We start from the raw sequence: 252,321 nt of genomic DNA on the forward strand, positions 1-252,321 counted from the left end.
TTTTAATGTTTTCTTTGTTGCTTACGGCAAGGGGGCCGGTATGTTTAGGCCACAGGCCTAAATATATCTCCCCTCCCTCGTAACATAATTTTCTTCGTTTACTACCACATATGCATGCTTGTGATCACTAATACACACAGGCATGTGTGAGTGGTAGTACGCATGTATCTTAGAGTTTTACCGCTGTGAGCCCGCGGTATAGCAACTTTGTTGCCGGGAAACCCAACGAAGGAGCTGTATCTCGGGTTCATCGGCTCATGTCGCAAAGAGGCTCGTCCTCTTTTAATCCAGCCGCCAGCAAAGGAACACGTAATCGCCCGTTCACGTAAGTTCAACTTTTCAAAATTGTAATCACACATATATCATTTTCCACAACATTTGTTAAACCTTTTCTTAACACTTGTTGTATTTATATAAATAAAAGCACTTTGTGAATTCTTTTTATTAATACGAAATCCTTTTGGTGTTTTTATTTTCTTCCTTTTTTTCGCCTTAACTATTATTTAACAAATACGTGGGTGCGCGCCGTTGCCACCACGCATTGGTTAATTGATGAAAGTTGCTTGCGCCATCTTTCCTACAACTCGGCAACGTAGTCGGGCCCAGCAGGCTTCTTGACGCCACGCCTCACGCATGAGAAGCTTTGCGCCAATTACGAAATACGCGATAAATCCGAGTGGGTCAAAAACTGACATGACCACACTTAGTAGTTCCCTCTTGGTAGGTCGTCTCTTACCTTCAAGTACGAACTCACTGACATTGTGGAACTTCAAGTTAAATTTGAAACAGTCTAAATTTGGCTGCCAGTACAGACCCAGCACCTTTTCTAATGCTAGACCTTCCTTCTTTACGAGAATTTTTGTGACATCAACGCCATCCAAAGCAGCGAGAACTTCCGATGAGCTAGACGTGAAGTTACGGAGCTCGAAACCGCCATCCATGTGTATGGACTTCACTTGGCTTGAAACTGCGATAGCTGTATCTGTCGTGTCAAAACTGTCGACGAAATCATCAACATAATGGTACTCTAAAATGGATTCAACTGCACGGGCTGTGCATGGATTTTCATTGCGATGTTCCAAGGCGTTTCGAATTTTGACGTAATGCGCGACACATGGCGAGCACGCCGCTCCAAACGTCATCACGCACATTTCATACATGTCTGGTTGTCTATCGAGGTCACCATCTCTCTTCTTCTGGGATTGTCTGTCTTCTGGACGTACCAGCACCTGGTGAAACATTTCCTTAATGTCACTGCAAACGCCCACCGCTCCTTCACGGAAATGGAAAAGAATTGATGGCAATGGTCTGTATTCTTGAGGACCTTTCAGCAAACAATGATTTAACGAAACACCTTTAACTTCAGCGGCAGCGTCAAAAACAATTCTTAACTTGTTTGGTTTGTTAGGGTTCGTCACTGGAAAGTGTGGTAGATACCAGGTGCGCGGTGTTGTGAAATTTTCTTCAAGGTGTTCAATCTTACGTGCATAACCTTTTTCGACGTAAGATTCAATCATGAGCTTGTATGCTGCGGCCAAGCTAGGTTCGCGGTTCATTCGTTTCTCCACGCTTACTAGTCTCCTTAAGGCCATATCATAACTGTCTGGCAGATGCATGTTGTCGTCTTTCCACAGTAGTGCCGTTTCGAACCTTGCACCAACACGGCGGGTCGTCGACTGCAAAATGCTCCTTGCGCGTATATCTTCGTCACTTTCAATACGCTTTGCAGCTCTCACACCGAAACTTTCAGTGTCGAAGAAGTCGGCTACCATCTTGTGGAGATCTTCATCCGTCTTGCTATTCATCAAAAGGCATGTATATGGCTTAGGTGTAGTGTTGTTTGATGGCCCAAACACTACACAACCCAATTCTGTATTGGCGGCATACGGACCATTCTTACACATCGCAAAGGTTTGGGATGCAATACCCAAGTGACAATTGTCAATTCCTATAAGTAGTCTCGGCACTATACTGGATTGTGGCTGCAGTGGTAACTGACGCACTTGTTCTTCATCGCACATTAAGTCGGAACGACTAAGACTTTGTGATGGCAATTGAAGATTCTTGACAACGTACACATTCTTCAATTTGTGTTTCTTTGACATACCTGCACCACTGACACTAATGTTAACCAAAGAAGTTGGTTCCTGCACCGCATGACCACCAAACCACTGGACGTTGAGGTGGTGGGGTTGTCCACGCAAATTCAGTTCTTCAGCTAGGGTGTTGTCAAGCATGGTTATGGATGAACCTTCGTCCAGCAGAGCATACGTGTTTAAATTTTGTTGCTTTCCGTATACTGTCACTGGGAGAATACGGAACAACAGCTTACCTTCTCTCGAATCGGCGGCGCAGCTAAGCACTGAAGCTCTTGGATCATTACCTTGTGTTGGCGGCGATGGCTGAGATGATTTGGGTCGAACGAAGTCCTTTGAGGACGATGATGATTGAACTGGCGCATTTACTGACTGGGTTTCGTGAAGAAATTTGTTGTGCATGCGTTTACATCCATCGATGCCACAAACCTTCCGTTGTCTGCGTTCTCGAGAGGAGTGACCTACATTAAGGCATGCGAAACATAGGTGATGCGATTTTACTTCAGCCCACCTGTTAGTAACTGTCGCGTCGAGAAGGCGTTTGCACTCGTATGGTTTGTGCGGACCCTGGCAAACTAGACATTTGTATGGTTGTTGCTTTTTGTCCACTTGTAGAAGCACTCGACGTTTCGGGTCACGTACGGCAAACTGGCTTTCGTCCTGTATAGAACAGATGACATCGGCAAGTGATGTTAACCAATCACTGAAATGTGCTGTTGTAGCTCTTGGCTGTACGGTGGCTGCATACCGGTCCCACTCGATGCGCTTACTCATCGGTAGTTTCGAAATTAAATCATCGAGCAACATCGGGTTGGATAAGTGATGGTCGGCGTTTGCGGATTGTAAAAAGGCGCAAATATTTTTGACCTTGGTTGCGAAAGGCACGAGCTTTCCCAATGCTGTCTCCGAGATCGGCGCGATCTCCTTCACTTGTTGTAGTTGGCTTCGAATGAGCTGCTCCGGGCGTCCAAATCGACTCTTGAGTTGATTTATAATGCAGTCAACGTTGTTAGGGTGAATAAGTAGAGATTCAACCATCTCGCGTGCGTCACCCTTGAGGCACTTTTGTAGCCGTTGGTTGTTATCGAAATTGGAGTATCCATACCTTAACGTTGACTCGACAAAGGCTGTATAAAAAACTGGCCACTCTTCTGGACGGCAACTAAACTCTGGCAAATCTAATAACTTCCGCGGCATGTATGCGGATGATGATGCGGTTGGCGCTGTATAAAATTGTGTATTGGCATTAGGCGGCGGCATAGATACATTGGGCAAAAATGGTGTGTTCATATTGTTGGCTGACGATACTAAATGAAAGGCAGTAGGTTGCGAGTAAAGGTCATAACGAGGTTCGGTATATAGTTGGCCTTGAGTTGGCATTGAACTTATTCCATGAAAGGAATCAGCATATAGTCGGCTTTGAGTTATTGGCTGTGAGTTGACATCGTAACGAATTCCAGGATAGATTTGACTTGTAAAAGTATGTGCACTTGTCAACGGAGCTGGCATTGACTGCGGTATCGCTGGCTGCGACACGGCTACTGCGCTGCTGACGTGGGTGGCTGTAAAGCTGGCGCTACGTAATAGTTCTGTCCTGAGGGTTTCGTTTTGCATGTCACGCTCCCTTAATTGCACTTGAGTGGCTCTCAAATTGCTTTCCAACAAAGCTAAACGTTGCTCCATGGCGTTGAAATCAAAAACTGAATGGGCCGGCGGGTCCATTGTATTGTTTCTGGATGCTTCGGTGGCGCTAGCATCCGTGGCTAAATTTGTGGTTATTCCACTATCGGCATCAGACGTGGGTACAGTTATGGCGACTGATGTACTGATATCTGGCTGGATAATGCTTGTAGTACTGGAAGATTCCTCGGGAATTGGACCTAAAGTGACGTTATCCATACTATTTTGGCTAGTTGTGGTTGGCAAATTGTTGTTTAATCGAGGGCTCCTTCGTGGTGGAGTGGCGGCGGAAATGACTTACTACACAAATGTATGTTGACGAAAAAGTTGCAGCAAATTTTCACACGGGGAACAAGCAGAATAAAAATTGTAATCGCTGGACGGATTTAGCAGATTTAACGCGTTTAAAAGTCCGAATTAATTATTAAAGGCAAAACGGTTTGAAAACGGAATAGTTACGAACGGTTTATTCTGCTGTAGTCTGTCCGGCTGACGACCAACGATTCATTCCAAATTAAATTCGTACAAACTATCAGCAGTAGAAAAAATATGACAGTACATTGACACGAAATTCAAGTAAAAGAAATTATATGCTAAGTTCTTATGATCTATAAAATATTTCAAAGTATAAGTATATATGACAAAGTATCTCATCAACAACAAGGCCAAAAGGTGGACCGGGGTACCCCTGGAATGTGGTTATAGAATATGGATATCAAATTAAAGCTTTTGATGAGTGCTTTAGTAGAGGATAATTTCCATACCCCTGGGTGACTAGGGTCTCGAGATATAGGCCAAAACGTGGACCCGGGTACCCCTATAATGTGTTTATAGAATATGGATATCAATGAAAGCTGTTGATGAGTGCTTTAGTAGAGGGTAATTGTCATACCCCTGGGTGACTAGGGTCTCGAGATATAGGCCAAAACGTGTACCCGGTTACCCCTGGAATGTGTTTATAGAATATGGATAACAAATGAAAGCTGTTGATCAGTGCTTTAGTAGAGTCTAATTTTCATACCCCTGGGTGACTAGGGTCTCGAGATATAGGCCAAAACGTGTACCCGGTTACCCCTGGAATGTGTTTATAGAATATGGATAACAAATGAAAGCTGCTGATGAGTGCTTTAGTACAGGGTAGTTTTCATACCTATTGGTGGCTAGGGTCTCGAGATATAGGCCAAAACGTGGACCCGGGTACCCCTATAATGTGTTTATAGAATATGGATATTAATGAAAGCTGTTGATTAGTACTTTAGTAAAGGGTAATTTTCATACCCCTGGGTGACTAGGGTCTCGAGATACAGGCCAAAACGTGTACCCGGTTACCCTGGAATATGTTTACAGAATATGGATAACAAATGAAAGCTGTTGCTTAGTGCTTTAGTAGAGGGTAATTTTCATACCCCTTGGTGACTAGGGTCTCGAGATATATAGGCCAAAGCGTGGGCCCGTGAACACTTAGATAGTGTTTTTTCATTATGGATATCAAATTGAAGCTGTTGCTGAGAGCTTTAAAGTAATTTTCATTGTGATATTCGATTTAGTCGCATCAACCTCGCAAAACTGATAAATATGCATGCGAAGCCGAAATAAAGACATGAATTAATAATACCCACATACCTATTTACATATGTACGTCCTATTCGATTTGCCTGAAATTTGGTATATAAATTTTCCTATATTAGTATTTACGATGCTCTTTTCCGGGAAGTAGACCAGAGACGGACTGGGACTGGGATTAGGACTAGGACTGGGACTAAGACTGAGACTGAGACTCGGAGTGAGACTGGGACTGAGACTCGGAATGGGACTGGAACAAAATACATACCACCCTCTGGGCCTGGCAATAAGATATGAAGAAGAATGGGAAAAACTTGAGGGAAGAGAAAAGAGAGAAGGAGACTGAGATAGAGATAGAATGAGACGAAGATGGAGATAGATGAAGCAAAAAATACGGAGGGAGGAGTGAATACAAAGATTAGGAAAACGTGTAGAGGGGCGAAGGCAGAGTTAGACGGAAAAAGCTTATTAAAATGTATGCAGATAGGCCAAATTTAGCAGGACAACGTCTGCCGGATGTACCAGTTTCTTTATAAAAATGAACCAAAAGAAACCAAAAATGTTCCCATAGACATAATCTTGTTAAACTTTGATATTCAACTTTTAACATAAGCAGTGTAAAATCTATTTATGAGGAACAAATCTAAGAAGGTGGAGCGCACATTACTTAGGTAAACTATTGCTTAATAAATAAAAAAATAAATACAAGGCACGATAGCCTCCGAAGAGATTTTAGACCGAGCTTCTCTTCAAATTTTCGTCGTGCTCCTTTTTAATTTCTTCTACAAATTGGCGGGACGGGACCCCGCTTAGAAAACCTTTTCTTGAAAAAACCTGTTTCTAAATTTTTGATGTTGCATCGAACCCAGAATTTTCGGTGTGGTAGGCGGAGCACGCTACCGCCACACCACGGCCACCATCTAAACTATTACTTAAAGTTCAGGTAATTTGGAAATTCCGCAGGAAAGATTACATATATCGAAAGCCTATTTGTTGCGCTCCTTATATTTATGTTGAAATTTCCCGGGGAGACTTGTTGCTTCTAATTGGGATAGCTTACGTGACTTTTTTCGCAACGGCTAAAATTGCTTAGGCTTTTAAACGCCAATAAACGATGATGATGGTGAGCTTTTGAGTACTAGAATTGTGAAATCCCTATCTGTAGTCAAATGTAATCCTGCAATATTTTTGATACATGAAGACAAAAAAGTCTCAGTTTTAACTTTTTTGTTAATTCACAAATTTTTATTTTATTTTTTTGATGTTTATGTTGTGAAATTAAAAAAAAAGTTGGTGGTTAACAATTATTTTAATTCGTTGGGTAAAAATTCTTCTAAATGGGGCAGATATCTGTAAATTTAGAGATCTTTGAAAAGACCTTTCCTTTTTTTGTAATCTTACGATCGATTAGTAAGTCACTTCTTATCGAGCTAAAAACTTGAAACCTTACCTTGAAATCTCATACATAGTTCAGAACATCGACAATGCAACAAAATGAGAAAAAAATTCGATAGGAACCGCACAGGTCGATATAGTAACAAAGTTCATACGAGAAATGATTTATAAGTAGCTTCCTATTCCAGGGCCAAGAGGAAAAGAATAAATATCGATGTTTTGGAAAACTCGTTCGGAAGGGGAGGAACGTTGCGGCCACTTATAAAAATACTGGGCATACAATAATTACCTTGTATATACCAATGCAACAACCGTATGGCGGTAAACCCATTTGGCTCACAACAAATTTTTTGAAGCGTTTATACTTACATTACTATATCAGTATCAAATCAACTGTCCTCAAATATTAAATAAGAATTTTTTTTATTAAACATCTCAAATTATAAAACATCTGCAATAAATTTAAAATGGCCTTTATTTTACGAAACTTAATTACTTAAATTTTGAAACCACAATGTATATTTAGAACAGTTGAAATTTGGGAAACTGTGCCGAACAAATCATTTTCAATTCGCACTAAATTCGAAAAGTGTTTATATGATCGTTCAGACCGTTTGGAGATATGAACCAGCGATTTGAAAAACTCTTTATACATGTGTTTTGACTGTTAGCGCATTGTATCAAAGCGTCTTTTGCGTAGGTATAAACGTGTAAGAAAAAGAAGAACATAGTAAACTCTTCCTCTATATAAATGGATCGAAACGCAGCGGAAAATATGTTCTTGAACACCGGAATAATGTTGATACATTTTGATTGAGTATATTTAAAAAAACTACTGTAAACAGTTTATTCGGAACAAAGCAATAACACTGGTCAACAACATTTTTGTACATGGGTCGTGCGTATATTTTTTGTATTGCTTTTGCACCCAGAAATAAGAATATGAACATAAAAAAGTTTTTGGTTTGGTTTTGTTCGAAAAAAATGAGAAAAACGAAAAACATGAAAATTCATCAAAATATGACATAGATTTGATTTATTCTAGTATAGTAAAAATAAGATTTATTCTTATAAATTTAGTTTTAGAATACAGTTTGAATGTTTAAAAATGCTTTTTCCTGCTTTTCCTGCCATATTCGGTAACATTTTCTCTTATTAACGTCCAAATATAGTCACCCATCATGCTTTCCGTATACTGGCCTTGGTAGCGTCTCTCAAACTCCATTATATCTTGATGGAATCGCTCCCCGTGTTCTTCTGAATAAGCTCCCATATTATCTTTGAATTTATCCAGATGTGAATGTAACATGTGCATCTTTAGCGAAATTCTACATCCGATGGTGGAAAAATTCGTAATCATGCCAGTTATCGGCTCATCATAATTTTCATCCCTATGATTTCCAAGAAAGCCATGAACTACTGCCTTAAAACTGTTCCACGCTAGTTTCTCCTCATTGCTAAGTAGGTCCGGGAAAATATCGCAGTTCATAATTTTTTTTATTTGAGGGCCAGCAAAGACTCCAGCTTTAATTTTCGCCTCAGACAGCTTTAGAAAAAAAGTCTGCAAATATTTGAAAGCTTTAGACTCAATATTAAGAGCCTTCACAAATTGTTTAATATGCAATGGCGGCATCAATATATTTTTAGGATCGACAATTGCTTCATGTTTAATATTAAATCTTCCCACTCCATACTCAGTACGTTCAGGCCAATGTTTTTGGGGATAGTGGGCGGCATCATTTCTGCTATCCCATAGGCAAAGATAACAGGAGTGGTTGGTATATCCATCTTGCATTCCAGTAAAAAAACAAACCATCTTGAAGTCTCCAATAACTTCCCACTTGTATTCCGTATATTTGATTGCAGTTAATAGCATTTTAATACTGTCATAATTTTCTTTGAGATGTATGGAATGTGCCAGTGGAATAGATGGAAATTTGTTCCCATTGTGTAGTAGAACTGCTTTTAGACTTTTTGTTGATCTGTCGATAAAGAGGCGCCATTCGTTTGTATTACAAGGAAAACCAATTGCTTCAAATAAACTTTTCACGTCATAGCAAAAACAGGGTCCATCTTCCTTACTGTAGAAACAAGAAAATTCTTGATGACGCTTTATTTGCCGAGATATTCGAACATCAGAAGTAAGTAAATTTCGTTGTTTAAGCCGCAATGCTAATAACTCTGCTTTGTTTTTTGATAAATTTAAGTCTCTTATTAAGTCAGTGAGATCTTCAGAGTTGATGAGATGTGGTATTCCTGGTTCAAATTGAGGAACAAATTCGGAATGTACGGATGCAAATGAACTCGGTGTTTGAAAGCTGCCTTGAGGAAATAGTTGCTTTTCCAACACAGGTGGATCAGGTACAGGATTTTGTTCCGAATGTGGTACTGGGGCGGATGTCGATGGTAATTCCGGATATATTGTTTTCCTTAAACGTTTCCCTTTCAGTGGTTTCACTACACAAAAATAGCAATCAGTGTCCTGATTACTCGGTTCCCTCCAAATCCTCGGCACTGCGAACTTCATGGCTCTTTTCTCACCCTGGTACCAAACTGTAATAAAACGTAAAGCATTTCATAACAATTTCAGTTGTTATGCAATTATATATATGTAGATATATGTATATATATATAAAACAGTTAGTACAATAAAAAAGAGAAAATAAACTTACGCTCCAGAATGCTTCTGCAAGAGTTACATGAAACATGTGGAGCCCATTTTTTGTCCTGGTTTTTAACAGGTAGACCGAAGTAGGCTAAGTAGGTCTCGCAAATCCTTGTGTTTTTAGTTAAATCAAACTTTTTTGTCTTCTTTTAATACATTGGCCACATATATAGCAAAACGAATTAGCCGCTCGTTTACAACTTCTCAAAGACATCATTCCTCTGTGATATGCAAAAACATAGTGTCGCCCAAAACGAGTGACCCAAGAAACTACAGCTTCTTAAAAAAAATGTTACTTACAAAAACGCTATCAGGTAGCTGGCATGCTCTATTGCTAGGCCTGCCAATCCGTCAGTAAAAGTTTCGATGAGTTTCTTAATATGTACTTAACGAATTGCCAAATCTACCTAAAATCATGTGTATCTGGGATCTTTTATCTCCTTTTTACTGTTTCTCAGCCACATTTTTTTTTGTTTTTTTTTTAAGATGAGTATGTTGTGCTTTAAGTAGATCTTTTTTCGATGCATCGCTGCATCAGGTAGCTACCCGCCGCCCTCTATCGACCGAAATAGTGCGAAAGGACCTACATTAGCCTGGTGCAAAAATGCAAAATTTTCAAATCGCTATAACTTCTACAAAAGCAAATGTTTTTGATTCGTAATTGCATTTTTTTTTATATAATTGAACATAGAATCCGAATATATAGGGCAAAACCCATGTACAAAAAAAAATTTTTTTTCGTGGACCTGTGTAATGAAAGAAAGAAAGAAACTTAAAGATGTTGAATATCGTTTTTACTCAAACTTGGATTGACTTATGTAATTCTTCATCTAGGCTCGGTATTTCCGTTTTACCTTTATACTTTTGTTTCTAATAGGTTAGGTTAGGTTCAAGTGGCTGCCGTACGCGTCGGAGTGGCACACCCAGGCCTTTATAGGCCCATTGTGAAACCTAGAAGAGTTTGTGAAGCTAACTAAGCGTCGTGTATTGACCTCAGTTATATCAGTCAGATCTTCGAGAAACATCTTGCCCATAAAGCGTTGCCTCCTTATACCGAGCGCTGGACATTCGCAGAGTAGATGCCTAATAGTTTCAGGCTCTTCTTCGTTGTCGCAGCTGCTACAATAATCTTTAAATGGAGCGCCAATCCTTTCCGCATGCGGTCCAATAAAAACATGACAAGTTAGAAGCCCCACAACTAAGGAAAGATTCCTCTTGCGGAGGGTGAGAAACTCACGCGATCCCTTCTCATTACATTCCGGCCATGTGAGTTATGCCGTGTGGTATCTATCATGGTGCTTCCACGTGGCTCCCACTTCCATCAGTAGAGCCTCCTTTATCTTGAACTTTTAGGTGGAGAGCGACATGCCCAACCTCTTCCAGGATGGCGAAAGTGGAACGGAGGTACCCTTTTTTACAAGCTCATCCGCCATCTCATTACCTGATATGCCCCTATGACCCAGAACCCATACCAGATGCAGAGTAAACTGTTCAGCCATCACGTTAAGTGAACTGCGACAACCTGCTACAGTTTCAGAATTAGTTGTGACAGATAAATGTGCTTATGAGAGACTGTTTTCTGCCTAAGGCAGTCCACAGCGTCTTGTATGGCCACACTGGGTCATTCACCCACTGTTCCTTCTCGGAGATTAATATCTCGAATCCCTTCTTAAAGCTGGTATGTGGTTTGCAGAAATCTGCCCATTCTTGTATGCAGAATCTGTCTAGAATTTCAGTATGGTTGCAGTGAGATCACACGGCCAGTTTCCTCAGCCTAATAGCTGCGCATGCTGCATATTTTATGCCTACTATATCTATGGGAAGTAGATTCAGTATTAGATTCAATGCCTCCGTTGGCGTTGTGCGGATGGCTCCTCTTTTACATAATAGTGCAGATCTTTGCACCTTTTGAAGGGCAAGAGCCGTCGAGGATTTATTCAGGTCGGGTCGCCATACCGACACACCGCATAGCAATATTGGCCTAACTATGGCCGTGTATATCCAATGCACTATCATAGGGGGCATACCCCATTTTCGTCCAATTGCCCTTTTATATGTGTGGTGTTTTGTGTCCAGTTCAATTTCTTATCAAGTGTGTGCCCTAGATAGTTGGCGGACTCACTTATCTTAAGAACTGTATGTAAAGAGCACCAGCTTCGTTTTATTTGAGTTGACGCTCAGACCATTATCAGCAGCCCATGCTTCGACCCTTCTAAATTCCACCTGTATCATATAGCAGAGAGTTTGTGGAAACTTCCCGCTTATCACCAAGGCAAGGTCGTCAGCATAGGATATGACTTTGCAGCCCCTCTCTTCCTCCATGCCCCTTATCAGCTGATTCACCGCCAACATGCACAGCAGATGGGATAGGACACCACCTTGGGGTGTCCGTCTACTGACGAACGTGCTCACCGATACCCCTGCAAGGCTTGCCTGTACTACCCTGCATAGCAGCAATTGGTGCACATGCTCTACCAGCTGAGAGTCGATGCACAGATCAGTCAGTACCTTAATAATCTTGTCGAATGCTCCTTCTATGTCTAGGAAAGCTGCCAGGCAGTATTCCTTGAAGGAGAACAATCTGTCTATGCACGATGTAATTTCGTGTAATGTCGTTTCTAATAAGCTGCTTACAAAAGTTGTTAAAATTTCAAAATCAATATTCCTCAACATTATATTTGCGTAAAAGGGTACATTTGCCGCTGCATTTATCTAAATTTATATAAAGGAAGTGCTTAAAATTTGTATCAGTTTGTTAGTGACTTATTTTATATTTTCGATGAACAAAATCAAAGACCATCCGAAGTTGTTTATGTTCCTTCATGTTTTAACGGAATCAAGTGCGACTCGCCTATTTTTGCGAAATCCATAAAAAATTCAATAACAGTGGCGCTAAAGGAATTAAAAAAATTTGCTACATATGATGCCTTCACGCTATTGAACATCAAATCTACGTGGATCGCTGATGATCAACTGTGAAGAGTTTCGAAAGAGCCGGCCATACGGTCTATCAACAAAAAAAATGTTTTCTAACTCATTTTCTACACATCGCACAAATAGATCAAAACAGCGATCTACTCAAAAAAAATCACAATTCGCAGGACAGACCAAAAACTGATTGGGATAAATATTTAAAAGAGTAAACAGATCGGTAGGTACATATTAGGGTGGTATAATTAACATCATAATTTCATATTTTTGACTTAAATCCGAATTGATCTGGGTGAGCAATATAATAATATAAGTAATATAAAATAGCTGGCAGATTATACATAAATGACAGATCCGGGTTTCAAAACTAAAAATTTATATAATAATAGCCTTAGAAATAGCAATAAACACAATCTCGAAAGTTTTTTTCTCGGCAGAGCGGCTTTGGCTCGAAATATTTATATGCATATAAATGCTGAAGGGCCCTTTGCTACGAACCCAGCGCAAGCTGAGTCCGGCAATGTTATTTACACACAACGGCGACTGTCAACATAATACATTTAAGCACGCAAATGCGTAGGAAAAACAATATGCGAGTGTGTTGTGTTCGAATTCTCTTTTCAATTATAAAGCATGAAGAGAATTATCTCTTTAATTTAGAATTGACCTGGATGATACAATTAATTAATTAGTTGTGTTAATAAAGCTACATACATACAAATCTTATCTAGCTAGTAGATAAATTTTTGTATCTTCACATTAGCCGGCTGATTTTGTATAAAAATAAATAACGAATAACTCAGTGACGTCAATAAATTAGCTCTTCATACGATTGGAGGGTCTATCGAAAAAGTTGTGAGCGCGAAAGTATCTCAATGTGTGAAAATATCTCAAAAAAAAAACAGCGAGCAACATAACAATGTGACTGCAGAAAGAAAGGCATATAGTCGACGGTGAATTAAGCAGGTTGGCAGTCGTTCAGAGTTTTTATACCAGTTTGGTGTGCAGCGCAATATAACGGATGAGATCGGAGTTTAAAGTTAAATTGATCACTGAATCTGAAAACGGAAATTGATCGTAAAAGAAGAGACACTTCATACCAACAGCAAGGGAGCTCGTCCAGCTAGTATGCACATATGTACACATTCGTAGGGCCTTCCAAACAAAACATAAATCTGTGTGTATATGCCTTGTATACTAAATTTTGTTGATATATGTACATAGATAGATACATAGATACGTACATATGTACTACATGACAAAAATCCAAAAGAGACGCCTTAAAAGTGTCTATTTATAAATATTAATAAAAAAACGCAAAAATCACTAAGGTCACCGCAAAGGAAACTTTTACTTTTGAGGAAAATCTATATTTGAATTTTGCGAAGAGCGTCACCAGACAAATTATGAAAATTCGTAAAATAAAAGCTGGACGACATTGTCACAAAAATAGCTGAACAAATTTCGATTGCGTCAATGTGAAATTCTTAATTAGTTGTGTGAGCTCTGTGCGTATTCTCAATATAATACATGTAATACCTATTTTTGCAAACTAATTTCAGTATTTGGCTCAAATACAATATTTGAGTGTGTAAAGTACTTTTGTTTGTCACTTTGTATGGTGAGAGTTATGAAAGTGTTATCGCATCGACTAAAGCCCCCATCATATAACAACAATTCAACTCCCAAATATCAATCTAACACATTTAAAAATTATAACAAAAAATTAACGTTCGTCGCGCTGGCAAAAGATTCCAACTCAAAGTCTAAATTAAAAAAATTACAACTCTATTTTATGTTTAATAATTTATGTAAACGGAAATCATTGGATTTTCATCAGCAATTAACTATATTAGTAAAGCTAAAACCGTTTAAAGTATCACTAGCCGTTTGTGAAATAAATTGTGTGAGTGCTGATCAAACTCGCTGGACAGTTGAATAGATTTTCGATATATTTTTCTATCGTATTAGTGCAGTGATATCAGGTGTGCTTAAAAGAAATATCCCAATTTCACTATCAGTCGACGGCAAATAAACGCTTGTTGTATACTCAAACAGCTGCATTTTAAATAAAGGTGAGTTCAGATTTTAATATAAAAGATATTGATGGAAATTCACTAAGTGAACACTACAATTAGCTAGATACTGATCATCTGATTTGCAAACTTTTGATGGCTCTTTACAGGACTACGCATACTCAACATTATTTCAATATACCTCTACCCACGATTAATTTGTATACCGCTTACCGCACTAAATATCACTAAATATAAAACAAATGTTCCGTTTGAGCGGTTGGCCAAACAAACTTTTAAAATTCAAGTTTTATGAGATTATTGTATAGATTGTATATTGTATAGAAATCATCATCTAGTATATTGTTGTTGCTCTTATTGCAACACTCCCGAAAGTTTTGTGTGGGCTGTCGGGATCTATGTATGTGTCCCGGTTGTTCATCACATTTAGAAATCTGCCGTTTAGAAATTTGATCCTTTAATTCATCTGTTTAAGCACTTTTTGAAACATTTTTCTATTTAATTGGAAACCTCTCAATTTACTATTTTATTCGATTTCAATTTAAAACTTATTTCAAAAATAAGTTTAAAATATTCAAATTGTTTCAAAACAAAACCAAAAAAAGTCTCAAAAAATCCAAAAATAGAGACTTGTAGTAATTTGTAGGTTTGAAAAACCCAAAAATTTGCAAAAATCTAAAAATAACTCCCAAAAACGTCTGGTTTTAAAACGAACCCCAATAGTTTAAACTTGGTGCTGAAAATTAAAAAAAATTTCATTCTCCGCAAATAACGTTTCTAGTTCTTGTGGTAAATATTGATAATACCTCAGCTCATTTGGTTATATGTTAAGACAAAAAGTTAGTAAGCCCCTAGAAGTTTTCGTAAAAGCAACGATATTTAATAAAAGTAGTAGTGTTATCCTTAAGAAAGAAATTTACATAAATGGCTACAAACCGCAAATAATCTGAAATATGAATAGCGTAGGTGATATACATTGCAATGAATCATCCTTCTGGATGAAATATATAGAATCCGAGATTTTTACGGTAAGAAGCTGGTTTTATTATAGCCAGGGACCATCTAATTATTTTACATAAAGTGACGGCGGACCAACAGTATTATAGTTTTCATGTTTATACTATCCTTCCTTGAAACTTTTCTTTCCGAAAAGTGGACCAAGGACCGACCTATTCCAAAAACTTTAATTTATTGTGCTGTTTGCTTGCAAATTGGCAAGGGTACTTCTTTGACCAAGTCAAGATTTGAGAAACGTTTTTTCCGGAAAATGAACCAGTCGCCGGCCTATTTGAAATAAACTTATGTATGGAGCGATTTGCTTGAAATTTAGAATAGGGGTTCCTCTTTGACCAGCTTAATATTTGGACCCTTTCTGTTTGGAAAGTAGACCAGGATGGTGCGATTTGTTTGCAATTTATTATTTACGCAGTGTTTCAAATAGGTTAATCTGATATATAAAAGTCATTGCAAAATCTATTGGAACTTTATAACTCAAAAATGGAAGAACAAATTTTAAAAATCATAGCTGCGTTAGCTAAGTGTATCAAATTTGATGTGTAAATGAGGGTTTTAACAAAGAGTCATCCACCATGACTCATAGTTAACAAGAAATGCGAGAGGGATAGGGAGAGGTATAAAAAAAGCGAAAAAGGAAAATATGAGATAGGAGTGGGAATTGGAGATGGAGAGGAAGAAAGGAGGAAGCTACGGAAGAGAAAGAGATGAAGAAAAATCGAGTAAGTTTTAGGAAGCGGGCTTCAGTGGGAGTGGAAAGAATAAAATCGGTAAATTGAAAGGGGGAACTTACTGGGAGAGGCAAAGATCAAACAAAGAATAAGGGAGAGGCAAGAAGATACATTTTAGCAGAAGCTACGACGTAAAAAATGCCTCTGTATACTGAGAAAATAGATACATTGCAGAGAGATTTATTATCAGGTGGAAGATCGTCGCAATTATCTATCTATATAGTATAGTATAGTTTATTAATTCAGTCTATGATCAAGAATCTTACAGACTAGATACAATAACATATTAAAAATAAAATAAATATAAATATTAAACATATACAATAGGTACAACATTATGTAAAGAGCAAGTCAAAGGAAGCCTTGAATGTATCGCAGAAAAATCAATATTTAATCTAGTAGAGAGCTTATTTAATTCTGTAAGGGCGCGGAAAATTGGGCTAAAATAAAAGTAATTTGCTCTACAAGAACTGAAGTAAAAAGGCAGGAATGCGCGCAGATTTTTTTGCGGCACATTAAACAATATTTTCGCGAGAAGAGTCGCACAGTCCAAAGAGCCCACAATTAAGTCGTACACAAACATAACCAAGTGCACCGTTCTCCTCGCTTCAAGTGATTGCAGATTGATCAGTTGACAACGAGAAGAATAAGAAGGCAGCGGGTTATCAAAATGTATGGAGTTCAAAGCAAAACGGACAAACTTTCTTTGAACTCTTTCTATTATGGCCGAATGATTACTGTAGATGGGGTTCCAGATATTGGAAGCATATTCAATTTTGGAGCGCACTAACGATATATATAGGGCTTTCTTAGTATACGGATCTTTAAAGTCCCTTGCATATCTGCGAAGAAATGCAAGGTTCCTGTAGGCCATTGGGAGCACATAACATATGTATGTGATTGGTGAATGTGAATTTTGAGTCAAAGATCTTGATGATTCAATAACTGACGAACTAAATTATGAGTATGGAATATCTCCTTTACATGCTAGGATAAGATGTATGGAATTTGTTTTGAAGCTTATACACTACCACAACAAGGAGAAGTTTTCGACGACAATACAACATGTAAGGAGAAACAAAACAGGAGAAAAAAAAATAATTCAGGATGCATTCTATAAAGAGATTGGCCTTAGAGTTGACTGTCCAAAGTATGGATACGGAAATACAAATGATGGTAACTCCTCAAGAAGATTTTTTGAAAACGATGAAGTGACTGCTCGCATAACAGGAGTTGATAGAGATATTGGAAAAGATTGGGAGTAATTTTAAATATTTTAAACTACCATCAACCAGTTAATGGACCCAAATTTGGAGAATATGCATATAAAACTACAGAGTTGCTGTATGGTAAGATAAAATAAGTTTCTCACTTCTTATCACAACAATAAAAAAGAGATTTACTAATCAATTTTGTTACTTTACTGAAAAATAAGATATCTATGTACAAGTTAATTTTTTATTTCAAAAAAAAGAATTAATTTTGTAATTTATAAATATATACTTTTCGTTATTGCATTTCTCTAAAGTTTATGGAAACTATTTTAAAGCTTAGGCATTTCGCCTTCAAACGAGTATTAAATTTTTACAGAAATCAATACGTCTATCGAGTTTGGTACAAATTGGTAAAGCGGTTACTAAGATCAAACTTTTTAACATAAATGGGCAGTGCCACTCCCTTTTTCCAAAATTCGTTGGCTGTTTAATCTTTAGCTCTAATAAAATTTCATTGAACCACTTTCAATAACTTTTAGTTATTAATAAAATACATATTTGGCTTGTAAATTAAAAAAAAAAACATGTAAAATTTTACGATGAATTTTGAAGCACCTTGTTATTGTGGCACCAAAAACGGACATTTGAGTTTTATAAGAGTATTGCCATTTGAAAGAAACAATACATCTATCGATTTTGGTAGTTATTGATTACGTGACTACTTAGATACAACTTTTTATCATAACGAATTTTTTTGAAGCACCCTGTATCTTTGACATTCTGAGCTTTAACACATAAAAAATAATTAGCTTTCATTTGCATTTTAAATTTTTAAAATATCTTCATTGGTTCAAAAGTTATGATTTTTGCAAAGAAAAAAACTCAAAAGGCGCCACTGTGCGTCATTGACATTAATTCTCTTTGCAAAAGCGAACTAAGTTTAGCAACGTGGTTTCGAAATTTGAGTATATATGCAGCCCAGGTCTTGCAACCAAAGTGTGACTGAATTTGACAGGTGTATAAACTGAAAAACTCTAACTAAAAGTTGTTCTGAAAGTGGGAAGATAATAAATGCGGAAAAGCATAAATCTTGGGCAATTAAATACAAAAAAATGGCTTAAACGGCTTGATTAATGAGCTTAACATCGGTAAATAATCATTGTGATTTCAGCAGTTTGACCGTGGATCAATCCCTGGTGAAACCTGTTGGAATAAATTACAAAAAAAACTTACAAAATTGCCTGATTATTATGACATGGCGGTTCTCAAAATAGTACCTCCGCAATATGCCGGTAAATGTTTCCTTCTTTTCAGTTTTTCCCAATAATAATTGAATAACGATTATTATATACCGGTGTTAAGCTCATTAATTCTTTAATATCTTAAGTAAAATTGAACACACCATTAAACATACAAACATATACAGATACTGCTTTATAATAATTCAAATGTAACTGTTTGCTTGGTTTTATTGAAATAGCTAAGTACGGTCGGCTTTTGAAATTCTCATATTCTTTCCTCTGTAGGCATAAATAATGTTGTCACACAAGGTGAAATGCAAAAAAAAAAACAGAAGTGATAAAATGCTACATGCACCACATAGGGTTAATTCTTTTGTTTACATTTGTTTGCCATAATAGTCCCTTACAAGAGAATCATATTCAACTGTCAAGCACACTTTGTTAAATTTACTTTGCTCACAACCTTTATCGAGCCGACCATTAAAATGTGGAATGAAAACGTTCTGAACCTCTAACCATAATTTGAATACCTGTAGTGGTGTTCACTGGGAACCAACGCAGCGTTGAAACAATTTCTTTTTGTTTTCATAACTTAGTGTTTATAAAAACTATGGATTCTATATTCGAGTATACATTTTAGTAGTACATACATATTTGCGTCGTTTCTCATAAATTTTGCAGTGTCAGGATATACGTATGTACGTACATTTACTTTTTTTAGTCAGGTGTTGAAATTTAAAAAAGGAATTGTCGTTTTGAAACAGGTATCATTTATTTATAATAAACTGTATGGGCGATTCTCCGCAAACTCTCAGTTTTGTGTCGCTTGGCGATTTCTAATACTCATTAAGCATTATCAATGAACTATGCACGCTAAATGTTGAAAAGTGACTTTCTTCAACTAGTTTAGGATAAATTGTTGTATCATATTAAAATTTTATCAAGATTTCAATGGAAATACCATGCGAATGTCACAACCGTGGCATGTCGCCAACTTCAATTCTTGAATGATTTAATTTGGTTCGGACTCAAATCGCTAATAATGGGAATAATAGTTTTTATTTATATTAAATACGTTATTCACTGATAAATATTTCACATTTCTGAGTTGCTGGTATTAATTTCTCGATTCCTAACTCTACTTTGAAAAGTGTCGATTAGGTTTGAAAAAAATAATGTCGTCCAATTGTTTATGCGAGTATTACTACAGTGCGAGCTTGCCTGCACCATGTAGGGGTCAGTTTCAATCAGCAGGCGTCACTGAAAGTTTTTTTTGTATCAAATGAAAGGGGTTAATGAGCATTTTAAAAGGAGTGGGCCTTAGTTCTCTAGGTGAACGCCTTTTCGAGATATCGCCATAAAGGTGTACCAGGGGTGACTCTAGAATGCGTTTGTACAATATGGGTATCAAACGAAAGGTGTTAATGAGTATTTCAAAAGGGCGTGGGGCTTAGTTCTATAGGTGGATTCCTTTTAGAGATATCGCCATAAAGGTGGACCAGGGGTGACTCTAGAATGTGTTTGTACGATATTGGTAACAAATTAAAGGTTTTAATGAGGGTTTTAAAAGGGAGTGGTGGTAGTTGTATAGGTGGTCGCCTTTTCGAGATATCGGCATAATGGTGGACCAGTGGTGACTCTAGAATGCGTTTGTACAATATGGGTATCAAACGAAAGATATTAATGAGTATTTTAAAAGGGAGTGGCCCTTAGTTCTATAGGTGGACGCCTTCTCGAGATATAGCCATAAAGGTGGACCAGGGGTGACTCTAGAATATGTTTGTACGATATGGGTATCAAATTAAAGGTATTAATGAGGCTTTTAAAAGGGAGTGGTGGTAGTTGTATATGTGAAGGCGTTTTCCATATATCGACCAAAATGTGGACCAGGGTGACCCAGAACATCATCTGTTGGATACCGCTAATTTATTTATATATGAGCCGTTTATTTTGAAAGTGGCATAAGTCATTTCCAACTCATGGTCTTAAATGCATTGTTATTTTTGAACGAATGCATATATAGATGGTTCTACAATTATAAAATAATAATAAGAATTGCATCTTTTGGATATTGGACTCTAACAAACTGGAGGCGAGGAGAGATGCGAACAAATTATCACTGAACCTAAACGAAATGCAATGACTTATGCCACTTTCAAAATAAACGGCGCATATATAATACCACGAACAGTATTCCTGCCAAGATTTCAAGGGTTTTTTATTTCGCCCATATTCTCCTTTTTCATATTTGGTATAGAATTATGGCATTTTTTTCGTTTTTCGTAATTTTCGATATCGAAAAAGTGGGCGTGGTCATAGTCCGATTTCGGCCATTTGTTATACCAATACAAAGTGAGTTCAGATAACTACGTGAACTAAGTTTAGTAAAGATATATCGATTATTGCTCAAGTTATCGTGTTAAGGGCCGAGCGGAAGGACACGCGGTCGACTGTGTATAAAAGCTGGGCGTGGATTCAACCGATTTCGCCCATTTTCACAGAGAACAGTTACCGTCATAGAATCTATGCCCCTACCAAATTTACGAAGGATTGGTAAATTTTTGTTCGACTTATGGCATTAAAAGTATCCTAGACAAATTAAATGAAAAAGGGCGGAGCCACGCCCATTTTGAAATTTTCTTTTATTTTTGCATTTTGTTGTACCATATCATTACTGGAGTTGAATGTTGACATAATTTACTTATATACTGTACAGATATTAAATTTTTTGTTAAAATTTGACCTTAAAAAAAATATTTTTTTAAAAGTGGGCGTGGTCGTTCTCCGATTTTGCTAATTTTTATTAAGCATACATATAGTAATAGGAGTAACATTCCTGCCTAATTTCATCATGATACAGGGCATTTTTTAAGGATTTTTCACTAGGTGGCCAAAAGAAAAATATCTCCTCGACATGACTGACCATACCGGTCAGCTTTTGAATATTGCCATTTTTGGTCAAAAAAAAAAACATGCTGTGGCAACCGTGGTTGTGACTCACTCATACCAAACCATTTGCAATAAAACAAGTAATCCCAGGAATAGTTATTTTTCATATCCAACTTATTACATACTTGGCCAAAATTTTTTTATTATATGCTGACAAAAAACCCTCGAGCACGTGCAGAATTTGTAGAATTTATATATGTCACGGAAGTCGTGAGTACCTATGTTCTTTTCCATATAAATCCTCATTGATAGTATATTTGATGAACTATCATTAGAGTTGGGATTCTACCGGGTATTTACCATTTTTATGGGTAAATACCGGGAAAATACCCGGAATATTCCTTTTTTGTATCTTTTTTTGCGTATTTAAAAATCGTTTGAATCGAGGCTGCTTGGAATTACAATTCAGCAATTAAATTTATACGCCATTTGAAATTAAAAAAATTTCGTTTTTATTTTAAACAAACAACCCAGCAAACACTCGGAGTCAACAATTAGTCTGAAAGGAGTCCAAACTTTGGATCGTTTGCACTCGTTTTGAACTCATTTAGGAACCTGAAGCGAATGCTATATGCTTATATTTTGCCTCTAACATAAGTCTTATACAGACCTTCTTCCGATATCATATATGAGCCTTATTGGCGTCATATACTGCTAATTTTGAGCCTTTTAATGACACTACTTCAGGGCTTTTAGGAAGAATTTTTGACATATATCCGAAGCGGAAAACATAGGGGAGAATGTCATAAAACTCACATGAGGATAAGATAGAAATGAAATAAGTATTAGTTGAGTTAATTATTTATTTAGAATAAATTGTCGCAGAAAAATTTCAGAGTTTTTTTCCGGAGCTGCCTAGTTTACTAATTCTAATATTTTTCGTTTGTTTATAATTTCATCAAATCGGAGTCATAAAAGACTCTAAGGTGATAGCATTTTTGAAGCTTTTGAACCATATTAAACTCCAGAACTGTAAGAGAATATTTATAAGGGACACATATTTACCCAAACAAACAGGCTCACGGCGCTCATAATTTAAGAATCCGAAACGAATCCAAAATAAGTGGGCAATATAGGAATCAGAAAAGCGTCGAAACGCGTAGGAGGGTAAAAGAAAATTTAATTTTTGCCTTTTATTTAACGGCCTAAAAGCTCCTAATCTTGCATGCAAAAATTATCATTTATCAACTATTTATGTTCGTCACAGCGAGTCTGGAACAAATTTTGAAACTTTGTTACGATCACTGTTCATTTTAATACAAAATGAATTACATTTGTACATTATTTTTACCCTTCCTATTCTTTTATTGTATAATAGGCCGGGTCGATTTATGGGGAGGCAAAAAAATCGCCCATTGATCTGTGAAAATCATATTCTAGGGATCAAAATAAGAAACTTTGCCGAAGGAACCATACCTCTAAAACGAATTCTGATGCCCCCCCCTTTGGGTCGAACTTGCAAATTTTGAAAAATCCCACTTTGAAATGCCTATGTTTTTTTTTTCTTTTTGGAGTTTATTTTTCTCTTTAGAAATTTATTTAGTCAGAACATATGTAAATGAAAAAATGAATTTAACTTAGTAATAGAAAAGAAGTTAAAAAATTATTAGAAATTAGCGTTTTTACAACCCCCTTTTAAAAGCAAGGCATCACTGTGATGCATTTGCATGTCGTAAACATAGTTGTGTGGGTTTTTTATTCAACCATTTTAAAAAATGAAGGTATCACTGTGACACAATTGCAGATCGTAAAATTACTTGTGTTGTTGTTTTTAAGCCACCACAAGACACAGCAGGTAGAATTAAAATTGCCCCTACCCAAAAGTTCGACCCAAAGGGGGGGACATCAGAATTCGTTTTAGAGGTATGGTTCCTTCGTCAAAGTTCCTTATTTTAATCCCTAGAATACGATTTTCACAGAGCAATGAGCGATTTTTAAATCGACCCGCCCTATTGTATAAGCATCTTTTTTAGGCTCAAATGATTTACGTTAATAGGCTCATATAGGACGACCATTGCAAGAAGGAAATACATTGGTTTCGGCCTCCCAAATGAGCACATACCGGCTGTAAAGGCTTCAATTTAGATATTTTTCCGACTCTTTTTCGACTCAAAATGTTTACTGGGTAAACTTAAATATTTGCAACGGCATGCATTATTGGCTAAATATTTTTGAAAAACGCTGGATTACAGATTAAAAATAAATTCAACCGATAGCATAATGGATAACTACCCACCAATATAGGACAAATTGGATACATTTTGGAATGAATTTGTGTGTTGGTTTCCCATATTTTCCAAAAGATTATTTTTACCCTTAAAAATAAATAAATAAATGTAAGGCGCGATAACCTCCGAAGAGATCTAAGGCCGAGCTTCTCTTCCAATTTGCGTCGTGCTCCTCTTGATTTTCCCTACAAATTGGCCGGACGGGACCTACATGATTTTATGCCGACTCCGAACGGCATCTGCAAGGCAGATGAGTTTTCACTGAGAGCTTTTCATGGCAGAAATACACCCGGAGCGCTTGCCAAACACTGCCGAGGGGCGACCCCGCTTAGAGAAATTTTCTTCTAATTGAAAAACCTTATTTCTAAAATGTTTGATGTTGCTTTGCCCGGGGTTTGAACCCAGGCCATCCGGTGTGGTAGGCAGAGCACGCTACCATCACACCACGGTGGCCGTCGTGGGTATTTATTTTGGGTAAATATTTGGGACTTTACCCATTTTTACCATGTATAACCAATTTACCGTGTATTTACCATTTGGGTATTTACCCCTTTCCCATATCTAACTATCATTCATTCGTTGATAAATTTCTTCGATTAGTACCAAAAACTTCATTAGAATTAGCAAGTTATATATTTTTGGACATTTTGGGGAAATCATGTATGTTCAGAAAATTTCTGACATTATTTCAGTTAGGTGTTGTTCACGCATTTTCGAAATTCAGTTGTGGCCAGATTATGATTACTACGTGGCCACGGCGGATTACTACGTGGCCATTTGGCCACGTTCGTATTACTTAAAAAATGCCCTGTCATGATATCTTCAACGACTGCCAAATACAGGTTTGCAAAATTTTAAATTACCTTCTTTTAAAAGTGGGGGGTGCCACGCCCGTTTTCCAAAATTTTACTAATTTTCTATTCTGCGTCCTAAGTTCAACTCATCTACCAAGTTTTATCACTTTATTCGTGTTTCCCAATGAATTATCGCACTTTTTCGGTTTTTCGAAATTTTCGATATCGAAAAAGTGGGCGTGGTTATAGTCCGATATTGTTCATTTTAAATAGCGATCTGAGATGAGTGCTCAGGAACCTACATACCAAATTTCATCAAGATACCTCAAAATTTACTCAAGTTATCGTGTTAACGGGCGGACGGACGGAAGGACAGACGGACGGACATGGCTCAATCAAATTTTTTTTCGATCCTTATGATTTTGATATATGGAAGTCTATATCTATCTCGATTCCTTTATACCTGTACAACCAACCGTTATCCAATCAAAGTTAATATACTCTGTGAGCTCTGCTCAACTGAGTATAAAAACAAGTAAGGAAAGCTAAGTTCGGGTGTAACCGAACATTGCATACTCAGTTGAGAGCTGTGGAGACAAAGTAAGGGAAATCACCATGTTGTAAAAGGAACCTAGGGTAACCCTGGAATGTGTTTGTATGACATGTGTATCAAATGGAAGGTATTAAAGAGTATTTTAAGAGGAAGTGGGCCATAGATCTATAGATGGACGCCATTTAGGGATATCGCCATAAAGGTGGACCAGGCCTGACTCGAACATTTGTTTGTACGATATGGGTATCAAATGAAATGCGTTAATGATAATTTTAAAAGTGAGTGGGCCTAAGTTCTATATGTGGACGTCTTTTTGCGATATCGCCATAAAGGTGGACCAGGGGTGATTCTAGAATTTATTTTGTCGATATGGGTATCAAATAAAAGGTATTAATGAGTATTTTAAAAGAGCGTGGGCCTAAGTTCTATAGATGGACGCCGTTTCGAGATATCGCCATAAAGATGGACCAGGGTTGTCTCTAGAATTTGTTTGTACGATATGAGTATCAAATGAAAGGTGTTAATGAGTATTTTAAGAGGGCGTGGGCCTTAGTTCTATATGTGGACGCCTTTTCGAGATATCGCCTTAAACGTGGACCAGGGATGACTCTAGAATTTGTTTGTACTATATGGGTATCAAATGAAAGGTGTTAATGAGTATTTTAAAAGGAGTGGGCCTTAGTTCTATAGGTGGACGCCTTTTCGAAATATCGTTATAAAAGTGGACCTGGGTTGACTCTAGAATGCGTTTGTACAATATGGGTGTCAAACGAAAAGTGTAATAAGTGTTTTAAAAGGGAGTGGGCCTTTGTTCTATGGGTGGACGCCTTTTCGGGATATCGCCATAAACGTGGACCAGGGGTGACTCTAGAATGCGTTTGTACAATATGGGTATCAAATGAAAGGTGCTAATGAGTATTTTAAAAGGGTGTGGGCCTTAGTTCTATAGGTGGACGCCTTTTCGAGATATCGTCATAAAGGTGGACCAGGGGTGACTCTAGAATTTGTTTGTACGATATGGGTATCAAATGAAAGGTGTTAATGAGTATTTTAAAAGGGCGTGGGTCTTAGTTCTATAGGTGGACGCCTTTTCGAGATATCTCCATAAAGGTAGACCAGGGGTGACTCTAGAATTTGTTTGTACGATATGGGTATCAAATGAAAGGTGTTAATGAGTATTTTAAAAAGGAGTGGGCCTTAGTTCTATATGTGAACGCCTTTTCGAGATATCGCCATAAAGGTGGGCCAGGGGTGACTCTAGAACTTTTGTGTACGATATGGGTATCAAATGAAAGGTGTTAATGAGTATTTTAAAGGGGTGTGGGCCTTAGTTCTATAGGTGGACGCCTTTTCGAGATATCGCCATAAAGGTGGACGAGGGGTGACTCTAGAATTTGTTTGTACGATATGGGCATCAAATGAAAGGTGTTAAAGAGTATTTTAAAAAGGAGTGGGCCTTAGTTCTATAGGTGGATGCCTTTTCGAGATATCGCCATAAAGGTTTGCCAGGGGTGACTCTAGAACTTTTGTGTACGATATGGGTATCAAATGAAAGGTGTTAATGAGTATTTTAAAAGGGCGTGGGCCTTAGTTCTATAGGTGGACGCCTTTTCGAGATATCTCCATAAAGGTAGACCAGGGGTGACTCTAGAATTTGTTTGTACGATATGGCTATCAAATGAAAGGTGTTAATGAGTATTTTAAAAAGGAGTGGGCCTTAGTTCTATAGGTGGATGCCTTTTCGAGATATCGCCATAAAGGTGGGCCAGGGGTGACTCTAGAACTTTTGTGTACGATATGGGTATCAAATGAAAGGTGTTAATGAGTATTTTAAAAGGGTGTGGGCCTTAGTTCTATAGGTGGACGCCTTTTCGAGATATCGCGATAAAGGTGGACGAGGGGTGACTCTAGAATTTGTTTGTACGATATGGGCATCAAATGAAAGGTGTTAATGAGATTTTAAAAGGGCGTGGGCCTTAGTTCTATAGGTGGATGCCTTTTCGAGATATCGACATCAAGGTGGACCAGGGGTGACTCTAGAATTTGTTTATACGATATGGGTATCAAATGAAAGGTGTTAATGAGTATTTTAAAAGGGAGTGGGCCTTAGTTCTATAGGTGGATGCCTTTTCGAGATATCGCCATAAAGATGGGCCAGGGGTGACTCTAGAATTTTTTTGTACGATATGGGTATCAAATGAAAGGTGTTAATGAGTATTTTAAAAAGGCGTGGGCCTTAGTTCTATAGGTGGACGCCTTTTCGAGATATCGACATAAAGGTGGACCAGGGGTGACTCTAGAATTTGTTTATACGATATGGGTATCAAATGAAAGGTGTTCATGAGTATTTTAAAAAGGAGTGGGCCTTAGTTCTATATGTGAACGCCTTTTCGAGATATCGCCATAAACGTGGACCAGGGGTGTCTCTAGAATGTGTTTGTACGATATGGGTATCAAATGAAAGGTGTTAATGAGTATTTTAAAAGGGAGTGGGCCTTAGTCCTAGAGGTGGACGCCTTTTCGAGATATCGCCATAAAGGTGGACCAGGGGTGACTCTAGAATGTGTTTGTACGATATGGGTATCAAATTAAAGGTATTAATGAGGGTTTTAAAAGGGAGTGGCCCTTAGTTGTATATGTGAAGGCGTTTTCGAGATATCTACCAAAATGTGGACCAGGGTGATCCAGAACATCATCTGTCGGGTACCGCTAATTTATTTATATATGTAATACCACGTACAGTATTCCTTCCAAGATTCCAAGGGCTTTTGATTTCGCCCTGCAAAACTTTTTCATTTTCTTCTACTTAATATGGTAGGTGTCACACCCATTTTACCAAGTTTTTTTCTAAAGTTATATTTTGCGTCAATAGACCAATACAATTACCACGTTTCATCCATTTTTTCGTATTTGGTATATAATTATGGCATTTTTTTCATTTTTCGTAATTTTCGATATCGAAAAAGTGGGCGTGGTCATAGTCGGATTTCGGCCATTTTTTACACCAATACAAAGTTAGTTCAGATAAGTACGTGAACTGAGTTTAGTAAAGATATATCGATTTTTGCTCAAGTTATCGTGTTAACGGCCGAGCGGAAGGACAGCCGGTCGACTGTGTATAAAAACTGGGCGCGGCTTCAACCGATTTCGCCCTTTTTCACAGAAAACAGTTATCGTCCTAGAAGCTAAGCCTCTACCAAATTTCACAAGGATTGGTTAATTTTTGTTCCATTTATGGCATTACAAGCATCCTAGACAAATTAAATGAAAAAGGGCGGAGCACCGCCCATTTTGAAATTTTCTTTTATTTTTGTATTTTGTTGCACCATATCATTACTGGAGTTGAATGTTGGCATAATTTACTTATATGCTGTAAAGATATTAACTTTTCTTTTAAAATTTGAATTTAAAAAAAATTTTTTTTAAAAAGCTGGCGTGGTCGTTCACCGATTTTGCTAATTTTTATTAAGCAGACATAAAGTAGTAAGAGTAACGTTCCTGCCAAATTTCATCATGATATCTTCAACGACTGCCAAATTACAGCTTGCAAAACTTCTAAATTTCCTTCATTTAAAAGTGGGCGGTGCCACGCCCATTGTCCAAAATTCTTCGAATTTTCTATCTTGCGTCATAAGGTCAATGCACCTACCAAGGTTCGTCGCTTTATCCGTCTTTATTGATGAATTATCGCACTTTTTCGGTTTTCGAAATTTTCGATATCGAAAAAGTGGGCGTGGTTATTGTCCGATATCGTTCATTTTAAATAGCGATCTGAGATGAGTGGTCAGGAACCTACGTACCAAATTTCATCAAGATACCTCAAAATTTACTCAAGTTATCGTGTTAACGGACAGACGGACGGACGGACGGACATGGCTCAATCGAATTTTTTTTCTATACTGATGATTTTGATATATGGAAGTCTATATCTATCTCGATTCCTTTATACCTGTACAACCAACCGTTATGCAATCAAAGTTAATATACTCTGTGAGCTCTGCTCAACTGAGTATAAAAAAGACAGAAATATATTCCCGAAATATTAGAGCAGTCGAAATATTTGAATATTGTTACTCTAGTTCTAAATGATTGTTTAGTATCTTGGCACATCTCGTAAGATAATTTAAGCTAAGAAGTAAATAAACTAATTGTATAATAATATTGCTTTGCTTATAAAATTGAAATCGAACGCTTCAATAATTAACAATCGATAATTTTCTATCGCTAGTCAACACCATTTGTAATCTGTAACTATCTAATTCTTTACTTCTTAATTCTTACCTTTAAATATATATACGTTAATTAATATATATCACATATGTGCACGCGTATGTATGAATGTATATGCATGCATATGTACATATGATGCTCATAACTTTATGTACTCATTTGCTTATTGATCAAAATCATCAGGATCGAAAAAAAATTTGATTTAGCCATGTCCGTCCGTCCGTTAACACGATAACTTGGGTAAATTTTGAGGTATCTTGATGAAATTTGGTATATAGGTTCCTGAGCACTCATCTCAGATCGCTATTTAAAATGAAAAATATCGGACTATAACCACGCCCACTTTTTCGATATCGAAAATTTCGAAAAACACAAAAAGTGCGATAATTCATTACCAAAGACGGACAAAGCGATGAAACTTGGTAGGTGAGTTTAACTTATGACACAGAATAGAAAATTAGTAAAATTTTGAACAATGGGCGTGGCACCGCCTACTTTTAAAAAGAAGGTAATTTAAAAGTTTTGCAAACTGTAATTTGGCAGTCGTTAAAATACTCTTTAATACCTTTAATTTGATACACTTGTCATACAAACACATTCCATGGTTACCCTCGGTTCATTTTCCTACATGGTTATTTTCCCTTATGTTGTCACCATAGCTCTCAACTGAGTATGTAATGTTCGGTTACACCCGAACTTAACCTTTCTTACTTGTTTTTAATAAAGTTAGTCAAGGTTAAACTGGAAACACCAAATAACATAGAAAAATTACTTGATTTTGGTTAAATATTATTAAACTTTTATATAAATAAAGCGAAGAATGTTAACTATGTCCTGTAATGTATTTTTTTTATATCGATTGTTACTAATGTCACAACCGTGGCAATCTGGTCACAACCGTGGAAACGAATTTCAGAGATTCACCTGTCAAATCTATAAGTTTATACTTTAAGCTTGGCCACTTTGACAGTCCATCTCACAAGTATAAATGAACTTTAAAATATCAAAAAATATTCAAAACTCGCACGTTTATTTTTCTCAATTTTGCACTCACAAAACTGAGAGTTTGTGGAGAATCAGCCATATTTACATTGTACTTACGTACGTATACGTATGGATATACATACATATGTACACGTATTCAAAAATAACAGAAAAACAAGTAAGGAAGACTAAGTTCGGGTGTAACCGAACATTACATACTCAGCTGAGAGCTTTGGAGACAAAATAAGGGAAAATCACCATTTAGCAAAATGAACCTAGGGTAACCCTGGAATGTGTTTGTATGACATGTGTATCAAATGAAAGGTGTTAATGGTTATTTAAAACGTAGTGGGCCTTAGTTCTATAGGTGGACGCCTTTTCGAGATATCGCAATAAGGGTGGACCAGGGGTGACTCTAGAACGTGTTTGTACGATATGGGTATCAAATTAAAGGTATTAATGATGGTTTTAAAAGGGGGTGGCCCTTAATTGTATATGTGAAGGCCTTTTCGAGATATCGAACAAAATGTGGGCCAGGGTGACGAACTAAATAAAAAAGTTGCCTAAGATTCTGGCTTTTAAATGGATCTCAAATTAAAATTAAATATCTCAGCAACTGTTAAGACCAGAGTTATCAAACACGAAAGCCAATTTTTTTCGGAATGAGAAAAAACGGAAATTAGTGAAAATTCAAATTTTAGTTTTTTATAAAAGAAAAACAAATTACCACATTCAAAAGGTTTAAAAAGCTATTTAAAATAGCATTTCCATACAAATTTTTAATTATAAGGGCTTTATAAACATATATTGTTTTTTATGAATATGTTTATTTTTCTTAAAAATGAAACCTTTTATAGAAGCTGAACTCGAATATGTAAAAAAAATGCTAACGCTTCCAAGAAAAGACCTTCACACAGTTTCAAAATTTAGCATTAAAAGTGTACGCAATCATTTTAAGCGCAATTTGAATGAGCACTCTTAAAATTTCGAATTAATTTGTATCGAGTTAAGTGTTCGTTCATTCATATAAAATACACTAAATACTTTGTCGGCCTTTGAAGTGAACATTTCAGTTCAACAACTCAAAATCTATGATAGGGTTGATTTTTAAGGAAAAAACTTTATGTTCATTCTTAATAATTAAAAAACGGTAAAAAACGTAAAAACTTAAAATAATTTTGAATGCTTAGTTTTGAAATTTTTATAATTACCCGATTTTTTTCATACAGGCGACCTATCTGTCGCTGAGAAATTTGATTTTGAGATGGCTTTTTGCAATTTACCCCATAGCGTGGCATTGCGATACTTAGTTACGGTCGGATGTATTTTTACATCGTTCACACTCGTATTAGGTCGGTTGCGTGTTTATACGCGATTTTCAGTGAAAAATTGTGGAATTCTACAATCGGTTTTTAAGTAACCTCCCGTGGAGATAGAATCTTGGAACTTGAAACACACTTCAGAACGAGATTACAATGCAACATCAAGGAAAAAACCTTTGCTAAGGATCTTGATATTTGAAAATCGCGATAAACCCCTGAAACTAGAACATAGTTCGGATATTTAACCCTCTAAAATATTAAATTTATTAGAAACAATCACATGTGTGTAAATATATAGAAAGGAAAAACCATTAACAGTGACAGTTTGTATGCTGCTATGTCTAATTTTAAGTTCCCTACAAAGTTAAAAAGGCTCTTCCAAATGACGTTGAGCAACACAACAGCTCCGTAAGGAATGGGAAGGAACTCTCCGAGCCATTCGAAACTAAACGAGGCTTCAGACAAGGCGACTCCCTTTCGTGCGATTTCTTTAACATACTACTAAAGAAGATAATTCCAACAGCAGTACTAAACCGGATGGTACAATCTATTATAAGAGCGTACCATTACTGGCGTATGCTGATGATATTGATATTGCTGGCCTGAGCAAACGCGCTGTTGGTTCTGCCTTCTCTGCATTAGATAAGAAAAGAAAAGAAAAAAGTGTGTCTTGCGGTAAATGAGGACAAGACGAAGTACTTGCTGTCATCCAAAAAAGAATCGGCGCATTCGCGTCTTGGCGACCAACGTTACTGGTGACGGATATAAATTCGAGAATGTGAGGATTTCGGCAATTTGGTGACCAGAATTAGCAGCAAAGAATATGTCAGCTTAGAAATCAAACAGAGAATATATCAACAAGTGCTACTTTAGACTGAGTAGGCATTAGCAAAGTAAAGTTCTTTTTCGAAGAACAAAAATCACGCTCTGCAAGTTTCGGAATTATGGACGGTGTCGAGGCAAGATGCGACTTGAAATGGCTCTTGAAATGTTCTAGAGAAAAGTTCCCAATTGGCGTCAGTTATCGCGAAACAAGGAATTGGCACAATGATGATGATGTGGTTCTTTGAATTAGTGCTTACGTGATTTGGGGATTATTTATTTGTAGCACACTATGATATCTTGATTTGAATGCAACTATGCAAAACAAGGCTAGAGGACTTCGAAACATAAAGTTTATACAGATTACGCTTACTCGTAATATGTTGTAAGTTACATCATAAGAACTGTACTAGATAACAAAATTCCTTCATCAATGATAGGTAAATTGAAGAATTTCCTCTCCGGTCACTACTGAAACGACGAGTATTCAGAAAACTGTCCTTATTTTCGCACGCAGAAATAAAATATATGACATCAGTTAAGTCGGCCTGATATGAAAAAAAAGTATATTTTATTCAAGATATAAACGGCATTTCTTGTGTGATTTTCTTACAAAAATATAACCTTAAATGTGCGTATAGATTTTGAGTGAACGATCCTTTACAAAAGATGTTACCATTATGTCTGTGTTTAAGGAGAAACTCTCCGCTGCGTGCGGAAGTGTTAAACATTCGTATACCCTCTTTTTTTATGCCAAACACGGACCCACAACTTGATTTGTGTGGAAAGTGTAAAATTGGAATACTTCTTGTTAATTTTGCTTTTCTCCATGAATTGCAAACCAAGTAATTAAGTGCAAACAGATATACTAATGTATATATATGTGGCTATGCATTAGATTGTGTAATTGTAAATTATCATACTAAAGCCTACAACTGAGCAATATGAAAATATTATATCAAAGCAAATGATAGATTGTGTCATAAGAGGTGGAGATTGTGTTATAAAGTGAAACCGAAATCGTTGATGAAGGGCAAAATGTGTGCTTAAATCAACTAGGTAATATATCAGATTGCAATACAAACACGAAATATCAAAGACTACACAGGCAATTTTCAATTTTTATTTCTCACAATTGCCTGCGAAATTATTTATAGTTGTAAAATAAATTATGTGTCATCACATTCGAAGTCGTCTCAAAACTACGGTTTATTAGATTCATCATTTGAGGAGTTTCATGTAAAAAGGGCACAAAATTACATGCGCTTTTTGACAAGTGCTAGAGAAAGAACAGTCCCTATTCTATGCCCTGATTATATACAGGGTTGAGTCATTTTGAAATGAAACAAATCAAAATAAAAAATAAAAAATTATTCATCATTTTAAATTTTCTTACTGATGAATAAAAAGTTATTTTTTATTCAAGCATTTCTTGAATAAAGAATAACATTTTCTCGGTATTCAAAATATTCTAATTGATGATAACCGCCCATTCTTATTTTTGCAAATTTTGAATAAAGAGTTGAGTTGTTATTCATTATTTACAAAATATGGAATAACAATAAAATTTTAGTTTTTATTCAGTTATTCAAAAATAAAAAAATAAACCACCGAGATGCCCTGAAAATATACCCATATGCGTAACCAGTTCGCGTGTAGTTCTGAAGCTTCTTAGGGTAATATTGAGATGATTTTGGGGAGTATTCGCGGGGTTTTTTGGGGGCCGTTTGGGGGTAATTTCTGGGACACCCTGGGGATCCTCCCGGGGTCTATTGCAGGGGCTCCTTCGCGATCTTCCTAGGATTTTGGGGTCATTTCGGGATGGCTTTTGCGACTCCCTCGAGGTCTTTCGGAGGTCATTTTGGCATGGTTTAGGGGAGTACCTCGGGGTCCTCCCGGGGTCATTCCGTGACCTTTTTGGGACTCCCTCGGGGTCCTCCCGGGGTCATCCGTTACCTTTTTGGGGACTCCCTCGGGGTAATTTGGGGGTCATTTCGGGCTGGTTTTGGGGACTCCCTGGGGGTCGTTTGGGTCATTTCGGGATGGTTTTGGGAACTCCCTCGGGGTCATTTGGGGATCATTTCGGGATGGTTTTGGGGACTCCCTCGGGGTCATTTCGGGATGGTTTTGGGGACTCCCTCGGGGTCATTTCGGGATCTTTTTGGGGACTCCCTCGGGGTCATTTGGAGGTCATTTCGGGATGGTTTTGGGGACTCCCTCGGGGTCCTCCCGCGGTAATTTAGGGGTCATTCCGGGATCTTTTTGGGGACTCCCTCGGGGTCATTTGGGGGTCATTTCGGGATGGTTTTGGGGACTCATCGGGGTCATTTTGGGATCATATCGGGATGGTTTTGGGGACTCCCCAAAAAGATCCCGGAATAACCCACGAATGACCCCGGGAGGACCCTGAGGGAGTTCCCAATACCATCCCGAAATGGCCACGAAATTACCCCGAAACGACTCCGAGGGAGTCCCCAATACCATCCCGAAATGGCCCCGAAATTACCCCGAAATGACCCCGAGGGAGTCCACAAAACCATCCCGAAATGACCCCCAACTGACCCCGATGGAGTCCCCAAAAGCATCCCGAAGTGACCCCCAAATGACCCCGATGGAGTCCCCAAAACCATCCCGAAATGACCCCCAAATGACCCCGAGGGAGTCCCCAAAACCGTCCCGAAATGACCCCGAGGGAGTCCACAAAACCATCCCAAAATGACCTCCAAATGACCCCGTGGGAGTCCACAAAAAGATCCCGGAATGACCCCTAAATGACCCCGGGAGGACCCCGAGGGGTCACTTGGGGGTCATTTCGGGATGGTTTTGGGGACTCCATGGGGGTCATTTCGGGATGGTTTTGGGGACTCCCCAAAAAGATACCGGAATGACCCACGAATGACCCCGGGAGGACCCCGAGGGAGTCCCCAAAACCATCCCGAAATGACCCCTAGGAGTCCCCAAAATCATCCCGGAATGACCCCCAAATGACCTCGAGGGATTCCCAAAAAGGTCACGGAATGACCCCGGGAGGACCCCGAGGTACTCCCCTAAAACATGTCAAAATAACCTCCAAAGACCTCGAGGGAGTCGCAAAAGCCATCCCGAAATGACCCCTAAACCCTAGGAGGATCGCGAGGGAGCCCCTGGAATGGACCCCAATATACCCCGGGAGGATCCCCAGGGTGTCCCAGAAATTACCCCCAAACGGCCCCCAAAAACCCCGGGAATATTCCCCAAAATCATCTCAATATTACCCTAAGAAGCTTCAGAACTACACGCGAACTGGTTACGCATATGGGTATATTTCCAGGGCATCTCGATGGTTTATTTTTTTATTTTTGAATAACTGAATAAAAACTAAAATTTTATTGTTATTCCATATTTTGTAAATAATGAATAACAACTCAACTCTTTATTCAAAATTTGCAAAAATAAGAATGGGCGGTTATCATCAATTAGAATATTTTGAATACCGAGAAAATGTTATTCATTATTCAAGAAATGCTTGAATAAAAAATACCACGTTATTCATCACTCAAGTTTTCTTGAATAATGAATAAATTTTTTTTTTTTTTTTTTCCTCGATGGTTATTCAAATTTGTTGATAACGCCCATCTCTGATTATATCCCTTAAACTGACTTCGTGGTCGTTTTATTGAAAACCAATTACGCCTCGATTATCCGTGATGGTCGGGACCAGAAGCATTACGGATAATCGATTTTCACGGTTAATGGAATAACAATTTTGATTGTAGTTTTTTTAATATTTTTATTACTTAACAAGTGAACATTGGTGTACATTAGGCCGGGTCGATTTGTGGGGAGGCAAAAAAATCGCCCATTGCTCTGTGAAAATCATATTTTAGGGATCAAAATAAGAAACTTTGCGGAGGAACCATACCTCTAAAACGAATTCTGATGTCCTGCCCTTTGGGTCGTAGGGCCAAATTTTGAAAAATCCTACTTTGAAATGCCTATGTTTTTATACTCAGTTGAGCAGAGCTCACAGATTATATTAAGTTTGATTGGATAACGGTTGGTTGTACATATATAAAGGAATCGAGATAGATATAGACTTCCATATATCAAAATAATCAGGATCGAAAAAAAAATTGATTGAGCCATGTCCGTCCGTCCGTCCGTTAACACTATAACTTGAGTAAATTTTGAGGTATCTTTATGAAATTTGGTGTGTAGGTTCCTGAGCACTAATCTCAGATCGCTATTTAAAATGAACGACATCGGACTATAACTACGCCCACTTTTTCGATATCGAAAATTTCGAAAAACCGAAAAAGTGCGATAATTCATTACACAAGACAGATAAAGCGACGAAACTTGGTAGATGAGTTGAACTTATGACGCAGAATAGAAAATTAGTTAAACTTTGGACAATGGGCGTGGCACCGCCCACTTTTAAAAGAAGGTAATTTAAAACTTTTGCAAGCTGTAATTTGGCAGTCGTTGAAGATATCATGATGAAATTTGGCAGGAACGTTACTCCTATTACTATATGTATAAAAATTAGCAAAATCGGAGAAGGACCACGCACACTTTAAAAATAAAATTTTTAAAGTAAAATTTTTACAAAAAAATTAATATCTTTACAGTATATAAGTAAATTATGTCAACATTCAACTCCAGTAATGATACGGTGCAACAAAATGCAAAAATAAAAGAAAATTTCAAAATGGGCGTGGCTCCGCCCTTTTTCATTTAATTTGTCTAGGACACTTTTAACGCCATAAGTCGAACAAAAATTAACCAATTCTTTTGAAATTTGGTAGGGGCATAGATTTTGTGACGTAAACTGTTTTCTGTGAAAATGGTCGAAATCGGTTGATGCCCAGTTTTTATACACAGTCGTCCGTCTGTCCTTCCGTATGGCCGTTAACATGATAACTTGAGAAAAAATCGACATATCTTTAATGAACTTAGTTCACGTGCTTACTTGAACTCACTTTATCTTGGTATGAAAAATGAACGAAATCCGACTATGACCACGCCCACTTTTTCGATATCGAAAATTACGAAAAATGAAAAAAATGCCATAATTCTATACCAAATACGAAAAAATGGATGAAACATGGTAAGGTAATTGGATTGTTTTATTGACGGGAAATATAAATTTAGAAAAAACGTTATAAAATGGTTTTGACACCTACCATATTAAGTAGAAGAAAATGAAAAAGTTCTGCAGGGCGAAATAAAAAACCCTTAAAATCTTGGTAGGTATTACATATATAAATAAATTAGCGGTATCCAACAGATGATGTTCTGGGTCACCCTGGTCCACATTTTGGTCGATATCTGGAAAACGCCTTCACATATACAACTACCACTACTCCCTTTTAAAACTCTCATTAATACCTTTAATTTGATATCCATATCGTACAAACTCATTCTAGAGTCACCCCTGGTCCACCTTTAGGGCGATATCTCGAAAAGGCGTCCACCTATCGAACTAAGCCCCACGCCCTTTTAAAATACTCATTAACACCTTTCTTTTGATACCCATATCGTACAAACAAATTCTAGGGTCACCCCTGCTTCTCCTTTATGGCGATATCTCGAAACGGCGTCCACCTATGGAACTAAGGATTACTCCCTTTTAAAATACTCATTAACACCTTTCTTTTGATACCCATATTGTACAAACAAATTCTAGGGTCACCCCTGCTCCTCCTTTATGGCGATATCTCGAAATGGCGTCCACCTATGGAACTAAGGATTACTCCCTTTTAAAATACTCATTAACACCTTTCTTTTGATACCCATATTGTACAAACCAATTCTAGGGTCACCCCTGGTACACCTTTATGGCGATATCTCGAAAATGCGAACACCTGTACAACAACCACCACTTCCTTTTAAAACCCTCATTAATACCTTTAATTTGATACCCATATCGTACCAACTCATTCTAGATTCACCCCTGGTCCACCTTTATGGCGATATCTCGAAAATGCGACCACCTGTACAACAACCACCACTCCCTTTTAAAACCCTCATAAATACCTTTAATTTGATACCCATATCGTACCAACTCATTCTATATTCACCCCTGGTCCACCTTTATGGCGATATCTGGAAAAGGCGAACACCTATAGAACGAAGGCCCACTCCCTTTTAAAAATACTCATTAACACCTTTCATTTGATACCCATATCGTACAAACAAAGTATAGAGTCACCCCTGGTCCACTTTTATTGCGATACCTCGAAAAGGCGTCCACCTATAGAACTAAGTCCCACTCCCTGTTAAAATACTCATTAACTCCTTTGGTTTGATACCCATATCGTACAAACACATTCTAGAGTCACCCCTGGTCAACCTTTATGACGATATTTTGAAACGGCGTCCACCTATAGAACTAAGGCCCACTCCCTTTTAAAATACTCATTAACACCTTTCGTTTGATGCCCATATTGTATAAACAAATTCTAGGGTCACCCCTGGTCCACCTTTATGGCGATATCTCGAAACGGCATCCACCTATAGAACTAAGGCCCACTCCCTTTTAAAATACTCATTAACACCATTCGTTTGATGCCCATATTGTACAAACAAATTCTAGGGTCACCCCTGGTCCACCTTTGTGGCGATATCTCGAAACGGCGTCCTCCTATGGAACTAAGGATTACTCCCTTTTAAAATACTCATTAACACCATTCGTTTGATGCCCATATTGTACAGACAAATTCTAGGGTCAACCCTGGTCCACCTTTGTGGCGATATCTCGAAATGGCGTCCACCTTTAGAACTATGGCCCACTCCCTCATAAAATACTCTTTAATGCCTTTCATTTGATACACATGTCATACAAACACATTCCAGGGTTTCCCTCGGTTCATTTTCCTACATGGTTATTTTTCCTTATGTTGTCACCATAGCTCTCAACTGAGTATGTAATGTTCGGTTACACCCGAACTTAACCTTCCTTACTTGTTTCTTTTTTGGAGTTTACTTTTCTCTTTAGAAATTTATTTAGTCAGAACATATGTAAATGAAAAAATGAATTTAACTTAGTAATAGAAAAGAAATTAAAAAAAATTATTAGAAATTAGCGTTTTTACAACCCTCTTTTAAAACCAAGGCATCACTGTGATGCATTTGCATGTCGTAAACATAGTTGTGTGGGTTTTTTATTCCACCGTTTTAAAAAATGAAGGTATCACTGTGACACAATTGCAGATAAATTGCTTGTGTTGTTTTTTTAAGCCACCACAAGACACAGCAGGTAGAATTGAAATTGCCCCTACCCAAAAGTTCGACCCAAAGGGGGGACATCAGAATTCGTTTTAGAGGTACGGTTCCTTCGGCATAGTTTCTTATTTTGATCCCTAGAATACGATTTTCACAGAGCAATGCGCGGTTTTTAAATCGACCCGCCCTAGTGTACATACATATTTACATTAAGAAAAATTAATTCAAGAAAATTATGTACATTTTTATATTAAATACAATGTATGTATACATGAAATTTTCTACTGAAAACATGAGGCAAAAAAATGACTTCAAGCAAAAAAAGAATACAACTTCTTAAAAAAAAGTCGTGTAATGTTGTTTGTCTAATATTTTTCAATTTATAATTTTCTTTTATGCGATAAACTTGAATTTTATCCTGCTCTGTAATTCCGGGGCAACCAGGGCTATCCAGGAAATTCAGCAATGTGCTTGATGCCCCTATCGCTTCTTTTAAAGTGGTTTATGAAATAATTACATCGTCTTCATCAGTGTCTTCCAGTCCATTGTCTCGCTCAGGTTCATCTGAGTTACTGTTTGCCATGCTTATAATTTCTTCATCTGACAAAACAGCAAATTGGGAGGCATTTTCATCACATTTCAGCCATTTCTCTATATCCTCTGTGGTAAAGTCATCCGTAATATTGATCATTTGTGCCACATTCACGTGCGTATTCGATATGTCCATACCTATAACAAAAATCAATGAATTTTTGCATGAAAATATTTTTTAAAATTATAAAAAAATATGCCTACGCACCTTCATTATCTGGGCATAACAAATTATTCCAAGCGTTCTTCAAAACTTCAGAAGTATCAGCGTCCCAAGCATTATCAATGGACCACAGGGCTTTCTTTATATTAAATTCTTTCTTAAAATCTGCTCTATTATTTGAAGATACTAGTTTTTGCACTATAGTTCTACGATAATGGCATTTAAAACTCCATATTACACCCTGATCCATCGGTTGGATCAAGGACGTACAATTTTTCAGGGAATTCTAGAGTAGTTTTATTAAATAAGTAAATTACAATTTATGATGGAAATGGAAGTGAATTCCAAAATTCAGTTCCTGGACGTTTGCATACACAGGGAAAATCATAATCTTTTACTTGACTGGTATGCGAAGCCCACTTCATCCGGGCGGCTGATAAACTACCTTTCATCGCAACCAAAAAAGTACAAAATTAACACGGCTAAGAACCTTATAAGTAAAGTGTTGGCCATAAGCCACAATAAATTTCACGAAACAAACTTAGAAAAACTAAGCAACATTCTAAGCAAAAATAACTATCCAAAAAGTTTAATACGCGAATTAATAGACCAGGAGCTCATGAAAAGAAACTGCCACAACCAAATAATAACAAATTCGGAACCACAAAGACAAAAGAAATTCTTCAGCGCAACATACATACCACGACTCACCGAAAATGTTTACCACAGCATAGCAAAAACACCTAACACAGTACTAGCTTACAGGTCAAACCAAACCATGTCCACAATATATACAAGAACAAAGCATCCCTTAGAACACCAACAACAAAACAATGTTATATACGAGGTAATATGCAAAGGCGATGAAAACCACGAATGTAGAAGAATATATATTGGTACTACAAAACGACCTCTTTCGGTTAGACTAGGCGAGCATGAAGCGAATTAATAGACCAGGAGCTCATGAAAAGAAACTGCCACAACCAAATAATAACAAATTCGGAACCACAAAGACAAAAGAAATTCTTCAGCGCAACATACATACCACGACTCACCGAAAATGTTTACCACAGCATAGCAAAAACACCTAACACAGTACTAGCTTACAGGTCAAACCAAACCATGTCCACAATATATACAAGAACAAAGCATCCCTTAGAACACCAACAACAAAACAATGTTATATACGAGGTAATATGCAAAGGCGATGAAAACCACGAATGTAGAAGAATATATATTGGTACTACAAAACGACCTCTTTCGGTTAGACTAGGCGAGCATGAAGCGGACATCAGAAAACAAAAAACAAGTACAGCACTAGCGCAACATATATTAACAAGTGGACACTCAGCTGACTTTACCAACACGAATATTATTGATAAAGAAAAGAGAGAAGCAACAAGATATACACTTGAGAGCCTGAGAATTATGGAAAGACGAGAAAAGACGATCAATAAACGCGAAGATACGGAAAACATATCGGCCGCTTACATTGTTTGTTTACAAAACAATAATTTTTAGTGTTGACAAAGCTACCATGATAGTCAGATGGTAATGATTATATTGTGATGATTTATGTTTTTAATGTTTTTTACAACAGTTTTGATTTAATGACAAAATAACGTAAGTTTATCTTGTTAAATGTTAAACTATCCACCAAATTGTTTTTCATGTCTGTTTTGAAAACTAATTGATAATATTCATAATTTTTATATATTGTTTGTAACAGATAAATTAATAAATATTCCCCTGATGATGCTAAAAATAAAAATATTAGCGAAACGTTGGGAAAACAGTGTAATAATTTAGTTTTATTCGCACATAAAATATAGATTGAAAAGCCTACTTACACATATGTTTAATATTAAAGAAGAACCAATCGGAATATATATAAAATTTACAATAACGTTTTTAGCCTTAAAATCGTGAACGTCTGGATGTGCCGGGCAGTTGTCCAATAACAGAAGGATTTTGCTATCATTCGTAAGACCGATTTTCTTAAGATGCTCTTTTATCTCTGGCACAAATTTTTTGGTATACCATTCTAAAAATATTGTTTGCGTTACCCATGCTTTTGAATTGGCCTTATAAATTACGGGAAGGTCGTATACATTTTTTAGGGCTCTTGGACGAGCACTTTTACCAATAAGTAAAGCTTTGCACTTGTGTGTTCCAGCAGAATTAGCGCATACTGAAGTGGTTGGTCTTTCTTTTGACACCTTATGTCCATCTATGAATCTTTCATTATGACAAAACAAACTGCTCTCGGGCAAACACTTCCAAAAAACGCCTGTCTCGTCCGCATTATAAATTTGCTCACTGGTAAGATTTTCCGTTGATATCAATTCATTTAATTGTTCTACAAACATTGTGACACTTACATAGTCTGCTGAAGATTTTTCTCCTTCAGCGTGAAGTCTTTTTATTCCATGTCTATTCGAAAAATTTTGCAACCACCCGTTGGAGTATTCACACTCAGAATCAATGTTTAGTTTTGTGTGGTATATTTTAGCCTTTTCTCTTATCATCAGTCCTGTAATTGGAGTGCCTTTAAAACGCTCTTGTCTGAACCATTCGTAAAGTGCCAAATCTACTTTTGGTTCTTCAGCTGTCTTTAAAGTTTTTCGGTTACGAAATCCAACCACCGAATCACTCTCTGCACAAAACTTTAAAAGCTTGTCTTTGCTTTTTAAAATGTCATAAACAGTCTGCATCCCAATTTCGTATTTTTGAGCTATCATTTTAACACTCACTTATCTTTCAAATGCTCGTTAAATATTTTTACTTTTTCTTCAATATTTAAAACGTTTCTTTTTCTTTTTACCACTGGTAACGGTGCCATACTAAACATATTTAGATCTAACCACCCGCACTTCTCAAATTTCAAAATTAAACTACAATAATAACTTGTAAATGCTTCTGGCTCATCGTCAAACAAGGGAATTCCCCGTTTTCATGTTTATTATACATACATATGTACATATTCACCTACAGTGACGTGCTATTAACACAAACAAAATTTTCGCTGGCATCACGGATAATAGAGGTAATCACGGTTAATCGAAGCAAACAATTTGACAACACTGCAAAGAAAAAACAATAGACTGATCTTTGGCCATCACGGTTAATCGGGGTTACCGGTTAACCGGATCACGGATAATCGAGGCCCGACTGTAATTACACGCAAACATGTCCGTGCCACCGGAGAAGGCTAGAACCGGTGCGTATACGTAACATTTTTTTATTTGGTACCAAAAAATAGAAGATTTACATACATACAAACATACAAGTGAAGTTAATATCTCAAAACGCACTTTCGAAAGAAGTGCCGTTTTTCCATGCAACTCCTAGTTTTTTGTTCAGAAATTAGTTTTTAAGTTTTTAGTTTAATGTACACCAGCAACTTTGTAACAAAATAACTATGGTACTACTCCGAAAAATTCAACGATGTTTTGTGTTGTAAAACATATAGCCCAGTGGGCCGTTTCACGAATATATATACCTCATAATACAAGTAAATTTGTTCTGATTTTTGATTTTTTTTTTTTTTTCAGAATTTACTTGAAAAGCCAAGCTTGTACTTCCATGGAATGGACCCAATACTAGTGTGATCCTCCTTATTTGCTCCTAAGAGTCATTTTCTTTTCGTACACACTGTATCTTCTTCTAGAAAATTTTGCTCTTCAATATTTAGGCGCCATCCCATCTTCATCCATGATTCCGAACCGATCTTCAGGACGGGTATGATATGAGACTAATAGAGCGTGATGTTTATACGTCGTCTTTAAGACAAAGTTCCTTGCTGTTTCGAATATAAATATCCGTCAACAGTGACATGGCCATATTTTCATTGATGACAGCACCTACTTGATTTCGATCTCGTTAGCCGCAATGCCTTCTTTTTTCGCCTTTTTATTCAAGCAAAAGAAGGCAGAACTTACGCCGCTTTTGCTTAGGTTTAAAATAAGAAATTGTTTTCAAATAAATTTGCATTTTAGATTTGCTGCTAGAATTAGCATCTTCTTGAAGACTTAATTGGTTTCAAATGACTCAAAGATATTCTCCCCAACGATAGAAGATCCTCGAGGAGGCGTCCTGTAATCTTACTTAATTGGCGCTTAACCGTTTAAACGGTTATGGCCGTCCACAAAGCTCGCCAGTCGCTTCGCCGCTCGTACTGCAATCTGTATAATATTTTAGTAAAATGAGAAGATTCCTTGTTTTCTTGGTCGACCGAAATTGAGTTCGTTATGCTTCAGTTTATCAAAAATAGTTTCTTAGATTGTTATTGTTATGATATGATGCATTTTTATTTAAGTATTTATTAAACACTTAAATAAAAATAAAAATAACAGTAACAAAGGTATAAAAACTGCTGAGGATGTATGTTTATCTACCTAGTTTTATTTAATTGTTTTTATACCCAGCTGTACTTGTACACAGGGTATTATAACTTTGATTGGATAACGGTTGGTTGTACAGGTATAAATGAGTCGAGATAGATATAGACTTCCATATATCAAAATCACCAGTATCGAAAAAAAATGTGATTGAGCCATGTCCGTCCGTCCGTCCATCCGTCCATCTGTCCGTTAACACGATAACTTGAGTAAATATTGATACATCTTCACCAAATTTGGTACACGAGCTAATCTGGCCCAGAATAGATTAGTGTTGAAAATGAGTGAAATCGGATGATAACAACGCCCAATTATATATATATAACATTTTGGAAAACACAAAAAACCTGATTACTTAGTAAATAATACACCTAAAATTTTGAAATTTGACGTCTGGACTGATATTGAGACTCTTGATAAAAATTTAAAAAAAATGTTTAAGATGGGCGCGGCACCGCTCACTTGTGATAAAATCTATTTTACAAATATTATTAATCATAAATCAAACATCGTTAAACCTATCGTAACAAAATTCGGCAGAGAGTTTGCCTTTACTATAAGGAATGCTTTGAAGAAAAATTAACGAAATCGGTTAAGGACCATGTCCACTTTTATATAAAAGATTTTTAAAAGGGTCGTGGATGAATAAAATAAGCTATATCTTTGCTAAAAAGAGCTTTATGTCAATGGTATTTCATTTCCCAAGTGGATTTATAACAATAAATAGGAAAAACTTCAAAATTTAAAAAAATTGCCGCGGCACCGCCCTTTAATGACTAAGCAATTTTCTATATTTAGGGAGCCATAACTCGAAGAAAAATTTGGTGCACATGTAAACCTTTTAAAAGGAAATATTTTCAGTAAAAATTTCAGTAAAAATGGACTAAATCGGTGAAATCGCCTTCTTTTATATAAAAGATTTTGTAAAAGTGTAGATGCTATTTCTATTAAAATTTGGAAAATTTCGTTAATAACCCTGCCCTTTCTATACTTTTTTTTGTATATACTTACTTGTAAATAGTAGGGAAATCCCAATATCTGAAGGAAAACTGCATTATTACCCGCTCAAGGTCATTGACGTTAGCCTCTATATCCGTTTTGCTTCTCTTAAACGAAAATTAGTTCAGAAAGAACCATATATATATGTATTATTGCGCAGCCTTGTAACACTATTACGCACACAAAACAAACAACAACAGCATGTCAAGTGTACAGCTGGGTATGTAATGTTCAGTTTCACCCGAGCTTAGACTTCTTTACTTGTTTTTTTTTTTTTTTGTTAATAATTAATTTATATATGACTTATTATAATAGGTGCTTCTGGGCAAAGTCTGAACTTTCATTCCTGTGCGACACACCTTTATTGTCCCCAATCGGGACCAACATATACATATTTGTCACATCTTTTACCATATCCCGTAGAAGCCGTGAGACTGACACAAATCGTTCATTTCATTGCAATCGAACAGTTTCCAGAAAATGCAATAAAAATGTAATTTTTAGTGCAATTACATGTTTTTAATGTAAAAATTTTAATAAGTTAGGTCAATTTTATTTTAAAATTTCACTTGCACCTAGAAGGTATTGCAAAAGAGAACAGGACTATATCAAAACCCGAAAAAAAGTGTATATGTTCTTATTGCGTTTCGATATGGAACTCCTCATGTAAAATCCGGATCCCGAAAATAGTCCCTAGAAGTAATGTGAAGATAGATTGTCGATTTATGGATATACAGCCTTTCACTTCTCACAATCAGTCTTGGGCCCTTCCTTTACCTTTGGTGATACATACATATAAGTCACGACCCTTCTATCAACGTTGTCATATTAAATCGTTCCCGTGATGTTTCTTCTAATATCCGTAGGATAATCTGTAACCACATAACAACGATTTTGTCTCGGAAACGGATACATATTTTAAGAAATTTTCCCATTCAAAAATTTTCATATATGTAAATGGTAACAGAATTCCAATACTTAAGCAAGCGACCATTACTCCACCAACAACCTCTTACTCGAGGATCTTTTTTGCTACAAAAACAAAAATATACTCGTGGCCTTAACTGCTTTTATGTCGGTGGAAATTATTTAATTTTCTTACGTGTATTTTTCCTTAAATTTTCTTTCTATAATGTATGTAGTATGTACAGTATGTAGTATAGTACAGTATAAAAAGATAAAAGTTAATAAATTATGCCATATGGAACGTAGACTGCTTAAGTTGCTACTCTTTCTGCAATATTTACATAAAGTTGTTTACTTCTACATTAAGATTATATGTCGTTATGTGATTTCTGTAGTTGTCATTTTACGTTTTCACAAAAATGCAAACTGAACGCGAACTAATTAATTTTCTTATGGTGCAATCACAAGTTGATACCTGAAATTTTAAGTAGTGTAGAAGCCCAGCGCCTCTATCCACTCATTGATATGACTGCCTTTGATGGTGATTTCCTTTATTTCATTTTATACACTCGTTTGCTTCATATATTTGTATATCATAACCAGTGTTGCCAGAAATTTTTCAGATTCAACTTTACCAGAAACAAAAAATTTATCTGTACCAACCGAAACCGACAAGTTATTGTTTTATTGTCACCAGATTATCGACAGCGAATTATTATCGGTGAGTCATTGGCTCCTTATGGGTTTTTTACCGGCTTAGTATAGCCGGACTAAAGATTAGACATGGATTATATAGTTAAATTTTTATCGGTATCTCCTTCACAGCGATTCGGTGGTTTGTCGATAAGAAATTGGTAACACCTATGAAAAATCTATACCTTTTTTAAAGTTATTCGATAACTTTTCGATAAACAGCCGATATATTTTCAATAAATAATCCATAACTTTTTTGATAATAAATCGATAACTTTTTGATAACAAATCGATAACTTTCCTTTCCTTTCTTTTCCTTCCCTTTCCTTTCATTTACTTTCTTTTCCTTTCCTTTTCTTTCCTTTCCCCTCCTTTACTTTTTTTGCCATGCCTTGATTTGCTGTCTGATTTCTCTTTATCATCTCTACCACGTGTACCGTGAGCAAAGATGTTTACACATCCAAAAGCAAACACAATTTTTAGGGCTAAAAAGAAAGCTTAAAGTTAAACGCGTTCAAGCGTTTGGTAATTTGTTTTTTGTTTTTTTTTTTCATAAAAATATAAAAGTATGAACATTTCACACATTTAGTAAAAAAATTAGAATTTATCTGTATTCTAACCTCATAAAAATAAATTAAGTCATTTACAGATAGAATCAGTGTTTCTAAAATTTGTCAAAGTCAAACATTTGACCACTACAATACTACTACTGCATACAACTATTTCAGGGCCTGCGACAATATATCTACATATATAAAAGGTAGTATTAGCAGTGGTCTCCATCATACGATCAGTTAGAATAAATATTTGAATTGTTCATTATTGTTCAATGAGATTGCTTGTCATAATAAAGTCAAGGCAGCACTTCTTTTCCTTCTTTAGTGCGCAACTTACATTTAAAATAGAACTTAAGATTTTTAAATGAATTCTTTAACGCTTCGTTCTTAAATTATTCATAGTACTAAAAATTCGCTCCACCTTTGCATTACTAATTGACAAAACAAAAAATTCAGAAGAAAACTAGAAGGACTAGCAAACGTATTTGGGATGTTCCATAGTCACGGGTGGTATATTTGTGAGACAAATTGTATCTTTGCGTAAGTATTTCGATAAAATCAAGTAGGGATCTTAGGTTCTAATTGATAGGCTCACAGGCTTAATATTCAATAATTACTTGTATGTAAAGAAACTTACAACATCTTTATATATTCGGAAACAATCATAAGTTGTATTGTAATCACGGGTGGGACAAAAAAAGAAACGCTATCCAATAGTCAAGTCTTATATCACCTGAACTGGCGAATATATGATAGTAGCTTCATTTGCTTAAATTTTTTCAAATATAAGGACGATTGAGGAATCTAGTAATCTAAAAGTTAATTATTTTCTTTTTAACATGGATGGGACATATGATTTTAATGAAAATATTTATAATAAATAAAGTATGTATGTCAAAGCCTTATTCACTTCATGCAATTAGTCCATAGGCGAAATAATTTTGAGTTATATTAAATTCAAATAATGTTCGCTTTTTAAAGCTTTGACTCAGATGCAAAGGTCATAAAAAAAGAACTTACTTTTTTTGATGTTATGGTGATCGTCGTTTTGGAAATTCCTCATGGGCATAATTAGTTGAAATCTTTATTTAGGATTATAAGGCGTATTAGCAATGCTAACCCACTTTTAGCCATAGTTCATACCAAGGTATGAAACCAATTGAAATAACGTCCCAGTTTCGGTTATTTAGCCTGTTTCGGTTCTGGGTTTCGTTCTTTAACATTTATTTTGGTTTCGGAATAAAAAAACTAACTCAAGTTTGTAGACAATACAATAGGGGGACTCAAAGGAATGCAACTTTGCATACATTACAACAGTAATTTTCTTCAGATATCTGCAACATCAGCAAGTCATTTACAAGAATATCTTCTGAAAGCCGTTTTATTTTAGATTTTTCACTTAATCTCTGCATTTGTATAACAATCACAATTTTATTGGACAATAATATAGCTGATCGACAATACAGTTTATCAAGAACATTACAAGGTGGGTTCATAAAACAGTTTGTGTAAACGGATATAATTTTACCCCTTATAAACTTATATGCTTTAATGAGTCCCCCTAATATTTATAAAATAATCTATGCATACACATAAAGAAAACAAGTCTGATTCGTAGGTCGAACAAGGCCTGGCTCAACTAGTTTTGTCTGATAGGCTCAGGCTGAAGAAGTTAAGCAAATGTTCCTAACACTATTAGTGAAAATGTTTAAATAAAAAATCAGGAAATTTTCCATCTTTACTACGACGTCAAATTTAAAAGTAATGGTAGTAAGATTTTCACCTGCTTTACATGACTATTCCAGTTGAAGTTTTTTTCGCCTATCTTATACCAAATTCACACAGAAACTTAATAGAATCTCAGTTTCGTTTGATCAAATAATTAATTTTTCATTTATTTAATAATTTGGGAAAAGTTTAAACAACGTGACATCAGGACGGACAACTATCGTAGGAGTGCGGGTTCGACTCCCACTCCCGGGAGAAAAGGCTTTGAAGAGATTTGCAAGGTATAATCGAACAGCTGTCGCCTTGTCCGTCCTGATGTCACGTTTTTTAAATTTTTCCCAAATTATTAAATAAATTATAAAATTAAAAATTGCTTGAAATAAATTTTTTTCTACATTTTTTTTAATTTTTCTTTTCACTCAGGGCCGTTTGCTTCATTTACGAATATCTGTCAGCAGCCCCAAAAAATAGTATGCTTTTAACAAAAAAGAGTTAACGCAGCAGCATTTTCTTTTTAACTCTAAAGACAATCGAAATAAAATGCGTGCGTAACTATTCCTAGATGTTGCGTTAAACCAAATATGTAGTATATGTCTATTTTTAAAAAGCCATATCATGTTTTGCTAAAAATTCTGAAGAAATAAAAATATGCATATTTCTGGTGTTTTTCTATTTTTCATAAATTATTGAAATTAATTTAATTATGATTGTCATTAGCAACATTGACAGTATAATCCGAAACACCAAGCAACACGACTACATTTCTTACTGCATTAGGCATTCAATAAAGCAATAATGAGAAAGTTAAGAATTTTTATTTTGTATGGAAAATTGAGTTCAATAAAAGCCTTAACGTTGCAAACTTGACTTATTACTTAATTAAGCATTACGCTTTCAACTAATTTAAAAAAATTGTCACAGAAAATTAGAAAAAGCTCCAATTATTATTTAAAGTTTTTACCTAATATTGTGTGTAATAATATGATACTAAGTAATTAATTAAATTTAATACTAATTACAAATTCCAAGACCTGGCATTTCTGGAAAAACTGTTTCGAACCGGTTTCCCGAACGGTTTGGGTTTTGTTCTTTTGTTGTAAAACAACGGTTTTTGTTATGCGAAATGAAACAGTTTTAACGGCTACGGTTACGACTTCGTTACTTGGTTCTACATAACTGTCACGGAGGGGACGTGATTTTTTTCCATATAAACAGAAACCAAAATAGAATAGATGGATACATTTTGAAATAATTTCTAATTTTATGTTATAACCATGACATACCAACAAGTCTTATTTAATTTACTTTAAAATCGTTAAATCTTTTGTTGTGCATCTTATAATATGAGTAGAAGAAGGTTTATGCAATTTGCATATAAATCTACTTTATTAAATAAAGCCGAATGCGGTAGTTATTTTGCTTGTTAATCACATCTGTTATGAATTAAACATTTTTTTACAGCTATTTTAAGACACGTTAATTCCATCCCAGTTAAATAGTTGAACCGTTATCTATTTTAATAATTAATAAATAATAATTTGAAAATTCTTAAAACTATGCTGTTTTAGCTAACCGAACTTAATATTAAAAAATAATTTTTAATCACAAAGTTGTTAAGTAACATTAGTAGAAGGTGAAGTAATTTACTATAAATAATTTACTCAAAATAAAATTACCTATAATAAAATTTAAGTCATTAATATAATAATCAAATTCAGTTATTGCAAATAGAATAATTGTAATATTAAATATATATAGAATAAATGAACTTTGCTGCATTATTACTATGAACGGTAAAATAGCTTACTGCTTATGAGCGCATTTGTCGGAACTATTTTGAATTCAGGGATATTGTATAGTGAATTATTTTTGATTATTATATGTACCTATATTTAGAACGAGTGTTTTAACTGTAGTTTTGGAGCTATGCTTATCAATTGTCTATTCTATTCAAAATAATAGTCCTTGAACATTGATTTTTCGTTGAATTTTTGAACTATGAGGCTACGACTTTCACAATTTCAGCTTTGTAGTTATCAAGCGTAGCACGTCAATTCTTTTGTTCACAGAATGAGCTACTAGAAGCAGGTTTTAAAAGAAACTTTATAAAACTTCATACAGTGGATGAAAGCTTTGGTAAAGTTGACAACTGATCCAACCAACCTTGTGGAAATCAATGTAACTGGTCAATGGTGCCATACCAAAACGCCCTAGATCATGGTGGATTAGCACAAGTGAGTTGATTTACCTCTGACTGGCACTCAGTTAAGTTCCGGTTGAAAATGGACAATAAGGGTTGTAAGGATGTTGCAGGGATTGAAACAAGGTTTATGTAGTCACACAAGTGTTGCTGTGTGACATTAATTTTAATCTTCGATTTAATTTTTCAGTTCAAAATTAGTGATTTTCATTAAAAATATAGTTTATCACATGAGGTTACTTCTCTAGTCTAAAAAGCATAGAAAACGTATAGTTTTCTAAATTAAATGAAAAAAGTTCCTTGTGGCCCGGCCAAGACTTTCACAGCCCACCTTTATGGCGATATCTCGTAAAGACGTCCACCTATAGAACTAAGCCCCACGCCCTTTTAAAATATTCACCTTTCATTTGATACCCATATCGTACAAACAACACATTCCAGGGTTACCCTAGGTTCATTTTCCTACATTTTGATTTTCCCTTTTTTTTGTCTCCATACCTCTCAACTGAGTATGTAATGTTCGGTTACACCCGAACTTAGCCTTCCTTACTTGTTATAATAAAAGTTGGGAGTGATATATTTTTTAAATAGAAAGTCACTCAAAGGTAGAAGAACTATTTCGTATAATAATTTGGCCACCCCCGTAGGAAATATTTATTGTGCAGACCAACATTGAATGAAGGCAATTGATCTAATAGCGGTGATCTGAGAGCCATATTGGAAGGTTAAGGTTACCGTCCGAAATTCGCATTGTTAACTACTTTTTGGATTCGATTTTAGTAGGGCCATCATGAAATCAAGAGTCGAGACGAGGAAAAGCTCCTGGTGTTAGAATCGCCGCTATTAAGACAAGTGTTTTCATAATATGATAGTGTGTTACCGGGGGTAACCAAATTATCATACGAATTATTTCTCCTGTCTTTAAGTGCCCCTTCTACTAGAAAAATATATTATCACTTGCACATTTTATTATAAAAATAACTTTTAAAAGAAACTAAGCTTATAGGCGCTGTAGAATATGCGCTGTACAAGAATTGCTTAGTAAAACAATGACCTGCAATATTACTTAAAATTAATAAGTTATCATCTAGAAATCAACGGGCTTTTAGTCTCTTGTTCCTTGACCAAGACAAATGCCTTGTATCTTTTTGAGACCCTAATAGGGATTTTAAAACGGTATATTCCCAGATAAAGCTTACTTTGGCCTGAAACCGAACTCCCCGCTATAAATCATCAATGGTGAATGGCAGTTGAGATCACTTCTCGAAGCTCAATCACACCTTTAGGTTGGAACTATACGAAGAAAGAAAAGTTTGTTTCTAAGATATTGGTTTGTTGCTTTAGTTTTGCACAGCTTTATGTTAGGCAACATATACATTTTTGTTGTTGTGCTCACTTGTAACTGCGTTAAGTTAGTGAATGTTTAATAAACAGTTGACCTGTCAATGACTGTTACATAAAACCGTTGCTTTAAATTTATTAGCATGCCCATTAAATATTTGCATTGAACTTGTTGCTTTTGTTTTGCACAACACTGATACAAACAAACTTTCCCGAAAACATCCGTGACTTTGATTTGAAAAAATGTCGAAGGCGTTTAAGGCGAGTTACATATTATTTGATAATTCCCTTTACAAAATAAGCTATACCTGTTACAAACTTATCATGATATCCTTACCTATGTATAATTACCTGTAAGAAATTAAATAAGATGAGGTATCTAACAAAGTTTGATTTAAAAAGCAAGCTTTCCCTTTTTTTATAGCTCCCCATAATAATCTTTGATATTTTGTAAGATATGTATCTACTTTAATAAAAAGTCACTGATATAGCAATTATCATAAATAAATAAATGTAGCCTTTTCTAGATGCTGAGTTAGAGTTTATTCAAATGTTTCGCCTGTATAGAGCACTGAAAGGGCTACTACTATAACGTCTTATATAAACCGTATCTATACATATATAATTATTTTGCAAATAACTGCTTTTTCGCTTAAATGATTATGTGTGGGTAATAAATTGGAAATTTCCATTATTTGAATTTCATTGCCACATAATTTTTTGCTTCGTGGTATTTTGTTCTTTCTAATTAAAAACAGATTTACCAGGCATGTTCTACAAAATAATTTTAATATTAATACGCTAACAAAATTTCCATACAATCAATTGGCAGGCTGTTTCGCATACTTAGCATACGTAAAATAATATAAAAGTTATATGAATCGATTCGTATTGCTCAGCCGCAGTGCATAGGCCTATTTTTGTTAACAACTATTACTCTATTTGTTTATAATTAATAGAAAGTTTTTTGTAAATTCGAAAATCTGTGCAACTATCGAAATTGCCATCTGTAGGACGCATTATGTTCGCAAACCCCCATGAATACAAAGCTCTAAATGCTGCATTGTCGCGTTGCTCAAATGTTTCATCTCTACATATGTATATATTTGTACACGCCAAACGGTGAGAGAACTACGCTTCGCTCATTTTCAGTTCAAATGCATTGTCGCGTTGCTCAAATGTTTCATCTCTACATATGTATATATTCGTACCCGCCAAACGGTGAGAGAACTACGCTTCATTCATTTTCAGTTCAAATAAAATATTGTTTCCCATTGTTGCCAATTACCTATATTGGTCTGTACCAAAATCCTTAAAAAATTGTTCTAAAATAATTGTTAGCGCACAAAAAAACTTTAAAGAGAAGTAATAATTTAACCGGCCTATTTTTTGGACAAATTTTACTTACACGTAAAAGCATAGGTCTTTATTTAACAGATTCTTTGTTTTTCAGTTTAGATGCTTTAAAAAAAATGAAATCAGAAATAATGAGTCAACTTTTGTTCAAACTCACTAAATTTATTTATTTGTAACAATTAATTGCAAATTTTACCCAAATGTTTTTTGTATTTCCAGATTGTATGCTCATTTTGGATATAGCACGTCTTATAGTGAACAAAAAATAAATAAATTTGCTACAAAGATATTACATTAAAATTTGTATATTGTCTTTTATGCTAATTTATTTTGATATTTCTTATTTTATTTTATAATATTCACCCCTATTCTGCATTTCGATTACGTTCCCGTTCTATGCTCCGCTTTAATCGAAGTTGGGTATTCTGCATTACGACGGAAGCGTAACGAAAAGAGGAAGAGCAAATGATTTTTCGAAATCAGCTGTTTTTACGGAATGTGTGAACATTGGAACAAAATAAATTTAAGAAAATTAAAAAAAAATTCTGAAAAACGTTTATATTTTATTATCCACGCCATTTTGTACAAAAAAAAGCAATATAATATATTGCCGCAGTGTTGTACTTATACTCAGTTGAGCAGAGCTCGCAGAGTATATTAACTTTGATTGGATAACGGTGGGTTGTACAAGTATAAAGGAATCGAGATAGATATAGACTTCCATATGTCAAAATCTTCAGTATCGAAAAAAAATTCGATTGAGCCATGTCCGTCCGTCCGTCTGTCCGTTAACACGATAACTTGAGTAAATTTTGAGTTATCTTGATGAAATTTGGTATGTAGGTTCCTGGGCACTCATCTCAGATCGCTTTTTAAAATGAACGATATCGGACAATAACCACGCCCACTTTTTCGATATCGAAAATTTCGAAAAATCTAAAAATGCGATAATTCATTACCAAATACGGTTTAAGCGATGAAACTTGGTAGGTGAGTTGAACTTATGACGCAGAATAGAAAACTAGTAAAATTTTGGACAATGGGCGTGGCACCGCCCACTTTTAAAAGAAGGTAATTTAGAAGTTTTGCAAGCTGTAATTTCGCAGGCGTTGAAGATATCATGATGAAATTTGGCAGGAACGTTACTCTTATTACTATATGTCTGCTTAATAAAAATTTGCAAAACCGGAGAACGACCACGCCCAATGTTTAAAAAAAAATTTTTTTTAATTCAAATTTTAAAAGAAAAGTTAATATCTTTACAGTATATAAGTTAATTATGTCAACATTCAACTCCAGTAATGATATATTGCAACAAAATACAAAAATAAAAAATAAATTTCAAAATGGGCGTGGCTCCGCCCTTTTTCATTTAATTTGTCTAGGATACTTTTAATGCCATAAGTCGAACAAAAATTTACCAATCCTTGTGAGATTTCGTAGAGGCTTACATTCTAGGACGATAACTGTTTTCTGTGAAAAAGGGATAAATCGGTTGAAGCCACGCCCAGTTTTTATACACAGTCGACCGTCTGTCCTTCCGTTCGGCCGTTAACACGATAACTTGAGCAAAAATCGATATATCTTTACTAAACTCAGTTCACGTACTTATCTGAACTCACTTTGTATTGGTGTAAAAAATGGCCGAAATCCGACTATGACCACGCCCACTTTTCGATATCGAAAATTACGAAAAATGAAAAAAATGCCATAATTATATACCAAATACGAAAATAGGGATGAAACATGGTAATTGTATTGGTCTATTGACGAAAAATATTACTTTAGAAAAAAACTTGGTGAAATGGGTGTGACACCTACCATATTAAGTAGAAGAAAATGAAAAATTTTTGCAGGGCGAAATCAAAAGCCCTTGGAATCTTGGAAGGAATACTGTTCGTGGTATTACATATATAAATAAATTAGCGGTATCCGACAGATGATGTTCTGGATCACCCTGGTCCACATTTTGGCCGATATCTCGAAAACGCCTTCACATATACAACTAAGGGCCACTCCCTTTTAAAACCCTCATTAATACCTTTAATTTGATACCCATATCGTACAAACACATTCTAGAGCCACCCCTGGTCCACGTTTATGGCGATATCTCTAAAAGGCGGCCACATATAGAACTAAGGCCCACTTTTTTTTTCAAATACTCATTAACGCCTTTCATTTTATACCCATATCGTACAAAAAAAATCTAGAGTCACCCCTGGTCCATCTTTATAGCGATATCTCGAAAAGGCGTCCATCTATAGAACTAAGGCCCACGCCCTTTTAAAATACTCATTAACACCTTTCATTTGATACCCATATTGTACAAACGCATTCTAGAGTCAAACCTGGTCCACTTTTATAACGATATACCGAAAAGGCGTCCACCTATAGAACTAAGGCCCACTCCCTTTTAAAATATTCATTAACACCTTTCGTTTGATACCCATATTGTACAAACAAATTCTAGAGTCACCCTTGTTCATCTTTATAGCGATATCTCGAAAAGGCGTCCATCTATAGAACTTAGACCCACGCCCTTTTAAAAACTCATTAATACCTTTCGTTTGATACCCATATTGTACAAGCGCATTCTAGAGTCAAACCTGGTCCACTTTTATAACGATATACCGAAAAGGTGTCCACCTATAGAACTAAGGCTCACTCCCTTTTAAAATACTCATTAACACCTTTCGTTTGATATCCATATTGTACAAACAAATTCTAGAGTCACCCCTGGTCCATCTTTATAGCGATATCTCGAAAAGGCGTCCATCTATAGAACTTAGGCCCACGCCCTTATAAAATACTCATTAATACCTTTCATTTGATACCCATATCGTACAAACACATTCTAGAGTCACCCCTGGTCCACGTTTATGGCGACATCTCGAAAAGGCGTCCACCTATAGAACTTAGGCCCACTCCCTTTTAAAATTATCATTAACATTTCATTTGATATCCATATTGTACAAACAAATTCTAGAGTCAACCCTGGTCCAGCTTTATGGCGATATCCCTAAATGGCGCCCATCTATAGAACTCTGGCCCACTTCCTCTTAAAATACTCTTTAATACCTTCCATTTGATACACATGTCATACAAACACATTTCAGGGTTACCCTAGGTTCTTTTTACAACATGGTGATTTTCCCTTACTTTGTCTCCACAGCTCTCAACTGAGTATGTAATGTTTGGTTACACCCGAACTTAGCCTTCCTTACTTGTTTTATACTCAGTTGAGCAGAGCTCACAGAGTATATTAACTTTGATTGGATAACGGTTGGTTGTACAGGTATAAAAAATCGAGATAGATATAGACTTCCATATATCAAAATCATCAGGATCGAAAAAAAATTTGATTGAGCCATGTCCGTCCGTCCGTCCGTTAACACGATAACTTGAGTAAATTTCGAGGTATCTTGATGAAATTTGGTATGTAGGTTCCTGAGCACTCATCTCAGATCGCTATTTAAAATGAACAATATCGGACTATAACCGCGCCCATTTTTTCGATATTGAAAATTTCGAAAAACCGAAAAAGTGCGATAATTCATTACCAAAGACGAGGAAACTTGGTAGGTGAGTTTAAATTATGACGCAGAATAGAAAATTAGTAAAATTTTGGACAATGGTAATTTAAAATTTTGCAAGCTGTAATTTGGCAGTCGTTGAAGATATCATGATGAAATTTGGCAGAAACGTTACTCTTATAACTATATGTATGCCTAATAAAAATTAGCAAAATCGGAGGACAACCACACCCACTTTTAAAAAAAAATTTTTTTTAAGTCAAATTTTAACAAAAAATTTAATATCTTTACAGTATATGAGTAAGTTATGTCGACATTCACCTCCAGTAATGATAGGGTGCAACAAAATGCAAAAATAAAAGACAATTTCAAAATGAGCGTGGCTCCGCCCTTTTTCATTTAATTTGTCTAGGATACTTTTAATGCCATAAGTCGAACAAACATTTACCAATCCTAGTGAAATTTGGTAGGGGCTTAGATTCTGGGACGATTATTTATTTCTGTGAAAAAGGGGGAAATCGGTTGAAGCCACGCCCAGTTTTTATACACAGTCGGTCGTCTGTCCTTCCGCTCGGCCGTTTACACGATAACTTGAGCAAAAATCGATATATCTTTACTAAACTCAGTTCACGTACTTACCTGAACTCACTTTGTATTGGTATAAAAAATGGCCGAAATTGAAATATGACCACGCCCACTTTTTCGATATCGAAAATTACGAAAAACGAAAAAAATTCCATAATTCTATACCAAATACGAAAAAAGGGATGAAACATGGCATTTGGATTAGTTTATTGACGCAAAATATAACTTTAGAAAAAAACTTTGTAAAATGGGTGTGACACCTACCATATTAAGTAGAATAAAATGAAAAATTTCTGCAGGGCGAAATAAAAAACCCTTGAAATCTTGGCAGGAATACTGTTCGTGGTATTATATATATAAATAAATTAGCGGTATCCAACAGATGATGTTCTGGGGCACCCTGGTCCACATTTTGGTCGGTATCTGGAAAACGCCTTCCCATATACAACTACCCCCGCTCCCTTTTAAAAGCCTCATTAATACCGTTAATTTGATCCCCATATCGTACAAACACATTCTAGAGTCACCCCTGGTCCACCTTTATGGCGATATCTTGAAAAGGCGTCCAGCTATAGAACTAAGGCCCACTCCTTTTTAAAATACTCATTATCACCTTTCATTTGATACCCGTATCGTACAAACAAATTCTAGAGTCACCCCTGGTCCACCTTTATGACGATATCTCGAAACGGCGTCCACCTATGGAACTAAGGATCACTCCCTTTTAAAATACTAATTAACACCTTTCATTTGATACCCATATCGCACAAACAAATTCTAGAGTCACCCCTGGTCCACCTTTATGCCGGTATCTCGAAAAGGCGACCACCTATACAACTACCACCACTCCCTTTTAAAACCCTCATTAATACCTTTATTTTGATACACATATTGTACAAACACATTCTAGAGTCACCCCTGGTCCACCTTTATGGCGATATCTCGAAAAGGCGTCCACCTATATAACTAAACCCCACGTCCTTTTAAAATACCCATTAACACCTTTCGTTTGATAGCCATATTGTACAAACGCATTCTAGAGTCACCCCTGGTCCACCTTTATGCTGATATCTCGAAAAGGCGTCCGACCACCTATACAACTACCTCCACTCCCTTTTAAAACACTCATTAATACCTTTATTTTGATACCCATATTGTACAAACACATTCTAGAGTCACCCCTGGTCCACCTTTATGGCGATATCTCGAAAAGGCGTCCACCTATAGAACTAAACCCCACGCCCTTTTGAAATACTCATTAACACCTTTCGTTTGATACCCATATTGTACAAACGCATTCTAGAGTCACCCCTGGTCCACCTTAATGCCGATATCTCGAAAAGGCGACCGGCCAGCTATACAACTACCTCCACTCCCTTTTAAAACCCTCATTAATACCTTTAATTTGATACCCATATCGTACAAACACATTCTAGAGCCACCCCTGGTCCACCTTTATGCCGATATCTCGAAAAGGCGACCACCTATACAACTACCACCACTCCCTTTTAAAACCCTCATTAGTACCTTTATTTTGATACCCGTATCGTACAAAAACATTCTAGAGTCACCCCTGGTCCATTTTTATGGCGATATCTCGAAAAGGCTTCCACCTATAGAACTAAGCCCCACGCCCTTTTAAAATACTCATTAACACCTTTCGTTTGATAGCCATATTGTACAAACACATTCTAGAGTCACCCCTGGTCCACCTTTATGGCGATATCTCGAAAAGCCTCCCACCTATAGAACTAAGCCCCACGCCCTTTTAAAATATTCATTAACACCTTTCGTTTGATACCCATATTGTACAAACGCATTCTAGAGTCACCCCTGGTCCACCTTTATGCCGATATCTCGAAAAGGCGACCACCTATACAACTACCACCACTCCCTTTTAAAACCCTCATTAATACATTTATTTTGATACCCATATCGTACAAACACATTCTAGAGTCACCCCTGGTCCACCTTTATGGCGATATCTCGAAAAGGCGTCCACCTATAGAACTCAGGCCCACCTTTATGGCGATATCTCGAAAAGTCATCCACCTATAGAACTAAGCCCCACGCCCTTTTAAAATATTCATTAACACCTTTCGTTTGATACCCATATTGTACACACGCATTCTAGAGTCACCCCTGGTCCACCTTTATGCCGATATCTCGAAAAGGCGACCACCTATACAACTACCTCCACTCCCTTTTAAAACCCTCATTAATACCTTTATTTTGATACCCATATTGTACAAACACATTCTAGAGTCACCCCTGGTCCACCTTTATGGCGATATCTCGGAAAGGCGTCCACCTATAGAACTAAACCCCACGCCCTTTTGAAATACTCATTAACACCTTTGGTTTGATACCCATATTGTACAAACGCATTCTAGAGTCACCCCTGGTCCACCTTTATGGCGATATCTCGAAAGGGCGTCCACCTGTAGAACTAAGGCCCACTTTTATGGCGATATCTCGAAACGGCGTCCACACATGGAAATAAGGATCACTCCCTTTTAAAATACTCATTAACACCTTTCATTTGATACCCATATCGTACAAACAAATTCCAGAGTCAACCCTGATCCACCTTTACGGCGATATCCCTAAATGGCGTCCATCTATAGAACTATGGCCCACTCCCTCTTAAAATACTATTTAATACCTTTAATTTGATACACATGTCATACAAACACATTCCAGGGTTACCCTCGGTTCATTTTCCTACATGGTTATTTTCCCTTATGTCGCCACAATAGCTCTCAACTGAGTATGTAATGTTCGGTTACACCCGAACTTAACCTTCCTTACTTGTTTTGAATAAAGTGCTTTCATAATTGTAAGTGTGTTTTGTCGTTCTTTTGGCCAATTCCCTGCCGTGGCTACCAAGTTAAAACGGATTCCTGCACGAATATAGTTGCCATTTTCTGAATTTTATGGATGCTAATTTCATTGCACTGGCCTAAAATACTTTATAAAGGTTTATTTATTCTTTCCGCAAGGATTGCTTACGTTTTCGCTTCACCTTCCTCTACTCCAGCAGCTTGCTTTGGCATATAACTGGACCCAACGAACAGACACAAATTATAGCTGTCTATTATTATGGAATCAATAGCCGCGGCATTATTTGTGAAGACGGAAATCAACGCATACGAAAATGTCGAGAATGGAAAGGCAAATATTGCGAGATTTGTGTAATCCATTTGATATGAGTGACGAATTGTAGGAAATTGAACTTAAAAGTGCTAAAGTTTAATGACTTCTTTTCTTATTTAGGTTCAAAAAAAAACTTTCGACTTAATAAGGATGCTTTCAAGTATGTGTTAGATACTTTTGCGGGGCAAATACGTCCAAAGACTTCGACATCGACATGTTGTTTTTGATCTGGAAATATATAAAAAACAATCATCATCAACCCTTCTACGTTTCTTAACAAGGTTTACTTACATTTTTGTTAAAATTCTGTTATAAATTAATAAAAAAATAAAAAGAAAATATTTTTCCGCCAACTAATTTGCAACTTAGAAAAACGGAACTACGATCGAAATGCAGAATACACAAAATCGAACGATTTGAAGTTGGATCGAAAGAGATTGAAACACAGAATACCAAAATTGCCAAATCGAAAAAATTCCAATCCAAGTCGAAATGCAGAATAGACCTGATTATCTTTTATCACGTTGTATATTAAATTTGCTACAAAGATATTACATTAAAATTTGTATATTGCCTTTTATGCTAATTTATTTTGATATTTCTTATTTTATTTAATTATATTATCTTTTATTTCAACTTAGTTTATCTATATATTAATACGCTAACAAAATTTCCATACAATCAATTGGCAGGCTGTTTCGCATACTTAGCATACGTAAAATCATATAAAAGTTATATGAATCGATTCGTATTGATCAGCCGCAGTACATGGGCCTATTTTTGTTAACAAATACTACTCTATTTGTTTATAACAGAAAAAGAAAAAGTTTTTTGTAAATTCGAAAATCTGTGCAACTATCGAAATTGCCATCTGTAGGACGCATTATGTTCACAAACCCCCCTGAGTACAAAGCTCCAAATGCTGCATTGTCGCGTTGGTCAAATGTTTCATCTCTGCATATGTATATATCTGTACACGTCAAACGGTGAGAGAACTACGCTTCGCTCATTTTCAGTTCAAATACATTGTCGCGTTGCTCAAATGTTTCATCTCTACATATGTATATATTCGTACCCGCCAAACGGTGAGAGAACTAATGCTTCACTCATTTTCAGTTCAAATAAAATATTGTTTCCCATTGTTGCCAATTACCTATATTGGTCTGTACCAAAATCCTTTAAAAATTGTTCTGAAATAATTGTTAGCGCCCAAAAAAAAACTTTAAAGAGAAGTAATAACTTAACCGGCCTATTTTTTTGGACAAATTTTACTTACACGTAAAAGCATAGGTCTTTATTTAACAGATTCTTTGTTTTTCATTTTAGTTGCTTTAAAAAAATTAAATCAGAAATAATGAGTCAACTTTTGTTCAAACTCACTAAATTTATGTATTTATAACAATTAATTGCAAATTTGGCCCAAATGTTTTTTTGCATTTCCAGATTTTATGCTCATTTTAGCATGTCTTATAGCGAACAAAAAATAAATAAATTTGCTACAAAGATATTACATTAAAATTTGTATATTGCCTTTTATGCTAATTTATTTTGATATTTCTTATTTTATTTTATTATATTATCCTTTATTTCAACTTAGTTTATTATTATTTGAATGCAATTTGATTGAATCCGAAAATTTCACTTGGTATATTAAACGCAAACAACGCCCAAAAACGTTTTCGATTTTAGGTCGAAATATTGCATAGGCAGTATATTACCCACTATATTTATTATAAGGCTAACTTTGTTTGATTATATGCCCATTAATCGGATGCTTAGATCCCATAATCCTAATTTGTTTATGTCGCTTAAAGTTATGAAATCAATTTTATTTTAGTAAATATGTTTGCGTGAATAATTTAATTTTTTTTTTTGTTTTGTCAAGTAATTTCACCTTAATTCTATGTCAATTTCTTTTGATTTTACATATTTTTTATATTTTTGTTTAAGGAGCTCCATACCAAATAATATAATTACATTTGAAAATTTTGTAGAAAATACAATAAAAATTAGAACGTCTTAATGAAAAATTTAAGTAAGTTAGACCAGTTTGCTATATTTCCACTCACTGCTTAACTATTAACGCATTAGTGCACTACTCCCAACACTGGGTGCATAGACTGAGTTGAAAAAAATACAAGTTGGTCGAATTTCGACCACAGGCGATACTAGTTTCAATTAATTCACAACAAAGTTAAAACTTTTTTGCAACAAGACAGTCAGAATTTAAAATAATACTCTTTATGCGTAAAAAAAACGGTTCACTTGTTCTTAAGCACATTAAAAAAAAAAAAAAAAAAAAAAAAAAAACAGCACATTGACACAACTAAAAATAGTACTCATTAGTTGATACAGCGCAAGCGATGCAATCAACACCAAAACTGGCAATTTTCCAGTTAAAGAAGAAAATAATGACATCGAAATTTAAGGGGCAGTTAGAGATGTGTGCTGTGAATTGGTTTACGGAAAAAAACCGATTTTGAAAATTTTTAAATTATGACACTTTTGTAGTTAGTGCGCGATATGTACATAATTGTACGCTTCAATCGATAAACTTCTTTAATTATTTTTCCTGTAAAAGTATTTCTCCATAAATCATATTTCCCTGTTACACTACCTTTAATTTGTGTAAGAAAATTTCCTGACTAAAAACAGTTTTTGGATAAAAAGCAGAATATAACTCTAGTTTGGTTCAAATTCGCATCCGAAGACTTTTGGTACATTTTTGGATGATTTGGTACATTTTTTTTCCTCGTTTGGTACAAAATGAAAAAATCCATTTATCATCCCTGCTTTACATACAATCTTATAGCTTAATTTAGCTTAAGCGGCCTAAGTAGCAGGATTAAAAAACTCTAGTCAACTTTTTAAGTGAGCTCCTTTGTTCCCTTAAAATTGTTAGGACGGGACCTACATAATTTATGCTAACTTTGAACAGCATCTCCGAAGTAGCTGAATTTTCACTGAGAAGCTTTTCATGGCATAAATACACTCCAAATGTTTGCCAACCCTTTGCCGAAGGGTGATCCCGCTTAGAAAAACTTTTTTCAAGCTTAAACAGCTTTTTTCTAAATATTTGATGTGACTTTGTTAGGGACTTGAACCCAGGACCTTTTATGAGGTGGGCAGGGCACGCTACCAGCACACTACGGTGACCGCCGCATTCAGAAGCTACCTAATTTAATGATTCGAAAGCATGGCAAAAAGTATAGCCTCATAACATATTATCTGTCGTTGTTTGTCTCAAGAAGCTTGATCGTAATAATGGATCAATATATGGAGCTTAATAATTTCAGAGAGTCTGAAGCAATAATTGCATGTGGTAGAATCTTTATGTGTGTTGATATTGAATTTTTTTTTTTTTTTTGCACTGAAATGAAGGATTCTTAACAAATTATTGAATATGTGGTAGCCCATGAGCAAACTTTAAGAAAACTATCATGCATACAACAGGTAGTTTACTGAAACGCAAATCACCATTGAAATGCATAAGCGAAAAAAAAAACAAAAATTATAATAAAATACCGTAACCGGTTAGGCATCATTATCAATATGGGCAAGTCCTTGGTAACGAACGCGACATTCGCATGCATTTAAACCTGCATAACAGGGTACATGAGCAGCGGAGTGGATATTATAATGTTTGCATAGAACTACCAGTACTCTTCATTCCAAACAAAGTTTGGTTACCTCAAACATTTAAGTACTTATATATGACTTGAACTGAACTTAAAAAGCGTGCTGAATGAAAGTTTTTCATACATTATTGTTTTAAGCGTATTTTGAAAATTATTTTTAACTTTTTGATTCGAAGTGCTTTAAAAGTAGGTTTTGTAGTTTTTCTAAACTATATTGGTTTTTAATGAAAAATTTCGTTCTGCTTATTAAATGTGTTAGTTCAATATATTAGAATTTATTCCATCAAGCGAAGTAAATTACATCTGCCTATTGATCGCCGCCATAGCTGATGACCCGTTTTATAGCGATTCCATCACCCTCGACAGAACTTTTGTGACCGGTTCTTTCATTCCTGTCGAATTAACTTAAGGCCTAAAGAGTCAAATTGACTAAAATTTAGACATTTTCGGTAAAGCGAAGAAAACTAAATGAATAACTTGCGCATTGCATACAAAAACTGTAGACGTTTAAATAAGGGAGCTTCCACCAAATCAGACCCCTCTGACCTAATAAACAAGTTTCATCTTGCACTATCCAAAAACGTTTACATGCGTTTAAGTAGGGCTACTCCATTATAATTTAACATTTTTGTTGTTTTTTTTAAGGTTTTTAGAAAAATATTCTCCCAACAAAGTTCACTTTCTGGTGGAAGCTCCCATCAGTAAAAGCAAATAAAAATATATGTAATTCATAAATAAATAAAGAATATTACATTGCCTTAATTTACGATAATCTGAGATTAAGATTATCAATATTTGCGTGAAACTTGTCCAAAGAGATTAAAAGTTTCATTCTCATGAAAAGTACTAAGAATTCTTTTACCAGGCTGGAATCAAGCGAAGTCTTCATTACGCACATATGTACATTCATGAAAGTGGAAAAAAAAATTTATTTTCTTCAATTCCGCATATTATGTATGTATATAATTTTTATCACTATTGTAATACGAATAAAGTACATACATATGAATGAATGAATCAATCTTCGCGCACATTGGGTCGTGTGAATACAAAATAAGTAAAGATTATTTTATTTGTATTTGTATGAATAAAACTTTTAAATCCCCACAGAAAAGAACTAGCAATTGCTAACAATTGACTATTTAACTGGAATACCCAAATTAACTAATTTTGTACCGTTTTCTCATGTGAACTTTAGAATTGATATGCCCCTTAAGCACAAATTTCTTTTGCAAAATATATTTTTATATGATGGATAAATCTTAAAGTTTACACGAGAAAACGGTTATGCAAAGTTGCCAAACAGCCTACTACTTTTTGGTTGTCATGTCATGCAGGGCCAAACGGAGCTGACTGCTTTCGGCCGTCTTCATAGAAAAAAATTTCAGCTTTTTCCCCCATAGTAATCAAACAATAATGCGTATTGGCTATTCTGACTGGTTTGACCCCAACTTATAGTTAACTCGTAGTAAGCTTCTTTTCCTGCAAGGATTCAAGTAAAAGCTAACGAATTTTTTCTTTAGTATTTCATGGCTACAATTTTATACTTATGGAATTTGAACTTTACACTGCTCTTGAATATTAATACAGCCGCACAGACATTACGATTATGATGCAAGTTGAGTGACAATAGCCGTAAACCTTATTTAAATATTAGCACACACCCATACTGCCATGCCTGCTGTGTCTATTCCACTGTTGATGCGGACGCATTTGATGCAATTCGATGTATTTGCAATAAGCATCTTAGTTGTATCGTATAAAACAATGTCTGTCAAATTGTGGGTGGGCGCTCTTTCTTGAGGGTCGCAAGCTAAAAATTAACATGCACCAATTTTTTCGACAAAAATAATTTTTTTTTTTTTAATAAAAACACATATATGGAAGTATAAAAGTTACAAGAAAATAACATTAAACTTTTTAGGAAACCTTTAACCATTATTGTAAAAACAATTTTTTTTTGTTGAAAATAACCATTACAACAACCAAAATCCATTACGGGCGTTCTTAGCCATTGGAGTAACCAATAATTTTTTTGGTTAAAAATAAGAATTGTTATATCCAAAAGTTAATTGTTTGGTCATTATTAACAAAACAACGTAGATATTTTTAGCTTATAACTTCAATTTCATATATCTAAGACCTTATGTGTGAAGATTAGGAAACGGTTTTACAACCAGATTTGTTCCGCATTAACAGGGTTCTTTCATGCTCTTTGGAGTCCTACTGTGTCCTTATTGTTCATTTGCTCGCTTCCGGCAGCGGATCATCTTCTATGTTCGTAGTTAGGTTTAATACCTTACCGGAAAGCTTGTGAAGGGAAGTCTAGCGGCTAGGCGTTGCCACTATGTTTTTACAAGGTTGCCAGTTGGTTGAAATACAAAAAAGTGAATGTCGTAGCGGGCGTCTGTCTTGGAGCAAGCGGCTCGCTATATAAACGTGCCAAGTAATATTTTCACCCCCGCTGAGCGGGTTGTGCGCTGGGCTTGGGACCCGCCACGTAAAACCATACTCCAATGAAATATAACAACAAGCCTCGGATAAATACACTCTGTATTGATGACGACCATGGCAAACGTTTGAAGGACAATGAATTGATGGCATGCACCTGGAACGTCCGCTCCCTGAATGGGATTGGTGCAGATGCCCGACTGGTTGATGTCCTCGTCAAAGCAAAATCTGACATCACCGCCATCCAAGAAATGCGTTGGACGAAGCAAGGAAGAAAAAGAAGATCAAAAATTGTGACATATATTGGAGTGGCCATGCGAATAAGCGCAGTTTCGGCGTCGGATTCGTGGTGGGAGAGAGACTTTGTCGACAAGTGCTGGCGTTCACGCCTGTGGACGAGCGTCTCGCCGCTATTCGAATAAAAGCAAAATTTTTTAATATAGCATTCATCTGCGCCCATGCGCCGACAGAGGAGAAAGACGATGAGGTGAAAGACACTTTTTATGAACAATTAGAACGCACATACGAGCGCTGCCCCCGTCATGATATAAAAGTCGTGCTTGGCGACTTTAACGCCAGGGTGGGCAAAGAAGGTGTTTTTGGCCCTACAGTCGGAAAGTTCAGCCTACACAATGAAACTTCTCCTAACGGACTGAGGCTGATTGACTTTGCCGGTGCTCGAAACATGGTCATATCAAGCACGAGGTTCATGCATAAAAAGATACTTCAAGCTACATGGCTGTCTCCTGATCGAAATACTCGCAATCAGATCGATCACGTTGTGATAGACGGACGGCATGCCTCCAGTGTTTTAGATGTGCGCACGATCCGAGGACCTAACATCGATTCGGACCATTATCTCGTTGCAGCCAAAATACGCACCCGCCTCAACGCGGCTAAAAACAAGGAACAAAAAACACAAGGAAAGCTAGACGTCGAAAAGCTTCAATCACAACAGACTGCCAATGATTTCGCAACTCGACTCTCACACCTGCTCTCTGAGGGCACAACTCATCCTGAAGGAATACAGGAGCAGTGGGAGCATATCTCCAAAGCACTTCGTACTGCCGCCGAGGAAAAAATTGGTTACTGGCGGCCACGAAAAAACAACTGGTATGATGAAGAATGCCGCGTTGCAATCGAAAGAAAAGACGCTGCCTACAGGGCTACGTTAAAATCGAGCGCGACAAGAGGAGTGTGTGAACGCTATCGTGAGTTGAAAAGGGAAGCGAGACGCCTTTTCAGGAAGAAAAAAGCAGAAGCAGAAAGGCGTGAGCGCGAGGAGCTTGAGCTGCTAGCCACCAGGAATAACGCCCGAAAATTCTACCAAAAAATACGGCGACAGACGGAAAGTTTTAAGACCGGGGCAAAATCCTGTAGGAATGAAAACGGCGACCTTGTAACTGATGTCCAGAGAGTGCTTAGATTATGGAGGGAACACTTCTCTGCTCTCCTAAATGGAGGCAGCAATTCACCGCGCAGAGATGAAGAACCCGATCCCGCAATCGATGATGATGGAATATATGTCCCCCGCCCGATTATGACGAAGTTAGAATAGCAATAACCAGATTGAAAAACAACAAGGCCGTGGGCGCTGATGGATTGCCTGCGGAGCTATTCAAGTTCGGCGGCGAGGAGCTGGTAAGGCGGTTGGAATCTAAGTGTTCTTTGCCTAGTCCACAAGAAGGGGGATACTGCAAAATGCACCAACTATCGTGGAATCAGCCTTCTTAATATCGCATATAAGGTCCTTTCAAGTGTATTGTGCGAAAGATTGAAGCCCACCGTGAACCGGCTGATTGGACCTTATCAGTGCGGCTTCAGACCTGATAAATCTACCATCGACAAGATTTTCACAATGCGCCAAATCTTGGAAAAAAACCGTGAAAAGAGAATCGACACACATCATCTCTTCGTCGACTTTAAAGCCGCCTTCGACAGCACGAAAAGGAGCTGCCTATATGCCGCTATGTCTGAATTTGGTTTCCCCGCAAAACTTATACGGCTGTGCAAAATGACGTTGAGCAACACCATCAGCTCAGTCAGAATTGGGAAGGACGTCTCCGAGCCGTTCGAAACTAAACGAGGTTTCAGACAGGGTGACCCCCTATCGTGCGATTTCTTTAATTTGATGCTGGAGAAAATTATACTAGCTGCAGAACTTAACCGCACTGGAACAATATACTACAAAAGCGTGCAATTACTGGCATATGCTGATGACATTGATATCATTGGCCTAAATACCCGCGCTGTTAGTTCTGCTTACTCCAAGCGGTAAAGATGGGTTTGATGGTGAATGCGGACAAAACGAAGTACCTGCTGTCATCGAGCAAAGAGTCAGCGCATACGCGCCTTGGTAACCACGCTACTGTTGGCAGCCATAATTTCGAAATAGTAAAAGACTTCGTTTATTTGGGAACCAGCATCAACACTAGCAACAACATCAGCACTGAAATCCAGCGAAGAATCAATCTTGCCAATAAATGCTACTTTGGACTAGGTAGGCAATTGAAAAGTAAAGTCCTCTCTCGGCGAACGAAAATCATACTCTACAAGTCACTTATCGTACCCGTCCTGCTATATGGGGCAGAAGCATGGACCATGACAACAGCAGATGAAGCGGCTTTGGGAGTGTTCGAGAGAAAAGTTCTTCGAAAGATTTATGGACCTCTACGCGTTGGCGATGGCGTGTACCGAAGAAGATTTAATGGTGAGCTGTACGAGCTATACGCAGACATCAAAATAGTCCAGCGAATTAAAACGCAGCGGCTGCGCTGGCTAGGCCATGTTATGCGAATGAAAGATGATGCTCCGGCCAAGAAAGTGTTTCTATCGGAACCCGCCTATGGAAGCAGAGGTAGAGGGCGGCCCCCACTCCGTTGGAAGGACCAGGTGGAAAACGATTTAAACTCCCTTGGTGTGACCAATTGGCGCCGGTTGGCGGAGCGAAGGAGCGACTGGCGCGCCTTGTTGGACGGCCATAACCGTTTAGACGGTTAAGCGCCAATTAAGTAAGTAAGTAAGAATGTCGTAGGTCAAGATGGGTATCAAATTAAAGTAAATTTATTAGTGAAGTAACCACCTAGGGTTACCACCTAAAGATAATATATTTTTTCCCTTGTATATCCGGTGCTATATCAAACAAAGATTTGAATGAAATTTCGTACAAAGGTGTACGTACGCCATGGGATTGAATTTTCGTGATTTAATGAACATATTTTTGTCGTGTAGTTATAAAGCTCCTGGGGCAAATTAAAATACACCGAACTAAACTCTGCCTTCGAGGTACTGGTTAAATTAAATCCGTTATGTGGAATCAGCATTCGTAGGAATGACAATGGTCAATCCATACTCTGGCATTCTTGATCTGTAACTCTGAAAAAAATTATTAGCTTAGGTGAAAGATTACTTTAGAATACCTTGTGCAACTGTGGTTATTGCTATTTTGACTTCGTCATAGTCGGGTGAGGGGACATTGATTCTATCATCATCGATTGCGGGATCGGGTTCGTCATCCCTGTTCGTCACACCGCTGTCTCCATTTTGAAGAGCAGAGAAGTGTTCCCTTCATAATCCAAGTATTCTCAGTCGGTTACACGGTCACCGTTTTCGTTCTACAGTAGGTGGGCACGGACTTAAAACCTTCCCTTTGTCGCCGAATTTTTTTTTTGCAAAATTTGCGAGCGTTCTTTCTGGTGGCTAGCAGCTCAAGCTCTTCGCACTCAGGGCTTTTTGTCTCTGATTTTTTCTTCCTGGCGTTTCGCATCTCGGATGGGACACAGCTAAAACTGTTCGATACGTCTAATAATAAGAGTATAGGGTTTTTATAAATTGGTATTTAAATCAGATTCATTAAAGATGAGCTACGTTTGATATTTGTGTTATTAATCACTCGAGTGGTAAATCATAAGTTGTTTGACAGCTTTTTCAACCTAATTGAAATCTTCTAGTCAGCACTTCACTTTAAGAGTAAAAAGAGGCATTCAACATTAACATTTAACTTTCAGGTTTGCTTTTTCATGGAACGCCCCAACTTGAGACTTAGCAATTGAAACTAACTGTTATAAACATTCTCACTATACAATACTTGCTTCCATATTTTGTCTCCTATTATTTTATTAAAATTAAGATTTTAATTGTGAAAAAAGTACCAAAAGGGAGGAAAAAATGTGACTTGCAAAGTGTGAAGGCACCTAAAGCCAAAACAAATGTCGAATTCTTCTTTGTATGCTAGCAAAAGTTGAAGATTGCCAACTTTTGTATATCAGGTTGCGCTAGCGTCGCTCTGCCGTTCTCCATAAAAATACGTGCCATCTACTAATCTTGCATAATATTGCGTTGAACACATCTATTTGAAAAAGTAGATTGTGAATGGGTCATCATTCATGCCTAACTCTGAACTGGTGCTAGTAGGATGCAGAGCGGGGCAGTTGGTATCCGAGCTATATGAATTTAAATTAATTACCCACACGCAGTAATTATTTCAGAACCACCTACGATTGAACCAGTTAAGAACGCGTTCAAAATCTGCCAAGGGGGACAATTACAATTCCGTAGTGTTTAAAGTATCAGTTGAAAGCACTGCGAGGGACAGAACTAAAACTATTACCGTGTCTTAATAAGATAGTTCTGCGTTAGCTCGGTACTAGTACGGTTCGCTGCAGGGTTATTACCTGTTACCGAAAATTTATGTGGGAAATCTAGTTTCTTATATTCCGATTAGAAGTTAATTTTACTTGACACTAAATTATGTTCTTCTGCCGTTTTTAGAAAAAAAGTCAACTCGTGATGAACATAAATTAAGCATTTATGTATGTTGGGTTAATATTTTTGTGGCGGCAGCCGTGGTATGGTGATTTCCTATCATACTGAAGGTCCCAGGACCAAGTCTAAGGAAAATTAACATCAGAACAACTTGGAAAATGATTTTCTAAGCATGGTCGTCCCTCGGCGTGGGTTTGGCAAACACCTCGGCTAAATTGCTTGGCAGACACTTCTCAGCAAAAATTCATTTGTATTGCAAATGCATGTCGAAGTTGACATGAGTATGTAGATAATTTGTACGAAAAAATTGAGAAGCATAATGCCACAAATTAGAGGAGAAAATCAGCCCTAAATTCGAGAGAAAAATTTCATGATTATTATAGCACTAAGGGAAAAAGTGTGTATATACAAAAGGACTAATATTAAGTTAGAACAAAATAAAAAATGCAGCTCTTATGATAATTTTTAATGTTTTAATGAAAACTAAACTATAAGAACTGTAACTCTCAAAGAATATCACCATCGTCGAAATTTTGGGTCACCTATTTTTTGGAAATCGTTTTTGAGTCGACACTTTTAAATGTTTGAAAATCACGGATTTAAAAAGTCAATTGGCATATTATCCATCTCGTTTCGACAAAGTTTTTTTTATATAAAAGATATATAAGTACGCAGCGGCATCATTATTGGTTTAAAAAGTTTATATTGTTAGCGCTGTATTTGTATAAAAAAAAAGAAAACTTAGTACGTGATAACAATTTACACCTTGATAACATTTTTGGAATTTCATAAGATATAATTGAATTCTTCCCAACAATGTTATAAATAAACAAGTAAGGAAGGCTAAGTTCGGGTGTAACCGAACATTACATACTCAGTTGAGAGCTGTGGAGACAAAGTAAGGGAAAATCACCATGTTGTAAAAAGAACCTAGGGTAACCCTGGCATGTGTATCAAATGGAAGGTATTAAAGAGTATTTTAAAGGAAGTGGGCCATAGTTCTATAGATGGACGCCATTTAGGGATATCGCCATAAAGGTGGACCAGGCCTGACTCTAGAATTTGTTTGTACAATATGGGTATCAAATGAAATGTGTTAATGATAATTTTAAAAGCGAGTGGGCCTAAGTTCTATAGGTGGACGCCTTTTCGAGATATCGCCATAAAGGTGGACCAGGGGTGACTCTAGAATTTATTTTGTACGATATGGGTATCAAATGAAAGGTATTATTGAGTATTTAAAAAGGGTGTGGGCCTAAGTTCTATAGATGGACGCCTTTTCGAGATATCGCCATAAAGATGGACCAGGGGTGACTCTAGAATTTGTTTGTACGATATGAGTATCAAATGAAAGGTGCTAATGAGTATTTTAAAAGGGAGTGGGCCTTAGTTCTATAGGTGGACGCCTTTTCGAGATATCGCCATAAAGGTGGACCAGGGGTGACTCTAGAATTTGTTTGTACGATATGGGTATCAAATGAAAGCTGATAATGAATATTTTAAAAGGGAGTGGGCCTTAGTTCTATAGGTGGACGCCTTTTCGGAATATCGTTATAAAAGTGGACCAGGGTTGACTCTAGAATGCGTTTGTACAATATGGGTATCAAACGAAAGGTGTTAATAAGTGTTTTAAAAGGGAGTGGGCCTTAATTCTATTGGTGGCCGCCTTTTCGAGATATCGCCATAAAGGTGGACCAGGGGTGACTCTAGAATGCGTTTGTACAATATGGGTATCAAACGAAAGGTGTTAATAAGTGTTTTAAAAGGGAGTGGGCCTTAGTTGTATGGGTGGACGCCTTTTCGGGATATCGCCATAAACGTGGACGAGGGGTGACTCTAGAATGCGTTTGTACAATATGGGTATCAAATGAAAAGTGTTAATGAGTATTTTAAAAGGGCATTGGCCTTAGTTCCATAGGTGGACGCCTTTTCGAGATATCGCCATAAAGGTGGACCAGGGAACATCATCTGTCGTGTACCGCTAGTTTATTTATATATGTAATACCACGAACAGTATTCCTTCCAAGATTCCAAGGGCTTTTGATTTCGCCCTGCAAAACTTTTTCATTTTCTTCTACTTAATATGGTAGGTGTCACACCCATTTTACCAAGTTTTTTTCTAAAGTTATATTTTGCGTCAATAGACCAATACAATTACCATGTTTCATCCCTATTTTCGTATTTGGTATATAATTATGGCATTTTTTTCGTTTTTCGTAATTTTCGATATCGAAAAAGTGGGCGTGGTCATAGTTCAATTTCGGCCATTTTTTATACCAATACAAAGTGAGTTCAGATAAGTACGTGAACTGAGTTTAGTAAAGATATATCGATTTTTGCTCAAGTTATCGTGTTAACGGCCGAGCGGAAGGACAGACGGTCGACTGTGTATAAAAACTGGGCGTGGCTTCAACCGATTTCGCCCTTTTTCACAGAAAACAGTTATCGTCCTAGAATCTAAGCCTCTACCAAATTTCACAAGGATTGGTAAATTTTTGTTCGACTTATGGCATTAAAATTATCCTAGACAAATTAAATGAAAAAGGGCGGAGCCACGCCCATTTTGAAATTTTCTTTTATTTTTGTATTTTCTTGCAACATATCATTACTGGAGTTGAATGTTGACATAATTTACTTATATACTTTAAAGATATTAACTTTTCTTTTAAAATTTGAATTTAAAAAAAATTTGTTTAAAAAGTGGGCGTGGTCGTTCTCCGATTTTGCTAATTTTTATTAAGCAGACATATAGTAATAGGAGTAACGTTCCTGCCAAATTTCATCATGATATCTTCAACGACTGCCAAATTACAGCTTGCAAAACTTCTAAATTACCTTCTTTTAAAAGTGGGCGGTGCCACGCCCATTGTCCGAAATTTTACTAGTTTTCTATTCTGCGTCATAAGTTCAACTTACCTACCGAGTTTCATCCCTAAATCCGTATTTGGTTATCGCACTTTTTCGATTTTTCGAAATTTTCGATATCGAAAAAGTGGGCGTGGTTATTGTCCGATATCGTTTATTTTAAATAGCGATCTGAGATGAGTGCCCAGGAACCTACATACCAAATTTCATCAAGATACCTCAAAATTTACTCAAGTTATCGTGTTAACGGACAGACGGACGGACGGACATGGCTCAATCGAATTTTTTTTCGATACTGATGATTTTGATATATGGAAGTCTATATCTATCTCGATTCCTTTATACCTGTACAACCAACCGTTATCCAATCAAAGTTAATATACTCTGTGAGCTCTGCTCAACTGAGTATAATAAAGAAAATAAAGTATGGATTAGACACCCCACTAGGCTTACAAAGCAGAGGAACAACATTCGCATTATGCTTCGTCCGATAAAAATATTAACTTTTTTTTTAAGATTGACGTATTTATCCACAGTAAATGTATTTCTAAAATTCGACATATTTGGTATGATATCTTTAGCAGCGTTGCTCAAGAATTTTTATATTGACGTGCAAATCACAATACATATACAAAATTATATATACATGAAACTTTTTTAAATTGTAAAAAAAAAACAAAAAAATTTGTTTTAAAGATTTGAAGAATTTTAATGGTCCCCTTAATGAATAAATTTTGAATTAAAATTTTTTTTGTGCTACAATATTTTTGAAAAATTGTTAATTGTCAATTTGTTAGTGTAAATTTGAATATCATACCGAAGTGCCTTGGCTTCATAGCGTTTTCTTCGCATTTTCATATCAAGTTTATATGTGAGATCATATGGTCGTGTTATGAAAGTGCTATGATCTTTAGTCTGTCATATTATTAATGACCAATCTGAAAACCCCTTTCGAAAACCAGGACCTACATATGCCACTTGCTGGTCCTAGATCTGATAGCTGTATTACTCCTGATAACTTCAGTCTTAGCCTGGTAAGCGCAGGGCACAAGCACAATATGTGGTCGCTCGTTTCCTCTTCCAAACCGCACTTTCCTACATCTTCTATCACTGACCAAGCCTAATTTAAAGGCATGTGACGCCAGAAGGCAGAGTCCAGTCAGAATACCGGTCATAAGCCTACAGTCCTTTATTTTAATTAACAGGATCAACTTTTTTCGAACCATCTAAGTAGACGTGTATCGCCTCGAAGCGCAAATAGGGAATCAGGTAGTCTGTTCGTCCTGTAATTGATGACGCTATATTACTATGGCCGTATAGTCTGCGCTCGAGCTGCCCCGAGGCACTGAGCCTCGTTGTATTTGCTAATGTTCTTTCGTTCTACCAGGTCTACAGGTGGAATGTGCAGAATGGCATACAGTGCAGCCATCTGGGTGGTTTTCAGGGCTCCCGTAATGCGTAGCATTGATAGCCTGCATACCTAATTTTTTGAGGTAGGTTCTTTTTTGTGTGGCTGTCTACCAAAAAAGGACACCATAGTATAGGATAGGGTTTACAATCGCTGTAAAAACCCAATGAAAGAGATAGGTCGATAAACCACACGTTCACCCCAGGCATTCTTTTACATGCCTAAAGTGCCCTCAAGGCCTTCTTCACTCTCTCCTCCACATTGAGCTTCCACGACAGTAAGCCTACTTACAACAATTAAAGTTGTACGATTTTGCAAATTCCATAACTTGATTTTCAAAAGTGGTCATAATTTTCGAATAAAATACGTGATCTACGCTTTGTGTCCGTCAATTCTCAATGACTTGGCAGTACAAAATTGATATTTTGTTTGCACAAAAAAAAAATTATCAGCCAAAAATATGTCTCACATTCGTGAATCTCAAGTATAGATTAATTTATCGTACAAAAATAGTTTTTAATAATTCTTGATCGAAATCGCTGATTACGAACTTGAATGAAATTTAAAAAAGTCCAATGACAGATTAAATGTATACAGGTATCTGTTGTAAACAAGCGATAATATTTAAGTATACTTAAAAATATTGCAAATTGAAAAGATATTTTTGACTTAAAAATATTGCAAGAAGACTAAGTCCAACAGATATTTTTTATAACTCAGAGAATAGATATTGTGCGAGCCATAAGAGTTTTGTTGTTTTTGGGATTTTAATAATAACAAGTAAGGAAGGTTAAGTTCGGATGTAACCGAACATTACATACTCAGTTGAGAGCTATGGTGGCAACATAAGGGAAAATAACCATGTAGGAAAATGAACCTAGGGTAAACCTGGAATGTGTTTGTATGACATGTGTATCAAATTATCAAATAATCAAAGGTATTAAAGAGTATTTTAAGAGGAAGTGGGCCATAGTTCTATAGGTGGACGCCATTTAGGGATATCGCCATAAAGGTGGATCAGGGTTGACTCTAGAATTTGTTTGTACGATATGGGTATCAAATTAAAGGTATTAATAGGGCTTTAAAACGGAGTGGTGGTAGTTGTATCGGTGGTCGCCTTTTTGAGATATCGCCATAAAGGTGGACCAGGGGTGACTCTAGAATGCGTTTGTACAATATGGGAATCAAACGAAATGTGTTAATGAGTATTTTAAAAGGGAGTGGGGTTTAGTTCTACAGGTGGGCGCCTTTTCGAGATAGCGCCATAAAGGTGGACCAGGGGTGACTGTAGAATGTGTTTGTACGATATGGGTATCAAATTAAAGGTATTAATGAGGGTTTTAAAAGGGAGTGGTGGTAGTTGTATAGGTGGTCGCCTTTTCGAGATATCGCCAGAAAGGTGGACCAGGAGTGACTCTAGAATGCGTTTGTACAATATGGGTATCAAACGAAAGGTGTTAATGAGTATTTTAAAAGGGCGTGGGGCTTAGTTCTATAGGTGGACGCCTTTTCGAGATATCGGCATAAAGGTGGACCAGGGGTGACTCTAGAATGTGTTTGTACGATATGGGCATCAAATTAAAGGTATTAATGAGGGTTTTAAAAGGGAGTGGTGGTAGTTGTATAGGTGGTCGCCTTTTCGAGGTATCGCCATAAAGGTGGACCAGGGGTGAATCTAGAATGTGTTTGTACGATATGGGTATCAAATTAAAGGTATTAATGAAGGTTTTAAAAGGGAGTGGTGGTAGTTGTATAGGCGGTCGCCTTTTCGAGATATCGTCATAAAGGTGGACCAGGGGTGACTCTAGAATGCGTTTGTACAATATGGGTATCAAACGAAAGGTGTTAATGAGTATTTTAAAAGGGCATGGGGCTTAGTTCTATAGGTGGACGCCTTTTCGAGATATCGCCATAAAGGTCGACCAGGGGTGACTCTACAATGTTTTTGTACGATATGGGTATCAAATTAAAGGTATTAATGAGGGTTTTAAAAGGGCTTGGGGTTTAGTTCTACAGGTGGACGCCTTTTCGAGATAGCGCCATAAAGGTGGACCAGGGGTGACTCTAGAATGTGTTTGTACGATATGGGTATCAAATTAAAGGTATACATGAAGGTTTTAAAAGGGAGTGGTGGTAGTTGTATAGGTGGTCGCCTTTTCGAGATATCGTCATAAAGGTGGACCAGGGGTGACTCCAGAATGTGTTTGTGCGATATGGCGATATGGCAAATTAAAGGTATTAATGAGGCTTTTAAAAGGGAGTGGTGGTAGTTGTGTATGTGAAGGCGTTTTCCAGATATCGACCAAAATGTGGACAAGGGTGACCCAGAACATCATCTGTTGGATACCGCTAATTTATTTATATATATAATAACACGAACAGTATTCCTGCCAAGATTTCAAGGGTTTTTTATTTCGCCCTGCAGAACATTTTCATTTCATTCTACTTATGGTAGGTGTCACACCCATTTTACAAAGTTTTTTTCTAAAGTTATATTTTGCGTCAATAAACCAACCCAAATACCATTTTTCATTCCTTTTTTCGTATTTGGTATAGAATCATGGCATTTTTTCGTTTTTCGTAATTTTCGATATCGAAAAAGTGGGCGTGGTCATAGTCCGATTTCGGCAATTTTTGTGACAATACAAAGTGAGTTCAGATAAGTACGTGAAATGAGTTTAGTAAAGATATATCGATTTTTGCTCAAGTTATCGTGTTAACGGCCGAGCGGAAGGACAGACGGTCGACTGTGTATAAAAACTGGCCGTGGTTTCAACCGATTTCGCCCTTTTTTACAGAAATAAGTTATCGTCCCAGAATCTAAGCCCCTATCAAATTCCACAAGGATTGGTAAATTTTTGTTCGACTTATGGCATTAAAAGTATCCTAGACAAATTAAATGAAAAAGGGCGGAGCCACGCCCATTTTGAAATTTTCTTTCATTTTTGCACTTTGTTTCACCATATCATTACTGGAGTTGAATCTTGACATATTTTACTTATATACTGTAAAGATATAAAAATTTTTGTTAAACTTGAAAAAAATTGTTAGACTTAAAAAAAATTTTTTTTTAAAGTGGGCGTGGTCGTTCTCCGATTTTGCTAATTTTTATTAAGCATACATATAGTAATAGGAGTAACGTTCCTGCCAAATTTTATCATGATATCTTCTACGACTGCCAAATTACAGCTTGTAAAACTTTTAAATTACCTTCTTTTAAAAGTGGGCGGTGCCACGCCCATTGTCAAAAATGTTACTAAATTTCTATTCTTCGTCATAAGTTCAACTCACCTACCAAGTGGCATCGCTTAATTCGTCTTTGGTAATGAATTATCGCACTTTTTCGGTTTTTCGAAATTTTCGATATCGAAAAAGTGGGCGTGGTTATAGTCCGATATTGTTCATTTTAAATAGCGATCTGAGATGAGTGCTCAGGAACCTACGTACCAAATTTCATCAAGATACGTCAAAATTTACTCAAGTTATCGTGTTAACGGACAGACGGACGGACATGTCTCAATCAAATTTTTTTTCGATCCTGATGATTTTGATATATGGAAGTCTATATCTATCTCGATTCCTTTATACCTGTGCAACCAACCGTTGTCCAATCAAAGTTAATATACTCTGTGAGCTATGCTCAACTGAGTATAAAAACAGAGACGCATTAACCCAAACTGCTGTGAAAACATTAAATGACAATCAAGCGCCTATCTAAAGAATTTCTGGAAAGCCAAAATTATTAAAACGCTCAATTCACCTGGGATATATGTTATAACCTTGGTTTGTTACCGTAACTTTTTTGTCATATTTGAAAATATAAATGTTATGCCCCAGTATGTACATACGTTTACTGAATTTTTGTTTATTTCGCATTTTTCACGATATTTGCCAATCATTAACCAACGCGTTGAATACATATGAATATTATTTTTGTTTCCTACTTTGTACTTATTTACTGCTCTTTTCGTATTGTTGTTTGCATTATTCGTTTTTGATAAGAATAAACATGTTTACATTTATATTTGTGTATATTCAGTTGATTCGGTACTACGCGCGGTGTAGCAAAATCGCTCATAAAGTTAAGATAGGTTTGATAACTATAATTAATGTTTGCAAAAAGAAGTTCATTAGGGTCCCAGTAATAGACCCGTCACATAAGATTTTTGACGTCATCTGGCATGCAAAGGTTGGTTATTTTCAACTTGTACTAAATGTAAAGCATAAGAAAAACAATTTTACATTTGATTTTGGTATGAGTGCTTTCATTCTTTGCAATTGAAATTATTTTTCTAGCTCGTTGGTTCTTTTCTAAAATTTTTCACAATCAAAAAATTTATTTTAGCTAATGAATAGTAAACAAAATATGATACCGTGTATTTTTCTTGTATATGGGCAAATCCCAAAAGAGTGATGGCAAATAAAGGAAAATCAACTTGGAGTTTGAGATTTGAAAATGTATCCATTGGTAAGGCAGTAAACCAGGCTTTTCGGGCATGTAAAACGTAAAAATCTGTAGTTAAATTCATTTTAAACATGTACAGTGTTTTAAATATTAAAATCTACTAAAAACAGTGCTATTTTTAAACTGTTAATACTCCTATATTTCAGCTGTTATCGATTTGAGAGAATATCGCACCCAAGTGTAGACAAATGAATCAGTACAACCTTCAACGTAACTTATGTAATTTCAGTATGAAACATAAGTGACGAAAGGATAGCAACGTTAGTTTAGTTCCCGAGAGAATGGCGCAAATTGGTTCGTGTCCTATAAACTCTTTCAGATATCCCGGTTCAACTGATTTAAATAATAAAATATTAAAAACTTTGTTCTTTTACAAAAATATTGCAAATTCAAAACTGAAATATAAATAAGAGACACAAATAAAAAAACTTCCTTATTAGTTTCCTAAAAAAGTCTTGAAAATATATCACAATATCATTCATCTTAGATTTCATAAAAGACAACGATCAGAAATTAGTTTTTAGTATATTGAAAACCTATCTATCGAAGAATTACATAGAAAATATATTAGTTCAAAGAATCTGTTCTCCAAATCATAAAAAGCTTATCATTTAAGGATCTATCTAAAAAATAGTAGCAAAGAATGCGATTGCAAAGCTTTATCTTCAGTGCCATCTGCCGAGGAGAAATAAGTAAATAAATCTTAGAACCTAGTAGACTTTTTTTAGGTTTAAAATGTATAAAGGTATAAACAAGAAATGTTGTGTAAGGATTTAGTCAAGGATATCTGTTCTATAGCAACTAAATCAGAAAACAGCACTGAGAGCCTTTCATGACACAAATACACTCGAAGTGTTTGCCAAATCACTTCCGAGGGGTGATCCCGCTAAAAAAAATTTTTTTTCTAATTGATAAATTTTGTTTCTAAATTTTTGATGTCGCTTTGCCTGGTACTTGAACTCGGGATCTTCGGTTGTAGGCGGATCACACCACCAACACAACACGGCGGCCACCGACCACCAATAAATTCTGTCCTAGAGTAAATATATCATTAAAATCAATACTTATCAAACAATATGCCAGGGGCGGATCGACGATTGAGTTCCTCATGTGAGTCATACATCAATTCTACACTCGAATAAAATATTTTTCCATACGAGTTTCTTCTCAGAAATGTAAATTTTTCTGAAAACATAAGAGAAATCTATCTAATATGCATGGAAATTCTCATTATCATAAAAATTCATAAAATAAATTGAATAAAAAGTTTCTTTGCCTATTGCAAAAAATTGTTTACCTTCTTAGGAACTTTGTTTTGAGTCTTCATTTCGTTTTTGGCATATTGGTAGCTACGGCCGCTAGTGCTTAAATGTACTTATTTTGTTACGTGTGGCGAATAAAAAATTTGGCTTAGAAGTACAATAACAAAGTATATGTCGTTGTTGTTGTTGTTGTTGTTGTTGTAGCGATAAAGACACTCCGCGAAGGCTTTGAGGAGTGTTATCGATGTTGATGGTCCTTTGCCGGATATAGATCCGGCACATATTCGAATATTTCAAGAGGAGGTGTATTTTTATTAAGATATGTACCACACAGTACTAATGCACTTAATACTTTGTGTAAAAAATTTAGAATTTTCCTTTAGTTAAGGTCTAACAAATGACAAAAATATGTTTGTTTTGTCCCGAACCAACCGTGCAATGCTCCAGTAGCAATTATTGTGAAGAGCGGGTGAAACAGTATCACCTTCGCTGGGTGCTTTTAGGCTGCCTCCCTTTAAGATGACGTAGACGACTTCTCTCTAGAATCTAAGCTCTCTCTGAACATTGTTTACCAGGTCGCCCTCTTCTTTCTTAGAGAAATTTGACCCTAGCTTGAAGCCTTCCGTCTTTCAACGAATTTTTTACTAACATTTTAAATTTTTCCTATACTCTGTGCCGTATTTTTCGATCGGGTGACAGTGATGTAGCCTTATAGATCTTTTAATGTTTGAACTTTGCGTGAATGTATTTTTATGAACAATATATTTACTTTTTTTATCGCCAAGTATATGGGAAAAAGCGGTAGATACAACAGATCTCGAATTGGTTTTTCAGTTTTATGTAGTCAACCGCTTTTGGAAGGAAAAATGGTTATAAATGAAATCACAATACCTTCAACCGTGTTTGAAGTCGATGCAAAGATTTTCAAAAGATTCGATCGTCCTTAGTAGGCGTTGCGAAGAGTTGTTTTTTTTTTTTCAAGGCATAAATACAGCTTTTAAGTCAACCTTACGAAGTTTATCATATACAATTTTAATTTATAGCTTTATAAATAACGGAAGTATCCCGTTGAGTACTGAATTATCACAGAATTATATTTCATTTTGAAATAATATTCGTTTTTTACAGTAGTATTAGTCGCTGTCAAATGAAGTAGTTTGCTAAAATCCATTACATTACACTTCTCTAAATGAGGACCCCACGCAAAATTAGGCTGTCGGATAGACCGATGAATGGATGAGCAATGTCAACTTACATTTTTTTTTCAGTTGACTTAAGTAGGATATCAACAAAAGATAGCTAGGCCCTACTACCCATAAAGTCGATATTGGCTACCGAAAAAATCAGATTTTATCGTAAACTTCGCCCCCCAAAATGCCTCTCTGGATCCACCCATGCAGTGTGCATATGTACGATTGGTTGTGAATATTTCAAGTTTGTGGCAAATTACAGGATAATTAATACTCGATGAAACGTAATTAACACAGAGCAACATATCTTGCGAGATTGTGGCGATGTTCACTTCTGCATTCTCATGAACATGAGAAAATCCATTCGGGCACGGCCAGAAACGAATCCTTTGTTGCGTTGTTCAAGCTTCAGCGCCTGAAAAATTCTATGAAATATGAGTTGTCAAAAATTAAATAAGTTTTCATTATGATTTTGTAAAATGTAAATGCTGTGCAAATTTGAGTTTTTTAAAAATATAGATTTATTAAATGACTTACAAGTCAACCTAATAAAACCGCACTGCGTTTTTTTAGCGCACGCAAACAACCGGCGTTTTTTGCCCGAACCGAAATAAGCATGCGTTGCGACAATGTAAAGCATGTGTGTAAACGTCAAATTTAAATGTCACGCAGAAAAAAAATTGGAAATCGAGTTAGGTTTTCACGCAGCAAATTCAATTTGGGTTAATCTCATACAAGTTGTATGTGCATGAGACATTTTTGATAGAAAATGAATTGCGTGCGTTTATATTAGGTTGGCTTGTTAAGCTTTGATGATTTTGTTTCGTTGGCCTTTGAATGCGCTTGTAATTCACAACAGGTTTATTAGATATGTCAAAGAATAAAAATATGATGAAGTTTCCTTTCGAAAATCGGGGTTTTACAGCAAAATAAGGTGACCCACTTTTAAAGGTGAACGTGGATAAAAAAAAACTTAGGATTATAGAAGGTAAAAATTTAAAGGAAACGCGTCCAATCTTATTACAAGGCTATACTTATATATATATATATATACCTTCATACAAACGAGGTATCAATAATTTATTTTCCTTGGTTGCAGATATATGGTATTTCATGTTAAAACTAAAGTTAAAGTAACCTGCGATCTGGCCGCTTCAACTCAAATGTTTAGTAAATTTTTAGCCCAACGCCCTAAAAAAAGTTAGTGTAAACAATATATCAATTAACTTTTAATAGAAACATTATATAAATGAATCGTTTATTATTAAAAGGGCACAGTCCACCATTGGGGCAAACGACATTTTGGTTGCAAGGAATGCTTTTTATTCACACCAATTTAGTGATAGAACTTTTAGAAAAAGTATCGATACCGGTACTCGTATAAAATACTCGGATCAAAGTATCGATGCTAGTACTCATACTCAGTAAAAGGTATCGAGTAAACTCGTTCCAAGTGAGTACTTCAGAATTTTTACCAAAAGTGAAGAAATTTTTTTTTAAATGAGATCGTATGTTTTGAATTTAATAGAAAACAAATAGGGAAATTTAAGTTTGGACGAAACCGAACATTATATACCCATTTGTGTTCTCTTACATATATTTTAAAGATACATTTAAAGAGAAACGTCACGAACAATAAATTATTTAAAAGATTTTTGATCGACTTAAAACGTTTAAAAAAAATTAAATTTTCAGTTAGAAAAAAGTTTTTCTAAAAAGAGTCGCTCCTTGGCAGGGATTTGATAAGCACTCCGAGTGTATTTCTCCCATGAAAAGCTTCCCAGTGAAAATTCATCTGCCTTGCAGATGCCGTTCAGATTCGTTATGAAATATGTAACACGAAGCAAATTGGAAGAGAAGCTGGGTCTAAATCTCCTCGGAGATAAGTCGCGTCACAAATTTTTTATGGCATTAAACGTTTTGTGGAGAGATTAACTAAATAGAACTTTAAATAGAACTTATGTACTTTGCACTGCCATATTTCTACTTGTTGTTGTTGCAACAGTGCCTCGCCCCATCCAATAGGTGCGACCACTCACAAATTGCCATCAATATTATCTAACAGGAGTCCAAAGAAACCTGCAATTTCAATAGGGGTGGACCACAGAGAAAGGGGTGTTAGAGGCGTTGACTCCACCGGCCTTAGCGGACGACCAATTGTTTTTTAAGTGGTAATGAGCGTCTCTTTATCTTTACCGGAAGTGCTGCCAGCAAGAGGTTTAAGGATTTTGTTACGGCCCTGGATTCTAGGTACAATCGCTGATGCATGCTCGCCAAAATATAGATCCTGATCAAACGTCACACCCAGTATTTTTAGTAGTCGGTAGCGTAATGCCATCGACGTGGGTATCCAATATAGTCAACATTTGTTTTGTGTATGTTGTATATAAGGCCGCTTATGATTTGGCCGTTGACAATGTTAGATTTCGCGAGGCGAAAAACCTAGAGTAATCAGGGAGATAGTTCTTTATTTTATTACATAGGTCCTCGATGGGTGGGCCGGGACCTGTAGCTCTTATCGTGCAGTCATCGGCGTAGGAAACAATCCTTAGCTCTTTCTGGTGGTTTAGGGAGCCTCGATATGTAGACGTTAAACAAAAGCAGCGATAGAACACCACCGCGTTTATTTATTCTGCGTTTAACTAGATGTTACTTTCCTGAACTGTGCCGATGCCTGCCGACCAGACAGATAATATTCGGTCCACCTTTTAAGACTAGGAGAAAGAGAGCCCTTACAAGTTTTGCACTAACGTGCCGTGGTTGACTGTATCAAAAGCTTTTAACAAGTCTTTCTTTTCTGGTAGTATTGTTACGTACCATATATATATTGAAAATTTTGTTAAGATTAAAACTTTAAGCTCCTTTTCTTTAAAGTACGCGTGGTCCTTATAACATCAAGGACCATATTTCCGCCATATTGCAAAGTGATATCAACGCATTTTGATCAAAGGGCGGCGCCACGCCAATTTTGCAAAATTGTAATAAATTTATGTTGTACATCGCAATTTTTTTTTATCCACTCATCAAGTTTCACCACTTCATCAGTATTTATTAGAGCATTGTTCGTTTTTCCTATTTTTAAAAGTAGACGTGGATACAATCTGATGTCGACCATTTACAATATCAATATATTGTCCACGATTTCATAGTAGAACGAAAAAGCTCTATTACATGACAAGTTAAAATGTATTGAAATTTTATGGAGTTAGCAGCTTTTAATAATTTTGTTGGTGTTAGTGATTCTGGACAATAAACACATAATTTTCTTTTACCACCATATGCAAAAATCGATGCCCATTCCACCATTATTAAAAAGTCGGTTTAAGTTAAACGCGGAGCTTTTACCGCATCGTTGACTATCTCAATTTATGCTCAAGTTATGCTGTTAATGGACTGAGCTTCGAAGACCATCGGGTTATCGAGGTAAAGTATCGATACTTTACTCAGTACATGGAAGAATGCATAGAGTACGAAATGCTCGAGTATTTTTTGGAAAAGTATCGATCGTACTCGTATCGTTCTATCACTTCACCTATTTCATTGTTGAAACGCCACATATCCACACTTGCCCTTTACGATTTTATAGGCGTTGAAATTTTACCTTTATTTCGAAATTGGCCCTTACCGTAGCCGTTTTGGAAACGATTCAGTTGGCAGGTACATAAATAAAAAGTTGTTATTGAAATATGCAATCCGTTTAGATATAAAATGATTTTGCTTGTTCAGGTGTTTGTTATAGACTTCTGTAATAGTTAATTATAGTTTGTTAAAAACATTGTTTAATAACAGTTCTAAAAAATATTTGATTTCTAAGAAAAACGAGAAAATATTTGCTTACGTTTCAAAATAAAAACTAACAAAAGATTAAAGACAGCAATTGAACGCTCTATCGTTTCCTTAATTAGAGCTTTATTGCCAAGAAGTATTTATTAAGAAGTCCGTTCTGCTGCGTTATAACGATTTGAAAGAAATTGTTCTCAGGCAGTTTTTCGCCAACTGCAACTCCCTCTGTTAACGTAACCCATAAACCAAGTTAATTGGTTTAGGTCAATTATAAACAGAGTAATAACAGCAGGCGCCGTGATGTGGTGGTAGCGTGCTCCACCCACCAACCAAAGGCCCTGGGTCCAAGTCCCGGGCAAAGCAATATCAAACATTAGAATAATGTTTTTTCAATTAAAATAGGGCGTTTTATGAGCGGCCGCACCACTCGGAAGTGGTTAGGCCAACACTTCGAGTTTATTTCTGCCATGAAAAGCCTCTCAGAGAAAACTCCTTGCCTCGTAGAACCCTATTGCAAATTTGTAAGGAAAACTAAAAGGAAGACGACTGAAATTGGAAGAGAAGTTCGGTCTTCAGAAAATGGTAAAACTGCGAAAATTCCTTACCAAAGACGGATAAAGTAACTAAACTTGATATGTGAGTTCACATTATGCCTAAAAACAGAAATTTGGAAAAATTTTGGCAAAATGGGCGTGACGCTACCCATATTTCGAAGACAAAAATGTGAATGCTTATATATACTTTTCTGAACAGCCGAAAATCAAGGGTTCGCTCCTCGGAAATTGTGTGGCAAACAATCCGATTGTATTTCTGCTGTGAAAAGCTTTTTGGCGAAAATTCAGAGTACTGTAATTCTAAGGTATAAACAATTATAGTATATATATATCGATAGCATCTCTCAATGAGAAGTGCAGGGCATTAAAAAAATTTACCTAAGTATACCTATAACTATAACTTAAAGTGTCTGAGCACAGGCGAGAGCATGTTCTCATTTGTTGGAAATATAGAACCAGAGACAGCAAACATGATCAAATGCCTAATTTTCATTACTAATAAACAACAAAGCATGTGCTAAAGTATTCAGGTTTATGTATTAAGGGTATTGTTGATGGCAACATTATTGGAGAATCTAAAATAAATAAAATAAAAGAAAAATTCGAATAAATTAAATAAAAATAAAAAAATCAATCAAATAAAAAAGTAAAGTCAGAAAGAAAATTAAGAGAAAAGAAAGGAAAGGCAATGCCAGGCAAGACAAGCAAAGGAAACGCAAGCAAAGAAAGAAAAGGAGAGGAGAGGCAAGGAAACGAAAGAAAATGAAAGGAAACGTTAGGAAAGTAAAGGAAAGAAGGGGAAGGAAAGAAAAGTAAAGGAAAGAAAAGTAAAGGAAAGGAACGGGAAGGATATCCCCCAGCGGGTTAGGTGGTTAGAATATACCCGCGGTAGGTATGCCTGTCGTAAGAGGCGACTAAAATACCAAATAGATTCAAGGGGTTGTGTAGTGCAACCCTTTCAGGTTGCCAGCGCAATATATAGCTTCTCCAAACCCAATTGGCAACCCCACCTATCCGTGGCGAATTCTGTTTCATTAACAGCCGAGGCTCTGGCGACCTCGACCTCCTCATGGATCTAGGGGGTGGGAGAACGGGATGGCCTAGAAGGTCGCAAATCGTTCCCGAGATGGTCGGGCTTTGTACCGGAACGTACCGGATCGGCATCCGACAAATCTTGTTTCATTGACAGCCGAGGCTCTGGCGACCCCCAGCTCCTCATTGATCTAGGGGGTGGGAGAACGGGATGGCCTAGAAGGTCGCAAATCGTTCCCAAGATGGTCGGGCTTGGTACCGAAACGTACCGGATCTGCATCCGGCAAATTCAAACACATCGATAACACTCCCCTAAGCCGTCGGGGAGTGTCCTTATCGCTACAACAACAACAAGACCGGAAAGGAAAGGAAAGGAAAGGAAAAGAAAAGAGAGGAAAGGAAAGGTCTCCGTCACTGTATATTGTCTCACACATACTGCCTATTCTGTTAGCTGACTTTAAACAATTTAAAAAAACAGCATCTGTAAATTATTTAATTTAAGTTTTTATGAATTTGGAAAACAAATTAACTAAAATTGTTTCCTAGATATATGATATAGATATTTTCTTGTGATGGATTGGTATCCCTGCAGTCGAATCTTGTACGGAACTTTAAGCGGATTGGTCGCCAGCCTTAGAGTCATATGAGCACAGCTTAGGATTATGTCACTACTTATGAGACACTACAGACTTATTCAGTCTATGTGAGGCCCTCCTGGACCGGCCAGTTCAACCCAATGGGATAAATTCATGCTACTTGTGATATTATATTGGGATGCCCGGTTTTCTGGCTATTCAATAGAAAACGTCTGTTCAGCATTTCATTTCTCTTCCTAATGAGAGTACTCTTGCTCCACTAGATGGTACTCTGGGGACATAAGACGACAGCCCGTAGCAGTTCTGAGAGCGGTGTTTTTCCATTGAAACCCCTTTAGGCTCAGCGATATCGAGGGACGCGCAGCATGCAACCCACCGGCCAATTGCTTAGTAAGTGGTAATGGGCGTCTCTTTATCTTTACCCCAAGTGCTGCCGGCAAGAGATTTGAGGATTTTATTGCGGATCTGGATTTAAGGTACAATTGTGTAGGCAAAATGTATATACTAATCGAATGTCATGCCCAGTATTTTTGGGTGTAAGATAGTCAGTCGGCTGTCCAATAAAGTCGACATTTGTTTCGTGTATCTTGTAGATGATTTGGTCCGTGACAATGTCATGTTTCGCGAGGCAAAAAAACTGGAAAGATCAGGGAGATAGCTTTTAATACATTGCTCATCGATGGGTGGGGAAGGACCTGTAACAATTTAAAGTGTTGTCGTCGGCATAGGATACAATGGTAAGTCCTTCTGGTGGGGAATGGAGCTTGGATATGTAGAAGTTAAACAAAAGCGGGGATAGGACACCACCTCGTGACACCCCTTGTTTAATTCTCCTGGACTTAGACGTTACGTTCCTGAATTACACCGATGCCTGCTGACCAGACTAGACTAGGACTCTAGTAGGTACCCTTCCAAGTCTCGCAGTAACGTGCCGGGGTTGACTATATCAAAAGCTTTTGATAAGTCTAGTGCTACGAGTACTGTTCTGTGGTGGGGTTTTTACACATGGTTTAGCAGAGTGTGTAAGAGTTTTCGTGGATTCCTGTCATGAAATTACTCAACCCCACGGTGTGCTAAAACACACGGATCAATATCCCTTGATCACCGGCCAAACAAAGTTAGTGCAATATGGGCAGAAGTTGGGTTTTTGAAGTCAACCAGCTTTGGCGAGGTCGGGGCCCTATCTTTACCCCGCCGTTCAATTTCAAGGCAAATGGCACCCAGTTGCTCGGCAACTCCACCGCTGGTTCTGACTTTGTTAGGATCCCTTTTTCATTGATTATTGTTATCTCAATAATGCAGATATATTGCAGACAACAAACTGCTTTTCCTTCAATATTTTTTCCGCAAAACTACTTTGCCCAACGCTATACATCTTCTCACGTCAATATCTCGATGAGTTTAGATACAAAATACATCTTCATTATACTCCATTTTTAAAACGCTTTTATTAGTTTGGCCTGTATGTAACGGAATCTTTGAGCTTAATTTTCACCGGTTTCTAGAAGTTTGATTAATTTGAAACTTTGCATACGTATCAGGGACCGATGACAATGCATTAATGTGGTGGTGCGGTGACATAAGGTCAACGGCCATAAGGTCAATTGGCGTTATTACCACTTTGAATGGCCATAAGTTTGATTGAAACTTTGCACACGTATCAAGGCTCAATGACAATGCATTAGTGTGATGGTGTGGTGACATAAGGTCAACGGCCGTAAAGTCAATTGACGTTATTACCACTTTGAATGGCCATAAGTTTGATTGAAACTTTGCACACGTATCAAGGCTCGATGACAATGCATTAATGTGATGGTGCGGTGACATAAGGTCAACGGCCATAAGGTCAATTGGCGTAATGACCACTTTGAATGGCCATAAGTTTGCTTGAAACTTTGCACACGTATCAAGGCTCGATGACAATGCATTAGTATGATGGTGTGGTGACATAAGGTCAACGGCCGTAAAGTCAATTGGCGTTATTACCACTTTGAATGGCCATAAGTTTGATTGAAAGTTTGCACACGTATCAAGGTTCGATGGCAATGCATTAATGCGATGGTGCCGTGACATAAGGTCAACGGCCGTAAGGTCAATTGGCCTTATTACCACTTTGAATGGCCATAAATTTGATTGGACATTTGCACACGTATCAAGGCTCGATGACAATGCATTAATGTGATGGTGTGGAGACATAAGTTCAACGGCCATAAGGTCAATTGGCCTTATTACCACTTTGAATGGCCATAAGTTTGATTGAAACTTTGCACACGTATCAAGGCTCGATGGCAATGCAATAATGTGATGGTGGGGTGACATAAGGTTAACGGACATAAGGTCAATTGAATTTGTGACCACCCCAAATGACCATAGATTTTTGAAACCTTACACATAATCCGAAAAACGCATTCCTTTATTAATGATAGAAATGGATGCATGGCACATCTACGAAAGAGCATACTGGAGCCCTTTTTAACACGCTTTTATTAGCTTGGACTGTATCTATCTATGTATCTATGTATCCATATATGTATGTAACGGAATCTGGAGTGGAGCCGAGAGCCCCGGTAATGCAGAGCTCCGAACTCCGTTGCACCTTTTGAAGCATTTTAAGATAGGTACTTTTAGCTAGTGCAGGCCACCAGACCAAGGCACGATAAAAAATAATCGGGCGCACAATGGTTGTGTAAATCCAGTAGGTCACCTTAGGAGAGAATCCCCAGGAGGTGCCAATTGCCCTCTTGCAGGTGAACAGCTCTGCAGCTGCCTTCTTGGATCGCTCCAATAAATGGTCACTGCATAATAGCTTCCACTATCTTGAGGCGCGCGCCCGGATATACCACCCCTATCAGCCTGACGGCAGCCCTATAGAGATTTACCGACCTGGCGTCGTCACAGGCAATTAGCTTGAAATTGCCCTGGAACCACCCTGCATCGATGTAAGATGGCGGTGGACCAGGGTTGTCTTTCTTAACCTTAACGGCCACCGTAGCGAGCGCGGCCTCGATCCACTTCCACTGTTGTTTCGGGATCCTGCCATCTTCGCTGCTCCCGTCTATAATGCCAATGATCTGCCGACGCTTGGCACCGCGTCCAGCCTCCCTTCGGATTGGCCCTTTTCGGTGCCATGGGGTTGAATTCATCCATGGACCGCTGGCGTTTCGAGGTTTCATCACTCTCGACTAACACTTTTAAAATTACTTGAAATAAAAAATTAAAAATAAATAATAGTTTAAAAAAAACTAAAAAAACACACTCTTATAGCTCACCGAACTAAAAAATAGAAAATAATTTTCAATTAAAAAGAGTTTATATAACAGTAGTAGAAGGTCAAACAATCATTTATAGTTAATCACCTCAAAATAAAATTATAATAAAATTTAACTTATTAACAGAATAATTTAATTCACAGTAAAAAACGTGGGGTGCTTGATATTGAATGTTACAATCATCCTATTGGCAACTATCTGAGAGGAAATATATGAAATGTAGTCAAATGCACCCCACGCTTTGTAATCTGAATTAAATTATTCTGTTAATAACTGGGGGACGGCATCTTTGCCCTGGCGCTACTCACAGGGAGGCACCAAATGGTCCGCAAAGCAGAACTTCCTGGATAATTTGTATTTGTATTATAACTGATTTCTGGATAAACTGTTCTATACTAAAAAATGCATGCATATACCCGGAACACTTGCTAGGTGTTGTGGAATAATTGAAAGCATATATCTGTCGGGATAGAGATGTTGGTCTTTCTCGAGAATGTGAAATTTCTCGCGTTATGAAAAGTGTTCTCAATTGTCGAAAAATATTTCGCCCCGGGTGCAAGAAAACCTCACTTCGCCACTGATCTCCGTTGAATAGCTCAAATATATACAAGAAAGGACGTTATATTTTGTTAGTAAAACAGCCAAATTGGCAAAACCGATAACGTCTTTTTTGAAATCAAATTTCTCTGTCTAAGATAAGAGAAAACAATAAATAATTGTATTTCCACATCATACAACCTTTTAAGTACGATGAGGCAAAAACAGAGTCTGACCACTTTTAATTTTCGATTCATGGTGGGCCTACTTGGGACTCACCCATGCATTACATATTCAGATATTACGAATTTTTGAAATTTAATTATCAAAGGTAAGAGGTCTTCGGCACGACCGCAGACAGTTCCGCCTTTATTTGTTTTTTTTTTATACTCAGCTGAGCAGAGCTCAAAGAGTTCGTATAACGGTACCCCGTAGCGGCATAAACTAATCGAGATAGATTTAGACTTCTATATATCAAAATGATCTGGGCGAAAAAAGAAATTCTTTTAGCCATGACCATAAACACGATAACTTGAGTAAATTTTGAGGTATCTTAATAAAATTTGGTATGTAAGCTCCTCAGGCACTCATCTCAGACCGCTATTTAAAATGAACGAAATCGGACTATAACCACGCCCACTTTTTCGATATCGAAAATTTCGAAAAAACGAAAAAGTGCGATAATTCATTACCAAAGACGGATAAAGCGTTGAAGCTTCGGTGGTGGATTTACCTTATGACTCAGAATGGAAAATTAGTAAAATTTTGCACAATGGGCGTGGCACCGCCCACTTTTAAAAGAAGGTAATTTAAAAGTTTTGCAAGCTGTAATTTGGCAGTCGTTGAAGACATCATCATGAAATTTGGCAGAAATGTTATTACTATTCCTATATATGTGCTTAATAAAAATTAGCAAAATCAAGTTTTAACAAAAAAATTAATATCTTTACTGTATATAAGTAAATTATGTCAACATTCAACTCCAGTAATGATATGGTGCAACAAAATACAAAAATAAAAGGAATTTTCAAAATGGGCGAGGCTCCACCCTTTTTTATTTAATTTGTCTAGAATACTGTTAATGTCATAAGTCGAACAAAAATTTACCAATCCTTGTGGAATTTGGCAAGGGCATAGCTTCTATGACGATAACTTTTTCTGTAAAATGGGAAATCGGTTGAAGCCATGCCCAGTTTTTATACACAGTCGACCGTCTGTCCTTCCGCTCAGCCGTTAACACGATAACTTGAACAAAAATCGATATATCTTTAATAAACTTAGTTCACGTACTGAACTCACTTTATATTGGTATTAAAAATGGACGAAATCCGACTAAAACTACGCTTACTTTTTCGATGTCGAAAATTTCGAAAAATTAAAAAAAGGTCATATTTATATACCAAATACGAAAAAAGGGATGAAACATGGTGATTGGATTGGGGTTTTGACGCAAAATATAACTTTAGAAAAAACTTTGTAAAATGGGACACCTACCATATTGAGTAGAAGAAAATGAATAAGTGGTTTGCTGGGTTGAGCTTATTTGTCGTCTAAATAAGCAAAATTTGTTTTGGTTTAATTTGCTTCAACGCGTTTCAACGCTTCATGCGTCATCCTCAGGAAGCTATTTATTGAAATATTTTAATAGTTTAACAATTTTTTAACAACAAACATGAAATTATTACTTACATTGATTAATTTACATAAATAGTATCACATTTTTTTAACACTGTGTACAGAGTACATATATATAGGTATCTTAATGTTGACATTTACTTGTTTTATTTTCTTTTTGCACAACCGCAATATAGACATTACTTATGTTGTTTATATCTTCTTTGAAGTTCATTACCTTGTTTATCTTTTGCTGTACTCTTAAGTTCTCTAAAATTTGTCTTGTCTTTTCTCTTTTTTCTATATCTAATAATAGCCTTTTCCCGCGGCCCCATCCGCAAGGAGAAAATGAAATATATGGGCTATTCATGTTAGCCTGCTTATCAAGTTATCTGTTTAAAAAAATTTTTCTGTCTAATGCATTTTATTTTTGTAATTGAGTAAAAAAAATATCTAAATGTGCTGATAACCTGATAGGATCCCCAAATGATCCCGAAATTATCCAGAAAAAGCCACGAAATGGCCCCGACTATATCGCGGACGGATCCCGAAATTGTCCAGAAATGCCCGGAAGGGTCTCCAAAAGTTCCCGGAATAGTCCCAAAAACACGAAATTACGACGACACAATTCTAGACTTATCCAGAGAACCACACAGAAATGATCCCTGAAGGGTACCAAAATCATCCCGAAATAGTCCCGGAAAAGTTCCGAAATGACCCTCACAGGCTCCCGGACGGATCTCAAAAGCCATCCAGAAAATATCCAGGAAGGTCCAGAAAAAGTTCCGAAATGACCCCGAGGGGATCCACGACGGATCGCGAAAACCATACAGATATGATCCCGGAAGGGTCCCAAAACTATCCCGAAAAGTAACAAAAATATCTCGAAATGACTCCTACGGCATCACGGACGGATCCAGAAATGACCTCGGAAGGGTCCCCAAATGATCCCAAAATCGTCCCGAAATGACCCTGATGGACCCGGCAAACCATTAAGAAATGATGCTGGAAGGGTCCCCAAATGATCCCGAAATAATACAGAAAAAGTCATGAAATGACCCCTAAAGGGTTCCCAAATGATCCCGAAATAGTCCCGAAAAAGTTCCGAAATTACCCCGATGGGTTCCCGTACAGATCCCGAAAACTATCCAGAAATGATGCCGGAAAGGTCCTCAAATAATCCCCCTAACAATCCCGAAATGACCCTGACGGGATCCCGGACGGATCCCGAGAACCATCCAGAAATGATGCCGAAAGGGTCCCCAAATTATCCGAGATAGTTCCGAAATGACCCCGACGGGATCCCAAAAACTATCCAGAAATGATGACGGAAAGGTCCCCAAATGATGGTCTAATAGTCCCGAAATGACCCTGATGGGATCCCGGACGGATCCCGAAAACCATCCAGAAATGATGCCGAAAGGGTCCCCAATGATCCCGTATTAGACGAGAAAAAGTCCCGAAATAACCCCGACGGGATCCCAGCGAATCCCGGAAACCATCTAGAAATGTTGTCAGAAAATACCCCAAATGATCCCAAAATAGTCCCGACATGACTCCGTCGGGATCCCGGACGGCTCTTGAAAACTATCCAGATATGATGCCGGAAAGTTCCTCAAATGATCCCCTAATAGTCAAGAAATAACCCTGACGGGATCCCGGACGGATACCGAACACCATCCAGAAATGATGCGGAAAGGGTCCCCAAAATATCCCGTATTAGTTGAGAAAAAGTCCCGAAATGGCCCCGACGAAATCCCGAACGGATCCTGAAATCCATCAAGAAATGATGCCGGAAAGTACACCAAATAATCCCCTAATATTCCCAAAATGACCCTGACGGGATCCCGGACGGATCCCGAAAACCATCCAGAAATGATACCGAAAGGGTCCCCTAATGATCCCGTATTAGTCGAGAAAAAGTCCCGAAATGACCCCGGCGGGATCCCGGTCGAATCCCGAAAACCATCCAGAAATGATGCCGGCATTGACCCCAAATGATCCCGAAAAGGTCCTCAAAAGACCCCGAAGGGTTCCCGAAAACTATCCAGAAATGATTCCGGAGAGGTCCTCAAATGATCCCCTAACAATCCCGAAATGACCCTGACGGGATCCCCGACGGATCCCGGAAACTATCCAGAAATGATACCGGAAAGGTTCCCAAATGATCCCAAATAGTCCCGAAATGACCCTGACGGGATCCCGAAAACCATCTAGAAATGATGGCGAAAGGGTCCCCAAATGATCCCGCGAAAAAGTCCCGAAATGACCACGACGGGATCCCGGACGGATACCGAAAACCATCCAGAAATGATGCCGGTAGGTACCCCAAATGATCCCGAAATAGTCCTGAAATGACTCAGTCCGGATCCCGAAAACTATCCAGAAATGATGCCGGAAAGGTCCTCAAATGATCCCCTAATAATCCCAAAATGGATCTGACGGGACCCAGGACGGATCCCGAAACCATTCAGAAATGATGCCGGTAGGTACCCAAATGATTCCGAAATAGTCCCGAAATGACCCCGACGGGATCCCGAACGGATCGCGAAAACTATCCAGATGTGATGCCGGAAAGGTCCCCAAATGATCCCCTAATAGTCCCGAAATTACCCTGCTGGGATCCCGAACGGATCCCGTAAACCATCCAGAAATGATGCCGAAAGGATCTCCGAATGATCCCGAATTAGTCGAGAAAAAGTCCCGAAATGACCCCGACGGGGTCCCGAAAACCATCTAGAAATGATGGCGGAAGGTACTTCAAATGATCCCGAAAAAGTCCTAAAATGACCCCGACGGTCCCGGACGAATCCCGAAAACCATCCAGATAGGATGCCGGAAAGGTCCTTAAATGATCCCCTAATAGTCCCGAAGTTACGCTGACGGGATCCCGGACGGATCCCAAAAACCATTTAGAAATGATGCCGAAATGGTCCCTAAATGATCCCGTATTATTCGAAAAAAAGTCCCGAAATTACCCCGACGGGATAACGTACGGATCCCGAAAACCATGTATAAATGATGCCGGAAGGTGCGCCAAATGATCCCGAAATAGTCCCGAAATTACCCCGACGGGATCCCGGACGGATCTCTAAAATCATCCAGAAATGATGCCGGAAGGGACCCCAAATGATCTCGAAAAAGTCCTGAAATTACCCCAACGGTATCGCAAACACCATCCAGAAATGATGTCGGAAGGGACCCCAAAAAATTCCGAAAAAGTCCCGAAATGACCCGACGGGATACCGGAGGGATACCGCAACCATTCAGAAATGATGCCGGTTAGTACCACAAAATGATCCCGAAATAGTCCCAAAATGACCCCGTCGGAATCCCGAACGGATTCCCAAAACTATACAGAAATGATGCCGGAAAGGTCCCCAAATGATCCCCTAATAGTCCCGAAATTACCCTGACGGGATCCCGGACGGATCCCGAAAACCATCCAGAAATGATGCCGAAAGGGTCCCCAAATGATCCCGAAAAATTCCCAAAATGACCCCGACGGTATCCCGGACGAATCCCGAAAACCATCCAGAACTGATGCCGGAAGGGACCCAAATGATCCCGAAAAAGTCCCAAAATGAACCCGACGGGATCCCGGACGGATACCGAAAACCATCCAGAAATGATGCCGGAAGGGACCCCAAATAATCCTGAAAAAGTGCCGAAATGATGCCGACGGGATCCCGGACGGATACCGAAAACCATTCAGATGTGATCCCGGTAGGTACCCCAAATGATCCCGAAATAGTCCCGAAATGACCCCGTCGAGATCCCCGACGGATCTCGGAAACTATGCAGAAATGATGCCGGAAAGGTCTTCAAATGATCCCCTAATAGTCCCGAAATGATCCCGGACGGATCCCGAAAACCATTCAGAAATGATTCCAAAATGGTCCCCAAATAATCCCGTATTAGTCCAGAAAAAGTCCTGAAATGACCCTGACGGGATCCCGAACGGATCCCGAAGACCATTCAGAAATGATGCCGAAAGAGTGTCCCAAATGATCCTGTATTAGTCGAGAAAAGGTCCCGAAATGACCCCGACGGTATCCCGGACGAACCCCGGAACTATGCAGAAATGATGCCGGAAAGGTCTTCAAATGATCGCCAAATAGTCCCGAAATGATCCCCGACGGATCCCGGAAACTATGCAGAAATGATGCCGGAAAGGTCTTCAAAAGGTCCCCTAATAGTCCCGAAATGATGCCTTACGGATCCCGAAAACCATCCAGAAATGATGCCGGAAGGGACCTCAAATGATCCAGAAAAAGTCCTGAAATGACCCCGACGGGATCCCGGACGGACCCCGAAAACCATCCAGAATTGATGGCGGAAGGGACCCAAAATTACCCCGAAGAAGTCCCGTAATGATCCCGGAAACCATCAAGAATTTATCTCTCAAACGTACGCAAATGATCCCGAAAATACCCCGACGGGATGCCGAAGGGATCCCGAAACCCATCCAGAAATGATGCCGGAAAGTTCCATAAATGATCGCGAAATAGTCCCGAAATGATCCCGGAATAGTCCCGAAAATATCCCAAAATAACCCCGACGGGATCCCGGACGGATCACGAAAACTATAAAGAAATGATCCCGGAAGGGTCCCAAAATGGTCACGAAATAGTACCGAAAAAGTCCCGAAATGACCCCGACGGGATCCCGGACGGATCCCGAAAACCATCCAGAAATGGTGGCGGAATGGACCCAAAATGACCCCGAAGAAGTCCCGTAATGATCCCCGAAACCATCAAGAATTTATCTTTCAGAGGTACGCAAATGATCCCGAAAATACCCCGACGGGATGCCGAACGGATCCCGAAACCCATCCAGAAATGATCACGGAAAGTTCCCTAAATGATCGCGAAATAGTCCCGGATCCCGAACTACTAAGGGTCCCGAAAACTATACAGAAATGATCCCGGAAGGGTCCCAAAATGATCCCGAAACAGTACCGAAAAAGACCCGAAATGACCCCGGCGGGATCCCGAAAACCATTCAAAAATGATCCCGGAAGGGTCTCGATATGACCCCAACGGGATTACAAATAAGGCGAAGCTAATTGTAGAACCATTTTAATAAGGCAGCAGGCGCGTTGGAGCGAATGAAGAGTTACAAAGAAATATACAGGTAAAGCTAATAAAAGCGTGCTAATAAAACCAATTGAAGGAGGGCGGAGGGCGGGAGGAGATGGACCGCTGCTCGTTTTTCCAAAATTGTTTAGATCTCGATCTGTATGCGCCAGATACCAAAAACTATTGATTTAGGAGAAAATTTATATTGAGTTATAACAATTTATAGATTTTACACCAGAGGGGTAGAGAAAGGGGGGGGGGGGCGGAGGGTGTCACTGCTTACTTTGTAAGCCCTCGACTTATTTGACCCATTGAGTCTGTGATATTTGTGAAGGCCAGTATACGTAAAGTTATAATGTGTAAAAATTATTAAAAAGTAATTGCTCGAAGGGTCGTGGGACCCCCACCCCTCTTTCCATGCTCGAAAAAAATTTCGCTAGTAAACTACTGTCTGTGTCCCAAATTTCATCAACATCCGTCTAGCCGTTCTGGCGTGATTCAGTCACAAAGACGAAAAAATACAATAATTAAATTATAACTGTTCCTAGGGGGTGTGGACTTCCCCCCTTTTCAAAAAAATATAGCTAGTAGATCCTTCTAGACTATTGGCTATATGTGTGCCAAATTTCATCCAAATCCGTCCAGCCGTTCTTGCGTGATTAAGGCACAAAGACAAACGTCTGGACATACAAACATCCAAACATCCAAACTTTCCCATTTATAATATACTAGCCTTTACCCGCGGCCCCGTCCGCAAGGAGAAATTTAAATATATGGGCTATTCGCGTTAGCCTGCTTATTATCTGTTTACAATTTTGTTTTCTGTCTAATGCATTTTATTTTTGTAATTGAGTAAAAAAAAGAACTAAATGAGCTGATAACCTGATAGGATCCCAAATGATCCCGAAATTATCCAGAAAAAGCAACGAAATGACCCCCACGCTATCGCGGACGGATCGCGAAAACCATCAAGAAATGCCCCGAAAGGGTCTCCAAAAGTTCCCCGAATAGTCCCAAAAAAAACTCGAAATGACTGCGACACGATTCTAGACGTATACAGAGAACCACACAGAAATGATCCCTGAAGGTGTTCCAAAATGATCCCGAAAAGGTTCCGAAATGACCCTGACGGGCTCACGGGCGGATCTCAAAAACCATCCAGAAAATATCCAGGAAGGGTCCCTAAATTATCCCGACATACTCCAGAAAAAGTTCCGAAATGGCTCCGAGGAGATCTACGACGGATCGCGAAAACCATACAGAAATGATTCCAGAAGGATCCCCAAATGATCCCGTATTAGCCCCGAAAAGCTCCCGAAATAACCCCGACGGGATCCCGGACAAATCCCGAAATCCATCCAGAAATGATCTTGGGCAGGTCCCAAAATTATCCCGAAATAGTCTCGGAAAAGTTCAGAAATTACTCTGACGGGTTCCCGGACGAATCCTGAAAGCCATCTCTAAATGATCCCGAAAAAGTCCCGAAATGACCCTGACTGGACCCCGAAAGGATCCCGAAAACTATCCAGAAATGATGCCGGAAGGGTCCTCAAATGATCTCCCAATAGTTCCGAAAAGACCCTGACGGGATCCCGAACGGATCCCGACAACTATCTAGAAATAATGCCGAAAGAGCCCGCAAATGATCCCGTATTAGTCGAGAAAAAGTCCCGAAATGACCCCGACGGGATGCCGGACGAATCCCAAAAACCATCCAGAAATGATGCCGGAAGGGACACCAAATGATCCCGAAAAAGTCCAGCAATTATTCCGACGGGATCCTGAACGGATACCGAAAACCATCCAGAAGTGATGCCGGAAAGGTCCTCAAATGATCACCTAATAGTCCCAAAATTACCCTGACGGCATCCCGGACAGATCCCGAAATCCATCTAGAAATGATCTTGGCAGGGTCCCAAAGTTATCCCGAAATAGTCTCGGAAAAGTCCAGAAATAACCCTGATGGGATCCCAGACGAATCCTGAAAACCAGTCTTAAATGATGCCGAAAAAGTCCCGAAATGACCCTGATGGGACCCGGAAAGGATCCCGAAAACTAACCAGAAATGATGCCGGAAAGGACCTCAAATGATCTCCCAATAGTTCCGAAAAGACCCTGACGGGATCCGAACGGATCCCGACAACTATCCAGAAATGATACCGAAAGGGCCCGCAAATGATCCCGTATTAGTTGAGAAAAAGTCCCGAAATGACCCCGACGGGATGCCGGACGAATCCCAAAAACCATCCAGAAATGATGTCGGAAGGGACCACAATGATCCCGAAAAAGTCCCGCAATTATTCCGACGGGATCCTGAACGAATACCGAAAACCATTCAGAATTGATGTCGGAAAGGTCTTCAAATGCTCACCTAATAGTCCCAAAATGAACCTGACGGCATCCCGGACAAATCCCGAAATCCATCCTTAAATGATCCCGAAAAAGCCCCGAAATGACCCTCACGGGATCCCGAAAGGATTCCGAAAACTATCCAGAAATGATGCCGGAAAGGTCCTCAAATGATCCCCTAATAGTCCCGAAATGACCGTGACGGGATCCCGACAACTATCCAGAAATGATGCCGAAAGGGTCCGCAAATGATCTCGTATTAGTCGAGAAAAAGTCCCGAAATAACCCCGACGGGATCCCGGACGAATCTCAATAACCCTCCAGAAATGATGCCGGTAGGTATCCCAAATGATCCCAAAATAATCCCGAAATGACCTCGTGGGAATCCCGGACGGATTAATGAAAATTATCCAGAAATGATGCCGGAAAGGTCCACAAATGATCCCCTAATAGTCCCGAAATTACCCTGATGGGATCCCGGACGGATCCCGAAAACCATCCAGAAATGATGCCGAAAGGGTTCCCAAATGATCCCGTATTAGTCGCGAAAAAGTCCCGAAATGACCCCGACGGCATCCTGGACGGATCCCGAAAGCCATCCAGAAATGATGCCGGAAGAGCCCCAAATGTCTCGAAATAGTCCCGAAATGACCCCGTCCGGATCCCGTACGGATACCGAAAACTATCCAGAAATGATGTCGAAAGGGTCCCCAAATGATCCCGTATTAGTCGAGAAAAAGTCCCGAAATGACCCCGACGGGATCCCGGACGGATCCCGAAAACCATACAGAAATGATGCCGGAAGAGCCCCCAAATGATCCCGAAAAAGTCCCCAAATGACCCCGACATACTCCAGAAAAAGTTCCGAAATGGCTCCGAGGGAATCAGCGACGGATCGCGAAAACCATACAGAAATGATTCCGGAAGGATCCAAAAACTATTCCGGAAAAGTAACAAAACATCCCGAAATGGATCCTACGGCATCCCGGACGGATCCAGAAATGATCTCGGAAGGGTCCCCAAAAGATCCCAAAATGGTCCCGAAATGACCCTGATGGATCCGGCAAACCTTGTAAATCTCTTCAACAACAACAACAACAACATCCGGCAAACCATCAAGAAATTATGCCGGAAGGGTCCCAAATGATCCCGAAATAAAACAGAAAAAGTCACGAAACGACCCTTAGAGGATCCTCAAATGATCCCGTATTAGCCCCGAAATAGTCCCGAAATGATCTCGTCGGCATCCCGGACGGATCCCGAAAATTATCCAGAAATGATGCCGGAAAGGTTCCCAAATGATCCCCTAATAGTCCCGAAATTACCCTGATGGGATCCCGGACGGATCCCGAAAACCATCCAGAAATGATGCCGGAAGAGCCCCAAAATGATCCCGAAAAAGTCCCCAAATGACCCCGGCGAGATCCCGGACGAATCCCGAAAACCATCCAGAAATGATGCCGGAAGAGCCCCCAAATGATCCCGAAAAAGTCCCCAAATGACCCGACGAGATCCTGGACGGATCCCTAAAACCATCCAGAAATGATGCCGGAAGAGCCCCCAAATGATCCCGAAAAAGTCCCCAAATGACCCCGACGAGATCCCGGACGGATCCCGAAAACCATTCAGAAATGATGCCGAAAGGATTCCCAAATGATCCCGTATTAGTCGCGAAAAAGTCCCGAAATGACCCCGACGGGATCCCGGACGGATCCCGAAAACCATCCAGAAATGATGCCGGAAGAGCCCCCAAATGATCCCGAAAAAGTCCCCAAATGACCCCGACGAGATCCCGGACGGATCCCGAAAACCATCCAGAAATGATGCCGGAAGAGCCCCAAAATGATCCCGAAAAAGTCCTCAAATGACCCCGCGAGATCCCGGACGGATCCCGAAAACCATCCAGAAATGATGCCGGAAGAGCCCCCAAATGATCCCGAAAAAGTCCCCAAATGATCCGACGAGATCCTGGACGGATCCGGAAAACCATCCAGAAATGATGCCGGAAGAGCCCCCAAATGATCCCGAAAAAGTCCCCAAATGACCCCGACGAGATCCCGGACGGATCCCGAAAACCATCCAGAAATGGTGCCGGAAGAGCCCTCAATTGATCCCGAAAAAGTACCCAAATGACCCCGACGAGATCCCGGACGGATCCCGAAAACCATCCAGAAATGATGCCGAATGATCCCCGTATTAGTCGCGAAAAAGTCCCGAAGTTACCCCGACGGGATGCCGGACGAATCCCGAGGACCATCCAGAAATGATGCCTAAAGGGACCCAAAATAAACCCGAAAAAGTCCCGTAATGATCCCGGAAACCATCAAGAATTTATCTCTCGAAGTTACGCAAATGATCCCGAAAGTACACCGACGGGATCCCGGACGGATCCCGAAAACCATCCAGAAATGATGCCGGAAGGGTCCCCAAATGATCGCGAAATAGTCCCGAAATGATTCCGGAATAGTCCCGAAAATGTCCCAAAACAACCCCGACGGCATCACGGACGGATCCCGAAAACTATACAGAAATGATCCGGGAAGGGTCCCAAAATGATCCCCAAATAGTCCCGAAAAAGTCCCGAAATTACCCCGGCGTAATCCCGGACCGATCCCGAAAACCATACAGAAATCATCCCGGAAGGGTCTCGATATGATCCTTACGGGATTACAAATAAGGTGAAGCTAATTATAAAACCATGTTAATAAGGCAGCAGGCGCATTGGAGCGAATAAAAAGTTACATAGAAACATACAAGTAAAGCTAATAAAAGAGTGCTAATAAAAACAATTGATGGAGGGCGGATGGCGGGAGTAGAGGAGAGGACCACTGATCGTTCCTCCAAAATTGTCTAGATCTCGTTCTGTATGTACCAGATATCAAAAACTATTGATTTAGGAGAAAATTTATATTGAGTTATAACAATTTATAGATTTTACACCAGAGGGGGAGATAAAGGGGGCGGGCGGAGGGTGTCACTGCTTACTTTGTAAGCCCTCGACTTATTTGACCCCTTGAGTCTGTGATATTGGTGAAGGCCAGTATACGTAAAGTTATAATGTGTAAAAATTATTGAAAAATAATTTCTCGAAGGGGTCGTGGGACCCCCACCCCTCTTCCATGTTCGAAAAAAATTTCGCTAGTAGACTACTGTCTGTGTCCCAAATTTCATCAAAATCCGTGTAGCCATTCTGGCGTGATTCAGTCGCAAAGACGAAAAAATATAATAATTAAATTATAACTGTTCCTAGGGGGCGGAGGCCACGCCCCTTTTGAAAAATATATAGCTAGTAGATCCTTCTAGACTATTGGCTATATGTGTGCAAAATTTCATCCAAATCGGTCCAGCCGTTCTTGCGTGATTGAGTCACAAAGACAAACGTCTGGACAAACATCCAAACATCCAAACATCCAAACATCCAAACATCTAAACATCCAAACATCCAAACATCTTCACATCCAAACTTTGCCATTTATAATATATATTAGATATTAGATATATATTAGATTAGGTTAGATATATATAGATATATAGATATAGATTTGTGTATGGTCAAAATCCGCTATATGGTTACTCTTTGTCAGGTGTTGCGCGAGAGCTGTGGTAATTTTCTTGTTTTTTGCATCTGCTCTGTGTTCGTTTAGCCGTATACCCAGTTGTCGCTTTGTTGTGCACACATAGTACTGAACGCATTTTTCCTCATCTTTGCCGCTGCACTTTATTTGGTACACTACGTTATTTTGTTGCTCTTTTTCCACTTTGTCCTTTGTTTTGGTAAAAATATGTCGTATAGTGTTGTTAGGTTTGTGGGCGTAATTTATATTTTGAGATTTTATGGTTTTTTGGAGTATTTTGCTATCCGTCAAACCCGATATAAATGTTACTCCGATAAATTTTTGTTTTTTTTCCCTTTCACAATTAGATTTTTCCTTTTCCTCTTTGCGTATTTTTTCCTTTGTATTTTCTAGAAGCCTGTCAATGAGCTTCTGGGGATAGCTGCTTTTAAATAAAATACTTTTTATAATGTTTTGGGTTTCTGCCATGAACTCGATGTCGGGAAGCGTTATGGCTTTTCTAATAAGGCTTGTACGGATGGTTCGAATGGTAGTTAATAATTCTTCCTGATGCAATGGTTTTTGCATACCAATTCGTTAATAGTTTTTTATTATATCTAATTATTTGTAAGTCTAGGAAGGCTATTTTACTTTCTTGCTCTTTTTCTACTGTGAATTTTAAACTATTGTGCTGTGCGTTCAATACTCTTAAAATTTCTTCCACGTCCTTTCTCTTTATGATAGCGAATATATCGTCTACATACTTATTTATGTCTTTGATATATATTGCTGAGTTGTACATGAAGTAATTGTTTTCTCTCAGACAAAATTCGAGTATATTTTGAAATCGTTTCTTTGTAATTTTTGTATGTTTTTCCAACTCTGACCACTTTTTCATTATTGTCTGTATTGCAAAGTGTATCGGGATGTTTGTGAACAGTGAAACTACGTCAAAAGATATGAGGATTTCGTCATCTTCTATATGGATATTTTTAAGTTTGGGTTTTAATTGGAATGAATTTTTAATATTATATTCGCCAGAAACTATATTTTTGAGTATAGCCCCGATATGTTTGGATAAGTTGTAACATGGTACTTTTGTCGATGATGCGTTTGGTATAAGGGGCATGTTTTCTTTGTGTACTTTGGGAAGACCGTATAGTCCGGTGCGATGGATGCTACACTGGCCAAGTGAAATTTTTCTTTAACGTCAATTTCGTTTCTTTTCAGCATTTCGTTTACAATTGTGTTATTTTTTCTCATAAGTTGTTGTGTTGGGTTTTTCTTTATCGTTTTATACACTTTTATGTCACTTAATAATTCATTAATTTTCTTTACATAATCGTTTGTTTGGCGGCCACCGTGGTGTGATGGTAGCGTGCTCCGCCTATCACACCGTATGCCCCGGGTTCAACTCCCGGGCAAAGCAACATCAAAATTTTAGAAATAAGATTTTTACAATTAGAAGAAAATTTTTCTAAGCGGGGTCGCCCCTCGGCAGTGTCTGGCAAGCGCTCCGATTGTATTTCTGCCATGAAAAGCTCTCAGTGAAAACTCATCTGCCTTGCAGATGCCGTTCGGAGTCGGCATAAAACATGTAGGTCCCGTCCGGCTAATTTGTAGGGAAAAATCAAGAGGAGCACGACGCAAATTGGAAGAGAAGCTCGGCCTTAGATCTCTTCGGAGGTTATCGCGCCTTACATTTATTTTTTTTTTATTTAATCGTTTGTGTACATCAAGACTGTTTTGTTCCCTTTGTCAGCCTGAGTTATAACTATTTCCTCTTTATATTTTGATATGAATTTTTTCGTGTCTTCATTATAAATTTGTCTTTCGGGTTATTGCTGAGCCTTCTTTGGAAGTTGCTAATTTTCACTGCAATGTTGCTTCTTGCACTATCTTTGATTCTGTCATCTTCGATTTCCTGAACCGCCTGCTCTAGTTCTGCGATGATATGCAATAGTGAAAAACTATTTTTGGTGACTGGTAGAGCAAATTTTGTGCCTAACGAAAGAAACCAACGGTACTCTTCTGGTATTTCGATTTTAGTTTTGTTTATAAACCAGTCTTCGTTATATCGAATCCCAAGTTGTTGTGTGTTTTTAGAAATTTGTTTTTGTAGCTTTTTTTGATGCGTCCTTTCCATCCCGGTATCGATGTATTTGATGTAATGATCTTCTTTTTCTACAATGTTATTGTGGTCTGCTTCTCCGAGCATCGTTTTCAGCGAGTCTTTTGTGCGTTTTAGATCCTTTTCGATTACTTTGATAGTTATATTTGTTTCTTTGATTTCCAAATTTAAAATTTTTCGTAGAAAGCATTCCTCTATTTTTTCAAAACTGCGACGTGTTGTCTCATTTTTAAAACAATATAACGAAGACTTTGTCCTCGAAGGTGTGTTGGTATAATTCCATAGCTTTTGCATCCAAGTAGAAACTTTAGTCTTCCCTTCTGTCTCACGATTTTTTTAGAATTTTTATTGAACTGTTTAATTATGGACTGGGTTTTCTCATTGTGGTTGATTTTTATGTAACGAAAAAAATGTTTCATGTTTGTTGTTTGTTGCGAGTTTGGAAGGTGTTTGTTTTTTGGATTTGCTCACCGATATTGTATTTTAAAGAGTTTGTTTGGACCAATTTTAAATCTTATGGTTTGCTGGGTTGAGCTTATTGGTCGTCTAAATAATCAAAATTTGTTTTTGTTTAATTTGCTTCAACGCGGTTCAACGCTTCATGCGTCATCCTCAGGAAGCGATCAGTACTATGTGGGCACAACAAAGCGACAACTGGGTATACGGCTAAACGAACACAGAGCAGATGCAAAAAACAAGAAAATGACCACAGCTCTCGCGCAACACCTGACTAAGAGTAACCATATAGCGGACTTTGACCATGCACAAATATTAGATATAGAAAAAAGAGAAAAGACAAGACTAATTTTAGAGAGCTTAAGAATACAGCAAAAGATAAACAAGGTAATGAACTTCAAAGATATAAACAACATAAGTAATGTCTATACTGCGGTTGTGCAAAAAGAAAATAAAACAAGTTGTACAGCTCCGTTGCTGCACTTCTTGGAGATGCAGGGTCTGATGCGGTACTGGTGATGATGTTGAGGCGTTGTATATTTTTTCTGCTTTAACCTTGTGCGTTATTAAAACACAGTAGAAACACTCGCACAAAACTATCTATTTAATTATATACGAATATATAATTTCACAGCGTATGCTATGTGTACATAATTTTCCGAAAGGAACTTAATGCAATTAAAATAAAAAGTTTTCAAACACTTATAAAATTATTGGGTTTTGTTTGCAAAAAAAAGCGATAAAAAAGCACATCAGGTGATACGCAAAATATATAGATGTTGATAAACTTGTGTCGTAGAGCGCGAACAATCCAAATTCGAGTTTTCCAAAATTATGTGCAAAAAGATGTGAAGAAGAAAAATGTCAACATGATTGGTTGACAGCTGATGCTCGTTCAGGCGAGCGAGTAGCGCACGCGTTGCCAACCACGCATTTAAAGTGTTGGGTGCGTTACCGTGGTGTGGTGATTAGGGTTATTAATTCAAAGGGTACAAATTCAGTAAAAGGTGCGTGCGCTAATCTCTCGCTTGAACATCTTGCCCCGCCTAGACGCGTTAGCCGGCTAATGTCAATCTGAGCTGCTCCAGCGCTCTGATGGCCTCGTTCATGAGGATATTTGCCACCTTGCCTCGGTGTGAAGCCGTCTGAAGGCCTGCTGCTGAGCACCGAACGGTCCGTGCTTTTGGGATCGTGACTGTGGTAGGATTGTAACGACTGTTGACGGCTTGTTGTTGTGGGCGTTGGCGTCGGCGGCGAGAGTTAGAGTGCGGTGCCGGTGTCGGAGGCACTTGAGGCGTTCGTGCGGCGTGGTTCGATGGTGTTGGTGGTGGTGGAGCCCGGTGCAGCATGGTGTGGTGTGGAAGGGCACAAATGCGGCACATAATGGGCGACGTACACTCACTCGTCGCGTGTGATAGCGCCAGACAATTGGTACAATAGCCATGGGCTCGTGCCAGGAGGTACCGCTGCGACGGCTGCATGCCCCGAAAGAGTGGGCAAGTACGCAGCGCATGATGGCGAGCGCATACGCGACATTGGATGAAATTATTGTTGGAGTTGTTGTTTTGGCGCTAGGCGTGATTGCTAGCCACCACCACCTGAGAGCGTATCGACGTTCTTGGCCTTGGAGTTGGTGTTACATCCATGTTCGCCTGAAACAAGTCGTATTCACATGACTTTAGTGAGGGGTATATTGATAATTGTAACTATGAGATGAAGCGGGGTTTTAATTGTTGTTTTTGGGGATTAGGCGGATACGGTGATTTGACGGGATAAATCTTTAGGACTAAGCGGTCTTGTTAGTGGGGTGGTAACGAAAATCTACATGGTCGCTTGGGGGCTGGGCGGACGATCTGCCGGGGGCAGAAAACATGGTTTTACTATCGGCCGTGTGAGAATCCCGGATTGGGTGCGTACCTCGACGACTCGAATGTGACCATCCGGGCCGGGGCGTGCTCCTTCGATGCGTCCGAGGCGCCATTCGGAGGGAGGAAGTGTATCGTCCTTGATGAGGACACACTCACCGACTTTTAGCTCAATGCGGGTGTCTTTCCAATGATATCGTTTGTGGAGGTCCTTGAGGTAGTCCTCCCTCCATCGTCGACTAAACTGGTGATGGATAACCTTGACCTTTTCCCATCGGTTGAGCAGAGATAGGTTCTCATGGTCAGGTTCAGGAATCGCTAATAAAGGGGTTCCCCTAAGGAAATGTCCGGGGGTGACCGCGGTAAAGTCAGAGGGATCCTGAGATAGCGGGGAGATGGGGCGTGAATTTAACACGGCCTCTATTCGTATTAACAGGGTGGTAAATTCCTCGAAAGTGAATTTGTGAGATCCGACTGACTTCTTGAGGTGTGTTTTAAAACTTTTGACCGCAGCTTCCCATAAGCCGCCCATATGAGGAGCGCTGGGGGGTATAAACTTCCATTTTATGCCTTGAGCGGCGTATTTTTTGACGACTTCTTGGGATACTTCGTTGGAGAAGGTCACAAATTTCTTTTCCGTAGCTCGTTTGGCACCTACAAAGGTTGTGCCATTATCGCTCATCACAGTTGCGGGATAGCCTCGACGTCCAACAAAACGGGCAAACGCAGCCAGAAAGGCCTCAGAGGTGAGATTTGAGCACAGCTCAAGGTGTACCGCTTTTGTCGTGAAGCAAACAAAAACGGCCACGTAACCTTTCACGAGGGTATGCGATCTTAGCATGGATGCTTTTATCAAAAAAGGGTCAGCAAAATCAACACCCGTTGTGGCGAAGGGGGGAGCGAAAGTGCATCGTGCGGGTGGCAAGGCTGCCATTATTTGGGAGCGCATTTGCTGCTTGTGGACGGTGCATGTTTTACATTGAAAAATGCATTTTTTGATGAGTGGCTTGAGCCGAGGAATGTAAAGTTCTTGTCTAATCGTTTGCTGCATGAGACGGACTTCGGCGTGCAAGAAAAGTTCTTGCAGGAAGCGTAGCAAAAGTGCAGCATATCGGGATTTTTCCGGGATAATAATGGGGTGGCTTTCGTTGTAGGTTAGTGTTGAGTCAACTAGGCGACCGCGGACTCGGAGCAATCCATCTTCATCCAAATATGGATTAAGGGTGAGAAGGAGGCTCCGTTTGTCTATAGGCCTCGAGGCTAACAACGATGCCTTTTCCTTGGGGAAATATCGCGACTGAGTTAAGGCGATTAGCTTGAGTTTCGTGTTTCGGAAGTCGTCGTGTGTAAGGATTAACGGGGAAGTTGGTATGTGGCCCTCGCGGGTTTTAAGGGTGCGTATGAAGTGCAGCACGTGAGTTAAAACTCTCAGGGCACGCAGAAACGGGAAAATCGATCCAGAATATCGGGTTCTTCTTCGCTGGCATGTAATGCTTCGATTCGGCGGACTTCGGGTGGACTTACGGAGGGGCGGCGCAAGTCTTTGGGCCATGATTCCGGGGGACTGATGAGCCATTCTGGGCCTTTCCACCACAGGGAGGAAGCTGCCAAATCAAGAGGTTTGCATCCTCTTGTGCCCATGTCGGCGGGGTTTTCGGTGCTGCGTACATGTCTCCAAGTGGCGTTTCCAACCAGATCGATTATTTGCGCGGTTCGATTTGCTACGAAAGTTCTCCATGTATAAGGGGGCTTTTCTAGCCATGCGAGCACTATTTCGGAGTCCGACCACAGCGTCAAGGTATGCGGACTGAGATTGAGTTGGGATTGAACGACGGAGACTAGCTTCGCTAGGAGCAGAGCTCCAAACAATTCCAGCCGTGGCAAGCTAATGGATTTTAGGGGTGCCACTTTGCTTTTAGAGACTAGGAGATGAGAGGTTGTGTTTTGTCCTACCGTCGTTCGGACATAAATGCTGGCGCAATAAGCTTTCTCCGACGCGTCGCAAAAGCCATGCAGCTCCGTGGGTTGGTCAGGGGAGTAATTGCCCCACGGGGAATTTGAATCCCTGTTATGGCGTGGAGGTTATGTGCGAACTGCGTCCACTTTGCGAGGCGGAGGGGTTTCACCTGTTCGTCCCAGTCAATTCCATCAAGCCACAGCTCTTGCAAGAGAATTTTGGCTTGAATCATTATCGGCGTTAGCCATCCTGCGGGGTCGAAAAGTTTTGCGACGGAAGAGAGAATTTGTCGCTTTGTGCTCGCCGTGGTTACTGGGATGGATTCAACGGTGTACGAAAATGAGTCCTTTATGGCATTCCATTGAATCCCGAGCGTTTTCGTCGTACTTGCTTTTTCGAATTTGAGAAACTTGGAATCCAGCAAGTCTGCTGTGGGAATAATTTCAATTATTTCAGGATGGTTTGCCGTGATTTTTCTAAGGGGGAAGCCTGCTGACGTAAGGGCTTGCCTGACTTGCGAGATGGACTCTGCAGCTGAGAGGATGGAGTGCCCGCCAGAAAGTATGTACATATGTCTCGTCTTTTAATATCTGAGATGCTTTATGGATGGTCTTATTGACGTCTTTAGAGAGCTCGTGCAAGGTACGTATTGCCAGATAGGGAGCGCAATTAAGACCGAATGTGACGGTTTTAAGCTTAAAATCTTGAATTGGACCATTGGGGGCTGAACGAAAAATAATTTTTTGGTAATCTTGGTCCTCCTCATGTAAGAGAATTTGGCGGTACATTTTTTCTACATCGCCGTTGAAAACAAATTGGTACGTGCGCCACTTGAGTATTAATAGCATCAAATCGGGTTGTAGGGTGGAACCGGTATAGAGAACATCAAACAGAGAATTACCGGAAGTTGATTTCTTTGATCCATTAAAGACCACACGTACCTTGGAAGTTCTTTTTTCGGGCTTTATAACCGCGTGATAGGGTAGGTAGAACGACAAGTATTTGTTGTCTGAGCATTTTTCGTAGGAAGTAGTTTCTTCCATATGACCTAGGGTGAGATATTCTAATAAGACTTGGTCATATTGGGATTTGAGCTCGCCTTTTTTGAGAAGATTTCTCTCCATGCTAAGAAATTGCTGGAGAGCTGAGGTTCGGGATCTACCTAAGGCTACCTGTTCTGGGAAACTGCGTCTAAAGGGGAGTCGCACTACATAGCGACCGTCATCTCTGCGAGTGGTGGTGGACTGGTACAATTCTTCGCATATAGTGTCTTCAACATTAAGACACTTGGGGGTGGATACTTCTTCCAGTTCCCAGAATTTTCTGAGCTGCGAATCGAGGGAGCCCGATACTTCCTCCACCTGGGTTGAGAACGAAACTACTTTGCTAGGGACTTGACCACTAAGGATCCACCCAAATATGGTGTTTTGCGCTAGTAGGTTCGGGGAGATTTTTTCAACACCTTCTAGCATTATCTGCGGGATAAGGTCACTGCCAATTACTAAGTCAATCTGGGATGGAGAGTGGCAGTTTGCATCTGCGAGGGTCAGATGCGCCCATTTTTCACGCTGTGCTTGGGTGGGATTTAATTTGTGTAACATCTTGGTTAACTGGGGTAGGACAATAGCTTGCGCTTGGATCCTTGTGGTCAAATCGTTTGAGACTAGAATTAGAGAGCATAGTTTGTTCGATGTTTGAACTACTCTTCCACCCATGCCTGATATTTCGAAATTAGATGCTCGGCATGGTAGACGCAGTTTTATTTGAGCTTTGGAGGAGATAAAGCTCCGTTCTGACCCTTGGTCAATTAGGGCTCTGAGTTTGAAGAGTTCACCTCGGTGTTCTACTAAGCCGATTGCCGTCGGGAGTAGTACTTTACTTTCATTGTCCGAGTAGAAAGATTGTACGTGGGCATTTTTTGAACACTTGGGTTGATCGCGGTTGTCTTCCGGAGAGTGAGGAGTTGGGAGACTGACATCAGTGGGGGTGGTAGTTGCTACTTGGGCTGTGGCTTTATGCATTCTGGGTGTTGATGATGTGCTAGAGGTCGAATCATCATGGAGAGCTGAGTTGTGCCGTTGCCGTGCTTTTGCAATCTCTTGGAATGTGGGATTGGGATAGGCAGTTAAAGCACATGTGATTGTCTCTCACGAACTTGTTTCGATCATGGACTGGCATTCTAACGAATTTTGCACAGCTGTACAGGGGGTGCTCGGAGGTTTTGCAATATGCGCATTTGTACATTGTGCGGTGTTCTGTAGCATGGGATTGAATCCTCGGATTGGATTTTTCGTGATTGCTGCCTCTGAATGCATAATTATTTTGTTTAGAGTAGCTTGTGCTGGCGGGGGCCGATGTGCGTTTAGGGGGGCGCCATTGGTCTACTCTTTCTACCACCTCATAGCGAGTAGTCAGAAATTGGTTCATTTGGGACCAGTTGGGGAGATCTTTCCGGGAGGTTAGAGACTGTCCCCACAGGGTTACCGTGTTCTCCGGGAGTTTAGAGGTGACCAGATATATGAGGATTGGATCCCAACTTTCTGTTGAAACTTGCTGGGTGGCGAGAATTTGGAGGCAATTATTCACGGATGATTGCAATTTCTGTATATCCTCGCTATTTTCAATGGGAATTGGTTTTAAATTCATAAGGGTTTTTATTTGGTTGTCGACCAAAACCCTGCGATTTTCATATCGCGACCTTAGTGCTTCCCACGCCAGTTCAAAATTGGCATCACTGAGTGGGAACTGTTTGACTATTTCGCCGGCTTTGCCTTGTGTTTTATACCGGAGGTGGTATAATTTCTGGGCTTTTGTGAGTTTTGGGTGGTTAATATAGACCGCCGTGAACATGTCACGAAATGACGGCCATTGTTCATAACCCCCATAAAATACTTCTGTATCACAAGGCGGGATTTTTAAGCCGAAAACTGTTCCATCTCTGGGAAGTGATGCGGTGGGGGCGGCTATGGGAGTGTTTGCTTGTTGGAGCAACATAAGTTGGTCCCTATCTGGGCTTTTGTGTCCTCATAAATAATTAGACATGACTGGTATTTATTAAACGCGACCGGTTTGAAGTCATCTGGGAGATCTAGGTCATCTGTATCTAATATCGCGTCATGGGAGGTTTGGACCCGGTCCCAAAACCTATCAATATTGGTATCTTTAATTTTCAGGGACGATTCCGTATTTTCGTTAATCGGGGTGGACCTGAATCGAGCACAGTAGTCCGTGATATTATCCGTTTCCGAGATGAATTTGTTTGCCGTGATAATTTGCTTATTTTTTTTGTTGTTAGGCGCGTTTGGCGTTGATCTTTGGAGCTGCCTTGGGATTTCTCGTCGTCACTCATTGTGGGGCTTTTTGATTGGCTTCTTTGGGGGACACCTAACATAAAGTGAAAAAGCGAGGGAGAGAGCCTGAGAGTATGGGAGAGCGTCGGAGAGAGAGAGAGTGAGTTGACGACTTAAAAAAAGATTTATAACCGCAATGCAAGTTTCACGACAAGAGAAATAAACTTTTTGACCTTTTGAAATTATATATTTAATAACGCGAACCGTGAATTCGTACCACTGTACCCGCTTGAGAGAGCAACAAAAATAAAATTGTATCACCGTACCGCACTTTTATAAACGTGTGTATATATGAGTATATATGAGTGAAAAAAAAATTTTTTTTTTCCAAGTGGATATATAATTGCTATATATTTGAGGGATTTTTAATATTTGTGAGTATTTGAGCAGAGAAGTTGAAAACGCTAATTAAAGAAATTTGAAAAAGTGAGTTTTATAAATTTATTTTGGGTCCCTGTCTACCAGTTAATTATTACATATGCACATACATACATACGAATGAGCAACCAAAATATATTGGAAATGCACTGTTTTGGGGTGAACTGCCTTTCCTTTTTGCAATACGGGACTTATATATGTATTCACGAAATCTTAAAATTTATGATTGCAAAAAATTATTGGGGATATATATGTATGTATTTATCAATCCTATTGGGAAATCCACAAATATCAAACTTTAATTAAACAAGTAAGGAAGGCTAAGTTCGGGTGTAACCGAACATTACATACTCAGTTGAGAGCTATGGAGACAAAATAAGGAAAATCACCATGTAGGAAAATGAACCTAGGGTAACCCTGGAATGTGGTTGTATGACATGTGTATCAAATGCAGGGATGCACCTTAACGTTAAGCTAATCGTTTATCAAAAAATTTCCACCGTTTCCGTTGAAACACTTCGAAATATTATCGATAAAGAAATTATCAAGATAAATTTTATCTCGTTTTTAACCGAAACGAAAAGCTTTCGTTAAAGTTAAAAACGTTGACAAAAACGTGATACTTTGTGTTTGAATTGTGCTGGCAATGCTATAGCCATGGTGAAGCCGTAAGGTGGTAACAGCGAGCGGACATACACACACAAACTCCATGTAATTTGTTTGTGTAATTCGTTGGTGGTAATGTCAAAAATACTCTGAGAAATGTTCGTACTGTCAAAATTCATGAGAAAAGTTGCAATCAGCTTGGCTAATGCTTTCATCTTTAATGACTCCGCCATCAATCAGCTTTGTCAGCATATTTTGAAATTAATAATCAACATAAACGATTTGATTTCGTTTTGATATGGCAGAAAACGAAACAAAATCATTTCGTTAATTTGACGTTCTTAACGTTAATAAACGAAACGAAATAACTTTGTTTCGTTTATTAACGTTAATTATCGTAACGAAATGATATCGGTTCGTTGGTTAAGCATGCCTGATCAAATGGAAGGTATTAAAGAGTATTTTAAGAGAGAGTAGACCATAGTTCTATGGATGGACGCCATTTAGGGATATCGCCATAAAGGTGGACCAGGGCTGACTCTAGAATGTGTTTGTACGATATGGGTATCAAATGAAAGGTGATAATGAGTATTTTAAAAGGGAATGGGCTTTAGTTCTATAGGTGAACGCCTTTTCGAGAAATCCCCATAAAGGTGGACCAGGGGTGACTCTAGAATATGTTTGTACGATATGGGTATCAAATGAAAGCTGTTAATGAGTATTTTGAAAAGGAGTGATCCTTAGTTTCCTAGGTGGACGCCGTTTCGAGATATCGCCATAAAGGTGCACCAGGGGTGTCTCTAGTTGTACGATATGGGAATCAAATGAAAGGTGTTACTGAGCGTTTTAAGAGGGAGTGGGCATTAGGTCTATAGGTGGACGCCTTTTCGAAATGTCGCCATTAGGGTGGGCCAGGGGTGACTCTAGAATGTGTTTGTACGATATGGGTATCAAACGAAAGGTGTTACTGAGCATTTTAAGAGGGAGTGGGCATTAGGTCCATAGGTGGACGCCTTTTCGAGATATCGCCATTAGGGTGGGCCAGGGGTAACTCTGGAATGTGTTTGTACGATATGGGTATCAAATGAAAGGTGGTAATGAGTATTTTAAAAGGGAGTAAATCTTAGTTCTATAGGTGGACGCCTTTTCGAGATATCGCCATAAAGGTGGACCAAGGGTGACTCTAGAATGTTTGTACGATATGGGTATCAAACGAAAGGTGTGACTGAGCATTTTAAGAGGGAGTGGGAACTAGGTCTATAGGTGGGCGCCTTTTCGAGATATCGCCATTAGGGTGGGCCAGGGTGACTCTAGAATGTGTTTGTACGATATAGGTATCAAATGAAAGGTGGTAATGAGTATTTTAAAAGGGAGTAATCCTCAGTTCTATAGGTGGACGCCTTTTCGAGATATCGCCATAAAGGTTGATCAAGGGTGACTCTAGAATGTTTGTACGATATGGGTATCAAACGAAAGGTGTTACTGAGCATTTTAAGAGGGAATGGGCATTAGGTCTATAGGTGGACGCCTTTTCGATATATCGCCATTAGGGTGGGCCAGGGGTGACTCTAGAATGTTTGTACGATATGGGTATCAAACGAAAGGTGTTACTGAGCATTTTAAGAGGGAGTGGGCATTAGGTCTATAGGTGGACGCCTTTTCGAGATATCGCCATTAGGGTGGGCCAGGGGTGACTCTAGAATGTTTGTACGATATGGGTATCAAAGGAAAGGTGTTACTGAGCATTTTAAGAGGGAGTGGACATTAGGTCTATAGGTGGACGCCTTTTCGAGATATCGCCATTAGGGTGGGCCAGGGGTGACTCTAGAATGTTTTTACGATATGGGTATCAAACGAAAGGTGTTACTGAGCATTTTAAGAGGGAGTGGGCATTAGGTCTATAGGTGCACGTCTTTTCGAGATATCGCCATTAGGGTGGGCCAGGGTTGACTCTAGAATGTGTTTGTACGATATGGATATCAAATTAAAGGTATTAATGAGGGTTTTAAAAGCGAGTGGCCCTTAGATGTATATGTGAAGGCGTTCTCGCGATATCGACCAAATGTGGATCAGGTGATCTAGAAAATCATCTGTCGGGTACTGCTAATTTATTTATATATTCAATAACACTAACAGTATTCCTGCCAAGATTCCAAGGCCTGTTGATTTCGCCTTGTAGAACTTTTTCATTTTCTTCTACTTAATATGGTAGGTGTCACACCCATTTTACAAAGTTTTTTCCAAAGTTATATTTTGCGTCAATAAACCAATCCAGTTACCATGTTTCATCCCTTTGTTCGTATTTGGTATAGAATTATGGCATTTTTTTAATTTTTCGTAATTTTCGATATCGATAAAGTGGGCGTGGTTATGGTCGGATTTCGACCATTTTTTATACCAAGATAAAGTGAGTTCAGATAAGTACGTGGGCTAAGTTTAGTAAAGATATATCGGTTTTTGCTCAAGTTATTGTGTTAACGGCCGAGCGGAAGGACAGACGGTGGACTGTGTATAAAAACTGGGCGTGGCTTCCACCGATTTCGACCATTTTCACAGAGAACAGTTAACGTCATAGAATCTATGCTCCTACCAAATTTCAAAAGGATTGGTAAATTTTTGTTCGACTTATGGCATTAAAAAAATTCTAGACACACTAAATGAAAATGGGCGGAGCCACGCCCATTTTGAAATTTTCTTTTATTTTTGTATTTTGTTGCATCATATCATTACTGGAGTTGAATTTTGACTTAATTTACTTATATACAGTAAAGATATTAAATTTTTTGTTAAAATTTGAATTTAAAAAATTTTTTTTTTAAAAAGTGGGCGTGTTCTTCATCCAATTTTGCTAATTTTTATTTAGCACATATATAGTAATAGCAGTAACGTTCCTGCCAAATTTCATCATGATATCTTCAACGACTGCCAAATTACAGCTTGCAAAACTTTTAAATTACCTTCTTGTAAAAGTGGGCGGTGCCACGCCCATTGTTCAAAATCTTACTAATTTTCTATTCTGCGTCATAACGTCAACCCATCTACCAAGTTTCATCGCTTTAACCGCATTTGGCAATGAATTATCGCATTTTTTCGGTTTTTCGAAATTTTCGATATCGAAAAAGTGGGCGTGGTTATAGTCCGATATCGTTCATTTTAAATAGCGATCTGAGATGAGTGCTCAGGAACCTACATACCAAATTTCATCAAGATACCTCAAAATTTACTCAAGTTATCGTGTTAACGGACGGACGGACGGACGGACGGACGGACGGACATGGCTCAATCAAATTTTTTTTGGATCCTGATTATTTTGATATATGGAAGTCTATATCTATCTCGATTCCTTTATATATGTACAACCAACCGTTATCCAATCAAACTTAATATACTCTGTGAGCTCTGCTCAACTGAGTATAAAAATGGGGAATATTAATTATTTCAAGGAGGATTATTCTTCGATTTGTGGATTACTATTTGAATAATTTAACTTTGTATGTATGAAGGGTGAGGCAGAGAGGGGGCAAGTTAATTTTAATTTCTTTAATGCGTTTATCGCTCTGAGGGCAAATGAATAATTCTATACATACATATATCTATGTACAACATTCAAATGGAAAAACTCCACAAATATTATCTTTTTAATTATTTCGGGGCGTGAGCTGGGAATAAGAAATTTGATTTCTACTCACGATTTTTGGGATACTTTCTCTTTAGTTCTCCAGCGTTGGGTCCAAAAATGGCGACGAAGGACCAAATGTACAGCTCCGTTGCTTGGAGATGCAGGGTCTGATGCGGTACTGGTGATGATGTTGAGGCGTTGTATATTTTTTCTGCTTTAACCTTGTGCGTTATTAAAACACAGCAGAAACACTCGCACAAAACTATCTATTTAATTATATACGAATATGTAATTTCACAGCGTATGCCATGTGTACATAATTTTCCGAAAGGAACCTAATGCAATAAAAATACAAAGTTTTCAAACACTTATAAAATTATTGGGTTTTGTTTGCAAAAAAAAGCAATAAAAAAGCACACCAGGTGATACGCAAAATATATAGATGTTGATAAACTTGTGTCGTAGAGCGCGAACAATCCAAATTCGAGTTTTCCAAAATTATGTGCAAAAAGATGTGAAAAAGAAAAATGTCAACATGATTGGTTGACAGCTGATGCTCGTTCAGGCGAGCGAGTAGCGCACGCGCTGCCAACCACGCATTTAAAGTGTTGGGTGCGTTACCGTGGTGTGGTGATTAGGGTTATTAATTCAAATGGTACAAATTCAGTAAAAGGTGCGTGCGCTAATCGCTCGCTTGAACACAAGTAAATGTCAACATTAAGATACCTATATATATGTATTCTGTACACAGTGTTAAAAAAATGTGATACTATTTATGTAAATTAATCATTGTAACTAATAATTTCATGTTTGTTGTTAAAAAATTGTTAAACTATTAAAATAGTTCAATAAATAGCTTCCTGAGGATGACGCATGAAGCGTTGAAACGCGTTGAAGCAAATTAAACAAAAACAAATTTTGCTTATTCAGACGATAAGCTCAACCCAGCAAACCACAAGATTTAAAATTGGTCCAAACAAACTCTTTAAAAAAAAAAATGAATAAGTTCTGCAGGACGATATCAAAAGCCCTTGGAATGATGGCAGGAATACTGTTCGTGGCAGTACATATATAAATAAATTAGCGGTACCCGACAGATCATATTCTGGGTCACCCTGGTCCATATTTTGGTCGATATCTCGAAAACACCTTCACATATTAATACCTTTAATTTGATACCCATATCGTACAAATACATTATAGAGTCACCCCTGGTCCACCTTTTTGGCGATATCTCGAAAAGGCGTCCACCTATAGAACTAAGGCCACTCCCTTTTAAAATACTCACTAAAACCTGTTTTTTTCTTCCCTACCATATTTAAATGGATCTACTCTTTAGTCTTAAGTGTGTATTTAAGGTTTAACATTAAATTTAGTTTTAACATTAATCTGAATTATAAGAAAATCGTTTTATTGTTAATTCTAAACTCGAATTTAGTTTTATGGTAATTATAGTGTATTTATAAAACGGACGATGTGCTATAAAAGACTCCGTCTTACTGTCACAACCACTTTGTTCAACTAATAAATTTGAATAAATTTGAATTTGAAAAATTTGAATTTGATACCCATATCGTACAAACACATTCTTGAGTCACCCCTGTTCCACCTTTATGGCGATATCTCGAAAAGGCGTCCACCTATAGAACTATGGCCCACTCCCTTTTAAAATACTCTTTATTACCTTCCATTTGATACCAATGTCATACAAACACATTCCAGGGTTACCCTAGGTTAATTTTCCTATATGGTGATTTTCCCTTATTTTGTCTCCAAAGCTCTCAGCTGAGTAGGTTCGGTTACACCCGAACTTAGCCTTCCTTACTTGTTTTTATACTCAGCTGAGACGAGCTCACAGAGTATATTAACTTTTTTCGCATAACGGTAATCCGTAACGTCATAAACTAATCGAGATAGATATAGACTTCTATATATCAAAATGATCTGGGCGAAAAAAGAAATTGATTTAGCCATGTCCGTCCGTCCGTCCGTCCTTAAACACGATAACTTGAGTAAATTTTGAGGTATCTTGATGAAATTTGGTATGTAGGTTCCTGGGCGCATCTCAGATCGCTATTTAAAATGAACGAAATCGGACTACAACCACGCCCACTTTTTCGATATCGAAAATTTCGAAAAACCGAAAAAGTGCGATAATTCATTACCAAAGACGTATGAAGCGATGAAACTTGGTATATGCGTTGACCTTATGACGCAAAATTGAAAATTAGTAAAATTTTGGACAATGGACGTGGCACCGCGCACTTTTAAAAGAAGGTAATTTAAAAGTTTTGCAAGCTGTAATTTGGCAGTCGTTGAAGATATCATGATGAAATTTGGCAGGCACGTTACTCCTATTACTATATTTGCGCTAAATAAAAACTAGCAAAATCGGATGACGAACACGCCCACTTTAAAAAAAAATTTTTTTAAAGTCAAATTTTAACAAAAAATTTAATATCTTTACAGTATATAAGTATATTATGTCAACATTCAACTCCAGAAATGACACGGTCCAGCAAAATACAAAAATAAAAGAAAATTTCAAAATGGGCGTGGCTCCGCCCTTTTTCATTTAATTCGTCCAGAATACTTTTAATGCCATAAGTCGAACAAAAATCTACCAATCCTTTTAAAATTTGGTAGGGGCATAGCTTCTAGGACGATAACTGTTTTCTGGGAAAATGGGCGAAATCGGTTGAAGCCACGCCCAGTTTTTGTACACAGTCGCCCGTCTGTCCTTCCGCTCCGCCGTTAACACGATAACTTGAGCAAACATCGATATATATTTACTAAACTTAGCTCACGTACCTATCTGAACTCACTATCTTGGTATAAAAAATGGCCGAAATCCGACTATGACGACGCCCACTTTTTCGATATTGAAAATTACGAAAAATTAAAAAAATGCCATTATTCTATACCAAATATGAAAAAAGAGATGAAATATGGTAACTGGATTGGTTTATTGCCGCAAACAAAATATAACTTTAGACAAAATTTTGAAAAATGGGTGTGACAGCTACCATATTAAGTAGAAGAAAATGAAAAAGTTCTGTAGGGCGAAATCAAAAGCACTCGGAATCATGGCAGAAATACTGTTCGTGGTATTACATATATAAATAAATTAACAGATGATGTTCTGGGTCACCCTGGTCCACATTTTGCTCGATATCTCAAAAACGCCTTCACATATACAACTAAGGGCTACTCCCTTTTAAAACCCTCATTATTACCTTTAATTTGATACCCATATCGTACTAACACATTCTAGAGTCACCCCTGGGCCACCTTTATGGTGATATCTCGAAAAGGCGTCCACCTATAGAACTAAGGCCAACTCCCTTTTAAAATAATCATTAACACCTTTCATTTGAATCCCATGTCATACAAACACGTTCCACGGTTACCGTAGGTTCATTTTGCTAAATGGTTATTTTTCCTTATTTTGTCTCCAAAGCTCTCAGCTGAGTATGTAATGTTCGGTTACACCCGAACTTAGTCTTCCTTACTTGTTTTAATTTACTTTTGTCAACTGAAAACAAAATCTTTTTCCTCTTTAGATGCATAGATATGTACATGTTTATACGGTTTCGAACGCGACATTTTAAATATGCATGTATCAACATATATACCCGTATATGTATAATATACATTGTATATATATATATATATATATATATATATATATTTATATATGCGATACATACATACGTTCTAGTAAATAAGCCAAATCTAAATTAATATTTATTTAGTGATAATTTGTAAACAATGCGAAAAAGAGCAAGTAAGTAAGTAAATACTCCTCAGTGTGATATCATTTACAAATTTATTTCTTTTACTTATTCGCAGTGCAAAGACCCACTGCTCTCAATAAACATTAATAAGGATGCATGTATGTATTGTAACGAATTTACTTGCAAATCATCTCATTTGCCCCTCTGTTAAGTTCGAATCACTAAAATATTGAATAAATAACTCCAATATTGAATTATTGAAAAATGGCCTTTATTAAAGCAATAGCAGTTATACTTTGCAACTAGCTTGCTTAACAACCAAACATTTTTCCGCCGGTGAGGGTTGTTTAACAGTACCAAATCTCCCTCCAAGAAACCTTCCGAATTTTTGTTCTCATTGTACCTGCGTTTCATCTTACTACTCATTATTCTTAATCGTTCCCTCGCACTCTGTTGTTTGTCCAATGAACTTCTTCGCAGAGCTTGCACTTGACGGATTGACTTTGCATCATCATTGTCGTCTGGACGTTTCACAACAGTAGTGCGCGCTGGCTTGAAACCACCCTTGCATTCTTTCTGAAAAATTCTTTCAGTCATTTTAGTGCGTCCATTAGGGTTTGTCGATGCCGGTCTTTCTCTTGATTTTGATTTGTTTGGTCCATTCGTTCCATCAACCCTTGCCCGATCTGCTGCCTTTGACTTTTGCGGTTTTTGTCGAATCTCTTTCACCAGCACTCGATTACTGCTGAACCCTTCTTCCAAACTGAAGTTAAGTGGCACATCCTGGTTCTCATAGCGCATAATCTTTCTTGGCATATCGATCCTGATGTCATGGTCAACTAAGAAGTCCACTGCCAATATGACTTCATCAACGATCTCCGCCACAACGAATTTGTGTAGAACCATGACCTTCCCAATTAGGACTTCACATATCACTTCTCCCTGGACTTGGTTATACTCGCCTGTGACCGTACGCAACCGTGCTCCAGGTAACGGTTTTACTCTCCTGTTGACTAAATCAGATCGAATCAAGGAATGAGATGCGCCCGTATCTCCAGTCAGTACACGCTCCTTGCCATCCACATTGCCTTTGACGATAAGACTGCTTGATTTCCTTCCAATTTGCGACACAGATATCACAGGACATTCAATAGCTGGAGCTAGCTCTCGATTTTTCCATCTGGCACGCTCTTGCTCATCTCCTCCAGCTTTGCGTTTACGGCCACCCAAGTTGGAACTACCAGGACCAAGATCGCAATGACGTGCAACGTGACCGGGCTTCCCGCATTTGAAACATTTGATAACTTTTTCACTCCGCTTTTGCGATCCTTTCAGCGCCTCCAATATTGCGTCTACCCACTCTGGCCTTTCTACCTCCACACGGCGTGCTTTGAAAACTGGCTTACACAGAAGCAATGCTGTTTCTTGAGTCAGTGCATGGGATACCGTTTCTGCGAATGTGTGTTTTGGGTTTGGTATGTCGCTCGCTTCGTTTCGACGTCCCGTATGCCATTCATAAAACTCTGGATTTTTACCCTCTCGGTGTACTCCACGGGTGCGTCCGCATTTGCCAAATGTGCCAACCTTTCAACATCCGAGGCAAACTCCTGCAAAGTCTCATTCGCTCTTTGGTGACGGTTTGCAACTCAATTTGGAATATCTGTTTTCTATGCTCGCTTCAATAACGTCTCTCGACAGCGGCCATCAATGCTTCATAGTTGTTCCGCTCTCCTTCGGGAATCGTCTGTAGGGTTTCGGCTGCTGGCCCTTTCAATGCCACGAACAGAGCTGCAACTTTATCTTCAGCATTCCAGTTGTTCACTGCCGCGGTCTTCTCAAACTGTAGCTTAAAGACCTGGAAAGGAACAGAACCGTCAAAGGATGGTGTTTCTACCTTTGGATTGCTTGCTGAAACAGCTGGGCGATTTCGTTGTAACTGCTCCATAAGACCTTTTAAATCATCTACTTCTGCCTGAAATTGAGCCATTTTTGCATCCTGCGCTTGATGATACCTGTTCCAAAATTTCTGCCGACATTTCAGATATACGTGCCTCTTGCGCTTCCAATTGAGATGCCATATATGTCTTTTGGTCTTCCAGTTGAGATGACACTTGCGACGTCATTTCTGAAATACGTGCCTCCTGTGATTCCAGTTGGGATGCCATATATGTCTTCTGCTCTTCCAGTTGGGATGCCATATATGTCTTCTGTTCTTCCAATTGCGATGTTATCGGTTGATATTTATGACGACATTTCTGTTATACGTGCCTCTTGCGCTTCCAGTTGGGATGCCAATTGCGACGACATTTGTAACGTAGCAAATGCTATGCCACAATATCTATTTTCTATTTAGCGCCCACCCCTAACATCATATTTTCCATTTACTGCCCACCCCTAGTAGTGTATGTACCGACATCCATATATACATACATACCGGCCCAGCAACCATCGCGCAAGCACAAAGCAAGCCAGCGATGGTGAACGCACAATGCTTGGGAATTTTCATTCGTGGCGCGCTGGGCGCGACAATGCGAGCATAATTCCCAACGTGTTCATAGTTACCTATGAATAAAATGATTGGCCGGAATACACCAGGCACACTTCGCCGTAGGTACAACATCATCGCCATCCATATCCTTGGACATCCCATCTCGAAGTCTAGCCTCCACCGTCGTCATAGCTATTTGGTGAGAGCCACCGTCATCCAGTACTCTCTCTCTGGGCGTGATCCTAACTACCGCCGTCACTAGCCGTTAGCACCCCTTAGCGAGAGCCACCGTCGTCTCCACCATCTCGGCCACCGCTAGCTAGCACTCTATCTCTCTCTCTGCGGAGAGCCGTCGTCCTTGGATTATAATATCAGCGATACTACTTAGTGAACATCTCTCTCTCTCTCTCTCTCTTCTGGATTCAAGGTTGTGGATATTTTAGCCCGAGAGCCGCGTGTGTGTTCGAAATCAAAACACTAATTTACTGTGTACTTGTTTAGGTGGGGGAAGTGGGACCTCCATCCGACTCTGGATTGACTTGAGCATACCTCAGCCTTTGACCAAACCCACCTCATAAATGGCGCCCGAGCAGGGACCCGTCTCCTCAGGCGACTGTGCCAAAACCAACGAGAGCACCAACACTGTAGGAACGGGTTCACCGAACACACAACCAATAATTGATACAAAAATAAGCGAAACCACCACCACCACGCTCAACGTCGGCTCTCTAGGCTGGATTTACCTGCTGAAGAAGGAGAGGCTAATCGAAGAATGCAAACGCTACCGAATCTACACCGAAGGACATACCGTCGCCGAATTACGCAGCACACTCAGCGCATACGTCCGAGACCAACGAAAGCGTAAGTCAACAGAAAATCTTTTGAGAGAGGTAGAGATGGAGATCGCCGCCGAAGAGGCCCGGCCAGTCACATCTACGCAAAACACCACGCCGGCCGTCACAATTAAAGCAATATCCCCCCAGCGTGAGCAGAGCGGCATAAGTAACACGGAGGTTATGAATACAATCCGTCGCTGGGATGTACATTACGCTGGAGGCGACACATTATACGACTTCCTGGAAAGGATTGAGGAACTGGCAGAATGCTATCTGATTAAGCCAGATCAACTCCTCCCAACCCTTCCAGAGATACTGCGTGGCAAAGCCCTTCAATGGTTCCGCCTGCTAAAACAACAACTACAAACATGGGCTGACTTCCGCTCCGAAGCCGGAAAATTATTTTTGCCGAAGCGACACATTAGCCAGCTAGAGGACGATATCCGCCAAAGAAAACAGACGAGCAGAGAAAAGGCCAAGGACTATATCCTCGCCCTCCAGACGATGATTCGCCGCCACCCGACTTTGTGCAAAGAAGATCATCTAGAACGCATATACGACGGACTACGGGTGGAGTATCGACTTTTTGTGAAGCGGGGCGAGTTCCAAACGATAGAGCAGCTTATGGAGCTCACCGACGAGTACGAACTACTGCGGAGCGAAGAAGCCAAACAGAGCCGACTGTTAGCACATAGCTTAAGCACAGTAATAATCGAGGAGCTGGAGGAGCAGAATGATCAAATAACAAACTCCCTGTCCACACTCACTGACCGTTACGATGCAAGTAACACCTGCTGGCGATGCAAGAAACGCGGCCACCGCCGCTCCCATTGCAACAACAAAAGACGACTTTTTTGTTCTAGATGCGGCAGAGACGGAACGCTCTCCAGGGATTGTGCATGCTACGGAATGAACCGAAATAATCCGATAACACCCGCACTATTATCATCCGTAGCCAAAGGGAAGGGGAACGACGGACGTTTTCACATACAGGTGTCCATAGAAGGATTGATGTGCCGCGCCCTGATCGACACGGGGGCCACCGTGACATACATCAATGAAGCCGTAAGAAGGCATCTGGAACGACGAAAGATTCCACCGTTATCCAATCGTCGCAACGTGCAACTCGCCAACCAATCATGCATTGCGAGCACCCACTCCTACCCGGTCAAGGTCAAATACAATGATCAAACAGCCAGTACATTGGTGTCTGTTATCTCTAATTTGGCCGAGAGTGTTATCCTGGGTATGGACTTTTTGGCAAAGCGCAACGTTACCGTCTCACTGGATGGAAAGCCCCTTACCACAGCCGGTGCAACCAAAGCAAACGCACCCGTAACCCTGCATTACATAACAGAAGCGGAACACCTCAACGAAGAGCGAAAGATAGAACACCTAGAGCTCATAGAAACACATCAAAAAGCACCCACACACCTAAAAGGGCCAAACACTGCCGCAGAACACAGACACAACACAACACTAAAACAAAGTTATTACCCGGCCGTCCTCAGCAACAATTGTGAGCAACTCGTCACTAACGCTCCGGCAACAATCCTGAAGGATCATAACATCACCCACCGATTTACCAAACCGTGTGCCCCCCACAAACATTCTACCGAACGCGTTAATCGCGTTATCAAAACAAGGGTGGCACAACGTACGAAACAAGACCATCGGAACTGGCAACGGGAATTACCAGAAAAAGTGTTCGCCATAAATACGACCCAACACAAATCAACCGCCGAAATAAATTTTAACCGCAACTTCGTTTGGCCGAGAGAAGCACGAACAAAATATGCCATGCCCGAGGAACCGCCTCCATTCGACGCAGTACCGTGGCCCGCAAATAAGCCACGAATACTGGACGCTAAGATATTCTGGGACCCGCCATTAATAGCCGGCCATCTAAACGCCATCGTATGCGACAAACCAACCGCTGGTGACACTATACCGTATGCACCAAACCGAGAACCACACGATACTATGAATGGAAACCACGCCCAGACTTCTTTGCACGGGCTATGGCTAAATCGCAAAAGGGTGTAACACGGCGCGTGGGGTGGACGAAGATCACGCCATAATCAAGCTGAAAGAACACTCCAAGATGGTACGATTCGCTGGCTGAGGAGAAGCAAGATCCGACCTAGTTTGATAAGTTTTCTATACATGAAATGTAAATTTAAAATGTAATATAAAAATGTACATATGTATATACCTTAATCTTGAAATGTAAATTTAAAATGAATTTCTACTTGCAATGTAAATTTAAACACAAATGAAATGTACACATTATTGTTAAAAAAAAGAGAAGGAAAAAAAAATCAATCAATCATAATAATAAAAACATCAACGAACACATATACACACATGCCGGTCGAGCCATCGGATTCAACCGATGATAAAACATACCTGGGCTCTGCCCATGGTAGTTCAGGCCTCCGCGCAAAAACCCTGGAATACCACAACCTTTCGTCCGCCGAAGTAGGAGGGGGACTGTAACGTAGCAAATGCTACGCCACAATATCTATTTTCTATTTAGCGCCCACCACTAACATCATATTTTCCATTTACTGCCCACCCCTAGTAGTGTATGTACCGACTTACATATATACATACATACCGGCCCAGCAACCATCGCGCAAGCACAAAGCAAGCCAGCGATGGTGAACGCACAATGCTTTGGAATTTTCATTCGTGGCGCGCTGGGCGCGACAATGCGAGCATAATTCCCAACGTGTTCATAGTTACCTATGAATAAAATGATTGGCCGGAATACACCAGGCACACTTAGCCGTAGGTACAACATCATCGCCATCCATATCCTTGGACATCCCATCTCGAAGTCTAGCCTCCACCGTCGTCATAGCTATTTGGTGAGAGCCACCGTCATCCAGTACTCTCTCTCTGGGCGTGATCGTAACTACCGCCATCACTACTACCGCCGTTAACACCCCTTAGCGAGAGCCACCGTCGTCTCCACCATCTCGGCCACCGCTAGCTAGCACTCTATCTCTCTCTCTGCGGAGAGCCGTCGTCCTTGGATTATAATATCAGCGATACTACTTAGTGAACATCTCGCGCTCTCTCTCTCTCTTCTGGATTCAAGGTTGTGGATATTTTAGCCCGAGAGCCGCGTGTGTGTGTGTGTTCGAAATCAAAACACTAATTTACTGTGTACTTATTTAGGTGGGGGAAGTGGGACCTCCATCCGACTCTCGATTGATTTGAGCATACCTCAGCCTTTGACCAAACCCACCTCATACATTGATACTATCGATGTTTGTGCAGATATTGCAGTCAATATCATATTCCAATCTGTGCTGGTACCTGTCTGCGATGTTCCGTTTTTCTCTTCAATTTTTGTTGTCTCCTCGCCATCAAAATGAAAGACATACCATTCCACGTTAATTCCCACTAATTCCATTTCCTCTCGTAATCGTGCCTGAAGTTCGAGTTTATTGCCTGTTGTATTCAATCCACGGCTGTCCAACTCCTTCTTCAGTTGCTGGATCTTCAATTCACCGAACTTTGCCATGTCCTTGTTGTCCTCTGGAATTTATTCAACAATTCCTCTTCTGACACCAATTGTAACGAATTTACTTGCAAATCCTTTTATTTGCCCTTCTGCTAAGTTCGAATCACTAAACTATTGAATAAATAACTCCAATATTGAATTATGGAAAAATGGCCTTTATTAAAGCAATAACACTTATACTTTGCAACTAGCTTGCTTAACAACCAAACTGATTGATAGCTCAAATGAAACTCTGCTATAGCCCGACAGATTGCGTGCTTAATCAATAACTGCTTGATAGCTCAAATCAAGCTGAATTCCAGCACCTCTACATTTGCTGCCTTTTATACTCTCTGATTTCAACGTTCGCATCTTCTAGGCGCTTCCATTTCCAGAATCTACTAGTTGCTATCAGCTCTCAAATTGTCCAGCTGTAACTACAATTGCACGATTTTATAGCTTCTCTCATTGCATACTTTCAGGAGTATCTCAGATATATGCATGTGTTTGTGCATTGATTCTCCGCTGCTCGTATACGTACATGGTACATTGTAGACGCAATTAATAGGGGGACTCATGTAACCGTATAAATTCCTTATAAAGTGTGTAAACGTATAAATTTATCTAGTGCGTAAACGAGCTGTCAAATTTTGTATGGAAAATCATTTACACAATTTGTATAAATTTACGCGCACATTTCATTGTGTAAACGCGGTAAACTCAAAGGAATGCAACCTTGCAGACATTACAGCAGCATTTTCATCAGAAATCGCCAACATCAGCAATAAAGGCGTTTAGTTTTGTTTTTTCACTTAATTTTGGTATTTTTTAATTTGTATAATAATCAAAAAAATTGTCTTTGGCAATAATAAAGCTGATAAACAATCAAGTTTTTCAAGAGTATTACTAGGTGCGTTCATATAACAGCGTGTGTAAATGGATATAATTTTCCACCTTATAAGTTTATATGCTTTCATGAGTCCCCCTATTGTTTCGTTTATGTAGATACATAATGATTGATCTATGGATGTGCATGATATCACTGTTTAGCATCGGCTTAGAGATAGCAGCACCCCTTAGTTTTGCTAATCTTCGTAACAGTATGTATATTAGGCCGACTACAAAAAAATCTAATGGCCCCAGACCAAGGCTCGCAAAAATATGCATAAAACAAGTAAGGAAGTCTAAGTTCGGGTGAAACCGAACATTGCATACCCAGCTATACACTTGAAATGCTGATTTTGTTTGCTTTGTGTGTTTAAAGTATTACAAGGCTGCGCAATAATACGGTTCTATTCCTAACTAATTTTTCTTCTAGTTATGGCTCCCGAAACATAGAAAATTTCTTAGTCATAAAAAGGGCGGTACCACGCCCACTTTTTAAAATTTGAAGTTTTTCCTATTTATTGTTATAAATCCACTTGGGAAAAGAAATATTATTGACATAAAGCTCTTTTTTGCGAAGATATAGCTTATTTTATTCGTCCACGACCCTTTTAAAATCTTTTATATAAAAGTGGGCGTGGTCCTTAATCGCTTTCGTTAATTTTTCTTCAAAGCATTCCTTAAGTAAAGGCAACCTCTCTGCCGAATTTTGTTACGATAGGTTTAAGGATTTTTGATTTATGATTAATGATATTTGTAAAATTGATTTTATCACAAGTGGGCGGTGGCACGCCCATTTTAAAAAGTGTTTTAAATTTTTATCAAAAGTCCCAATATCAGTCCACACGTCAAATTTCAACATTCTAGGTGTATTATTTACTAAATAATCAGGTTTTTTGTGTTTTCCAAAATGTTATATACATATATAAAATTGGGCGTGGTTATCATTCGATTTCGCTCATTTTCATTACCAATCTATTCTGGGTCCGGATAAGCTCGTGTACCAAATTTGGAGAAGATATCTCAATATTTACTCAAGTTATCGTATTAACGGACAGACGGACGGACGGACGGACATGGCTCAATCAAAGTTTTGTTCGATACTGATGATTTTGACATATGGAAGTCTATATCTTATATCCTTTATACCTGTACAACCAACCGTTATCCAATTAAAGTTATAATACCCTGTGTACAGGTACGGTTGGGTATAAAAATCAATTCTGAACTCTTGAATAAGCGTGCTTTTTTTGTTAAATTTTATGTAATAATGCTATATCAATATAGACTTATATTTAAGTTTTTATCTTAAATCATTGCTTAAAATTTGTGTTTCACGAACTAAGCTGGCTGCTTGTATGTTTCTTAATTTTTTTCCCCCCAAATTACGTTTTTTATTATGGAAATAACTTAACATCCTTATTTTTCTGTACATTACTTATGATCTTCGCGGCCACCGTGGTGTGATGGTAGCGTGCTCCGCCTACCACACCGTATGCCCTGGGTTCACACCCCGGGCAAAGCAACATCAAAATTTTAGAAATAAGGTTTTTCAATTAGAAGAAAATTTTTCTAAGCGGGGTCGCCCCTCGGCAGTGTTTGGCAAGCGCTCCGGGTGTATTTCTGCCATGAAAAGCTCTCAGTGAAAACTCATCTGACTTGCAGGTGCCGTTCGGAGTCGGCATAAAACATGTAGGTGCCGTCCGGCCGATTTGTAGGGAAAATCAATAGGAACACGACGCAAATTGGAAGAGAAGCTCGGCCTTAGATCTCTTCGGAGGTTATCGCGCCTTACTTTTTTTTTATACTTATGATCTTCGTAAGTTGTGTCAACCAACACATTACTTTTTATCTAGCTCTAGATATAATGACTGGTTTCCACTAGCTCAAATTTGACCACAAACGTGGCCATAACAATGAAAACAGCCCGTCATACAATGTCCAATGCATTTGCCGTACGATTTGACCACAATGTGGCAATTTAACTGGCCCGTAAGTGAAAACGGCAATTGTCCAACGGTATGGAAAATTTGATATTAAGACTTCAATATTTGGAAATTTGTTTTCGGTCATGTAGGTATTTGTACGGCAAACACAATTTTTTTTTTTAGTTATTAAGGGATTTTTAACTTTAACGTTGTTTTGCAACACTAATTGTTATAGAGTCCATAGCTTTTTAGAACACCATAATATAATCATTATTAACAAATTCAATAATAGGCCATTCTTAAAGTCGGTTTAGAGCTATTCAACTTTAAATGCAAAAAATGCAGTAAATTTTGTACCGATTATAATTTTTGTCACTAGCTAAGCAAGTTATTTCACTGAAAAGATTGAAAATTTGCTGCTGGTTTGCAACTTTGAATAGCTTAATCTATAGCAACTACTGTGTAGAAATTTTTTGGTGTTACACAGTGTTATCGATTACGGATTTTACGAAGGGCCTTTTAATTAACCCTTTTCGCTTATTTCGCGACTGGTACCGAGTTTAGTTGAATGGTAACAGCAGGAACTTCTAAGTCAGTGCATCAAAAGTTTATTATTGACCACACGATTCTTTCATGGGCATTCCGCTTTTTATTCCTTGGTAGTTCAAAATATCTGCTAACAAATCTATACCTCTATAACAATCTATATTGGGTTCAAAATTACTTTAGTTGTTTGCATTTTTGAAATGCGCTTGGTTTAACGTTAAGCCTTTATATTAAAATCCAACACGAAAAAAATAGAAGGAAAATAAAAATGCGCCCATTTTCAATAGAAATCTCCATAAGTCCAGTTCAAGTTATTAACAGAGTAGTCAAGGGTGTCAATAGTAGGACATCACCCAAACAAAACAAGCTAATGACGAAATCGAAAGAGCTCACAACAGAAGTTAATACTGTGGTTGTTGTTTTAGGGACAAAGATACTACCCGAAGGTTTTGGAAAGTGTTATCGATGTTGATGATAGTTTGATGGATATAGATCCGGTACGTTCCGGTAACAAGCACCATTAACGTCCATTAAGCCCGACCAAACTGTCGTTGAACCTGCCATTCTTGTTTTTCCATTTACTCACTTTCGTCAATGCTTCAATAAGACTTGGTAAATCTTGTCATCATGTCTTCTGATCCACCTGGTTTCACACGACTGCTGAAAAAGTGTACCTCGTGGTGCAGCCTAATGAGCAATGTTGCATTTAAACATTGATATTGAATAAATAAATATACATTACATTCCGTTATTTGACATTCATCTTCTATCAATTATCTATCAAATTAATAACTGTGGTCAATATTATTATGCATGCTTACAAGTATGTAAATAGAAGCGAAGAACTACAATTATGCGAGCGAGTATGCGTGATTGAAAGTTTTAGAGTAGAAACTATCGCGGATCTACATAACCAATCCCGATCCCGCCTGTTGCTTCCTCAATTTTCCGTCCTTAAATTCAGGTCCCAAGCTTACCTAGCTCGAAATCAATCGTAAACATAATGTTTTTGACGAGCGCACGCGTTTGATTAAACTCCCGGTTTGGCAACAGTGACGTCTGGCAGCCCTACCTTTTGTGAATCAAAAATCTCACTTCCACCGAGGTAGAATGGTAGAAATACAATTGGAGTGTTTGAATATTTAAGATGCTACCAACAATGTGCTAAAATAACTTTTTTCTTTCCAATTGAAAAAGATATCTAACACCGTATTCCGGAAAGTACGTAAATATACATAATTTTATTCGACGACACAAAAATTTGTAACATCCGCATCTTATGTATTCAATTAATTATGGCAATTCCGTATATATATCGAGCATTCCATGGAAAATCGTAAATTGTCGCGTTGTGCTACTTATTAATATCAATGCCAATATTTCAGATAACCAAAATAATCATTATTTGATTTTCGAGATTGAAAAATATTACAAAAATCAATAAATACGAAAGAAAATCTTTCATAATAGTTTGGTCCAATAAATACGTTTTTAAGTAATCGAATATGCATATGTAAATAAATTCTTACTTTGTTTGAGTCTTCAAAAATAGTTATTTGGAACTTTTGCTTATAAAAGTCTACATATATTAATTATGGACAATGAATTTCGTTTTAAAATCCTAAATATTGTTTGTTTTCGATTTATTTTTCATTTAAAAGTCTTTGAAAATAATTACATTTCGAGTTGAAATATGACTTCTGTTATGGTGTTATATTGCTTCGGACTCCATAGACTAACAAGACTACGAGTTTGCTTCGTTGAATATTTTAAGAGATAGTTTGTGACTTGTAAAACCGAAGCCAAAGCAAGAGATTAATATGGACAAGTAATAGTCAAAGTCGTTGCATTATCTCGATCGTCCATTGAAATGTATGTCGCATTCGTCCTTGGCTATATATACATTTGAAATCGGCAGCCCCTAACATTTTTTTGGTAGCGTCTTCCGATTTTCGCGGTAATCTAAGCCAATTTTTTCACCGCCTATTTTTTCGATAATCCGATAGCTATCATCTTACAATTAGGCATGTAGATTGGCCACTTGAGGTTTCGCAAAAATCCCCTGTCATAACGAAGCACTGATGATCTTATCTATTATGATACCCATGTAGTACTAATACCTTTTAGCTTTTTATGGTCCAAACTTTGATCGGCAGCCGCTGAACCGCATGAGGTATCGCGAAAATCGCGAACCCACATCAAAGCCCTGCTGACCTTCTTCAGTAGATACCCATATTGTACTAAAACCTTTTAATTTCTTGTAATGCAAACTTTGGTCGATAGTCGCTGAAACGCTCAAGGTTTCACAAAATCGCGAAACCATAGCGAAGCACTGAAAATCTTCTCAACATTGTGCTAGTTCCTCTTAAATTTTTGTGGTCCAAATTTTGATCGATAGACGCTGAACCGCTTAAGGTATCACATAAACACTAATCCTGAACTAGAACATGATATTTTCATTGATATAACTCCAAAAGATTTTCTACAGACTAAAAACGCATTTTAATGCAGCCACAGACTTGTGCATTTTAGTTTCGCAATGAAAAATTTGAAAGACTTAAACGAAATGAATTTCACCTATAATAATTATATTGGGACTTTTATAATATAAATTGTTTGATACTTATTATGTTACTTTAAAAAGTCCGACTAAAATAATTATTTATGCTTCATATAATTATACGTCACTCACAATTATTATATATGTACATTTTTTTGGTCAAATTGAAAATAAACAATTTCATTTCGACTTTGAAAATGTTTATTTTAATTATTATGTTTCTTCAATATATTTTAAATGTATGTATGTAAGCAAAAAATAATACAGAAAAGTAAAAAAACAAAAAAAGTTGTAAAATAAAACTATGGTTGGTTTCCTTAGCACCCATTTTTTATATCTGCATAATAAATAGCTTAAAGAACTCAAAATGGATATTTCTGGAACAAGACTAAAAGCCCAGTCACATAAGGAGTTTTTAATATAGATGCGTTTAACTCAATCTTATGCATTATGAGTAGATTGCACGTATTCTTATGGAGAACGGTAGATTGAGCTACACTGGCGCCATCTGACATAAAGAGTGACCAACTTGCAAATTTTGTTGCAAGCAAAGCATAAGAAGAAGAATTTAACATTTGCTTTGGCAAGGGTGCTGGCACACTTTGCAAATGAAATTATTTTTCTCACTCGTTTGTAAATTTTGTAACATTTTTCAATTAAAAACTGCAATATTACAAATGAATAACACACAAAATATGTTAGCAAGTTTTTTTGTTGTATAAGGAGAATGTTTATAACAGTGGTTCGCGTAATTTTTGTTATGTGAATGGGCAAGGTGTAATAAACTTCAATTGCCACGTCTGAATTTCCTTCATATTTACAAACGCAACATCTTGGTTAATTGCGACGATGTTACTGGAATGCTTAAGCTTGTGTTAAACGCATCTATATAAAAATTTCATTGTGCCGCGGCCTTAAGCCTGTACCTGGAACATATAAATTTCACGTAGTATAAGCAAACGGTAGTGAATTCCCATGCATAAACAATGATTTAGATAGCCACTTTTACACTAGTATAACAATTTATATATATATATATATATATATGTATTTTTTTTCAAATAAACTTATTTCAAAGTTTTATTTTTAAGTTTTTGTGGTTTTTCAATTATTAGTTTCGCCGAAAATTTCACTTGACTCACTGTACCACAAAATCCGATGTTTTTTTGCTGTCCCGTGCAAACACGTGCTTTTTTAGGATTTTTCACACGCGTATGCAAATGTAGCAAAAGCAGGTTACTATTTTTATTTGGACATTTACCACACAATATTAATGTAGCAGATAGTTTGTCTGAAAAAGTTATAGTTTGTTGTTGTTGTTGTAGCGAAGGCTTTGGGGAGTGTTATCGATGTGATGGTCCTCTGCCGGATACAAATCCGGTACGCTCCGGTACCATAGCACCATTAAGGTGCTAGCCCGACCATCTCGGGAACGATTTATGTGGCCACATTAAACCTTCAGGCCATTCCCTCCCTCCCCACCCCCAAGTTCCATGAGGAGCTTGGGGTCGCCAGAGCGTCGTCTGTTAGTGAAACATGATTCGCCGCGGATAGGTGAGGTTGACAATTGGGTTTGGAGAAGCTATATATTGCGCTGGCAACCTAAAAGGTTGCGCTACACAGCCCTTTGAATCTGGTATTTTAGTCGCCTCTTACGACAGGCATACCTACCGCGGGTATATTCTGATCCCCTAACCCGCTGGGGTTATAGTTTGTCTTTAGTTAAGGTCGAAAGCTGGAAAAATACGCACTATTTGTCCTGTGCCAACCGTCGAATGCTCCATATATGTATGTATAAGTATAGAACGACAGAAATAGGTCTTAAACTTCAATGATTTCATCAACCGAGACATCAGTAAATACCATGTGAATTAGTATATACGAGTACTTACTCACTTATGAGTACATATTATTTTCTTGTATAAATATTGTAACGAAGGTTAGCAGCACTGAGCGATGCTATCATCTCTAAGCCGATGCTAAGCAGTGACGTGAATTCACATCCATAGATCAATCATTATGTATCTACATAAACGAAACAATAATTGCGTCTACACATATGTACCATGTACGTATACGAGCAGCGGAGAGTCAATGCACAAACACATGCATATATCTGAGATACTCCTTCCTATAAGTAAGCAATGAGAAAAACTATAAAATTGTGCAATTGTAGTTACAGCTGAGAAGTTTGAGAGCTGCTCGACTAGTAGATTCTGGAAGCGCCTAGAAGATGCGAAGGTTGAAATCAAAGAGTATAAAAGGCGACAATTGTAGAGGCGCTGGAATTCAGTTTGATTTGAGATTTCGATAAAGACGCTATCTAGCGAGCAAGAGCAGTATTATTTTTAATAGCAGAGTTTCATTGAGCTATCAATCAGTTTGGTTATTAAGCAAGCTATTCGTTGCACAGTTTGAGCGTTATTGTGAAGTACTTTAATAAAGGCCATTTTTCCATTATTAAATATTGGAGTTATTTATTCAACAGTTTAGTGATACGAACTTAGCAAAAGGGCAAATAAGAGGATTTGAAGTAAATTCGTTACAATTGGTGTCAGAAGAGGAATTGTTGAATAAATTCCAGAGGACAACAAGGACATGGCAAAGTTCGGTGAATTGAAGATCCAGCAACTAAAGAAGGAGTTGGAGAGCCGTGGATTGAATACAAGCGGCGTTAAACTTGAACTTCAGGCACGGCTACGATAGGCAATGGAAGCAGAAGGAATTGATGTGGAAGAGTATGTCTTTCATCTTGATGGCGAGGAGACAACAAAAATTGAAGAGAAAAACGAAACATCGCAGACGGTTACCAGCACAGACTTGAACATGATTTTAGCTGCAATATCTGCTCAAACATCGACAGTGTCATCTCAACTGGAAGAGCAGAAGACATATATGGATTTGAAGTAAATTCTTTACAATATTTATATAAAGGGGATAAGGTAAGATGAAATTTTATGTCCGACTCACTACTCGATCGGCATATATAAATATTTATTTCATTAAAACCACTACATATTTCTCACACTTGTCACTTGGTATGTTCAATCAAAAGATCTTAATCGAGCACGCGACACAGTAACATCCCGAGACGTGTGGCGAATAATGAAGAAATTCTTAACTAGTTAAAGTAGTAATTAATTTTTTTCAAAACTTAATTTTTAAACGTTAGTTTTATACAGTGCAGTTTTTTAAGTCCTTCTGAAGGGTCTTATATCCATCAATAGGGCAACATTCTCAAATCAAAGTCGACTCCTCTAAATAATACCATATCAAGTAAACTTAGCACGTTTTCAATTCCTTTACGTATTTATTTATGTGTAATGATTTTTACTCACGGTATGGGGGAATCCACAGTGTAAGTGGGGTTGCAATGTGTAGGAGTGGTAGGTTTGTTATCAAAGTTGCATAAGTTTGTTAAAAGTTAGTTCTCGAATCTTGCGAGTGTGTTTCTTTTCGACATGTTATCGATAAGTAATCCTTTTATTATTTGAATGATATACGTTTTTTATCGATAACACCCGTTATCGATGTGTCATCGACGGAATTATGTGGCTGAGTTGCCGAATTTATATGGATGAGTTATCGAGAAGTTATTGAAAGGTTATCGATTTCTTATCCAAAAAATATCGATTTGTTATCTAAGATTTAAATAAATATAAAAATAACAAGTAAGGAAGGCTAAGTTCGGGTGTAACCGAACATTACATACTCAGTTGAGAGCTGTGGAGACAAAGTAAGGGAAATCACCATGTTGTAAAAGGAACCTAAGGTAACCATGGAATGTGTTTGTATCACATGTGTATCAAATGGAAGGTATTAAAGAGTATTTTAAGAGGAAGTGGGCCATAGATCTATAGATGGACGCCATTTAGGGATATTGCCATAAAGGTGGACCAGGCCTGACTCGAGAATTTGTTTGTACGATATGGGTATCAAATGAAATGTGTTAATGATAATTTTAAAAGGGAGTGGGCCTAAGTTCTATAGGTGGACGTCTTTTCAAGATATCGCCATAAAGGTGGACCAGAGGTGACTCTAGAATTTATTTTGTACGATATGGGTATCAAATAAAAGGTATTAATGAGTATTTTAAAAGAGCGTGGGCATAAGTTCTATAGATGTACGCCTTTTCGAGATATCGCCATAAAGATGGACCAGGGGTGACTCTAGAATTTGTTTGTACGATATGAGTATCAAATGAAAGGTGTTAATGAGTATTTTAAGAGGGCGTGGGCCTTAGTTCTATATGTGGACGCCTTTTCGAGATATCGCCATAAACGTGGACCTGGGGTGACTATAGAATTTGTTTGTACTATATGGGTATCAAATGAAAGGTGTTAATGGGTATTTTAAAAGGGAGTGGGCCCAAGTTCTATATGTGGACGCATTTCGGAATATCGTTATAAAAGTGGACCTGGGTTGACTCTAGAATGCGTTTGTACAATATGGGTGTCAAACGAAAAGTGTAATAAGTGTTCTATAAGGGAGTGGGCCTTTGTTCTATGGGTGGACGCCTCTTCGGGATATTGCCATAAACGTGGACCAGGGGTGACTCTATAATGCGTTTGTACAATATGCGTATCAAATGAAAGGTGCTAATGAGTATTTTAAAAGGGTGTGGGCCTTAGTTCTATAGGTTGACGCCTTTTCGAGATATCGCCATAAAGGTGGACCGGGGGTTACCCTAGAATTTTTGTGTACGATATGGGTATCAAATGAAAGGTGTTAATGAGTATTTTAAAAGGGTGTGGGCCTTAGTTCTATAGGTGGACGCCTTTTCGAGATATCGCCATAAAGGTGGACCAGGGGTGACTCTAGAATTTGTTTGTACGATATGGGTATCAAATGAAAGGTGTTAATGAGTATTTTAAAAGGGAGTGGGCCTTAGTTCTATAGGTGGATGCCTTTTCGAGATATCGTCATAAAGGTGGGCCAGGGGTGACTCTAGAATGTTTTTGTACGATATGGGTATCAAATGAAAGGTGTTAATGAGTATTTTAAAAAGGCGTGGGCCTTAGTTCTATAGGTGGACGCCTTTTCGAGATATCGACATGAAGGTGGACCAGGGGTGACTCTAGAATTTGTTTGTACGATATGGGTATCAAATGAAAGGTGTTAATGGGTATTTTAAAAAGGAGTGGGCCTTAGTTCTATATGTGGATGCCTTTTCGAGATATCGCCATAAACGTGGACCAGGGGTGACTCTAGAATGTGTTTGTACGATATGGGTATCAAATTAAAGGTATTAATGAGGGTTTTAAAAGGGAGTGGCCCTTAGTTGTATATGTGAAGGCGTTTTCGAGATATCTACCAAAATGTGGACCAGGGTGATCCAGAACATCATCTGTCGGGTACCGCTAATTTATTTATATATGTAATACCACGTACAGTATTCCTTCCAAGATTCCAAGGGCTTTTGATTTCACCCTGCAAAACTTTTTCATTTTCTTCTACTTAATATGGTAGGTGTCACACCCATTTTACCAAATTTTTTTCTAAAGTTATATTTTGCGTCAATAGACCAATAAAATTACCATGTTTCATTCTTTTTTTTGTATTTGGTATATAATTATGGCATTTTTTTCATTTTTCGTAATTTTCGATATCGAAAAAGTGGGCGTGGTCATAGTCGGATTTCGGCCATTTTTTACACCAATACAAAGTGAGTTCAGATAAGTATGTGAACTGAGTTTAGTAAAGATATATCGATTTTTGCTCAAGTTATCGTGTTAACGGCCGAGCGGAAGGACAGACGATCGACTGTGTATAAAAACTGGGCGTGGCTTCAACCGATTTCGCCCTTTTTCACAGAAAACAGTTATCGTCCTAGGAGCTAAGCCTCTACCAAATTTCACAAGGATTGGTTAATTTTTGTTCGACTTATGGCATTAACAGCATCCTAGACAAATTAAATAAAAAAGGGCGGAGCCACGCCCATTTTGAAATTTTCTATTCTGCGTCATAAGCTCAACTCACCTACCAAGTTTCATCGGTTAATGCGTATTTGGTAATGAATTATCGCACTTTTTCGATTTTTCGAAATTTTCGATATCGAAAAAGTGGGCGTGGTTATTGTCCGATATCGTTCATTTTAAATAGCGATCTGAGATGAGTGCCCAGGAACCTACATACCAAATTTCATCAAGATACCTCAAAATTTACTCAAGTTATCGTGTTAACGGACAGACGGACGGACGGACGGACGGACATGGCTCAATCGAATTTTTTTTCGATACTGATGGTTTTGATATATGGAAGTCTATATCTATCTCGATTCCTTCATACCTGTACAACCAACCGCTATGCAATCAAATTTAATATACTCTGTGAGCTCTGCTCAACTGAGTATAAAAATAAATGTAAGACGCGGTAACCTCCGACGAGATGTTTGGCTGATCTTCTCTTCCAATTTGCGTCGTGCTCATTTTTTATTTTTTCCCACAAACTTCCGGGACTGGGCCTACATATTTTATGCCGACTTCGAACGGCATCTGCAAGGCAGATGAAGTTTCACTGAGATATACACTCGGAGTGCTTGCCAAGGGGCGACCCCGCTTAGAAGCAATTAGAGCGTTCCCAGCGGGTTTGGGGGTTAGAATATTTTGCCGGCCGTTCAAATTGTTTGAAATATATATGGAGACACTTTCAGTGGGAGGATTTAGCACAATTACGATTCTATGGCGCAAGGTCTCTACGAAATAAAGGATATGTAGCTGCTAACACTTCCCATATTTTTCGATAGCATGTTCACATCTGCGCAAAGCTTATCATAAAACTTCTTTGATACACGACTTGGAATCAATAGTACACTAGAGAGGTTTACGCTAGAATAAGAAAAAGAAAAACTATCGAAAGAAGAAGGTTTCGTTGTCGTCCGTGATTGCGACCTATACATCAGGGCAGGTACTATAAGTAGATTTTTGGTCGTCGAAAGAGAATATTTCCTTTGATTTGCCCACACATTAGCATTTGCTGGTATTATATTGACATTAGCCGTGTTTTTTTTTTTTACATGTATATACAACAGCATTATCATTACTCAGGTAATGTTTAGGAGACCCATCCAGCGGTAATTATTGAGGACTCGCTGCAGTGGTAAATAACCCGCAACAAAACGGGTTGTTCTGAATAGCGGACATACGCACCTCTGTTGGTCATAGTGTATAACCTATAGCTGAATGGGTCGCTTTTAGTGGAGGACTCACACACGTTTCGGTTATAGGAGTGGAAATATAATGGAGAGACCTGTTTCGGTTGCAATTGAGTAAAATGCATACTGAAATTTAGCAGGACTAATTTTCTGCGCACTTAGCAATGCATATAAAGTTTAAGTACATATGTATATAAATGTAAAACAGGTAAGAACGGGACTTCATACCTTTCACGAATGGGGCTGAACAATAATCTTATCCCATTCGTAGCCTCCAAATAATCGACTGTATAACATAAAAAAATATATAGTGAACAGGCGTACATACATAAGCGATTTTTAAGATAAATATTGTAACGAATTTAGTACAATTCCGCTTATTTGCAACCTTCTACTAACGTTCGAATCACTAAACGGTTGAATAAATAACTCCACTATTCAATAATGTAAAATGGCCTTTATTAAAGTACTTCACTCATACTTCGCAACTGAAAGCTTGCTTAAATTAACTGATTGCTGATTGCTCAGATTGCGCTCTTTTATACTCTTCTATTGCCTCGTTCCATACTTCTAGGCGTTTCCAGAATTACCTTAGTTACTGCTATAAAATTATAACTACAGATGCACGTGTATATCTTCTCATATGCGCGTGTATATGTGAGTGACACTTCCACAGATAATTGCTTTATTGCTGTTGTGGCATCATTTACTTAGCATCAGACTAGTGATGTGAGTATCACTTAGTGTCACTAATATTCGTTATGTGAGGATGCAAATTTTCACGTTTTTTGTAGTCTGCATGTAAAACCTATGAATACGAATCACGTATTTCAACAATATATGACGTAAACGTAAGTATTAGATGAAATTTGATGAAATTTTAAGGTTCTAGCCGTAAAAAAGGAGCAAAAATGTCAGTTTATATGGGGTGTATAATATATATACCACCGATCCCTATGATTTTTTCAGACAACAATATATGCTATATACGTAAGCATTTGGTGAAATTTGAAGCTTCTAGCTGTTAAATGGGGCAGAAGTTGCGAAAAGTTTCTTATCTGAACAATCGGTTGTATGAGATATATACTATGTATACCACCGATCTCAATGATTTTTTCAAACAACAATATCTGCTATATATATCTGCTATCGTTGAAATTTGAAGCCTCTAGCTGTTAAAATGGGGCTGGAATTGCGAAAATATATGTATACTATATATAAAAAATAAAAAAAATTTAAGACGCGATAACCTCCGAAGAGATCTAAGGCCGAGCTTCTCTTCCAATTTGCGTCGTGCTCCTCTTGATTTTCCCTACAAATAGACCGGACGGGACCTACATGTTTTATGTCGACTCCGAACGGCATCTGCAAGGCATATGAGTTTTCACTGAGTGCCTTTCATGGCAGAAATACACTGCCGAGCGCCAACCCCCCTTAGAAAATTTTCTTGTAGTTGAAAACCATTATTTATGAAATTTTGATGTTGCTTTGCCGGGGTGTGAACCCAGGACATACGGAGTGGTAGGCGGAGCACGCTACCATCACACCACGGTGGTCAATACCAAACACTATATATACTATAATATATTGTTACAAATATTAGGGACACTAAGTGATACTCACATCACTAGTCTGATGCTAAGTAAATGAAGCCACAACAACAATAAAGCACACAGTCACTTGTACCTATATAGACGATCCAATCATTATGTCTACACATATGTGCGTACACGTAGCAGAGAAGCAACGCACAACCGCATGCATATATCTGAGATACTCCCGAAAGTATGCAATAATTGTGCAAGTATCACTCACATATACACGCGCATGGGCTATGAGAGAAGCTATAAAATCGTGCATCTGTAGTTATAGCTGAGAAATTTATAGCTGATAACTAACTAGTAAATTCTAGAAATAGAAGCCCTAGAAATATGTAAACGAGGACACCAAAGAGTATAAAAGGCGGCAACAGTCGGGGCACGACAATCAGTTTGATTTAAGCAAGCAATCAGTTGCGAAGTGTAAGTGTTATTTTGAAGTACTTTAATAAAGGCAATTTTGCATTATTGAATAGTGGAGTTATTTATTCAACAGTTTAGTGATTCGAACGTTAGTAGAAGGTTGCACATAAGAGGAATTGCATTAAATTCGTTACAATATATTGTGCCGAATATCAGCAACACTAAGGCACACTATCATCTCTAAGCCGATACAAAGCAGTCACTTCTATCTAAAACAAATTAATCATTATGTCTACACATATGTACATTCAAGAAGCGGAGAGATATGCACAAACACATGCATATATCTGAGATACTCACAAAAGTATGCAATCATTGGTGGAAGTATTACTCACATATACACGCGCATATTGCTATGCGAGAAGCTATAAACTTGCATCTGTAGTTTATAGCTGGTAACTAAGTAGTAAATTCTAGAAGAAGAAACGCCTAGAAGTATGCAAACGATGAAACATAAGAGTATAAAAGCAGCACAAGCTGAGGCATGAGCAATCAGTTTGATTTAAGCACGTTATTGGTTGCGAAGTATAAGTGTTATTGTGAAGTAGTGTAATAAACACCATTTTGCATTATTGAATATGGGGGTTATTTATTCAACACTTTAGCGATACGAACGTTAGCAGAAGATTTGGAATATGCGGAATTGCTCTAAATTCGTTACAATATATACTATATATACCACCATATATATACTACATATACCACCAATCTCTATGATTTTTTCTGACAACAATATATGCTATATACGTAAGCACTCGTTGAAATTTGAAGCCTCTAGCTCTTAAATTGGGGCAGTAATTACGAAAAGTTTCTTATCTGATCAATCGGTTGTGGGGGATATATGCTGTATATACGACCGATCTCATCCATTTTTTGAGACAACAATATGTGCAATATACGAAAGCATATGGTGAAGTTTGAAGCTTCAATCTGACAAATTGACGAAGATATGACAAAAATCCTCTTTTTCTGAAAAATCGGTTGTATGGAGTATATATTCTATAGTGGTCCGATCCGGCCGGTTCCGAAAAATGTCTAATCGGACACCGAAATACACCCGCTCACCAAATTTTATCACGATATCTCGAAAATTGAGGGACTAGTTTGCATACAAACAGACAGGCGGACATGGCTAAATCAACTCAGCTCTTCATCCTGATTCGGTATACTTAATGGTGGGTCTACCTATTTTCCTTTAAGGACTTACAATTTTGGGAAACGTGACGAAATTAACATACCATTTCTTTTTCATGAAAGGTATAAAAAACACAGCTATTGGTTCCGCTACTAAGTTCTCATACAGACGAAGCATTTCTCAGTTTCAACTATATATCTATCAAGAGTGATTTGGCTGCTAAGCTGCGAATACCCCGATTCTTGCTGACAGCAAATACTTCGTCTAACTACATAGCGGAATAAATACGTGGTATCTATTTAGCTTTCGAATTTCCACCAACAAATTCCGAATTAAAAATTAATCGCATGTGTTCAATTAACACGCATATTTATATACTGTGTGTCTTAAAAATTTGTTTTCCGCAAAAAGACTGTACCGCCCCACACATTATTACTTTGTATGTAAGTAATAAATATCGCAACTCCTAGGCAGATTACACCAGTTTAAGGCGTGGCACATTCCAATTGAAAATACCCAAACCCGTTTTTTTATTTTCGAGAATAATGCCCGACAAACTCTTATAAAAAGTTGTAAATACGCTGTTTTATCTATAATGTATTTATAACAAGAAAATGAAAACGGAAAACAATTTTTGGAAACGGGCCTTCCCGATACCGGCCACCTCGGGAAGTATTAATGGCCTTACCACAGCAAGGGGCGCTGCTGTGGTGGACGGTTCTTTCCCCGTATATAATACTGGACCGCTGAGCCCGCCTTGTCGGGCAGGTGGTCGTACGACCAAGATGAACGACTCATTAACTGACTGTAATAAGGACGATGTAAAGAGGAGGACTGAGTCGCAATCCAAGGACGACAAATACGAATTAAGCGATGCGTCGGACTCGGGGAGCGAGAGTAGTGCTGATTCAATGAACTCCGTGTTGGAGAAGCACACAAATGAAAACGGAGTAGAAGAGTGGAGAAGGGTACGGAGCAGAGGAAGTAAATGAGCTCTCTCGCAGTACCGTGCAGCACAAAGAAATGTTCAACGCTTGGGAGCAGAAGTGGAGATCGAGCGCTTGGAATGGGCCCATGAAGCGGTAGAAGTAGGTCGAAGGCAGTTCAAAAGGTTTGCTGCGCGAAACCCTCGGTTCTGCAACCGGTACGAGGAGGAAAAAGCGTCTAATGGCAGAATGAAGAGGCAACGTTCAGCGGAAGGCGACAAGCCTGCTTTCAAGAGGCAGAAAGGACCCAGTCCTAGAGCCGCGAGGCAGGGCAGTCGCATAGACAAGACAAGTAGGACCAAAGCTGTAAGACAGATGGGCTCCAATAGCGAGGTAGCAACTACCTCGAAAGCTGCGAGTCAGAGGGAAGTTCCAATTAAGGAAGTAGGAGATAAGCCAAAGGGAGATAACGCTAAGACTCCGGCTTTCTCGGAGGTGCTAAAGGGAGTTAACGCTAAGACTCCGGCTTTCTCGGAGGTGCCAAAGGGAGATAACACTACGACTCCCGCTTTTCCCGAGAAGATGAGTGATGTGGCAAAGCAGTCACTGACTGTGGCGCTGGTTGATCGTAGCAGTCCTTTCGGACAAATGACTACTGAAAGGTGGAGATCTGTGGAAAGGGAGCTTATTAGATTAATGCTTAAGATGATGCGGGAACAACCAAGTATGCCCCTTCCAACCTTTGATTCGGGGAGATGTTATAACGGTGTGAAGATGATAGCGTGCGACAACATCGCGAGCTTGCAGTGGCTGGAGAAAGTGGTTCCAAACCTCCAAAGGCAAGGCACGAACGCGCGGTTTGAGGTGCTGGATAAAGCGCAAATCCCCGCGGTACCAAAAGTTAAGGTATGGATACCATGCGTGATGAAGTCGGAGGATACACTGCGACTTCTGCAGAATCAGAATCCGAACATACCGACACAGGATTGGAAGGTACTTACTGTATCTCGGCCTACCGAGGATGGTCAGTTCTACATCTTCCAAATAAACAAGCAGGCGGAGGATATTTTGTACACGCAGCTTGGTAAAATGTCCTTTGGCACTGGCAAAATTTACATGCGACTCAGGAAAAGAAGTCCCGAGGATAAAAACCCTAACACGCTAGAGGTGGGCGAAGTCGAAAAGGACCTCAAAAGCCTAAGGGAAAAAAGACAGGTGGAGGTCCCCGACGTCACCACGAACGTGCTAGAAGAGGACCAACCGCTAAATGGTGCTGTGACTCGCACAGAGGAACACCCTGCACAACAGTCACGAGAGTCTGAAGGGGGCCTCGAATACTCTAAACCAAAAGGGCAAGGGGAGGACGACGACGTCAAGACGAAGGTGCTGGAGGGGGACAAACAACCCAATGGTGCTGCGAGTCCTACAGATAAACCTCCAACATAGTAAAGTGGCGTCGAGCGAACTCCTCCTAACCCTTGAGGAGGGTTCGTTTGACGTGGCGCTGATCCAGGAGCCGTGGCTCTCATCGGGAGGAAAGGTTTCTGGACTTAGCGCGCGCGGGTTTGGCGTTTACTACGCGCAAACGGAAGGACGGGTGCGAGCTGTAGTAATAGTAAGGAAACAGCTGCATTCATATATGCTGCCTAATTACACCACTGACGATCTCGTAGCAGTGGCCGTTGAGCAAAAGAATAGGCAGGCATTTATCCTGGCGTCCTGCTACATGGTCCATGCTACGGAGGTCCCACCGATGGAGTGCAAAAGGCTAGTACAGGAGGAAGGGCGCAAAGGGCGGTTGGTCATAGGCGCAGATGCAAATGCGCACCACAATACGTGGGGAAGAGCAGATACGAACGAGAGAGGCGAATCTCTGTTTTGTTACATCCTGCAAACCAATTTGCAGATAGCCAACAGGGGAAATGTCCCTACATACATTGGTCCAACATCCAGCAATGTTCTGGATATTACATTGAGCTCCGAGCGTGATATATCAAGGTATGATTGGATGGTTCTTGATAGACCATCCTTCTCCGACCATGCGTATATCAGCTTCAACATCCCCCTAAAGAGGGTAAAGAAGGGAGGAACCTTTAGAAACCCTAGGTCAACGAACTGGACTAAATTCCAGAAACATGTAGAAACAAAACTGGGACAACCCAAAGAGGTTGCTAATGTAGAGGAACTGGAGGAGTCGAATGAATTCCTAACAAGGACGCTTATGACTGCGTATAACAAAGCTTGCCCTCTAAGAAGATTCAGAGGAAAAGCAAAGCCGCCATGGTGGAGCAATGAGCTGAGTCTTCTAAGAAGACATGTTAAAGAAATGTTTAAGCTCTCAAAGACCGCGGAAAGCGAAGCGTGTCGGGACTAGTACAGGGATCTACTGAGGATCTACAAGCGTGAAATTACCAGAGCGAAGAGAAACTCATGGAAAAGTTTCTGTACGGACATATAGTGCTCCAGCGAAACAGCAAGGTTAAAAAAACTCCTAGCAAAGGGAAACATAGTCCAGGGACTAATAAAGAAAGAGAAGGGGGAATGGTCACGTAATAGTGAGGAATCCCTTGAGGTGCTTCTCGATACACATTTCCCATCGGGATACGGTTTAGAGGAGCCAGCAGACATCACTCACACTCCGATCACGGAGCTAGTAGTGCCGGGCTTGGTGACCGATACCAAGATCGAGTGGGCAGTGAAGACGTTTTCTAAGTTTAAATCGCCGGGCCCAGATGGTATATTCCCGGCCATGCTACAAGTCTCAAGTATGCGGTCGTGGAATGGCTTAAAATAATATTCGATGGGTGCATACGACTGAATCATGTACCGCACTCTTGGAGAACTGCTCGTGTAGCTTTTCTACCAAAGGCGGGGAAGATCGGTCACATGTATTCCAAAGACTATAGACCCATTAGCTTAACATCATTTCTGCTCAAAACCTTTGAGAGGCTGATAGATGTGTACATTAAGTCCAACGTGGATGAAAAGCTGCTTTCCACAACACAGCATGCGTACACCAAAGGCAAGTCGGTAGACACCGCATTGCATAGGGTGGTAATAAGCATAGAGAAATCCCTGGAATATAAGGAGTCTTCTTGGACATTGCCGGGGCTTTCAATAATGTTGCAAAAGGCGCTTCGCGATATTCATACCTGGGCATCTAATGTCGGGTTGAAAGTCAATGCAGAGAAGACGGATATGGTCTTGTTTACAAAGAGGTACAAGGTCCCAAATTGGACCAGGCCTAAGTTAGGAGGGGTGACCTTACAGGAGAAACCTTGCACAAAATATTTAGGAATCATCCTAGACAGTAAGCTGTCATGGATGCTCAACGTGGAGGAGAGGGTCAAGAAGGCCTCAACGGCACTCTACGCATGTAAAAGAATGCTGGGGTGTACGTGGGGCCTATCGCCCTCTCTTTCTCATTGGGGTTTTACAGCGATTGTAAGCCCTAATCTATACTATGGAGTTCTTGTTTGGTTGAAAGCCACACAAAAAACAACATACCTCAAAAAATTAGAGGAGGTATGCAGACTATAGATGCTTAGCATTACGGGAGCCCTGAAAACAACCCCGACGGCTGCACTGTATGCCATTTTGCACATCCCACCTGTAGACCTGGTAGCAAAGAACAAAGCGTTAACGACCGCAACCAGGCTCGGTGCTTCGGGGCAGCTTGAGCGCCGACCATATGGCCATAGTAGTATAGGGTCATCAATCACAAGACGAACAGACTACATGATTCCCTATCTGCGCTTCGAGGGAGATCTTAAGGCCACAATAGAGGTGGACGGTTAGCGCAAGGGTGCGCAAATGGCGGACGAGGCGATACATGTGTACACCGATGGTTCCAAAGTAGTGGAAGGAGTAGGGTCTGCGGTATACTGCGCTGATCCGGAAATAAGCAGATCCTACAGCCTGCCGGATTATTGTAGCGTTTTCCAAGCGGAAATATTAGCCGTAACCAAAGCAGTAGAAACCCTGGAAGAGAATAGCTTAAGCTGCAACCGTGTTAACTTTTATATTGACAGTCAAGCAGCAATTAAGGCAATAATCTCGCATAGCACAGCATCTAAATGCGTGTTAGAGTGTAAGCAGTCTCTGGAGAGAATCGTGACAGGGAGAAGCATACATCTATATTGGGTCCAAGGGCATATGGGAATAGATGGGAATGAAAAAGCGGATGAACTAGCTAAAAAGGGCGCATCCCTTGAAGCTTGCTCCGTAGATGTCCCAATTAGATTGGGCGAGATTAAGCGAAGGCGAGAAGTGCACATGATCGACCAAGCGGGAAAGGCGTGGGTTCAAGCGCGGGGCTGTAAAGTGTCGAAGATTATGTGTAGGTCTTACAACCTTAGACTAACACAGTTGCTCCTATCATTAAAAAGAGAGGACTGTAGACTCATGACGGGTATTCTGGCTGGGCACTGCCTTCTGGCGTCACATGCCCTTAAACTAGGCTTGGTCAGTGATAGCAGATGTAGGAAGTGCGGGTTGGAGGAGGAAACGATCGAGCACGTTCTGTGCTCGTGCCCTGCACTTGCCAGCCTAAGACTCCAGCTATTAGGAGTGATACAGCTGTCAGATCTAGAAGCAGCAATTGGCTTAAGTCCTAGGAAGCTTCTAGTATTTGCCAAGAGGACGGAGTTATTTTATAACATAGGTCCTGGTTTTTGATAGGGTTTTTCAGTTTGGTCGTTAAAACAAACTTCTGGTAACACTACGGACTCAATCAGTCTATGTGAGGTCCTCATGGACCGGCCAGTTCAACCTACCTACCTTTGGAAACGGGCGTAGCACTTCCCATATTTCAATCAAGCATTTACCAACGTTTCGGGAGAGCAAATGACGTATCAAGTCAAAATTCGGTACACATATTTCTCCCACATTGGTTAAGGACCACGCCTATTTTATAAAATTTTTTTTTAAATAAAGGATCATAGACCAATGCAAAAGGAATTATCTTTGCGAAAAAATATCTTTATTTTACTTTCAAAATACCATTATAACAACAATTTAAAAAACTAAAATATCTGAAATGGATGATTCACCCCTCTTTTTTCAACCATTCATTATTCTGCGTTTCGATAGCCATTACTGGATGAACAATTGATCTATTGTGAGGAAAGTCTATATCCTTATTTTTTATAAATATGAATATTTCTAATAAAATCGGCCAAAATATATTTAATAACAGTCTTCAGTGGATGTCCATAGTGATCGGTCGTTACTGCAGTTACTCTCCGCGATTTAAAGTCAATACGTTACATGTATATCGGAAATTTTAAGAAAAAACGTGTTCACCAATGGAAGAAAATATTACGCTATCGGCCCCCCATAGGGGCAGTGAAATTAGCTATATGCAACTAATTTTTGATAGATCAATTGAATTAAAAAATACAACTCCTGGACCTAAATTTCTTCTAATGAAAAGAATTAAAAACATCAGTGAAAATTCATCAGAACCAGTTAAACAAGACAATAACAAAAGTGTATTGAACGGAAGTTATAACGACGCAATTAAAGAGATTGAAAATAAAGAGTGCAGCTTAGACAATATTTCCCCTTTTCTTATTAAAAAATGTATAGACAAAACTTGTGGAAGTGAAGTGAGTGAATGTATAAAACTCAACAATGGAATGCGTTTAATTAAAACAAAAAACTTAGAACAAGCTAAAAAACTAGTATCACTCACTGCTCTCAATGAACAAACATTAGTGGAAGTGTCAGAACATCCCACTCTAAATCATACTAAAGGTGTTATATACTCCAATAATCTACGTGGTATTGACGAGAAAGAGATAATAGAAGAACTTAAATCATCTTTTGTTGTTGACGTCCAAAAAATAAAAAGAAAAGTTAATGATCAGTTAACCGAAACTGGGCTCGTAATACTTTCTTTCTCCTTATCATCACTACCAACTCATATATATATTGGATATGAGAGAAAACCAATTCGACCATATATACCGCGTCCCATACGCTGCAATAAATGCTTCCAATACGGACATTTTTCCAAATTTTGCAAAAATAATGAAATCTGTATTAATTGCAGTCAAGCTTCACACATAAACAAAGAGTCCAATGATAAATGCACAAGAGAAACTGTTTGCATCAACTTTAAATCTACCAACCAGAAATTTGATCATTTCGTCTTAAGTTCCATATGTCCCATATTTTTAAAAGAGAAAGAGCTTCAAACTATACGTACTCTTCGAAAGGTTGGACATAAAGTAGCACTCAAAATATACAACGACCGGCATATTTTACCTTATACATACTCTGATATAACAAAAGGAAACAACAACAACTCACGTACATTACAAATCTATGATGATATCCCATCACAAGCGGAAATTCACACAGCTGAAAACAGCACTCTCAACCTAGCAACGTTAAACAAAAACACTAGCAAGACGACGGAAATACACTCAGAAATACACTCGGAAACGAACACTCTCACACTACCAAAGCCAAACGAAAACACAACCAGTTGCTGTAGTAAAGCAACTGAAAGCAGCACTCTTACCTCAGCAAAGGTAAGCAAAGACACAAGTGATACAGTTCGCGCAAGTATATGCTCGGGAAGCAGCACAGCAAAGAAAATCAATATACTGCCTAAAAATGCATCAAAGCGTTTGAAAAGGCAAATAAAAATTGCCCATAAAGCTCAATCTGCATTGAGAAAAAAGTCTGAGAAGACAATTGAGGCGATGGAGGAAGAGTTTAACTTCTCTGACTCAATTTAATGGCATAGTTCATACTCTTTTATTTTAGAACGTAATTCTCACTAAACCTTTTTTATTCCTTTCTTACATAGTTTTACTCTCTATTTTTTAAGTTGGCGGCCACCGTGGTGTGATGGTAGCGTGCTCCGCCTATCACACCGTATGCCCTGGGTCCAACTCCCGGGCAAAGCAACATCAAAATTTTAGAAATAAAATTTTTCAATTAGAAGAAAATTTTTCTAAGCGGGGTCGCCCCTCGACAGTGTTTGGCAAGCACTCCGGGTGTATTTCTGCCATGAAAAGCTCTCAGTGAAAACTCATCTGCTTTGCAGATGCCGGTCGGAGTCGGCATAAAACATGTAGGTCCCGTCCGTCCAATTTGTAGGGAAAATCAAGAGGAGCACGACGCAAATTGGAAGAGAAGCTCGGCCTTAGATCTCTTCGGAGGTTATCGCGCCTTACAATTATTTTTTATTTTTTAAGTTTGTCAGAATGAACTGCAGTATAATTCAGTGGAACATAAGAGGCTATTTGAATAATTACAATCAGTTATTAATATTGATAAAAGAGAAATCGCCAAAAATCATCAGTCTCCAAGAAACACATTTGCAATCTATAATAAATAAATATACCTATTCCAATAAATTATAATTTATTCATTTCTAAGAGTTCTAACACTTTTGGTGGAGCTGCACTTTTGATACATAATTCTGTGCAGCATAACTTAAATACAACTAACAATAGTATGACCGATATAATCTCTGCAACAGTTACCTCAAAAATTAAGTTTACAATTATTTCTGCTTACATTTCTCCAAACAAATCGTTTAATATCACAGATTTGCAAAACACAATAAATATAACTAGACATCCAACTTTGATAACAGGCGATTTTAATGGATGGCATACAAATTGGGGATCATACAAAAATAATAAAAGAGGGAAATGCATTGCTAAATTTATAAATGATAATAACTTTATTTTACTAAACAATAACTCACCGACACACTTTAGTACGCAACATTTTGTTCTCCGCAATTAGGAGTAGATTACACTTGGCATACAGCAAGTTCAACATATTCCAGCGACCACTTCCCCATTTTTATGGAGCTTTTTAAATCAGCAAACATTTTTTTCTATAAAAACGAACCAAAATTTAAATTAAAAAGTGCTCACTGGCCTAAATTTGAGGCAAGGGCTGAAAAAGTTAGTTTAGAACGCCCAGTTAGCAGTAATATTAACAAAGAATGTGCTAATATACATCGCATTATCTTGACCTCTGCCAATGAAGCAATTTCACAAACCAATTTGAAAAATAAAAAATATGTACCATGGTGGAATGACAATCTTAATAATCTAAAAAAGGAAAAAAAACAGACTCTTCAACGTACTTAAGCATAATATTTCGAATACCAATATTATCAACTACAAGAAGGCTAATTCTAAGCTCAAAAGAGAAATAAAAAAGGCTAAAGCCGAATCTATTAATGAATTTACAAGTCAAATCAGTCCGAGTTCTTCTTCAAGCCAAATTTGGTCAAACATTAGAACATTTTGCAGCCTTCATAAGCCAAAAGCCATCCATTGTATTACACCCCTATATAACCAATCAGTAAACATTATAGAAAAAAATTTAATTGCTGAAGAATTTGCGAAGACTTGGTCAGAAGAAGCCTTAGACATAAATTTTTCAAATTCATATCGTGCTGCTAAAAGTTCTATTCCGTCACCACACACAACAGCAGTTAGCAAAGAAGCTTCCATCATTGAAAAGGAAATAACTTATATTGAGTTGGAAATGACCTTAAACAAACTAACTGGTACAACTCCAGGCCAAGATCGAATTTCGTATCCTATGATCTCAAACTTACCCAAATGCGTCAAACTAAGGTTATTAGAACTATTTAACAACATTCTCAATAATTATGCCCCCCAAATTTTTAAAACCAGCATTGTCATTCCCATATTGAAGCCCAATGCAAATAAAACAGGAATAAGTTCATATAGACCAATTTGTTTAAATTCGTGTATTTCAAAAGTAATGGATAAAATTGTAGCAAATAGACTTTGGTGGTATTTAAACAATAAAAACTTCTTACATAGTCATCAAACTGGGTTTAAAAAGGGACAGTCTGTTTCGAACAACTTACTATATATAGATTATTTAGTAAACAATTCTTTGTCATCACATAGTCATATCTCTATTCTATCTTTGGATTTTAAAAAAGCATTTGATAGGATAGGAGTACATGCAGTTGTAGATCAACTACAAAAATGGAAAGTAGGTAGAAAAATAATGAATTATGTAAAGAATTTTATGTCCAATAGAAAAATTAGAGTTCGCGTTGAATCGCTCTGCTCGCAACCTTGCAATATCGAAAATGGCATACCACAAGGTTCACCATTATCCGTGGTTCTTTTCCTTGTGGCATATAATAAACTTTGCGATGTGATTTCAATTCATAAAGAAATAAGCTTTTGTGCCTATGCAGACGATTTTCTTCTCATTATAAAACCTAACAAAAACAAAAACCAATCAATTGAACTTAATAATTTGTACAATGATATATCCACTTGGTGCGATTACACAGGAGCGAAATTATCCCCAGAAAAATGTAAACAAATACATATATGCCGTAAGAAAAATTGCACAGTGAACATAAAAGTAAATAACATTCCCATACCTAGCGTTGAGGAACTAAAAATACTTGGCGTTGTTTTTAATAAAAGATATAACTGGAGAAGTCATATTATTAAACTTAAAAAATCCCTTAACGATAGCTCAAATATAGTAAAATGCCTCTCCAGCAATAGTTATAACTGTAATCCACTAAACCTCATTGGTATAGTCAATGCATTACTGATGTCAAAGATTGACTATTCTTTATTTTTATATGGTTATGAAGCATCTTCTTCTCTTAGACAGGTCAAATCAATATATCACTCAGCTATAAGAATGGCACTCGGAACCTACCGCACAACAAATATAAGCAATTTAATGTTTGAATCAAAAATATCACCAATAGAAAATCGTATATTATTTTCAACAATTAAACTCTTTAAAATATTACTGCAAAACAATAAACTTCTTTCAAATATTGTCAAGAGAATAGATTCCTCAAAAAAAGCACCAAAATATAAATCCGCTATACAAAAATGTATTGAGTTATGTAAAAAGATAGACATACTATATATAGCTTCAAAATCAGTTACTGAAAGATACCCTCAGTGGTTTTTAAATGACGAATGCATTGACGACAGCCTAAGTTATTTTATGAAATCAGACACAGCCCCAGAGATCTACCGCAGTAAATTCAATTTTATTCGGAATAGATACAAAAACTATAAATTTATATACACTGATGGATCAAAGTCAAATGAGAGCATCACATTCAGCATTACAACAAGCAAAACCATTTTAAAAGTAGGCATACTCCCTGAGTATAGTTCTGTCTACTCGGCTGAAATAGTAGCTATTCTCGAAGCATTATTGTTAATAAAAAATAACAATAGTAACTATATTATTTGCACTGATTCACTTGGAGCTATCAGTTCCGTTAAAAATGTAAATGACACAAATTTTTATTCGAATCAAATAAGAACTATTTTAATCAATAATTTCCCAAAATTTATTCTACTTTGGGTACCCGGGCATGTAAATATTATTGGTAATGAATTCGCCGACAAGATCGCTAAAGAAACTCACAAATCACCTACCTTCTTAAATAAAAACATTAACAACGCAGACATTATAAGATTATTGAAAACAAAACGACAAAAAGTCAACATTTCTAGTTTCAATAAAACTTCAAATTGGTACAAAAGATCTAACCCTCATAAAAACAGCGTAATAAATAAAATTTCCCGTATAGGACAACATAATTTAAAACGACTGGATTTGATCAAATATATCCGATTAAGATTAGGGCATACTCGAGTGACACACCAATACCTTATGGATAGAAGTTATTCAAACCTATGTAAATTTTGTAATTGTTCAACAATGGCCTCTATTGACCACCTTCTTTTACATTGTACTAAATTCAGATACGTTAGACAAAAAATATTTACGAATCATAATATATTAGATTGTTTATCTGATCCCACTGACATAAATATAAAATCTGTAATTGAATTCTTAAAAGAAACTCATCTTTACTTCAATATTTAATACTTCTTTTAGCTTAGCTTAAAATAGACCTTAAAATTAACCATTACTATTAGTTTAAATGCTTGTAAAATATAGATTAAGTATTAGCTATAAGCATAAGGTATTAATTAGCATAAGGCACTTGCTGCTATGGCTTTGTAGCTATATTATAATTTCATATTATAATTTTAGCTTTTGAATAAATAAATAAATAAAAATATTTAATAAACACCCCGTTTTGACAACACTTTTTGTGTAAAAAACTGAAACTTTCATTCGCATAACATGGCCTAGCTAGCATCGCCGCTACGTTTTAATTCGCTGTACTATGTTGATGGCGGCGTAGAGCTCGTACAGCTCATAATTAAATCTTCTTCGGTATTCGCCATCGTCCGTAAATTTTTCGAAGAACTTTTCTCTCGAACACTCAGGGCCGCTTCATCTGATGTTGTCATGGTTCATGCTTCTGCACCATATAGCAGTACGGGTACGATAAGTGACTTGTAGAGCATGATTTTCGTTTGCGGAGAGGGGTCTTTACTTTTCAATCGCCTACGTAGTCCAAAGTAGCATTTATTGGCAAGAGTGATTGTTCGCTGCATTTCAGATCTCATGCTGTTGCTTGTGTTAATGCTGGTTCCCAAATAAGCGAAGTCTTTTATTATTTTGAAATTATGGCTGCCAATAGTAGACTGGTTTCTAAGGCGCGAATACGCTGACTCCTTCCTCGATGACAGCAGATACTTCGCTTTGTCCTCATTCACCATCTTACCCATCACTTTGTTAATTTCTTGTCTTGTTATACTCAGTTGAGCAGAGCTCACAGAGTATATTAACTTTGATTGCATAACGGTTGATTGTACAGGTATAAAGGAATCGAGATAGATATAGACTTCCATATATCAAAATCATCAGTATCGAAAAAAAATTCGATTGAGCCATGTCCGTCCGTCCGTCCGTCTGTCCGTTAACACGATAACTTGAGTAAATTTTGAGGTATCTTGATGAAATTTGGTATGTAGGTTCCTGGGCACTGATCTCAAATCGCTATTTAAAATGAACGATATCGAACAATAACCACGCCCACTTTTTCGATATCGAAAATTTCGAAAAATCGAAAAAGTGCAATAATTCATTACCAAATACGCATTAAGCGATGAAACTTGGTAGGTGAGTTGAGCTTATGACGCAGAATAGAAAACTAGTAAAATTTTGGACAATGGGCGTGGCCCCGCCCACTTTTAAATGAAGGTAATTTAGAAGTTTTGCAAGCTGTAATTTGGCATTCGTTGAAGATATCATGATGAAATTTGGCAGGAACGTTACTCTTATTACTTTATGTCCGCTTAATAAAAATTAGCAAAATCGGAGAACGACCACGCCCACTTTAAAAAAAAAAAAATTGTTTAAATTCAAATTTTAAAAGAAAAGTTAATATCTTTACAGCATGTAAGTAAATTATGCCAACATTCAACTCCAGTAATGATATGGTGCAACAAAATACAAAAATAAAAGAAAATTTCAAAATGGGCGTGGCTCCGCCCTTTTTCATTTAATTTGTCTAGGATGCTTTTAGTGCCATAAGTCGAACAAAAATTAACCAATCCTTGTGAAATTTAGTAGAGGCTTAGCTTCTAGGATGATAACTGTTTCCTGTGAAAAAGGGCGAAGTCGGTTGAAGCCACGCCCAGTTTTTATACACAGTCGACCGTCTGTCCTTCCGCTCGGCCGTTAACACGATAACTTGAGCAAAAATCGATATATCTTTACTAAACTCAGTTCACGTACTTATCTGAACTCACTTTGTATTGGTGTAAAAAATGGCCGAAATCCGACTATGACCACGCCCACTTTTTCGATATCGAAAATTACAAAAATGAAAAAATGCCATAATTATATACCAAATATAGAAGAAAACGAAAAAGTTTTGCAGGGCGAAATCAAAAGCCCTTGGAATCTTGGAAAGAATACTGTACGTGGTATTACATATATAAATAAATTAGCGGTACCCGACAGATGATGTTCTGGATCACCCTGGTCCACATTTTGGTAGATATCTCGAAAACGCCTTCACATATACAACTAAGGGCCACTCTCTTTTAAAACCCTCATTAATACCTTTAATTTGATACCCATATCGTACAAACATATTCTAGAGTCACCCCTGGTCCACTTTTATGGCGATATCTCGAAAAGGCGTCCACATATACAACTAAGGGCCACTCCCTTTTAAAACCCTCATTAATACCTTTAATTTGATACCCATATCGTACAAACACATTCTAGAGTCACCCCTGGTCCACGTTTATGGCGATATCTCGAAAAGGCGTCCACATATAGAACTAAGGCCCACTCCCTTTTAAAATACTCATTAACACCTTTCATTTGATACCCATATCGTATGAACAAATTCTAGAGTCACCCCTGGTCAACCTTTATGTCGATATCTCGAAAAGGCGTCCCCCTATAGAACTAAGGCCCACGCCCTTTTAAAATACTCATTAACACCTTTCATTTGATACCCATATCGTACAAACAAATTCTAGAGTCACCCCTGGTCCACCTTTATGGCGATATCTCGAAAAGGCGTCCACCTATAGAACTAAGGCCCACACCCTTTTAAAATACTCATTAACACCTTTCATTTCATACCCATATCGTACACAAAAATTCTAGAGTCACCCCTGGCCCACCTTTATGGCGATATCTCGAAAGGGCATCCACCTATAGAACTAAGGCCCACCCCCTTTTAAATTACTCATTAACACCTTTCATTTGATACCCATATCGTACAAACAAATTCTAGAGCCACCCCTGGTCTACCTTTATGGAGATATCTAGAAAAGGCGTCCACCTATAGAACTAAGACCCACGCCCTTTTAAAATACTCATTAACACCTTTCATTTGATACCCATATCGTACAAACAAATTCTATAGTCACCCCTGGTCTACCTTTATGGCGATATCTCGAAAAGGCGTCCACCTATAGAACTAAGGCCCACACCCTTTTAAAATACTCATTAACACCTTTCATTTCATACCCATATCGTACACAAAAATTCTAGAGTCACCCCTGGCCCACCTTTATGGCGATATCTCGAAAGGGCATCCACCTATAGAACTAAGGCCCACCCTCTTTTAAAATACTCATTAACACCTTTCATTTGATACCCATATCGTACAAACAAATTCTAGAGCCACCCCTGGTCTACCTTTATGGAGATATCTCGAAAAGGCGTCCACCTATAGAACTAAGACCCACGCCCTTTTAAAATACTCATTAACACCTTTCATTTGATACCCATATCGTACAAACAAATTCTATAGTCACCCCTGGTCTACCTTTATGGCGATATCTCGAAAAGGCGTCCACCTATAGAACTAAGGCCCACACCCTTTTAAAATACTCATTAACACCTTTCATTTCATACCCATATCGTACACAAAAATTCTAGAGTCACCCCTGGCCCACCTTTATGGCGATATCTCGAAAAGGCATCCACCTATAGAACTAAGGCCCACTCCCTTTTAAAATACTCATTAACACCTTTCATTTGATACCCATATCGTATGAACAAATTCTAGAGTCACCCCTGGTCAACCTTTATGGCGATATCTCGAAAGGGCATCCACCTATAGAACTAAGGCCCACACCCTTTTAAAATACTCATTAACACCTTTCATTTCATACCCATATCGTACAAACAAATTCTAGAGCCACCCCTGGTCTACCTTTATGGCGATATCTCGAAAAGGCGTCCACCTATAGAACTAAGGCCCACACCCTTTTAAAATACTCATTACCACCTTTCATTTGATACCCATATTGTACAAACGCATTCTAGAGTCACCCCTGGTCCACGTTTATGGCGATATCCCGAAAAGGCGTCCACCTATAGAACTAAGGCCCACACCCTTTTAAAATACTCATTAGCACCTTTCATTTGATACCCATATTGTACAAACGCATTCTAGAGTCAACCCAGGTCCACTTTTATAACGATATTCCGAAATGCGTCCACCTATATAACTTAGGCCCACTCCCTTTTAAAATACTCATTAACACCTTTCATTTGATACCCATATAGTACAAACAAATTCTATAGTCACCCCTGGTCCACGTTTATGGCGATATCTTGAAAAGGCGTCCACATATAGAACTAAGGCCCACGCCCTCTTAAAATACTCATTAACACCTTTCATTTGATACTCATATCGTACAAACAAATTCTAGAGTCACCCCTGGTCCATCTTTGTGGCGATATCTCGAAAAGGCGTACATATTAGCGGTACCCGACAGATGAAGTTCTGGAGTACCCTGGTCCACATTTTGGTCGATATCTCGAAAACGCCTTCACATATACAACTACCTCTCCCTTTTAAAACCCTCATTAATACCTTTAATTTGATACCCATATCGCACAAACACATTCTAGAGCCACCCCTGGTCCACGTTTATGGCGATATCTCGAAAAGGCGTCCACATATAGAACTAAGGCCCACTCCTTTTTAAAATACTCATTAACACCTTTCATTTGATACCCATATTGTACAAAAGAATTCTAGAGTCACCCCTGGCCCACCTTTATGGCGATATCTCGAAAAGGCATCCACCTATGGAACTAAGGCCCACTTCCTTTTAAAATACTCATTAACACCTTTCATTTGATACCCATATCGTACAAACAAATTCTAGAGTCACCCCTGGTCTACCTTTATGGCGATATCTCGAAAAGGCGTCCACCTATAGAACTAAGGCCCACGCTCTTTTAAAATACTCATTAACACCTTTCATTTGAAACCCATATCGTACAAACGAATTCTAGAGTCACCCCTGGTCCACCTTTATGGCGATATCTCGGAAAGGCGTCCACCTATCCACCTATAGAACTAAGGCTCACGCCCTTTTAAAATACTCATTAACCCCTTTCATTTGATACCCATATTGTACAAACGCATTCTAGAGTCACCCCTGGTCCACGTTTATGGCGATATCCCGAAAAGGCGTTCACCCATAGAACTAAGGCCCACTCCCTTTTAAAGCACTTATTAACACCTTTCATTTGATACCCATATAGTACAAACAAATTCTAGAGTCACCCCTGGTCCACCTTTATGTCGATATCTCGAAAAGGCGTCCACATATAGAACTAAGGCTCCCGCCCTCTTAAAGTACTCATTAATACCTTTCGTTTGACACCCATAGTATACAAACGCATTCTAGAGTCACCCCTGGTCCCCTTTATGGCGATATCACGAAACGGCGTCCACCTATGGAAATAATGATCACTCCCTTTTAAAATACTCATTAACACCTTTCATTTGATACCCATATTGTACAAACGCATTCTAGAGTCAACCCTGATCCACCTTTATGGCGATATCCCTAAATGGCGTCCACCTATAGAACTATGGCCCACTCCCTTTTAAAATACTCTTTAATACCTTTCATTTGATACACATGTCATACAAACACATTCCAGGGTTACCCTCGGTTCATTTTCCTACATGGTTATTTTCCCTTATGTTGCCACCATAGCTCTCAACTGAGTATGTAATGTTCGGTTACACCCGAACTTAACCTTCCTTACTTGTTATTATTAGCTTCACTTGTATGCATGCTTGAGTGTTACTCTCTAGGCTAGGCGCGCAAAGGAGAGTTAGACCAATATAGCGGTAATTATTGAAGACTCGCAGCAGTGGTTAAATAACTCGCTACAAAACGAGTTGTGCTTAATAGCGGAGACACGAACCTCTGGTCTACGGCGCATTTTTTAGTTTTTTTAAACTATATTTATACTATGTTCAAACAGAAAAATATATTGAGGCAATTTCGATTTAAATTGAGTGGTGTTCATACAACTCAATTAAGCTTACACAATAGTAATTTGACAGCTGGTGGTGTTTTGAATTTAAAATTTATTTGTGAAGAAAAATTATAATTTAAAAAATGGGGAAAATTCTAAACGTGTGCTGTTATTTAAAGTCACAGAATTAAGTTTGGATTCACGGTTGGCTTTTAAAATTTACTCACCATTTATGTTGTTCGCCGTCATAATCTACTCAATAAAAATACTTTACATGGTTGCATTTGCAGTTTGAAACAATTTAATATGCAATTTTTTTAAGTTGGCAATTTATTATATGAATTGCCAATTTGGTGTGTTTTTGTACATAGTATTATGTTATTAAATTAATGGAGAACCATAATATAGTTTTAACGAACATGGAAGAAAAACAAGAAAGGTTGTCTAAGTTCGGATGTAACTGAACATCATATAGTCAGCTAGAGATCTATCGTACAGTTCTTTTAGTTCAGTTTTTTGGCCCTAAATATTATCGAAAGGGGTTTTATTTAATGATCTTGAGCCTTTTATAAAAAGTATTTTTCGTTGTACAGGAAATAAATTTATAGTTTCTTCAAAGTAGGTAAATTCTTCTTCATTGGTGAAAAGAGGTTGCCACACCCATTTAAAAATGTTTAAGTTACATCAATCGGTCTTCGAGTTATGGCTCCAGAAACGGTAGCCAATGCATGATCAAATAAGAGGCGGTGCCGCGCCCGTTTCCAAAAATTGTTGCCATTCATTTAATTGTTATAAAGACACTTTAGAGTAGAAATAGCATATTAACAACTTTTTACAAGGTTTTGTCGGGCATGGCTCTCGAAAATAACAAAAAACTAGATTCTGTGCATTTTCAATGGAAATGTGCGACGCCTTAACCTTAAGGCCCAATAGTTTGGAAGTTAATTACCTACATGCAAAAGAATAATTTGAGGGGGCGGTACTGCTTTTTCAGAAACTTTTATTTTTTTCATACCAAGTATGTCCAGTCTTATGTTCATATTGCCGGCATACTTTTATGTTCATAGTTGAGCTGATAATAAACAATGCTTTTCTTGGTTCTATGCTCTTCGCAATAAAGATATTTGTGCTAATCAGGTCAATTTTAAATTAATTAACTTAATGAAAAAATTGGCGTCTTGAGGTTTTGTGTCTTATTTAAAGCAGAATTTACTTAATATGCTTCCCGCACTGCATCTCTCATTTGTAATTCACTCCCCCATTTATAGTGCAGCCCCAAACTACTTGACGAATTAAGTAAAAACCATACATCATTTTTGTAGGTACCCATCTGCGCTAAAATAGTTTGTTGCTATCATCTCTATCGGAACCAAACAAGTAAATAGACAGCAATAAAAAACTAGTTATTTTATTGGCCACAAATTCAATTTCATTTAGAAGTTTTTAAATGCTCAGAAAATAATGCCGCCCTGAAACAAGGACTTCCATTATTTAATTCTGATAAAATTAATGATCGAATACGCCGCTGTGTAGTCTCTTTGAAATAATAATGATTATGAGGATTTGTAGCCCATAAAATTTTAATGTAATAAACTGCAAGTTTAAAGGAACATATTTTTAATAATCTTATAACATATCTCAATATAACTAAATCTTAATATATTTTTGGATGGGAAAAATTAGAAGTGAAAAATGTTTTCTTTCCTTCTCGGTACCTTAATATTCAAACAGTTATCCATAAGAAAAGTTCCTTCAAAGAGTTTGTATTCTTTATAATATTGTAACGGATTTAGGGAAACTCCGCTTATTTTACACCTTCTACTGACGCTCGTATCGCTAAACTGTTGAATAAATAACTCTAATATTCAATAATGCAAAATGGCCTTTATTAAAGTACTTCACAATAACACTGATACTTCACAACCAATATCTTGCTTAAATCAAACTGATTCGCTCATGCCTCAGCTTGTGCTGCTTTTATACTCGTCGGTTTCCTCGTTCGCATACTTCTAGGCGTTTCTTCTTCTAGAATTTACTACTTAGTTACCAGCTATAAAATTACCAGCTATAAATTACAGATGCACGTTTATAGCTTCTCATATGCGCGTGTATATGTGAGTGATACTCCCACCGATGATTGCATACTTTTGTGAGTATCTCAGATATATGCATGTGTTTGTGCATATCTCTCCGCTTCTTGTATGTACATATGTGTAGACATAATCATTGATTTGTTAATGTTGATTCAAGTGATTGCTTAGTATCGGCTTAGAGATGATAGTATGCCTTAGTGTTGCTAATATTCGTTACACTGCCCTCCACCTATGTCTGATCATCCCTATCAGATAAATTTCCTGATCTAAACGATGCTAGTATCTCCAAATGAACCACCCTTCTAATTCGTGGTTTCACAATGGTTTGTATGCGGTAGATGGTATCACTGATCTTCTTCACAACTTTGTACGGGACTTCCCAACTGCACCAAAATTTAGATGGAACACCTTTCCGCCGGTGAGGGTTGTATAGCAGTACCAAATCTCACTCCCGGAAACCTTACGAATTATTGTTCTTGTCGTACCTGTGTTTCATCCTAGTATTCATTATCCTGATTCGTTCCCTCACACTCTGTTGTTTGGCCAATGACTACTTCGTAGAGCTTGCGCTTGACGGATTGGCTTCGCATAATCAGTATCGTTCCGACGTTTCACAACAGTAGTGCGCCCTGGCTTGAAACCACCTTTGCATTCTTTCTGGGAAATTCTGTCGTTTGTTTTAGTGCATCCATTAGGGTTTGTCAGTGCCAGTGTTTTTCTCGCGGGTACCTTGGGTTTTGATTTGCTTGGCCCATTCATTCCATCAACATTTGCCCGATTTACTTTCTTCGACTTTTGTGGTCCCTGTTGAATCTCCTCCACCAGCTCTCGCTTACTGCTGAACCCTTTCTCGAAACTGAAGTTAAGTGGTATATCCTGGTTCTTATAGCGCATAATCCTTCTCTGCATATCGATCCACTCCCAATATGACTTCATCAACAATCTCTGTCACAACGAATTTGTGTAGGATCATGACCTCTCCAATTAAGACCTCACATACCACTTCTCCTTGGACTTGGTTATACTTGCCAGTTATCGTACGCAACCTTGCTCCAGGGATGGCTTTACTCTCCTGTTGACCAAATCAGATCAGATTAAGGAATGAGATGCGCCCGTATCTACAGTCAGTAAACACTCCTTGCCATCCACAATTCCTCTGACGGTAAGACTGCTCGATTTTCTTCCAATTTGCGAGATAGATATCACAGCACATTCAATAGCTGGGGCAAGTTTTCGATCTTTACATCTGACTCACTCTTGCTTATCTCCTCCAGCTTTGCCTTTACGACCACCCACATTTTTGGAACTATTAGGACCGGTGCTGCAATGACGTGCAATGTGGCCTGGGTTGCCACACTTGAAACATTTCATAACTCCAGAGTTTTTCTGTTGTGATCCCTTCAGTGCTTCCAAAATTGTTTCCACCCAATCTGACCTTTCTACTTCCACACGATGGGCTTTGTACGCTGGCTTACTCAAAAGTGAGGCAGTTTCCTGAGTCAGTGCATGGGATACCGTTTAAGCAAATGTTGGCTTTGGGTACGCATATGTGGCTTGCTTCATTTCCATGCTTGTATGCCATTTATAAAACTCTGGATTTTTACCCTCTCGGTGTATTCCACGGGTGCGTCCGCATTTGCGAGAGGAGCCAATCTTTCAACATCCGAGGCACACTCCTGCAAAGTCTCATTAGCTTTTTGATAGCGGTTTTGCAACTCTATTTGGTATATCTGCTTTCTGTGTTCTCTTCCGTATCGCCTCTCTAGAGCGCTCATCAATGTTTCGTAGTTGTTCCGCTCTCCCTCGGGAATAGTCTGTAGGATTAAAGCATCTAACTCAGCCTCGATTTTGTTCTCAAACTGCATTATTTTTGTATTCTGTGCTTCCAGCTTTGATGTTACCGTTGCTTCCTGTGCTTCTAACTGCGAAGACATTTTTGCCACCTGCAATGATAAGCGCTCCTCTTGTGCTTCCATCTTAGATGTAATCTGTGTCGACATTTCTGAAATACGCGTTTCTTGTGCTTCAATCTTGGATGTTATACGGCTTTCCTGCGAGTCTAGTTCTGTTTCCACCTTGGATGTTATGCGTGTCTCCTGGGATTCTAGTTGTGTTTCCATCTTAGATGTTACGCATGTCTCCTGTGCTGCCAGCTGAGATGACACTGTCGGTTTGAGCAGATATTGCAGCGAAAATCATGCTCAAGTCTGTACTCGTAACTGTCTGCGATGTTTCGTTTTTCTATTAAATTTTTTTTGTTGTCTCGTCCCCATCAGGACGAAGGACATCATCGTCCACATTAATTCCTTCCGACTCCATAGCGTCTCGTAGTCGTGTTTATTGCCGGTTGTATTCAATCCACGGCTCTCCAACTCCTTCTTCAGTTGCTGGATCCTCAATTCACTCAACTTTGCCATGTCCAAGTTGTATTCGTAATCTTCGGAATTTATTCAACCATTCCTCTTCTGACACCAATTGTAACGAATTTAGGGAAACTCCGCTTATTTTACACCTTCTACTAACGTTCGTATCGCTAAACTGTTGAATAAATAACTCTAATATTCAATAATGCAAAATGGCCTTTATTAAAGTACTTCACAATAACACTGATACTTCACAACCAATAGGTTGCTTTAATCAAACTGATTCGCTCATGCCTCAGCTTGTGTTGCTTTTATACCCGTCGGTTTCCTCCTTCGCATACTTCTAGGCGTTTCTTCTTCCAGAATTTACTACTTAGCTACCAGCTATAAAATTACCAGCTATAAACTACAGATGCACGTCTACAGCTTCTGATATGCGCGTGTATATGTGAGTGATACTCCCACCGATGATTGCATACTTTTGTGAGTATCTCAGATATATGCATGTGTTTGTGCATATCTCTCCGCTTCTTGTATGTACATACATATGTGTAGACATAATGATTGATTTGTTTATGTAGATACAAGTGACTGTTTAGTATCGGCTTAGAGATAATAGTATGCCTTAGTGTTGCTAATATTCGTTACAGTATATACAAAAACATGGCTCTGTAATTTAAAATTTTCTTTACTTGCCTGTTCTTAAAATTTACACGATGCATTGTCAATAGAGCAAAATGCTATTCTCAAAGATATATAAATGACTTTTTTATTTTTTTAATGGACGATGTGACAGCGCACTGCCCTCAAGTGGTCCAATGGAACCAGGCTCATCCTGTTCACGCCGAGTCGTTGTAAGGCTGTGGTTTGTTAACCGTCGAAATATAAAACTGCTCAGCTACGGGGCAAACCTCATCAGCTAAGGAAATAATTAATACACATACATACATATACTGGATAGAATTACTAGAAATTGAATTGAATATGTTAATGAATATAATTAGTTGCTATTAAAAGAGGCAAAAAAGCGAGTCCGAAACTTCAAATGTGCTAGAGTGGGATTTGACACAAACAGCGGAAGGGCCCATTTAGTTCAAAATTTGTTCTACAGTGTTTTAAGTATAGAGGTTTAAAATGTCTTGAAGGCCGGGAAGGGACATTAAACTTTACTTGATTCAACAGGAATGAGCTAGAGACCGAATCATTTAGTAATTTAATCATAAATACAATTCCAAGATTTCCCCGACGACTAGCAATAGTGGGAAGTTTAATAAGTTTCAGGCGATTAGTATAAGGTGGCAGATTATGCGTAGAATTCCAATTAAAATCCCTTAAGGAGAAAAGTAAGAATTTTTTTCGGACTGATTCTTGCCGATCAATAGGAACCTGGTATCTGGGGTCCAACTTATTGCACCATATTCTAATATCGGCCTGACTAATGTTGTACAAAGAGCTGTAGTAACGTACGGGTCGCTAAATTCTTTAGACCATCGCTTATTGACAGTGCCGCGATAGTTTTCATTGAGAGGCCTACTTCCGCTCTTATGAAGAGGAATAAGAAAAGATTAGTAAAGAGATAGTTGGCGTAGTGATTAAGTCGGTAGAATGCAATTGATAGGGATAATTGTGTGACTGGACAAAAACATGTATAGAATATTAGATTTGAAAATTTGAGTAAAAAAATGTGCAATATCTTGAATATGGTTGGATAGAAAACTCGGTATTTCATAACTGAAGGGAATCCCTTTACGTTGCGTTTGGAGTTTATGAAACCATAAGGCGACTTTGTGTTGCGGATGTTTTTGTTGTAGCGATAAGGACACTCGGAGTGTTATCGATGTTGATGGTCCTTTGTCGGTTGCGGATCCGGTACATTCCGATCCCTAGCCCAACCATCTCGGGAACGATTTATTATGGCCACATGCGACCTTATAGGCCATCCCGCCCTCCCACCCCCTAGATCCACTAGGAGCTCGGGGTCGCCCGAACCTCGGCTGTTAATTAAACAGGATTCGCCACGGATAGGTGAGGTTGACAATTGGGTTTGGAGAAGATATGTATATATTCTATCTATTTGTTATTTTAGTTGCCTCTTACGACAAGCATACCTACCGCGGGTATATTCTAACCCCCAAACCCTCTGGGGGGTTGGGTTGCGGATAATATTCTTTTTCATCTCACAGATATAAGCCTTATAACACTTTTTATTGAGTTCAAAATACTTCTGACGTAAAACTGAATACCGCAAATATTCTTTGCTTAAACCTGTTTTCTGATATAACTTAAATGACCGGCTTTTTTTAATTTCTTAAAGCTTTTAGTTCTTTAGTAAACCATACTTGGGTTGGTTCAATATAGGCAAATTTTCGTTTAGGAACATACTTTTCAAATAGGCTCCACTATAGTCAGGACACGTAAATTTAAATAGTTCTCGGTTTAAGTTTTTAAAGTGGTTTTGGCAAAATTAAAGTCAAACCCAAAGTCTGAAGCACACAGATTAATACCGCAGTCTTTAACGTTTTTTGTAATTTCGTAAACTATCTCTACAGAAGGATAGTAAGCATGGTTAGACCAGAGGATCACAACGGCACAAAGAAAATTTAGATGTGTCGCAACATGTGATAAATCTAAAATTCTTCCAAAGTTGTTAGGGATAAGATTAATCTGGTTAAAGCAGAGGTTTGCCATATCGCCCAGAAAATCGTTATATCCAATTTTAGATGAAAGATACACCAAGAAATGTGAGGAAGGTTGAAGTCAAGACAATCCAAGCCAAGACAATCACAGGGTTTCATCAATAATTTACTGATAATTTCAAGCAGAGAAGTGAGTTGCATGTCCACTGAAATATCAGATGTGGGCAGAATTTAACAGACAGCTAAGTACATACGATTTTTCCTAACTGGATGCGAATTCATCTTAGCTCAACCAATTCAATTAAAAGAACTGTTACTTCTTCGAACTTTAATGTAGAATGTACGGCGAGTAGATCACCCCCCCCCCCCCCCCCCCGGTTTTGTCTAGGCGATAATTTCTGAATACTTGGTAATCGCTAGAAAAACATTCAGAATCGTTTGGTTTTAACCATGTTTTCACGTGGAAATAACCTTACAACCACAATGTAACGTTTTAAAAAAAGGTCGGTTAGTTTTGTATTGAGGCCTTTTACATTCTGGTAATACAAGCTCGTCGTATATCCAGCATGCCACGTAGGCCTGAGTTTTGATTTTTATTTGCAATTTTCGTATATGCATGACATATTAGTAAGATTAAAAGTTAGCAGTAATAAAATATAGGTGAAGCTAGACAGGCTTACATAAATTAAGTGGATAAAAATGTGTTAAATAATAAAAGTAATAGACAGGGAAAAGAGCGTATTAGGACAAAGAAGCAACACTGAACTAGCAGTTTAAGATACACTGTAGTGTGACGACAACAATGCAGAACGCAAGCCGCTGCACAGTGTTTCGTGTAGAACAAGCTAGCTGGACAAAAACAAAGTTCTTATTCCAAGAAAAGTGTAATGAGAAATGAAAGAAAACAAACAAAATAACGGGATTTTTGCTTTTTTTTGAGATTTTTGCTCATATATATTGAGTAATTGAAGTAAGAAGGCAGGAGTGGCCGTAAAATGCATTGATTAATTTTCAAAATTCTTGTTGAATATTAAGATTCATATTTCTTTTAAGTGAACACTTTTACATAATTTTTTTGATGGATTCTAAGCTCGAAGGTAAGTAAAATTTTTTAATAGTAATTCTTTCATAATTAGAGTATTTTCAATAATTTAACATTCCGTTATTAAGAAGAAAAGGTATTTTTCTCTATATTTTTAACTTTAGGGACAAAAAAGTTACATACATCCGCGGACATCCGGGCTAAATTTTACATATGTTATAGTCGCAAGTATTCTCTAATAGTCGAAGGAAAAAACCATTGCGAATTCTTTGCACATCTATTTTTAATTTTTTTTTTTTTTTTTTTTTTTGTAGATTTAGTTATCTCTACATATAAAATAGGATGTATGTACGTACCAGCTCCAACGAGCTATTTGAACCTTTAAAGCTGATCTACAAACGGCAAAACCAATTCCCAGGTACAGGGAATAAACGCGTAGCCAAAAAATATACAAAAATAAACGCGCAAGGTCAACAAGAGGACACCAAAAGCAAAAAGGCGAAGATCATTGACTTCAACCTGTCACAACCTACCGCTCCAGTCACCAAGGCATAAAAACAGGTACATACAATGGATTGATGAAGATAAACCAAAACCAGGTTTCGGCAATACCAATGACGGCAACACTGCTCGTAGGTTTTTCGAAAATTCTGAGGCTAGTGCTGAGATTACGGGATTGGATGTAACGCTCATCAAAAGATTCGGCACTCTCCTTCGCGCATTAGCATCTGGGTACAATATAAATATCCAAAGATTTGAAAAATTTGCGGTCGAGACTAAAAAACTATGCATAGATCTCTATCCATGGTTTAATATGCCTGTTACAGTTCATAAATTCTTAGTGCATAGTACTGAAATTATAAAATCCGCAATTTTACCTATTGGTCAACTTTCCGAGGAAGCACAGGAAGCCCGTTTATCTCGTTTATCTCGAAAAGGCGTCAACCCATAGAACTAAGGCCCACTCCCTTTTAAAACACTCATTAACACCTTTCGTTTGATACCCTTATTGTACAAACGCATTCTAGAGTCACCCCTGGTCCACCTTTATAACGATATCCCGAAAAGGCGTCCACCTATAGAACTAAGGCCCACTCCCTTTTAAAATACTCATTAACACCTTTCATTTGATACCGATATCGTACAAATAAATTCCAGAGTCACCCCTGGTCCACCTCTATGGCGATATCTCGAAAAGGCGTCCACCTATAGAACTAAGCCCCACTCCCTTTTAAAATACTCATTAACACCTTTCATTTGATACCCATATCGTACAAACAAATTCTAGAGTCACCCATGGTCCACCTTTATGGCGATGTCTCGAAATGCCGTCCACCTATAGAACTAAGGCCCACTCCGTTTTAAAATACTTAACACCTTTCATTTGATACCCATATCGTACAAATTCTAGAGTCAGCCCTGGTCCACCTTTATGGCGATATCTCGAAAAGGTGTCCACCTATAGAACTATGGCCCACTCCCTTTTAAAATATTCATTAACTCCTTTCATTTGATACCCATATCGTACAAACAAATTCTAGAGTCAGCCCTGGTCCACCTTTATGGCGATATCTCGAAAAGGTGTCCACCTATAGAACTATGGCCCACTCCATCTTAAAATACTCTCTAACACCTGCCATTTGATACGCATGTCATACAAACACATTCCAGGGTTACACGAGGTTCATTTTCCTACATGGTGATTTTCCCTTATTTTGTCTCCATAGCTCTCAACTGAGTATGTAATGTTCGGTTACACCCGAACTTAGCCTTCCTTACTTGCTTATACTCAGTTGAGCAGAGCTCACAGAGTATATTAACTTTGATTGGATAACGGTTGGTTGTACAGGTATGAAGGAATCGAGATAGATATAGACTTCCATATATCAAAATCATCAGTATCGAAAAAAAATTTGATTGAGCCATGTCCGTCTGTCCGTCCGTCTGTCCGTTAACACGATAACTTGAGTAAATTTTGAGGTATCTTGATGAAATTTGGTATGTAGGTTCCTGAGCACTCATCTCAGATCGCTATTTAAAATGAACGATATCGGACTATAACCACGCCCACTTTTTTGACATCGAAAATTTCGAAAACCGAAAAAATGCGATAATTCATTGCCAAAGGCGGATAAAGCGATGAAACTTGGTAGGTGGGTTGACGTTATGACGCAGAATAGAAAATTAGTAAAATTTTGGACAATGGGCGTGGCACCGCCCACTTTTAAAAGAAGGTAATTTAATAGTTTTGCAAGCTGTAATTTGGCAGTCATTAAGGATATCATGATGAAATTTAGCAGGAACGTTACTACTATTACTACATATATGCTAAATAAAAATTGGAAAAATCGGATGAAGAACACGCCCACTTTAAAAAAAAAAAAATAAAAGTCAAATTTTAACAAAAAATTTAATATCTTTATAGTATATAAGTAAATTATGTCAACATTCAACTCCAGTAATGATATGGTGCAACAAAATACAAAAATAAAAGAAAATTTCAAAATGGGCGTGGTTCCGCCCTTTTTCATTTAGGTTGTCTAGAATACTTTTAATGCCATAAGTCGAACAAAAATTTACCAATTTTTTTGAAATTTAGTAGAGGCATAGACTCTATGACGGTAACTGTTTTCTGTGAAAATGGGCGAAATCGGTTGAAGCCACGCCCAATTTTTTATACACAGTCGACCGTCTGTCCTTCCGCTCGGCCGTTAAAACGATAACTTGGGCAAAAACCGATATAGCTTTACTAAACTCAGTTCGCGTACTTCTCTGAACTCACTTTATCTTGGTACAAAAAATGGCCGAAATCCGACTATAACCGCGCCCACTTTTTCGAAATCGAAAATTACGAAAAATGAAAAAAATGCCATAGTTCTATACCAAATATGAAAAAAGGGATGAAACATGGTAATTTGATTGGTTTATTGACGCAAAAAATATCTTTAGAAAAAACTTTTTAAAATGGGTGTGACACCTACCATATTAAGTAGAAAAAAATGAAAAAGTTCTGCAGGCGCAATCAAAAGCCCTTGGAATCTTGGCAGGAATACTGTTCGTGGTATTACATATATAAATAAATTAGCGGTACCCGACAGATGATGTTCTGGGTCACCCTGGTCCACATTTTGGTCGATATCTCGAAAACGCCTTCACATATACAACTAAGGGCCACTTCCTTTTAAAAGCCTCATTAATACTTTTAATTTGGTACCCGTATCGTACAAACACATTATAGAGTCACCCCTGGTCCACCTATATGGCGATATCTGGAAAAAGCGTCCACATATAGAACTAAGGCCCACTCCCTTTTAAAATACTCATTAACACCTTTCATTTGATACCCATATCGAACAAACACATTCTAGTGTCACCTCTGGTCCACCTTTATGGCGTTATATCGAAAAGGCGTCCACCTATAGCACTAAGGCCCACTCCCTTTTAAAATACTCATTAACACCTTTCATTTGATACCCATATCGTACAAACACATTCTAGAGTCACCTTTGGTCCACCTTTATGGCGATATCTCGAAAAGGCGTCCACCTATAGAACTATGGCTCACTCCATTTTAAAATACTCATTAACACCTTTCATTTGATACCCATATCGTACAGACACATTGTAGAGTCACCCCTGGCCCACCTTTAGAACTATGGCCGACTCCCTTTTAAAATACTCTTTAATACCTTCCATTTGATACTCATGTCATACAAACATATTCCAGGGTTACCCTAGGTTCATTTTCCTACATGGTGATTTTCCCTTATTTTGTCTCCAAAGCTCTCAGCTGAGTATGTAATGTTCGGTTATACCCGAACTTAGCCTTCCTTACTTGTTTTCATTTTACTTCAGATATTACTTGAATGGATGCGAGCTATCGTCGTCAGCAGAAAAAAAAAACTTGAATATTTTACTGTGCTTTGAAGCTATAAGTTATTCATGATCAACTATTTTTAAGTAAACATTTTTCAGTTTTTTCACTGCTGAAATTCTGGTTTTGAATTACTTGCTGAAAATAAGTAAAAGTAAATTTTTTTACTATTTCAGCAGAACTATTTGATTTTCAAAGGGACGTACAAATTTACATACAAATTGTACGATGTATTGATCGTATGGCCTTCATTTACGAGTAGGTATTTGTTGTTTTTATGTTGTTTTAACCCCCGACACACATATATACGCATGCTTCTACTCAAAAAAAAAGACAAATACGTACGTACTAATTCTGCACCTCCACCGGTAGCTTGGTATATGTACTGGAGTCACTCGGGGTTTTTTCCGAGACCTAAGCATGGCATTTCAATGTAGTATGGCTCAATTTCTCTCGGATCGTTCAAAATTTGTTACACAATGGGTAGCTCCTTGTGGAGAGACTGTTCTCCGTTCGGTCCTAGAGAATAGCACTGTCCCATCTGCCGAAGAAATACATATTTATAAAACGGGCACATATATGTCACATGCGAAACGCGATGTTTTAGGCTAACCCCTAACACTTGTTGTCGACGCGATTTCTTTAAAATATGCATGGCTCCTTTCTGTTCACAACCAAGAGCGATTCACACCGCGTTTAAGCGCGCCTCCGTTCCTTCCTCATCTATTAGCACCAAAGTTGGTCTGATAGCAAAATTCTCGTTTGTTGCTAATTGTTGTAATGAAATTTGTCATGCCGCTACTTTCGAACACGAGTAAGGTTCCTACAAGAAGTGGCTGTAATCGGTATATAGCCACGCAGAGTTTTTATATGTATATCAGATATATCCTGTAAATTGACTTTTCGATATTAAAATACCTAATTGAGCTATTGCCTTCAAGTCGGGAGCAATATCTTGAGCTATTCCTATTCAAGGAGGAAGTGCTCAAAAAAATGCAATCGGCAGACAACTACGCCCACTTTCTTTATATAAATACAAACATATACATGCAAGTCTCTGTAACGAAGAAATTAAGGGGAACATCCTCGTAATGATGACTTAAATTACGTATTTTGCAAATTTGAAAAACTGGCGTGGCAACGGCTTATTGGGCAATGTATACTATTGCACTTATTCTGATTGTTGTTTTGGTGTTGTCATAGTTGGTTTTTATACTTGCATATCTCATTGTAATTTGTTATATGCCTACGGCGTGCCTTCTGTTTTTATATAATTGAGATTTTGGCGACCTCTTAATTAGTTACTTATTTTGTTTAAAGCTGGCTTCAGGTCAAATTGAGTAAAACACAATATGCTTAAGTTTTACTACCAATATATTTCGGTTACTCTTCCGGTTCAGGGCGTAACTATTGACAAATTCAAAACAAAATAAAATAAAACATTGACAATTGTACATATTAACAAGTAAGGAAGGCTAAGTTCGGGCGTAACCGAACATTACATACTCAGCTGAGAGCTATGGAGAAAAAATAAGGGAAAATGAACCTAGGGTAACCCTGGAATGTGTTGTTTGTACGATATGGCTATCAAATGAAAGGTGTTAATGAATATTTTAAAAGGGCGTGGGCCTTAGTTCTATAGGTGGACGCCTTTACGAGATATCGCCATAAAGGTGGACCAGGGGTGACTCTAGAATTTGTTTGTACGATATGGGTATCAAAAGAAAGGTGTTAATGAGTGTTTTAAAAGGGAGTAGGCCTTAGTTCTATGGGTGGACGCCTTTTCGAGATATTGCCATAAAGGTGGACCAGGGGTTACTCTAGGAATTGTTTGTACGATATGGGTATCAAATGAAAGTTGATAATGAGTATTTTAAAAGGGAGTGGACCTTAGTTCTATGGGTGGACGCCTTTTCGAGATATCGCCATAAAGGTGGACCAGGGGTGACTCTAGAATTTGTTTGTACGATATGGGTATCAAATGAAAGGTGTTAATGAGTATGGGAGGGGGCCTTAGTTTTATAGGGGAACTCCTTTTCGAGATATCGCCATAAAGGTGGATCAGGGATGACTCTAGAATACGTTTATACAATATGGGTGTCAAACGAAAGGTGTTAATGAGTATTTTAAAAGGGAGAGGGCCTTAGTTCTATGGGTGGACGCCTTTTCGAAATATCGATATAAAGGTGGACCAGTGGTGACTCTAGAATTTGTTTGTACGATATGGGTATCAAATGAAAGGTGTTAATGAGTATTTTAAAAGGGAGTGGGCCTTAGTTCTATAGGTGGACGCCTTTTCGAGATATCGCCACAAAGGTGGACCAGTGGTAACTTTAGAATTTGTTTACGATATGGGTATCAAATGAAAGGTGTTAATGAGTATTTTAAAAGGGAGTGGGCCTTAGTTCTATAGGTGGACGCCTTTTCGATATATCGCCATAAAGGTGGACCAGTGGTGACTCTATAATGTGTTTGTACAATATGGGTGTCAAATTAAAGGTATTAATAACAATTTAAAAGGGAGTGGTGGTAGTTGTATATGTGAAAGCGTTTTCGAGATTTCGACCAAAATGTGGACCAGGGTGACCCAGAACATCATCTGTCGGGTACCGCTAATTTATTTATATATGTAATACCACGAACTGTATTCCTGCCATGATTCCAAGGGCTTTCGATTTCGCCCTGCAGAACTTTTTCATTTTCTTCTACTTAATAATGGTAGGTGTCACACCCATTTTACAAAGTTTTTTTCTAACGTTATATTTTGCGTCAACAAACCAATGAAATTACCATGTTTCATCCCTTTTTTCGTATTTGGTATAGAATTATGGCATTTTTTTCATTTTTCGTAATTTTCGAAATCAAAAAAGTGGGCGTGGTCATAGTCGGATTTCGGCCATTTTTTATACCAATACAAAGTGTGTTCAGGTAATTATGTGAACTGATTTTAGTAAAGATATATCGATTTTTGCTCAAGTTATCATGTTAACGGCCGAGCGGAAGGACTGACGATCTACTGTGTATAAAAACTGGGCGTGGCTTCAACCGATTTCGCCCTTTTTCACAGAAAACAGTTATCGTCCTAGAATCTAAGCACATACCAAATTTGACAAGGATTGGTAAATATTTGTTCGACTTATGGCATTAAATGTATCCTAGACAAATCAAATGAAAAAGGGCGGAGCCACGCCCATTTTGAAATTTTCTTTTGTTTTTGTATTTTGTTGCACCATATCATTACTGGAGTTGAATGTTGACATAATTTACTTATATACTGCAAAGACATTAAATTTTTTGTAAAAATTTCACTTAAAAAAAATTTTTTTTAAGTGGGCGTGGTCGTTCTCCGATTTTGCTAATTTTTATAAAGCATACATATAGTAATACAAGTAACATTCCTGCCAAATTTCATTATGATATCTTCAACGACTGCCAAATTACAGCTTGCAAAACTTCTAAATTACCTTCTTTTAAAAGTGGGCGGTGCCATGCCCATTGTCCAAAATTTTACATATTTTCTATTCTGCGTCATAAGTTCAACCCACCTACCAAGTTTCATCGCTTTATCCGTCTTTGGTAATGAATTATCGCAATTTTTCGATTTTTCGAAATTTTCGATATCGAAAAAGTGGGCGTGGTTATAGTCCGATATCGTTCATTTTAAATAGCGATCTGAGATGAGTGCCCAGGAACCTACATACCAAATTTCGTCAAGATACCTCAAAATTTACTCAAATTATCGTGTTAACGGACGGACGGACGGACGGACATGGATCAATCAAATTTTTGTTCGGTACTGATGATTTTGATATATGGAAGTCTATATCTATCTCGATTCCTTTATACCTGTACAACCAACCGTTATCCAATCAAAGTTAATATACTCTGTGAGCTCTGCTCAACTGAGTATAAAAATTATAAAATTGAACAAAATATATGTACATATATTGCATTTATTTACACGTCTGCTCTGTCTGACGTGGAGCTGTGTACTGTCTTGTTGGAAAGTAAATATTTGTAGCTGTGCGCGCAGTTCGCTATATCTGTCTTATAATTGAGCCTAATGTATGTTTGCATCTTTGTCGACGATATGTAACATTTCTAGAGTGAAACGTTTGCTATAATGTTGTTCTTGCTGGAGAATATTTGTTTCTTCAAAACTTCAAGCAACATCCAAAAAATTGGCAAAAATTAAGTGTAATATAAAGTTCCTTTTACAATGTAGAAAGTCTAAGCTAATACCGAATTTCATAAAAAATTCAGATAAATGTTATAAATTATTTGTATCTGACCGTGACACATACAATGACATAGAAAAACTTCTACAACAACACGCACATTACTATCAAACAAAAATATTAAACTTACTAATCAAACATAAACATAATGCAATGCAGAACTAAATAGAAAAATAGAAGAAGTAACAACAAAATTAAAAGAACAATTAAGCGAAGAAGATTTCCATGAGTTTATGGAAAGCGAAGAAAAAATTATTAATTTAAGTATGGTTAAAAAACTTCCCCTGAAAATTTTTCCAGCTTTGTGATCTTAGTTGTTCAATAAAAAAAACTATCCATTTGGAATCCATAAAATCTCCGTATCGCTGAAATCGAAAGAATGGAGTCCCCAATAATGACATACGAGCCGGAACCGTGCGCATCTTGCGCAACAAATATAAAAGTCTCATATCAAATATCAACAGAAATCAGCTTAAATAAACTTACATGCGGTTGCGCTACCATCTGGCGAATGTTAGCAACTGCCGGTAATGCAGGGTTAGTTCTAATCAAATATTCACAATAGTGCCATAGTGCAAATAGATTTTTTGTGTGCTCACAATCGTCTATTTTTAACAAATTATTTTAATAAAATATAACTACACAAAACCACCACGACTAATAACGCCCAAAGCTCGCTAATAGCACGAATCCCCATCTTTACAACCAAAACTTTATTTGTAGATGTTGATTCCAAATAAGAGCGAAAAAGGGGCCTGTATATAAAAACAGCAATTAGAAATCTTATATAAGATGAACGGCTAGACTTAAAAAAAGCAAACTTATGTCTAAAGCAGTAAAAAGAAATAAACTCAAAAATTTTCAAAAACTTCGTTCATTTCAAATAATAATTAAAAGTCAAGAACTCTCAGACTTCTAACTTTAAAACGTATTGAGTTGTAGCCACATAAAGCAGCGTTTCGGGTCGTTTTCGACCCGAACGTAAGTCTACGGTTAAGTCTTATTGCAACGGGTCACCCAACCAGGGCCGTAGAGAGAAAATCCGGGCCCGGGACTAACCAATTTACGGGCCCCCTATAAAAAATCCCCTAATACATTTGATTAACTTGAATTAGTGATGTCTCATTCATGAATCATTATTGATGGATCAAAGGAAAAACAATTTTGCCACATCAACTAAATGATTTTTGGACTAAGAGCTGACAATAAAATTAGCACAGAATATTTACTATTTATACTATTTTATTGTAACGTAGAAATGAAATTCTCCTTTAGCAGCCATATATTCTTACAAATAATCTGTTCTAGTTATTTGGTAACATTTTAATACATTTCTGATCAATTTAATGATGATTATACGTTTTAATTACTCAATATAGAAATTTCGGGTATCAAAGAATGGCTTTACTTGATTTTTTCGCTCCTAAATTTTTATAATAATATCAAAATTTAACTTCAAGTCGGGAGCAATATCTTCAGATATTCCTATTCAAGGAGGAAGTGCTCAAAAAAATACAATCGGCAGACAACTACGCCCACTTTCTTTATATAAATACAAACATATACATGCAAGTCTCTGTAACGAAGAAATTAAGGGGAACATCCTCGTAATGATGACTTAAATTACGTATTTTGCAAATTTGAAAAACTGGCGTGGCAACGGCTTATTGGGCAATGTATACTATTGCACTTATTCTGATTGTTGTTTTGGTGTTGTCATAGTTGGTTTTTATACTTGCATATCTCTTTGTAATTTGTTATATGCCTACGGCGTGCCTTCTGTTTTTATATAATTGAGATTTTGGCGACCTCTTAATTAATTACTTATTTTGTTTAAAGCTGGATTCAGGTCAAATTGAGTAAAACACAATATGCTTAAGTTTTACTACCAATATATTTCGGTTACTCTTCCGGTTCAGGGCGTAACTATTGACAAAATCAAAACAAAATAAAGTAAAATATTGACAATTGTACATATTAACAAGTAAGGAAGGCTAAGTTCGGGCGTAACCGAACATTACATACTCAGCTGAGAGCTATGGAGACAAAATAAGGGAAAATGAACCTAGGGTAACCCTGGAATGTGTTGTTTGTATGATATGGCTATCAAATGAAAGGTGTTAATGAATATTTTAAAAGGGTGTGGGCCTTAGTTCTATAGGTGGACGCCTTTACGAGATATCGCCATAAAGGTGGACCAGGGGTGACTCTAGAATTTGTTTGTACGATATGGGTATCAAAAGAAAGGTGTTAATGAGTGTTTTAAAAGGGAGTAGGCCTTAGTTCTATGGGTGGACGTCTTTTCGAGATATTGCCATAAAGGTGGACCAGGGGTGACTCTAGGAATTGTTTGTACGATATGGGTATCAAATGAAAGTTGATAATGAGTATTTTAAAAGGGAGTGGACCTTAGTTCTATGGGTGGACGCCTTTTCGAGATATCGCCATAAAGGTGGACCAGGGGTGACTCTAGAATTTGTTTGTACGATATGGGTATCAAATGAAAGGTGTTAATGAGTATGGGAGGGGGCCTTAGTTTTATAGGGGAACTCCTTTTCGAGATATCGCCATAAAGGTGGATCAGGGATGACTCTAGAATACGTTTATACAATATGGGTGTCAAACGAAAGGTGTTAATGAGTATTTTAAAAGGGAGAGGGCCTTAGTTCTATGGGTGGACGCCTTTTCGAAATATCGATATAAAGGTGGACCAGTGGTGACTCTAGAATTTGTTTGTACGATATGGGTATCAAATGAAAGGTGTTAATGAGTATTTTAAAAGGGAGTGGGCCTTAGTTCTATAGGTGGACGCCTTTTCGAGATATCGCCACAAAGGTGGACCAGTGGTGACTTTAGAATTTGTTTACGATATGGGTATCAAATGAAAGGTGTTAATGAGTATTTTAAAAGGGAGTGGGCCTTAGTTCTATAGGTGGACGCCTTTTCGATATATCGCCATAAAGGTGGACCAGTGGTGACTCTATAATGTGTTTGTACAATATGGGTGTCAAATTAAAGGTATTAATAACAATTTAAAAGGGAGTGGTGGTAGTTGTATATGTGAAAGCGTTTTCGAGATTTCGACCAAAATGTGGACCAGGGTGACCCAGAACATCATCTGTCGGGTACCGCTAATTTATTTATATATGTAATACCACGAACTGTATTCCTGCCATGATTCCAAGGGCTTTCGATTTCGCCCTGCAGAACTTTTTCATTTTCTTCTACTTAATAATGGTAGGTGTCACACCCATTTTACAAAGTTTTTTTCTAACGTTATATTTTGCCTCAACAAACCAATGAAATTACCATGTTTCATCCCTTTTTTCGTATTTGGTATAGAATTATGGCATTTTTTTCATTTTTCGTAATTTTCGAAATCAAAAAAGTGGGCGTGGTCATAGTCGGATTTCGGCCATTTTTTATACCAATACAAAGTGTGTTCAGGTAATTATGTGAACTGATTTTAGTAAAGATATATCGATTTTTGCTCAAGTTATCATGTTAACGGCCGAGCGGAAAGACTGACGATCTACTGTGTATAAAAACTGGGCGTGGCTTCAACCGATTTCGCCCTTTTTCACAGAAAACAGTTATCGTCCTAGAATCTAAGAGCATACCAAATTTGACAAGGATTGGTAAATATTTGTTCGACTTATGGCATTAAATGTATCCTAGACAAATCAAATGAAAAAGGGCGGAGCCACGCCCATTTTGAAATTTTCTTTTGTATTTTGTTGCACCATATCATTACTGGAGTTGAATGTTGACATAATTTACTTATATACTGCAAAGACATTAAATTTTTTGTAAAAATTTCACTTAAAAAAATTTTTTTTTAAGTGGGCGTGGTCGTTCTCCGATTTTGCTAATTTTTATAAAGCATACATATAGTAATACAAGTAACATTCCTGCCAAATTTCATTATGATATCTTCAACGACTGCCAAATTACAGCTTGCAAAACTTCTAAATTACCTTCTTTTAAAAGTGGGCGGTGCCATGCCCATTGTCCAAAATTTTACATATTTTCTATTCTGCGTCATAAGTTCAACCCACCTACCAAGTTTCATCGCTTTATCCGTCTTTGGTAATGAATTATCGCAATTTTTCGATTTTTCGAAATTTTCGATATCGAAAAAGTGGGCCTGGTTATAGTCCGATATCGTTCATTTTAAATAGCGATCTGAGATGAGTGCCCAGGAACCTACATACCAAATTTCGTCAAGATACCTCAAAATTTACTCAAATTATCGTGTTAACGGACGGACGGACGGACGGACATGGATCAATCAAATTTTTTTTCGGTACTGATGATTTTGATATATGGAAGTCTATATCTATCTCGATTCCTTTATACCTGTACAACCAACCGTTATCCAATCAAAGTTAATATACTGAGTATAAAAATTATAAAATTGAACAAAATATATGTACATATATTGCATTTATTTACACGTCTGCTCTGTCTGACGTGGAGCTGTGTACTGTCTTGTTGGAAAGTAAATATTTGTAGCTGTGCGCGCAGTTCGCTATATCTGTCTTATAATTGAGCCTAATGTATGTTTGCATCTTTGTCGACGATATGTAACATTTCTAGAGTGAAACGTTTGCTATAATGTTGTTCTTGCTGGAGAATATTTGTTTCTTCAAAACTTCAAGCAACATCCAAAAAATTGGCAAAAATTAAGTGTAATATAAAGTTCCTTTTACAATGTAGAAAGTCTAAGCTAATACCGAATTTCATAAAAAATTCAGATAAATGTTATAAATTATTTGTATCTGACCGTGACACATACAATGACATAGAAAAACTTCTACAACAACACGCACATTACTATCAAACAAAAATATTAAACTTACTAATCAAACATAAACATAATGCAATGCAGAACTAAATAGAAAAATAGAAGAAGTAACAACAAAATTAAAAGAACAATTAAGCGAAGAAGATTTCCATGAGTTTATGGAAAGCGAAGAAAAAATTATTAATTTAAGTATGGTTAAAAAACTTCCCCTGAAAATTTTTCCAGCTTTGCGATCTTAGTTGTTCAATAAAAAAAACTATCCATTTGGAATCCATAAAATCTCCGTATCGCTGAAATCGAAAAAATGGAGTCCCCAATAATGACATACGAGCCGGAACCGTGCGCATCTTGCGCAACAAATATAAAAGTCTCATATCAAATATCAACAGAAATCAGCTTAAATAAACTTACATGCGGTTGCGCTACCATCTGGCGAATGTTAGCAACTGCCGGTAATGCAGTGTTAGTTCTAATCAAATATTCACAATAGTGCCATAGTGCAAATAGATTTTTTGTGTGCTCACAATCGTCTATTTTTAACAAATTATTTTAATAAAATATAACTACACAAAACCACCACGACTAATAACGCCCAAAGCTCGCTAATAGCACGAATCCCCATCTTTACAACCAAAACTTTATTTGTAGATGTTGATTCCAAATAAGAGCGAAAAAGGGGCCTGTATATAAAAACAGCAATTAGAAATCTTATATAAGATGAACGGCTAGACTTAAAAAAAGCAAACTTATGTCTAAAGCAGTAAAAAGAAATAAACTCAAAAATTTTCAAAAACTTCGTTCATTTCAAATAATAATTAAAAGTCAAGAACTCTCAGACTTCTAACTTTAAAACGTATTGAGTTGTAGCTACATAAAGCAGCGTTTCGGGTCGTTTTCGACCCGAACGTAGGTCTACGGTTAAGTCTTATTGCAACGGGTCACCCAACCAGGGCCGTAGAGAGAAAATCCGGGCCCGGGACTAACCAATTTACGGGCCCCCTATAAAAAATCCACTAATACATTTGATTAACTTGAATTAGTGATGTCTCATTCATGAATCATTATTGATGGATTAAAGGAAAAACAATTTTGCCACATCAACTAAATGATTTTTGGACTAAGAGCTGACAATAAAATTAGCACAGAATATTTACTATTTATACTATTTTATTGTAACGTAGAAATGAAATTCTCCATTAGCAGCCATATATTCTTACAAATAATCTGTTCTAGTTATTTGGTAACATTTTAATACATTTCTGATAAATTTAATGATGATTATACGTTTTAATTACTCAATATAGAAATTTCGGGTATCAAAGAATGGCTTTACTTGATTTTTTCGCTGCTAAATTTTTATAATAATATCAAAATTTAACTGTCTTGCCAAAACGGATTCAACACAAAACGTGGAAAGTCCTGAAACTCGCTCTTGAGATGAACACTATCTATGAAAGTTTTTGATTCTTGAAAGGACGCTGAAGGACTGCACTAGCTACAGTGACAGGTATGGTACAAAAGATACGTAAAGCAACACAAATGTGGGGAAAATTGTATACAGATTTTGAACATATGTATGTAGATGGCATTTATCAATTCCAATGGTGACAGGCCTTTATCAAAATTTGCTTCGTAAATGTGTTTCAAGCGCATAATTTCGCATTCTAAGCTTTGAAAAATGTCCGAATTGTATTTTTCGACAAATTTTGCTGCGCCCGCCCGAATCGTAGTTTCATCCATGTCTTCAAATTGTCACAAAAAGGAAAACGTCTCGTTTAAATTTATCATAGCTGCAAATTGTTCAGTAATGCCAGTGATTACCGAATCGACGATCACCGAGAATGTATTGGTTTTAAAATCAGACTCTGGATTATCCGTAATCATTTCATTTCCATTTTCTTCAAAACTTCTTTTGGGTTTTCTCTTTCGAATGTCCGAAAACTTTGGAGAGATATTCAATTTAATAGCAACTGTTTTGCATTCGTTTAAAATTGTTTCCCATTCGTTCCTGATCAACTTCAAATCAGCTAATAAGGCATCTAGATGTCGGACCTCAACATCTATGGTGGCGTCTCTAGCTTCGAGGACCACGTTTCTTTCATTAGTGGTAGTCAGTATTTTGAATCAAATTGAGGACAGCAAGATAAATTCGAAATTGTTGATGTACTTGAGAATGCCGGTAACATCGCCGTATGCTTGCGCAGTAAAATATGGCTTTTGGCTGAAAGACTATGAAGAGAGCTCGGTACATTTTTTTGAGCAATTTCCCATCGTTGTAGAGTGCTGCTGAAAATAGTAAAACATTTTGTACAACTCTGCAGCCGTACAGCATTCAGCAGCACCAACACCACATGAGATTGTGGGTTGCACAAGGCGAGTAATGAGCATTCCAGTTGTTGTCGAGAATGTGACGTAGTGCTCCGTTGTAAGCTCCTTTCATATTGGCGCCGTTATCGTACCCTTTTGCTCGACAATCTTCAATCAAGTATGGCAAATCAGATCAGCGATTTTTTACCAGTTTTTTGGTAACATTTCACGAAAGCCAAAACCGTTCTTGAATTGTAAAATTTATTGCTTTTGAATTGAAATGGAGTTAGCGCAAAATGAACGTAGTCAACGTGACTAGCATTAGGCATAGCATCAACGATAATAGCAAAATACTTGGCTTTCTTGCCTTGATCTAATATAGTTTCCCTCACGTGCTTTGCACAAATTTCTATAAACTCGTTCTGAATATCTGGGGAAAGATAGTGAACTTGTAATCGTTTGTGCTGCTGTTGTGAAATCCCAACTTTCTCCAAATGATCTCTAAGTATCGGATCATAATGGCTTATGAGATCTTAGAAGCCCAAAAAATGTCCATTGTTTTGTTCACCAAGATATATGCTTTCACCTTTGAAAGCTAGGCCTCTTTCCACCAAAAATAAAATAGTGTCCAAAATTATATATAAAATGTCTTTCCACTTTTGAGTTTCAGTGATTAGCTGTTCATTGATAAGTATATCAATTTTAGCCTCCGTTTGATTTTGTAAAGATCGCCATTGAATATAACATTAGCGCCCCGATTCTGAGCGTTATCGGCAAAATAGTTCCCAGAACATTATGTAACCGAATATCGTTACCAGTTCTTTTATTCGCGATTCTGGCCCAAGTGGTAACGCTGTCATCACCGAGAAACTCACCAGTGTCTGTGGAGAAATTTGAAAGGTAGTTTTTTTCGCTTTCACGGTTGCCACTATGGTCCGTTTGGACAAAAAATTGTCCCTTCCAACCCCATTTGGTCCGCTGGTCCCTTTTCTTCAATTTTGGTCCTTTTTAGGCAGTAGCCACGATTGGTACTTTTCTTTCTTTTTCACTCAGGTAAAAATTCAAAATATTACCCAAAAATTCGCCACACTTTCGTTAGCCCCCATATAATTTTGAATTTACTTCAATGGAACTCTCACCATAAAAAATTGCTCAGTCAGTAAAATGTACCAGGACCATAACATTTTATCTAGGATATAATTTATGCCAGGCATTAAAAAGAAAAATGTTGGAAAACATATTGTCGTTAATTGTTGATGAAATAACCGACTAATCAAAAAACTCTTCTTTTATAATAATATTAATAACGGCTAGATATTTCGATCGGTTATACAACACTATGTAAAATATATGAAAATAAAAATTGCTTCTCGCCTAGCATAGCTTAAAGCGAGCACTCTGCCGGGAGCCTAACACTTTCAAAACTTATACAAAGAAATCTATGCATTACTTCTCGTTTGGCACTTTGATATTTAAATAATTCTCACCCAGCTCAATGAGTTCAAGGAATTCCAGGACTATTGTGGTGTTAAGCCACAAAGGGTAATTGGCACAAGAAATATTTAAACTCGAAGACAGAAGGAAGCAAATGCAAAAGGGATTTGATTTCGGAAGAAATTTTTTGTATAAAATTATTCCCGTAGGTGCTAGCAGAACCCCTGAGGCGGATCAAAACTCACACCTACTGAATCCAGGCTCTGATATGAAGTTTAAACGTTAAGGGAAAAAATAAGCATCTATAAAAATAGCACTAACAAAATTGCCTAGTTTCATTTATGATTTACCGAGTTTTCCACATACATAGTTCGGCAACACCAGAACGCAAATTTTGAACCGTTTCTTACTAAAACCTAACTGCAATATACATTTTATTTCATTGCAATCAACAACATAATGCTAGAACCAAGATCTTTGTGACCAAAACTAGGTTCACAACGTTTGGTTGGTGGAAGACATAAACTTATCCTATGTCAAAATATAGTATAATTTTTGGTTGCATGCATATATATTTGTTTGTTCAGCTTGAACTAAAGGAAAGTCTTCACTATGTTTAGTAAAATTTTATATGGAAACATTTTAAAATTTTGTATTTTATGCTAATAAAATAAAACAAAAATTTGGTACTTTTTTCGATGAATTTTGGTCCCAAATGAAAACATGGTGAGGCAACCGTGTTCACTTTACCGAAAATGTCTCACTTGTAGATACGAGGTTAACGAATACACGGGACGATGTGTATATGCATATTATGCATGATAAGTGTCTACATAGGTATATTGTAATTTATTTTGTGAAAGTACATAATGTAAACAAATATGTATAGCAAGATTCAACACTTTTTTGCTATTATTTTATATTTGCGCTTACAATTTTTTATTTGTCAGTTTTGCCTTTTTCTAAACAACAGCTGTTGTGTGGTTATTTCGATGTAACCACCTACTTTTGTGGGTAAAAAATTATCCGACTACTTTCGTGGGTAGAATACCAAAAGGGTGTAAAAGTTGCCACATGATTTCGTTACCGCGGTGAAGAATGTTGTTACCACACTAGAATCGGGGCGTTAATGTGATCTTGAGTATTTTCGTGTGATGGCAGTTTATCGCATAGCTTCTTCCACACCTGCAATTTCGAATATCCGCTAGGACAACAAATTTTGTGTCAATTTTAAGTATTGGTGCTTAACAGACGACATGGTAGGCAATAAAAAGTATTACTACTTGCACTTCACACCAACCAGTCACGCTCCACTTTCTCTCCATTTGGCAAGATTCTATCTAACAACGAGGTAGGAAATGCTTCGTATTGACAATCACGTGGAAAAATAATAGGACACTTTTGATGACCTCGACGAATTATTTCGTTGACTTCTTCAGATCACAAAAACTCATTATTCACGGTACCGATATCGAAGTCATTTAAATAATCTGTACTTTAATACAGAGTTGGTGGTATCGTTGGTAGACTTTTTGAAGATGAGCCTTCATCAGTGTCACCACGAAAACTTTACGATTTCGGATTCATATAAACATACATTTTTGTTTGATGTTTTTATTGTCTTCTCAGGCCCAGGCAAAAAACTATTATCAATATTCGTTGCTTTTGAAATTCGGCTTAAAATTTGCACATGGAACAACTAAAGACTCTCCTGAATTTAAAAAAATTCTTATTACCTCTCAATCGCGGACCCCCTGAGAAACATGTTTTTGTTTGATGTTTTTATTGTCTCCTCAGGCCCAGGTAAAAAAATAATTATCAATATTCGTTGCTTTTGAAATTCGGCTTAAAATTTGCACATGGAGAAACTAAAGACTCTCTTGAATTAAAAAAAATTCTTATTACCTCTCAATCGCGGGCCCCTGAGAAACATGTTTTTGTTTGATGTTTTTATTGTCCCCTCAGGCCCAGGCAAAAAATTGTTATCAATATTCGTTTCTTTTGAAATTCGGCTTAAAATTTGCACATGGAACAACTAAAGACTCTCCTGAATTAAGAAAAAAATTCTTATTACCTCTCAATCGCGGGCTCCTGAGAAACACGTTTTTGTTTGATGTTTTTATTGTCTCCTCAGGCCCTGGCAAAAGAAGCATTATCAATATTCGTTGCTTTTGAAATTCGGCTTAAAATTTGCACATGGAACAACTAAAGACTCTCCTGAATTAAAAAAAATTTGTATTACCTCTCAATCGCGGGCCCCCTGAGAAACACGTTTTTGTTTGACGTTTTTATTGTCTCCTCAGGCCCAGGCAAAAAATCATTATCAATATTCGTTGCTTTTGAAATTCGGCTTAAAATTTGCACATGGAACAACTAAAGACTCTCCTGAATTAAAAAAATTCTTATTACCTCTCAATCGCGGGCCCCTGAGAAACATGCTTCTGTTTGATGTTTTTATTGTCTCCTCAGGCCCAGGCAAAAAATTATTATCAATATTCGTTAATTTTGAAATTCGGCTTAAAATTTGCACACGGAACAACTAAAGACTCTCCTGAATTAAAAAAAAATCTTATTATCTCTGAATCGCGGCCCCCCTGAGAAAAACGTGTTTGTTTGATGTTTTTATTGTCTCCTAAGGCCCAGGCAAAAAATCATTATCAATATTCGTTGCTTTTGAAATTCGGCTTAAAATTTGCACATGGAACAACTAAACACTCTCCTGAATTAAAAAAAAATCTTATTACCTCTCAATCGCGGGCCCCTTAGAAACACGTTTTTGTTTGATGTTTTTATTGTCTCCTCAGGCACAGGCAAAAAATCATTATCAATATTCGTTGCTTTTGAAATTCGGCTTAAAATTTCCACATGGAACACCTAAAGACTCTCCTGAATTAAAAAAAATTCTTATTACCTCTCAATCGCGGGCCCCCTGAGAAACACGTTTTTGTTTGATGTTTTTATTGTCTCCTCAGGCCCAGACAAAAAATTATTATCAATATTCGTTGCTTTTGAAATTCGGCTTAAAATTTGCACATGGAACAACTAAAGACTCTACTGAATTAAAAAAAATGTCTTAGTACCTATAAATCGCGGGCCCCCTCAGAAAACTCGGACCCGGGGGGAATCCCCTCATTCCTCCCCCCCCCCCCCCCCCCCCCCCCCTCTCGACGGGCCTGCACCCAACTAAGTTAACAATTGCCTCTGACTGAGCGTCTTATTTCATTCTGATAACATGAACAAGCCATAAACGATGTTACGCATTGCAATATGTTCATGTCTGTGTAAAGTTCAATAAAACTTCCTTCGATACACACCCTAGGTTAGGCGCCCGTAAATCTTTCCAACATAGATGAATGGATTTGCGATTGAGCGCTGTCAAAATTCACATTTTTTATAACATTTGTCAATGATGCCACTCCAAACAAAAATTAATAGAACTGAATATAGAGATTTTTGACATTCATTTAGGGGACTTCATAGTTTCAATCATTTAATAAGACGATTGCCGCAAAATATTAAATTTTTATACACAGTTGAGCAGAGCTCACAGAGTATATTAACTTTGATTGCATAATGGTTGGTTGTGCAGGTATAAAGGAATCGAGATAGATATAGACTTCCATATATCAAAATCATCAGTATCGAAAAAAAATTCGATTGAGCCATGTCCGTCCGTCCGTCTGTCCGTTAACACGATAACTTGAGTTAATTTTGAGGTATCTTGATGAAATTTGGTATGTAGGTTCCTGGGCACTCATCTCAGATCGCTATTTAAAATGAACAATATCGGACAATAACCACGCCCACTTTTTCGATATCGAAAATTTCGAAAAATCGAAAAAGTGCGATAATTCATTACCAAATACGCATTAAGCGATGAAACTTGGTAGATGAGTTGAACTTATGACGCAGAATAGAAAACTAGTAAAATTTTGGACAATGGGCGTGGCACCGCCCACTTTTAAATGAAGGTAATTTAGAAGTTTTGCAAGCTGTTATTTGGCAGTCGTTGAAGATATCATGATGAAATTTGGCAGGAACGTTACTCTTATTACTTTATGTCTGCTTAATAAAAATTAGAAAATCGAAGAACGACCACGCCCACTTTTAAAAGAAAAGTTAATATCTTTACAGCATATAAGTAAATTATGCCAAAATTCAACTCCAGTAATTATATGGTGCAACAAAATACAAAAATAAAAGAAAATTTCAAAATGGGCGTGGCTCCGCCCTTTTTCATTTAATTTGTCTAGGATGCTTTTAATGCCATAAGTCGAACAAAAATTAACCAATCCTTGTGAAATTTGGTAGAGGCTTAGCCCCTAGGACGGTAACTGTTTTCTGTGAAAAAGGGCGAAATCGGTTGAAGCCACGCTCAGTTTTTATACACAGTCGATCGTCTGTCCTTCCGCTCGGCCGTTAACACGATAACTTGAGCAAAAATCTATATATCTTTACTAAACTCAGTTCACGTACTTATCTGAACTCACTTTGTATTGGTGTAAAAAATGGCCGAAATCCGACTATGACCACGCCCACTTTTTCGATATCGAAAATTACGAAAAATGAAAAAAATGCCATAATTATATACCAAATACAAAAAAAGGAATGAAACATGGTAATTTTATTGGTCTATTGACGCAAAATATAACTTTAGAAAAAAACTTGGTAAAATGGGTGTGACACCTACCATATTAAGTAGAAGAAAATGAAAAAGTTTTGCAGGGCGAAATCAAAAGCCCTTGGAAAGTTGAAAGGAATACTGTACGTGGTATTACATATATAAATAAATTAGCGGTACCCGACAGATGATGTTCTGGATCACCCTGGTCCACATTTTGGTAGATATCTCGAAAACGCCTTCACATATACAACTACGGGCCACTCCCTTTTAAAACCCTCATTAATACCTTTAATTTGATACCCATATCGTACAAACACATTCTAGAGTCACCCCTGGTCCACGTTTATGGCGATATCTCGAAAAGGCATCCACATATAGAACTAAGGCCCACTCCTTTTTAAAATACTCATTAACACCTTTCATTTGATACCCGTATCGTACAAACAAATTCTAGAGTCACCCCTGGTCCACCTTCATGTCGATATCTCGAAAAGGCGTCCACCTATAGAACTAAGTCCCACGCCTTTTTAAAATACTCATTAACACCTTTCATTTGATACCCATATCGTACAAAAACATTCTAGAGTCACCCCTGGCCCACCTTTATGGCGATATCTCGAAAAGGCATCCACCTATAGAACTAAGGCCCACTCCCTTTTAAAATACTCATTAACACCTTTCATTTGATACCCATATCGTACAAAAACATTCTAGAGTCACCCCTGGCCCACCTTTATGGCGATATCTCGAAAAGGCATCCACCTATAGAACTAAGGCCCACTCCCTTTTAAAATACTCATTAACACCTTTCATTTGATACCCATATCGTACAAACAAATTCTAGAGTCACCCCTGGTCCACCTTTATGGCGATATCTCGAAAAGGCGTCCACCTATAGAACTAAGGCCCACACCCTTTTAAAATACTCATTAACACCTTTCATTTGATACCCATATCGTACACAAACATTCTAGAGTCACCCCTGGCCCACCTTTATGGCGATATCTCGAAAGGGCATCCACCTACAGATCTAAGGCCCACTCCCTTTTAAAATACTCATTAACACCTTTCATTTGATACCCATATCGTACACAAACATTCTAAAGTCACCCTGGTCTACCTTTATGGAGATATCTCGAAAAGGCGTCCACTTATAGAACTAAGACCCACGCCCTTTTAAAATACTCATTAACACCTTTCATTTGATACCCATATCGTACAAACAAATTCTCGAGTCAGGCCTGGCCCACCTTTATGGCGATATCCCTAAATGGCGTCCAGCTATAGATCTATGGCCCACTTCCTCTTAAAATACTCTTTAATACCTTCCATTTGATAAACATGTCATACAAAACACATTCCAGGGTTACCCTAGGTTCCTTTTACAACATGGTGATTTCCCTTACTTTGTCTCCACAGCTCTCAACTGAGTATGTAATGTTCGGTTACACCCGAACTTAGCCTTCCTTACTTGTTTTATTTACAATAATACGACTTGTTCAAGTTAAAGACAAATAAGTAAGAGAAAAATTAACATTTTATTTAAATTAATTTGTCAAATATTGTATTACTTTTAACTCACAGTGAAAAACAAAGTTTCTTTCGAAATTTGAGCGAATCGGAGCTAGGGTATAATAGCTAACATTATGTAGTGGATAGGGCTTGTCTTACATGGCTGACGTTCCAGATTCGGAGATCAGAATCGACTGGTTACAAAAACTTGTTTAGTGATAACTTTTGAATGGGAAATAATATTTACCCTCCGCCTTCCAACTAAGTATATTTACACTCAAAAACGAATTTTTATCTTTTTCCCCATCATGTTTCAACACATTTCTGCGGTTGTAAAGTTTACCGAAATTTTTGGCTCGTTTTTCGTTTTTTCAGCTGACGCGAGGGATTTATCTGTGATTGTTGCCAGCACAAACTTGAGATAAATCCCTCGTGAGAGCGTATACAAATTATTGGTATTAACTTATCTTAGCTCTCGAACTCTCTTCACTAGATTTTTAGGCTGCCGTTGTTTTATATGTTAATGCTGCTCTCCAAATAAACTAAGTCCTTACTATTTCGAAGCTATGGCTGCCTACAGTGACGTTGCGCAAATGCACTGACTCTTTGCTTGATTACGGCAGGTAGGTACCCTAGATTTTTTTCACACACACCATCGAAACCATCTAAGTAAACAGAAGTTACTGCGCAGGTGTTCAGTCCGATGATATCAATGTCGTCAGCATATGCCAGTGTTTGTAATACAGGCTTTTAGAAATATTGTTCCATAACGGATAAGTTATAAAGCTTGTATTACTTTCTCCGACATCAAATTAAAGAAATCTCACAATAGGGGGCCAAATTGTCTGAAGCTTCATTCGATTTCGATTGGCTCAGAGTGTCCCTTCCAAATTCTTACTGAGCTGGCAGAATTGCTCAACGTCATTTTGCCGTATAAATTGGCGGTGAAACCAAATTCAGACATCCTAGCATATAGGCAGCTGCTTTTCGTGTTATCAAAGACGGCTCCAACGACTAACAGGTGATGGGATTCAAGGGGTTGTGTAGCGCAATATATAGCTTCTCCAACCCAATTGTCAACCTCACCTTCGAGCGGCGAATCCCTTTTCACTAACAGACGAGGCTCTGGCGACCCCAAGCTCCTCATGGAACTTAGGGATGGGGAGGGAGTGATGGCCTGAAGGTTTAATGTGGCCATATAAATCGTTCCCGAGATGGTCGGACTAGCACCTTAATGGTGCTGTGTTACCGGAGCGTACCGGATCTGTATGCGGCAAAGGACCTTCACAGCGACAACACTCCCCAAAGCCTTCAGGGAGTAACTTTATCGCTACAACATCAACAACAACTAACAGGTAATATGTGTGAATTTTTTTGGGTTTTTATTTCAAGATTTGACGCTGTCTCTATTTAAAAGTGCTTAAAATTTTCTTTCTATAACCTTAGTACTTTCTGCATATTAGTTACGGTCACCGTTTTAGTTCTTAAAGAAAGAATATCTTGTGTAAGCCTAAATAAAAATATAGCCCACCAACCAAGCCTAAATCAACAGTTATCAAAATATTTGAAATAAGCGTGACACCGAACGATTCCAATTTTTCTTTTTTTTTCGAGAACGGTTATTACATGTCCTATGATAAAAATTGGTGGACAAATCCTTCATGCTACAAAGCACATAAATATTTATATAAGTGAAAAACTCACATAATCAGTCATTAATGGGCGCTGAACCCCCTAGGGGAATTTAGTCGTTTTGTAACAAGTCACGCCAAACAAATTTCAACTAAACTGACGGTAATTGGTAGTACCAAGGGAGGTCAAATCTTGCTCTACATATCTCTCCCATTTCAGTAGAGGTCTTCCCTTTCATCTGATTGCAAATAGCGGTGTCGATTGAAATACATACATATGTACTTTTACATATAACATTAACTACCCAGCGCTGGTGTTGTTCAACCATTCGGCTATCACAGTGGGGAAAATAAAGAAGACATCAAAACAACAACGGGGCCAAAAAAATTGCTAATGAGCTTTAGGGTGTCGTTCTAATTTAATCATTTAAGAAAAAATATGTCCAACGTTCGAAACGAGCTCAAGGCCACAACAATATTTTTTGTTTAATGATTATTGTTTTTTTCATTTTTCTGTAATTGAAAATTTTTATTTTGTTTTTGGAATAGTAAGTAGAAAATTTTTCAATTATAGAAAAATTAAAAAAAAAAACAGTAATCATTACAAAAAATTATTGTTCTGGCCTTGAGCTCGTTTCGAACCATGAATACTTTATCAATAGGCCGATAAAACAGAAACAAATTGTTAATAAACCATGGGCACTTGGGAAATGTCAAACAAAGTAATTGACAATAAACAAATCCAACATTATCAGTGTCATGCAACAGATGGCGCAACGCTGAATAAATATAGTTGGTAAGAAGGAATAGAAGTAGCAATTTATCAGCCAAACAAACCACCGCTGTATAGATAAATGGTTAGCGCAGCGTGCCTAAAGCGTGCTGATGATGAAGGCTTAGCACCCTTCGAAATGGATATATCTGCGCAGCTATGGCAGGTTGTCTGAAAAATTTTCTACTTACTATTCCAAAAACAAAATAAAATTTTTCAATTATAGAAAAATTAAAAAAACAGTAATCATTACCAAAAATTATTGTTCTGGCCTTGAGCTCGTTTCGAACCATGAATACTTTATCAATAGCCCGATAAAACAAAAGCAATTGTTGAAAAAATATATCATAACAAAAAAATTATTGTGAGCCCCTTGAGCTCGTTCCGAACCCACGATCTTCGTTAATTCTTAAACGAAACGAAATTATTTTGATAAGTTATTTTTGCGCTTTAATGAAACGAAATAGACTTTAATAGTTTCCTAAGCATCTCTGCTTTATATATTGATCTGACATTTTTTGCTTATTTTCTTGCCGTTTCAGTTGGACTTCCTGTTATAATTCGTGACTGCGTTCGGAACCGTAAAAACCGAAAATGGTTGGCGTTGCAGCAAACACAAGTGAGAACAGCTTGTCATCGACGAAGAATCCGATGATAAAATATATGCTGAAAACACGAGAGAATCATGCGCGTAATCAGAAACACGATTATTCTCATGTTTTTCGGCGCAAGACGCGTTTCGAAATGTTCCGACTCTCAATAATTGCAATGTCTATTGAATTCGCTTACGCGGCCGAGACGGCCTTTGTATCTCCGATCCTATTACAGATCGGTATCAATCACAAACTAATGACTATGGCTTGGGGTATTTCGCCTATATTAGGCTTCTTCCTCTCACCGCTATTAGGATCGGTTAGTGATCGTTGCACTCTTAGCTGGGGTAGACGTCGGCCGATAATTACAGTTTTATCGATAGGTATCTTGATAGGATTAATATTAGTGCCTTACGGAAAAGATCTTGGCATCTTGTTGGGTGATGTTGGGTTTAATACTGCCACGGCGAATAACTTAAGTGCTATTAATGATACCATAGTGCCTGCGTTTATAGCGCCTGCTGAAGCTATCACAGCATCGGCACTTCCATCCCATTTCAAATTTGCGGCGATATTGACAATTGTGGGTATGGTACTATTAGATCTCAATGCAGACACTTGTCAAACACCAGCTCGTACATATATGTTGGATGTGTGTATACCAGAGGATCAAGCACGCGGTCTCACCACCTTTTCACTGCTGGCAGGATTTGGTGGTACAATTGGTTATGCTATTGGGGGTATTGATTGGTCGAAAACACAGATTGGTTGGTATACATAATATTGCCTGAATAGTAAAAGAACTATTTTAATAATAAACTTTTTTTCTTTGTAGGCGCATCGCTTGGCGGTAATATCCCTACTGTGTTTGGTATGGTTACCATTATATTTGTTATTTGCTATTTTGTCACGGTAACCACGTTCCGTGAAATTCCGCTAAAAGAAATTGAACGAGATGAAATGTTAAGACCTCTCTCAGCAGCTGCTATAAAGAAAGAACTGAGCAAGAAAAATAATGCAGTGTTTTACATAAAACAGGTAATACTTAGCATATAAAAACATAAATTAATTAATATGTAACTACGTATCTACCAGGCACCCAACTCTTAAGCGAACGATGGGTTGCTTCAAAATGATACCGAAAACAGAATACACCCTTCGTTTGGGGTTTTATCCTGATAATAAATCTTATTGAATTGATTCTTTTTTTTACATTTTTATTCGGATAACACTAACTGCAATCAGTTAAATGCCACTTAATTTGGATTTTATTCGGATTTAAAGTAAGCTTGAATTTTAGACGTCTTAGCTAAACCCATTCTTAAAACCAGCATTTTCCGGCGCAGAATACACAGTTTTATTGCAGGTCTTAGCACATATGTACGCGAAACAGAACGTTGAAAATAGTCCTAGCAAGGGGAAACATTGTCCTGGGAGGAGTCCGTTAAGGTGCTTTTCGATACACATTTCCCATCGGGAGATGATTTAGAAGAGCCAGCAGACAGCACTCACACTTACAGATCGAATGGGCGGTGAAGAAGTTTTCTGGGCCCACATGGTATATTCCCGACCATGCTTTAAGTTCAGGTAGAGGGGTCGTGGAATGGCTTAAAATAATATTCGATGGGTGCATAAGACTGAATCCTGTACCGCACTCTTGGAGAACTGCTCGTGTAGTTTTCCTAACAAAGGCGGGGAAGATCGGTCACGTGTATCCCTAAGTGTATAGACCCATTAGCTTGACATAGTTTCTATTCAAAACCTTTGAGAGGCTGAAAGATTTAGGTCCAACGTGGATAAAAAGCTGCTCTCCACAGCACTACATGCCTACACCAAAGGCAAGTCGTTAGACACCGCATTGCATAGGGTGGTAATAAGCATAGAGAAAGCCCTGGAATATAAGGAATATGCTCTAGGAGTCTTCTTAGACATTGCCGGGGCTTTCAACAATGTTTCTAAATGAGCGCTTATGGATGGTCTTAATTACATTAAAGTACATCCAGCCTTAACCAGATGGATCGGCTGCATGTTAAATTGCAGGAAGATTATATCACAATGGGGATAGGACACGAAATCAGGGAACAGGGGAACACCGCAGGGAGGGACGCTATCACCTTGTTGTTGTTGTTGTATCAATGCTTCGTCCCATCCAAGTGACTGGCGTTTTTGTTTTTTTTTGATATTGTTCTTTGAGTACAGGATTCACCTATCAATTCCTAGCATAGAGGTCGGACGCCTGTTTGTGGAGTTCACTGAGGTCATGCTTGTAAATATATATAATTTATTTTCGATAAATTAAGCTTCATTACTGCTATCAATCAGGTGTTTATTTCTCACAACAAATATCTGTTGGCTTTGGTAGTACCATCTTGGAGATTTTTTTCAACCTCACCTCAACTAGATTGCTAAATTAGGATATCAGCTGCAGAAACGTATTGAATATTCATTTGAGAACTGTACATTTCTCAAAATCTCTCAAAAGTTGGATAATAATTTGAAAATGCTAGTGACGTTGGAAATCAACTCGAGAACTATAAATTTTACAAAATTTCTCAGATAGGAGAATGAAGTGTGATATCAACTTGAGAACTAACTGTTTAAGAATAACTAGATTATGATGTTGGATATCACCTCCGGAACTAGATATATATTTCGCTGGAGAAATATATTTTAAATGTTTGTTGGGTAAGCAAAATCCATCTGTTGTCGTATCTACAAATTATCTAAATAATAAAAAACCTATGTTGCCGTACAAAAAAGCCTACTCCAAAGGCGGTCTTAAACTGTGACTGAAAAAGTGCTCAGTAGTTTACCTGGAGTTTGAATTTGACTAGAGTTTAAGCAAACTTAGTTTAAGCTTAGCTTAACCAACTACTGAAAACCGGGCTTTAATTTGTTATTAGTGAAAGTTCATATATTACGGATACATTCAAAGAGAAATATTACGAACTATAAATGATATGGAAGCTGAATTATAATATTTAAGTATGCATACATATGTAAATGTCATCTTCCCTAACATACTATAAAACTGTTAATGTAATAAAATCAGAGTTTTTGCCAAAATTTCGATAAAATCGTTCAGTTTTCGTTCCACTTATGTTATTAAATATTTTATGGAGAGATTAACTTTAAAGGAGCGGCCCAAAGTAGTAGTGACAAAAGAGACAATTATCATTTTTTCAGTCTCTCAGATACCTTATTGATATTAGAGATAAGATACCTGTTGACAACTACGACAAAACTTCAAAATCGACAGTGATTAAACGAAAATTTTAAGATAATGGTGCTGACAATTGTCTGTCCGACAAGATTGTCGTGACAATAATGCCGAAATGGAAATTGATATATAAGAAAATTACCCTTGCGAAACAACTTTATCGAAAAGCTTTTTTATTTTTTTTTTTATTTATTTATTTGTTTAAAGTCAACAACAAACATAAAATAGTCAACACAAAAGTTAACATATAGATCATGGTGGAATCACCAGGTGAAGTAAGCCGTCAGTTGTCTTGATCTAAATTCTTCTTTGTTCTATCGTTCGGCTATCTGAAAATTTTTCACCAATGTTGTCGAAAGTGTTGCTTCTTGTATTTTCCAGGAGTAAAATATGCCACTTTTAGTACTTTTTTCACATAAACTATTAGGTGAATATCGATGGACTTTTACTGGATTTAATTTCAGAGATTCATCATTTAGGTATCTTTGGCTTGCATAAGTAAGGCCGTGCTAAGGTAATACGTCCATATTTTTGATGTTTTCATTATATATGTTTAATTTGTTCCCAAAAAAATTAAGACAGGTCTTTGTTAAAACAAACTGTTTGCATTCACGTCATATTCAACCAAGGATCTTCCCCCGTACAGTGCTACTGAAGGCTTTGAAAGAATGTTTTTCTCATTCCTACAAGAACTCCAAAATTGTCGTAACTATTATACCATATTTTGAAAATACTTCGCTAAAACAGTGGTATTCTAAATATACAATAAATTTAACTCACTGTTGCTGTTTTGCTTTAAAAATTATACCACTAAGGTGAGAGTAATATTCCACTTAAGGATTGTAATTTAGAATATATGAATCCAGCTCGCTTCGGATCAGCACCTTCTGGTTCTAGGCCGACTGCCGCTGGGCTAGTCTATCCCCTAACATATTTTGGTAAATAATAACTTGGTAACATTAGTAATAAATCAGGAATTGAACTGTAAAGAGTTTTTGGGGGATCTTCTGATTAAGAGAAGAATAATATATGTTTTACTTCCGACTCTTAACGACAAATAAACAAAGCAGATGAACATGTCAATTAATTTTAAGGTATGGAAACACATTTGAGAGTATCGCGATCACTTCCAAATGTGACTGTAAAACTTTTCATCGAACCCGAAACCCATTTAAGTTCCGCAAAACTAAATAACTGACGTACATACGTACTATATATGAATAACACATCTTTCTTTTATGTCCGCTTTTTCAATGAAAGTTTCAACTGCAGTTGGAGTTGAGGTCAGTTTACTTTGGCCGCATCCATTAAATTTTACTGCTCATAACAATTTAAGTGGCCAAATTGAATTTTTTATTTTTATTCGATCCTAAAAGCAATGTAAATTTGCACTGGTCCTTTGCATTGGCGTTAGGTGGCACTGATATGCTAAAAAAACAGTTTATGTAATGGCTTTCGTAACAAGATATGTATTTTTCCACTCCTATTTTTTCAAAGCGGGTAAAAATATTACCCTCTCCTGACCGTCGAAAATACATCCCTACCGTTTCAGATAGCGTATATCTTCTGTCTTTTTTTATTTACTTCACCTGTATATTCCACCATGCATATAGATACATCGAACTTACAACAATTGGCACAAGAATCAACGATACTATAATTAACAATAAAGTTGAATTTCATAAATACATAGTTCTTTAAAAAGCACCTTAAAAGTAATAAAATGATATTTTACTGGCGAAATGCATAGGATGATGTTCAGCATGCTGTCTAAAAGCACCTGCCTGTCTACCTGCTATGGGAATGCACAAGATATGCCATCAGAGTGCATAAAATGTGGCATGCCATATGTTGTTGGAATGCACTTGATTCTAATCAGCTTAAAGCCAGACCCACAGAAATTATTTCTGCCGTAATGCATACGATTTCGGTCTTCATCTTATGAGACTGCACCTTCTAGATTTAAATCAATACAGCATTGCCTTGTTTCTGTTAATATAAGTTGTGGAAGTCGACGTATCAATGCCATTATTATACGATAATGTGAAGAAGCTTATGTCCGGGAAAACTATTACCGATATAGAAGCAACAACAGGCAGCTAACTCAGGCTATATAAGCGAGTATTGCATTGCGTAATGTGGCAAAAGAACAATCAAAAGTAATAAAATTATAGTGCCAACACCAGATAACAAAAGGGGAAGTGAAAAGGCACATAGTGTCGGGACATTTTAAGAGGACATCAGAGTTCAAAATAGTAAAAAGGTCAGAGTAGTCAATTTTTCCAATAATCAGTTTAGGGACAAACGGTACCCTGACATTCTTCGATTTTCCAGACTGGTTAAGTGGATAAGAAGAAGCCTGTTTTTGTATGTTGGAAGGTGAAGATTTGAGCCCGAACAAAGAATGATGTACTGATTCAATCCTCTTTATATGTGGGCACCAAACGCATGAGCAGTACTCAACACACATGTACAGAAGTCGCCAACAATTTGCTCGAAATTCCAAAAGAGCTTCGGGAATTTTCCTGAGCAATATCATTTGCGACATCTTTAGCTGGCGTTTCACTGCTACTTTGCCCAAGACTAAAAACCACATTGGAACCACTTTTAAATTGTTCTGAAAAAGCGGCAAAATTATGTTTTGATAAAATCGTCCCCCTCAATTCTAACAGGCACCAGGACCATTTACATTTTTTTTTTTTAATTTTTCTTCGCTGGGCTAATTGACGCATTGGGAATTTTAATCGATTTCCAACTGGTCCTTCCTCTGCTTCCATAGGCGTGTTCTGATACTAATACTTTCTTAGCCGGAAGATAATCTTTCATTCGCATACTAGCCAGCGTAGCCGCTGCGTTGGACTATGTTGGTGTCTGCCTAAAGTTCGCACAGGCCAACAAGGCGCGTCAGTCGCTTCTCTTCTCTGCCAACCTGCGCCAATTGGGCACACCAAGAGAGTTTAAATCGTTTTCCACCTGGTCCTTTCAACGGGGTGGGGCCGCCCTCTACCTCTGCGTCCGATCCGGGTTCCGATAGTAACACTTTCTTGGCCGGAGCGTCATCTTTAATTCGCATAACATAGCCTAGCCAGCGCACCCTATGTCGCTAGACTATATTGATATCTGCGAAGAGCTCGTACAGCTCATCGTTAAATCTTCTTCGCTACTCGCCATCGCCAACGCGTAGAGGTCCATAAAGCTTTTGAAGAACTTTTCTCTCGGAACACTGCCAGAGCCGCTTCATCTGATGCTCTCATGGTCCATGCTTCTGCACCATATAGCAGGACAGGTACGATAAGTGATTTGTAGAGTATGATTTTCGTTTGCCGCGAGAGGACTTTACTTTTCAATTGCCTACCTAGTCCATCTTCACCACTTCTTTTTCCAGTTTGGAGTAAGTAGAACTAACTGCGCGGGTGTTTAGGCCGATGATATCAATGTCATCGGCATATGCCAGTAATTACACGCTCTTATAGAATATTGTTCCAGAGCGGTTAAGTTATGCAGTTAGTATAATTTTCTCCAGCATCAAATTAAAGAAATCGTACGATAGGGGGTCACCCTGTGAAACCTCGTTTAGTTTAGAACCACTCGGAGAGGTTGACCTTCCCAATTCTGACTGAGCTGATGGTGTTGCTTAACGTCATTTTGCACAGCCGTATAAGTTTAGCGGGGAAACCAAATTCAGACATAGCGACATATAGGCAGCTCCTTTTCGTGCTGTCGAAGGCATCTTTAAAATCGACGAAGAGGTGATGTGTGTAGATTCTTTTTTCGTGGGTTTTTCCAAGATTTGGCGCATTGTGAAAATTTGGTCGATGGTAGATTTACCAGGTCTGAAGCCGCACTGATAAGGTCCAATCAGCCGATTCACGGTGGGCTTCAATCTTTCACACAATACACTTGGCAGGACCTTATATGCGATATTAAGAAGGCTGGTTCCGCAATAGTAGGCGCAGTTTGTAGTATCCCCTTTCTTGTGGACTGGGCAAAGAACACTTAGATTCCAATCGTCGGGCACGCACTCGTCCGACCATATTTTGCGAAGAAGCTGATGCATGTCCCTTACCACCATATTTGAATATTTGAATAGCTCCGCAGGCAATACGTCAGCGCCCGCGGCCTTATTGTTTTTCAATCTAGTTATTGCTATTCTGACTTCGGCATAATCGGCTGAGGGGACATTAATTCGATTGCGGGATCGGGTTCGTCATTCTTGTGCGGTAAATCGCTGTCTCCACTTAGTGAGAGAAGTGTTCCCTCCATAATCTAAGTACTCTCTGGACATAAGTTACAAGGTCACCGTTTTCGTTCTTACAAGAGTTTGCACCGGTCTTAAAACCTTCCGTTTGTCGTCGAATTTTTTGGTAAAACTTTCGGGTGTTATTCCTGGTGGCTAGCAGCTCTTCGTTGGGTTAATTGGCGCCAATTGATCACACCAAGGGAATTTTAATCGTTTTCCAACTGGTCCTTCCTCTGCCTCCATAGGTGTGTTCTGATACAAATACTTTCTTAGCCGGAGGATAATCTTTCATTCGCATACTAGCCAGCGTAGTCGCTGCCTTTTTAATTCGCTGTTGGTGTCTGCGTAAAGCTCGCACAGCCCATCATTAAATCTTCTTCGGTACTCGTCGTCACTAACGCGTAGAGGTCTGTTAATCTTTCGAAGTACTTTGCTCTCGAACACTCCCAGAACCGCTTCATCTGAAGTCGTCATGGTCCATGCTTCTGGACGAGTACGAAAAGTGACTTGTAAGGCATGATTTTTGTTTGTCGAGAGAGGACTTTACTTTTCAAATGCTTGCCTAGGCCAAAGTAGCATTTATTGTCAAGAACGATTCTTCCCTGGGTTTCAAAGCTGATGTTGCTGCTTGTGTTAATGCTTGTTCCCGAATAAATGAAGTCTTTTGCTATTTCGAAATTATGGCTGCCAACAGTGGCGTGGTTGCCACGGCACGAATGGGCTGACTCTTTGCTTGATGACAACAGGTACGCTGCCTTGTCTTCATTCACCATCGAACCCATCTTTTCCGCTTCTTATTCAAGTTTTGAGGCAACTCCTTTCCGTGCTGTTGAAGGCGGCTTTAAAGTCGACGAAGAGGTCATGTGTGCCAATTATTTTTTCGCGGATTTTTCCAAGAATCGGCGCATAGTGAAAATCTGGCCGATGGCTATACTAATACGGTTAAATCGCTTCACGGGACATTATATGCGACATTAAGAAGACTGATTCCTCCATATCCCCCTTCTTGAGGACTGGACAAAGAACACTAAGATTCTAATCGTCGAGTATGCACTCGTCCGACGATATTTTGCAAAGAAGCTGATGCATGCGCCTTACCAACTCCTTGCCACCGTATTTGAACAGCTCCTCAGGTAATCCACCAGTGTGTGGTTATTGATATTCTGACTTCGTCATAATCAGGTGGTGAGACATTAATCCCATCATCATCGATTGCGGGATCGGATTCATCATCCCTCTACAGTAGAGCATAGAAGTATTCCCTCCATAATCTAAGCACTCTCTGAACATCAGTTAAAAGGTCGCCATCTTCGTTCTTAAAGGAGTTTGTCCCGCACTTAAAACCTTCCCAAACCAAATACACCGGAAATGCTTACCACAGTGCTTTATATTTTGCCTTCTTGAAGGGTTTCTAGCACAAAAGAAAATCTAACTATTGTTTTTTACTTTTGTAATAACAACCACATTTTTTTGAATGAAAAGGGTCCTTGAGAATCGCACAAATACTGTCAAAATCGGTTTTAAACCTACAATTTCTTAAGCAAAGGAGCTGTGACCTAGTGAACATTTTCAGTACGGGAGATTTTTCGGACTTTTCTCTCACTTATAAATTAACCCGCTCTAATAGACATTTACCTATAAGCTTGTTAATGTTGATGTAATCCCATATTTTAAATTGATAAATCCATAAAAACATTAAAAACAAAATCCAGGGCATGAACAAAATAAGAAAACTGGTGCAGGGGAAGTTTTATTTGACGCACTGATTTCAAAAATGTCTCCTTTTTGTCGTAGCAACTTTAGATAACTTTGGAGACAAGCTTAAAAAAATATGCATGGCGAAGGGATTCAGGCCGAGTTCCTCCTCCGATTTACGCCGTGCTCCTTTTAATTTTACCTACCAATTGGTGGGAAGGTACGACGACTCCGAACGGTAGCTGTAAGGCCAATATCGTGATAATTACCAAAAATCGAAGTGCGGCCGCACTATAATGAATAAAAAATTACTCGTCATTCCACTCTTCCAATAATACAATATTCCCATTAATTAAAAGCAATTTATTTTTATATTTTGTCATTAAAACATTATATTGATTACACGCATATCTATATATGGGGTATTCCATCCCATTTCGACCAATTTTGAACCCGACCCCTTTAGAATTGGCTGAAAGTTTTTTCTTCTTTTCCTAGCTTACGAAAGACGTTTTTCAGAAGTTTTTCCAATTTTTTTATCCAACTCAAAAAAAGTTATGAATTTAAAAAAAAAACACCGTTTTTGTTTTCAAAATGCTAAAATTGACCGTTTGGGATCTTTTTTTTTTAAATTTGTTTTTAAATGTACTTTTCGGAAAAAATTAACAAAAAATTTTTAAGTTTTTTTTTTGTAATTTTTCAGTTTTTCGAGATTTTTCGAATTTCGCCCTTTTTTTTCTCATAAAAAACTTCAATCAATTCTGCAATTATCCCCACTAATCCCGGAGTGGGCCGAGAATTTTTTTTTTTTATTTAATTGAAAAAAAAAAACTTTAAAATTTTTTTTGTATTTTTTCCGAAAAGTGCATTTAAAAAGATATTTAAAAAAAATGATCCCAAATGGTAAATTTTTGAAAAAGTTATAGCATTTTGAAAAAAAAACACCGTTTTTTTTCAAAATATTTAAAACTTATTTTGAGTTGGAAAACGGTGTTTTTTCAAAATGCTATAACTTTTTCAAAAATTGACCGTTTGGGATCATTTGTTTTTTTTTAATATTTTTTTAAATGTACTTTTCGGAAAAAATACAAAAAAAATTCTCGGCCCACTCCGGGATTAGTAGGGAATTGATTGAAGTTTTTTATGAGAAAAAAAGGGCGAAATTCGAAAAATCTCGAAAAACTGAAAAATTACAAAAAAAAACAAAACTTTAAAAAATTTTTTTAATTTTTTCCGAAAACTACATTTAAAAACAAATTTAAAAAAAAAAAGATCCTAAACGGTCAATTTTTGAAAAAGTTATAGCATTTTGAAAACAAAAACGGTGTTTTTTTTTTAAATTCATAACTTTTTTTGAGTTGGATGAAAAAATTTGAAAAACTTCTGAAAAACGCCTTTCGTAAGCTAGAAAAAGAAGAAAAACTTTCAGCCAATTCTAAAGGGGTCGGGTTCAAAATTGGTCGAAATGGGATGGAATACCCCATATATAAAAAGAAGTGTACATTTTGATTGTCACTCCATAACTCGAGAACGGATAGAAAGATTGCCATGAAATTTTTAGGAAAGATACAGGAAGGAGAGATGATGGTTAGTTGATTTTGAAATCCCAAACTGGGAGGCTAGGGTCTCGAGATATAGTCCAAAACGTGACCCGGGTGCCCCTAGAATGTGTTTATACAATATGGATATCAAATGAAAGCTGTTGATGAGTGCTATTGTACAGGATAATTCTCATACAACTGGGAGGCTAGGGTCTCGAGATATAGCCCAAAACGTGGACCCGGATACACCTAGAATGTGTTTTTATATTATGGGTATCAAATTGAAGCTGTTGATGTGTGCTATAATACAGAGTAAATTTTATACCGCTGAGTGACTAGGGTCTCGAGATATAGGCCAAAACATGGACCCGGATACCCCTAGAATGTATGTGTATAATGGATATCAAATGAAAGCTGTACTGAGAGCTCTAAATTTCATTGTGATATTCGATTTAGCCGCATCAACCTGGCAAAACTTATAAATATGCTTGCGAAGCCGAAATAAAGACAAGAATTAATAATACCCACATACCTATTTACATACGTCCTATTCATATATAAATTTGCCTATATTAGTATTTACGATGCTTTTTTCCGGCAAGTATACCAGAGACGGACTTGGACTGGGAATAGGACTAGGACTGGGACTGGGACTGAGACTGAGACTCCGAGTGGGACTGGGACTTAGACTCGGAATAGGACTGGAACAAAATACATACTGCCCTCTGGGACTGGCAATAAGAGATAAAGAAGAAGGAGAAAAACTTGAGAGAAGAGAAAAAAGAAAAGGAGACTGTGAAAGAGTTAGAATGAGACGAAGATGGAGATGAAGCGAAAAAGACGGAGGGAGGAGTGAATAAAAAGATTAGGAAAAAGTGTAGAGGGGTAGGTCAGAGTTAGACGGAAAAAGCTTATTAAAATATATGCAGATAGGCCAAATTTAGGGCAGAATCACGTCTGCCAGGTCTGCTAGTTCTTTATATGAATATTAGGGTGTGGAAAAAAAAGAACCGAAAATTTTTTCTTGAATTTGCCAGAGTTGTTAAGGAATGCAATCACCCCGGAATGTAATTCATGCGCTCCCATTCCTGGACTAACACTTTTGAATTGTAGCCTTTATTCCTTTTTTGTACTATTAACTATATTTGTTTAGTTCATAGATGTTAAGTAATTATTAGATAATGCTAATGATTGCTAATTAACCTTCATTTGCGAAATTCTCTAATTCATTAAACAATTAGAAATAGTTCAACTAATTCCCATTAGATAATTGAATTTTTTTTTCTAATGGTAAATCTAATTGCAATTAGTTGCCATTAGCAAAAAAAATTAGTTTACCTTTACAATTAGAATTTTAATTGACTTCTGCTAATGCAATTAGATATTCAATTAGCTCGAATTAGAATCAATTATTTTGATAAAGATACATTTTTATCAAAGAATGATTGAAGTGAACGAATAATGATGTAAATAAATATAAATAATTGATTCTAATTCGAGCTAATTGAATATCTAATTGCATTAGCAGAAGTCAATTAGATTTCTAATTGAAAAGGTAAACCAATTTTTTTGCTAATGGCAACTAATTGCAATTAGATTTAGCATTAGAAAAAAAATTTCAATTATCTAATGGGAATTAGTTGAACTATTTCTAATTATTTAATGTATTAGAGAATATAAACCAATTGCATCAATTACTAATTCTAATTGGAATTTAACATGTATGGTTTAGTTTAACAAAAATGTGCAGCTAAATTCTCTAAAATATTAAACTCCTAATTTCCTGGTTTGGTTACACGATTTTATTTTACGTTTTATTATTTCATTATCTACATCATCGTTACTTTCTGGCTGTAGGTTTGCCTTTAAATGTCTTCTGCTCTTGTTTTTACGCAATACGCACAATACGGTCTACTGAACGGTGAAAGTATTGGTCATATCGAGCTTATTTATTGTATATACATACATACATATATGGAGAAGGTAATGTGTTTTCTCTAGAAACTGGAACAGCAAGAATATAAGTTGCAAATGTATCTTTAATGCAGGCATGCTTAACCAACGAAACGATATCATTTCGTTACGATAATCAACGTTAATAAACGAAACGAAGTCATTTCGTTTCGTTTATTAACGTTAAGATCGTCAAATTAACGAAATGATTTCGTTTCGTTTTCTGCCATATCAAAACGAAATCAAATAGTTTATGTTGATTATTAATTTCAAACCATGCTGGCAAAGCTGATTGATGGCGGAGTCATTAAAGGTGAAAGCATTAGCCAAGCTGATTGCAACTTTTCTCATGAATTTTGACAGTACGAACATTTCTCAGAGTATTTTTGACATTACCACCAACGAATTACACAAACAAATTACATAGAGTTTGTGTGTGTATGTGCGCTCGTTGTTGCCACCTTACGGCTTCACCATGGCTATAGCTTTGCCAGCACAATTCAAACATAAAGTATCACGTTTTCGTTAACGTTTTTAACGTTAACGAAAGCTTTTCGTTTCGGTTAAAAACGAGATACAATTTATCTTGATAATTCCTTTATCGATAATATTTCGAAGTGTTTCAACGGAAACGGTGGAAATTTTTTGATAAACGATTAGCTTAACGTTAAGGTGCATCCCTGCTTTAATGTAAGGTTTACAACAAACAAGCATATGTTGAGGTACACAACATATGTAAGTAGTTTCGAGGAAATGCGCAAAGTTGGTTTTACCATTGCTACTAAATGAAAATTTGGTTTCTTAATATGGAGTAAGTTTGCCTTAATAAGCATTAAATGAGGTGGTTACTTGTATTTAAAATTAATATATCCCTTTAGCCGTTATAGCTATTAGGAAATGTAAATATCGTTTTGGTGTGAATCTCCATACAAAAATGAAAAAATAAAATTATTGCAAAAATTATATGTATAACCTCCAAATTAGCGACTTTGGTAGTTGGTATGTGCCACATAGCATTATCTGAAATATCATAAAGATCGGTTGTTTACATGTGCATATAAAGTATATGGGCAAATCCCAAAAACTTTTACTTTTTTGGATACTCGGGTTTTACACTCGGGCAAAAAACTTAAGGGCAGAAAAAAGTACAAGGGCATTAGTTTTGACTATCTGATCTGATGATTTTAAAAATCAAGAAAATTGATAGTAAGTTTTTGCAGAACTTCGAAACGTAAAAAACGTCGATTTTTACACTTTTTCAAGCGATACCCTTGATTTTTATTTCTGAATTTTTTCGATAAAATTTTGAGGCATCGCTGAAGCGCTATTGAATTCAAACTGAATATTGGTTTTGAGACGAAGATTCTAAAAGTATGAGCAAAATTAATGTGCCCTCCAATACTCAAAACTATCATCAATCAAAAATAGCGATACTTTTTTTTGTCATTTTCAATATTGACAGTTTATTGCTTATAGCTTTTTGCGGCAACTGAGTATTGAAATTTGGATTATGCACGATAATAGCCTATCAGGGACTAAAAATACGTGGGGCTTCAAATTCGATGTGCCGGTTTCAGTTTTGAAGGTAGAGGCAGAAAAGTGGAACTTGGTTGCGTAAATTTTTTCAGGAGCATGTTTTTTCGTGGGCACAGCTACAATTTTACTTTTATCACTTCATACACGTTTGTTAATTTTTTCTCTACACCACAGTAGTATACCATCAATTTCCTCATCTTGGAATATTCACGCAAGGAAAGTTATTGATGTTTGTACATGGGGCAAATATATGAAATTTCCGACAAAAATTGGCAATCGTCAAAAAGTGCAGAAAAATTTTTTTTGTATTTTTTTAAATCAGTTTTTATTTAAAAGTAAATGAAAAGAAACACAAATTTGGTACAAAAATTTAAAAAAAAATAAATTTTTTTTCTACACTTTTTGACGATTACCAATTTTTGGCGAACATTTCGTATATTTGCCCCATGTACAAACATCAATAACTTTCCTTGAGCGAATATTCCAAGATGAGGCAATTGATGGTATACTACTGTGGTGTAGAGAAAAAATTAAGAAACGGGTGTGAAATATTTGACGGTTACCCGGTTTCATATTTTTGCCGATATCTCTAAAACCGGGTTTCGGGTATCAACAAAATTTTACCTAAATATACCCCATATAGGTATGTACATCCTGATAAAATTTCAACACAATCGGTTAAGAAGTGTTTAAATAAGTAAAAAAAATTAAGATTTTCCGGGTTTATATTTTTATCAATATCTCCAAAACCGGATCTCGGATATTAGGGGGACTCATGAAAGCATATAAACTTATAAGGTGTAAAATTATATCCATTTACACACGCTGTTATATGAACGCACCTGGTAATATTCTTGATAAACTTAATTGTTTATCAGCTGTATTATTGGCAAACAAAATTTTTTGATTGTTATACAAATTAAAAAATGCCAAGATTGAGTGAAAAATCAAAACTAAAACATCTTCACTAAGATATACTAGTAAATGACTTGCTGATGTTGGAGATTTCTGATGAAAATGCCTGCTGTAATGTCTGCAAGGTTGCATTCCTTTGAGTTTACCGTGTTTACACAATGAAATCTGCGCGTAAATTTATACAAATTGTGTAAACGATTTTTCATACAAAATTTGACAGCTCGTTTACGCACTAGATAAATTTATACGTTTACACACTTTATGAGGCATTTATAAGGTTACATGAGTCCCCCTATTAAAACTACATGGGGCAAATATACGAAATTTCCGACAAAAATTGGCAATCGTCAAAAAGTGCAGAAAAATTGTTTTGTATTTTTTTAAATCAGTTTTTATTTAAAAGTAAATGAAAAGAAACACAAAATTGGTACAAAAATTTAAAAAAAAAATAAATTTTTTTTCTACACTTTTTGACGATTACCAATTTTTGGCGAAAATTTCGTATATTTTTCCCATCTACAAACATCAATAACTTTCCTTGAGCGAATATTCCAAGATGAGGCAATTGATGGTATACTACTGTGGTGTAGAGAAAAAATTAAGAAACGGGTATGAAATATTTGACGGTTACCCGGTTTCATATTTTTGCCGATATCTCTAAAACCGGGTTTCGGGTATCAACAAAATTTTACCTAAATATACCCCATATAGATATGTACATCCTGATAAAATTTCAACACAATCGGTTAAGAAGTGTTTAAATAAGTAAAAAAAGTTTAGATTTTCCGGGTTTATATTTTTATCAATATCTCCAAAACCGGACCTCGGATATTAAAACTTTTTTATCTAAACATACTTCGCCCACATCTCTATATGTTTTTAAAGTTTCAAAAGAATCGGTGGAAAGGTGTTAAAATAAATGTGTTGCAAACTTTGCAGTAAAAAATATTTGGCGGTTATTCGGTTTTATATTTTTACCGATATCTACAAAACCGGGTCTCGTGTATCAAAAAAATTTTACATAGCTAACGGCTGCATATATCTCCACATTTTTTTCTAAAATCTCGATATAATCGGTACAGAAGTGTATGTATAAATAAAGTGTATATTTAACATTGCGACCTCAATTTATATATATTTTGCTCGATCTTTTGACTATATCTTTTTGGGGCATTATGTAAGACGAGTAGCGAGGCGATGCACTATAGCTCCAATTTACCCCTCAATGTTCCGAACAAAAAGATATTTGCGTGATACCATGTTTCAAAAAAACAAATGTTTCTCCAAAAAACCAAATTTTGGCGGATTTCCCCATATCCATATTAGTTTATTGAAATTTTGAACTTTGAAATTACAAAAACAGTCTGATATGCTAGCAACAACTGTTTCTATGGTCCGTTAAAGAAAACTAAACTTCGATTTTTTTGGCCCGTCCTAATTATTTTACATACACACATCATACATATTTGTGCATAACTTAATCTCTTATGTGTTTCAGACTGATGCTTTGGAGTTGGAAGCTGCGACGCAGGACGAAAAGAATACTGCCATGGAGAATATGGAGGGTTTTCAAAATGGCCATTCAATGGATAACAGTGAAAAAGCAAATCCATCCCGAACCCCAACTGTCATTAATACTGACCCATTGGCGATCGAACTAGATGATTGCTTAGATGCACCAATTACATTGAGAAAGTATTTGAAGAGTATTTTCGTTATGCCCAATTCAATGCGAATACTGGCCTTAACAAACCTCATCTGCTGGATGGGCCACGTAACATATTGTTTGTACTTCACCGATTTTGTGGGGGAGGCGGTATTCCATGGCGATCCAGCAGTAAGTTTTTACGTTAATTAAGGACTGAATTGCAAATCTTTGTCAAAGCGGGAAAGGTTTCCTTTCAATTAAATCTATGCAAAGTGATAAACGAATTTTAGCAAACCGTCCCATTTCTGATTTAAACCAAAATTGCAATGAATTTTTTTTCCCCCATACATAGGCTTCACCTGGCTCAGAAGCAGCTGAATTATACGAAGCTGGAGTTCGCTTTGGTTGTTTCGGAATGTCCATGTATGCGTTTTCATGTTCAGTTTATTCAATAACAGTGACGAAACTAATGAAGGTTGTTGGGTGAGTGATTCAATGCAAAAAAAAAAACCAAAAAATAATAGAAATTTTTTTCTATAACTCAGCATCAAAACAGTTTATATAACGGGAATACTGTATTATGGTTTTGGCATGTTGATATTGGCCATTTGGCCAACGAAATGGGGTGTTATCGTATTTAGTACTTCGGCCGGCGTTTTGTATGGCACCATTTTCACAATTCCATATATTCTAGTAGCCAATTATCATGCTAAGGATTGTGTGAGTATTAATTCATATCTTAAGCTTTTTTTGTAAGTAGAAACTTTCCTGCAGATTCAAGAAAATATCTTACTTCTAGTTAACTTTAAAAAGTGAGTTATTAATCGGCTGCAGCATTGCCGTAGCAACTTCTGTATCTGTAAATTTGTCAAAAAAGGGCTAAATAATCAAAATTTTGTCTATGATATAATTTCGTGGAGCCTGAAAGTCTCTACATAACTTGCGAAAAACTATGCAAATTAGTGTGACGTCTCCAATGCCCACATCTGATTTCATATATCCTGAATAAAAGCCACTACGATAAAATATACCGCAGATAGGTAATGTTTTTAATTAAAACAGGTATAACAGTTGGTAAGAATCTAAATTATTTTTCGGCTAAAATTAGCTGACTAGTAGTTAGCTGACTAGTAGTTAGTTGACAAGTAATGCAGAAATTACCACCCTTGAATATTTTTCGACAATTGCCATACAGAAGTAGTCAGCTTTAACAAAAAAAAACATAAACAAATAATAGTAAAAGTTAGTTTATTGGCTACCAACTTGTGGTTAACCCGAGTTAGCTTCCTTCCCTACTGGGTTGTTGGTCTAAGTATTTGTCGCAAGGAAGAAAGACCGAAATTGCGAGACCTTTTATCATCACAACCTATTCATATTTCGGTGTCACCTTTTTCACAGTTAATGTACTATATAAAGACCACATTTCCACCAACATTCGAAGCCCCATATCGCCCCTAGATACATAGGTGGTTAAGTCAAAAATCTAAAAATTTTAAGTTATGCATACTTTTCAGCTTTATAATTTAATAACTACCGAACTGTATACTCAATTAAATATTGGTTCCCCTACTCACCCAAAGAATGCTATTAAATAAAAATTGTTTGATCTAGGCGTACAATATATAATTTTAATGCACCTTTCCGATTTATTAATCTATTATAAGTAGCTATTTATTTTTATTTCCTTTTTTCTGTATTTTCACAGTTCCGCATTCGAAATGGAGAATCTGTTCCCCTTAAGCAAGCTCGAGGCCTAGGAACTGATGTGGCAATCATTAGCAGTATGGTGTTCGTAGCCCAATTGATCGTCTCTCTATCGATAGGTCCCCTTATATCTTGGATGCAAACAACAAGTGCCATATTATATGCATCAACATTTTTAGCTGTAATCGGATCTATATCAGCCATGTTTGTTTTATATGTCTAAAGCTTCGGCACACTCAAATCGTAACACTTTATATTGCCAGCTTAAAAACTAGCTAGGATTTATTATAATTAACTAATAACTGCTGTAGCTTTACATACATAGATTAATGTGAATTAAACCAGAATGAAATTTCGCCAAATTTTGTTTTATTTGGACAAGCATACCATTAAGGAACCAGGATTTCAAAAATTTTCAAATTTAAGAGGGTAGGGGAGAGTGTCCACATTCCCAAAAGTCCACTCACGCCTTCCAGAGCCTTGTCGATTGTTTGTAAAATTCACTTTTAAATAAAGAAACGAATTGATTTAATAAAATAAAACTTTTGTGTGTAGGCGTACTTTGGCCCCGCTTCAAAAAAATAACCTTTAGGCACACCGGCTGCTCCATCCCCAGTTAATGTTAAGACTCATTTCTACTATTCAAAGTAATGCTCAATACAAAATGTTCATTATCTATATATTAATACGCTAACAAAATTTCCATACAATCAATTGACAGGCTGTTTCGCATACTTAGCATACGTAAAATCATATAAAAGTTGTATGAATCGATTCGTATTGATCGGCCGCAGTGCATAGGCCTATTTTTGTTAACAAATATTACTCCATTTGTTTATAATTAATAGAAAAAGTTTTTTGTAAATTCGAACAATTTATACAAATATCGTAATTCATTATCGTGCACAAGCGCGCCGTCTTTGGGAACAATTATCTAAGTGTTTAATGTGAATTTTAAATTTTATGTATCCCCGCTAAATTCGAAGGCACAAATGTTTCACCTACATACAAATATGGTTTCCCATTGTTGCCACTTACCTATAATAGCCTCTACTAAAATCCTAAAAAATTGTTCCAAATAATTTATAGCGTACCAAAAATCTTAAATAGAATTAATTTTTGACCGGCCCATTTTTTGTGGCAAATTTTACCTACACGTAAACACATAAGTCTTTATTTAACAGATTCTTTGTTTTTTATTTTAGTTGTTTTCAAAAAAACATGAAATCACAAATAATGAGTTAACTTTTGTTGAAACTAACTAATTTATTTATAACAATTAATGGCAAAACTACCACAACTCCCTTTTTAAATTCTTCTTAATACCTTTAATTTGACACCCATATTGTACAAACACATTATAGAGTCACCCCTGGTCCACCTTTATAACGATATCCCGAAAAGGCGTCCACCTATAGAACTAAGGCCCACTCCCTTTTAAAATACTCATTAACACCTTTCATTTGATACCCATATCGTACAAACAAATTGTCCACCTACAAACAAACTGGTCCACCTTTATAACGATATCCCAAAAAGGCGTCCACCTATAGAACTAAGGCCCACTCCCTTTTAAAATACTCATTAACACCTTTCATTTGATACCCATATCGTACAAACAAATTCTAGAGTCACCCCTGGTCAACCTTTATATCGATATTTCGAAAAGCCGTCCACCCATAGAACTAAGGCCCACTGCCTTTTAAAATACTCATTAACATCTTTCGTTTGATACCCATATTGTATAAACGCATTCTAGAGTCATCCCTGGTCCACCTTTATAGCGATATCTCGAAAAGGCGTCCACCTATAAAACTAAGGCCCACTCCCTTTTAAAATACACATTAACACCTTTCATTTGATACCCATATCGTACAAACAAATTCTAGAGTCACCCCTGGTCCACCTTTATGGCTATATCTCGAAAAGGCGTCCACCCATAGAACTAAGGCCCACTCCCTTTTAAAATACTCATTAACACCTTTCATTTGATACCCATATTGTACAAACGCATTCTAGAGTCACCCCTGGTCCACCTTTATAACGATATCCCGAAGAGGCGTCCACCTATAGAGCTAAGGCCCACTCCCTTTTAAAATACTCATTAACACCTTTCATTTGATACCCATATCGTACAAACAAATTCTAGAGTCACCCCTGGTCCACCTTTATGGCGATATCTCGAAAAGCCGTCCGCCTATAGAACTAAGACCCACTCCGTTTTAAAATACTCATTAACACCTTTCATTTGATACCCATACCGTACAAACAAATTCTAGAGTCACCCCTGGTCCACCTTTATGGCGATATCTCGAAAAGGCATCCACCTATAGAACTGAGGCCAACGCCCTTTTAAAAAACTCATTAACACCTTTCTTTTCATGCCCATATCGTACAAACAAATTCTAGAGTCACCCCTGGTCCACCTTTATGGCGATATCTCGAAAAGGCGTCCACCTATAGAACTAAGGCCCACGCCCTTTTAAAATATTCATTAACACCTTTCATTTGATACCCATATCGTACAAACAACACATTCCAGGTTTACCCTAGGTTCATTTTCCTACATGGTGATTTTCCCTTATTTTGTCTCCATAGCTCTCAACTGAGTATGTAATGTTCGGTTACACCCGAACTTAGCCTTCCTTACCTGTTTATATTGCCTTTTATGCTAATTACGAAACAAAAAAACGTCCCAAAAACTTTTTGGATTTTAGGTCAGAGCGGCAACCGGCATCATAGCGGCCGTCTTGCATAGGCAGTATATTACCCACTATATTTATTATTAGGCTAACTTTGTTGGATTATATATCCATTAATCGGATGCTTAGATCCCAAAAACCGTAATTGGTTTATGTCGCTTAAAGTTATGTAATCAATTTTATTTTAGTAAATATGATTGCGTGAATAATTTCAATGTTTTTGTTTGTCTTTCCTTTCTTCCTAATTTATTCTGCTCTGTTATATCTTAGTATTATATTGTTCACAGACGATATTTTATGGTAGATATGGTCATATATATTCATGAAATGGAGTGTTTACAAATTTAATACAAATTAATTACGTACATAGATTTCAATGGGATCCCAACATTAAATATCCGAATATTAGAATCTTCATATTTCCACAATGATCACATTAAAACCCAGAAAAAAGTATGAGTGCACTTATTGCGTCTTTATATGGAACTGTTTGTTCACTACACTTAAGTTTTCGCAATTTAAGTACTTTATTTTTTTTTTCTTTAATTAAAAATTTTTTTTTTTTTTTGTAAACTCTGCCTTCTTTCTCATTACATAATTTTTTTATATTTTTATTTTATTTTTTATGAAGGTATCCTCTATTTTACTCGATAGTTTTGTTTTGTGTCACACTTACATATTAGATATGTATTTATACCAACTTAAACGGGTGGCGTGAAATAGGCTAAATTCCTTTAGCAAATTTCTTAATTTTTAACTAAAAGTTCGTGTTTTTTGAATTATGACACTATTGACGTAAATGGGCGATATGTATATATGGGTGATATAGGCCTACTGGGGAACCGAGCTCCCAAAACTAACTTCGGTAGCGCGCCAACGGGGACCTTCCGGGTGGTGTGGAAAAACCTATTTTTCAATTCAATTTCAAGTAATTTCACCATAATTCTATGTCAATTTCATATGATTTTACATAGTTTTTATATTTTTGTTTAAGGAGCTCCATACCAAAACGTTATAATTACATGTGAAAAGTTTGTAGGAAATTTAAGAAAATACAATCAAAAAGTACAAAGTCTTAGATCAAATTCAAAATTTTAAAGAAAAAGTTAAGTAAGTTAGACCAGTTTGCTATATTTCCAAAACTTGATGCATAGACTGAGTTGAAAAAAATACACGTTGGTCGAATTTCGACCACAGGCGATACTAGTATTTATTATTAGGCTAACTTTGTTTGATTATATGCCCATTAATGGGATGCTTAGATCCCATAATCCTAATTTGTTTATGTCGCTTAAAATTATGAAATCAATTTTATTTTAGTAAATATGTTTGCGTGAATAATTTCAATGTTTTTGTTTCTTTTTCTTTTTTTTCTAATTTATTCTGCTCTGCTATATCTTAGTATTATATCGTTCACAGACGATATTTTATGGTAGATATGGTCATATATATTCATCTCCATTTCACGAATATGAATGTTTACAAATTTAATACAAATTAATTACGTACATAGGTCTCAATGGGAATCCCAACATTAAATATCCGAATATTAGAATCTTCATATTTCCACAATGATAACATTAAAACCCGGAAAAAGGTCCAAGTGCACTTATTGCGTTTTTATATGGAACTGTTTATTCACATCACTTAATTTTTTCGCACTTTAGGTACTTTATTTTTTTCTTTCATTTAAATTTTTTTAGTAAACTCTGCCTTCTTTCTCATTACATAATTTTTTTATATTTTTATTTTTTATGAAGGTATCCTCTATTCTATTCGAAATTTTCGTTTTGTGTCACACTTATGTACATACTACATATGTTTTTATACAAAATTAAACTCGGTAAAGCGCCAATTGCATACCTAACGGGTGGCGTGAAATAGGCTAAATTCCTTAAGCACATTTCTTCGTTTTTAACTAAAAGTTCGTGTTTTTGAATTATGACACTATTGAAGTAAATGGGCGATATGTGTATATGGGTGATATAGGCCTACTGGGGAACCGAGCTCCCAAAACTAACTTCGGTAGCGCGCCAACGGGGACCTTCCGGGTGGTGTGGAAAAACCTATTTTTCAATTCAATTTCAAGTAATTTCACCATAATTCTATGTCAATTTCATATGATTTTACATAGTTTTTATATTTTTGTTTAAGGAGCTCCATACCAAAACGTTATAATTACATGTGAAAAGTTTGTAGGAAATTTAAGAAAATACAATAAAAATTACAATGTTTTAATGAAAAATTTAAGTAAGTTAGACCAGTTTGCTATATTTCCGCTCACTGCTTAGCTCTTAACGCATTATTTCACTACCCCCAACACTGGATGCATAGACTGAGTTGAAAAAAATAAGAGTTGGTCGAATTTCGACCACAGGCGATACTAGTTTTGCATTAAAGCCCAAAACATAAGTGCAGAACTGCTGCGCATCTAAATTTTAAACACATTGGCTTACCCTACGTGGTAAAAGTCTAGTTGAGGGCTCGACTGCTAATACGCTACCAAAAATATTGAGTGGGGTGTCAAAAGATGCATATTGACCCCCCACAACAATAATCCGAAGGCGGAAAAGAAAAATTGTATGTCTGTCCGGAGATATTTGCAGTTGAATTTGGCGATTTTCATGTGGTTGTTGTAATGTTGTGTACCCACAAAAAAATGGTGAACATAAGTGTTTTGTGTGGATATAATTTTGGTCTCCAAACCTGTGTTGGACCCACCCAGGGTCACAGTCGGATTTCGGCCATTTTTTATACCAAGATAAGGCGTGTTCAGATAAGTACGTGAACTAAGTTTAGTAAAGATATATCGATTTTTGCTAAAGTTATCGTGTTAACGGTCGAGCGGAAGGACAGACGGCCGATTGTGTATAAAAACTGGGAGTGATTTCAACCGATTTCGCAGAAAGCAGTTATCGTCATAGAATCTATGCCCCTACCAAATATCAAAAGGATTGGTAAATCATTGTTCGACTTATGGCATTAAAAGTATTCTAAACAAATTAAATGAAAAAGGGCGGAGCCGCTCCCATTTTGAAATTTTCTTTTATTTTTGTATTTTGTTGCACCATATCATTACTGGAGTTGAATGTTGACATAATTTACTTATATACTGTAAAAATATTAAATTTTTTGTTAAAACTTGAATTTAAACAAATTTTTTTTGAAAAGTGTTCTTCATCAGATTTTGCTAGTTTTTATTTAGCACATATATTGTAATAGTACTAATGTTCCTGCCAAATTTCATCATGATACCATCAACGACTGCCAAATTACAGCTTGCAAAACTTTTAAATTACCTTCTTTTAAAAGTGGGCGGTGCCACGCCCCTTGTCCAAAATGTTACTAATTTTCTATTCTGCATCATAAGGCCAACCCACCTACTAAGTTTCATCGCTTTATTTGTCTTTGGTAATGAATTATCGCATTTTTTCGGTTTTTCGAAATTTTCGATATCGGTAAAGTGGGCGTATCTGAGATGAGTGCCCAGGAACCTACATACCAATTTTCATTAAGATACCTCAACATTTACTCAAGTTATCGTGTTAACGGACGGCCGGACGGGCGGACATGGCTCAATCAAATTTTTTTCACTGACGATTTTGATATATGGAAGTCTATATCTATCTCGATTCATTTATACCTGTACAACCAACCGTTATCCAATTAAAGTTAATATACTCGGTGTGCAAAGCACGCTGAGTATAAAAACACGCAAATAAAGTAGTGTCATATAGGTATTAATAGTGAGTGTGAAAAATATTGTTGAAAATTTGACAAAAGTCAATGCATCGAGTTGCCAGGTAACTAAACAATCAAGCAGCAGCGAAACTTGCAGTGCTGCAGCCAAAACTGTTGCACATGTCATTTGGCCATAAAACAAAAGTCGTCTTCTATGCAAAGTCAATCATTTATTCACCTAAATAACAGCCACCACGTAGATACCATTTTTATTTAACAACTTGTATCGTAACAATTGTATCGTACTAATTAAAAAGCTCACTGAAAGTTACGAATATTAATCCCACTACTTACATATGATAGAAACACTGGGTTATGGTCCAAAAAGAAGATAACCAAATTTTTACACTTATATACTTTGTCCTTCAAAAGATACAGGTGAAGGCCGGGTGGTGGTAGCGTGCTCCACATACCACACCGAAAAGCCTGTGTTCAACTCCCCGGCAAGCAACATCAAAAATTTTGAAACAATTTTTTTCAATTAGAAACAAGTTTTTCTAAGCGAGGCCAAAGGCCTTGGGGAGTATTATCGATCTTGATGGTCCTTTATCGGATGCAGATCCGCTACGTTCCGGTAACAAACACCATAAAGGTACAAGCCCGACCATCTCGGCAACGATTTGGTATGACCACATGGAACCTTCTAGGCCATTCCGCCCTCCCACCCTCTGCATCCATCAGGAGTTCGGAGTCACCAGAGCCTCGGCTGTTAATGAAACAGGATTCGCCACGGATAGGTGAGGTTAACAATTGAGTTGGAGAAGCTATATATTGCGCTGGCAACCCCTTGAATCAATTTGGTATTTTAGTCGCCTCTTACGACAGGCATACCTACCGCGGGTATATTCTAAACCCTCTAACCCGCTAGGGGTTCTAAGCGGGGTCGTCCTTGCCAGTGATTTGGCATGTTTTTCTGCCATGAAAATCTTCTCTGTGAAAACTCGTCTGCTTTGCAGATGCCGGTCAGAGTCGGCATAAAACATTTTGGCCCCGTCCCGCCAATTTGTAGGAAAAATTATAAGGAAAACGACGCAAATTGGAAAAGAAGCTCGGAGATTTTTCGCGCCTTGTTTTTATTTTTATTTTTTTTTTAAGTTCTATATGAACGAAAACGGCGACCTGGTATCTGATATTCAGAGATTAATTATGGATATTATGAAGAGAAACTTCTCTGTGCGCGAACATAAAGAGAGCGGCTGATTAGACTTTATAAGTGCGGTTTTAGACCTGCTAAACTAGATTTTCACTATGTGCCAAATCTTGGGAGACCACCGCGAACAAATTATTGACACACATCAACTCTTCGTCGTTTCAAAGCCGCCTTCTATAGTAATAAGATGAGCCATGCCTGAAATTGGTTTACCCGCAAAACTTAAACGGCTTTGCAAAATGGCATTGAGCAACACCATCAGATCAGTGAGAATGGGAAGGAACCCTCCGAGCCGGTCCAAACTAAACTGTGTTCCAAACAGAGTGACCCGATTCGTCCAATTTGATGCTACAGAAAATTATATAAACTGCAGAACTTAGCCGCTTTGTAAAAATATTCCATAAGAGCGTGCAATTACTGACGTACGCTGACGGCATTGACATTATCGACCTAAACACCAGCACCGTACGTTCTGGGTGGAAAATGAGGACAAAACGATGTACTTTCTGTCACCAAGCAGAGAACCATTGCACTTGTCTCTTGGAAACCACGCCACTGTTAGTACCCCATAGTTTCGAAATATAAGGGGGCCTCGTTTATTTGGAAACAATCATAAAACGCAAACATCGATGGGGAAGCTCTCGAACCGCGCATTTAACATACTTTTTCCCGTTTTTTGCTTTATCCCGGTGCTCTGAACTTTTTATGAGGTTTGTAGCTCAAAAGGAAGTTACCTAAATATCGTTCGCAATATTTTCCGTATTCTGTATCAGTTTTTTATCCCTGCGCCATCTTGAGCTTATCCGGAAGTTACTATAACTCGAATCCAGAACTGAATGACCCGAGCGCCAGCAAAAAGGTTAATGAAAAGAACGAAAGAACATATCTAAATAAAAACAAAAGATTCTAGTTTAAAAATTAACAGTCACGTACGAAATTCAATTTTTCAATTTTAATGCTTTATTTATACATATAGATTTACTTCCGCTTGCAGATATTATGCGAAATTTACATATTCCAGGTACAGGCTTAGCCCAAAATCGGACATTTATTTTCGCATTAGCATTATAAATGCGGAAATCAACCTTGTATTTTTAAAAAAATCCGAAAAGGTCTGTAATGCTGGTTAATTTCCATTGCACCCACTGGGCCATCTCCTACAGATATCAGCGACAGTTAAGAGTAAGTTGAGATTTGAACGAGTTAGAACCAAGGGACTTGATTGTCGCTTAAAATAAAAGGGGGACTCATTTAACCTTATAAATGCCGTGTGTAAACATATAAATTTATCTAGTGCGTAAGTGAACTGTCAAATTTTGTATGAAAAATCATTAACACAATTTTTATAAAGTTACGCGCACATTTCATGGTGTAAACGCGGTAAACTCAAAGGAATGCAACCAACCATGGCGCAACGATACAAGGTGGCAGCTTCATTTCATTTGATACATTAACTTCCGGCGCAGTACGATTTTGACATTTGTCCATCGAATTTACAAAAACAAAGTACATGGAATTTTTATTTATGTTTGTAGGTATGTCACAATGCTGCCACCTGCATCATTCCGCTATGCAACCAACATAACAGCCATCATTTTCATCAGAAATCTCCAAAACCAGCAAGTCATTTACAAGAGTATCTTAGTTAAGACGTTTTAGTTTTGATTTTTCACTTAGTCTTGGCATTTTTTTAAATTTATAATTTATTATTTCTAATTGCTGTTTTTATGTACAGGTCCCTTCTTCGCTCTTATTTAGAATCCAAATCTATAAATAAAGTTGTTGTTGTAAAGATGGGGATTCCTGCTATTAGCGAGCTTTGGGCATTATTATTCATAGTGCTTTTGTTTAGCTATATTTTATTAATATAATTTGTTAAAAATAAACGATTTTGAGCATACAAAGAAATCTTTTTGTGCTATGGCACTATTGTGAATATTTGATTACAACTAATACTGCATTACCGGCAGTTGCTAACATTCGCCAGATGACAGCGCAAGCGCATGTAAGTTTATAGATGTTTGATTGATAGAACAGCTGGTTTCTGTTGATATTTGATATGAGACTTTTATATTTGTTGCGCAAGATGCGCACGTGTTCGGCTCTTAATCACAATTTTTTTTTGGGAAATAATACAGCTGATCGACAATTAGGTGCAATAATTTGAAGATATTGTAACGGTTTGATTTTGGATTATTCTGCACCTTCTGTTACCGTTAGAATCTCTGAACTGTCGAATAAATAACTCAAATATTCAGTATAGCAAAATGTTCTTTATTTACACTACTTTGGTATTAGTACTTCACAACTAAATTACTCGCGTACTTCAATTATAGCGTTTAAAAACAAACTGCGAATCACGGTTACCACAGCCTGTTTTCATTTGGGACCAAAATTCGTTGAAAAAAAGGAACAAAATTTGTTGTTATTTAGTGGTATACAAACAATGTAATAATCAACAACTTAAAAAGTACAAAACAACACGCCGTTACAAGCAAACAAAAAGTGCTTCAATTAAAATTGATGATCATTATTGAAGATGATAATTAAATACATTTTATCACATATGAGCATATCAGTCTAATAAACATATGTATGTGTATATATTTAAAAACTTAAGGCATATATGTTTATAATATATTCTGGGCTATATCGAAAAAACGTATAATAAAAACAGTTTTATATAGTTCATTGTATAACTTTTCTAGGACCAGCCTATGTCTTTCACCGACCAAACGTAATGAGGACCTGGGTTTTGCGTACAAAGTTCTTTGGGTAACATTATTTGGTTGATTGAAATAAACTCCAATTTATTGCGTAATTTGGTTTTAATAAGAGACAATTCAAAAAATGTTCGCTCTGCGGCCGCCGAACTATGTGGCAGACTCAGTAAAAGCCGGAGTCATTGGTGCCGTATGCCGTATCGCTGTATCCGTATCCCTAACGTAATCAGCTGTTTATCGTTACGACGGTAAACCAAAACCCAATTGGTTGGCTACGATACGGTTACGACCTTAGCGGCACCAATAATCGATTGCATCGATTCTCATAAGGTTGGTCGAATCAGCTGTTATAAGGCTACCGATACGGTTACCGATAAAGCTCCAATGTCTCTAGCTTAAATCATATACAAAACCAAGCAATTCTTCAAAACACTTTTCGTTCATGCCATTTCTATAAAAGCTTACCCTTTCCCAAAAAGCTAAAACGTCTATATCAGGCTAAAAATCACAATTTAACAGTCTTAAAAGCTTCAAATATGTAACAATGGTATCTTGATCGCTCTTTATCAAGTACGAAAAGTTATTTATTAACGGTATTATAGAAGTTTCCGTCACTGCTAATACCTTGTCGGGAGTAATTGTACATAAAACTTGTATACCACATCTAGAAAAATTAAAGCGTTTTTGCATTTGCTTTAAGAGTAGTAGGGAGTATACGGGTATTTTTGGTACTTTTCGTAATTTCTGCCCCATTTTAACAGAGAGAAGCTTCCGAATTTCAAACAATGCTTACATATATTACAAAAAATGATGTCTAAAAAATTCGTAGAGATCGGTCATATATATAACTTATATATCACATGTTTACAACTCATCAACAAAAATTGCGTATTTGCCATGACGTAGCAAATGAAAAGCCGTATATAATTTTTTGGAGAATGCAATGCTAAATATCTATTGCTTTTGGAATGCAATCCACAAAGCATGTCTTTTGATCCAAATTGTGTGGTATATTTACAGGCGCGCATCAACAAAGCCTAGTTACATTGGCCCGTAATCATAGTCGCTGACTAAAATGCTCTTTAGTTAAAATCTTGCCTCAATTAAAAATGGGATTTAAAATTTTGGTCTGTCATAGACATATTAAACACAGTTTTCAGCTAAATTAAGCATGGACATGGTATCCGCATAAAAAAAAGGTATTGATTGGCGCTATGAAGAATTTTTTAGAAATTTTAAAAGTTCACCCTGTTCCTTACAACCGTGGTTACTTGACTCCACGTAAAAAAATGCTAATTTTTTACTTGACAAAAACTCTTACAATACCACAAAAATTGTCAAAGGAGTAGGATAGAGGGGGGAGGCTTCGACAGGTTAAGAGAAAATGATATTTTTAGAGAAACTAGAATGAGAAATAGATAACTCCTTTATAATTACTGATGCCATGTATGTTTATGACACTTCGGATTTGTGGTTAATATTCCACATGCTTTTTTTTTTTAAGTTATAATCAAATAACCAAAAACAAAAAATATGACAAGACCTCTCTTTTTCGGGGAGGCTTCGTCAGTCATCTGGGTGGCTTCGAAATTGGGTGGGAGGTTTCGACATTTATCAAATATAGCAATTTAACCAGCAAAATAAAAAAAGGATGTTGGAAAAAACTCTAAATACGATTTTTAATTCATATTTGATGTTATTTATTCCAATACAGTAACAAATTTTTCGAACAAAAACATAAAAAATTTAAGCGAAAAATAAATTATAACTGCACTTTTAACGAACATCTAAATTTGAAAAATCAAAGTTAAAAATAAACTTGCTTTGCGCATGTGAAGTTCCTGGTGGATGTTCAGTTGTGGGCAATATACTTTTTATATCCTGCTTTGAAACCAAGTTTATGTCTTCTACAATCGGTTCATAGAAATATTGGGTTTTATTTTGATGTCTGAGGAATTTCGCGACGCACGTCGAATTTTCACCTTCCACGACTACACCAGTGTAAAAGAAATTTGTTTTGTCAGTGAACATAATAACAAACACAAAAACGAATCGTCTAGCCAAGTCATACGTCAATCCATGATGAATATTTGAACATTTCTTGAAGTAAACCGTTAAGTCTTTTTCCTGGGTAGCTGTAATTACTTGATTGGAAGAAAACTTCGACTGAAAATCTTTAACAGTTCCCATATTTGTTTACTCTTTTGAAATTCGAGATATTAGTGTTGTCCGCTTCAAGTTATATTTCCGAGCCGCGCTTGATGGGGTTTCTTTTTTTTTGTTTTATCTCCTCGATGGCTTTTTTCATTTTGTCTTCGTTGATGATCTTTTCAGGGAACTTTCTTTTGTAGATATTTGGCATCTTGATGGCTGTAAAATATTACTTGCTAAGTAAAAACTTTGTCGAAGCCTCCCAAAACATATTGTCGGACCCTCCCCCGTGCACTTATTTCAGATTTTTCGCTCCAAAATATACATCTTAGTGTTATTGAAAAAGTCTTTAAAAGCACTAAATCTTAATTTTATTGCAATATTAATTGGCAGAAAACTCATGTTATATATTCTATATTGTGCACTTTACACGCGAATACTTACCAAAAATAAAAAATCTCGTCTGCATACTATCGCCGTTGAACAAGCACTGAATAGCTTTCATGACAGCGTCACACTCAATTTGGTTACTGTTTATTGGTGGAATAAGAACAATGGCAGTAATAACGGCAGCCAAATTTGAGAAAGTCGAAGCCTCCCTCATGTCGAAGCCTCCCCCTTCTACCCTACCTGAAAACGCGTTTTGATCATAATCCGGTGGCGGATAATTATCATTCAATTCTTTTTAAAATTGAGTGCACAATCTTTTAATTGAACATGAGCATACATATTTAAAGAAAATTTACTTAATTTCGTTCTTGAAAAAATATTTTAATCTCGCAACATAAACGAATAGGTAGTTAAAGCGGATTTGGGCTCCTTAAAGCAAAGGAAGCAACAAGGCGATTCACTCATACGATCGTATTCATGTTGAATAGCTTATATAGTTTGTAAGAATGTTGTCAAGAAAAGTTGTTTGCATTAAGACACCTGTTACGGCCAAAATGATGCAAACCTTAAATGTTAGGTGGCCCTAACCGTTAAAGCCGTTTAATTTAATATACCCGAAACCGAATACGGATATCTCTAATTTCGATACTAATAAGTATGCAGGACATTCAATGATAATCAGGTTAAATCAAATTTAGGTTTGTCTTCGCAAAGTCAGCATAAATAAAGGGAGTTTAGTATAGTTTTCCATAGGAAAGAAGTGACCTAGAATGTTGAGCCATTGTACATGGACCTGCAAAGTGTAAGTCCCTTTTACATTAGAAAATCATTGAACTAAAGTCGATCATGACATAGACTAAGTGGGTGATAAAGGGGGGAAGTAGTTCAGCAGCGTCCGTACCAAGCAGTTCTTAAAATTTTTGTTGCTAATTCTTGCTGTCTTCCGTGTTTTATTTCAGGCTTTCTTTTAAGAGGAATTGGCAAATGTAAAAGGGGAATAGAAGGCACAAAAGGAAATGCCAGCAGAATTGGATTCAAGAATTCTGTAATGTAATTCAATAATTAGAAGTCGGAAATAAGAAATTGATTTTTTATTAATAGATGTTCACAAAAAACCGAATAATTACCCTCAAACGGCTGCGAAACTGATGAAAATTGTATCAGCGCAAAACGTCTTTTTAGTTAATTCTTTTCTGTGTACACAATACCACCAAAATTACATCAACCACATGAAAGTCTTAAACTTTTTTTTTTGCAAAAATATCTTGACAGAGTAAAAGTATTACTTTGCCGCCTTCGGATTATTGCTACCGAAATTAAAAATTTTTTTGACATGTATTAAGAATTGACGCCTGTGGTAAATAATTCCTTCCATTGAATATTTATTTCTAATTTTAATGCCAAAATCAGTATAGGATGCTACTTTTTCCCAAAAGATACTAAAATATCAAAACTCACAAATATCTTGGAATGCGGAATAGTCTTAATTAAAGATTACACTTATGCGGAGCCAAGTAACCATGGCAGATTTTAAAATTGTGTAATTTCGTCACAAACATATTAATACGCATTCTAGGTATAATAAAAACATATTAATACGCATTCTAGGTATAATAAATTTGCTCCTGACGTATATTTGCTTGTCGGGAAAGCCTTTTTTCACTTCCATTTAAGTTCATCGCGTTTAAATAGCAAATTGTTTAATTTCTCGTAACTTTTGACAGCAGACCACCAACTTAAAACCTATTTTAAAAAAATTAAATCGGGCTCATGTCATTTTAAATTTAAAATACTCTTTTAGGGATAAAATAATGTTCAAGTCGACTATAACAGACTTAAAATGATATTTAATTTAGAACCATATTTAAACCAATAAAACTCTATTTTATTTCGACTATGATTACGTGCCAATGAATTTTTAGCAGCGCTATATTTAACAATGCCTCCGCTGTTCACTACTACTTACTTACTTAATAGGCGCTTAACCGTTTAAACGTTTAAACCTATAAAACAACGAAATATTTCTTATGTACACATTATGCATAAAGTTGCTCAAGATAAGCTTGGAGTGTGCTTCAATTTGATGGTATAGGAATGGCAGACGAATCTTTTCTGATTGGAACTCTTTATTTAAGGTATTTATAATTTTAAGAATATAGGCGAGAAACAGCATATACGCTTATATTTCGGGATCTGACATTAAATTTGCTAATTGTATTGCGCTAACGCCACATACTTCGAGACACGCACAATTTTACACGACAAAGCGTTCTATGTAAAACCGGCCAATAGCTATCGGCTCTGCTGGTAAGAGTTACTGAAAATCGATTGCCATTCACAGGGTGTTCAAACAAGCTAGCAGCGTTGCGTATTGTTGGGAAGGTAAAAAAAATTTCAAAAATTCAAATCCAAGTACCAAAATCGTGATGGCTCGCCCAAAAAGGACCAAAATTAAAAAAAAAAAAAGGACCAGCGGACCAAACGGGGTTGGAGCGACCAAAATTTGGTCCAAAAGGACCGAAAGTGGCAACCGGGCTGCGAATGAACAACACGAAACGACGCATCAAGTGATTTGAGCGACCATTGCACTCTCACTAACCCAGCTGCGTTTAATTTTTCCGATGTTTTCTCTAGACCAGTGGTCCACAAAATGAAAACTGTGGCTGTGTGAGTAAAACTAAAATCATCTTCTTATACTTTTCATGAACATGTCCGTCTGTCCATCCGTCTGTCCGTCCATCTGTCTGTCGGTCTGTCTGTTTTAACGCGAACTAGTCCCTCAAATTTTGAGATATCTCAATAAAATTTGGCACCAGGACGTATTTTTTTATTATATTAGAAATTTTTCGGATCCGCTAGGATCGGACCACTATAACATATATCTCCCATACAACCGATCGTTCAGATAAGACGATTTTGGTCATTCCTGCCGCAATTTAGAAAGTATAAACGTGAAACTCGGTGATATATATTCTAATATATCATAGAAGATATCCTGAAAAAATAACTTTGATCGGAGCTATATATAGTTATATCCCATACAACCGATCGTTCAGATAGAAAGATTTTTGGCCATTTCTCCCTTAGTTTCCAATATAAAAACGTTAAACTTGGTGATATTTATTCTAATATATCATAGAAGATTTCATGAAAAATTCACTTTGATCGGAGCTATATGTATATAGTATATACCTATCCCATACAACCGATCGTTTAGATAGAAAGATTTTTGGCCATTTCGCCCTTAGTTTCCAATATAAAAACGTAAAACTTGGTGATATATATTCTAATATATCATAGAAGATTTCCTGTAATAACCATTTCGATCGGAGTTATATATAATATATATCCCATACAACCGATCGTTCAGATAAGGGGGTTTTTTGCAATTTTTTTATATTTATCTTAAAATCGTTTAGGTATGTACATCTGTTCACTATATATTTCTTATCTTATACAGCGCATTATTTGGAGATTACGAATGGAATAAGATTATTGTTCAGCCCCATTCGTGAAAGGTATGAAGTCTTCGGCACAGCCGAAGGCAGTCCCGTCCTTGCTTGTTGGTAGTTGGTTTAGTTGTTGAAGAAAAATCAATGGGGCCCCCTTTTTTGGTTCGAGCTTGCTTGGAAGTACCTTATGTTCTCAAATACATATGGACAGCGTAAGCATTGTTAAATATGTACAAATTTGTGTATTTTTTGTTCAAATTAAATTATTTTCAAGTAAATAATTAGGCATTTCAAATGCCTTATATGATAATTCTTTTCCAAATAGAACTCTTACGAACACCACATTGAGTCGTATTTAAATACATCTGTAAAAAGAGAAAATATCGATAAAAAAGCATAAACAAATCTAAATTTTTTTAATTTCCCTTTTACTTTGCATTTATGTATTTATGAAAATTATTTTAAAACTTTTAAAAGTAAATAAACAAATGAAAATTACTTTTTATTCAAAATGTATATGGCGTTGCCATGATATCAGTGGCGGACCCACGGAGGGGGAACTGGGGGTCAAAGCTGCATCCGTTCAAGATGACGTAGACAACTTCCCTGTAGGATCTGTGCGCCCTCTGAACAATGGTTACCAGTTCGCCCTTTCCGTTCTGCAATAATTTGGCCCGGACTTGAAATCTTCCATGTTTCGCCGAATGTTTGGTAACGTTTTAAATTGTTCTTATACTCTGTACCGTATTTATCGATCGGGTGTCTGCTATGCAGCTCTATGGATCTTTAAATGTTTAAACTTTGTCCTGTATACGAAAACATTTCGGGTGAAACAGCGAAGTCGATCGTCCGCACTCCATTAATTAATACCTGAAATTTCTGTGTAAGTGTACAATATATGTTCATTTTTTCATCGCCAAATATATTTGAAAAAGGAGATATATAATATTTATACAGAAAGTTGGCGTGATAATAAACAGATTTTGTGATTCTTGTCTAGGGCAAATATATTTTGAAAATGAAAGATTGTTATAAATAATATCACAACATCTTCAACCATTTTTGAAGTCGATGCAGAGATTTTCAGAAGATTCGATCGTTTAAGTCAACCTTACGAAGTTGATCATATAAAATTTTAGCTTGTAGCTTTATATTTAATGGAAGTATCTCGTTAAGTACTGAATTATCATATAATTATATTTCATTTTGAAATAATATTTATTTTTTGCAGGAGTATTAGTCGCGGTCAGAAGAAGTGGTGTGTTGAATATCATTCATTCATTTCTTTAAACTATTGCAAAACAAAATTGGCTGACGAATAGACCGCTGAATAGATGAGCAATTCTAACATAAACTGTTTTTTAACACGCTTTTATTAGCTTGGCCTGTATCTATGTATGTAACGGAATCTTTGAGCTTAATTTTCACCAGTTTCTAGGAGTCTGATTAATTTGAAACTTTGCATACGTATCAAGTACCGATGACAATGCATTAATGTGGTGGTGGGGTGACATAAGGTCAACGGCCATAAGGTCAATTGGCCTTATTACCACTTTGAATGGCCATAAGTTTGATTGAAACTTTGCACATGTATCAAGGCTCGATGACAATGCATTAATGTGATGGTGCGGGACATAAGGTCAACGGCCATAAGGTCAATTGGCCTTATTACCACTTTTAATGCCCATAAGTTTGATTGAAACTTTGCACACGTATTGCCTTGGCTCGATGATAATGCATTAATGCGATGGTGTGGTGACATAAGGTCAACGGCCATAAGGTTAATTGGCGTTATTACCACTTTCAATGGCCATAAGTTTGATTGAAACTTTGCACACGTATCAAGGCTCGATGACAATGCATTATTTATTTATTTATTTATTATTTAAAGTCGACGACAAACTATGGTCGACTGCATAATATAAAAGATATATAAATATACAACTCAAAAGATAAAATTTAAGATATATCGAGATTTCAACAATGTTATATTACAAACAAAGAAATATTAATGAACATTACTATTTAATTTCAAAATATAATAATAATAAGAAATATGAGTAGAAATAAGATCTTATGCCGAAATCTTATACTGGCGGAATGCATCAGATTCCGCTCAGCATGATATCGGAATGCAGTGGATTCCAATCTCCCTGTTGGAATGCAACAAGATTCCAATCAGCATGTCATGGGAATCCGGCAGTGCTAAGAGTAGTGTAATGAGGATACGCCATCACAAGGCATAAAAAAGTAACATGACCTGTGTTGATAGAATGCACCGGATTCCAATCAGCTCGATGCCTGACCCATAAGATTATACTGCCGGAATGCATACGATTCCGGTCAGTGACTCATGAAAAAGCATGTTTTTTACGTTGTTGGAATGCACCAGATTCCAATCAACACAGTACTGTCTTGTTCCTTCTTAATGATACATTTTGATAAATGTTCCTCCATCCTTAAGCGAAATAGTTCCTGTTTTTTATCGAAGGAATAAAATGCCGGCAAATTAAATTAGCTTGTATCTCTTAAATTAGATAGGCAAGTATTGCATTACGTATAGTGGCAAAAGTACATTCAAGACTGATGCAGCTATACAAGTCATTGTAGTGTGCGCACTAGATAAGAAGAGGATTATTTTTAGCAAAGTTTCGTCGACAAAGGGGTAAATAGAAAGGAACGTAGTGTCTGGATACTGTAGGGGGAACCGCAAAAAACAAGCGGCTGAGGAGGTCCGCGGAATCAATTTCTCCAATAATGAGCTTATGGATGAACAATACCCCCAGTAATATTCTCCGATTTTCCAGAGTGGGTAAGTTAATAAGAAGAAGTCTACTTCTATATGGAGGAAGGTGGAGACTTGAGTCCCAATTAAGGCCGCGCAATGCAAATATCAAAAATTGCTTTTGAACTGACTCAAGACGCTTTATATGCTTTTGAGAAACAGGGGACCAAACGCATGAGCAATACTCGAGTATTGGACGAACCAGCGATGTGTAAAGAACCTTAGTGAGGTACGGATCATCGAACTCTTTAGCCCGTCTTTTAATGTGATGGTGCGGGGATATAAGGTCAACGGCCATACGGTTAATTGGCCTTATTACCACTTTGAATGGTCACAAGTTTGATTGAAACTTTGCACACGTATCAAGGCTCGATGACAATGCATTATGTACTAGTGTGGTGACATAAGGTCAACGGCCATAAGGTCAATTGGCCTGATTACCACTTTGAATGGCCATAACTTTGATTGAAACTTTGCACACGTATCAAGGCTCGATGACAATGACATATGGTCAATTGAACTTATGGCCACCCCAAATGGCGATAGTGCGAAAAACGCATTCCTTTATTAATGATAGAAGTGGATGCATGGCACATCTACGAAAGAGCATACTGGAGCCCTTTTTACCACGTTTTTATTAGCTTGGCCTCTATCTATCTATGTATCTATGTATCCATGTATATGTAACGGAATCTGGAGTGGATCCGAGAGCCCCGGTAATGCAGAGCTCCGAACTCCCTTGCACCTTTGGAAGCATTTTAAGATAGATACTTTTAGCTAATGCAGGCCAGCAGACCAAGGCACGATAAAGAAGAATCGGGTGCACAATGGCTGTGTAAATCCAGTAGGTCACCTTAGGGGAGAATCCTAATTGCCCTTTTGCAGGTGAACAGCTCTGCTGCTGCCTTCTTGGATCGCTCCACTATATGGTCACTCCATAATAGCTTCCTATCCAGAATGACTCCCAAATACTTGACTGGACGCAAAACGCTAAGAACGTACCACCAATTCTTGGCGGTGTAAGATTTGGTACTTTGTACCTCCTCGTGAAGAGAACAAGCTCAGTTTTATCCGGGTTGACTTCCAAACCTGTGGCGGGTTGTACTCCTGGAGCAGCTCCAGGATGTCAGCTGGATCCGTTGGCGTCACTGTAACCCAGGCTCTATCCCTTGGTCGTGAGGGGATATCACGCGCCTCCACTACCTTGAGGCGCGCGCACGGATATACCACCCCTACCAGCGTGACGGCGGCCTTATAGAGGTTTACCGACCTGGTGTCGTCACAGGCAATTAGCTTGACATTGCCCTGGAACCACCCTGCATCGGTGTAATATGGCGGTGAACCAAGGTTGCCTTTCTTAACCTTAACGGCCACCGTAGCGAGCGCGGCCTCGATCCACTTCCACTGTTGTTTCGGGATCCTGCCATCTTCGCTGCTCTCGTCTATAATGCCAATGATCTGCCGACCCTTGGCAATTTCCGCGAAAGACCGCTTCCAGCCTCCCTGCGTCTTGGCCCTTTTCGGTGCCGTGAGGTTGGATTCATCCATGGACCGCTGGCGTGTCGAGGTTTCATCACTCTCGACTAAAACTTTTAAAATTACTTGAACTAAAAAATTAAAAATAAATAATAGTTTAAAAAAACTAAAAAAACACGCTTTTATAGCTAACCGAACTAAAAAATAGAAAATAATTTTCGATTAAAAAGGGTTTATATAGCAGTAGTAGAAGGTCATTTATAGTTAATCACCTCAAAATAAAATTATAATAAATTTAAGTTATTAACAGAATAATTTAATTCACAGTAAAAAGCGTGGGCAACTATCTGAGAGGAAAGATATGAAATGTAGTCAAATGCACCCCACGCTTTTTAATCTGAATTAAATTATTCTGTTAATAACTTAAATTTTTTATAATTTTATTTTGAGGTGATTAACTTTAAATGATTGTTTGACCTTCTACTACTGTTATATAAACTCTTTTTAATTGAAAATTATTTTCTATTTTTAGTTCGGTTAGCTATAAAAGCGTGTTTTTTTAGTTTTTTTAAACTATTATTTATTCGGTTGATATATGTAGGATATCAAAAACCAATCGCTAGGCGCTACCACCAATCAAGTAGATAGTGGCTACCAAAAAAATTAGCGCACAAAAAGAGTAAATTGAATTGTGTGGTACTGTTAAAAGCACTGCATTTCGGTCCATGCTGTTGCTCGTTGTAATGCGTAATAGCAGATTTACATGAAGTGATTTGTTTTACCATTGCACTCCCACTACACATCTGCATTTTCATTTTGCTGACGTCTGGTCTAGACCATTGAAGAAATATGCGAACGAGACAATACATAGTGTAAAAGCAGCGCAAGCTGAGGAATATTTAATCAATGTGTTTTTAAACGCTATAATTTAAGTACGGCAGTAATTTAGTTGTAAGGTACTACTGCCAAAGTAGTGTAAATAAAGAGCATTTCACTGAATATTTGAGTTATTTATCCGACAGTTCAGAGGTTCGAACGGTAGCAGAAGGTGCAGAATAATCTACAATCAAACCGTTAAGATATCTTCCATTTTTAAGCTGTTGCATAGATTTTATAGTGGGCTTGGCGACTAAATTAAAAAAAACCGTAACGGATATTTGTCAAAAAAGATCCGAAAAGGTTCGTAAAGATTCGGTGTTAGCAACAGGCCAAATACATAAAATTGGATCTCTATCATAATCAGCGGTGGGCAGGTTACCAAATTGAGAATGTGTTAGTAAACACGACCGCGTAGCGAGCACGAAAGCAAAATCAATTATTTATTTAGTTTGATTTCAATGCTTGAACGGTGAACATGTGTCACATGCACTCTTTGGTACTCTGTTTTAAGCGCCCCCAAAAATAAAGTTAAAGTTAAAGTTGAAGTTAAAGGTAAAGTTAAAGTTAAAGTTAAAGTTAAAGTCAAAGTTAAAGTTAAAGTTAAGGTTAAAGTTAAAGTTAAAGTTGAAGATAAAGTTAAAGTTAAAGTCAAAGTTAAAGTTAAAGTTAAGGTTAAAGTTAAAGTTATAGTTAAATTTAAAGTTAAAGTTACAGTTAAAGTTAAAGTTAAAGTTAAAGGTAAAGTTAAAGTTAAAGTTAAAGTAAAAGTAAAAGTAAAAGTTAAAGTTAAAGTTAAAGTTACAGTTAAAGTTAATGTTAAAGTTAAAGCGAAAGTTGAAGTTAAAGTTAAAAATAAAGTTAAAGTTAAAGTTGAAGTTAAAGGTAAATTTAAAGTTAAAGTTAAAGTTAAGGTAAAAGTTAAAGTTAAAGCGAAAGTTGAAGTTAAAGTTAAAGTTAAAGTTAAAGTTGAAGTTAAAGTTAAAGTTAAATTTAAAGTTAAAGTTAAAATGAAAGTTAAAGTTAAAGTCAAAGTTTAAGTTTTTTTTTTTTTTTTTTTTTTTTTTTTTTGTGTTTCGTGGAAGGAGGAAATGCTTTATGCACTGACCGGGATATTTAAGCCTCACTGCGAGACTCTCCGAGTGTAGGACTCCCTTCTGCCATGAAGGCCTACCCACTAAAACCTAACCTCCCACGGCCCGCGCAAATCCCCGTACCTGGGACCGCGTTTAGCATTACTTCGGGTACGGGTGCGCGCTACGTGAGCTCTATGGCTACTCTCACGCTAATGGGCTAGGCATCCGTCTTCTCGTTTACTGGTAAGTATATGCCTCACATATGTGCTGACCGTATCCCATCTGTCTCTTCGACAGGTCATGTTATTAATGACACTGCCCGGGGATAGGTCGCCAAGTACCTCTTCTACCCTCCTTCGCTGATGGGAGAAGTGCCTGCATTCGAAGAAGGTGTGGCGTACATCGTCTATTTCCCCACAGTACAGACAGCTCGGGCTATCAACCTTACCCATTCTGTGTAGGTATTTGCGGAAGTAACCATGTCCCGTTAGAAACTGGGTCAGGTAAAAGTCTACCTCTCCGTGCGGTCGCTTCAACCATGGATCAAGTTCAGGGATTAGTTCCCTAGTCCACTTTCCTACGATGCTGTTGCTCCACTGATCTTGCCAACGTCGGATCGATTCTTCTCGCGCCTGCATGGCAACAGCAGCTCTACTTGCTTGCGATCCGTTGTCATATATTGTTTTTCTTTCCTCAACGAGAAGATATATCGGTATGGTTCCCGCAACGACCAGGACAGCTTCAGCTGAGACCGTGCGGTAAGCCGAAGATATTCGCAGCGCCCCTCTGCGTTGGACCGAGGTGAGGGCGACTCGGTTCTTCCGGTATTTCATTGCGTCCGCCCAGATTTCTGCACCATATAAGAGTATAGAATCCGAGGCTGATGCAAGCAACTTCCTTGTGCATGGTTTTGGGCCACCTGTGTTTGCCATTAATCTACTCAACTGCGCTATTATGCGCGCAGCTCTTTCGCAGGTCCCTCGTATGTGATCCGAGAAGTTGAGTTTGCTGTCTAACCTCACTCCCAGATATTTCGCTGAAGCGAGTGTTTCTATTGGCTGGTCCCCAACCATCATGTTCCTGGTAGTGGGAATACGTCTCTTTGTGAGGATGACGATCTCCGTTTTGGCTGTTGCTAACTGGAGACCGTGCTCAGCCATCCACCTATTTACATTACGCATGACCTGGTTTAATTTTAGCTGTGCCAGCTCGCAGCTTGGTGCTGTTATCACAGCTGCCACGTCGTCTGCAAATGCAACGAGGAAGGTGCTTTCTGGCATGTCTAACCGAAGAAGACTGTCGTAAGTTATATTCCAGAGATCGGGACCTAGTACCGAACCCTGGGCTGCTCCACCTGTTATTTTTACCTTTTTTTGACCGTGAGTACTTTCATATATTAGATACCTCTCTCTTAGGTAGTCCCTTAAAATTTCTAACAAATATTGCGGTACTTTGAAAGTGCTTTCTAGTGCCTCAAGCATGTCCTCCCACCTAGCTGAGTTAAAAGCGTTTTTGACGTCCAGCGTGACCAGCAACACTATAGGTCTTGCTCTGTGGCACGCTGTCTCGGCTTTCTTGACTGCGTCTATAACTTCTGCTATGGCATCCATTGTAGAGTGCCCCCTCCGAAAACCATGCTGTCTGGGCGACAGTCCTCCGGCGTCCTGTAACGCTCTGGTGAGGCGTTGCTTCAGGAGACTCTCCATCAATTTCCCTGCTGTGTCCAACATACATAGGGGACGGTAGGATGATGGAGAGTTGGGATCTCCTTTCCCTTTTGGAATGAGAACCAGTCGTGCTGTCTTCCATATGGTGGGGAAAATTCTTTCTTCGAGACATTTGTTGTACATGTGCAACATAAGTTCTGGGCAGTCGTTTGCAGCTAGTCTAATTGCCTCCGCGGGTATTCCGTCGGGCCCAGATGCTTTCCTAGGTTTCATAGTTCGCACGGCAGTTTTAAGCTCTTCTTCTTGGAATGGTTCCACGTTGCGATCTTCATGGGTAACGTACCCGCCCTCCCTAGGCAGTTGGGTGGGAAACAGGCCATCCACAATGTTCCTTATTTGGTTCTCGTCCATCAGCTGGTTTGGCGGACGGAACTTCTTCATTACTATCTTATATCCCTGCCCCCATGGGTCTCGATCCACTTCCTCGCAAAGCGCTTTCCAGCACTTAAGCTTGCTTTGCTTAATGGCAGCACTAAGAGCTTTCTTCGCTCCTTTGTACGCTTCCGACTTTTCTAGAGCCTCAGGCCTGCCGCGCGCGCGAGTTGCTAGCCTTCGCATCCTGTGGCATATTTTCCGCAGCTCCGCGATTTCGCTATTCCACCAGTATACCTGCTTTTTACCCCTCCACACTCCCCTCCGTGGCATAGAGAGGTTGCAAGCGTGGCGAAGACAGCTCATTGTCTTTTCAACCGTCTCTTCCGTCGGACTGGAGTTGTTGATTATCCGTCGGGCATCCCCCAGTACTGATGCGGAGAACGTGGCAGAGTCGACCTTGGATGCGTCCCATGCTTTTGTTCTGCGTGGCCCGTTCGGAATCTGCCTCTGACCGGGATCGTTTAGGTGGAAAGTGATGTAGTTGTGATCGCTGCCAGTCAGATCCTCTATGACTCTCCATCCAGCAGCGGTCAGCAGCAGGCTTTCTGACACTAGTGTTACATCGGGGATCGAGTATCCAAAGCCTGGCCGTCGGTATGTAGGGGTCGTACCAGTGTTAAGCACGTTCAAACCGAGCCTGGCTGCCATCTCAAGGACTAACCTTCCACGGGTGTTAGTCTGCGGCATTCCCCATTCGACGGCTCTTGCGTTAAAGTCTCCCGCCACAACCAGGTTACTAGTTAAGTCCCTCAGGTCGTCTTCAATAAGTTCAAGCTTCTCCCTGAACGTTTGAATGGGATCATTCGGGGACAAGTAGCAGCTTACCATTGTGGTATTATTCGTAGTTAGGCGGACGTAGCCTTGTCCGGCAACACGGTTCACAATATTGGCGTTTGCATCTGTCATCCAGATTGCGGCGGTGCCGGTGTTGTCTATATGCCAATCATTTCGGGCTCTATAGGGTTCGCTGATGATAACGCTGTTAGCTTTATGGTCTAAGACCAACTGTTGTAGTAGCTCATCAGCAAGTCTGCTCCGATTTAGGTTGCCTTGGATAAAACTAATCACTATTGAATTGAGACTTTGGCCTTTGCAACAGCGAGTGCCGCTCTGAAAATGCTGCATGCTCCAGATCCAGGGACATGATCGAGCTTCTGTGTATTACACAGGTAACATTTTGGAGCTGCGGTACAGGCCGAAGCTTTGTGGCCGCTTTGCCCACACTTCCAGCAGGCGTTACTCCTGTCTGGACCCTTGCATTCTGCCTTCCGGTGTCCGTAGCCGAGACACCTAAAGCAGCGTTGTACTTCTGCTCGCTGTCTGATTCGGCACTGTATCCATCCGATCGGAATTTTACCTTTTTTGAGTAGGGCGTTGCCAATATTCTCGTCCACTTCGACGACCGCCATTTTCTGTTCTCTTTGGTTTGCTGCGAACACAGAGACACGGAGAGGTCTAGTGATTTCTTCTTTCCCGACCTCCCTCCTTATTGCGTCTTGGATTTCTGTTTCAGTTGTGAGACAGTCCATGCCAAGTACTTCCAACTTCATCCGCTTGGAGAGCTGTTGTGCTTCACCGACCTCTCCTACTGCACTACCTATAGCTGCTCTGAAGGCCGTCTGGTCACTGCAGCGCGCCGTTTCAATCAGTACGTTACCAGATTTGGTTTTTCGTACTGACCGTACCACCGTACCTGTGTCATTAGGGCGGAGCTGGCCGCGTATGGCCCCTAGTACCTGGGCATAGCTTTTGCCTTCCACAGGTTTTACCACAAAAGTTGCTGCTTGTCTCCTCTTTCTCGCCCGTTTTTGAGCTTTAGGAGCTTGGACGGGGGTTGCCTGCTTGGCTGGCTGGGCCCGCTGTTTCAGCCTCCGGCGCGCTACCTTGGACCAAGACTCACCTTGTGAAAGCGTATTTGTTCTTTCATCTCGTTTCTTTTTGGCTTCCAAGTCCTCCGAGTGGGAATCTGAGCTCGTTCGTGCCCTCTTGCTTTTTCGGCCCGATTCTCTGCTCTCATCTACCTTTTGGGCCCTTAACGATCCCATGCAGCTTAACGCTTCCTCGAGAAGAGCCATACCGGTTTTTATGTCCTTGGACACGGTCTTCTGCTTGAGAGCGGTTTCCTGCATCTCGCGCAGCACTGATACCGCGTACTCCAGCAGTTCGTCTTGGCTCTTCCCTTCGAGGCTTGTGTATGAGAGTGAGCCTCTTGGCGGAGTCGCACGTTTCTCCTTCCCAACAGTGCGCTGTGCAACGACATTGGGTGAGCTGACCGACGCTTTTTCCCTTGCAGTAGCAGGTGTTGACTGGCTGGGGTTATTGCGCAGCTGTGCTTTCGCTGCCTTTGTCTTTTCCGCCGATTCGGTGCCTTGTGTGGGCATTACCGACAAGGTCGCTTTAGCGGGGGTTGTTAAAACCGGCGATCTCAGCAGTTTAGTGCTCTTCTTGAACACCGCTTCATCGCCCCTTTCTTTCTCGCTTTCTCTACGTTCAAGTTAAAGTTAAAGTTAAGGTTAAAGTTAAAGTTAAAGTTAAAGTTAAAGTTAAAGTTAAAGTCAAAGTTAAAGTTAAGGTTAAAGTTATAGTTAAATTTAAAGTTAAAGTTAAAGTTAAGGCTGAGCTCAGGCCAAGGGGGTCACTGCTGGCGGACAGTGAACGGCCTATTAATTAGGTTAGCTGCGAATATCAAAAAAGCAGCCCTCGACCAAGAGCGGCTGGTGAGGAGGGTTTGGCTTAAAAGGCCTAAAGCACCCTGAGAACCTCCAGTGGCAGGGCGAGTAGATGCCGCCCTGAATTAAGCATCCACAGCCTAGTACGGGCTTGCTTCGAGGGAATACCTACCCAAGATAGGGAGGCAACTATACGACGTGGGATACACACTCAGGAAGGTAAAGAGGTAAATTATTTGTAAATTTAAGGTGATTGTCACATTAAGACTGAGCCCAGTAAGGTCTTAATTAAGGTATACTGGAATCAACGACTCGGATATGTTTGTTAAGGGCTGGCGAATGTGGCATTCGGAAATCTCAGTACACGGCTTGACACACCGTCGAAATGACTTTCCGGTTAATGTTCCATTCGCCTCCGTCCCGTTAAAACCTTGGCAGGCCTTGGGGTACGTTCAAAGTCCGTCATCATTAAGTTGGTGGCGCAGGTTCGGTTGAGATCCTCCCGATTAATACTGATCTGGCTCTGAACGCAGTCTTCATGAGGGACTGCGTCAACCTTCACGTGGCCTCCCTGCCTTCGCATAGACAACCACGGGATCTATATAGGTAACTGCACACTCGGACCAAGATAGCGGTCTCAAGTGGGGACCCAATTAAATAAATGATGAGCAACAACAATACAAAAATAAAAAACCAAACACAGGAGAGTGAAATGGCTTCAATCCATTCGTAGGAAGGAAGCTAGCTCGCTCTCCAGAAGGGCGTGGCCCATCGGCTGGGGGCCTTAACAATTCGTCGCAAGTGGTAATGAAACCCAAAGGAACGGAGGCCGAAAGCAAGCAAGGAGCGTTGTCGCCGGGTGCTACACCGAAGCTTTGCAAAAAGAACTCCGACAGCAAGGCTCAAACGGGCACACCATTATTAAGTGAGCTAATTAAGCAGGCGTCAGCTGCGTTAAATCAGCAAAACCCCCCTGGAGAAAAAAAGATGACCAAGCTAGGAAAGGCGACTGAGGACTTGATGCAGTTCTTCATAGGGCGTAATAATATACACACGGAAATCAAGCGCTTGGCCTCCGTAATAAAAGTGCTGTACATCGAGTCGGCCCTAGAGGTAAAGAATTTAGAACATAAATTGCGTGCAAGCGAATGTGCCAAGGATAGAAGTCCATCACCCCCAGGAAAGCGACCGAGGAATAATTCGTACTCGACCAAGGAGAACAACGTGGTAAAACCCACTATTACACTAAAATACGTCTTTCCAGGGCACGTGGGTGGTCACAAACGACGGCAAGAAACGCAAGAGAAGACGGAGCGGAAAGAGGAAACTGCAGCCCAAAAGACGGGAGAGTGGCAGTTAGCTAAAAAGAAGAGCAAGAAAAAAGGACTTAAGGCTAGGCCGGATGCAATCATCATTTCCAAGGCGGGGGATGCGACGTACGCCGACATATTGCGTAAAGTGAGAAGATGCGACGAATTAAAATCCCTGGGTGATGACGTCAAAACGATTAGAAGAAAGCGAAAGGAGAGCTGTTACTAGAGCTGAAAAAATCGCAAGATGGGAAAACAAGCGCGTACCAAGCAGAAATTGAAGCGGTACTTAAGGACTCGGCTAAAGTTATAACAAAGTCCCAAATGGTCACACTACAGTGCAGAGCTCTCGATGAGATTAATACGCCCGAGGAGATTTGCAACGCCCTCCACCAGCAGTGCAACATCAAACTTCCAGATGTGGCTGCATAAAAAGCATACGCACAGGGTACAGTGGCACGAAGTCGGCACTTATAAGCCTTACAGCGGATGATGCCAAGGCGGTTCTTAATACGCAAAGAATCCGGGTAGGATGGGTTTCCTGCCGAATTAGAGAGCTCAAGCAAGAGAAACGCTGTTATAGGTGCTGGGGCTACGGGCATATAGCTCAGAAATGTAAGGAGACTGTAGGTAGGTCTAGCCTATGCAGGAAATGCGGCCAGGAAGGTCATAAGGCTGCAAGTTGCGAAAACGCACCGAAATGCGCGCTATGTGGGGGACAACACTCAGCAGGCAGTTTTAAATGCCCACAACGAGAGGGCAGCAAAATGACTGTCTCATGAGGGTATTGCAGCTCAATCTAAACCATTTCGAGGCAGCCCAAGAGCTATTATCCCAAACAGTGCATGAAGGAGGATATGACATAGTGGTACTCTCTGAACAATACAAAAATCGCCAGGAGCAGGGTTGGCACTCAGATTCAGCAGGGAAAGCCTCAATTTGGGCACCAGGGAAATTTCTCCCACAGGAAAATATGACGCCAATGGTAGCAGGATTCACGTGGGCAAAAATCAACGGTATATACGTCTTCAGTTGCTATGCCCCTCCGAGCATGACCATCGCCGAGTTGGAAGACATGATATACGGGATCACCATTGAAGCACGAGGTAAACACCCGCTTTTAGTGTGTGGAGACTTCAATGCATGGTCATCTGTGTGGGGAAGTAGACGAACCAACGAAAGAGGGAGAGTTCTTCTCGAAAGCCTTACTTCTTTGAGGCTAGAACTCCTAAATGAACCAGGGATATATACCTTTGATACAGGTATCAGGCGATCCATTATAGATCTCACCTTCGCTAGCAGCGAAATAGCAAGACGAGCAAAATGTTCCATAAGCAACGTCTACACACACAGTGACCATAAAGCTATTAGCGTAGAGCTGCTCGAAACTCCACGAACGGTAGCAGCAAGACATCGGCAAAGTAGGAAATGGAAACAGAATCTTTTCGACCCACAAATATTTGACATTATCTGGAAGGACGCCATAGTACGAGAATCGCATGCGGAAGACCAGTCGGTTCAAATCACTAAGTTACTATGTATGGCATGTGATGCTGCCATGCCCAGAAGTCGCGGAAAAGCACAGCGCACTCCGGTATATTGGTGGAATGACGAAATTGCGGAAGAGCGTAGAAAACATCACAAAGCACGAAGAATAGCGCAGAGGGCACGCTCATCACCACGATATGCGGAGTTACACAGCACCAATGTCGCAGAAAGAAAGGCACTTAAAAATGCCATAAAAAAGAGCAAGAAGCTATGCTTTAGGGAACTGCTGGATAATGTCGACCTAGATCCTTGGGGATCAGCCTACAGAACTGTGATGGCCAAAGTTAAAGGACCGATATCACAGCAACCTACGTGCCCGATACTGATGAATATTATTGTTGAAACACTTTTCCCGGCGCAAGATCGCTGGACTTATCCAAGCGAGGATCTAGAAAGTACGGAAATTCCGAAAATTACAGAGCAAGAGGTGCTGGACGCTGCAAAAAAAGTTGCTGATAACAAATCCCCAGGACCCGACGAAGTACCAAACATAGCCCTTAAAGCCGCGATCACAACTAGGGCTATATTATTTACTGATTTTTTAATGCCTGTATGCAAGAAGGCGTGTTCCCTCGCCCGTGGAAACGACAAAGACTTGTCCTATTGCTGAAACGTGGTAAACAACCGGACCAACCATCCTCATATAGGTCACTTTGTATGCTGGATTCACTAGGGAAGATTTTCGAGCGTATAATTAGTGAGCGCCTACAGCTGACTCTAGAAAGACCAGGTGGCTTATCGAATAGTCAATATGGATTTCACAAATCAAGATCCACCGTAGATGCAATACAAACAGTCGTCAATATAGCTAGAGAAGCTATCTCTAGAGGCCAAAATAAAAGGAAGTTCTGTGCACTGATTATGTTGGACATAAAGAATGCTTTTAACACTGCGAACTGGATGCAGATAATGGCAGCGCTGCAAAACTTCGGCACTCCAGCTTACCTACGCAGAATAATAGGTAGCTATCTTAAAGACAGAGTACTTATCTTTGACACGGATCAAGGAGCAAAAGAGTACAAAATCACAGGACGCGTCCCGCAGGGGTCTGTTCTCGGTCCAACGCTTTGGAATATAATGTATGACGGGGTGCTAAAGATTGATCTACCAGAAAACACGCAAATTGTGGGATATGCTGATGATATTGCACTGGTAGTAGTGTCCAAGAAACTGGACCTGCTTCAAGCATTATGTAATGACGCCGTAGCAAGAATAAAGGAATGGCTGACCAATACGGGACTGAAGTTGGCTAGCCAAAAGACGGAAGTGGTATTAGTAAGCTCCAAACGGTCGGCGAACGAGTTAGTCTTAACTGTCGGGTATCATCAAATCACCTCAAAAGATTCCTTAAAATACTTAGGAGTGCACATTGACTCTAAGTTAACTTTCAAAGAGCACTTCAGAGCGGTGAGGGAGAAAATTACCAAAGTTAATGGATCACTTATGCGAATAATGCCTAACATTGGTGGTCCGAGCGAAGCTACACGTCAGCTATTGTCCACAGTAACCAGCTCAATAATACTATACGCAGCACCAGTGTGGTATGGATCTAAACAAGCCCATCAAAAATATATATTAGCAGCGTACCGACTTGCTTCTTTAAGAATAGCAAGTGCTTATCGGACGGTGTCCGACGACGCGATCCTGGTTCTAACCCGGAAAATCCTAGTGGACTTACTAGCAAGCGAAATGGCCGATCTGTATAACACTAATATCGAGCGACCATCTGAAGAAGACAAGAAAAGAGCAAGGACACAAACAATAGCTAAATGGCAAGAACGGTTGGAGGCCTAGAGTAAAGGGCGTGGGACTTTCACACTAGTTTGGAACGTAGCTCAATGGAATGAGCGAAAGCACGGCGAACTGAACTACCATCTCACGCAGATAATGAGTGGACATGGCGGTTTTAAAGAGTATTTATGGAAGCGTACGATAGATGAAGATCCTCATTGCCCAATGTGTACTACGGAGTTAGAAAACGCAGAACACGTCATGTTCCACTGCCCCCGTTTCCACGAAGAAAGACTCACCTTGCATGGAATCTTTGGGGAGGAACCTACCACGAGAAATTTAGTATCACATATGTGCAATAGGAAAGAGTGCTGGAATGCAGTGAGCAAAATGGCATTTATAGTAATGACACGCCTGATGGATGCTGAGGGGGAGCGCAGAGAAATGCGCTTGTGAAGCATTGGCGATTAAATGGACACTCAGAGCAAATAGCGGGAACCTGACGCAGGGACAACAGTAGGCTCTTAAAAAATGAGAAATATGGAACGCCACCCTGAAGTAATGCGAAAGTGGTGCCGGGGTGGGCGACGGTTCCAGAACGGGGCTGTTTTTTAGTCTACGGACACACGGTTGCTGCGACGGCAGCAATTATGGTGCATTAGGCATTTTTCAGCCTCTCCGCAAAAAAAAAAAAAAAAAGTTAAAGTTAAAGTTAAGGTTAAAGTTAAAGTTAAAGTTAAAGTTAAAGTTAAAGTTAAAGTTAAAGCTAAAGTTAAAGTTAAAGTGAATGTTAAAGTTAAAGGTAAAGTTAAAAATAAAGTTAAAGTTAAAGTTAAAATGAATGTTAAAGTTAAAGTGAAAGTTAAAGTTAAAAATAAAGTTAAAGTTAAAGTGAAAGTTAAATATTAACTTCTCATTTATTCAATAAAAGTAAAAAAATGTTTTCTTATCGGTCACCACGCTTAAAAAGGTTAACTTGAATTAATATCAAAGACACAACTTGAATTAATATCAAAGAAAACAAAATATTGCATAAATAATATAATTGCATAAGTTGATAATATGCAATAGCTTTACCGCGGCAGTCCCCGAGTGCCACACGTCCTTTTTTTTTACTTTTTTGACAAGGTGCAAACATGAATATTGCTCTGGATTGGGGGGAGTTTAGTAAACTCTTTAGCAGTAACACTTTGACAGACGGATATGATATACATTAGACTGGGTCGAAAAAAAAGTTGCCAATGTCCGCTCTAAATTTGAAGATTATGTTGAGAGGGTTTCGGAAAAAATTTTTTTAATTTATTTTGATTCTTCGAAATACAGCCTAAACGATTTTTTCGTTGTAACTTGGTTATTTGACGTACGATTTTTAAAATTGATATGTCATTATTTTGGCCTTGAGGAGCTTCACATTTCCGTTTAATGTCCTTTTAAGCTATGAAGTCGTTTTCCCCTCCCTAATGTAACGAAAGTACTTAAAAATTCAAGAAAATGTTGCTTTGAAACCATATTACTAAAATAATAAACAAAGAAGTTATAGCACTTCCAATATTTATTGCAACTGGTATTTTACCTGATTCTTATTATACTTAGACCTGAAACTCATGAAATTTTTGGAGGAAGAATTGCAGAGTTTGCATTGAAAAGTTAATAAAGATATGCCAAATATCATGAATAAGGGAAGTCAAAGTAAATAAGTGAGTCAAACCTGTTGTTTCGTATTTAAAATAATAACAGTATGCGACAAAATCAACCTTTTTTCTGGGTATTGGACAAAACCCACTTTTTCGTAGAGACTGAGGCTTAAGTAAACAAAGTACTATCTCCGTTTTTCGAACTTAGCCTCCAAAAATTAGATATAGGCTTACGAAGTTCGAAGTTAAAAATTCTACATTTCGAAATTTAATTTAATTTTTTTGTTCACGCGTTCAGCAAATTGAAAAAGTAAAAATGTGGGCGTGGTCCGCTCTTTTCCCTTATTAGAAGGGCTGGATCCCTTTTTTGAGAAATTTAGTATAACAGCTGTTATACGAGGTGAAAAGTCAGACTCTAACTTCTGAATACAGTCAGACTCTGACTTATGACTTTTCACCTCGTATAACAGCTGTTCTGACATCTGAATACAGTCAGACTCTGACTTCTGACTTTTCACCTCGTATAACAGCTGTTATACTAAATTTCTCAAAAAAATAATTCTGCCATTCAAATAACGGAAAGGAGCGGACCCTTGCTGAACACGTTAACAAAAAAAAAAATCGAAATGTAGAATTTCGAACTTCGAAAGCCGATATCTATTTTTTGAAGGCTAACTTCGAAAAACGGAGATAGCACTTTGTTTACTTAAGCCTCAGTCTCTACGAAAAAGTGGGTTTTGTCCAATACCCAGAAAAAAGGTTGATTTTGTCGCATACTGTTATTATTTTAAATACGAAACAACAGGTTTGACTCACTTATTTACTTTGACTTCCCTTATTCATGATATTTGGCATATCTTTATTAACTTTTCAATGCAAACTCTGCAATTCTTCCTCCAAAAATTTCATGAGTTTCAGGTCTAAGTATAATAAGAATCAGGTAAAATAACAGTTGCAATAAATTTTGTTAGCTGACGTAATCATGTGAAAACGACTTCATAGCTTAAAAGGACATTAAACGGAAAGGTGAAGCTTCTCAAGGCCAAAATATTGACATATAAATTGTAAAAAGCGGACGTCAAATAACCAAGTTACAACGAAAAAACCGTTTCGGCTGTATTTCGAAGGCTCAAAAAAAAATTTAAAAAAATTTTCCGAAACCCTCTCAACATAATTTTCAAATTTATGGGCGGACATTAGCAACTTTTTTTTTGTACGAGGGCCAACCCAGTCTAATATACATGCACTAAAGTGTTTTCCAAAATATTACTTTATCAGAATATTATATTACTTTATCAGAAACAGGACGACGTGGTACTGACTGGGTGTTTTTTATGAAAAACCTTTGCACCACTAATGGTTTACGCTAGTTTGCA

General features: G+C 38.0%; 1 protein-coding gene across 6 annotated transcripts; it reads left to right on the plus strand.

The window, feature by feature from the left end:
• The first annotated feature begins 13,284 nt into the window (after window positions 1-13,284).
• Slc45-1 (Solute carrier family 45 member 1) lies at window positions 13,285-217,791 on the plus strand. 6 transcript variants are annotated; one of them, XM_067772785.1, is made up of 8 exons: window positions 13,285-14,405; window positions 177,236-177,317; window positions 198,927-199,744; window positions 199,813-200,015; window positions 215,576-215,914; window positions 216,078-216,208; window positions 216,271-216,445; window positions 217,431-217,791. In XM_067772785.1, exons 3-8 carry the CDS (start codon window positions 198,979-198,981, stop codon window positions 217,650-217,652), a joined length of 1,836 nt encoding a protein of 611 aa, XP_067628886.1. In that variant the 5' UTR covers window positions 13,285-14,405; window positions 177,236-177,317; window positions 198,927-198,978; the 3' UTR covers window positions 217,653-217,791. The 6 variants fall into 6 exon arrangements, with proteins under 6 accessions (XP_067628886.1, XP_067628888.1, XP_067628889.1 ...); XM_067772787.1 differs by lacking the exon at window positions 177,236-177,317 and having other exon boundaries at window positions 13,285-13,507; window positions 13,893-14,405; XM_067772788.1 differs by lacking the exon at window positions 177,236-177,317 and having other exon boundaries at window positions 13,285-13,456; window positions 13,893-14,405.
• Window positions 217,792-252,321: the final 34,530 nt, after the last annotated feature.

This window comes from Eurosta solidaginis, chromosome 3 (assembly GCF_040869045.1).
Source record: "Eurosta solidaginis isolate ZX-2024a chromosome 3, ASM4086904v1, whole genome shotgun sequence".
Classification (NCBI taxonomy): domain Eukaryota; kingdom Metazoa; phylum Arthropoda; class Insecta; order Diptera; family Tephritidae; genus Eurosta; species Eurosta solidaginis.

Bases quoted from the DNA above. Each gene is read 5' to 3' on its own strand.
- Slc45-1 (XM_067772785.1), top strand. From the start codon at position 198,979: ATGGTTGGCGTTGCAGCAAACACAAGTGAGAACAGCTTGTCATCGACG. The intron at 215,915-216,077 runs GTAAGTTTTTAC...CCCCATACATAG, and splicing joins TATTCCATGGCGATCCAGCA to GCTTCACCTGGCTCAGAAGC. The intron at 216,446-217,430 runs GTGAGTATTAAT...GTATTTTCACAG, and splicing joins ATTATCATGCTAAGGATTGT to TTCCGCATTCGAAATGGAGA.